Raw genomic sequence first — 288,358 nt, 5'->3', positions numbered from 1 at the left:
GGCAAAGTCATGCAAAATTGCAAGTCAATCTTTTATGCCACTGTGAACTGTACATCCAGAAAGTACAGATACAGCCTGATATTATGAAGCCATTTATTGTAAACTGCATATTTTGTTTGGCATTCACGTAATAGGTCAGCTTACTACGTTGGAATTCCCAGAAATCTAAGTTCCAATTTCTATAAACTTTATATATTGAAGTACAGAGGTTACTTGGAAAATACATGAAAAAACAGGCAGAGGACATGTTTTGAAATATTTAACTATTTATTGGTGTATTGTAAGAGGGGTGGTTTTAGCTAATGTATACTGTATAGTGCCAGTTCACTTGCCTTTAGTTAGCAAATAGCCATCAGCCCCCATAGAGGACAGTTAATTTATAAATACATATCCGTTCCGATTTCCGACAGTGGTATACATGGAGGACTCCCCAGAGACAGAGAATACAGGAAATTGAAAAAGGGGGAAGGGAGTGAAGGGAAATGGGAGAACACAAAACTGGGGGAGAAAAAGAAGAAATAGGAGAGAAAGGGGAAGAAAAAAAGGGAAAGAAAAAAGGGGGGAAAAGGGGGGGTAAAAGAAAAAAGTAAAGAAAAATTAAGGAAAGGAGGGGGGGGAGGGGAAAAGGAAGAGAGGGAAGGGAGGGTAAGTTAAGGGAGAAGATGGAGGGGGGATAAAGGGAACAAGATACACAAGGGAAGCACTCACATTAGCCACATCCGTAATAGTAAGAATATAGAAAAACACCCAATCCAAAGAGTGGGCAAAGTCGGACTTTGAGGCACGTGGAAGTATAAAAAATATGATTTATTACAATAGAAAAATATATTAAATGTACAATAACAGTGGTATAATGGAATATGAATAAATTGCAGTCACAATACAACCATCTGGATCAGAAATAAATGGATAGTAATTAAATCCTATTGAAGTCGCCTACGCGTTTCACCATGGGGGCTTCTTCAGGACGAGACAAACGGGATTTGTGCCAATGGGGCATACACGGACGCTGCGCTGTCATAAAGCGTTTTATCAGACGATCCCTGTTAACTAGGACTTTTTGGACATCCTATGCTCTCATTTATTGAGCTGCTCTCTGCCCCAGTTTTAAGTCCCCCGGTGGACTTTCCAGGGGGTATTCGCTTTCCTGACTTACACCCCTTTTATGCCTTCCCTTCCGTATATATGGATTGAAGCGTTCATTCGTTGACATCATCATAGACACACGTGACCTGGACTATTGATGACCCTTCCCGATACCATTAAAAGTGATTTGCAAACTATCTCACATCATCGGTAGATACTCCGTTTTGGTATGGAGTTTTCCTGGATGGCTGTAGCCACTGTAGTGCATCAGATTGTGAAACAATAGCTGCATATTGGCACAAATCCTGTTTGTCTCGTCCTGAAGAAGCCCCCACGGTGAAACGCGTAGGCGACTTCAATAGGATTTATTCACTATCCATATATTTCTGATCCAGATGGTTGTATTGTGACTGCAATTTATTCACATTCCATTATACCACTGTTATTGTACATTTTATATAATTTTCTATTGTAATAAATCATATTTTTTATACTTCCATGTGCCTCAAAGTCCGACTTTGCCAACTCTTTGGATTGGGTGTTTTTCTATATTCAGAGAATACAGGAAGTGCCCAGAATAAACAGACAACCCTTTAAAAGCCCTCAGTAGTGCCTCGGTGGTGACAGCCGAAGCCCTGACAAGCAAAGTGAAGTAATGAATCATCAGGTAAGAGTATAGGCATAAACAAAGTAGACGCAGTACAGGTAGCATTCAGGCAAAAGTCAAGTGGCAGAACTAAGACTTGGAGCCAAAGAGCAGGCTAGAATCAAAAAGAATATTAGTCAAAGACCTTAGGAAAATTAACAAGAGTCCTCTACTTAAGTAATGGCTAAGTGCACCAAGCTTATAAACTTGGTCCCTGGTCACTTTACAGTTGAACATGCCTCTGTTGAAGTATGTTGCATTAACAGCAGATGGTGCACACTTTGTAACTGTGCACACAAGCTGGGTTAGCATACATTATCAAAAAAACAGTCAGCCATGGAAGATGACTGGAGTTTATTACACCCCATAATCTTGAAGCACCCACCCATAGCTGAAGGACATACAGTATGGTATCAGAATACTATGAGACCTATACACTCATAGCCATTTTGCTGTATAGATACCAACCCTTACATCAGGTGTTGAGTTGGAGTAATAAGGGGCCAGATTCACAAATGAGATACGACGGCGTTTCTCCTGATACGCCGTCGTATCTCTGTTTCTATCTATGCGACTGATTCATAGAATCAGTTACGCATAGATATCCCTAAGATCCGACAGGTGTAATTGTTTTACACTGTCGGATCTTAGGATGCAGTACCGCGGCCGCCACTGGGGGGAGTTCGCGTTGTAAACCAGCGTCAGGTATGCAAATTAGGAGTTACGGCGGATCCACAACGGCGTTCGCTACGTCGCCGCTAGTCTAGTTTCCCGCCGCAAAGTTAGTCGTTTTTTTTGGTGCCCTAACTTTAGTCAGCAAGTGTATTGCTGTCTAAAGTATGGCCGTCGTTTCCGCGTCGAAATTCTAAATTTAACGTGCGTAAGCCGTCCGGGAATACGGAAGTACGCTACGCGCGTCGCCGTTCAAAAAAATGACGTCACGGCGCGCAAAGCACGGCAGGAGTTAAGAAACGGAGCATGCGCAGTAGGTCCGGCGCGGGAGCGCGCCTAATTTAAATGGCACACGCCCATTTAAATTGGCCCGCCTTGTGCCGGAGACCGCCGGCGTAGTTTTCATCGCAAGCGCTTGGTGAATCAGGCAGTTGCGATGAAAAATTGCGTCGGTGTAACGTATCTAGGATACGTTACGCCGCCGCGATTCTACGTGAATCTGGCCCTTAAGGTATAAGGAAAAACTGAGCAAAAAAATGTAGTTGGAAAAATGTATAAAATTCAACAGTGCTGATTGCAGAATCCTATCTGATGAATCACTATTGGAGGAGATTTTTTTTATTTGTACTGGAGAACTCAATACAGCTAAATGAGAGAAGATTTCTGGTTTTGTATTTTTATAATGCATGGCAGCCATTTACAGAGCAGGTATATACTTTGTGTAAAAGTATGTAAATAATGGCTCCCAAGATAAATTGATGCCAAATCCAGCCAAATGTGTATTTTTATTTTTGGTTAGAGTGGGGAAAAGTAAAAATTCCTGCCAGATTATTTTTTATTCCATCTGTGACCCCACTGAGGAACTTCTTTCAACTTCCTGTGACACGTGCACATAAAAGGGGGGATCGGTTATAACCAGGAGAGAAAGGTGAGAGAAATGTACAGACATTGATAAAATGAATTATAAAAATAAATACGGTAGCTCATTAAAAGATAACATAAAGCTTTCTATACTGTAAAAGGACTGCAAAAGGGCTGACACCAAGTCATAGTCCGTTTCCTATACTGCTTGCATTTAAAAATACAGTTAATGATTTTTTTAATAATTACAGAGCTGAATTGTTTTGTGTCTTTTATATCATCCTAGAATTTAGCTTTAAAAAACTATAATATACTATATGTTGGCTGGAAGTGTCTGCTTGCAAGATTTGCTGATGATTTTATAGAAAAAGCTGATTAAATACTGGGGTACAGATGAGTGTGCATAGCACAGAAGATGTGTTCTGGTGGGGGTCTGTCCCCCTGTCAGAACACAATAGCTCAGCAGGGGAGATGGCTGTACTAATATTGGATAGTTAGTATAAGATCTCCCCCCAAGCCCTTCAGTTTTGTTTTTTGCTCAGCCCGTGGGGTTGAACGAAAAAAAAGCATATAGGGCCAGATTCTCAGAAGAAGTACGCCGGAGTATCTACTGATACTCTGGCGTACTTTCAAATTTGCCGCGTTGTATCTTTAGTTTGAATCCTCAAACCAAGATACGACGGCTTTTGGCTTCGATCCGACAGGCGTACGGCTTCGTACACCTTCGGATCGTAGGTGTAATACTTTGGCGCCCACTGGGTGGAGTTTGCGTCGTTTTCCGCGTCGGGTATGCTAATTAGCTTTTTCCGGCGATTCACGAAGGTACGCGTGGCCGTCGCATTCTCTTACGTCGTCGCTAGTTAGGTTTTCCCGGCGTATAGTTAAAGCTGCTATTCTAAGGCATATAGATAGACGTGCCATGTTAAAGTATGGCCGTCGTTCACGCGTCGAATTTAATTATTTATTTATTTTGCGTAAGTCGTCCGTGAATAGGAAAGGACGTAACTCACGTCGACGTTCAAAAAATCACGTCGGTACGACGGAATTTCGCGCAAAGCACGGCGGGAAATTTCAAAACGGAGCATGCGCAGTACTTTGGCGTGGGAACACGCCTAATTTAAATGATCCACGCCCCATTTGAATTAGGCGGGCTTGCGCCAGAGGGATTTATGCTACGCCGCCGCAACTTTACAGGCAAGTGCTTTGTGAATCAAGCACTTGCCCGTAAAACTTGCGGCAGTGTAACGTAAATGCGATACGTTACGCCGCTGCTTTTGTACCTGAATCTGGCCCCTAGTGTGTACTAGGCTTAAGAGAACACTGTACTAGAACAATGTAGATGCTAGAACATGAGGACAATATGGTACTTTGATAAACAAAATATATTCTAAATATATAAACTTGCGCTAGAAGTGAGAATGTGATTTTTTTTTTAATAATGTATAAATTGCAGCTGCCGTACACAAGGTGCTATACACTTGACAAATTGAAAAAAGAATAAATTACAACGCTTACAATATTGCAAAGAATATCAATAAACAAATACATGAGTAAAAACAGTTAATCGTTGAGTGAATGTCCATATAATAGTGAACAATGTGCTCCAATCAATAAAGTGAAATGGTGCTCCAGAATTCAAGGTGCGCCATACCCTCTCCTGTGTCCCCACTCACCAGATGGAATGGACCCCTCTTCAGCTCCACCACTTTCTCCATTCGCTAAAGTCTCCGGGGAGGTTCGGTCAGCAACTATCCACACTTGAAGGGCCAGATTCAGAAAACACTTATGCTGGCGTATCTACAGATGCGCCGTCGTATCTATGCGCCTTATTCACAATACTAGATACGCCTGAAATATGGCTTCTTCCGACCGACGTAAGTCTTAGTAGGCCGTCATATCTTGGGAGCATATTTACGCTGACCGCAAGGGGTGCTTCCTTCGATTTACGCGTTGAATATGCAAATGACCTAGATACGCCGATTCACGAACGTACTTGCGTCCGTCGTATTAAGCTACGCCGTTTACGCAAGGCTTACGTCTGGCGTAAGTTTACCCCTCATAAAGCAGGGGTAAGTCATGTTAAGGTATGGACGTCGGAACAGCTGTCGATTTTTACGCCGTTTACGTAAGTCGTACATGAATGGGGCTGGGCGTAGGTTACATTCACGTCACAGGCATTGAGCCGGCGTATGTTAGGGAGTAAATTCGACATGATACTGAGCATGCGCGCGCATGCGCCGTTCATTCTGCGCTTCATTTACATGGGGTCACGAGTCATTTAAATACATCACGCCTACCTTCCACCTACTTTGAATTAGGCGGGCTTACGCCGGCCTATTTACATTACGCCGGCGCAACGTTATCGGCGAGTGCTTTGTGAATAGTGATCTTCCCTCTCTATGTTACGTCGGCGTAGCGCCTATCAGATGCGCTATGCTGATGTATCTGAATCTGGCCCGAAATGTGTTTCTCAGAGGATGGGACCTTAACACAAACACTGTCGAAGATTAACGGTCTATTGAATACTCCTCCGGAACAACCATACCTATCTTGGATGGAGAGATTGGAAAAAGAGATGAACTGCAAGTTTACAATCAGTCAAAGACAAAATATAATCAAACTCTCGTTGAAGTCATCCATCTGCACCAGGATCCAGGAGACTAGCTATAAAATATTGGCACAGTGATACTACACTCCATAAAAGTTACAGAAATGTTACCCCGAAATGCCAGATCGCTGCTGGAGATGCCAGGAGGAAGGAGGTACGATGCTACACATTTTTTGGTCTTGTCCAAAGATAATACCATACTGGAAGGAAGTACAGAACATCATCCAAAAATGTTCTAATTATAAGATGACTATTTCAGCTAAAAAATACAAGAAATCTTTCCTAAGACATTTAGTAAATGCTGCGAAAGCATGAATCCTCCTTAGGTGGAAAAATATGTTACCCCCTACTATTGGATCACTGACTCTGCATTCAGAAAACGAAGGAGCTGGGTTTGCCGGCTCCTACCTCCACTCTCCATCCTGAGATACCGAGGGGGACAGATGCACGGAGGGGGACATATGCACGGAGGGGGACACGGAATAAAGAGGGGGACAGATGCACGGAGCAGCATGGAGGGGGACAGATGCACGGAGGGGGACACGGAAGAGAGAGGGGGACAGATGCACGGAGGGGGACACGGAAGAGAGGGGGACAGATGCACAGAGGGGGACACGGAGCAGCATGGAGGGGGACAGATGCACGGAGGGGGACACGGAAGAGAGAGGGGGACAGATGCACGGAGGGGGACACAGAGCAGCATGGAGGGGGACAGATGCGCGGAGGGGGACACGGATGAGAGAGGGGGGACAGATGCATGGAGAAGGATGGATGGGAACTGGAGGATAGGGGACAGTCAGCTTGATCGTGTGTGGGAGAGAAGCACCGATCACCGCTGAAAGCCGGGGGGTTTGAGAGAGAGGACCGGCTGTCATACTTTTAAATCTATACAGGGTGATCAGTGCTTGTAACTCCTCCACAGCACTGATCACCCTGACTGCCCAGGTATTGGGTGAAGTATCGGAGCATTTGCCCCGAGTACAAGTACTTGGGCAAATGCTCGATATCGGTACCGATACTAGTATCGGTATCGGGACAACCCTAATAGTGGCCATCTATCATAAACCCCTGTGGTATAGGTACTGTCTAAAAAAGATTAGCAGTTGAGTAATATTGGCACATCTATTTACCTTCTGCTCTCCTATAGAACTCATATGCTTTCGACCTTTCAAGTATCCATATATACCTATTTTCTGTTTCCTCTATAAGCAGTTTTCTAAGTAGTTCAGAGAGCTTTTCTTGACTGAGACCAACAAGTGGCTTGGATGCTAGACAGCATCTCACTGTAATTGGCCAGTCATATTGCTTAGTATATATATATATATACATTGTAGCAGAGCGTCCCAGAGAGAGCCTGGAAAAGTCCTGTTCGGGGTTTACACCTCTCCCAGGCTCCTCTCTTATACATTCAGGGATCTCTGAGCTCTGATCCAGTACGGGTGTTGGCCCTCTCCCCCAGGCCAATTTAAGCTCACCTGTGCAGACAGTCTTGGCTCTGCCCTGGGACACAGATAGTGTTGGTCTGTGAGAGCAAAGAGGTTGGTAAACAAAACTGTTAAGCAATCTATGTGGAAGCTGACAAGCTGTAGGTTTGTTCAGCCTGGTAGTGAGGGCATGCATATTGTATAGTTAGAGCCGGGACACGGCTAGGCTTTTTGTTTAATTACTTTTGTTTTGTTTCTTCTCTGCACACTGTACAGCACCTGTAAAAAGACTTTGTATATAGCACCAATAAACACCCCTCTGTTTTCACTTATCCCATGGACTTGGTATCTGTGCCTGCTCATCCCAGGGAGCGTTTTGTACCTGCCACCTATCCCCCAGCTTACATATGGTGGAGGCTGTGATCAGCAGTAGTAAGTTACTATTTAAAAGGCCAGTACCTAAAGTGACAACATGGAGGAAATCCTCAAACAAATGGTGTTAGCCAACGCTGCACAACAGCAAGCCAATGCTATTGCACAGGAGCAAACCAAGGCGCTGTACCAACAGATTAATGCTGCACAAGAGCAATCGCATCGGCAGATTGGTGCTGTACAGGAGCAATCGCAGAGGCTGTTTGAACAGCTTTCCACTGCTGCAGAAGCGGATAGGAAAACCCTGACTAAGGTTGCAGAAACGCTAGCACAGTGGGCACCTGCGGAAATCAAGGATATGGGAAGCAAGCCTTCAGCCATCCATGTGGCTCGCTTTCTGTCCAAGATGACTACGGATGATGATCCAGAGGCCTTCCTGTTAACATTTGAACGGACCGCTGAAAGGGAAGGTTGGCCTAAAACCCAATGGACAGGACTGATTGCCCCCTTACTGTCTGGTGAATCGCAGAAGGCCTACTATGATCTGGAGTCGGCAGAAGCGGGAGACTATGAGAAGGTCAAGCGGGAAATTCTGGCGCGCCTCGGTGTCACCTTGGCCGTTCGAGCACAACGGGTCCACAGCTGGTTCTTCCAAGTTGAGAGGCCCCCAAGATCGCAGATGTTCGATCTAATCCACCTGGTGCGAAAATGGCTACAGCCGGAGTCCCTGTCTGCGCCACAAATAGTGGAGCGTGTGGTCATGGACCAATTCCTGAGGTCACTGCCAATACGCAGGCAGAAGTGGGTGAGTCAAGGAGACCCCAATTCGGCAGATAACCTGGTGGAACTCGTTGAGAGGTACTTTGCTGCTGAGAACCTGGTCACCACCCCAACAGCCGCACGGACTTTCCACCCAAAGCCACAGTCTCCCCAGGCAACCGGTAAGACTGTTCCAGGGGAAGTGGGTGGTAAGCATGGCAAGGAAGTAGGGGGGAGGATTTTTGGTGCCAGGACTGAAGTTTGGCGTCCCAAACAAGGGAAACCACTGCCTGTCAGCAAACCGAACTGGGGAAACATCAGGTGTTTTCGTTGCCAAGAACTGGGACATGTTGCAGCAAACTGTCCATTGACTGATGAACCAATGCAGTGTGATCTGTCCATTAGAAGGCAGTCTATGTTTGCTGCTGTTTCATGCGCTGCAGCGCCAAATGTGGGGAAACACATGTGTCAAATGACTGTTAATAATAAGCCTATTACGGCCTTGCTGGACTCTGGAAGTCTGGTTACTTTGGTTACAGCTGAGATGGTTGAAACTATGAATTTTCATGCTAAAAAAGTTGCTGTGATCTGTGTACATGGGGATACCCGGGAGTATCCTATAGCCACAGTTCAGTTTAAAACTGGCTTAGGTACGGTGTCCCATGCGGTCGGACTTGTGCCCCACTTGGTGCACGAGGCCATCATTGGTAGGGACTTCCCTAAGTTTTGGGAACTGTGGGATCGTCCCGACCCGGTCGCAGTACCTGACTCAGTCGCAGAGCCAGAACTCCTGGCTAATTCTGATATTGGGGGTTCTGGGGACTCATCTCGGGGCTCTCCGAGCTTTCCTTTCTCAGTTATGGCAGGAGAGCTGGAGGAGCCTGAGGAAGTCCCCACAACCAGTAGAGCCGGACAGCCGTCTGCTGACTCTGAGCCTACGTTGGAGTTTGCTGACCTTAATGTGCACAAGGAAAATTTTGGTACTGAGCAGAGAAAAGACCCTACCCTCACCAGGGCCTGGGAAAATGTAATGGTGATTAATGATGTACCTGTTGAACCAGGGGATAGGACCTGTTTTCCTTATTTCTGCAGCAATGAGGATTTACTGTATCGTGTATGTAAAATGAATGATGAAGTGGTTGAGCAGTTGGTGGTCCCTAAGCCATATAGGCGGGTGGTGTTGGAACTTGCTCATGGGCACTTGCTAGGAGGCCATTTAGGGGTTGAGAAAACCACTAAAAGAGTGTTGCACAGGTTTTACTGGCCTGGGATACAGAAAAATATTGAGAATTATTGTCAATCCTGTCCTGTGTGTCAGATGTCAGCCCCACAGCCTCACTTCCGAAGTCCTTTAGTGCCCTTGCCCATTATTGAAGTGCCCTTTGAAAGGATTGCCATGGACCTTGTGGGTCCGCTCCCCAAATCTGCCCGTGGTCATCAGCATATCCTCGTGATCATGGATTACGCTACCCGTTACCTTGAGGCCGTTCCCTTACGCGCTGCGTCTGCTAAAAACATTGCCAAAGAGCTGTTCATGGTGTTCAGTCGGGTTGGCATCCCTAAAGAAATCCTTACAGACCAGGGTACCCCATTTATGTCATGGATAACTAGGGAGCTGTGCAAGTTATTTAAGGTGACGCAGTTGCGAACCTCGGTGTATCATCCTCAAACGGATGGCTTGGTGGAACGCTTCAATAAGACATTAAAGAGTATGTTAAAGAAGGTTGTGGACAAGGATGGGAGAAACTGGGACTTCCTGATACCGTACTTGATGTTCGCCATCAGGGAGGTTCCCCAGTCCTCTACGGGGTACTCTCCATTTGAGCCGCTCTATGGGAGACACCCTCGAGGACTCTTAGACATAGCCAAGGAAACTTGGGAGGGGGAACAGACACCCCACAAAAGTGTCATTGAGCATATCGCTCAAATGCAGGAGAGGATTGCAGCAATCATGCCGGTGGTAAAGGAACACTTACTGCAGGCCCAAGCAGCCCAACAGAGAATATACAACAGGGGGGCCCAACTCCGTGTTTTCTCACCTGGTGACAGGGTCCTCGTGTTGGTTCCCACTGTTGAGAGCAAGTTCCTGGCTAAGTGGCAGGGTCCCTTTGAAGTAATTGAAAAAGTTGGGGAGGTCAATTACAAGGTGTATCAACCAGGTAAAAGGAAGCCCGAACAAATTTACCACATAAATCTGTTAAAGCCCTGGAAGGATAGACTAGCGTTGACTACGAGGTCCCTCCCTGTAATGCCTAAAGGTATTGAGTCCCCTCTGATCCCTGAGGTCACCATTCCAGACACCCTGTCATGTTCCCAAAAACAGGAAGCTAGAGAGTTCCTGATAAGGAATAGAGAGAAATTTTCAGAGTTGCCTGGCACGACCTCAGCGGTTCAGCATGACATTGTTACTGAACCGGGGGTCCGTGTCAAGCTCAAGCCGTACCGAATTCCTGAAGCGAGGAGAAAGGACATCAGTGATGAAGTTAGAAGGATGTTGGAGCTAGATGTCATTGAGGAATCCAATAGTGACTGGTCTAGCCCCATCGTGTTAGTCCCAAAACCGGATGGCACTTGGAGGTTCTGCAATGACTTTAGGAAGCTTAATGCAGTGACAAAGTTTGACACGTGCCCAATGCCCAGAGTGGACGAACTTATAGACCGACTTGGCAAAGCTCGCTATCTGACCACTTTGGACTTGACAAAAGGGTATTGGCAAATACCCCTGACTGCTAGCGCCAAAGAGAAGACTGCATTTGTAACCCCGGAGGGATCCTTTCAATATAAGAAGATGCCTTTTGGGTTGCAAAATGCCCCTGCGACGTTTCAGAGGGCTATGGACAGGACCCTAAGGCCTCACCGACAGTATGCAGCAGCCTATCTAGATGACATAGTGGTACATAGCACTGACTGGGAGTCTCACTTGCCCCGTGTCCAGGCTGTCCTTGATTCCCTCTTCAAAGAAGGATTTACGGTAAATCCCAAAAAATGTGGCATCGGTCTAGAAGAAGCCAAGTATTTGGGCTACACTATTGGCCGTGGTGTCATAAAGCCCCAGGTGAATAAAATAGAAGCCATCCAGGAGTGGCCACGTCCTGCAAATAAAAAGCAGGTCAGGGCTTTTCTTGGCATTGCGGGGTATTATAGAAGGTTTATCCCAAATTTTGCAACTATAGCTGCCCCACTGACAGACCTTACGAAAGGGAAAGACTCCGTAATGGTGAAATGGTCCCCAGTAGCGGAAGAATCTTTCCAAGTCCTGAAAAAAGCTCTTTGTGCACAGCCAGTGCTATACTCCCCCGATTTCACCAAAGACTTTTTGGTTCAAACGGATGCCTCTGATGTGGGTATCGGGGCAGTACTATCACAGGTACACAATGGGGAAGAACACCCTGTGGTGTACCTAAGCAGAAAGCTTAATGACCATGAGAAAAAATATGCAGTCATTGAAAAGGAGTGTTTAGCCATAAAGTGGGCCGTGGATGCACTCAGGTACTACTTGTTGGGGCGCCAATTTGAGTTGATAACTGACCATGCTCCCCTGAAATGGATGGCCCAAAAGAAGGAGACAAATAGACGGGTGAACCGGTGGTTTTTGGCCCTACAGGATTACTCCTTCACGGTAAAACACAGGCCAGGTGTTGAATGGGGAATGTCCCGTGTTCACTCCTGTTGGGCTACAGGTGTTCCAACCCTGGGGTTGAAACAAGGGGGGAGGATGTGTAGCAGAGCGTCCCAGAGAGAGCCTGGAAAAGTCCTGTTCAGGGTTTACACCTCTCCCAGGCTCCTCTCTTATACGTTCAGGGATCTCTGAGCTCTGATCCAGTACGGGTGTTGGCCCTCTCCCCCAGGCCAATTTAAGCTCACCTGTGCAGACAGTCTTGGCTCTGCCCTGGGACACAGATAGTGTTGGTCTGTGAGAGAAAAGAGGTTGGTAAACAAAACTGTTAAGCAATCTATGTGGAAGCTGACAAGCTGTAGGTTTGTTCAGCCTGGTAGTGAGGGCATGCATATTGTATAGTTAGAGCCGGGACACGGCTAGGCTTTTTGTTTAATTACTTTTGTTTTGTTTCTTCTCTGCACACTGTACAGCACCTGTAAAAAGACTTTGTATATAGCACCAATAAACACCCCTCTGTTTTCACTTATCCCATGGACTTGGTATCTGTGCCTTCTCATCCCAGGGACTGTTTTGTACCTGCCACCTATCCCCCAGCTTACAACATATATATATATATATATATATATATATATATATATGTATATATACACACACCTATTTGCTATTTATTTTATAAGCAGTTTTCTATGTAGTCCAGAGAGCTTTTTTTGACTGAGACCAACGAGTGGCTTGTATGCTGGACACCATCCCATGGTAACTGGCCAGTCAAATAGTCTAGTAGGTCATAATGGGGGATATGAAAATGACCCCTTTTTTTGACTGAGACCAATGAGTGACTTGGATGCATGACACCTTACCACGGTAATTGGCCAGTCAAATTGTTTGTTAGAGGGAGGATTTCTAGCAGATAGTGATCATCTATCTGATACGCCTATATTCATAGAGACAGGCTGAAAAAGATTAGCAGATTTGTACTAGTGGCGTATACACATACATTCTTTTTCTTTCTCTTTTGATATACTTTTCAAACAACCAAGACTGATTTGTTTGTCTCTCTCATTGGTGCATGGGCATGTAAACCCCCATTTCTAATTCTTTCAGTACAAGGGGAAATGAAATGAGGTGTGCCAGAGGGGCTGAGACCATTCCTTGGGGTGGGTAGGCAGAACACAGAACTCACAGTAAGTCATCAAGTGGCTCCTACGGTGTTACAAAATAAATAAAGACTGTTTTATCAATTTAGTGATCTGGAACCCCAAATGTTACAGTATATGTGAACAATAAGGACAACACAGCCAAACTTTTATTGTCAATAAATGTTTATTTCTTATTGCTGCACAGCCGCGACTTTCTTTTTAATTACGAGAGTTTAATTCTTCCCTGCTGTCAGGACTTTCTTCATAGTTACAGGAGTTTAATTATTCCCATGTACCAAGACTTTCTTTTTAGTTACAGCAGTAAAATTCTTCCCCTGTGCCTTTATTTTCACTTACAGGAGTCTAAATCCTCTGCACTGCATACTCTCAGCAAAGTAACAGTTGACAAAGAAAATTACCCACATACTGTAGGCTATTCATCATTATCATCAGCAACACAAAATTAATAACATAACCACTTCAGTTTAACAGTGTGTCACACTCCCTTGTAAGGGTAATTTTTAAAGCACCAGGTGACAAATGACCCAGCCACGATGTCACAAAAAGGGAAATCAGCATATAACGTGAAAACATTCAAATATTACAGCATATCAAACAGTATGTAGCACTGCAACAGTTCTAATAATTGTGTTTTATTTATTTGCGTATTTCCATTTTTGCAGTTAAGAGAAAACCCAACTACAGTGGTATAGAAAATAAACACCCCACCAAACATATCGTTTGGTGTTGAGGCCAAATAATTAAATTTAAGTTTCATCTGAGCAGAACACCATTTCCCACGTGGCCTTAGAATCTCCAAGGTGTGTTTAAGGTGGTCAGATGAGAATGAATCGATTAATGGAAGAAAAATTGATGTGGCAAAATACAGTCAAATTCTTAAGGAAAATATGCTGCCCTCTGCCAGAAAATTGTTGATGGGAAGAAGGTCTACTTTCCAACATGACAATGACCCAAAGCCAACAGCAAAATTGACCACAAAGTGGTTGAAGGAGAAAAAGGTGAATGTCCTTGCAAAGGCCTAGTCAGAGCCCAGACTTAAAGCGGTAGTTCACCCTCACCCACATGATTTTACCATCGAGACAGGCATTGTAGCGCGAGCTACAGTATGCCTGTCCCGATTTTTTTAACCCCGGACTCACCTTGTAATCGGACATCGTAGATTTTGGCTCCCGCGGGGAATGGGCGTGCCTATGGAGAGGGAGGATGATTGACGGCCGGCCCTGGCACGTCACTCTCCCCGAAGACAGCCGGAGTAGGTCTCGGCTCTTCACGGCGCCTGCGCACAGGCTATGCGCAGGCGCCGTGAAGAGCCAAGCCTATTTCGGCTATTTCCGGAGAAGCGTGACGCGCCAGAGCCGGCCGTCAATCATCCTCCGTCTCCATAGGCACGCCCATTCCCCGGTATCTTCGATGAACGATTACAAGGTGAGTACGGGGGTAAAAAAATCGGGACAGGCATACTGTAGCTCGCGCTACAATGCCTGATTTTATGGTAGTAGAAAAAAAAAAATAATTTCCGTTCATAGGGTGAACCCCCGCTTTAAAACCCATTGAAAACCTGTGGAATGACTTGAGAACTGCAGTCAACAAACGGTCACCATCAAATTTAACTGAACGTGAGCATGTGGTCCACCAAAATACTGACATGAGGGGGGGTGATCCATTTTCTAACTCAGTGATTCTGATTTTGAATGTTTTTTATGTTTTTTCTGACATGTTGGTGTTTTATCTTTCACTTGGATGTTATAAGTTGCACTAGTAAACACAGCTGGATAAAACAAAAACTTTGGCTGTCTTAATTTAAGGATGTAAAGCAACAAAATTTGATTATTAGTGTTGGGCAAACAGTTCGATCTGAGCATGAATTTGGGCTGAACATTTGCTGTATTGGGCATTTGATCGTTTGTGTGGCCCACCAATTCTGCTTCCTTCTCCACAGCTACTCCTGCCATAGCCCCAGAATCATGCATGGATGAGTCAGCTGATTTATTTGAACATAGCATCAGCCTCTTGCTTCTTGACGATGCATCCAAAGCCCAATTTTTCCACACCTGTTACTTATATCCAAAGTCTGCTAAACAGACACCAGGGGCCAGATTCACAAAGAGATACGACGGTGTATCTACAGATACACCATCGTATCTCTGACGTAAACTGGTCCTATCTATGCGCCTGATTCATAGAATCAGATACGCATAGATAGGGCTAGATCCGACAGTGTTACAATGTGTTACACTGTCGGATCTTTTTTTAAATTTAAAAATGGCGCCGGGGGCGTTCCCGCTGATTTACGATAAATAATATGTAAATCAGCGAGATACGCAAATTCACGAACGTACGCGGACCCGTCGCATTGTTTTTACGTCGTTTCCGTAGCGGTTTTCCGTCGTATACTTACCCTTTATTTTATCAGGCGCAGCCAATGTTAAGTATAGCCGGCGTTCCCGCGTCGAATTTGAATTTTCTTACGTCGTTTGCGTACGCCGATTCACGAACACGCGCGTCGCAAGTCCCGCTCACGTCGCAACCACTGACGTCCTAGTGACATCAGTGGGAGCAATGCACGCCGGGAAATTCCCCGGACGACGCATGCGCATTTAAATCGGCGCTGGAACGCGCCTGATTTAAATATGACACTCCCCTAGCCGCGGAATTTGAATTCCGCTGGGGGATTTAGGATCCGCCGTCGCAAGTTTGGAGGTAAGTGGTTTGTGAATTATCCACTTGCCTCCTAAACTTGCGGGAGCGGATCTTAATTCACGTAGATCGAGCGGATCTATAGATCCGCTGAGCTACGTGAATCTGGCCCCAGAACTTAACCGGAAAAAAAAAGCTGTAATCTTGTTCTGAGTGCATTAAATTTGGCTTCATCATACAGACTGGCTCCCTAAGCCATTGTTTATAAAACAAAGAAAGGCAGGGGAAATTGTATTTTTTTCTACAGCAGGTTCTATACACGGTACAGATGTGTCAACAGGTGGATAAGAGGGACAATGTCACTGATGCATGCACTTTCACTGCTTACCATCCTCGTGGTCTCCTCAAATGGTGACAGGACAGTGCATGCATCCCTGATCGTGGCCCACTGATGTGGGGAAAAAAAACAAGCTCCCCTGACCCTGTCCTGCTGCCATATTGGCACAGATACTCATTGATGGCCCTCTGCTGCGTGTGCAGTCACTGCAGCATGGCCAACGTAGAGTTCCACCTGGTGGGCATGTCACAGATTAGGCGGTTCTTGGGCAGGTTGTATTCCTTTTGGAGGTCTGCCAGCCGAGCACTGGCATTATATGACCGTCAGAAATGCACACAGATTTTCCTGGCCTGCTTCAGGACATCCTGTAAGCCCGGGTACCTGCCCTAGAACCGCTGCACCACCAAATTAAGGACATGAGTAAAACAGCAAAACAGGGCACATGGGTCAGTTGTTCCTGTCGCAGGGCAGAGGGGAGGTAGGTGCCATTGTTGCAAACCACCATTCCTGGCTTAAGCTGGCGTGGTGTCAACCACCTCTGAGCCTGCCCATGCAGAGCTGACAGAACCTCTGCCCCAGTGTGGCTCCTGTCCCCCAAGCACACCAGCTCAAGCACCGCATGGCATCTCTTTGCCTGCGTACCCCCTTGAAAGCCTACTGAGCACCGCTGGTTCCGAGGACACATCAGCACAGGAAGAGGCCACAGAGGAAGAAGAAGAGGAGGAGTGGGTGGAGGAGAGAGGTGTGTCACAATCACCAGTAGTAGCATTTTGGAGGCGTGGTGGCGTAACAACCTCCAACACTACTGTACCTTGTCCTGCATCCTTCCCAGCTGCCAGCAAAGTCACCCAATGCGTCATGAAAGATAGGTAACGTCCCTGGCCATACCTGCTGGACCATGAGTCAGCGGTAATATGCACCTTACCACTGACCACCCTGTCCAGCGAGGCATGGACATTGCCTTCCACATATGAGCAGATCCCTGCCTCTAATATGAGAAACACCAGCTTTATGTAGCTTTAGGTGCACACTGTACAGAGGACATAGACACTACATCACTTGAAAATACCACAGCTAGCACAATCACCTGCCTGCCTGTCAGTATATTAGGAAGAGCGGATCTAGCAAACTCAATACAGTGTATAAATATATATACAACACCTGGGATGCATATATATCCTCTACACACTGTAACTCTAACTGACTAGCCTGTCACCAATGTAGCAGTTGCCTTCCCTGTAATATTTTTTTGAAGATCCCACATTTTTTTTGTGCACCAGTACTTAGATGAAATATGTGTCTCAATTTGTTTTTAGCTCCTTTTGTATTTAAACTTTAACATTTTTGTACCCAATGGGATTATAAATTGGATAGCAGACCTGTGAGTTGATGTCATCTTTTCCACTCTCTTAAAGCGGAGGTCCACACAAAAAGTGAGCATCCGCTTTTCGGAACCCTCCCCCCTCCGGTGTCACATTTGGCCCCCTTAAGGGGGGAGGGGGTGCAGATACCTGTATAATACAGGTATTTGCACCCACTTCCGGTAATAGACTCCCACGGGAGTCACTCCCCTCTGTAACCCTTCCGCCCCCCGCTGTCTTCTGGGAAAAACACTGGTCCCAGGAGACAGCAGGGACCGGTCAGGACGTGCCGGGCCGCTCGCACATGCACAGAAGGGAACCGAAACGCTTCACTTCCTGATTCCCTCACCGAGCATGGTGGCGGGGGCAGCCGAGAGACAATCGATTGCTCGGCTTTTGGCTGCCGACATCGTGGGCGCGCTGGACAGGTAAGTGTCTATTTATTAAAAGTCAGCAGCTGCAGTATTTGTCCGCTTTAAGGCCAACAACTTAAAATTCTGCAAGAAAAAGCACAGAAAAATCTAATATTTTAAATGTATACTTGCAGCATTTTACTTTGCCATAAACAATTTTATATTGACTTGCAATGTGCCTCTGAAGTTGCTCCTAAATTTGATGACTTCAAGGAAGAGTCAAATCTCTCCTTTGACCTCATCTTCTTGGAGTGTCTAGTTACTGTTTTATTACTGACTGTGTTGGCCAAGCTCCCTCACCTCCCTACTTTACCTTTTATGCGGCAGCTGGGGAGGAGTAAAGGGAATGCCACAAAGTGTCACTTTGTAGTAAAGTGACATCACATCCAAGATGGTAGCACTCAACATCAGCCTGGGGCTTTGAGATGACTACACAAGAGATTATTTCATAGGTAACTACCATGTATATGTTAAATGCACATATAATCCTATTGATAGATTTTTTTTTTTTTTAAATGGATGGTCTAGCGACCAGCCCCCCTGTGTTTTTCTAGAACAAGGAGCTGCAAGATGCTGACAAATGCAAATGAAACCTATTTTGTTTATGTAACAGATCCAAAAGCTTACACATGAATCACAGCATTATATATGAGCTCTGAAAAGATGCTCTATTACCCCCCACTAATACTGTACTAGCTTTACTATGTTTTTTTATTTTATTGGATCAACCATAATAAGTATCCAATATTACATGGTAACCAATGTTGTAAGCAACATTTTAAATGCTGTTCTTCAAATTAAGAAAAATTATTACTTTTTTTTTTTTTTTTTAAATAAAGTTGTAAAAAATCATGTTGAGGTAAATAATTTTATTAATGTATTAATATATAAAAACGTTGGGCCAGATTCTCGTAGATTCCGACGTAGCGTAGTGTAAGCTATTTACACTACGCCGCCGCAACTTACTGGAGCAAGTGCCTTATTCTCCAAGCACTTGCTCCGTAATTTGCGGCGGCGTGGTGTAAATGGCCCGGCGTATCCCTGCGTAATTCAAAGGGGGCGGCTTGCATTTAAATTAAGCACGCCCCAGTGCCGAACGAGTTGCGCATGCGCCGGCCTTAAACGTAGGCCACTGCGCATGCTCCGTAGTACGCCGCAAATACAGGTTGCGACGTGAACGTAATTAACGCACAGCCCTATTCGCGACGAGTTACGCAAACTACGTAAACGACGGAAAAACCTGACGCTGTTCCGACGGCCATACTTAACATGGCATACGGCGGACCGACGTAAGGTTACCCCTCATATAGCAGGGGTAACCTTACGCTTACGGAAACGACATAAACTACGGCGAAGCGGCGCAAAAACATTTGGGAATCGGCGTATCGGCTCATTTGCATATCCAACGCTGAAATGGACGTAAACGCCACCTAGCGGCCAGCGTAGTATTGCATTTAGGATCCGACGGTGTAAGTGACTTACACCAATCGGATCCTAGCCTAATTCCGCCGTATCTTGTTTTGAGAATACAAAACAATGATACGCCGGCGGGATTTTCGAATTACGCCGGTGTATCTGCAGATACACCGGCGTAATTCTTTTGAGAATCTGGCCCGTTGTTTCTGTTTAGAATGTATATGTTATAGAGCAGCCATTAGTGTTTATTTCAAACACTTCGGGACAGATTCACAGAAGAAATACGCCGGAGTATCTACTGATACTCCGGCGTATTTTCAAATTTGCCACGTCGTATCTTTAGTTTGAATCCTCAAACCAAGATACGACGGCTTCTGGCTTCAATCTGACAGGCTTCATACGCCTTCGGATCGTAGGTGTAATACTTCGGCGCCCGCTGGGTGGAGTTTGCGTTGTTTTCCGCGTCGGGTATGCTAATTAGCTTTTTACAGCGATTCACGAAGGTACGCGCGGCCGTCGCATTCTCTTACGTCGTCACTAGTCGGCTTTTCCCGGCGTATAGTTATAGCTGCTATTTCTTGGCCTATCTTTAGACTTGCCATGTTAAAGTATGGCCGTCGTTCCCGCGTCGAATGTAAAAAAAATTTTTTTTGCGTAAGTCGTCCGTGAATAGGAAAGGACGTAACTCACGTCGACGTTCAAAAAATCACGTTGGTGCGATGTCATTTCGCACAAAGCACGGCGGGAAATTTCAAAACGGAGCATGCGCAGTTCAAGTGGCGTGGGGACGCGCTTCATTTAAATGAATCACGCCCCCCTACCCGCCCAATTTCAAATACTCCGCCAGAAAAACACTACGCCGCTGTATCTTACGGCGCAAAATCGCTGTGGATTCGAAATTCCGCCAGGTAATTTACGGCGGTGTAGCGTATCACTGATACGCTGTGCCAGGGCAAATGTATCTGAATCTGGCCCTTCTTGTTTTGGAGTTGAGTTTCACTGCTCTTGCTCACATAATAGTCCATGTAGTTGATTTACTAAAACTAGAGAGTGCAAAATCTCTCTCTTTTTTTTTTTTTTCCGTCAAAGCTTAATTGAACAAGCTGAAGTTAGAAGCTGATTGGCTATCGTGCACAGCTGCATCAGACGTTGCACTTTACAGTTAAATCAACCCCCATGTGTCAACAGTGGCCCAGATTCAAGAAGCAATTGCGCCCGTGTAACCATAAGTTACACGGCGCAATTGCTTACTTGCTCCGGTGTAACGAGTGCTCCTGATTCAGGAACCTCGTTACACCGACTGCAGCCTAAAATCTGCGCGGCATAAGGCACTTATGCCTCGCAGATTTTAGGCTGCATTCTTGTGCTTGCCGCTAGGGGGCGCTCCCATTGTGATCAGCGTGTAGTATGCAAATTGCATACTACCAACTGATTCACAAACTTGCGCAGGCCCCGCGCAAGCCAGGTACGGAGTTTCCGTACGGCAACTTTAGCGCAAGGCTGCCCCTTCTAATAGTAGGGGCAGCCAATGCTAAAGTATTGCCGCCGCTCCCGCGACGTGAAATTTGAATTTCACGTCGTTTGCGTAAGTGCTTCGTGAATGGCGCTGGACGCCATTCACGTTCACTTTGAAGCAAATGACGTCCTTGCGACGTCATTTTCCGCAATGCACGTCGGGAAAGTTTCCCGACGGAGCATGCGCTGTACGCTCGGCGCGGGAGCGCGCCTAGTTTAAATGATTCCCGCCTCCGGCGGGATCATTTAACTTGCGCGTGCTTACGCCGGGAAAATTTGCCGGCGCGCCCTCGCAATTCACGGAGCTACTGCTCCGTGAATCGAGGGCAGCGCAAAATATTTGCGGGGGCGCAGGGCAAAATCGTTGCCCTGCTCCCCCGCAAATATCGCGCAATTCTACCTGAATCTGGGCCAGTGTGTTTTCTATATGACTTACATCTTGCTTCAACAGCTAATTCTGAGCTCCCTCTGGTGGCTAATCTATACATTTGTATATTTATAGTGGAAATTAATGTAAACATATACAAATTGCTAGCAGGGACGTTGGATCACTAGAGCAGAGAGTATATTGCCACTTTAATTCTATAACAAAACTATAGAAAAATAAAGTATATAAAGACCCCAAAACTATAAATGCTATAATAATAATAATATAAAATATGTGCTTACTGAAAATAAACTGTACATTTTCCTTAACTCAACCTGAAAGCACTAATATATCTAAAGAAGGGAATATGTGTTATTCTTTTAGCACTGGAATTTTCAGAACTGGACAAAGAAATGTCCGCAAGGATTAACTGTAAATACCGTACTATCCCTGTATGACTGCAACCAACTATGGGTACTACGAGTTATGCTTTGTAGGATCATTGTGAGAAGAGTTATTATTAAAAATTCTAGGTCACTTCTGCCATAAAAAGGAATGGTATTTATTTATGCTTGTATAAGGGATGTGCTGAGTAATTTTTTTCATTTTGTTGGCAAAATTTCACTGGAGCAAAAGCAGATTTTGCTCATTTGGTTGTTTAGATAAAATATACTTAAAGAACAGAATTGTTATTAAATTTAATGAGAGTTGTATTTAAGTTAGTTTAATTTTTTATTTTTTTTAGCACTTATATATTTTGTGTGCTTGATCACTGTGTACTGTCACATTAAATCTTTAAAAACTTTTAATTGAATTTTATTATTTACTCTTTTGTTTTGCTGTCTGTTTTTTCTTTCTGGGAAAAAAACATAAAATGAATAAACAAATTAAAGGCCATTTTTGGCACACGGACAGAACCAGTATAGTTAAAAGGAGCTTATGTAACCCATAGGAGCCATTTAAAAGTATTTTTCAGCCCTAAAAGTCACCTTAATTTTGCCTTCCTCATTGACTCCAATGTATTTCACTAAAATGATAAAATGTTACCAAAATCTACATTTTGGGGAAATTAAAACTCTCAGCTTTATTTATCCCTAGCTTTACTCAAATTGCTTTAAGCACTTTTTTAAACTAAACTTCATAATATAGCCAAGTTGAATATGCAGAGACTTTTTGCTGTCTGGTATATATGGAAGGATTGAAAATGAGATATTTCCATCACTAATCTAGATCTGTTTCCATGACACAATAAGAATATTCTGTGTGCTGTCCATTAATTTCTGTGAAACCAATCTATATGACATATCAGAGGGGATGGGAGCAAGTGACAGAAAAGTGGAGTTAACTGTGTCATGTGAACTGGAAAAAAATAATCCATTTACTGTACAATGTCACTATTGTTTTCATCTCATGGCCAGCATACAACCTGTGTTGTCTGTGGGTACCAGCCAACCAATATTTGAGAAATATAACCCATAAACAACAATTAAACCAAGTGGATGACAGTTACAGCAAGTATTTCAAAATGTTTCTTAGTGGCAGATACAACTAAACCTAACCAGTTGAATAAATAAAATAAAAATAAAGTGATGGCTAAAGAAAGCCATATATTGTCTAAGGTTACTATATTTTTCCCGGCGTGCATTGCTCTCAATGACGTCGCTAGGACGTCATTGGTTTCGGCGTGAGCGTAACTTGCGACGAGCGGTTTTGTGAATCGACGTACGCAAGTGACGTAAAAAAAATAATCAACGCAGGAACGACGACCATACTTAACATTGGCTGCACCTCATAGAAGCAGGGGTAAGTATACGCCGGGAAAACGCTTAAACAATGTAAAGTGACTGCGTCGGGCACGCGTACGTTCGTGAATTGGCTTATCTCGCTGATTTACATCAGCGAGAACGCCCCCAGCGGCCATTTTTAAATTGCAGTTAAGATCCGACGGTGTAACACAGTTACACCTGTCGGATCTTAGGCATATCTATGCGTAACTGATTCTATGAATAAGTCGCATAGATACGACCGGCCTAACTCAGAGATACGACGGTGTATCAGGAGATACACCGTCTTATCTCTTTGAGAATCTGGCCCAGAGATTCAAAACCATTGAGCAAGCAGATATACTAGCCTAGTATTTAGGCTACTCACAAGCTGCAGCACCCTTTCTAATTATTAGGTTAGTGCAGATTTTTTTTCTTTATTATATAAGCAGACATACTACCCATCATAAGGTTTTAGAAAACAGAGAAGCTAGCTGGATAAGGTGAATGACACAGAGAAATACTTAGAAGGCAAGTTTCATCCTCTGAGTGAGTTTAAATGCAAAATATTCACATTTCATCTGTACAAAAAAATATAGAAAATAGCAATGCAAAAACTGTGGATATAAATGCTAATTTCCTAGCTGATTATATGGACATATCGTTTTTTATGTTTAAGCTAAACAGCAGGCAGATATAGAAAACATCTTTAATCTAATTATGTTTTAGAATGTATTAGAAAAAAATAAAATGTATCTGTACATTAGGGTGACCAGACAGTCCTAGATTGAGGACATTGCCCCCTGAGGAAGTATGTCACTGGTTTTGTCCCCCACTATGCAGGCCCGGGACATCTGGTCACCCTACTCTATATTTGCCTGGGCTGTGAAATATCAAGTGCGGCGGTGACCCCTTCCCCCATCCTCCGTTAAGTCTTGCTGGGGTTTGGTCTGTCTTGGACGGGGAGGGGGGGCGAGCACCACAAGATTATACAGAGCGGGGATCTCCCTCTTATCTGGCTGTCAAGCGAAGTCCCGCCTCCTGGGTCGCCTCCTATGATAGGTAGCACACTGGCGATGTCTTTCATAGGAGGCGGGACTATGTCTGAGGACAGGGGTAAACAGGAGATCCCCGCTCTGTATTATCTGACTCCTCTCCTCTAGGTAAGGTCGAGCTGCTGGGCACTCAACAGGCTGAGCTGATTGGCACTGAACAGGCTGAGCTGATTGGCACTGAACAGGCTGAGCTGATTGACACTGAACAGGGTGAGCTGATTGGCACTGAACAGGGTGAGCTGATTGGCACTGAACAGGGTGAGCTGATTGGCACTGAACAGGGTGAGCTGATAGGCACTGAACAGGCTCAGCTGATTGGCACTGAACAGGCCGCATCGATGGGCACTGAACAGGCTGAGCTGCTGGGCACTGAACAGGCTGAGCTGCTGGGCACTGAAAAGGCTGAATTGATGGGTACTGAACAGGTTGAGCTGATGGGCACTGAACAGGCTGCATTGATGGGCACTGAATAGGCTGAGCTTCCCTCCTTATGTGCTGTCACATACCTGGTGGGTAAAGCCTGGTTTATGCAGAGGAAGGCCTCACTTACACCTCTGACGCTGGGCCCCTGGTAGAGTATACCCTGTACAGGTAGCACAGGAGTGCAGAGTCGCACGAGTGCTGGTAAACATGCTTGCTGTTGGGCTGCTGATCCAGTAGTTTGCCAGATGGCACCAGGTCTCTGTGGGCAGGAACAGGCTGGTAGCTGAAAAGCAGGTACCAAAGGTAGCTGGACAGGTGATAGCAACTTGGAATCTCTGGAGGGGCTGGAACATACTGTAAGCAGAGTCAGATAAGCCAGGTCATACACAAAACAATCAGATCAGGAGTAGTGGTCCACAATAGTGGAGTGTGAGAGTGAGGAAATACCAAGCTGGTGCACTGCTCAGACCGATCACAAGCCTGATTTCCTGCCTGTACCCGCGACAGGTGAAAATGCCAAGAGGACCTAATAGATCATCTAAAAAACCTGGTAGTGGTCCGGTCACATGCAGCACAATTCTTACAAGCTTCTTTTCTTCACGAGCCCCTGCATTCCCGGAGAAGCCAGGATTCGCAGGACTCCCAAGCCGACATGATCTCCAGGCAGCACATTCTACCAGTGCTCTCAGGTGAGTTTACACAAGACCTGTCAGCACAGCCAGAGACAATAGATTCAAAGCCTACACTGACAGATACCCTGCAGCCTGGAGTCGGGAGCAATGTGTCCTATATAGTCATCATTACATCCTGTCTCTGGTCTTTCGGCTTTGCTGGCAGACCCTGATACCAGGTCCTTTCTATCCACACTGTCTACCAAGGCAGATATGGACCGTATGAAATTTACCTTACAACAGGTGCTCAGGGAGGAGTTCATGGAAGTCAAGGACTCACTGCACAGCCAGTTATCAAGGATAGATACTATGGAACCCTAGTGGCTCATCTAACCGCTCAATTGCAGCATCTCCATGCCCTGCGACTCCAGTAGGATGATTTTTAAAAAAAAGGAGCAGGAGGAACAACGTAAAGCTGTGGGGTATACCTGAAGCAACGACAGTCAGAGAGCTTCACTGTTAAAGGTATATTAAATAAAATCTTGGGCAGAGACCCTGCGGCTGCTATGGAACCTGACAGGTTTAATCAGAGTCAAGGCTTTGTCTGGTGGTAGACCTCGAGAGACATTATGTAGAGTACACGTTTATAGTATCAAAGAGGAGATTCTCCGCAACGATTTTAACGGAGCCTCTATACAAATTTTACCTGATCTTTGCAGATGAGTCCCATCATCAAGTCCTTGCTAAAAAAAGCTGCAAGAAGAAGATGCCACATATTGTTGGTGTTTTCCATTTAGTTCATCCGTACAGAAAGGGCACCAGTCATTTGTGCTGTGCACACCCCGGCCCAACTGCCAAGGAGGTTTTCCAAGCTTGGTATTTTATCTATCCTGGTTCCAGACTGGACATTTGTGGATTCAACTTAAACCCTCTGCCAATTCCATAATAGAATTGGCCCATCTTTAGTAGAAATAAAGTATCACGATAAGTAAATTAAATGTTGTGAAAAGATCTGAACATCAGAGAATCATGCAATTCTTCCTTTTTTTTTTTTTTGTTTGTTTGTGTCAGACTTTTGAGGACTTTTAGCGATACGCCTACCTGCTGATAATTATTTTGAGCCTCATATGGTTGAATGTCCAATGGACCCCTGAGCCCTTTATGCCCATTTTCCATTGTTTGGTTTCCAGTCCATCAGTAGGGAAGGTAGCCAAGGATGGTCACATGATACACGATCATATGGTACAGGGTTAGGCCGACATTGGGTCTTGACTTTATTTTTGTTTATAATATTCAATCACAGCCCAGATTCCATCTTGGCATATGGTAGTATCTGATGGTGGCCCTAACACTATATCTTGCTATATGTTGTTATACAGTATATGTTGTTATAGTTAGGGGTCACCCGGTCACCCATTGGGTATGGGCTCTCCTTTTTTTCTCCCCTACCCATGGTATGCTGGAGGGGGGCCCTGGAATTCCCACAATCTCACAAGGCAGTAGTTATATTTTTAGAAGGTGAATATTGGGTGGCTTCCGCTACACAACCACTGTTAGGTCACCTGAAGTAGGCCAGAGATTCTTTTTTGTAGAAGGTGGCGGGATAGAGGTCTAATTGACTGTATTTTTTAAGGCCCATTGATATATGAGGGGAAGTATGATAGCCAGAGCGTTTCCATGGGGCCTGCTGCAGTGAATCCACAGGGAACATGTCACAATGTGGTGGCAAAGTATTTCCACTCTTCTGTACACCACATGGATTAACTTCAGTCCCCACCTCTGGTTTCCCTGGGCAACATAAGCATAGCATGGCCATATAAAACACAACATATATTATAAACAATATATTAAGCAGCACTCTTGAATGAAATTAAATGACATATGGCATAATAAAGTCCAAAGTATTCAAAGAGAGTGTCCAAAGAAAATCCCAAAGATGATCCATGATTTTTAAGAAAATAAGGAAGAAGGTGTTTCCTGCAAATCAGGGCAGATACTATCCTTCAATTACCGACACCACCACACGTGAGATAGGTAGCAAAAACTCTTACCAGACAGCGCTGGAATATAAGCGTTGTATAACCACAATGATCACAGGAATTGATGTATCAAATACTTGGAATGCTCATCACACCTCAGTTTACGGGCTCACAGGACGGCGTCAACCGCTTCCTATAGTTTGTTTGCTGTACTCACACACGCCAGTACCGATTAGCGTGATGACGTCACTATGATTGACAGTCATATCTAACCAACCCAGACGCGTTTCGTCATACACTTGACATCATCTGTGGGCATGGTTGTACGGCTGCATACTGTGGGCAGATCCACATACATTTGCATCCGCGCAGCGTATCAGAGATACACTACGCCGCCGTACCTTACCTGGCGTATATTTGAATCCTCAGCGAGTTTGCGCCTTAAGTTACGGCGGCGTAGTGTATTTCTGGCGGCGGATTTCGAATTGGGCGGGTTGGGGGCGGGTTTCATTTAAATGAAGCGCGTCCCCACGCCGATTGAACTGCACATGCTCCGTTTTGAAATTTCCCGCCGTGCTTTGCGCGAAATGACGTCGCAACTGCGTAATTTTTTTAACTTAGATGTGAGTTACGTCCATCCCTATTCACGGACAACTTACGCAAAAAAATTTTTTTCAAATTTCGACGCGGGAACGACGCCCATGCTTAACATGGCAAGTCTATCTATATGCCGCAAAAAATACCAGCTTTAACTATACGCCGGAAAAAGCCAACTACAGACGATGTTAGAAAATGCGACGGCCGCACGTACGCTCGTGGATCGTCGTAAATCGCTAATTTGCATACCCGACGCGGAAAACAACGCGAACTTCACCCAGCGGGCGCCGAAGTATTGCATCTAAGATCCGAAGGCGTACAAAGCCGTACGCCTGTCGGATCTTACCCAAAAGCCGTCGTTTCTTGGTTTGAGGATTCAAACTAAAGATACGACGCAGGAAATTTGAAAGTACGCCGGCGTATCAGTAGATACGCCGGCGTACTTCATCTGTGGATCTGGCCCTGTGTGTTTATATCCTGCCATCTCACAACCAATTAGAGTGATACAGAGTGGAACTCACACGACGCCCGCCCTGATAGCTCATAGCTGATTAGTGTGTGAACCTAGTAGCAGTACAAACACTTGTTTTCGGCCCCCTATTGGAACCTTAAAAACATTACATCTTGTCAATTTAAAACAGGTATCCGTACAAAAGCACATTATTTCAAACGTGTCATTAATCCGTTGAGTCAAAAATTAGAAAGATGAACTACAAGACTTATTAGATGAAATATAAAACTACATATAAATCCCAATCTACAGGGTGGGCCATTTATATGGCTACACCTTAATAAAATGGGAATGGTTGGTGATATTAACTTCCTGTTTGTGGCACATTAGCATATGTGAGGGGGGAAACTTTTTCAAGATGGGTGGTGACCATGGCCGCCATTTTGAAGTCGGCCATTTTGAATCCAACTTTTGTTTTTTCAATAGGAAGAGGGTCACACTTATGAAATGTGTTCAATGTGCTCTCCAGTGACATGCGGCGAGTGCTACGCTGTGGGCTCTTGCTGAATGAAGCTAGGACGGCCACTGATGTTTCTTCATTAGACCCCTTTCACACTGGATACGCCTATAGCGGAGCCTTAAAATCGTGGTAAAACACTGCTATTTTAACGTGATCTTACCGAGATTTTAAGGCTCCGCTATAGGCGTATTCAGTGTGAAAGGGGTCTAATGAAGAAACATCAGTGGCTGTCCTAGCTTCATTCAGCAAGAGCCCACAGCGTAGCACTCGCCGCATGTCACTGGAGAGCACATTGAACACATTTTATAAGTGGTCAGAAACTTGTAAATAACTCATGAAAGAATAAAATTATGGTAAAACCAAGAACACGATTGTTTTTTTTTGTGAAATTCCCAATAAGTTTGATGTGTCACATGACCCTCTTCCTATTGAAAAAACAAAAGTTGGATTCAAATTTAGGGTTGAGCGAACCCGAACTGTAAAGTAATTGGAAAAAGTTCAGGCTCGGGTTCGGAGTTTGGCTATTTTATGGCGTGCTGCACGGCAGCCAATCGCCATTTGTTTTACTAGTGTGACTAGGAAGCCATCACAGCCATACCTACTAATGGCATGGCTGTGATTGGCCAGTGCAGCATGTGACCCAGCATGTGACCAGACTCTATATCAGATAGAGGCACACAGCACAGCTCGTCACTCTGCATTAGCTAGTGTAGGGAGAGGCTGCTGCTGATTGAGGGACAGTGTCAGAGAGGTGCATCCTGCTTCAGAAATCTACACAAGCACTCTTTATTTCTGTGAGATCTGCATCTTATAGTTTAGGGAGAGGTTCCAGCTAATGGCTATAGGGACAGCAATCGGTCCCTATCTGTATATTTCAACCAGCACTGCACCTGTCACCACCTGTGATATACTATGTGGGCCAGATTCTTAAAAGGCTTACGACGGCGCAACGCCATTTGCGCCGTCGTAAGTCCTAATCTGGCCCGAGGGTATCTATGCGACTGATTCTTAGAATCAGTTACGCATAGATACCCATTAGATCTCACAGGCGTAAGGCTCTTACGCTGTCAGACCTTAAATGCAATTTTTTTTCCCGCCGCTAGGTGTTGCATGGTCGTTTTCCCCGTCGTCTATGCAAATTAGCTAGTTACGCGAGATTCCCGAACGTACGCGCAGACGACGCAGTGATTTTACGACGTTTCCGTAAGCGTAAACTTGCCCCTGCTATATGAGGGGCAAGTTTACGAAGGTCCGTCCTATGCCATGTTTTGGGTCAGCGTCGGCTTATTCCGTCGTTTCCGTCGTTTTCGTAAGTCGTTCGCGAATACGACTTTACGTTATTGACGTTTTCCGTCGTGAGCTGGAGCATGCGCACTGGGCTGTTTTTTTGCCCGGCGCATGCGCAGTTCAATCGTCGCGGGGGCGTGCTTAGTTTAAATACAAGCCGCCCCCTTTGAATTACGCGGCCTTACGCCAGGCCATTTACACTGCGCCTCCGCACATTACAGAGCAAGTGCTTGAAGAATATGGCACTTGCTCCAGTAATTTGCGGCGGCGTAGTGTAAATGGCTTACGCTACGCCGCCGCGGAATATACAAGAATCTGGCCCTGTGTGTCCAGTACATAGTTTAGGGAGAGGTTCCAGCTATTTCCTATAGGGAAAGAAATCTATAAGTGACTCTCTGTATATTTCACCAGCACTGCACCTGTCACCACCTGTGATATACTGTGTGTGTCCAGTACATAGCTTGGGGAGAGATTCCAGCTATTTCCTATAGGGACAGCAATCTATAGGTGACTCTCTGTATATTTCACCAGCACTGCACCTGTCACCACATGTGATATACTGTGTGTGTCCAGTACATAGCTTAGGGAGAGGTTCCAGCTATTTTCTATAGGGACAGCAATCTATAGGTGACTCTCTGTATATTTTACCAGCACTGCACCTGTCACCACCTGTGATATACTGTGTGTGTGTCCAGTACATAGCTTAGGGAGAGGTTCCAGCTATTTCCTATAGGGACAGCAATCTATAGGTGACTCTCTGTATATTTCACCAGCACTGCACCTGTGATATACTGTGTGTGTCCAGTACATAGCTTAGGGAGAGGTTCCAGCTATTTGCTATAGGGACAGAAATATATAGGTGACTCTCTGCATATTTTACCATCACTCCACCTGTCCCCTGTGATATACTGTCTGTGCAGTACATTGTTTAGGGCTAGGTTCCTGCTTCTTGCTATAGGGACAGAAATAAATAGGTGACTTTCTGCATATTTCACCAGCACTCCACCTGTCCCCTGTGATATACTGTCTGTGCAGTACATTGTTTAGGGCTAGGTTCCTGCTTCTTGCTATAGGGACAGAATTATATAGGTGAATCTCTGCATATTTCACCAGCACTCCACCTGTCCCCTGTGATATACTGTCTGTGCAGTACATTGTTTAGGGCTAGGTTCCTGCTTCTTGCTATAGGGACAGAATTATATAGGTGAATCTCTGCCTATTTCACCAGCACTCTACCTGTCCCCTGTGATATACTGTCTGTCCAGTACATTGTTTAGGGCTAGGTTCCTGCTTCTTGCTATTGCTAGAGAAATATATAGGTGAATCTCTGCATATTTCACCAGCACTCTACCTGTCCCCTGTGATATACTGTCTGTGCAGTACATTGTTTAGGGCTAGGTTCCTGCTTCTTGCTATAGGGAAATAATTGTATAGGTGAATCTCTGCATATTACACCATATTACACTATTGTTGTATTTAAAAAACACCCATTTAGGGCAAGATCCTACATTTGAGAAATATGAGGAAAACGTCAAATAAGGGACGTGGCCGCGGTCGTGGTGCTGCTGGTGGAGCTCCTGTTACAGGGAGAGGACGTGGTCGATCTGTGCCAGCTACACGCACAAGTGAAACACCTTTCTCACGTGCGAGTAGCCGACAGAGCCTGCAGCGGTATTTGGTCGGGCCTAATCCAGCTCTATGAATGTTGAGGCCAGGAGCAGAACAGGCGGTAGTAGATTGGGCTGCTGACTGTGCCTTCAGTTCCTTCACATTGTTTTGACGATATACATATATATATATCTCCGTTACAAGGACAATGTACTGTCCTTAATTCCCTCACTGGAGCGTGAACGCAAGATGCGCGAGTACAAGCGCACGCTGGTAGACGTGCTGCTGGTGCAATTCCCACCTGGCAGCGGGGGCACAGTGGAAGCAGAAGGCAAAGGCAGAGGAGAAGGAAGAGGTCGCCAACACAGCAGGGGCACCGCCAGCACCTCAGAAGGCAGGGTTAGCATGGCCGAAATGTGGAAAAGCTTTGTCAGCATGCCACAACAAACAGCACCACTAGCTGATATAAAACGTTTTATCAGGAGGCAGCATTTCAGCAACATGGTGGAGCAGTATGTGTGCACACGCCTACACGTACTGAATGACAGCTATGCCCCCTTAAACTTCTGGGTCTCCAAATTGGGCACATGGCCTGAGCTTGCCCTTTACGCCTTGGAGGTGCTGGCCTGCCCTGCGGCCAGTGTATTGTCTGAACGTGTATTTAGCACGGCAGGGGACGTTATCACAGACAAGCGCAGCCGCCTGTCCAGAGCCAATGTGGACAAGCTCACGTTCATTAAAATGAACCAGGCATGGATCCCAGAGGACTTGTCCGTACCTTGTGCAGAATAGACACCGGGCCGGCCTTACCCAGCCATTGTTTTTTTTCTGATCTTTCTAGAGTTGCCATCTCATCCCTTTAAAAGCAAAAACATATTAATTACACAGGTTCTCTGGCTGATTAAGGTGCTGCTAATTAAACTCACTTGGTGCCTTATCGACATTAAATTAACACCTGAACCTGTGTAATTACTCTGTGTTCAGGTTTAAAGGGATGAGGTAGCAACCCTAGATCTTTCTCACTCTTTTGGGGTTTACCCTAATTTAAAAAATAAATCAATTAAAAACCAAAACCTGCTGTGTTGGCTACCTCCTCCTCCTCCACCGCCGCTTCCACCTACACTGCCACATCCACCTCAACCTCCTACTACATATGGACCTCGTCCTCCTAGGTAAAAATGATTTTATTTTTTATTTTTATTTTTTTTTATGTTATTTTAAGTTATTTCCCTATCCACATTTATTTCAAGAGTACTTGCCATGCTCTTCCTGACATGTTGCTGCCATTTGCAGCCCTCCAGCCCTTTCCCTTAGTTTTTTAGAGACATTTTTGTAGTCAAAAGTCCGGGTCCCCATTGACTTCAATGGGGTTCAGGTTCGGGTCAAAGTTCGGTTCGGGTTCGGTCCCGAACCCAAACTTTTTTTTCAAAGTCCGGGTTCGGGTCCGAACCCGAACATCCAGGTGTCCGCTCAACTCTATTCAAAATGGCCGACTTCAAAATGGCCTCCATGGTCACCACCCATCTTGAAAAGTTTCCCCCCTCACATATACTAATGTGCCACAAACAGGAAGTTAATATCACCAACCATTCCCATTTTATTAAGGTGTATCTATATAAATGGCCCAGCCTGTATATACACAAATGGACAACCGCATATATGAATATTGAATGTTAAAAAACAAATAAAATAAAATAAACCAAAATAAAACCCCATTATGTAAAATAAAAATCAATATATTATCTAGACATAATAGACATATGAATAAGATGGCTGATCAATAGCAAACCTATACCTATAATGAAACATTCTAATTGTATATCGTGAAAAAATATCATGAAAAAATGTAATGGAAAAATATATATATATATATATATATATATATATATATATATATATATATATATATATATATATTTGTATCATGATAGACACCTCTAAATTATTATAAATGCTAGTAGTCACTAATATAGCAATTCACGCCCAACTCCACGTTCATACCCCTAGGAGTTAACCACTTCCCGACCGCCGCATGTACATATACGTCGGCAGAATGGCACGTACAGGCACATTGGCGTACATGTATGTCCCTGCCTAGACGTGGGTCGGGGGTCTGATCGGCGCGGCTATTTGTTTCCAGCCGCGATCGCGATCGCTCCCTGGAGCTGAAGAACGGGGAGAGCCGTATGTAAACACGGCTTCCCCGTGCTTCACTATGGCGCTGCATCGATCGAGTGATCCCTTATATAGGGAGACTCGATCGATGACGTCAGTCCTACAGCCACACCCCCCTACAGTTGTAAACACACACTAAGTGAACACTAAATCCTACAGCGCCCCCTGTGGTTAACTCCCAAACTGCAACTGTCATTTTCACAATAAAGAATGCAATTTAAATGCATTTTTTGCTGTGAAAATGACAATGGTCCCAAAAATGTGTCAAAATTGTCCGAAGTGTCCGCCATAATGTCACAGTCACGAAAAAAATCGCTGATCGCCGCCATTAGTAGTAAAAAAAATAAAAAAAAATAAAAATGCAATAAAACTATCCCCTATTTTGTAAATGCTATAAATTTTGCGCAAACCAACCAATAAACGCTTATTGCGATTTTTTTTACCAAAAATAGGTCAAAGAATACGTATTGGCCTAAACTGAGGGAAAAAAATGTTATATATGTTTTTGGGGGATATTTATTATAGCAAAAAGTAAAAAATATTGCATTTTTTTCAAAATTGTCGCTCTATTTTTGTTTATAGCGCAAAAAATAAAAACCGCAAAGGTGATCAAATACCACCAAAAGAAAGCTCTATTTGTGGGGAAAAAAGGACGCCAATTTTGTTTGGGAGCCACGTTGCACGACCGCGCAATTGTCTGTTAAAGCGACGCAGTGCCGAATTGTAAAAACCCCTTGGGTCAGGTAGCAGCATATTGGTCCGGTCCTTAAGTGGAAAAGTGTCTATAAAAAATATCCACCGTGTTTCTCTTTGCGATATTTCTCTTATTAAATTAGATCCTCTCCAATTCGATTGAGTAGAATCGATTCCCCAAAACTTCAAACAAGAGGGGTCTTGATTGTGATGTTTCTTGAAGTGTAGGGAAACACTGTGAAATTTAAAACCTATTTCTATATTGTGTAGGTGCTCTGCAATGCGGATTCTTAATTTTCTTAGTGCGACCTACATACAAGAGATTGCATGGGCATTGCAGCACATACGCCACATGCGTGGTGTTGCACGTAATGAATTCAGTGATCTTGCAGGTTTTATTGTTTCCTAATGATACAAATTCTGTCAAGCCTTTAATAGGATTATTGACTAATGCACAGGAACTGCATTTCCTGCAAGAATAGAACCCTGTTAACTGCCAGCACATACTTTTCCTTACAGGTGGATCTAAAACTTTCTTTACAATCTTATCGCCAAAATTTGGTGCTTTACGATAAATGAACTGAGGCATCGCTGGTAATGCTTGATGTAGCACTCTATCTAAACATAAAACATGCCAGTGACGTTTGAAAATGTTCTCAATATCTTTATATTGAGTTTGGAAATTGGATAGAAAACTCCACTCTTGCTTAGAGTTCATGGGACGATCTCTGTTAGTGAGACACAGATCTCTCGGGGGATCAACCAATTCCTGTACAATTTTATCCAAGTTTTTCTCGCTATACCATTTTTGTATGAATCTCTCTTTTATGATTTTAGAATGTATAATAAAATTGTCATTAGTGGTACAATTAGGTTTCACTCTCATCAACTGACCTTTTGGTATATTTCTTAACCAGTTTGGGTGATGTCCGATGGTTAGTGGCAAGTAGCTATTTCTATCAGTTGGTTTGAAATAAATAGTTGTCACCAAAGATGTACCTTGCAATCTCACATCCACATCTAGGAAGTGGATATGTTCATTGCTGAATTCATATTCTAATTTGATGTTATTTTCATTGTTGTTTTGATTATGCAGGAATTCTAACAAAGATACCTCACTTCCTTCCCAGATGAAGAACAGATCGTCAATGAATCTCAATGAATAAAATAGGAGGCCATCTTTCTTATTTGCGAATACCGATTTGTCTTCCCACTCTCCCATAAATAAGTTAGCGATACTGGGAGCAAATCTTGCTCCCATCGCTACTCCCCTCTTCTGGGTGTAAAAACCATGATTGTACCAGAAGTAGTTGTGAGATTAGCAAAAATCCAATGACTGACCCAAAAATACTTTTTGTTCATGTGGCAGATCATCGCGCTGACTTAACGCCCAATTAAGGGCTAGCAGGGCGTCATTATGCTGGATGATAGTATATAATGATGACACATCTGCCGTTATCCAAATATATATTGGTTTTCCCCGTTAAGTCAATTTCATTGATAAGTTGCAAAAAGCTTGTGGTGTCCTTTAAGTGGGCCTTGATCTTTAATACGCTAGCTTGCAGAAAAAGTATCCAAGTATTGGCCTAATCTAGCCGTGACAGAGCCTATGCAATTCACAATAGGGCGAGCCGGAAGCCTAACAGGGTCTTTATGCACTTTGGGTAGTGTATAAATAGTCGGAACTCTACAAAAACTGGGTGAGAGATATTTGTGTTCTTTTTTGCTAAGAACTTTCTTATTCTTCCCCATATTCACAAGTTTTTGTGAATCTGCATGGTATGCGTTAGTGGGATTATTTTTTAATTTGACATAAGTGATTTCATCTGATAACATATCAGCAAACTGGGTGTCATAATAGGATTTATCCAGTATGTCGGCTGGTCGTATAATTACATTTTTCCTTTCTTGTAATGACTCTATGCCTTCTTGGATATGCAAAGGGTTAACATTCTTTTTAACAGTCACTTTATCCAAATCTTTCAAAACCAAGTTTTTAAACACTTCCACATATTGGTTGGTGGAATTTGGCGGGTTAAGCAAAGACTTATTTTTTAAACCATTATCTATTATTATAATGTTAGTGTTGGCTGAATAGTTACTACTCGGGCCACTGTTTAAAAAATATTTTTTTATATTCACTTTTCAAATATATTTGTGAATATCCATATAAACGTCAAATTTGTTGAGAGACTTCTTAGGGGCACATTTAAGACCTAAATTCAAAATATTTAATTCCTTATGTGTAAGTTCGGTAGAACTCAAATTGTATATTCCAGTTATTCCATCCTTCTTTTTTTGTTGTTTGTATTGGACCCTCCTCCCTGCCCTGCATCCTCTTCTCCCCTTATTAGAGGTTCTGGAGGGTAAGGGTAGTGGTATGGTCTCTGTTGGGGTCTCCACCATCCCTGATAGTTCTGAGATGGGTATACATTCCCGGGAGGTCTCCCTCTGTATGCATGGTTGCCTCTGTGGCCTCTGGGTCCTCTCCTGCCCCAACCTAAAAAGATTGTTGCGGGGATGCCATATTGACACGTTCATCATGATAAGCCAATGGACCAAACCTGTTATTAATAGCCACAGGATACTGGTAATCACTATAAGGTATATTACCCCTATTGTTTTGATCTCCTCTAATATTAGGACGACTCTGTCCTCCTCGACCTCTTCCTCCTCTCCCTCTATCATTATGAGGTAGGGGTGTGGAGCTCTGTATATTGCGAGGCATCCTAGGTGTCTCTAAATACTTTTGTCTGGTTGTGCTTTGTATGGCACTGACAGTATTTGTGTTAGTAGTGGTTTATTTTGCAGGTGCAATTTTACTCTGCCATAGATACATTATCCCACTTTTGAAATCCCCTACATCACGATGATACTTTTTTACTTTTTTCTTTTGGGTGTCTTTATCTACTTTATTATAATTTCTTATTGATATTGCTATTAAATTTTGTCCATTGTTGAGAGCATGGCCATAGTTGGATATGCTTTGACACTTAAGCCTTTTTGGTGCTAGTGCAGATTATTGGTACTTTTGACTTGCAATGTGTTCTGAGCATCTCCACCTCTCGGGTTGCGTTTTAACTTTCCCCACATAGGTTTTTGACTCTTCGTGCTCTACCCTCTTAGATATTATCTGGGAAGGGACTGCATGGGTAGGTAGGCTCGATAGAGAGACACTTGAGTATAATTGTTTTTTTTTTCTTCTCCTCTATTCCTTCTCTGCTGGTGCATAGGGCATTCATCTCTGGACTCACTATGACTAATGTACATTGTCTATCTTTAAATGTTAATGGGCTGAATATTCTGGAGAAGTGCACAGCGGTTTTACGTGAACTCTGGCATATGCGGGCACAATGCATTGCATTTATACAAGAAATCCATTTTCAATCAGGGAAGATACAAAAATTTCAGAATGATCGCTATCCACAGGTATTCCACAGTACAGCCCCTGTTTCTAAGACAAGAAGGGGTGAGTATTCTGCTTTCTGGGATGGTCCTATGATCTCTTGTTGACCAGAAGAGTGACCAGGAAGAATGCAATCTGTTTCTTAAAGGCCGGTTATAGAGTTATGTTAGCCTCTATCTATTTACCTAACTAAGCATGGTTGAATTGCTTGGATGAAATTCTTAATGCCTTACAAGGCTTTATGAAGGGGGGACTTATTTTAGGTGGAGATCTTAACATAGCTCTTGATTCACTGTTAGATGCCTCTAGGTATTCCACATAGCCCTCCAAGCCGTATGTCTGGTAGATGTCTGGCGGGTCCAGCATCCCAGTGACAGGGACTATACTTTCTGGTATCCCAGCCTCTCTTACCAGAGGTAGTGAGCTGTTCAATTGGCTTACATACTGGGTCTAACCATGCCCCATCTTTTATAGACCTTAATTTGGGCACATCTGGAACTAGATCCTGGATGTGGAAATATAATGAATCCTTGATACAAGAAGGTCCATTGCAAAATGACCTCTCTTTAGCTTTGTCTAGAATATTCACGGTCACTGACACAAAGTATATTTCTCCATTGACTCTATGGCATACATGTGTCATGCAAGGTTTGCTAATCCAAAAGGCGACGGAATGGCGGCAAAATAGGCAAGCTGTCTATCAAACCCAGGTAAACTTGGTTGCAAACTTAGAATCCAAGCATAAAAAATCCCTTTCTCGCTCTGTAGCAGTAGACCTTAGGGTTCTGGCCTCCCTGCTCATACATGACACTAATACAGGAATTTGTAGGGTCAGAAATATGTACCATGAGCATGGGAATAAATTGGGTAAATTGCTGGCCAATTCGATCAGGAAAATTTTCCGTAGAAATTATGTCCCACATATTGATTCTAACAGAGGGGAACGCTGCATTATATCCCGGAATGTGGCCAGGGTTTTTCGAGACTCGTCCCATAATTTATTGGCACCTTTATCTACTGATCAGCTGGTATAAAAGCAACAGTTAATTCGGGAATATTTCTCCTCTTCGGTTTACCATCAATATCTGATAATGTGTCCGAATCAATGAATGCTCTCATTTCATCTGAGGAATGTTTGAGGGTGATTAAGCTGCTTAAGCCCCACAAAGCTCCGGGCCCAGATGGATATACAATTGCCTTCTATAAGGCATTTTCTCCAATCCTAGCTCCTAGATTTACAAAAGCATTTCATTCTCTTCTGGAAGATCAGCTATACCAACGGATACGCTGAGGGCACATATTACAGTGATCCCTGGTAAGGACCATGCCTAGTGCATGAATTATTGTGGAATATCTTACATGGATACTAGCATCTAGACTACAGCTTCACCGTCAGAATGTCATCCACCCTGATCAAGCCGGGTTTATTTCTACTAGGATAATACTACTAGAGCCATGGATATTATTTATCTGGTTCATCTTTGTAAAATACCCTTATGCTTGCTCTCCTCTGATGCAGAGAAGGCTTTTGATAGGGTGGATTGGACATTTTCGAAAGATAAATCATATTGGAGTGGGAAAGACTTTTAGTAAATGGATAGATGCTATATACTCGGTTCCATCTGCAGCTGTTAGAATTAATGAGCTAACTTCTATATCCTTTATTTGACTAACAGCACCAGAAAAGTATGTCCCTTATCCCCATTGATCTTTATCCTAACTCTAGAGACATTTTTGTGACGTGTATGAGGAAGCACAGATTTCCAGGGCTTTCCAATTGCCAAGTCAGATCATAAAATTGTGGCCTTTGCGGATAATATACTGTTTTTTATTACATCCCCGGAAATGTTGCCAAATTTATTAAGCAAGCTTAATCAGTACGATACACTTTCAAACTTTAAAATCATCATTCAAAAATCGGAATTAATATTACATTGGCCCCTGCGCGTGAGCAAGCTCTCCAATCATTATTCTCTTTTCCATGTCCGATCTCACATACTTAGGGGTCAAACTGACTTCTTCATTGGATAAAATATTTTTAGCTAATTTTCCACCAATGCTACAGGATCTTTCCTCTGACTTGGATAGATGGAATAAGTGGTATTACACATAGATAGGTAGGAACGCTATTCTCAAAATGAATATCCTACCAATAGTCATCCCGGGCTCTTTCCCGAAGTCAGTGTGTATTTATCATATTTGTCTGGGCAAAAAAGCATCCATGCCAGTCCCACCTATATTTGACCATGGCTAAAACCCATGGAGGCATGGCCTTCCCAGACCTGATTCGATAATACCAGGCAGTACAGCTCGCTAGGGCACTAGCATGGTGTAGAGACGGGAGACATAAAGCCTGGGTAATGATAGAACAAACTTGTCCCAAGATCCCACTTCAATGTGTGCCATGGTTAAGACCAAGATCGCTTGGAACCTTACGGCACCACCCCCTTATAGGGTAAACTCTTAGAGTAGTACAACAAAGTCATCTTTTTTCCCAGTCAGAAGGGGAGATAACTCAGCTCTACCCAGTATTGGGGATTCCAGCATTTCCCCCAGACCACACTTATAGGCCCAGATTCACAAAGCACTTACGCCGACGTATCTCCAGATATGGCGCGTAAGTGTAAGTATGCGCCGTAAAGTTATTCCCCTTATAGGAGGCGCAACTCATGCAAAGGTATGGACCAGGGAACACAAGCCATTGTATTTTACGTTGTTTACGTTGTACGTGAATATGACTAGGCATAGGTTACGTTCACGTCGTAGGCAGTGATTTGACGTATCTTAGGCAGTTGTTTCGACGTGATTCTGAGCATGCGCACTGGGATGTGGCCATGGGACGGTGCATGCGCCGTTCATTTTAAGTACTTCTATGATGCTTGGCCCATCATTTGCATGGGGTTATGCCTCATTAGCATGGCTCACGCCCATTTCCACCTACGCTGCCTTACGCCGAGGAAACCCAGCGTATCTTTAACAGCGAGTGGGAGCAAGTGCTTTGTGAATCCAGTGCTTGCCTCTGTGCGCTGCGCCGGCGTATCGTAAAAAAAAAATACGCTACGGCGGCATAAATATGTATGTGAATCCGGGCCATGGTCATTTTAAACAAATTTTCGGGCAAGGTAAATTTAGTTTAGGTGATTACCTTGAGGACTCTAGGTTGAAGACTAGGGCTGAAATACAGTTGATGTTTAATCCACCATTGGACCCATGGTGGATGCATCAACTTACCCATTTTCTTAGCTATCCCCTTTGTGGGGGGTGGTCAAACCACCCTAATACACCGTTGGAAAATGTATGGCCGTTAGAGGCACCCTCTGCCCAATACATCCTCCTGAGGGTTTTGTCCCCAGATTCCTTCAGAGATTTAGACATCACATTCTCCAAAAAGCAGCGGGATCATATTTTATACTTTGCCCACTATTCCTCAGTGACTAGTAAATATCAAGAGTAGGGATAAGCCGAACACCCCCCCCATTCGGTTCTCACCAGGACCTGCGAACAGACCAAAAGTTTGTGTGAACTTTAAAACCCTGTTAAAGTCTATGGGACTCGAACGTTTGAAATCTAAAGTGCTAATTTTAAAGGCTAATATGCAAGTTATTGTCCTAAAAAGTGTTTGGGGACCTGGGTCCTGCCCCAGGGGACATGTATCAATGCAAAAAAAAAAAGTTTAAAAAAACGGGAATTTTTTGGGGAGCAGTGATTTTAATAATGCTTAAAGTGAAACAATACAAGTGAATTATTCCTTTACATTTCGTACCTAGGGTGTGTGTATAGTATGCCTGTGAAGTAGCGATTGTTTCCCGTGCTTAGAACTGTCCCTGCACAAAGTGTGATTTCTGAAGGAAAAAAAGTCATTTAAAATCACTCGCGGCTATAATGAATTGTCGGCTCCCGGCAATTCAGAGAAAAGTCATTCATTTTAACCTCTTGACCACCGCCCCATGTCAAAAAGACGTCCTCTTTTTAAAGTTGAATATCTCGATAACGGCAGCAGCTGCTGCCACAACCGAGATATTCATCTTTTCAGGGGGCGGTGGTGTACACGATAACGGCGGTCTCCGCAGCGGATTCGCCGCGAGATCGCCGTTATCGGTGGCGGGAGAGGGCCCCCCCCTCCCGCCGCTCTCCCGCGCCCTCCGCCGCTTACCGGAGCCGTCGGTAGCGGCGGAGGGGATCGGATGTGTCCGGCAGCTGAGCGGGGACGGGACTGAAGGAGAAATCTCCTTCACCCGTCCTCATAGCTCTGCTGGGCGGAAGTGACGTCAAAACGTCAGTCCCGCCCAGCCTCTTAAAGAAACATTTTTTTTTTTGTCATTTGAAAAAATGACATTTTTTTTTGCATTTTTTTTTTTGCATTTAAGTCTAATTATGAGATCTGAGGTCTTTTTGACCCCAGATCTCATATTTAAGAGGACCTGTCATGCTTTTTTCTATTACAAGGGATGTTTACATTCCTTGTAATAGGAATAAAAGTGATCAATTTTTTTTTTTTTTTTTTCAGTGTAAAAAATTATAAAACTAAATAAAAATAAATAAGAAAACCAAAAAAAAATGTTTAAAGCGCCCCGTCCCGACGAGCTCGCGCGCAGAAGCAAACGCATACGCGAGTAGCGCCCGCATATGAAAACGGTATTCAAACCACACAAGTGAGGTATCGCCGCGATCGTTAGAGTGAGAGCAATAATTCTAGCCCTAGACCTACTCTGCAACTCAAAAAATGCAACCTGTAGAATTTTTTAAACGTCGCCTATCGAGATTTTTAAGGGTAAAAGTTTGACGCCATGCCACGAGCGGGCGCAATTTTTAAGCGTGACATGTTGGGTATCATTTTACTCGGCGTAACATTATCTTTCACAATATATAAAAAAATTGGGCAAAATGTATTGTTGTCTTATTTTTTAATTCAAAAAAGTGATTTTTATCCAAAAAAAGTGCGCTTGTAAGACCGCTGCGCAAATACGGTGTGACAAAAAGTATTGCAATGACTGCCATTTTATTCCCTAGGATGTCTGCTAAAAAAAATATATAATGTTTGGGGGTTCTGATTAATTTTCTAGCAAAAGAATTGTGATTTTCACATGAAGGAGAGAAGTGCCAGAATTCACCTGGTGGGCAAGTGGTTAAAAAAAGGCGTGGGGGTCCCCCCAAATTTAATTACCAGGCCCTTCAGGTCTGGTATGGATATTAAGGGGAACCCCTCGTCAAATAAAAAAAAATGATGTGGGGTTCCCCCCAAATATCCATTACAAACCCTTCAGGTCTGGTGTGGATTTTAAGGGGAACTCCACCCCAAATTTAAAAAAAAAATGGCATGAAGTTCCCCCAAAAATCCACACCAGACCCCTTATCCGAGCATGCAACCTGGCAGACTGCAGGAAAAGAGGGGGGGACGAGAGCGGCCCCCCTCCCTCCTGAACCGTACCAGGCCACATGCCCTCAACATTGGGGGTCTGTGACCCCTCAAAGCATTGGGGGTCTGTGACCCCTCAAAGCACCATGTCCCCATGTTGACGGGAACAAGGGCCTCATCCCCACAACCCGTGCAGGCCGTTTTTAAAACTTTTTTTGCATTGATACATGTCCTCTGGGGCAGGACCCAGGTCCCCAAACACTTTTTAGAACAATAACTTGAATATTAGCCTTTAATATTAGCACTTTAGATTTCTCCCATAGACTTTTTACAGGGTGTTCCGTGGCTTTTTGAACTTGCCATGAACACCCCAAATTGTTCGCTGTTCGGCGAACAGGCAATGTTCGAGTTGAACATGAGTTCGACTCGAACTCGAAGCTCATCCCTAATCAAGAGCTGAGTTATAAGATGCTCACACGTTGGTACAAGGTTCCATCCCTGCTGCGGAAAATCTGTCCTGATATGACGAATACATTGCGGAGAGGCAGAGGGTACCATGTTGCATATTTTTGGTCCTGCTGGAATTTGGAGGAGCCAGGTAGCATCAAAATCCACTATGGATTTGACAAGTCATTATTCAGGCCTATGGTTTAGAAAAGAAGATCCTTCCTTTTCAGGTGAATGCGCACTCAACTAGAGCAGTTGGTGCTTCATGGGCAGTGCTTTACCAGGCCTCCATGGCTCAGATCTGTAAGGCTGCTACTTGGTCTTCGGTCCATACATTTACTAAATTCTACCAGGTAGATGTGAGAGGTTACGAGGATGCCACCTTCTGGCGTAGTGTGCTGCAGGCAGCAGTATAGATCCTCTGGCTCGATGGCGGTCTTATTCTGATCTTTGTCTCCCTCCCAAATTTTAGCATTGCTATGTGTAAATGGCGCTTGTCGCCGCATTGCATTCCACGCTGGAACGCATACAGCGACCGCGCACTGACGTCATCGCCCGGCGCCGTGTGCGGTCCAGCGTTGAACGCCGAAGTGCCGAACGAAAATCAACACTCATTTGTTACACATGCCTCCCTCCTATAAACAGGACAGCGTGGATAGTACACGCTGTCCTATTATTGTCGGTCGTAGCCAGACCACGCTACATACAAACTACTGGCATATCCCCTCAACTGAATAGCAGCGCAACCTGGATCCATGCTACCTCTTAGTTATCCACTGCCTCCATCCACGCTGCCAATCTTACTGCTGTGGCTGGGAACACCCTAAGATATCCTGCACCAGGAGACCCTCCATGACAGAATCCCATTGCTGCTACAATACTCTGCTTACTCTCATCCTCTGCAAACAGATAAGTACCAATATTACATTACGTTTATTGCTCTGGAATTAACTTTACTAAGTACTGTATTTGAATCTGCCTCTATTTTATACTACTTTGCTGCTTGACATTACTTGCTGTGCTTTCAAGTAACAGTTGTGGAATATCTTAAAGGCACATACACTCTCAGATCATTTAAGCTAAAGTTACCTCTTTCAAGTAATTGCTAATTGCATACATTATTTTATATATGCTACGTGCTTGACATTTGTTGTTAATTGTATACGGGCTTACTCCCTAAAATACTGAACATGTTCGCTGTACATTTTCAACGCTAGGGGTTGAAGGCATGTTGTAATACCTCTACCCTTAGTAGCTCAACGCATTCTTATATGTGAAAGAGATGATGTAGTGAACCCCCAAACTCCTGTTCTCTGATTGGAGTGACGCCTGGGGTCCAGTACAGATATTCACATCGCATAGAGAGCTGCATTGAAATCTTTCCTAACCCACAGTTGTGGTTCACACCCGCTCACGGTAGTTTGTGACACTATGGGACATCCCATTAAGTAATTAAGGCTCTGTGTTCCGTGATGTATGATCAAGAAAATAGGATTTTTTAATACAGCTTACCTGTAAAATTATTTTCTTTTAAATACATCACAGGACACAGAGCTCCCACCCCTCTTCGGAGTTAACGTGGAACACTTATTGCTTTGCTACAAAACTGCGAGGGGTTATATAGGGGAGGGACTACATTTTAATTGGGTTTGTCAGTGTCCAATAACCTGTGGTGAATACATAACCCTTTAAGTAATTAAGGCTTTGTGTCCCATGATGTATTCCCAAGAAAAGGATTTTACAGGTAAGCTGTATTAAAAAATCCTATTTTTCTTCAATGCCTCCTGAAGATGTTTAATCCTCTGCTCCCTCTGCGAAGGCAGGATGAGTTCTGCAACCTTACCCTTGTAACATGGATCAAGAAGGGTTGCCATCCAGTCATGATCCCTTTCCTTTCCTTACCACGTATCCTAGGGTCCCTTTGAAAGCTTTGCCGAATCAGGGAGGCCATGCAGCGTAAGTTTGCAGAGGCATTTAAATCTGAGTCCTTTGGGTCACTAAGGATCACCTTCTTCACTGCTCTTCCTCTGACTGAATGAAGCCTCAGAATCAGCTTCAGGAAATGGTAACCTCCCAGGGTCTGGAAAGGCGTTACACAAACTTTTCTTCAATGACTCCTAAAGATGTTTAATCCTCTGCTCCCTCTGCGAAGGCAGGATGAGTTCTGCAACCTTACCCTTGTAACGTGGATCAAGAAGGGTTGCCAGCCAGTAATGATTCCTTTCCTTAATACAATGTATCCTAGGGTTCTTTTGCAAGCTTTGACGAATCAGGGAGGCCATGCAGCGTAAGTTTGCAGAGGCATTTGATTCTGAGTCCTTTGGGTCACTAAGGATCACAATATCCGTAACTACCTCCTCCCAGCCATGTACAACTACCTTGGGTTTCTGGGGACTGAAAACCATCCCTTGAAGACTGCTGTGTGTTATCCTTGGCATCCATGCTGGCACAATCCTCCTCTCCTCCTCTTCTTCTTCTTGTGTGTTTGGCAGACTCGCAGAAATGCTATCTTGATAAAGGGGGCCATGAGAGGAAAGGAACTCCTCTTCCTCCCGCTGTTCTGCCTCAAGTGCCCTGGTCATGATTCCACAAAACGCCTGCTCCAGCAGGAAGACTAGAGGGACAGTGTCACTGATGCATGAATTGTCGCTGCTCACCATCCTTGTGGCCTCTTCAAATGGTGACAGGACAGTGCCTGCATTCTTGATCAGTAGCCACTGGCGTGGCGAAAAGAAGCCAATCTCCATTGACCTTGGCCTGGTGCCATACTCACACAGGTACTCATTGATAGCCCTTTGCTGTGTGTGCAGCCCCTACAAAATTGCCAACGTTGAGTTCCACCTAATGGGCATGTCACAAATGAGGCGGTTGATGGGCAGGTTGCATTCCCTTTTAATGTCAGCCAGCCGAGCACTGGCATTGTATGGCTGGCGGAAACGACCACAGACTTTTCTGGCCTGCCTTAGGAGATCTTGTAAGCCTGGGTACCTGGTCATAAAAAGCTGCACCACCAAATTCAGGATGGGTGCCAAACATGAAACCCTGCCTTTGGCCAATTATGGCTCTTTCTGCAGAGTGTGCTGTGATTGGCCAAAGCATGCAGGTCAAGTGCATTCTTTAGCCAATCTTCAGACACTAATGCACTGTGATCTCTCAATGCATTATGGGACATTCTGCAGCGTTCTAATTTCCTGCAAACGCCCCATATTGTTCGCTGCTCGCCTAACGGGCAAACACCCGATGTTCGAGTTGAACTCAGGTTTGACTCGAACATCGAGCTCATGCCTATTCTATTATTTTAACATCTTCTAGAAATGATGAATATAACAATTGATATTGATATTAACATTTAAGCCTACTGGCATCATAGTACGGAGTCTGTGGATCCAGAAAGTTTAATTTTGTAAAACTGCTTGTTTTTTGTGTATACCCCTCCAGTACTCCTCAATAGGGTTGAGCGAACCCGAACTGTAAAGTTCGGGTTCGGTACAGACTTTGGGTTATTTTTGCTCCCAAACCCGAACCCGAATAATTGGAAAAAGTTTGGGTTTGGGTTCGGAGTTCGGCTATTTTATGGCGCGCTGGACGGCAGCCAATCGCCATTTGTTTTACTAGTGTGACTAGGAAGCCATCACAGCCATGCCTACTAATGGCATGGCTGTGATTGGCCAGTGCAGCATGTGACCCAGCATGTGACCAGCCTCTATATCAGATAGAGGCACACAGCACAGTCGTCACTCTTCATTAGCTAGTGTAGGGAGAGGCTTCTGCTGATTGAGGGACAGTGTCAGATAGGTGTATCCTGCTTCAGAAATCTACACAAGCACTGTTTATTTCTGTGCGATCTGCATCTTATCGTTTAGGGCTCGTCACTCTGCTTTAGCTAGGGTAGGAAGAGGCTGCTGCTGATTGAGGGACAGTGTCAGAGAGGTGTATCCTGCTTCAGAAATCTACACAAGCACTGTTTATTTCTGTGCGATCTGCATCTTATCGTTTAGGGCTTGTCACTCTGCTTTAGCTAGGGTAGGGACAGGCTGCTGTTGATTGAGGAACAGTGTCAGAGAGGTGTATCCTGCTTCAGAAATCTACACAAGCACTGTTTATTTCTGTGAGATCTGCATCTTATAGTTTAGGGAGAGGTTCCAGCTATTTGCTATAGGGACAGCAATATATAGGTGACTCTGTATATTTCACCAGCACTGCACCTGTCACCTGTGATATACTGTGTGTGTCCAGTACATAGTTTAGGGAGAGGTTCCAGCTATTTCCTATAGGGACAGCAATATACAGGTGACTCTCTGTATATTTCACCAGCACTGCACCTGTCACCTGTGATATACTTTGTGTGTCCAGTACATAGTTTAGGGAGAGGTTCCAGCTATTTGCTATAGGGACAGAAATATATAGGTGAATCTCTGCATATTTCACCAGCACTCCACCTGTCCCCTGTGATATACTGTCTGTCCAGTACATTGTTTAGGGCTAGGTTCCTGCTTCTTGCTATAGGTAGAGAAATATATAGGTGAATCTCTGCATATTTCACCAGCACTCTACCTGTCCCATGTGATATACTGTCTGTGAAGTACATTGTTTAGGGCTAGGTTGAAAAAACGCTACGGGCGATGATGCAAGAGGATGTGGCACAGGAGGAGGAGGAGGAATCAGGATCATTTCCAAGGCTTTAAGGGCAGTCATTCACAAGTGGCTCCGAGGGTGGGTTCGTGCACCAACAAAGGCCAGGTACACAATTGTCCAGCAAGGGCACAGTTCTGGAGGATGACGCAGTGGAGGATGAGGAGGAGGAAGACATGGAGGAGGAGGAGGAACCATGTTCACAGCAGAATGGCATCCAGACCAGCTCATGGCCATCACTGGTGCGTGGCTGGGGGCATACAGAGGACACAGATGATACACCTCCCACAGAGGACAGCTTTTCGTTGCCTCTGGGCAGCCTGGCACACATGAGCGATTACATGCTGCAGTGTCTCCGCAACGACCGGCGTGTTTCGCACATTTTAACAGGTGCTGATTACTGGGTGGCCACGCTTCTCGACCCCCGTTACAAGGACAATGTACTGTCCTTAATTCCCTCACTGGAGTGTGAACGTAAGATGCGCGAGTACAAGCGCACGCTGGTAGACGCGCTGCTGGTGCAATTCCCACCTGGCAGCGGGGGCACAGTGGAAACAGAAGGCGAAGGCAGAGGAGGAGGAAGAGGTCGCCAACGCAGCAGGGGCACCGCCAGCGCCTCAGAAGGCAGGGTTAGCATGGCCGAAATGTGGAAAAGCTTTGTCAGCACACCACAACAAACAGCACCACCAGCTGATATGGAACGTTTTAGCAGGAGGCAGCATTTCAGAAACATGGTTGAGCAGTATGTGTGCACACGCCTACACGTACTGAATGACGGCTATGCCCCCTTAAACGTCTGGGTCTCCAAATTGGGCACATGGCCTGAGCTTGCCCTTTACGCCTTGGAGGTGCTGGCCTGCCCTGTGGCCAGTGTATTGTCTGAACGTGTATTTAGCACGGCAGGGGGCGTTATCACAGACAAGCGCAGCCGCCTGTCCAGAGCCAATGTGGACATGCTCACGTTCATTAAAATGAACCAGGCATGGATCCCAGAAGACTTGTCCGTACCTTGTGCAGAATAGACACCGGGCCGGCCTTACCCAGCCATTGTTTTTTTCCAGATCTTTCTAGGGTTGCCATCTCATCCCTTTAAAAGCAAAAACATATTAATTACACAGGTTCTCTGGCTGATTAAGGTGATGCTAATTAAACACACTTGGTGCCTTATCGACATTAAATTTGCCCCAGAACCTGTGTAATTACTATGTGTTCAGGTTTAAAGGGATGAGGTAGCAACCCTAGATCTTTCTCACTCTTTTGGGGTTTACCCTAATTTAAAAAATAAATCAATTAAAAACCAAAACCTGCTGTGTTGGCTACCTCCTCCTCCTCCACCACCGCTTCCACCTACACCGCCACATCCACCTCAACCTCCTACTACATATGGACCTCGTCCTCCTAGGTCAAAATGATTTTATTTTTTATTTTTATTTATTTTTATGTTATTTTAAGTTGATTCCCTATCCACATTTATTTTCAGAGTACTTGCCATGCTCTTCCCGATATTTTGCTGCCATTTGCAGCCCTCCAGCCCTTTCCTTTAGTTTTTTAGAGACATTTTTTTTTTTATCCATAAAGATTTTATTGAGAGAAAAGGAACAGCTTTACAGATAAAACAGCATCAGCAACATATATGACAAGTGAATACAAGAGGCGCTGCAACGTGTAGCTACACATGAGATATAGGTACAAGCAGAATATCTATGACAAAAGTAATCTTCACACGATCCATATGAACACTCGTATCTTTTTCATATCACCAATGGAGGATGTGTCTCCAAGTGGTAAAGAGGGAAGACATTAGGATGCTCGTGTTCAAGGGCCTCTGAATGCTTCCACACATTCAACCTCATATCCAATTATGGCTCCTTGATCCCAGAGTCAAGTCCTATATCTGTCATTAAGGTCTACTTATAACAAACAGGATGGGTAGGTGGGTCAGTTCAAAACAAACCCGCCCTCCCATCATTGATAGAAGAGGAAGAGGGAATAGAGAAGATAGAGGGGGATAGAGAGAGATATAGAAGACGAGGGAAAGAGAGAGAGAGAGAGAGAGAGAGAGAGAGAGAGAGGAAGAGAAAAAAAAAAAGAGGGGGGTGGGGGAGGTCCACTGCCCTCGCCGTCCACATCATATTGGAAGAAATACAGACTAGTGATGTCACAAACCAGTCACCAATCGGGCTTAAAGTCACCGGATTTCAATCAGCCCACGTATCGCACCAGAGCTTGATAATCTGCTGTTTTCCGGAATTCGAACCACTCGCTCCAAACGTAAATGAAGGTGGGAATTCTGTCTTGTGCAGTGTATATCAGCTCCTCTATCGCTGCCAAATGGTCAATGCGTGCCACCCATTCTTTTATCGTTGGTGGCACTGTGGCTCTCCAATGAACAGGAACACATAGTCTAGCTGCATTGATCATATGTATCGCCACCGAGTTACGATATCGTTTCCTGGAAATTTTGGAAAGATGAAGTAAGTACTGTGCTGGTGAAAACTCCAGGGATAGTGCCGAGACCGCTGTTGTCACATCATGCACTTTTTGCCAATATGGCTGAATCAGCGGGCAGTCCCACCAGATGTGGAGGAAGGAGCCCAAGTCTTGTCCACACCTCCAGCACCTGTCAGGTACCAAGGGAGAGAACTTATGGACGACGTCCGGTGTCCTATACCACCGTGTCCTGATCTTGTATCCGTTCTCCTGAATGTTCACACTCAGTGAACCTTTGAAGATAAACCAGTTGATCTTTTCCCAGGCCTTCGGCTCAATCGGTCTGTCTAACCGAGCTTCCCAGAAAGCCTTTTCTGTCTGCAGAGACGCGAAGGGTGCCTCGAACATGGACGCATACAGCATCGAGATCACATGTCTCTGAGGTGACGTACTAGCACAGAGCGATTCAAACACCGTAGGCGATTTTGTAAAGCTTCCCCTTACCCTTGGGTTATCAAGAAAATGTTTCACCTGGAAATAGGCGAATAAGGGAAATTTCTTGGTACGGGATATCTTCTCAAGTTCTTTTATAGTCAGGAATCTATTCCCAGAAAAGAAGTGTTTGGCCAACATATCTGCATGTGGCCACTCGTCTGTCAGGTAGAGCCCATCTTGTCCCGGTATGAAGTCCGGGTTACCTCTAAGAGGGGTTAGTCTGCATTCCGTCCTTGATATTGAGTATGCCTGACAAGCCGTCGTGAAAGCCAGCAGAGTTGCCCCTATTAGTGGATGAGATTGGACGTTAGACGTCCAGTGTCTCTTGGAGGTCCAAGGTATTTTTCCGAGGTCAGCCCCGGCGATCCAATTTTCCAGCCGTACCCAGCCCTTGCAGCGTGTATGGGCCCGCCAGTCCACCACTCTCGCTAGATGTGTAGCCCAGTAGTATCTTTGCAGATCCGGGAGACCAATACCCCCCTCCGCTTTTGGCAATACCAGTTTCGCCCAGCTTATTCTAGGTGCTTTGGATCCCCACAAAAACTTTCTACATAGTCTTTTATATGTTGCAAAGAAGGAAGGAGGTAGGGAAATCGGAATTGTCTGTAGCTTATATAGCATTCTGGGAAGCACCGTCATTTTCAAGATAGCGGCTCGCCCGAACCAAGAGATTGTGGGGGAGTCCCACTTCCGTATATCCTGCTGTATGGCTTTCAACTCCGGCGAAAAGTTCTTATCAAACAAGTCTGAAAGTTTACCTGGGAGCCGCATGCCCAAGTAAGTAATGTCATCTGTTTTCCATCGAAAGGGAAAGTTCTCCTGGCAGCGGGTAACCAGCAATGAAGAAAGTGTAACATTCAATGCAAATGACTTGGAATAGTTAATCTTCAAGTATGAGATATAGCGGAATTGTTCAAAGACTTGTAACAGGTTCGGTATGGATATCAAGGGGGAAGAGAGGAAAAGCAAGATGTCATCGGCAAAGGCCGCTAGCTTGAATTCATTATGATGTACTTTAACCCCTACTACGTCAGGATGGGCCCGAATGCAACGGAGAAGTGGCTCCAGTGTGAGGATATACAGTATGGGGGAAAGGGGGCATCCTTGTCTGGTGCCATTATGGATGGAGAAGGCCTCTGACAGGTGACCATTGACCCGGACCCGAGCTCGAGGATTCGTGTACAGGGCTCCAACAAAACCCCTCAATCTGGTCCCAAGGCCCAGTGCTTCCAAGACCGAGTTCATGTAGTCCCAGGCCACCCGGTCAAAGGCCTTCTCCGCATCCAATGATAAAAAGAACCCTTCGCTTTTTGTAGAGGTGAGCCAATGATGTAGGTTGAGAGCCTTGATGGTGTTGTCCCTGGCCTCTCTGCCAGGGACGAAACCCACCTGATCAAGGCCCACCCACGTCGGAACATAAAGAGCTAGTCGCATCGCCAGGATTTTTGAGAAGATCTTCACATCTACATTTAAGAGCGAGATCGGCCTGTAACTAGCCACTTCTGAGGGGTCCTTGCCCTCCTTAGGGATTACCGCGATGTATGCTTCCAGGAGGGTGTTGGAATTATGGGGAGAGCTGGCCAGCGAATTGAATGCCTTAAGGAACCCCGGCGCTAAAAGTTCAGAGAAGCATTTGTAATATTGCGCCGTTAGGCCATCCGGGCCTGGGCTCTTGCCCGGTTTGGTAGCTTTAAGAGCTTCTATCCATTCTTCTGACGTCAATGGCGACTCTAAAATTTGCTGATCCTCTACGGACACTGCCCGTGGGGAATATTTGTGCAAAAAGTCCTTTATCATTGCTTCCCTATTAACCGACGAGCCCACTCCTTCCTCCCTTGCCCTGATATTATATAATTTGCTATAATACTCTTGGAATTGACGAGCAATATCCTCCGTTTTAGTATGAATCCCACCCTGTTTATCTTTAACGTGATGGATAGTGGAAGCAAGGACACGTTTTTGCGTGAACTTCGCCAAAAGTCTTCCCGGCTTGTTCCCTTGCTCAAAGAACAATTTCTGCGATAACATCATGCGCTTGCGTGCCTTTTTATATAGTTCCTCACGCAAGAGTGCTCTTGTATCAGCTAGGTCGGCCGCTACCTTAACTGCCAAGGAGCCTTTGTGTTGCGCCTCCAGTCTAGCGATTTTATCCGTCAGCTCCTTGATAAGGGCCACATGTTCCCTTTTTCTCCTCGCCGCGATGGCCAACAGATGGCCTCTCACCACGCATTTATGTGCCTCCCATTGAGTCATGGGTGACACATCGGGCGTGTCATTAAGCTGGAAGTATTCTCCAATTGCCTGTTTAAGGGTAGCAACGTCTGCGACATCTGTAAGTAGGGAGGCATCTAGTCTCCAAACCTTTGTGAATGCTTCCTTCCGTGGAAACCGCAAAGTCAGCGTAACTGGATGATGGTCAGATAAGACCATGTTCTCAATTGTTGCGTCATACAGATATGAGAGATAATTTTGGGAAAGAAAAATATAGTCTAACCTTGAGTATCGTTGGTGTGGCGATGAATAGAAAGTGTAATCAATTCCTCTGGGATTCAAGGTGTGCCATGTATCATGGAGAGCCAGAGAGGCCAGGCCTAGTTTTGCTTGTCTTAAGGCTGAAAAAGGAAGGGATGAGGCTCCTGTAGAGGTATCGAGAGTTGGGTCTAGGGCCATGTTGAGATCCCCTCCAAGAATTAAGAGACCCGATTTAAATTTTTAGAGACATTTTAGTAGTCAAAAGTCCGGGTCCCCATTGACTTCAATGGGGTTCGGGTCAAAGTTCGGGTCGGATTCGGTCCCGAACCCGAACTTTTTTTTCAAAGTCCGGGTTCGGGTCCGAACCCAAACATCCAGGTGTCCGCTCAACTCTACTCCTCAATTTTGTCTATAGCACAAATTCTGAGCTCTCTTGGATTTTGGTTATGACATTTTCTAAAATGTACCGATAAACTGTGGTATTTGAATCCCTTTTTTATATTATTTAGCTGCTCTCTGAGTTCCTGAGTGGCTCTTCCCACATTGTTTTAGATTTTAGCTGTAGCAGGTGTTCCCTGTTCATATTTTTAACCTGTTGTTTAATTATCCTTTTCTGCAAACCTATGCATCATAGTGTTTTCCTGAATATCGTAGTCGATTTTTAAGGCACAATTCCTTTAAATTCTAATAAACTGTCTTCTAGGTATGGTTTTTAGCCATCTGGGGTGGTGGCCACTAACCAAGATGTACCCATTACGGTCAGTTAAAAGTTCTAGTGTCTAACCCCCCCCCCCCCCCCCATTCCATGGAAATATTTCAAGGTCTAAATATTACTATGCATTTCACTTGCAGTAAAGGATATATTGTATTTATTGTGATTTATTGTTTTCAAACATTCCACTAAACTCGCTTCTGACCCCTCCCATGCTACAAATATGTTGTCGATGTATCTGTAATTTTGTAATATGCCTTCAATGCTGGTCTGTTCTTTCCATTTATATTTTAATTTTCCCATTTGCTCATAAATATGTTAGCTACTGTTGGAGCATATTTATCCCCCATCGCCATGCCCTTTTTCTGGGCAAAAAACTACTTGTGCCAAAAATAGTTTGCTTCCCATTGCCAGTTTTAAATATATTTCTTTAAAAAAAAATGTGTTTCCTTTTAAGTTGTGTTTTTTTTATTCAAAGCCCATTCTTTAGCATTAGGTGCATCTTGTTGATTAATATTCATATATAATGAATATATGCTGGCCAAGATGCAGCTATCATTAATTGGAATGTTACTAATTTTTTTGATTGGATCTCCACTATTTTTATTGTAAGATGGATAACCCTGGGCGATAGGTTGGAGAAAAATAATCCAAATATTCTCCCACCCTGGAATATGTAGAATGAATTACGCTAAATATGGGTCTGCTGGGTGGTTTTGTTTGATTTTTGTGTATCTTTGGTACTTGGTATATAATAGGTACTTTTGGAACCTCAGGTACCAGATATCAGGCTTCTCTTTGACTAGATTTTTTTTGTGCTTTTATGACTATTCTTGTAAGTTGGACTTTTCATTTATTGGTAGGGTTACCCTTTAAATGTTCATATGTGTTTGCATCTAAAATTAACCAGTTTAATTCATCAATGTAATCTTCTTTGTTTAATACCACAATACCCCCCCCCCCTTTACCAGCTGGCCTGCATTGCATGCGCGGCACGCGGTGTGATCACCGAGTCTCTGATGAGACTCGGGTGATCATCGATCCGAGTACTGTGGGAGACCAGATATAGTGAACGCAGGGTCCTGGGTTTAGTAACACCTTAAAAAAAACACAAGGATGGTCACAGCCATGGGCTGCTGCTTCTTCTTGACCAATCTTATGCCGCGTACACACGACCATTTTTAATGGTCTAGAAAAAACAAAGTTTTTTTCAACGTGATTCTTGTCAAGCCTGCCTTGCCTACACACGATCGTGGAAAAAAAATGCTTGAGCAAAGCGCGGTGACGTACGACACGTACAACGGGACTATAACAGGGAAGTTCCATTCGGATGGCACCACCCTTGGGGCTGCTTTTTGCTGATTTTGTGTTAGTAAAAGTTTGGTAAATGACGATTTGCGCTTTTCTTTTTTAAATCAGTAAAGTTTTTATTTTGAAAAAAAAAAGAAAAACAGTAGCAGTACAAAATAACAGACATGTACATCGCATTTAAATGACCTAAAGAAAGCAGTGCCACACCTGGGGCAAAGCTATTCAAGCATAAAGCCGAGGAGCAATACATTAACACAGTAGTAATTGTGATGCGATCTTTCCGTACATCTGGTGCTCCAACTGTAGGCACTTTAAACATATTATACAAACAAAAAAGGGGGGGAAAAAAAGGAAAAAAAAAAAAAAAAAACAGTAGGGGGGAAAACCAGCCAGCCTGATGCCATAGGTACAACATTCATTAGGTCACTTAGCCCAATTACCTCTCACCTAGTAGTTTATAGAGATGACCCCATCGCACCATTCTACTTAACCAAGGTTTTAACCTATTAACAGCCTATCAAGTACCAGTTGTGGAGGGGCTACCTCCGGAAACCCCAGCCATCCCTGCCATATGTTGTGGTGTTCTTCTCCCTTATAAGGATCCTATTGACCTCCTGTACCCACTGTCGGCTCGACGGAACCCGAGCAGACAACCAGTATCTTGCTATAAGTTTCCGTGCCAAATATAGCAGTCTAAGCAAGGCAGTGTAGACAGGAGGCAGGTACAGGTCCTCATCTATACCCCCCAGCAAGCACACCAGTGGGCTTACCGGCAACTGGACCTGATAGGTAGAGTTAATGATTTTGAGCACCGCATTCCAGTACCTTACTAACTTGGGGCACCTCCAAAGCATGTGGATGAGGTCTCCCGGATGTACGATTTGCGCTTTTCAGTCTTTGTGCTTTTCAGTCTGTTACAGCGTGACGAATGTGCTATCTCCATTAGGAACGCTAGTTTTACCAGAACAAGCGCTTCTGTCTCATAACTTGCTTCTGAGCACGAGTGGTTTTATCACATCGTTAAAGCCAACACACGACCGTTTTTTACGACAACGTGAAAAACTACGCAAAAAAATAGAGCATGTTCTAAATTTGTAATGCCCATTTTTCACGTCATGAAAAATGCCCTGGAGCCCACACACGATTGTTTTTAATGACATTTAAAAAAAATTGCATTTTTCACGTCATGAAAAGCGGTCGTGTGTACGCGGCATTAGACTTTGATAGGAGCAGCATCGGGCTATTTTGCTTTACTACTTAGTGCAGTCTAAATTAGGGTTAAGGACCTGCCTGTGCTGTCTGGTCTCGGTGTCTGGATTACAAAAACTGATTGGAATTACATATATGTATGTAATCTGTGTAGCTAGCTGTTTCACTGAAAATAAAAGAACAAAATAAAGCTAATATTCAGTTACTCTTAGCTTGAATTCCCAGTGACCTATGAATGGCCTAATTATTTAATATGCAGGATAGCATGCAACAGATTATTTTTTTTTTCAGCTGAAGAGACTCAGATAACATGTCTGTAGCTTTTCCAAATGACCCTTGAAATTCCATAGAAGAACTCTACTCTTCACAGGAATTAGTGGAGTGCATTGCTTTCCAATGATGTCATTAAGACAATGTATACCGTAGTAAAATACACAGCATGCTTGCTTTGTAAAAATGAGGCGCTAACCTCTGCCTTCTTTCAAACTTTCTTATCCTCTGTTAAAATCTTGTCTTTAATAAAATGATCACCATACGTATTGCTGAATAGGTCTGTTTATTCCATTCTACAAGCACGAACAGATGGCAGTTTTCTAATTCTTTATTACTGGTAAACAAAACAAGACACTCATAGAATTCATTGCCAACCCTCATGGGGAATTGCAGATATCATTTGCAATGTTGATCATGCTGAATTTCCTCTATGGTGTCAGCTTCAGGAAGTCCAGTGTCTCCAAGGGCAGCTTTTTACGTAATTTGTTGTTTATCAACACAGCTGACCTTCTCTGCTGAAAAACGAGACGACCTAGGCAATCAAGAGAATACGTACATGGGTACCACATATAAATTTTACTAAATATTCATGCTTAGATTTTTATGCAGCTGTCTATGTAAATGCTCCGTACGTAATAGCCTCTAGTTTATTATTTGCATAGTCTGGATTATTTGAGAAAATGTATTCTCCAATGCTATCTGATTCACTCTGTTATGCCACGTACACACGCGGACTTGTTTCATTGGAAATTCCAATCGTGTGTGGGCCCCATCTGACTTTTTTCCATCGGAGTAAAAAAATACAACATGTTTCAAATTCTTCCGATGGAAAAAAATCCGATAGGAAATTCCGATCATCTGATGGAATTCCGTCGGAGAAAAATCCACGCATGCTCAGAATCAAGTTGACGCATTCTCGGAAGCATTGAACTTCATTTTTCTCGGCTCGTCATACTGTTTTACATCACCACGTTTTGGATGGACGGAATTTAGTCTGACAGTGGCCCAGATTCAGGTAGATTGGAGCAATATTTGCGTGGGCAAAGAGCAAAGATTTTTCTCTGCGCCCACGCAAATATGCGTAAATTGCGCGGGCGCTATGCTAATTAGCCCTGCGTAAGGGCGCCTAATGTAAATGATCCCGCCGGGGGCGGGAATCATTTAAATTAGGCGCGCTCCCGCGCCGAGCGAACAGCGCATGCTCCGTCGGGAAACTTTCCCGACGTGCATTGCGGCAAATGACGTCGCAAGGACGTCATTTGCTTCTAAGTGAACGTGAATGGCGTCCAGCGCCATTCACGTTTCACTTACGCAAACGCCGTGAAATTCAAACTTCACGAGCGGGAAGCGCAGCTATACTTTAGCATTGGTTGCCCCTGCTATTAGCAGGAGCAACCTTGCGCTAAAGTTGCCGTACGGAAACTCCGTACCTTGCGTGCGCAGGGCCCGCGCAACTTTTGTGAATCGGTGGTAGTATGCAATTTGCATACTATACACCGATCACAATGGCCGCGCCCCCTAGCGGCCAACGCAAGAATGCAGCCTGGGATATGAAGGCATAAGGAGGCTTATGTCTGTCATATCCTAGGCTGCAGTCGGTGTAACGAGGTTCCTGAATCAGGAGCACTCGTTACACCGGAGCAAGTAAGCCCTTGCGCCGCGCAACCTATGGTTGCGCGGGCGCAAGTGCTTCTTGAATCTGGGCCAGTGTGTATGCAAGACAGCTTGAACGGAATTCCGATGAAAAAATCCATTAGATTTTAGACCATCAGATACTCTGATCGTGTGTACGTGGCATAAGAACCTAAAGCACTAAACCACATACAGACTCCACCATATTGCTTTTTTAACCAAATTAGTGCAACTGAAGAAAACCAAATTATAAAGGTTCAAATTGTATGGTTGGCATTATAAATCTAAGGTATGTTCCTGAAGTGTTTTTCCAGTAGGGAGGTTTGTCAATTTGTCTTTACCATCGTCTTGTGTTTTTGGCTTTTTAAGGGTTCTGCTCTCAGAAGTTCATACAGATGCAGTTGGTTATATTTTTCTCTAAAGCAGCCATTCTCAACCATAGTTTTGTGGAACCCTAGGGTTTCTTCAAAAAGTCACTAGGAGTTCCTTGAGCAATTAACAATTCCTGCCTCTCAGATAAGTTCCCACTGATCTTTTTTGATGCCGCGTACACACGATCCCTTTTTGTGATGAAAAAAAATGTCATTTTTTATCATAAAAAAAAAATGAAATTTTCCCAACTTCATCATTAAAAATGATGTTGCCCACACACCATCGTTTTTGAAAAATGATGAACAAAGCGACGACACTCTAAAGGGGAAGTTCTATTTGCCTTGAGACTGCTTTTAGCTGGTTACTTGTTAGTAAAAGACGATTCGTGCTTTTTTGTCTGTTACAGCGCGATGAATGTGCTTACTCTATTATTAGTTTTACCTCCCGTCTCATAACTTTCTTCTGGGCATGTGCGGGTTTAAAACGTTGTTTTTGCCCACATACGATCATTTTTTACGACACAAAAAATGACATTTTAAAAAATGACATAAAAAATTGAAGCATGTTCGAATTTTTTTTTGCTCGTTTTTCAGAAGACAAAAAATGATGTTTTTCCCCCACACGATCATTTTAAATGACGTTTTTAAAAATGTCATTTTTTTTTCATCTCAAAAAGTGATCGTGTGTACGGGGCATAACACTCTATGAAGGGAAAATTCTTCCCATTCTCCACTAATGTAAGGTGCATTCTTCTCTTTGACCACCAGTGTAGGAGCCTTCTCCTACTGACCACAAACATAAGTGGATTCTTCTCCCACTGACATCCAATGTAATGGCGCGTACACATGATCGCACATTACGACAACAAAACAGTGGACTTTTTTTTGATGGATGTTTGCTCATTCCGAACGTCAAGAACGTGGTGACGTACAACACGATGACGAGCCGAGACAAATTAAGTTCACTGATTCCGAGCATGCGTCAAATTGATTCCGAGCATGCATAGAATTTTTGTGTGTTGAATTGTGTACACATTTGAATTTCCGACTATTGTTGTCGGAAAATTTGAGAACCAGCTCTCAAATTTTTGTTGTCAGAAATTCGGACAGCAAATGTCCGATGGAGCATACACACGGTCGGATTTTCCGACAACAAGCTCACATTAAATATTTGTTGTCCGACCGTGTGTACGCGGCCTAAGAGGCTCCTTCTCCTAATGACCACTAATAAAAGAGGAATTTTTTTTTAACACTGACTATCAAGTTAAGGGGGCTCTTCTCAACTGACAACTAATGTGAGGGACAACTATAATTTTCACTGCCTGTGTTTATTTTATGGTCCGTTATTACCATTTGTTTCTGTAGCGCTACCCCCTCAGGAGCCGCTGGTTGATTTGGGATCGGCGTATTAAGTTACCTCTATTCATTGTCTAGGGGTGATAGTAGTGAGTAGAGCAGTAAACGAATGTCCAATCAGCGAAATAGGTTTTCTGAATGCTTTATTTCTCAGCCCAACACGACCAACATCAACATGAGGTAGGACAGGAAAGGTTGATGAAGTAAAGAACTTTGCGGTATCAGGCTTTGATGAAGAAGAATGCAATCCTGCTTTTAGTAATAGTAGTACAGTTCGTCGCCACTACAGCCAGAGTGGGTGAAGTGCCCTCGGACAGACCCCTGCCACAGGCCTGGCAGCCGAAGTGTCACTTTAAGGATGCTAGGAGGAGCAGGTCTCTGCCACAGACCTGGCTCTGATGGATGAGCTAAATAGCTGAGCTTATCCTCCCAGTAAATTTGCGCTAGGGTCACTGGTTGACAGTGGAAGTGTACCTGTCCATGTCCCGGTCACCAGATCCCTTTGTGGCATCAGTTACTCCAGGCCAGGAGGGCCCAGAGTCCGGAACCCCGCGTTGCGCGCGACCCCAGGCAAGGAAGGCCATAGTAGTGGGGCCCGCGATGGTGGGTGCCACACCTGGAACCAGGAACCCGCGAAGAACCAAGAACAACGGCTTCCGCCACAGAAATACTCCTCCCCAGCATGCCCCGCGAGGGAAAACTCCTCTAATTGGCTGCTAGGAAAAAGCGGCTTGAATGCCAGCCTTATACTTGCTAACCGTACAGAAAAGTAGGAAAAAGAGAAGAAAACACAATTGTAAACATTAAATTACAATATTGGCAATTTAAATAACATATGACATTACACACATACACAGCCCTATCTATCTATGCTGCCCATTCTCCACAGTGTTGATAGTAGATGGGTCCAGAACCTGCATAAAAATATAAAAGAGAGCATACAAAAATATACATCCTAATATATTGAGAACATTTCTATATACAATTCTCCAAGGTCAGAAGTGAGACTGCACGCTCCCATCAGAGCGCAAAATTTCCCTTTCCTCCCAGGGAGTTTAAATGTAAGTGCTGAGCATAATTTACCCTTTACTCTGTTGCAAGAAATATAAAAATCTAAACCAAATATACATTTTTGTCCTGCGGTCAGTGCGCTGGTACTGCGGCAGTCCAAGTTCAATTGTAAAGAAGTAGCAGCAAAAAGGAAGTAAAAAGATAAAACTTTTTTTTTCTCACTGAATCTTCCGGTACTGCTGTGGAGAAGTTGGCAAGGACCCCCCTCTAACTGACTGAACCCAACCCCTCCAAAGTTCTTCACATAGGCCACAATGTGGATCCGGAGAGGTCAGGGGGAAAGGGGAAACAGGAGAAAAACACAACTTAATTGGGGGCAAACACTTGTCCAGAACTTCTTGAAAGTTGGTAGGTCGGGCAAAGCAGTCATTTAGCCTACTTATAAAATTGAGGGTCAGGCAGGATAATAATGGTACCATCTGCTGTGGTCGTAGTGGTTGAAAATACCTGGTCCTCTCTCCCAGGAGACTTTAGCACGACCCGGTCGCTGTAAATATGCCAGCCCCAACTCCAGGCTCGATGGCAGCGCTCAAAATTGGCATTCAGATAGGACAGGCCCAAATCTGCACCTACTAGAATACGAGGCGCTTTTAAATGTACCCAGATTGCCTCCTGGCACCAGACTTCCCGTTCTTGGTCAATCTGCTTTAACAGGGAAGGTGGCACGTATGGGTACTCATACCCAAGATTGGCAGCAACTCTCTGGATTACCAGGCGCTGCAGCCTGGCCAAATTTGGCAGATTATGTGGGTCTCCGCGTCCCGGCAGCACTATTGCGTCTGGTGCCTTTTTCAACATGGGAGCAACAAAGGGCACAGGGGGGTGAGTGTAACAGGGACAACATTTGACTCACCGACTCCCCAGGTCAGACGTGGAACGTCCATGGACGGCTGCTGGGACCCACACGATGCGCTCCGGCCGGAGCGCTTCTTACTCCTCCTAGTACTGTAGAAAGCACAGGATCCTCCAAAACCCTGCGATTCAGGGAACATTGGCTTGAAGAGGCTCTCCAGGGGTTCCTCCTCATCTGTCAAAGAGTCGAAGTCGTAAGAGTTCATCTCCCCCGCAGGCGGGTAGCCGCAAGGTGGGACGGATGGGTCCCTGGGGTAGAAGGGCAAAGAGCGCTGAGTAGGTAGGCCTCGACCGCAGCTGCGGGAGGCTGGAGCAGGTCCTGCTCCAATAGAGGCATGCCACACGGAGACCGCTGTGGAAGTGGTGGTCTCCGAGGTGGTATCGGCCTGTATACTTGTCATGTTCGTTTGGCTGGTCACGCAAGACGGGTCACCTTCTTGGTCCAGTTTGTTCACAGGGCTTACATCCAAAGAGCGAAGTGGCGAGGCAGCTGAGGGTAGGGTCAAGGTGGACGATACTTAAATAATTTCAGGGTCCCAGGCTGCTGGTTCCACAATGGCTACCGACGGGGATGGCTCCGGCCATACGGCTTCCTCCTCCGCGGTAATGGTGGCGGTGACGAAATTCACCCGGTACTCCTTGGGAGCTTGCGTGGGTGATGTGGCCACAAATAAGTAGGCCCGGCATCGCTGGCATCGGGCGAAAGGCTGGATTTTAATAGACAGTTCCTCGCATCGAGGGCAGGACAGGCCCAGCATCTCTGTCCCTCCGCTATATAGCAACACAAACTGTCCCTCTGTGGACAGGTGAATACCTGTGTCAGTCACAGGCACTCCCGGCAGTGCAAACATGCTGAGGACCCCCGGTGAGGTAGTGGGAGACCTCAATCGTGGAACGGCAACACCCGGTTGTAGGAAGGCAGACATTGCCACGTGGTTCTCCTACTCTCTTGCAGGTGGGCGGTGTTCTGCCGAAATGGCGCAAAGTCTCCGTTATACGTCTCACGCAGGGGTGGGTGGCTCCTCCCACTTGAAGGACCTGTCCAGAAACGTTTCAGGCATGTGCTGTGCTGCACGTACGCCCAAGCTTAGCTGTGTGAAGTTAACTCCCTCGTAGCCGGACAGTCCAAAACATGACACTCTTCGCTCTTTTAGTAAATCTTGTACTCACAATTTCCGTTGCCAGAGATAACAGCCGACATCCCGGACGAGCCCCCACGTGTAGCGCTACCCCCTCAGGAGCCGCTGGTTGATTTGGGATCGGCGTATTAAGTTACCTCTAATCGTTGTCTAGGGGTGATAGTAGTGAGTAGAGCAGTAAACGAATGTCCAATCAGCGAAATAGGTTTTCTGAATGCTTTATTTCTCGGCCCAACACGATAAACATCAACATGAGGTAGGACAGGAAAGGTTGATGAAGTAAAGAATAGACATGTGCACAGAATTTTTTCGTTTTTTTTTGTTCTGTTTCGTATCGTTCCGTAGGTTCGTTTCCGTTCGTTTTTCGTAAGACGCCCGTTTTCCTGTTCGTTCCTGTTCGTTTTTCGTACAACGAGATTTTTTCGTATTCCGATCGTTTCATATTTTCGTTAACGTTTTATTTTTGTACATGCGGGATGGTTCGTTATTCTGTTTAATTCATGTTCGTTACTTGTTAGACAATAATTTTCGTGAATTTTCGTCAATGATTTGCATTCTGTGTTTTGGATTCCTTTTTCTGTTCGTGTTTTCGGTCGTGTGTTCGTGTGACATCTATGACAATTTGTTGTGGATGTCATGTGGGCATGCGACTGAAGATATGAACAGAAAAAGGATTTTCGTCATTTTGTACTTTCGTAAATATATTGCGGGATTCGCGGCACTTTCAACACGCGGCTCATCCATATTAATGATTGTTAAGCCCCATACACTTGGTCAGACTTTTTTAACAACAAACATAAAAACGATCGTTTTCCGTTCGTTCTCAGAAAATTTGTTCATTTTTAAACTCCATCAGAAAACCATTTTTGGGTTCAAAAGTCTGGCCAACTGATCTCCCTTCAGATGAAAATCCACAGAAAAGTTTATTTGGCTTTACTGTACTACTCAGCACAAAAGAGAAGCTGCTAACTACACTCACTGCCCATTCAAAAAAACGAAAATTACATCTGTGGCAAGGGATTTGCATTCTGTGTTTTGGGTCCTTTTTCTTTTGGTGTTTTCGGTCGTGTGTTCATGTGACATCTGTGGCAAAAGATTTGCATTCTGTTGAATCCAAAATACGAACAGAAAAAATGAATTCAAAATACAGGGTGCGGGTCTTTTGTTGTGGATGTCATATGAGCATACGACTGAGGGTGCGAACAGAGAAGGGATTCAAACAAGATACAGAGTGCAAATCTTTTGTTGTGGATGTCGTGTGAGCATACGACTGAGGGTGCGAACAGAGAAGGGATTCAAACAGGATACAGAATGCAAATCTTTTGTTGTGGATGTCGTGTGAAAATACGGCTGAGGATACGAACAGAGAGGGGATTCAAACAGGATACAGAATGCAAATCTTTTGTTGTGGATGACGTGTGACCATACGGCTGAGGATACGAGCAGAGAGGGGATTCAAACAGGATACAGAATGCAAATCTTTTGTTATAGATGTAATTTTCGTTCTTGTGCCGTTTTCGTTTTGTCGTATTTTCGTCAGATCGTTCGTTAGTATTTGCTGTTGTTCGTTATGCGGCTCATTCGTAATCCCGTCATTTTCGTATTTTGGTGCTTTAATTTTTTCGTATGTACACATTATTCTGCGGGTGCGAAAATGAACATTTTCGTACGAAAATAACATTCGTACGAACGGGAATGCACATATCTAGTAAAGAATTTTGCGGTATCAGGCTTGGATGAAGAAGAAAGCAATCCTGCTTTCAGTAATAGTAGTACAGTTCGTTGCTACTCCAGCCAGAGTGGGTGAAGTGCCCTCGGACAGACCCCTGCCACAGGCCTGGCAGCCGAAGTGTCACTTTAAGGATGCTGGAAGGAGCAGGTCTCTGCCACAGACCTGACTCTGATGAGGCCTCTGCCACAGGCCTAGAACTTGGATGAGCTAAATAGTTGAGCTTATCCTCCCAGTAAATTTTCGCTAGGGTCACCGGTTGACAGTGGAAGTGTACCTGTCAATGTCCCGGTCACCAGATCCCCGACGGTTCGTTCAAGCCCCTTTTGGACAACCTGCCTCCGGGTTCTCCTCAAGCCGATCCCCCACCGATCGGCATACAGCCTGGGATATCCTTAGTAGAAGGGGGACCCAGTCAGTCACTGGGGCCCCTTTGTAGCATCAGTTACTCCAGGCCAGGAGGGCCCAGAGTCCGGAACACCGCGTTACGCGCGACCCCAGGCCAGGTAGACCATAGTAGTGGGGCCCGCGATGTGCGCACACCCTAAAGGTGGGTGCCGCACCTGGAATCAGGAACCCGTGAAGAACCAAGAACAATGGCTTCCGCCACAGAAATACTCCTCCCCAGCATGCCCCGCGAGGGAAAACTGCACACCTGCCGCCCAGGGATGGCACCACATCCCTAGAACACAGTCTGACCCACAGAACAATCCAGATTTGGCGACAGACAAATTTAATATAATTCGGAATGAGAGCAAATTATCTCTATCATTCCCTACTAACTTAGCGTAGTGCCTTTACTGAAAGTAAGGGGGCGCTACATTTCATTTCATCAAACTACTGAAAACAATTTTGTCATATAGCAGGGTCCTGGGTGTCAAATACTATAAGTATGCCACATGTATTTTTTTTATTTACCTTTATATGTCAGCTTGTATGCCCATAGTAATGTACAATGAACTGTAGAAAGTTTGTGAAAGGCTGCTCTAGAGACTCTTGCACTTCAATCCCTGTCTGTTACTCTGCATTTTGGCTGGGCCTATCTGTCTGTATTTTCTTATCTGACCTGTATTGGCTTTGGCTTTTTGATCCTGTATATTTTTCCTGTTATTAACTTCAGCTTCTTACCCTGTTTATTGGTCTTTTAATATATGGGAGTATGAAATAATATGTTCTTGGATATGCCTGTGTCCTGTAGTGAGGTATTGGTCAGAGGCTGGAACAAGAGCACCCAGAAGTGGGTTGGATGCTTAAATGTTATTATTCACCATAGCGCTTCAAGATAGTAAAGATAGAGGTTACTTATTCCTGTGAGGATATTAATAATTTTCCTTTGCAGGAAGCTGCCTGCATTTTATTTTTAACATAAGTTCTTGTTTTCAGCTTTTTCATCCTTTAGTGTATCTCAGTGCTGCTGCTGATCTCCTGCAAACTCTTAGTAGCCCCTCTACATGCATGCACTGTCAGCAATGGTTGCATGACATTTTTTGGAGTAGGCTTCCTCTTCATGACAAGAGTGGACCATGTCTACTGTGTGTTGAAATGACCACTTGAAGTCTATCAGAACTCCATATGACATGGTGATAACACAAGAGAACAAATGAGAGGCAGGGGCAGTGTATTGTCATCCTTTAAATATACATGTCTAAACAAGGACTTTAAAGTCCGGCCATTCACGGTTCAAACCTCGGCCGGTTCAGCAAGAACCATTAACGGGCAGGCTTTATGTACCAAGTTGTTTGATAGATCAACTTAGGTACAACCATCCTACCGAATTCGCTGGCGGCAACTATCACTATCTTCTCCCGCCTGCCCCTGTCGGGAGAAGACAATTGCTCGGCAGGAGGGATTCCCCTGTCAACACTGTCTGTGGTTGCAGGAAAGAAATTCACACTGTCTATGGACTGCCTTAGGCAGAAACAGGTATTATAATGAAAAACAAAAAATTCTCAGCGCCACGCTTCCCTATAATCGCCTAAAATACAACAATAAAAGAAAGGAGTGAAAAATGCCCATATAAGTGTCCAGGGTGTAGGGTTGAAAAACCATTGCCTGGAATTATATGAAACAGGTGACCATATTCCAAAAGCGATGCAAGGCTGCTATATCCAAAGGAGGGCTGGGAAACCCATGCTGCAAGAGAGGAGGGAGAGGGGAGAACACGGCAAGTGCACCCTTGGTGTAGTACAGCTTTAATAACCAAAAGGTAAAATACATAAAGTATTCCACTCACAAAGGTAATGATTGAGCAAGCGTGAGACTGGTAAAAGCTCTGTGGAGTAATTTCCTGCCCCTGATGTCAGTTGTCAGTCCATGCCCTTAGTAAACTAGACCGCCTAATGACTAATTCTGCATTCTTCCAAGAATGGTGGACCATCGAAATGAAGACCCTGCTATTCAAAACATAGATTCACCTAATGTGCCTACAAATAATGCAATATGCCTTTTTTGAACAATAATGTTACACAGATTTACAACCATTCTTTTGAAGTCTCTGTATTGAGAATAGCAAACACGAACAGAAAAAACAGGTAATCGTAAAGCGGACCTTCCGTAGTTTTTTCAACCTTCCATCTATTAAATCTTCTGCTCTTGTTGTTTTAACTTTTGATAGTAAAATATTTTTTTTCTGCCAGTAAATACCTTATACAGCCCACTTCCTGTTTCTTGTATGGTCATTACCCTAGGCTTATGACATCATGCACAGCTCTCTCTCTCACTCTTGTGAGAGTTTGCCAGGAAGGGAGAGGGGATCCAATGAAAGCTGCAGAGCTGGAGGTGTGCCTCTGTGTGTCTGTGTAAATCCAGGAAGTGAACAGGCAACAGCTTCAGCTGCCCACGGTTAAAATGGCTGCAGCCAGACTCATTGGAGGGAGATTTCTGCAGCATATTTGGCAAGTACAGAATCACAGTATATATAAAATAATATGCAAAGTGGTTGGAGGGAAGCTTCAGAATGGCAAAGGTGTTTTTATTACAAATTATATGAGCAGACTGCAGTTCCTCTTTAAAGTGAAGTAAAGAGACAGAAAAGTTTTGCTTTTTACTTTCTTTCACCTTGTTTACTGCTTTATTTTTAATTTACATATCAGCCCCTTGTCAAATATTTGCTTATTCTAATTGATGTAGCCATTTATATGTAAATATGTGCAAAATGGTAATATGTCTGCATTACTCCAAATTTTCTGTGCCTTCTATTTTCTGAGATCAGTTGTGAAATTAAACATTACGAATGCAGGAAGAGTGTCTGGTTCCCATAAATAAAGATTAGCTAGTGGAAAATGCAGAAGGAAAACATAACAGGAAAATATTTTCACTATGCATTCCTCTGTGCACTACCAAATCGAACAATTACTTATGTGGGAAAAAATGTATTTTACACCACACACTGTATGCATTTCTGTTTTAAAATACATTTTGACAGCTATGGAACCATTAACTGGTAACTTTCTTTAGCAAGAGCTACATGGATTTTTTTTTAGTAGTTAATGCCTAGGGAGGTGTATGCCACCTGCTTTTTTTAGTAGTTAATGCCTAGGGAGGTGTATGCCACCTGCAGGATCACTGCCTGTTTTTTACAATATACAAGTTCATTGATGCTCCAATAGGAGACTTTCTGCACTCCCACACAGCTGCTGTACTGCCCTTTTTTCCTGTATCTCCTCTCTTAGGCCGCGTACACACGATCAGTCCATCCGACGAGAACGGTCCGAAGGAGCATTGTCATCGGTTAACCGATGAAGCTGTCTGATGGTCTGATGTGCCTACACACCATCAGTTAAAAAAACGATTGTGTCAGAACGCGGTGACGTAAAACACAACGACGTGCTGAAAAAGCATGCGTCGACTTGATTCTGAGCAAGTGTACGCGGCCTTATTGTCCAATCACACAATGATTTGTATTCTGTGAATCCATTCATGGGCATGGGCTTTAAGGCTACTTTTGCACTGGTGCGGGGGGCGTTAGCGGTAAAGCGCCGCTAATTTTAGTAGGGCTTTACCGCTGTAACCTCACTAGCGGCCAAATAAAGGGTTAAATGCACCCGCAAAGCATCACTGCCGAAGTGCTTTGCAGGCGCTTCGGCAGCGGTGCCCATTGATTCCAATGGCAGGGGCAGCGAAGGATCGGTGTATACAGCGCTCCAGCACCACCCGAAAAATGCTGCTTGCAGGACTTTATCTAACGTCCTGCAAGAATACCGCCCCAGTTAAAAAAACATTTTTAATTTGTGAACTCGGCATCTAAGCTGAACATTTGGTCTAGGTCAGTAACTTAATTGAAATACTGAAGATACTGGATCAGCCTGACAACTAGTATTTAAGTTTCCTCAGTACTTTCTCAGTATATATTTTTTTTATTTTGAATGTTCACCTACAATATTACCGGTCTCAGTAAATTGCATATTAACATTTGGGTCGCAGATCAGCAAGGTGACTATATATAGGCTGCAGTTTCAATTTATGATAATTGCTTCATGCTGCTTTGCTCTTATCTTGCAGACACACTGCAGAGTCTACAGATCAAAGGGATCATTTGATGTAACAGCTTTCAGTGACCAGTATAAATCTCACCAGGCTGACTCCCATTTGGCTAATCCCCATGCCCACACAGAAAAATAGATTGTTTGGCAGCACTGGGATTCTGTTAAATGCAAGATAATCTGTTATCCCATTTTTTTTGCTGACACTGGAGCAGAGTGTTCTTAGCTATTCATTGTCAGCAAGCTATTACAGAAAGTGCTATTAACAGCAAGTTTAGTGGATTACATTATATCCTCTAGTGAAATATTGATCTCACCAGGTGTAAGTTAATATAGATAAGAAAAAATGCCTTTCAGTTGATCCTGTTTTCTCTATGAGGATATTAGATCAGAGGCTTAATTTTTAACTAATAACTCCACCCAGTCTGACCTAACTACAAAAACACAAGGATACCCTCTTCCCATATAGCTAGGAAACAGATCCCATGGTTCTTTTATTACCCATAACTACTATCAAGCGTTATCAGGAAGCCATGGTTCCACCATTGACTGAAAAAAGAACTGTAGCTGATCAATAATCAATAAATAACGATAATGATCAATAAAAACTTGAAAAAAAAATATTTTCTGGGCTAATCACGTGTGTGTGTGTGTGTGTATACCTATCCCCCCTTTCACTTAATATATGAAATTATCTTATATTGATTATTTAAATACACATTTTTTTATTTTACTTACAATTACTTTCTTTTACATACAATTACTGTTTTTCATTTTCCTGGCACTGGTAGTGTCACCTTGGCCTCGGCATCCTGGGAACTTCCTGTCACATGTTCCAGGAAGCAGACCTAGAGTTGCAGGCATATAGGAGAGTAAAAATGGCCACCATGAGAAGATTGGGGAGGAAAATAAAAAAAAAAGACATGCAAAGCATAAAATGCCTTTAATTATTAATATGTATCTGTTTGTAGATTGCCATTACTAAACTTTTCTAAAGGTGCCTTTGTTATAATTTTTCTTATTCAGTTTGATGAATTTGTAGGCATATACAATTAAGCATTGCAAATGTGGTATGATATGATGAAGATAGACAAAGTAAGAGGATTGTCTGAAATAACAGGGCAATATAGCGAAATACTAAAAACATTAGCCAAGTGCATCAAATTAAGTGTATTGAACCAGTGGAGGTGACTGTTGAGATGGAAGGGTCGGGAGAGCATGGAATGGCTTCAAGATGAGGATGGAGGAGAATAGTTAATGGGGAGGGGAGGGGAGGAAATGGAAAAATAAATATAGTGGAAAGATCTGCTCACACTCTTACAGGATCGGAAGATCTTAATCAAATCCCGCAGGGAGATAGTGAGATGTCCATGGCTGTCAGATAGTCTGGAACGTCTTTGCTTTTGTTGTAATTTTTATGGTAAGGTTTACGTTCCTCTTGAAGGGGATTCTCTCCCTTGCCTTTCCCCCATTTGACAGCACTGGCCCAATCACCAAGTTCCAGCACTGCCAGAAGAGAGGAAGTGATGTGAGTCACATGCTCCTTCCAACCCAGCAGGTTAGCATTAAAAGTTATAAATTGAAATTTGCTTTAAAGAATGTTAATAAATAATAAACCAGAAGACAGCAAAGAGGGATGTCATGGCACGTGAGAAAGCAATACACCGGAGTTACAAAGTTTATTAATGTGTCTGACCATAGTTGACTAAACAAAACTTTAGCACATTATATAATTTTTGCAAGGAACAAAAATAACTGTACAAAGATTTGGCACAGCATGGAATTAGCTTCAGGCCATCACGCTGCTAATTGTGTTTTATTTTTCATTTTGAGGGTTTATGGCCTTGTTTGACTTCCATATCACACAGCAGCTGTTTTATTGAGAGAAGAATGGGCATAGTTTAAGTAAGTAAGTTAGTATAGATTATAGATCAGGCCATCCCTTAACTACTTAGTGCAATAATGGATCGTGCAATAATTGTAGTGTATTAATTGCCACAGTATTTACTGCAAGGGTTATGGTTGGAAATAGATAACGTATTGCAAAAACTGGGATGCAGAGCCCATGGACTGGGATCCGCAACAACTCACAACAGCAATTTAATAAAAGAACCATTGTTGTAAAAATATATGTGGTAGCTTAATTCATAATCCAGTTATAAGAAAAATGTGTGAATGCTCAGGAACTGCATGGCTGGCTCCTAAAAAGCTATCTGACCACCTTGCAATAAGTAAAGAGGGTTATATATAAAACCCAATGCCAGGCTCACCAACACACACACACACATTTTAGAAGAGGCTCTATTACATATCATGTTACTCACTCCAGCAGTCTCCCTCATTCTGTGTAATTGGTTCTCCCACAGCCTTCTCACCCCCTTAGGTACACTACAGAGTCAATATACCTGCAGCTGCACTCTACATGCTGAGGCTCCGTCCACAAAGAAGAGCTTTGGGGAGAGGAGGACAGTGACAGAGCCAGCAGGAGCAGAGAGTCAGGTAAGAAATAGGTATTAAAAAAAAAGTGGATATTACCGCGCTTATCAGGGGAGAAAGGGGGGGGGGGAGGGGGTGAGGAGGGGTGGGAGTACAGCTGCGGCACTGAAAGGTGTATCAAACCATACGTAATTGATAATGGGGAAGGTAGTGCTGCGCTAATAGGTGGTGGATGGACAGGTGTATGGACAAGTGAGGGAAGGAAATGGAAGATGGTATAACTGAGATTAAGAGCAGTATAACCAAAATGGCATAAACAAAAAAGTAAAAATGATCAGTGAACAATACTGGTGCAAATCATATAACTCCACAGGTTTCTCTTGATGTGATAAAATACACTATAAATAAAGTGATGGATAGTGCAAAAAATTATGTGTAACACAACGCCCAAATAAATGTGATGGGTAACAGTATTAAGCTGGTGATAAACAGTCCATAAACAAGGCTTGAGCTATGTCAGCAAAAAGTATATAAATAATATTTTAAAAGTCCAAAAAATAAGAAAAAGTGCTAGTGTAGGTCCGCAATGTGAAGTGGAAGGGGGATGGGTATCCAGTGATCCTTTTAAAATGAATGAGGATGTCCCCTTACCTTACTGCTGTAAGGTAACAGCATATAGATCCAACCACATTAAATGGTTATCCAGATGGGCTCTGATCCAGAAACGACAGGTCCTCCTTGGAAATCTCGTCCCAGATTGATCAGTATCTCGCCCCAAAGAAATAAAGCATCGATAGTGTGATACCGTTTTGAAATTGTAATTCTCATAAATAATAGACAAGGGTACTCACATAAAATACACATTAAAATACAATTAAGCATGTAAAAAGAGGGGCAGTCTGTCGCCAACGTCACCTCCGATACCTCTCAGTGGACTCATGCGCATTCGTCACTATCATGTGACTTCCTCAGGAGTAGTGAGAGGCATAGGGGAGATCCCTTATATAGGGTGACTTGTTTGGTGGGCTGTCAATAAAATCAGCTGTTTGTCATGCAGGAAATGCAGCTGCAGCCATTTTCCCGTAGCCTGCTGGTATTTAATAAAAATAGAAATAGTAATATCCCACCCAGCGTGTTAAATATTTGGCTTAATGGCATTCAAAGGATGGGTGACAGGCATGACATCTCATTTGTGTGGTTATTCTTTAAAAACTTAGGGCAAGAAACGAAAAAACGAAAAAAATGAACAAAACAGTCCCATTGTGTCCCCATAGCATTGTGTGTTGACAGTACAAAAACGTTCCGCCGGAAGTCCGGCAGCCGCCATTTTGTTGTAGCTCAAGAGACGCCCCCAGCGTCTCACAGAGCGCTGGGCGTCCGTCTTTCTCATTGAGCCATGCTGTCTGTCGTCCGGTCGGGGGCCAGCACGGGGCCCCCCGGCCTCGGCCAACATCGCGGGCCAGGCATCCGACATGTATCGGCGGCGTCCGTCAAAACGAGCGCCGCCGGAAGTGGAGTCGCGGCCATTTTGCAGCCACCGGAAGTGGAGCCGCGGCCATCTTTCCGAGGCCAATGAATATTAAAATGATAATAAACGGCATCCTCAAAGAGGAACATTGAGAAAAACATTTAAAAACGAGGGGAAGAAGATTTAACTAATACATAATACCTCGTGATGCACCAAAAGAGTTAAAGCTCGATTGATACCACATATAAAAAATATATTGGGAGCCAGAGTAAAATTATTTGTTAAAAAATATAAAAGGTTTAAATGAATGTATGTCGACATACATATATATTAATTTTTACATTAAATAAGTAGGCCACATAAAGTTAAAAACCGTAGATGACGTGTGCGAACAGATCCACATATAAATATTAAAACAATCTACGTCATCAATATTGGATAGCAAGGAAATGAGAAAGGAACAGAGGGGATAAGTGGAGCGAGATATTAAAATGAATTAAAAGATGTAATCTTATCGGTCACTTAGAAAACAATTAAGATCAAAATCTATGTTAAGACCTCGAGGAGCAAAAGTATCCAAAGTAAATATCCAGCGAGATTCTAACTGGCTCAATGTTCTAACTTTATGGCCGCCTCGCCAGTGTCTCACATAGGGCTCTATGCCCCAAAATCTGAGATGTGTCAGATCTTTATTATGATGGGTGAGAAAATGTCTTGATACACTATGTTTATCAAAACCTTTAAGGATGTTTTGAACATGTTCTTTTATACGCACTCGTAATGCTCTTTTGGTCCGGCCTATGTATTGTAGTCCGCAACTACATTTGAGTGCGTATACAACTCCCTCTGTGTTGCAGCAGATAAATTCTTTTATTTCGTATACATCTCCTGTACTGGTTGCAGTAAAGTCTTTCTTCTTCTGGTTCGGTTTATGTGTTCTCAAGCATGCGTAGCATCTCTTGCATGGAAAACAACCTTTACCAGTGAAAAAGGAGAGGAAGTTATTTTTATTTTTAGGCGGATCAGGCACATTTTTAACAATTTTGTCCCTAATGGTAGGTGCCCTTTTGTATACAAACTTTGGGATCGGTGGAAGGACACTCCCCAGTTCTTTGTCAGCCAGTAATATATTCCAATGGCGTCTGATGACTTTTTCAATGCGTTTATGTTGTATACTGTAATCGAAGATGATGGGCATCAGGTCTTTATGCATTTTTTGTTTAGGCTTATCACTCATAAGGGTCCGTCTATCCATTGTTGCCACTTCTGCAATCTTCTGGTTAATAAAGGAATTGTCGTATCCTTTTTGTTTAAACCTTTCTCCCATGTCTTTTGCTTGGGTAAGGAAAATATCTTTGTCTGTACAATTTTGTCTTAGGCGCATTAATTGCCCTTTTGGAATGTTAAAAAGCCAATTTCTATGATGACAACTTTCAAGCGGCAAGTAGCTATTACGATCCACATTTTTAAAATGGGTTTTAGACCGGAGTTCATTGTTTTCTTGTTCCACCTCTAGGTCTAAAAATGTGATCTTTTTGTTTTCCCAAGAGAGTTTAATATTTCTGTCATTGGTATTTAGATCTTGTAGAAAATCTGCTAATGATGCCGTTTATTATCATTTTAATATTCATTGGCCTCGGAAAGATGGCCGCGGCTCCACTTCCGGTGGCTGCAAAATGGCCGCGACTCCACTTCCGGCGGCGCTCGTTTTGACGGACGCCACCGATACATGTCGGATGCCTGGCCCGCGATGTTGGCCGAGGCCGGGGGGCCCCGTGCTGGCCCCCGACCGGACGACAGACAGCATGGCTCAATGAGAAAGACGGACGCCCAGCGCTCTGTGAGACGCTGGGGGCGTCTCTTGAGCTACAACAAAATGGCGGCTGCCGGACTTCCGGCGGAACGTTTTTGTACTGTCAACACACAATGCTATGGGGACACAATGGGACTGTTTTGTTCATTTTTTTCGTTTTTTTCGTTTCTTGCCCTAAGTTTTTAAAGAATAACCACACAAATGAGATGTCATGCATGTCACCCATCCTTTGAATGCCATTAAGCCAAATATTTAACACGCTGGGTGGGATATTACTATTTCTATTTTTATTAAATACCAGCAGGCTACGGGAAAATGGCTGCAGCTGCATTTCCTGCATGACAAACAGCTGATTTTATTGACAGCCCACCAAACAAGTCACCCTATATAAGGGATCTCCCCTATGCCTCTCACTACTCCTGAGGAAGTCACATGATAGTGACGAATGCGCATGAGTCCACTGAGAGGTATCGGAGGTGACGTTGGCGACAGACTGCCCCTCTTTTTACATGCTTAATTGTATTTTAAACTATGTGAGTACCCTTGTCTATTATTTATGAGAATTAAAATTTCAAAACGGTATCACACTATCGATGCTTTATTTCTTTGGGGCGAGATACTGATCAATCTGGGACGAGATTTCCAAGGAGGACCTGTCGTTTCTGGATCAGAGCCCATCTGGATAACCATTTAATGTGGTTGGATCTATATGCTGTTACCTTACAGCAGTAAGGTAAGGGGACATCCTCATTCATTTTAAAAGGATCACTGGATACCCATCCCCCTTCCACTTCACATTGCGGACCTACACTAGCACTTTTTCTTATTTTTTGGACTTTTAAAATATTATTTATATACTTTTTGCTGACATAGCTCAAGCCTTGTTTATGGACTGTTTATCACCAGCTTAATACCGTTACCCATCACATTTATTTGGGCGTTGTGTTACACATAATTTTTTGCACTATCCATCACTTTATTTATAGTGTATTTTATCACATCAAGAGAAACTTGTGGAGTTATATGATTTGCACCAGTATTGTTCACTGATCATTTTTACTTTTTTGTTTATGCCATTTTGGTTATACTGCTCTTAATCTCAGTTATACCATCTTCCATTTCCTTCCCTCACTTGTCCATACACCTGTCCATCCACCACCTATTAGCGCAGCACTACCTTCCCCATTATCAGGTAAGAAATAGGGCCTTTTCTGCAACCCCCTAGACTAATGCCTCGTACACACGATAAAAATATTAGAAGAATGATCATCTGTTTTTTTGCATGCTAGTCTCATATCGAATACAAATACGTTACTAATGCTACGAAAAATCATTACATTAATTAGCCACCTTGATGACTTGAGGTCAGACTTGCCAGGTTCTAGCACCCCCATCAAAAGTAGACTTACAAGATCCAAGACCTCCAACTGGTCTGGACATGCGTTAGTCAAGCAGAGTGAACTATCTGCACGATCCCCATTCTTGCCTGCAAGGAATAGTTGTCATCAATAGGTGTGGGGCAGAGGTCATTGACTCTCTGTCCAGCTGCCAACACTTCAGCTGGGTGGTTTGTAACATTCTGGGGCTCGGTCTGCTGCTGGGGAGATGGGCTGATCGCCCCAGCTCCCTGAAGCTGTGGAGACACTGTAGGTGCTAGACAGAGGCCATCGGCACTCTGCCCTGTTGCCAGCGATTCAGCTGGGAGTTGAAGCTTCACTACATCAGCTTGTTGCTGAAGAGAGGGTTGAAATTCCCCGGCTCCCTGGAACTCCACAGTTGTTGCTGGTGCTGGGCAGAGGTTGTAGCACTCTGCCCTTTTGGCCGGCACTTCTGCTGGGGACGCCACAGCATCTGCTCCAGCTAACCTTTGGGGAGGGCGGCAGACTTCCTCCACTCCCAGACTGTGAATCTGCTGCTGGTGAGGAAGGATGACTTATTTTTCTCCCAAACTGTGGGGGGGGGGGATGAGCTGACTGCTTTATCTCCCATTCCCTCATCTGGCTGCTGGGATGACATTTCTCTGTCACTGCCTCCCAGGTGCACGAATCCTGGCTGGGGAAGGAAGACCATTTCCTCCACTCTGGCTGACTGTTGGGGAGGGAGGACAAAAACTTCCTCTCCATTCCCCCCCTGGATCCTGATCTGCTGCTGGGAAGTGACTGTCTCCTTCTCACCCTGGGACCCCCGAACTGCTGCAGGTGTGGGGCAGAGGTCTTGGACCTTCTGTCCAGTTGCCAGCGATTCAGCTAGAGAAGTTTCTTGTAACTCCACAGATGCTGCAGGCAAGAAATCCCATGTCCCTATCAGTGGTGTGGGGAGAAAGGCCAGCTGCCTCTTCTCTCAGGAAAGCTGAAACTGTTGTTGGTGCTGGAGGCTCACCCGGTTGTTCTTCCTCAGCAGAAAAGTCGATTAAATAACTAGTCTCTGGAATTGCTTAAAATCCAGGGCACGGGTTTGCAGCACTTGGGCCCAGTGCAAACACTTTGGCAGGAGACTCATAATCCATAACATCCTTCGATGAAAAGTAAATTAAATCCATACATTCTGTGATCTGTGGCTGGAGAGATGAGCCGACTGCTCCATCTCCTGTACCCTCTTACGGCTGCTGGACAGACACATTCCTTCATCCAATATCGTCCTATGCAGAAACAGGATCGTCAAGGACACTTGCTGCATCCGCCAAAAAACCTCTGCATCCATAGCTGCAGGCGGAGACTCTGCCACATTGCCAACTCTTCAGCCAGAATTTCAGGACTGTCGGCTGGTACTTCTGGATAGTCCCAGGCAAAGGGAGCCCAGACTTGATGCTGAACAGAATCTAGCAGCAGTCTGTAGGCGATCTCCAGCTCCCATTCTTGATGGCTAGAAACTCCAAATCTTCCAGTGCTCAGAGAACTTCAGAGACATTCAGCATCCGTTCTCTGTAGTCCAAGATTTCCTCCAAATGCCACTCTAAATCGTTGCCAAAGTCAGCCTATCTAATAACAGCCCTGGGCCACTGTAGCCTCTGTCCTTGGGCACACTTGGGCCACATACCAGCGGAGGGCTTTGTAGCTCTCGTCCAACCACATCTCCACCTGGACCAACCTTCTTAACTCAGCTTTCCATTGCTTGTGCGTATTATTACCCAAAAACACCATTTGCACTTCGTACTGCGACCAGTACCTGCTCACAGGCTAGCACTTCCTTCCAGAGTTCCCAGTGGACAGAATCATACCATCCCAGCAGGACATGCTCTGACACTGGTCCCATGTGCTGTATTCGCATCTCTTGCAACCTCCTTCCGAATTCCTCTTCCATGGAGGCTGGTACCTGTACCTCTCTTGCTATCCGGACCTTGGATCCAGATGGAGGTTTGGTTGCCCCAGACTGCAGGAAGCATCCCAATGCTGCCATCAATGTAAAAGAACCTTCCCCACTCCGCTTGAGTGCTTACGTCATATACAGCTTCCTTCAGTCTGAACATAAATATCTGATATTATACTGTAGCCGCCTATTGCAACCAAGAACTGGGCATGATTCGTTTGGCTGCAAAGCTGGAACTTTTTTATTCCAACATACTTATACAAAATATATCCCCACAGGAGGATATCCCCCTGCATGGGCGTCCACTCCATAGGGCAAGGGGGTCGTTTTTCCCCCTGGGATCGCCAGGGAGGGCCAGGAGCAGGGCCGAACTGGCCAGAGGACAGAGGGAGGGGAGCGCCACTTTATATCGTTTACCAGGCCTGTGCTTTGTTTGTTCCAACATCTGTTGCCACAGGTAACACTAGACTATTTTCTGATGTGTTTTTAGCAAGTCTGGAAACACAGAGCAAACACAACACAGAGTTGTAGCCTATGGCATAGTTTCTAGTTGTCCCTTATTTAGAGTGCCTGTCCCTCTTCTGAAATCAAATCCATTTGTCCCTCATTCCAAAAGGTTCCTCTTTTAGACCTGAAATAAATATACTGTCAATATAGTGTAGTGTTTCAGTCAAGGGAAAGGGGTGCTGTGTAATTGAAAGGGGTCCAGTGATGCAGGGTGCTGTGTAATGTAAAGGGGTCCAGTGGTGCAGTGTGCTGTGTAATGTAAAGGGGTCCAGGGGTGACATTGTGGAGAGGGGTACACAGTAGTGACAAAGAGATATTAAAAGATGCAGGGGGCACAGTGGGGTGTTTTTACATTTTAACTGGGGGGGGCGCTTTTAACCCCCGCTAGCGGTCAAAGAAAGGGTAAAATGCGACTGTATATCGCCGCTGCCGAAGCGCGCCCCCCCCCCTGAAAAGATTTCAGCGGACGCCCATGTCCCCCTCCTGAACATATCGCCCTAACAATACACACTGTGCACTGGAATATAATTAGAACAACAGACAAATGAAAAGGGTAAAATATGATTCCGTGCAAAAGAAGGTACAAAGCAAGATTTGAAAGAGAGAGAACTGCTGCCTGTACAATATACTAACACCTGAGTGGAGTACAAATAAAAAGGCAATGTAGGTTAGGCGATGTTCCTCTAAAAAAAAAGACCTATAAATATAATAAAATAGTCTGAATTAAAAAATAAAGTGACCAGTACTGAAGTAATGACTGCTTGTGCAAAAATTTTTTTGATTTTGATGGGTATGAATGACAAAATTTGCATATAATTCAAGTGATTTGTGTTCCAGTGTTACACCCTCCGCAGAGTGGAACAGTCAAGGTTTGGGTGTCTCCTATTGATGGTGCCTTTTTGAATCAATACTTCTAATGTATTTGATTTTTACATATGTTTAGCATGCAGTAAGGAGTTTGATCCCCTGCCAGCAGGTGTAAACAGTGATATTAAGTGAACTAATTAATACAAGGACAATACTTATACATATGGGGCCAGATTCACAAAGGAGATACGACGGAGTATCTCAGATACTCCGTCGTATCTCTCAGAGTATCTATGCGACTGATTCATAGAATCAGTTACGCATAGATAGCCCTAAGATCCGACAGGTGTAATTGTTTTACACTGTCGGATGTTAGGATGCAGAACCGCGGCCGCCGCTGGGGGGAGTTTGCGTCGTAAACCAGCGTCGGGTATGCAAATTAGGAGTTACGGCGATCCACAACAGTTTTTCGTGTTCGCTACGTCGCTGCTAGTCTAGTTTCCCATCGCAAATTTAGTCGTCGTTTTGGGTGCCCTAACTTTACACAGCACACGTATGTGCTGTATAAAGTATGGCCGTCGTTCCCGCGTCGAAATTTAAAAATTCACGTCGTTTGCGTAAGACGTCCGGGAATACGGAAGTATGCTACGCACGTTGCCGTTCGAAAAAATGACTTCAGTTCGCGCAAAGCATGGCAGGAATTTCAGAACGGAGCATGCGCAGTAGGTCCGGCGCGGGAGCGCGCCTAATTTAAATGGCACACGCCCCTTTAAATTACGCTGGCTTACGCCGGAGGCCGCCAGCGTAGGTTTTAATTGCAAGTGCTTTGTGAATCAGGCACTTGTGATGAAAACTTGCGGCGGTGTAACAATACGATACGTTACGCCGCCGCACTTCTACGTGAATCTGGCCCTTAGTAACAAACTCAAATGTTGAGAAGTAACAGTGAAAAACCACAATACAAACTTAAATAAAGTCAGTTTTACTTTAAGTGCTATAGGGAACAAAATATAATGCTATAAGTCCATTTTACTTTAAAGGGGTTGTAAAGGAAAACATTTTTTTTCATAATAAGCATCCTTTACCTGCAGACATTCCTCTCTTCACTTCCTCATTGTTCGTTTTTGCTCAGAAGTTGCTCTATTTCTTCTCTGTTCTGTTCACTTCCTGCTTGTCTGATTTTACAGACCACCGTGATGGGAGGCTTTACTGCGGTGGTCAGTAACGTGCTCACCCCCTCCTGGGGACTACATCTGTGTGGCAGGACGCTCTCTACGTGTTAGAGACTTCAAGGAGGTGTGAATTACTGGGCGTGCCGCAGTTCATACTGGGAAATGTAGTTCTTACATTAACGAGCAATTCAAACCAGGAAGTGAATGAGAGAACAGAAACTACAATGCCGGAGGGGATATAGGTGAAGGAATTTAATAGGTATTTACTCATTTTTTTAAAAGAATCATTACACTATTCTGTCTGTCTACCTTGCAGACATTAATTTTAGGCAAAAAATTGTTTTTCCTTTAGTGACCCTTTAAGTGCTATAGTAAACAAAATAAGTTATTATAAAGTGCTCATAAAAAGTGTCCAGTGCGTTTTATCCACAATAACACTGCTGTTTCTTCTCCTCTTAATAAATTGATTGCAGTGCAGGTGATATTATCCGTGCTCTTATTATGAATGCACTCACCGGATGCTTCTTACCCCACCTGGGGTGCTATGCAGCCACAGTATTTGCCACTGTGTAGCACTCTGGGAAATAATCAATGCTTATTGTGATATTAACGTTCCTCCAAGGTTAACATATAAAGAAGAGAAGGGTGCCCATAGCCTGATACCGCTTAAAAAAAAAAAAACGTTTTATTTGGGTAAAAGAGTTTGGAGATATACTCACATTCACTTATAAATTTACAGACATAAACTGCTGACACAAGCGCAGAGAAAAATTCTATCTACCGCCCTGACCAGAAGTGACGTTAAGACGTTCTGTAGCTCCTCTGCATGTTTCGTCACTCTAGACGTCATCTGGAGCCATATTCCAGACATATACCATAAACACTACGTTAATTAGCCACCTGGATGACTCAGAGGTTTCATTTCAGGTCAGACTTGCTGGTTTCTAGCTCAGAAAGTACAGTACACATTATTACAAGTATAAACACAACTCAGCGAAATGGGGTTCACCGCTCCAGGGAGGTTCCGAGTGCAATCGTGGATAAGTCCAGCTAAATATGGGTGCTGGCAATGCACTAGGCAATGAAAATGGCAGAAAACAGATAGACAGCTGCACACCACAGAACTCTTGAGTTGTCTTTATTGAAGAAACATAAGCAAACACGCAGATACACAGCAAGAATCGTATACAGCTGTATACGATTCTAGCTGTGTATCTGCAGTGTTTGCTTATGTTTCTTCAATAAAGACAACTCAAGAGTTTTTTGGTGTGCGGCTGTCCATCCGTTTTCTGCCATTTTCATTATAAACACAACTCACAATGGTTTGCCAGAAGACAGACAATAGGTGAGTTAATTAGCACAAATAACAATGGGTGAAACACCCTTAGGAGGAACACTAGACCTACAGTACTTGCAATAAACACATTATGGCAGGTAACCCCAGACAGGAGTCCCATAGTGTGGAGCAGTCCTTGCTGGACATGTGACATCTAGGCCCTTATCGTGGACCCCAGGCTTAGAGTCCCGGAACCTGTGTGTCTTGGTGAGACACAGACTTGAATTCAAAGTAACAAGACCACTCCAAGGATTCCCCCAGTATACATCTTCCAAAGAGTAGTGTTCCCTTAAAAAACAGGGCCCATAGTCAGTGGGTAAAGGGCTTGCTCCAAGTTCTCTCCAAAAAACCCTGCCCCAGCTAGGTTTGTCACACCACCCCGCCGCAAGTGGTTAATCATAAAAATCAAATTTTTACTCATTAATCACATTCTTGCACTCAGATACAACCAGCCAAAAAAGCTCCGAACCAGTGTTGCAGCCTTCACTATATCAGGGTCTTTGCAGCCATCCCTTGGATTGCCAAAACAAGGACTGTGGACAATATAAACAAAAAAAAACAGAGCAAGGAAGCACATGCCTTAGTAGTACAATAAACATCTTTATGAAGCAAAGATACAATTACACAAAACGCACTCATGTGCAACCGGGATGACACCAAGCTCATCAAACAACTGTAAGAATCAACCTTCAGAACTTGTGTATGAATGCCACTATATGTAGTCCACTCAGCTAAAGGCTCCTTTCCCCATGTCTGTGTGTTAGGAAAAAGCAGAGTAGTGGGGAGCTAGCCTCTTGTGTATGACAGATGCTGCGTGCCCCCAAAGGAGGCTGTGTGGGTTGCCATAAGTTTGAGGCCTGCGGGCAATGGATTGAGCATGACTGTCTTAACCAGTCGCATAAGACCACCATGGTTGGAGTGCCATTGTTACTCAGAGAGGAGGATGTGTGATCACGTGTTTTCTTGTAGAGACTTCTTTATTCATCTCTGGGTTCAGTCCTGTCTGTATGAATTGTGTTATCTTTCTGTAGTGTACTGTATAAATATCACTTATTATGTGCCACTATGTGATTTTTCTTTAATATTGTGCTCTTCACAAGATTATTGAAGGATATGCTGTTTGAAATGTAATTTTAAAAGGGCTATGCTATCTGAAATGTGATTTTAAAATGGAATAATCTTGTGACTTATCATCAAACCGTCTTGTAATTTTCATGTTCAAGAAAACACTGTTTGGTATAAGTGGTTTACGGTATTTTAAAATCACATACCATGAGTATTACATACCTTTGTCTATATGATTCATTAGAATGTCTAATTTCTGTATAAATTTCCTAGTATCCCAATTTAACTGTTTCTAACCTACTGTTACTAATCTTAACGATCGTAAAATTTTACTTCATAAAGATCCCCACACATTTACTTCCTTGAATTCTGTCCCTTGTTGATAGGCACTGTTGTGTTACAGAGCTCGCAGAGCCTGCCTTTTGAACTACAGAGGTGCTGAGAGGAGTTTCAGGAAGCAGAGTCAGTAGACGAATCACTGATTGCAGACAGCAAGGTACCATGGGATATATAGTCCTTCAAATTTGAAAGTAAACAGCAGAGGAGAAGCTGCAAAGCTTGCAGGGAAGTCATGAAAAGAGATGACCAGATCCAGATCCAGGTAGCGTAACGTATCGTAGTTACGCTACGCCGCCTTAAGTTAGAGAGGCAAGTACTGTATTCACAAAGTACTTGCCTCCTAACTTACGGTGGCGTAGCGTAAATGCGGCGGGCGCAAGCGCGCCTAATTCAAAATAGGCTGAGAGGGCGTGTTTTATGATAATTTGGTTTGACCTGACGTGATTGACGTTTTTTTGGAACGGCGCATGTGCCGTCCGCCTACATTTCCCAGTGTGCATTGCGGCTAAGTACGCCGCACGGTCCTATTGATTTAGACGTGGACGTAAATGACGTAAATCCCTATTCAGGGACGACTTACGCAAACAACGTAAAATTTTCGAATTTCGACGCAGGAACGGCGGCCATACTTTAACATTACTATTCCAACTATTTGATGGAATATCTTTAGGCCTGATAATGTGTTACAGAAACGGCATATCTGTACTGCGTCGGCCGGGCGTACGTTCGTGAATAGGCGTATCTAGTGATTTACATATTCTACGCCGACCGCAATGGATGCGCCACCTAGCGGCCAGCCTAAATATTGCACCCTAAGATAGGACGGCGCAAGCCGTCGTATCTTAGATAGGTTTAAGTGTATCTCTGTTTGAGAATACACTTAAACTTAGGTCGGCGCAGATTCCGAGTTAGGTCGGCGTATCTACTGATACGCTGACCTAACTCTTACTGAATCTAGCTATCTGAGTCTGCCTCCTAGAATAGGTGAAATTAACTTTCCAGGATGCAGCTGTGAGGCCAGGGTTACATCACCAGTGTCTCAAGAAAGCAGGAAGTAGAAAAACATTAATTGCAAGTACTGTAATAAAAAAAAAAAATGTTTGTTTGAAAGATGTAAGTTGATTTCATATAAGCATGCAGAGTTGTATGCTGGTGTGATATTTAATGAAATGAGGCAAAGGTCTGCTTTTAATTCTTAAATACGTTGGCCCGGATTCACAAAGCACTTACGCCGACGTATCTCGAGATACGCCGCGTAAGTGTGTGCCATCATATCTATGCGCCGTGCCCATAAACTGAGATACGCCTGAAAAATAGGCTTCATCCGACCGACGTAACTTTCCTACGCCGGCGTATAGTGGGCGCATATTTACACTGGGCGTATTTGCCGCTCCCATTGATTTTCTATGCACATATGCAAATGAGGGAGATACGCCGATTCACAGACGTACTTGCGCCCGGCGCATAATATATGTGGTTTGCGTAAGTCGTACGTCCGGCGTAAAGTTATTCCCCATATAGGAGGCGCAACTCATGTAAAGGTATGGACCAGGGAACACAAGCCATCGTATCTTTTGTCGTTTACGTTGTACGTGAATAGGGCTGGGCGTAGGTTACGTTCACGTCGTAGGCAGTGATCCGTCGTATCTTAGGGAGTAGTTCCGACGTGATTCTGAGCATGCGCACAGGGATGCGGCCACGGGACGGCGCATGCACAGCACTTTTGATTAAACTCAAGCGATAGGTGCATTTACAATGCATTGTGCCAGTCCCAAACTGTATTTTAGGGTATGGCAGCCCACTTTTATGCAATAAATGGAAAGTTCATATGTACATCAGTTGACCATGCAGGGGTTTCTTCCAAATAACATGCAAAATACCTAGCCACCTGGCTCACTTGTTGGCAACACTGTTGCTTCTCTTACCAGTCCCTTTAAATGTGTTGTCCAGCTCTCCAGGAACACTTGGCTCTCTAGCCTTCAACTGTAGCACCCCCCTGCATGACCTACCTCTGGTTTAAAGATTGGGGTTCTCTGACACTCCTAACAGCAGCCAGCCTGACTCCTGGAACTGAGAGCTGCCGTCTCCTGCCTTCTGGCTGGGTCCTCTGACCCCTCGATGAGACCCTCTGCCTCTTGGCTTCTGGCTGGCGCCTTCTGACCCCTCGATGAGACATTTGTCTCATTGCTTCTGACTGGGGCCCTCTAAACCCAGGTGAGATCTTCCATCTCCCACACTAGGAGCGGTCTCCAAACTGGCAGCTGTCTCCAAATTGGGAGCTCTGAGCTATCCTCAGACCTGAGTATACTGTATAATGACCCTGCACACCTGTGTAGTCAGCCAGGTTGCAGGTGTCTAGCAAATCCTAGACACAGGCTGGAATGTCCTGATCCAGAAGTACAGAATCTGGAGAAAGACAAAAACATAACTTTCTCTGCTCAGAAATGATAGTTTAGAACTTTGCAATAACCCTAAATTTGAATCCTGTGTCACAGTTTCCTGAATTCTTACAGTGACAGAGCCTCCCTCTGTCACAGTACATATTTCACAGTGACAGCGCACACCTAGTTATAGCAGCTCACTGTATCACTTCTTCTCTTTCCCTCACAATCAGAAAGTGATAGCTATGGAGAGAGAGAAGTGCAGGCAGCAGAGTGCACAGAGCTGAGCGCTGCCCGCTGCCTGCTCCCTCTCTAGTGAGTGTCTGCCTGAACATTCAATACAGGGAACCTGCTGGCTGTCTCCTCTAAGCAGAGGGGGGCATGAAGAAGGCTGTTACCCCCGGCTCAGTCTCCCTCTGCTAAGCATCAGCTCAAACATATATAAGAGGGAGTCAGTCCTGCATCTGTAGTTTGCATATGATCAGACCAGGCAGAAATCTGCAACTTTTATATACAAAGATTTTTTTTTTATAGTGCACAGAAATTGCAACATTCTTGTGCAAATTGCAATTTGTGATTTTCCAGTTTATGATCCATGTGTTGCAAATCATTCTATAGCATACATCAGGTACAATATGTTGTTTGTTTGCTGCATGTAAAGTTTGCATCACACATGCTGCAAAAAATTTGGAAAAACAATAGTTTATCAGGCCCACAGAATCTTATTGGCAACTGGTATTTGCAATTTGGATATTTAAAGGAAAATTAGGAGTTAAACGGTTCAGAAGCAGAAATTAATATATATTTTAATGAGATTGTAAATTTTTTACTCAGTGCTGAAACTCAAACAAATTAGGGGCATCAGAAGCCTGCTGTGATATGATCTGTTGTTTGTCTAGCTCCAGAAACACAGAGCAGATAAACTTTTTAGTGACCTTCCTGAATCATCCGGAAACTGTACTTACAACATTCACAAGATCATAAAGTAACTTAGAGGAAACATCTATTCTCAAAATAAATGAGAACACTAAAATGGACTTTTCTTCAGAAATAATGGGTTATTTATAATAGAGTATAAGAACATGCTATGAGAAGGGCCAGTGGAGCAATGGATAACACATTTAACTACGGATCAGAAAAAAGTAAAATATTTATTTGGAATACTTAAAGAAAACCCATTATACAGTCCCTGCAACCGTACAGCACCCTTAAATCATTAATTTTGCTACCCTGGGATCCCAGGTTTAAATGCTATGCCACTACCTGCATTTTGTTTGTATGGAGTTTGTTTGCCCTTTGTTTGGAGTTTGTATGGTCTTCCTGTGGTTGTGTGGGATTCGTGTGGGATTCATGTGGGTTCTCTGGGTTCTTCCCACACTCCAAAGATATATTGGTAGGTTCCGTTCACATTGCTCTGATGCAATTTTGACTTGATTTGCAGGACGAATATCTAGAGCAACTTTCATGTGACTTTGATGGCATTTTGGATGACGTTTGCATACTCTGTGGGGCCAAATCACACTGTAGATTGCACCAAAGTATTTTTGGTGCATTTTCCAAAATTGCACCGCATGGAATCACATTGAGGTAAACACACACTATTGAAAATATTGGGATTCCTCTTGTTATGCGATTCTGTGTGACTCAAGAAGCATTTTTAATTGCACTAGTGTGAACCAGGCCTAATTGGATTCTGTCTAAATTGGCCTTAGTATGGGTGTGTGTGTGTGTGTGTATGTATGCATATGAGATAGGGACCTTAGACTATATGCAACTGCAGAGTGGGGACTGATATGAAGGAACAGTGGGGGTTATCCACAAAGCCGCGGCGCAACGTAACTTTTCGGATTTAAGTTACTCCGCCGCAAAATTCCCAAGTTAGGTGCCGATCCACAAAGCACTTACCTGGAATTTTGCGGCGCTGTAACTTAAATCCGTCCGGCGCAAGGCCTTCCTATTCAAATGGGCGAGTCCCATTTAAATTAGGCGCGCTCCCGCGCCGGACGTACTGCGCATGCTCCATCGGGTAAATTACCCGACGTGCATTGCGCTAACTGACGTCGCTCCGACGTCATTTGCTTAGACGTTAACGTAAATGGCGTCCAGCGCCATTCACGGACGTCTTACGCAAACGACGTAGAATTTAAAATTCAACGTGGGAACGACGGCCATACTTAACATGGCTTAAGACAACTAGGGCTTAGCCCTAGTTTTACGCGGCAGAACTCGACGTAAACGACGTAGATTTAGAGCGTCGGGCCCGTCGGAGCGTTCGTGGATCGCCGTAACTGGTCATTTGCATATTCTACGCCGGCCTCAATGGCCTCGCCACCTAGCGGCTGGCCTAGAATTGCATCCTTAAGATCCGACAGTGTAATTCAATTACACATGTCGGATCTTCGTCCTAACTATGGGAAACTGAGTCTGTGGATCAGTTCCATAGTTAGGACCAGGGATACGACGGAGTAACAGCAGTTACTCCGCCGTATCTCTTTTGAGGATCTGGCCCAGTATGTACAGAGTTGTGCAAATTATTGGCATTATATACCTGAAATAATATTGTGTTTGGGGCGTAATTCCAGCAAGCAAAAATAGAAAAAGACTGAAAAATGTGTTGCAAGATGCCTATTACAACAAAAGCAGCCTTTGTTGGGACTATATGTAGTTTAATAAAATATCTCATACAACTCATGATGAGGAACTCAGAGATCCAATATTGACTCTCACGGCCAGAGGTGCTTGCCTAAAAAGTAGCTTAGAATCAGTTCTGCAATTAGATACAATCAGGGCTTTTTTTCTCAGAGATTAGGTGCAGGAACTCCCTACTTCCGAGTCACCTGTTGTGTCCACCCCCTACCCACCTCTGAGAACCATTCCTTGGTTCCACACCCTACCCACCTCTGAGCACCATTCTTTGGTTCCACTCCCTACCCACCTCCGAGCACCATTCCTTGCTTCCACACCCTACCCACCTCTGAGCACCGTTCCTTGGTTCAATTCCCTACCAACCTCCAAGCACCATTCCTTGGTTCCACCCCTTACCCACCTCTCAGTAATGGATACAGAACCAAGTATCAATTTGTGGTGCTAAGTAATTTGTATATGATAGGAAGTAAAATAGATCCCAGCAACAATGGAGCTCTCCCAGCAACAATAGACTCTGAACAGCTAGCAACAATAGACCCCTCCTCAACAGTTGATGTCTCCCAGCAACTATTGTCTCCCAGTAGAATAAGAGTCCACTGGCAACAATAGATCCCCTACCAGCAACAACTGACCTCCCCAGCAACAATAGACCCTCCCCCGTAACAATAGATCCCCTCCAGAAACAATAGATCCCCCAGCAGTCAGCATTAATAGACCCTCCAGTACACTCCAGCACCCCTTTGCCATTACATACATTCTGAGCTGGAGGTGCCGGAACTGCATTCCCCCGCGTTCCTGCTGAAAAAAAGCCCTGGATACAATAGATGATTAAATAGCGTACTTTTCTCTACAGAATAAACACTTCAAGTCTCAGAGGTCTTTTGTCATGTATAATGAACAAAGGACCTCATAATAACACGAAACATGAAAGTAAAGGGTTACTAAAGACTATTTTATTTGTATTCAAATAAGAAACATGTTATACTTACCTGCTCTGTGCAATGGTATTGCACAGAGCGGCCCCTGAACTCATCTTCTCTGGTCCTGCGTCATCGCTTTTATTGCTACCTCTGCCCCTGTTAGGGAGATTCACCATCTCTATTTTGCCTGTTTACCATTATCATTGAAAGTGAACATAAAAGAATATACCAACTTTTGGGTTGTCTCCATAACAGTACTATAGGGGAAATCCTCCAATAGAGACACTAGTTCTGGTGACCTAGGGTATGGGTCCCAAGAATACCCCTTTATTTTTCATCTATTTCCTCTATTTTCCTCCATTTCCTATGGAAAGGAAAATCTCTCCAATTGAACACAGATGGCAAAAAAATTGAAAAAAAGTTTTGACTACAGTTTGACTCCTCCAGGCTGCTATATACTGCTAGAAGAAGCTACGCCATTGGGTACGGCGAAACGCGTCAACATCACCATCCGACGCTCGTCATGTGACTTCCCTAGCGTGTGAACGAGATAGAGACGGAGATGCCGTATCTGGCTGAACAAGCAATGCCTTCCACAGGGACATAGAATATCCCGCTACACAGGAAATCCTGCGCTATTGGGACGCCACTGATAGAGAGCCTCAACACCATCTGAATCGGCTCCCCTAACTGACCATCGTACACAGTTGATGCCGCTACCTGCACTAAAAGGTCTGTACCACCATAAAACTTTATGAATGAAGCATAACCCTGCTTTGGATGAATACCATTGATCTATGGGCAATGTACCGATGGCTCTATGCATACAACTATGCATTGTTTCATAATGACATTGCAGTCTAATGATGGTCACATATGCGCCCATATGATATCTACAGCAATTACTATTTAGTATCAAGCAGCTTTAAATTCAGCCATTAACTCGCCCATTTACACGGACGATTGGAAGACATTGATAGGCCTGTATCCAGAACATGAGGTATACTCCTATCTTTCCCTCCTAACAATATATTGAAGGAATGAACTCTTATGACTGTTTCTACTAATCAGACTCCATCTAGTACCACCTATATAATACTATGGATTAAATGGAAATAATAATAACAATTTTAATTAATACATTTTTTCTTGTACATGTCACGGATTTAACACCAATCCGTGACTCCATTTCATACCATGGTTAACGTTGCTGCAGCAGGAATACTTTCATTGCTTTCTTTCCTCCTCCCCCTTTCACACACAGGGCTCAGTCACCAGTGATTGCACTAATTGGTTGATCAAGGTTGGATGCCAGGTGATACATTGTTTTCCCTGATTATATTCCACACTATTACCTTTTCCAACCTACAAATTATACTACCTCCATTGAATATTATAGTGCAGAACAACTGATGACCGAACTCCCTAAGTCCGGACAAGTGTCGTGATTCTATGTTGTCCATTGTATGTCCCGTTTGTAATTAATGTTCATGGTAGGTTACCTACCATAGGTACTACTTTTACAATAGATTGAATCTCGTTTTTGTATTAATCTCTTTTGATACCACAATAAATTAATTAATCTTTTTTTATACCACAATAAATTAATTTTCGTATCAAAATAGTTTTTAGATCATTAATTTGCTGCCAAAAGTAACCCCTTTTTTTCTTGAGCTCTTCTGAGGTCATTTTTTCACTCTCTTATTCTTTGTTTCCCTTTTTCTTTTGTTTTTTGACTTATACTGCTATATAGACTGTTATTGTTACAAAAAGTTACCTCTTTACAGAGTACAGGGCAGGAAAAGGGACAATGGTAAACAGAATCTGGTAGCAGAAAAATTCTGGAGCGAGTGGCACTAGTAGGAGAAGACCCAAATAGCCTCCCAGAAGCCAGCATCAGGTGGATTTGCAGCCTGTTGGGAGACACCCACTGGTGGACACCAAAACTACAACCTTCCACTCTAGGAAGCACAGTGCCATCAGCAGGTGATCTAGGTCCTGGCAAAAGTGATCTAGTGGCCCCCTGGACCAGTATCCACCTTTCTTGATGACTTTTCTGCCTGACTACTCTACTTTCTCTTTTCTGAAATCCCCACAATCATACTTGGTGACTTCAACATCCCTGTTAATACTAACACTCCTGCTACTTCCAAACTTCTCAGTCTTACGTCCTTCGACCTGAAGCAATGTATACATGCTTCTACTCATTCTGATAGTTGCAGCCTTGATCTTGTTTTCTCCCATCTATGCACTCCATGCAACCTCTCTAACATTCCTTTCCCTCTCTCTGACCACTACCTTATTAGTTTCACTCTCTTCAACCTCCTCTGCCTCCAACTGCCTAACAATTAGGGTTCATTTACACTTGCTTCGGCTTCAACACACATTAACGGCTAGTTTACACTTGCTTCAAAACAAGGCTTTGGACAGACTTTGTTAAAGTTCTCAGAACGCCAGTCAAAGCCCTTGTCACTAAATCAAATAGTTAGCTTACAGTCCTGTTTACACCGGCTTTTGCTTTGCTTTGCTTCGAGTTCGACCTTCTTGATCCCCTTCAGTCTGAATTCTGCCCTTAACACTCTATGCAAACTGCTCTTATAAGATAAATGAACTGCTAACAGCTAAATCCAATAGAAACTATTCTTTACTTCTACTCCTGAACATTTCTGCTGCCTTTGACATAGTGGACCACCCCCTCTTCCTCAAAAAACTCCATGTCTATGATCTCTGTGACTGTACTCTTCACTGGTTCTTTTGGACCTCTCTTATTGTTCATCTGCACCTTGTCCATGGATCATGTAATAGCCTCCCATGGCTTCTAAAATCATCTTTACGCTGACAACACCCAACTCTATCTCTTTACCCCTCAATTCACTCCTTCAGTCTTCTCACGTATCACAAATTCACTAACAGACATATCAGCCTGGATGGAACACCACTTCCTCAAACTCAATTTATCCAAAACCAAGCTTCTATTTTTTCCTACCCCATGTGCCTCTTCCCCTGATTTCTCTGTCAGGATTGATAGCACTACTATCAGCCCATCCCCACATGCCAAGGTTTTAGTTGTAATCCTGGACTCTGAACTATCCTTTTGGCCCCATGTCCAATCACTGTCTAAATCTTGCCACCTCAACCTCCACAACATTCCTGAAAATACGCGCCTTCCTAACCAATGACACCACAAAGCTCTCTGTTCACTCCCTGGTCATCTTCCATCTCGACTACTGCAACTCCCTTCTCATGGGATTACCTTTACAAAGGTTATCTCCCCTTCTGTCCATCATAAATGCTGCTGCCAGGCTCATCCACCTTCAGTGTTTGCTACTCCTCTCTATCAATCCCTCCAGTAGCTTCCACTCACCCCACAAATTTAATTCAAAATACTAACAACAACTTACAAAGCCATCCACAACTCGGCTGCAGCTACATAACTATCTCAGTCACAAAATACTTGCTCCTCCGAAGACCTCCTGCTGACTAGCTCCCTTGTCACCTCCTCCCATGCTAGCCTCCAGGACTTTTCCTGAGCCTCACCTATCCTATGGTACTCCCTACCCCAATCTGTCTATCTCCTACTCTGCTTGCTTTTAGACATTCCCTGAAAACCATCCTCTTCAGAGAATCCTATTCTTCCCCCTACCTAACAACTGTGCTTTTAATTTTCTCCATCAGACCCTCCCACCTAGATTGTAAGCTCTAATGAGCAGGGTCCTCTGATTCCTCCTGTATTGAATTGTATTTTACCTGTACTGTCTGCCCTCATGTTGTAAAGCACTGTATACTGCATAATAATAATTAGAAATACTTGCTGACCACAACAAACTGTGGTACATTTGTATAACAACAATCATGCCATGCAGTGTTAGTAATTTTATGCTGGATTTCATTAGGAATTTCGAAATCATGTGGCCCTTTGCACACCGAAATGATGGTACCCCTTCTATACAAGCACCACCCCTTGTGGCATGTAATCTTTTTTTTAAATACCGCTAGCTATTGGAAGCATGGGATCTAGCTTGTATTCAAGACTATCTTTCACATGTACAAAGCAACAGATGAAAGAATATATATGCAATTTCTGATACGGATATGAACAAGATAGATAGACTTAACATAAGACTAAGGCCCTGTACACACGATCAGTCCAAACTGATGAAAACGGACTGAAGTTCAGTTTCATCAGTCCAAACCTACTGTGTGTATGGCCCATCAGACTTTTGTCCTTCAGACCAAAGTTTTAGAACTTGCTTTAAAATCGGACTGATGGACGGCTGACCGTCGGTCAAAATCGATGGTTAGTACACAAAAACATTGGTTCAAAACCCGCGCATGCTCAGAATCAAGTCGACGTATGCTTGGAAGCATTGAACTTCGTTTTTTTCAGCACGTCGTGTGTTTTACGTCACCGCGTTCTGGCCCGATCGGTTTTTGAACTAATGGTGTGTACGCACATCAGACCATCAGTCTGCTTCATCGGTGAACCGATGAAACTGAACTTCAGTCCGTTTTCATCAGTTTGGACTGATCATGTGTACAGGGCCTTACCACATGAAATGGACCTGAAGTGTGCCCTGATCTGATGGACAGTATGCCAAAATAAGGGGGCAAAACATTCAGGTATGGGTGTAGTTTTATTGGTTTTAGCTTTATTCATTGAGCAAGTTTGGTGAACGCTGGGTGAAGCAGGCAGACTTCCACCTGTCAAGTCTCTTAGTTGTCGTGATCAGGGATCCCACGCCGGGATGTGGCCGAGGCCGCTCCAATATGATAAGAGTGACTGGAGCACTGGGGTTGAGGTGTAGGTTAGCGTGGAAGAGTGAGTGAAGGTGACAGGACCCAAATTGACTTAACCGCCCCCCCGTTGATCCAGAGGAAGGCACGAAAACCCCAGCCGAGCCTAGGCCAATTGCTACAGCAGGGGAGAAAATTCCTTCCTGATCCCCGAGAGTCGATCGGGTTGACCCTGGATCAACTTCCTATGGTTGGTTGTGCCCGAATGAATTCTCACGTGTTTGACAAACTGGCAGGCATAAGAGTTTGACTGTTCAGGTAAGAGTGACAAAAGGCGATCGAGTATGGTTACTGCACACCAGACATTGTTTGTTTAAGAGTTGGATGTCTACCCCAGTGCCTGATCGCTGGGTTTTGGATAGTGCCAGGTGGAGGATGAAATGGTCGTGGTAGCGAGCCAAGTAAGGTCTACGTAGAACTTGGTTGTTGGGGTAGCTGCGGGTGAACTCGCTAGGCCGCAAGAACCCGTGGTAGGCCGAGTAGATGGGTGCTTGAATGACCAGGCTGGGTAGAAGGCCAAATGGGGAACTAGCCAGGATAGTGGACATTAACTGGTGCTGTGGGGTTAGTTGTATAGGCCTGCGTAGGAAGGACATAACTTGGACTTTCCTTTTACTAATAATATCGGCTGTGGCCTGGTTGTCGGTGGTGAAGGCCACGGTTCGTCCTGTCCAGATATGACCCCAGAGCTGAGCGGCTGCCACGATCGGGTACTGTTTAAACAGGGAGTAAACCCTGGGATTAAGAGTGTCTCTGGAGGCCATGGTCCTGCAAACCAATAGTGGCCAAAAAGCCTGTGGAGACTGTGGCATCTGCCACTACCTGCGTCGATGGGGGCGATATTGATGGTATAACGTTGATACTGTTTCACGTAGTAAGGAACTCCTCCCATATTGACAGGTCCTCTACTGCCGCGGTGTCTAAGTTAAGGATCTGATCGGGGTCCTGTGTCTGGGAGAGGAAGACCAGGAGGCATGATACAAAAAAATCGACCCTGGGGAATTATCCTAACTGCAAATTGAGCATCCCGGGAGAGATTGAAGCTGCTTCTTAGTACACCCCCGTGTGTGGGTGAAGTCTTGGAGAACTGACCTGATGCAGGTCAACTTGAAGGAACGATATGCGTAGTGAAAGCTAGTTTGCGTGTGAGCGCGACAAAAAATAGGTGAGCAGCCGAGTTGCTACTGGAGATAAATGACCAATTTGAGCCACAATTGCAATTAAGCAGCTTTATTAGAAAGGTGAAAACAAATTGTAAGTACCACTGTATTTGTATCGCTGATGCAAATATTTCGAGGTGTGAGCATCGGTGGGGTTTGTTTTGTGAAGGATCTGAAATGTTGGGCCGATGCTGCGACTGGACTCGGATCGGTTGGTGAAGTTTGTATTGCCGAGGATCCGAATCGTTGCGCCGATGATGCGATTGGATTCGGATCGGCTGTGAATGTAAGGTGACGGGGGGGCTCGTGTGCTGGATCTGAGTCGTTGCACCAATGATATGACTAGACTCGGATTGGCTGAGGGTGTTAGAGGTTGAAGGGGTTTGTGGTTGCTGAGAATCCAAATCATAGGGCCGACGTAGCGACTAGATTCAGATCGGCTGTTGGTGAGTGCTTGTTTTTTTTTTTTGGGGGGGTATGCTGAGATGAATCGGTGCATGAGGATGCGACCGAATTCGAATCGGAACGTGATACATGACAGTGAAATGTTTTGCCATGACAGAGGCATGAATCGGTGTGCCGCACGTGCGACTGACAATGACCGGACTCTGGAGCATGTACTGAAATGAGGCCAAAAACTGGGGCACACCGGGACGAATCGGTGCATCACGGATGCGACTAGATTCGAATTGGAGTGACAGTGTGACAGTTTAATTAAATTATTGCCATGGCAGAGGCGCGGATCAGTCGTGCCGTGGTTGCGACTGAGAATGAACCGGACTCTGGCGCATGTACTAAAATGAGGCCGAAAGCAACTGGGGCACGCTGAGACGAATTGGTGCATGAGGATGCAATTGGAGCATGTGAGAATGCGCATGGTTTCAAATCAGATGCATTTCGTGGAAATTGGGTGACAGAAATTCCCATGACAGAGGCACGAATCGCTGTGCCACGGATGCGACTGACAACGAGCAACTCTGGAGCATGTACTGAAATGAGGCCAACAACAACTAGGGCACGCTTGAGATAAACCTGCCCATGAGAATGCGTGTGGATTCAAATCAGATGCGTGACAGTGAAATGAGTGACAGAAATTCCCATGACAGAGGCACGAATCGCTGCGCCGCGGATGCGACTGACAACGAACAACTCTGGAGCATGTACTGAAATGAGGCAGAAAAAACAACTGGGGCACGCTGGGACGAATTGGTGCATGAGGATGCGACTGGAGCATGTGAGAACGCGCATGGTATCAAATCAGATGCGTTTAGGTGAAATGAGTGACAGAAATTCCCATGACAGAGGCATGAATTGCTGTGCTGCGAATGCGACTGACAACGAGCAACTCTGGAGCATGTACTGAAATGAGGCCAGCAACAACTAGGGCACGCTTGAGATAAACCTGCACATGAGAATGTGTGTGGATTCAAATCAGATGCGTGACAGTGAAATGAGTGACAGAAATTTCCCATGACAGAGGCGCGAGTCGGTGCACCGCAGGTGCAACTAACAATGAGCGAACACTGGAGCATGTACTGAAATGAGGCCAACAAACAACTGGGGCACGCCGGGACGAACCGGTGCTTCGGATGCGACTTGGATTCAAATCAGATCGAAGGGTAAGTGAAATGAACGACTGAAATGTTTGCCATGACAGTGGCGCTAACAGGTGTGCTGCAATTTGTGACCGATAACGGACCTGACTGTGGCACGTGAAATGCATGAGCCAGAATGACTAGCACGAGTTGACACGAATCAGTGTATCGCGGACGCGACTGGATTCAAATTGGAGTGAAGGGAAAGCAAAATGTGACAAATGAAATTACTGTCAGTGAATGAGATGGAAAGAAAAAAAAATAGCGAGTGAGTGAGTGAGTGAGAAACTTCTATAGCGCAAAACACATGCGAACTGAATCGCCTCTAGGCGCTTAGTATCCTTTCCCTACTGTACTTTTGCCCTCAGAAAAGATGGGTTTTGAGTTTTTTTCTAAAGGCCAGGTGATTCACCTCCAACCGGATGCTGGTTGGTAGAGCGTTCCATAGTCTGGGTCCTTGGATTCCAAATCTTCGTTCTCCTTTGGACTTGTATCTGGCTTTGGGTATCTGGAGTAGATTTTGGTTGGTGAATCGCAGAAAGCGATTGGGGTTGTGACATTTTAATTTTTTGCATAGATATTGGGGGGCATTTCCTTGAACACACTTATGTGTCAGACAGAGTGCCTTAAAAGTGATTCTGTCTTTTACTGGCAACCAATGAAGGGATCTCAGTGAAGGTGAGATTGATTCCCATGGTTTTATCCCAGTCACGAGTCGAGCGGCCGTATTTTAAACGACTTGCAGACGAGTGATTTGGTATTTTGGGAGTCCGAGTTAGAGGGCATTTGCATAGTCGAGTCTGGAGTTGATAATTGTACCCACCATGACTGCTATGTCTTCTTTCGGGATAAAGGGAATGAGTCTACGTAGCAGGCGCAGCAGATGGTGGGATCCGCTGACTACTGACCCTATTTGTGCATCCATTGTCATGTGGGTGTCCAAAATGACTCTGAGACTTTTGACTTTGGTCCTAGGGTTGATGGTTTGTCCCAGAATGGGCGGCGGTGTCCATTTTGGTGCGGGAAGTCTCTTTCGGTTGGCGTTAAACAGGAGAAGTTCTGTTTTTGAGTCGTTGAGTTTAAGGTAACTCTCCGTCATCCAATTTTCTATCAAAGTAAGGCATTTCTCTAGCCCGAAATGATGATCCTTAGGCCCCATACACACGATAGAATCCATCCGCTGAAAAATCCCAGCGAATGGGTTTCAGCGGATAGATCCTATGGTGTGTACACTCCAGCGGATCTGTTTCCGCGGATATTTATCCCCTGGGATGGATTTCCAGCGGATAAATATTTAATTACATGCTATCAAATCTATCCGCTGGAATCCATCCCAACGGATGGATCCGCTGGTCTGTACAGACTCACCGGATCCATCCGTCCGAAGGGATCCCCCGCATGCGTCGTAATGATTCGACGCATGCGTGGAATTCCTTATATGACAGCGTTGCGCACGTCGCCGCGTCATAATCGCGGCGACGGCGCGACACGTCATCGCCAGAGGATTTCGGCGCGGATTTCGATTCGATGGTGAGTACACTCCATCGGATGGAAATCTGCGGAAATCCTCGAGAGGATTTATCCGTGGAAACGGTCCGCTGGACCGTATCCGCGGATAAATCCTCCCGTGTGTATGGGGCCTTATTGTTGCAGATGCGAAAATATAGTTGCGTATCATCCGCGTAGGAATGGTAGAGTAACTTCTGGTTACTGATGATTTCAAAAAGAGGGCGGAGATAGATATTGAATAATACAGGCGACAAGGGGGATCCCTGAGGGACGTGCGTTTTTCAGAAGTGAAAGGACCCAGTTTCACTATTTGAGATCGGTTTTCCAAGAAGGAGGAGAACCAGGGTAAATCCGAGACAGCGACTCTAGCTACTTCAGCTAGGCGAGTCAGCAATAATTTGTGGTCTACAGTATCAAATGCTGCGCTTAGGTTCAACAGTATCAGAAGACAAGATTCTCTTTCGTCTTCGAGAGCGTCATCCTATATTTTGAGAAGTGCTGTTTCAGTTCCGTGACCAGGACGGAAACCCCGATTGGAATGGATCGAGTAATTTGTGGATGTCTAAATGATGTTGTAGCTGTTGTACAACTTCTTTCTCCATAACCTTGGAGAAGACATTTAGGCCTGTTATGGGTCGACGATTGTTTGGGTCTTTGGGGTCAAGGGTGTTTTTTTTTAGAATTGGTTTAATTATGCCTTGTTTCAGCAAGGTTGGCACCATGCCTTCCTTGAATGACTGGTTTATGAGGTACGTGATCGCCGTTGCCACAATATCGGCACATTCTTTTAGCAGTTTTGTGGGGATAATATCATTAGGCGCTGTGCTGTCTCGCAGAGTACTAATGATTTTTTTTGTGGTGTCAATGGAGATGGGGTTAAGAGTGAATTTAGTTGATTGCGGCATATTTGTGTGGATATTAGCTTCTTGGTTTAAAGGGAAGTCGATGGGGGATCTATTTTGCTGAATAATTTCATGGATTTTTAAAATGTTGTTAATGAAGCAATCCGATAATTCGTTGCAAAATTCTTGTGATTCGGAGTCTCTAGGCAGACTGGGTTCATGGACTGAGCGACTAAATTAAAGAGTTTGCGGGGGCGGTTCGGGGCATTTGCGATGATATTAAAAAAATTATCTTTTTTGGCCTTAAAGATCTCTTTGTGATATTTCTTAGTTATTACCTAACCTAGTAAATAATGTTGTTTTCCTCTGTAGAGCTTCTTTTCCAGGCTGCTTCCGCTCTTCTGCGCTCCTGCTTCAACAACGACAGCTGGTCGTTAAACCAGCTGGAGATGTTTTTCCGAATGCGCGTTCTGCGTTTCGGCGCTACTATGTCTGCTGTGTTTCTGTCGCTGTTTGATGTTTATCAATTGTTTTTATTTTGTTGTGCAATGTAGTTTTGAAGAGTTCCGAATGGAGCTTCTTCTTGGATCTTGTCCAGTGTGTTGTCAACGGGTTTTTTTTTTTTTTTAAGGGGGCGTTTGTAGTGACTTTGAATTTTATTGCATGGTGATTTGTCCATGGTAAGGGCTGATTTCCCAATATGTTAATTTCCAAATCTTGTCTGAAGATAAGATCGAGCGTGTGGCCTGAAATATGTGTGGGTCCACATACCAGTTGCTGCAGACCTAATCCTTCCAAATGGTCAATGCAGGCATCAGCGACGGGGTCCTGTGAGGAGTTGGCCCAGAGCTTGAAATCCCCAAGTAGCAGGAAATGTTTGATGTTTAAGGTATAGGTGGAGATGAATTCTGTCAATAACGTGAGGAGGTGCGTTTTTGGTCCTGGTGGTCTACAGCAGAGTAGTATGTGAACAGTGTCCTGGGGATTTGTTTGGAATTGCAGAGTGAGGGTTTCCATGAATGGAAGTGAGGTCTGAAGGTCTGGTTTAGTGACCGAGAGGTGAGCCTTGTAGATCACCGCCAGGCCTCTCCCTCTTTTCCCCACTCTGTTTTCTGTGAGAATTCCATAATTCTCTGGCACCAATTCTAGCGGGATGAACCGGTGAGTCACTGATGTGACTCAATTCGACCAGAGGGTAATTTAAAGTAAAATAACTGAAATGATAGACAGTGCATTTCTAAGTGACATGGGCCTACTACGTGGCATGTGCTCATGAATTGCACGATAAGACCGTGGTCTTGCACGAGGCTCAAATAAGGCTGCATATGGAGACTTGACGAATGACTCGCAAGTTCCACAGTGGGGTTTTGATGGCACGGGTTATTTGTCAAAACGGTGCGTGAAGCAAAGAATTTGTACAAATAGTCTGAAAAAAGACTCGATCTGCGAAAAGCACGGTGGGTGTGCAAGACATCTGAAGAGCATGGCGTTGCGCCGTGGATGACGCACAAAAAATGACTTTGGTTTGGTTAGTTTTAGCAAACTAAACGTGTTTTAGTTTTAGCAAACTAAAACACACGGCATGGGGGAAAACAACGAATGGCAACGGTAGAAAGTATGCAATGTATGTGACCCGAATCAGTTCGTAAATATATGATATTAATCCTATACGAATCAGGAGTATTAAATTAATCTGCTATGAATTGGTTGTAGAGTGTATGCCACCCCTTAATCTGAAACTGAACACTAACCAACCACCCCTCCCCCCAGGCTAACCCAGTGCAGAGAAGGCACCAGATGGGTCTAATTATCACCTCAATCAGCCACAGAAACCTGTACAAACAATACATGATTGTCTCTAAATGGAAGAGACAGCAACCCCATGGACAGTAAATCTTTATATCCAGTGAAACCTACAGCGAGTGATATCGGACAACGACCGACAGCGACTCGGAGGTTTGGAATTATAAATGAATTGTATGTTTGGCAGACCACAACTCAGAAGCAGGCTTTTTTTTACGAAAGGATGCAGGACAGGTAGCATAACAAATTGCAAGATCGCACATGATGCAAAAGATTCGGAAAGTACCTGCGACAATAAGCGGGCACCGCCGACGAAGACCACGAACGAAGAAGCCAAAATGCACCTGCGATCAAAATGCCAGGAGTCACAAACATGAGGTGAGCTGGGAAGAGTCGGCCCAGTGACGTGTGGTATCGCTCACAGGAAACCGACAAAGACCACAGGTGAGTGGGCTGGTTAAATACCCCCCGGGATCCTCCCATAAATTCAGGCCAGCATACTGGCCTTGTTACATATATACACAGCATATGTGATACCCACAGGGGAGTTTTTAGACCACAAGTAACCAAAGTGTATAAAAAATGGTACAAACTTTACTTATAATAAACACAATATTAAAAAAATGGTAAAAGAATAATGACTGTGACAATTTTTGTGTAACAGCTCACACCACTACAGTATATGGATAAGATGATATTCCACAAGTCTTGTTAAACACTTGCTTACTGGGCACATGTACCCCCTTCCTGCCCAGGCAAAATTTCTGTTCTTGGACCTCTCTTTTCTTGATCTACACCTCCCCATTGGGTCAGTTGATAGCCTCCCATGGCTTCCGGTAACATCTCTACACTGATGACACACAAATTTATCTCCCTACCTCTCAATTCATTCCTTCAGTCTCCTCAAGTATCACTAATTTACTAACACACATAACAGCCTTGATTACACCACTTCCTCAAACTCAATCTATCCAAAACCAAACTCATAATATTTTCTCTCCCACTTGACTCTTCCCCTGATTTCTGTCAAGATCGATGACACAGCTATCAACCTGTTTACACATGCCAAGGTTATATGTGTAATCCTGGACTCTGAACTATCCTTTCGCCCCCACATTCAATCACTGTTCAAAGCTTGCTGCCTTAACCCATGCTGCATCTCCAAAATACGCCCGTTTCTAACATATCACACTGCAAAGCTTCCAATTCCCTCCCTGGTCATCTCTCTACCGACCTAATCGTTCTCTTTATTCCTGCCAAAACCTCCTGCTCTCTAGCATATACACACCTGGGATCCAAATGTAAAGTACTCCCAATGTCGAAAGACAGGTGTCTGCCACCTAGCCTCCATGTAACATTCTTCAGTTAGAAAGAAAGGGTAGTTTTCCAGACCAGTCTCCGCAAGTGATACCCTCCAGCAATTGTCTCTCAATCAGATATAATTTAGGCCCTCAGCCAAGCACATGTTAAGGCCCAAACAGCAAGAACACTCTGATCAAGCCTCCCAAACATTTATTTTCTCCCCATCCACCTTCTTAGCTTGGCTGAGGTCAGATGAATATCTATAACTTCAGTGGCTGACCCTTCCAGCTTTTTATGGAAGCTTATTCCAGAGGCAAGCAGGAGCAATCGACCACCAAGCTTAGGGAAACCTGACCAGACCAAAAAACTGATTGCTACTCTACCGAGTACAGCAGTACCAAAAACTAAATTTAGTCGGACTAGGGCATGGTGCTACATCAATATATATATATATATATATATATATATATATATATATATATATATATATATATATATATATATATATATATATATATATATATATATATTATTTTTTTTCAATTGTTCTTGCCTTATTCTTTGTTTGTGATCATCTTTACTTTTTAGATACAGATACTGTAGATAGAAAGATAGAACTGTATATATGTGGTTTGGGTAGATATAGAGGCAGATATCAATCAAGAGCAACGGATGGTTGGAAAAACATCACCCATAAGTTGGTTTACATGAGCGTGACAGATTTGCAATTTGTAGCCAAGATGAGAGGGATATGGAATGCAATGCAGTTATTCAGTGTAAACAAACTGTCCAGGAAGCTGTAAAGATATTGGAAAGCCAAGTAAAAGTTTAGAAATGTGTGAGATATTCACACATAACGTACATATTTTCATAGGATTGCAAGTTTCCTCAAGGTAAAGAACTAAATCCTTCTTGGAAAGCATACACTAGCATTATAACAAAAAACTACACAGAGAAGACAACACATCATTGTGGAACAGGATTGATATTGCCTATCTGCTGTTTACACCTATATGGCCCCATACACACCATAGAATCCATCCGCAGATAAATCCCATCAAATGGGTTTCAGCGGATAGATCCTATGGTGTGTACACGCCAGCGGATCTTTATCCGCAGGTATATATCTCCCCTGGGATGGATTCCAGCAGATCGGATATTCGCTGACATGCACAACAAATCCATCTGCTGGAATCCATCCCAACGGATGGATCCGCTGGTCTGTATAGACTCACCGAATCCATCCGTCCGAAGGGATCCCCCGCATGCGTTGTAATGATTTGACGCATGCGTGGAATTCCTTATATGACAGCGTCGCGCACGTCGCCGCGTCATAATCGCGGCGACGGCGCGACACGTCATCGCAAGAGGATTTCGGCGCGGATTTCAATGCGATGGTGAGTACACACCATCGCATGAAAATCCGCCGAAATCCACGAGAGGATTTATCCGCGGAAACGGTCCGCTGGACCATATTCGCGGATAAATTCTATCGTGTGTATGGGGCCTGAGTCTCTTAATTAGAAGGATACCTAGGAGCAACAAATACTAGTTTCTCATGAAAATGTATACCCTTGGCTTCTAATTTTGCAAAAAAGATTATAATAATATCGAGCCAGCATTGTAGGACTTTAGAGGAGGGCTGTAAGAGAATTGAAGGTGCAGATGCACTTATAATTAAGTAAAAAGTAAAACAAATAAAGTCTCCAAAGTCTCCATTATCCAAAGTGAAAACACTACAAAAGGGAATAATAGCACACAGGCTCATGGTGCAATAACGTCTTTTTATTGGATATGTAGCACTACCCTGGAGGAAAGTCCATGGTAAATGCAATGTCCGGACAGATGTAAAACCTTCAACAATTTGGTTTTATTTTTTCACTGCAAGGTAACTTGAAGAAAAGAAAGCAGAAGGGAGGAGAAGAGTAGGGGAAGGTTCAGGCACACGGTACAGAATGCTCAAAAAAAGTCAATCAGTCTCCACTCTCAACTATTGAGTGGGTATTGCTCACCCGGATAGTCCCCTCTCACATAGACTAGCAGCCGGGATGATGCACAAACTAATGTCCAGACAATCTCTGCCACAGACTATCGTAGAATGAACGTGGTCTCTGCCACAGACCTTTTGGATGAACTTTGTTTCTGCCACAGACCTATTGAATGAACTTGGATGCATCCAGGAATCCACTGCCACAGGATTTTAAAGTCCTGAACTTCCAGCCATGCAGTAGAAGAGCCTTTAAGCCGAACCGGCGAACTGCAGGGCTTTCAATGTAACTGGTCCCTCATTAATTAGGTCACCAGGCCTCACCCGAGACACTAGCGAGACACTCACCCGAGACACAATAGACCGATGTCCGATACACACGCACCTCGTGCCAGTAGGGCCACGAGGCGAAGGACCTTGATCAACGGCGTCTGCCCCTTAAGTATCCCCTCCCAGCATGCACAACGAGGTCACCACTCCCACTGTACTGCTGCCGAGAAAAGACACCCAACAAACCATGGTACACCTGCATTTCAACAGGGGCCCATAGTGGCAATGCCACCTGCAGGCAACAAGGGAAAACTACCAAGTAGTACCACAGCCAGAACAGAGGCAAATTTGTATTAATCAAACAGGTCTGGGCCAGAGTATTGGCCCAGACATCCCATAAATTTGAAATAGCGCCCTCTAAATTTGGGGTGGGCGCTACAGATATAAAAGAATAAAATCGATACACTCACAAGTGAAGGCGAATAAAAAGCGTCTAACAGTTCCTCTAATAGAGAGCCTTGACAAGGGATACATCCGTGCTTCCATCCAGCGGTCTTTTTATCTACTCCCAAGCATTAATGTGTCCATCTATTGGAGGAACTGTTTGACGCTGTATTTTCACCTTTACTTGTGAGTGAATCGATTTTATTATTTTTATATCCAATAAAAAGATGTTATTGCACCAGGAGCCTGTGCGCTCTTATTCCCTTTTGGTTTTACTTATAATTAAGTCCAGTAGCACATATATTTGTTTTAATGGTAGGGCATACTGCTACTCAAAATTACTATTTAACCACTTAAGCCCCGGACCATATTGCTGGTCAAATTCGGCACTGCGTCGCTTTAACTGACAATTGCGCGGTCGTGCGACGTGGCTCCCAAACAAAATTGGTGTCCCTCTTTCCGCACAAATAGAGCTTTCTTTTGGTGGTATTTGATCACCTCTGCGGTTTTTAGTTTTTGCGCTATAAACAAAAATAGAGCGACAATTTTGAAAAAATGAATATTGTTTACTTTTTACCATAATAAATATTCCCCAAAAATATATAAAAAAACTATTTTTTTCCTCAGTTTAGGCCGATACGTATTCTTCTACATATTTTTCGTAAAAACAAAATCGCAATAAGCGTTTATTAATTGGTTTGCGCAAAAGTTATAGCGTTTACAAAATAGGGAGTAGTTTTATGGCATTTTTATTTATATATTTTTTTTACTAGTACAGGCGGCGATCAGCGATTTTTTTGGTACTGCGACATTAGGGCGGACACTTCGGACACTTTTGACACATTTTTGGGACCATTGGCATTTTTATAGCGATCAGTGCTATAAAAATGCATTGATTACTATAAAAATGCCACTGGCAGAGAAGGGGTTAACCCCTGATGTGGCGGGGAAGGGGTTAAGTATGTTCCCTGGGTGTGTTCTAACTGAAGGGGTGGGTGGACTAGGGGAAATGACAGATCGCATTTCTCCCCTGACAGGACCGGGAGTTGTGTGTTTGCACACACAGCTCCCGGTTCTCGCTCTGAAACGAATGATCGCGGGTGCCCGGCGGTGATCGCGACCGCTGGGCATGCGCGCAGGAGTCAGGAGCGAGCGGGGGACGCGCGCCTCCGGCGGCGCGCACGCGCCCCTAGTGGCTGCTTCGCAAGGTGACGTAGAGCTACGGCTCTCGCATAGGAGAGCCAACCTCCCGCCGTAGAACTGCGGCTGCTCGGCATGTAGTTAATAAGTAGAGCACAGAAATTATTTCAGTATATATATATATATATATACTAGTTTTCTTCTAGTAATAATTTACAATATGTAAGCCAGTCTTTTTCAACCAGGATTCCATGGAATCCTGAGTATCCTCCAATGGTTGCTAAGAGTTCCTTGAGGGGAGAATAAATGGTTCCGATGACAGGAATGTACTGTGAGCTCTAGATATAATTTTAGAAGGTGTTGCCTGAGACTTGAACATTTTTTCAAGGAATCCCTTTTGACAAAAATTTGAAAAAATATGTTTTTTAAGGGTTCCCTTTTTGCTCATTGTATTCAATGACCATTCAGGTTGGCCCATCAAAAGGAGTAAAGGAAGGAAACTTTGTGTCTGGCTCTAGAGTGGCACAGGACCTTTGGCCACCATCTTAATTGCATGCCTGCCTTTAAGAGACAACACTACCCCTTCTAGGATCCCCAGACATTTTTTCTGAGTCTTTCCCTTTTCTCATTGGAATTGCAAAGTTTTGTTTGACTGCTCCTACATAGACTTTGGGCCCCAATGCTGGCTACCAACAGATATACTGTTTATCCATGGCCAGTGGGAGCGTGATAAGGAGGAACTGTGAATTACAGTATAGCCCCTCTGTGTATCTCCTATATTTAGGGCACCCCTTAAGTCAGGGACTGGGAGGTATAAACTTTGCCCCCTTGAACCAAATTTTGAGTACTCCTTATTTATTTAAGTGATTTTGATATTATCTTTTTTGTGAAACTGTATTATTTGTGTAACTGTTATTATTATCATTGTTGTAGTTTGCTCTGCTGTGCTTTCAGTTCGAAATAACCAACCCTTCTTTCAGCCAAAAGATGGACATACATGGATAAAAATTTGGCCGATTCAGCAGAATTTTGATCCATGTATGGCTAGGTATGTTTTACAGTAGTCAATCTAGTCATCAACTTCTGTACAAACGCCCTGTTGGATTTTCCCTGCTCGATCAGTACTGCTGGCTATAGCCAGCAGCACTTACTGTATCAGTATATTCTGACGGCAGGGAAGTCTCATTGGTGTGAAAATACAAAGGCTCATTGTGGAGAATTCCCCCATCCACCTTGAATGTGTGTATGGTTCAGTTTATACACATACCAGTTTCAAGAACTTAACCATTTTTTTTCTCTCATTCTTATTAGATTACCATATCATCCACAATGTATCAGCTCTTGTGTTCTAATTTTTGTGTAAATATTTTGACACTCTCATTACTATTGAATGTTTGGTTTTAATTATGACCCCGTGGAGAGGATATTGTATGGATCTCAGATTGATATGAAAATACTCTTTTGGTTTATTTAGCTCTGATAAAGGGGGCACTTAGACCCCTAAAAACCCGCTGGCTACTTTTTGAATTGTACCCTTGACCTTTAATGGAATAAAGTTGTAACTGGACCTCTTAGCAGAGGTGTGGTGCTTTAGTTTCAACTCTTTTTATGAAGTGTATTACTAGCAGGATCACCAAATGAAAATAAAAGGAAAAAAACAAAATGTCACCATATTGAAGTTCTAGTAAGCTTTAAAAAAGAGTTTAAATACAATTTAAGATAATGGATCACTTGAGTAACACAATAGAATGGACACCTTAACGTGTTTTGCGCCATAGCATTTAATCAGCCTTATAACTTTAGCATGAAATGCATTAAGATACAGTATCTATTCACTTTTGTTGTTATGTATGTAAGTCTTGATCCTAAATAAACATTCTAACTTTAGTTGCGCTACATGGACTTTTAAGAGATTGCATATTGTATTTCAGCACGGAAAACCTTTTTGGTAGACAGTGTTCCAGATGTCCCAAGGCCCTTGCCAGTAACAGGTACTTGACATCGGCTGACGAAGGAGGCGTGACTAGCCTCTGAAACGCGTTCTAAATGGTCAGTTCCCCTCGAGGTTTGACAGGTGTCGACTAGCCCACGACTGCTCGTGTTCACAGCATCTACTCTCCTGGTTCACAAAGCCATCTGCTGTGGCAAGGATTACTCCATGATCCTGTGTGGGATCTTCACCACAGCCCATCTGGGCATAGACTGTCACTACTGTCATCCTGTGAGTTGAACCTGTTACTGATCTTACAGTACATGTTTTTAACTCATTAAACTGTGCTACACTATTGGTCGCCTGGTGCTTCTCCCCCCCTCCCCTCTTCCCTTTGTTGGATCATTTCCAGTATGTCTGAAGAACAGTAAATACATGAACTGAGAAATGTGGGAAAAAGCAGGAATAAGTGTGGCCAACCTTTATAGGAAGCAATGAGTGAATCATTAATAAACTTTAATATTTCTCCCCCTCCAAATCGATGTGCAAAAGAGGATGGTTTAGCTAATATTTTATAATGTATCAAATGTTGATAGGACATTGATTTTCCCATTAAAGAATTGGAAACCCAGATGTATGGCATACAGTAAGTGGCTAAGTTTGGTGAACCATGCTATAATTTACTTTACAGCTACAATCACGAATCCAATTAATGATTGTGCAGAGAATGTTTGGCAAACTGGTGATAGAGAATAAAATATTGAATTTTCTAAAATGACTGGCAAAAACTGACAGGATAGACAGTTTTTTTCCGAAAAATTGTTCCTCCAAGAGAGTGACAGTAATATCTATGCATTTTGAAAGGTCACCATGGGTCTTAAGATCCACATAGATAGTCATTTTAAGAAGAAATATTAAGAAAAGCTCAGACAAACGAGTAATTAGTAGTTGTGAATTGGGGGGGGGGGGTGAATTATGTCTTAATATAGCTGAGGTCAAAAACAATGGCCAAGAGGCACTATTACCTGCAGCTCTCCTCTAGCATAGATTTATTTAAAGTAAACACTTTTCATTCTCCAAACCTGAACATTATTGCTGCCAACTGTACATACAGAGGACAATGTTGCCTGACTAAAAATGACATGGAGCTTGCAATACCGGGTATGGAGATCAAAGGTTTGCTAGTAGCTTTGCCTTTGTTGTTTAAAGAAAACAATTCCAGAGAAAAGACATTGATAATACCAATACACACTGAGGGGCAGATCCACGTAGCGCGGCGCATATACCTGCCGGCCGTAGCGTATCTAAGATACACTACGCCGCCGTAATTTTTTTTTTTTTCGAATCCTCAAAGAATTTGCGCCGTAAGTTACGGCGGCGTAGTGTATCTTTGGCGGTGTAAGGGCGCGGAATTCAAATTGATGTGATGGGGGCGTGTTTTATGTAAATACGTCGTGACCCGACGTAAACGACTTTTTTTTTTAACGGCGCATGCGTCGTCCGTGGGGGTATCCCATTGCGCATGCTCGAAATTAAACCGGAACAAGCCAATGCTTACGCAAACGACGTAAAAAATTCAAAATTCGATGCGGGAACGACGGCCATACTTAACATGGAGTACGCCTCATAATAGCAGCTTTAACTATACGCCGGAAAAAGCCGAACGCAAACAATGTAAAAAAATGCGCCGGCCAGACGTAGGTTCGTGGATCGCCGTAACTAGCTAATTTGCATACTCGACGCGGAATTCGACGGAAACGCCACCTAGCGGCCGGCGGAAAAAATGCATCTCCGATCCGACGGCGTACTAAGATGTACGCCTGTCGGATAGATCCCAGATGCAGTCGTATCTTGTTTTGTAGATACAAAACAAAGATACGACGCGGGAACTTTAAAATTACGCGGCGTATCAATAGATACGCTGGCGTAATTCTTTTGTGGATCTGCCCCTGTGTATACAAAATTCAAATGGATGACTCAATGGAAAGACTCAAAATATAATGACACAAAATATGTTTCAAACAATAAAAATAAAAATGGCAAGCTTTGAAAAATATAAAAAAATATTTATTTATACATCATGAAATTACATTAGACACATTTTACATGCTATTGAAATAGTTCCCATTCATAAAGAAATAAAACACATTAGTGAGCAGAAATGCTAAACGGAAAGTAATTATTTATCACCAGTTACTCTTGTTCCAGTATTGTTAGTTGTTTGCCATATCCAGAAAAAATAGTCTGCCTTTTAGATCCTGTTATAATTTAAGGAAGATTGAGAGCAACAGCCAACAATTTTAGATTGCTGCTCTGTTTTTACACGTTCTCTGGATCGGATATGGGTTTGTTTGCACAAAATACATAAAGCACAAACATGCAAGTTGATTACTGAGCACACACAAAATAAAAAAATGTCTTGGTGACTGTCCGCTCTGTAAATGTAATGTGCTTGCAATCAAATACCAAAGTGACTAAGCCCTATTGCTTCATCTGTATTGTCCCCAAAAAGCAGCCTCCTTTTACAGTTGATCATTTTTAGATATTAAATTTACATGCAGAAACATTTTCCTTGCTGATATCCAGCATCACAAGTTCTCTCTCTTATGGCCATGCATGCACAGTAGAGACCCATAGACTACTATGAGGATCATATTCCTGCATTTCCTGGACAGGAGGCAGAGGTAGACAAGTCTCATAAAAGTCATTGGGGCTCTACTGTGCAGGCACGACTAGAAGAGAGAGGGCTTGCGTGGCCGGATGTCATTAAACACCAGAGGCCTGGAGTGTTGGATCATAGTAAGCAAATGGGGAGGTTGGGTTTCTATTAGGTCAGGGGCGGAAGGCAAAAATAATAAGTGCCCTTTGGATTGCACTTATTCTCTAAAGAGACACTGTCACCTTGCTCATGCAGGACAACGTGACAATATCCCAGCAGCATCCAACAACAATACCCCGTACCTGCAGGGTATGGAGGAGCATGTGAAGTCCACACCTATGACATTGCTTTGGTCTAGCAGCCCCACGCACTATATGACTGAGGGAGATCACCACTTCCTATGGCTGCTGACACTGCATATTTATTAGCTAGCTGCGGAGAAGGAAGGTGCAGTGCAGAAGCACTTAAAACAGGAATATAACTGTGTCAGCTGGAAGGGGAAGAAAGGGCATAGGATCGAAGCCAAGCCTAACCTCATCATCCACAGACTGACAGCGGCTTCCAAGTTTTGGCTTTAATTTTGTGTCTCTTTTGCTGCTTGTGTGTGCCCCTCTGGGAGCAGCTTAATGTAAGATTGTAGTTATACAGAAGTGCACATGAAGTTAAGACTCCATAGATCACAAACCTGAAATCCACCAGCACAGTCAGAGGAGCATATAGAGAAGAGAAACATTTAATAACACTTTAAGAATAGAATCATTTTATTCACCTGAAATGGGCATTTTGCTGTTGAAAGAATTATTATTTCATAACTCATAATTTTATCTCCAATTGCTATTTTATCACCTTCTCAAACAGCTCCTCTCTCTCTCGTTAGTATTATTTCAAGAAGCAGTGGCTCATGCCATATTATTTATTATTTATTAATTACCTATTACAGTGCATTAAAATCAATAAAATGCTGTGTGAGCATTACCTTTGGCTGATCAGTAAGGTAATGGCTTTAGTGAATTAAATCCTTTTTTAACAGAAAATAATGGTAAAAAAATCAGACAGCGCAAAAACCAAACCTTAACCAAAGCAGCTAGACACTGACGGTCAATATAAAAGTCCTTAGATAAAACACATAAAAAAGCAGTGCAGCGCTATAGAAATAAAGACAACAATATCACATCAACAAATCCACCAAGATATATAACAAGATGACGCCAGAGGATGTTAAAGGACAACAAAAGAATAGGGCTCCTTATGTAGTGAATAGGGTACTTGAATCAATCACCGTGCATCAAAAAGAGTGTGTTTCTTTCACCAGAAGTACAAACCGCTCACCTGAACGTATGGACCTCTGAGTAAACAGAAGGTTATTCACGCTGTCCCTCGACTAGGATAATAATAAAGATGAGAGGTAATGTCTTCACACTAGGTCCTTCACTCAGACTCCTCAATCAACGTATGATCTCCAAATAGGGTGATTCAAGCACCCTATTCACTACACAAGGAGCCCTATTCTTCTGCTGCCCTTCAACATCCTCTGGCCTCATTTTGTTATACATCTTGGTGAACTTGTTGATGTGATTTTTATTATCTTTATTTCTATAGCGCTGCTCTGCTTTTTTATGTAAATGTCAAATAATGCACAGTAAAAGAAAATACTGTATGCGTTATACAGTTTTTTGGTCTAATGAGCATTTACAGTAAATGCATGATAAAGGCATGTTGGGATAGGACTATCAACAAAATGTGCAACTTAAAGCCTAGTACCTGCGGGACGAATGTTGGGTGGCATTGGCCAGTTCAATAGAAACCAGCCGTTATTCGGCAGTGTGTACCAGGCTTTAGTTTAAGAGGGTTTAATGGGAAAAAAAACTAGCGGTGTGTACCAGGCTTTGATCTAGGAGGCTTTCTCACAGTTTTTGACTGGTACAATCAAATAGGTTTCCTGACTTCTTGGTCACACAGGTCTGTGAATCAGTAACATACTAAATGTAATTATTTCACAAGTGAGTTTAAAAAAATATGGAAACATTGAGGAAATGTACATGTATGATTGTAAATGTAAATTATATTCTATCTGTGGCGTGCAGAACAAATAATAGTTAGTAATACAAAGCATCAAATAGCAGCAGAACAAATCAGCCATTCATGGAACAAGAGGGCTTTATTCCCTTTTCTTTTCTTAAAATTGTATTTCATTATCTGATACAAAAATGCAGCACACTGACGCTACACATATTACTGCTGTAGAGCACAGTTATATATCAAACATGCTCAGAACCTGTGTTGATATGCTTTTGTTTGCCTTCAAACTGCTTTTCTCTGCACACAAGACAATCCTAATGCAAAAGAAGCTTGTTGCAGCAGGAGGTCAACAATCACTGTCAATGAACTAAGTGATCTCAGATGCCTCTTAAACTTCTACCAAACACAAGATGGCATGCACCTGATGGCAAGCTGCATTTGCCCATTGAGATGAGCCCAGAGTGAAATCAAACCAGGCTCTGAATTTAACAGGGACATCTCAGACAGCAGAGACAACAGAATGAATTCTGTACATCAGAGCTCACTTTAGCCAATTATATAATCATTTAAATCAACATTAACAAGAAAAATCAACAAATGATTTCCCATTTATCCATTACATACCCTGAGTTACTGTATAGATACCCCTCCAATGACCACTTTGCGGAATGTCCAGTTCACAGGTGTTAAAAATTTGTTTTCATTGTTCCAATGCTTTAAATGGGTTGTAAAGGTTTGTTTTTTATTTTCTAAATAGGTTCCTTTAACCTCCCTGGCGGTATGATTCTGTCTGGAATTACGTACCAAAAGCGGTACAATTATTTTGCATGGAAATTTGGCGTTTTATATTGTAGGCCTGCAATTCTTAGGAATAACTCATTTAAATCTGACCAAACAAGAGTCTACTAGGCATCCCGGGTATGAATTTGTTTTAAAAACAAAATTATAAATTATAATATAATAAATAATTATAAATAATTATAACAAATAATAATATAATTATAATAAAAATTATTCAATAATGTAATCAACTCAAAATCACTGAAATTTGCTCAGTTGCAGAATTGTCGCTGTCATTACTTTTATTTTTTTATGACGAATTTCCCCACAAATCGCTATCGCTCAATTCTGCAAGTGATTATAATTTATTATCGCTGTTTTCTAGCTGCTCTAAAACATTTTTTTTTTGGTTGCTATGGACAATCTACAGTTTGCAGTCAGAAAGAACAGTTTTTATTATATAAAATAACATGTAGGGCACTGGGCAGACCACTAGGGACAAGGGGGGGGGTGTATTTTTTACATACAGTACTGTAATCTATAAGATTACAGTATACTGTATGTAATGTGTTTGTTTACTTTTTTTAATTTGGCGCCGTTTTCCGCCCCCGTGCGTCGTAACGTCGCATGGAACGGAGATCGGCGGATCACGGGGACACTGTGAATCAAGCGAGGACCCGCTCGCTCACACAGCGGGGATGCATCGCAGGATCCAGGGACAAGGTAAGTAAGTTTGTCTGTGGATGCTGCGAAAGGTAAGCCGCACCGCTGCACGCTCTGCACATCTACCCCGAGCGTGACTCGGGGATACCGATAGTAGCATAGAAAAACTACCCCGAGTCACGCTCGGGGATACCGCTAAGGGGGTTAAGCTAGTGCATTGTTGGTTCACTTACCTTTTCCTTTGATTTCCCTTCATTGGGCCAGATTCACCTAAGAGGGCGCATCTTTTGGCCAGCGTAGCGCATCCCATTTGCGCTACGCCGACGTAACATAGTGAGGCAAGGCCAGTATTCACAAAGCACTTGCTCCGTAAGTTACGTCGGCGTAGCGAAAATGGGGCGACCTAAACCCGCCTAATTCAAAGTAGGCAGGTAGTGGGCGTGCTACATTTAAATTAACCGTGAAGGGCCGTTCGTACGGCGCATGCGCGTGCATGCTCAGAATCATGTCGCAAATACTCCCTAAGATACGTCGGCTCAATGCTTTTGACGTGAACGTAACCTACGCCCAGCCCCATTCACGTACGGCTTACGCAAACAACGTAAAATACGCCGGCTGTTCCGTTGTCCATACCTTGCATGGGCTGCGCCACCTATAGAGGTGTTTTATCTATACGCCGGACGCACGCCTTACGTAAACGGCGTAGCTAACTGCGACGAGCGTATGTACGTTCGTGAATCGACGTATCTAGCTCATTTACATATTCAACGCGTAAATCAACGTAAGCGCCCCTAGCGGCCAGCGTAAATATGCACCCGAGATACGACGGCGTAGGAGACTTACGTCGGTCCTATCTTGGCAACATTCAGGCGTATCTCATTTTAAGAATGAGCGCATAGATACGACAGCGCACATTCGGACTTACGACGGCGTATCTACTGATACGTCGGCGTAAGTCTTTATGAATCCGACCCTAAATGTTTTCATTAAAGGGGTGTTCCAGTCATTTTTAATGTTTATTAAAAGTCAGCAGCTACAAAAAGTGTAGGGGCTGGCTTTTAATAAACATAGACTCACCTGCTCCACGTTCCAGTGACGCGCCGGCTGGGGCTCCGCTACTCTCCCCCCCTCTCCGGCCGGCGCCTTCATTCTAAGTGTGGGCACCCAGCCGTGACAGCTTTCGGCTTCATGGCCAGGCACCCACTGCGCATGCGCGAGCGGCGCTGCGCCATCCGATTGGACAGGGGATCGCCTGGGACCTGTCACGTGTCCCAGGCGATCGCCTACAGGGAAGGGCTGCCAAAAGGCGATTGGGCTATTCGCCTTAGCAGTCCCTCGGCGGAAGGAGGAAGAGGGACAGGAAGTCCCACTCCTCCTGAAGCCCCCACTCCCCCCCCCAAAAAAAATGACATGCCAAATGTGGCATGTAAGGGGGGCGAGGAGTGGATTAAGCGGAAGTGAACTCTCTTCACTTCATATCTTTGCATATCCAGTAGGGAAGCAGGCCACATGTACGTAAGCTTTATTCTCTAGCAAACACTACATTTTAAATATGTACAATTTCTAAACCAGAAAATTTATGAGAAAATACATTTAGTGATCAGGCACCCATGGTGCCAGAAATTATATCTGAAATCTTCATCAAATCATATATAGAATTATTTACATGTGCATGCTTAATTAGGAATGAACCAAAATCAGGTTTCCATCGCAGCATGGTGCAACTTTCCTATTGGCACCTTTAGGCAAACTGGTTTGTGCATGATATATTCTGGGTGGATATACCAATCTGGAAAGCAGCTATAAGCAATCCAGGAAAAAAAAAGGCTAGTACTGGATGGCTTACAACAATTTGTGCAGTGTGATTTCAGTGCAAATCCTCTGCTGTTCTTTATTTTCTTGGCACTTGGCAGACCCATTTAATTAGAAATGGCAATATCAACTGAAATGTAAGAATACAATTATTATGCAATAAGGTTGAACTCGCAATGCTCGTCTATGATCATTTTTATTTTGAGGTATATATTGAATGGGCATGTTCATTTGCACCTATATAGCGCTAGTGCTAAAACACTGCAAATATATGAGTGGAAGCATAATGCTTTATATACTGTTTCTTAATCCTTCAACAAAATGTTCTTCACTGCTCCCTGCACGTGTCACTTCAAAACTCAAGCAATTCCTATGTGATATGGATAAACTTCTCCCCTTTGATTCACATGTGTTAATATGGACAACACCAGGATACTTTTCTAGCTAGTACTTTAATTGGCAGGACATAAATCATCATCATGCTAGGGAGCCTAGAAACCAGTGATTTTCCCCAAGCTTCATTCAGCTGCCAGTCAGGAGAATCCATGGCTAAAAGCTGAATGTCAATATAGGAATAAATAGCCAGATTCAGAGAGAGTTACGCCGGCGTATCAGTAGATACGCCGTCGTAACTCTGAATCTGCGCCGTCGTAAATTTAAGTGTATTCTCAAATTGAGATACACTTAAGTCTAGCTAAGATACGTCCGCCTGCGCCGTCGTATCTTAGCTGTCTATTTAGGCCGGCCGCTAGGGGCGTGTACGCTGATTTACGCCTAGAATGCGTAAATCAGCGAAATACTCCTATTCACGAACGTACGCTTTCCCGTCACAGTAAAGGTACGCCGTTTACGTAAGGCGTTTTCAGGCCTAAAGATATTCCACCAAAAAGATGGCACAGCCAATGTTAAGTATGGACGTCGGAACCGCGTCAAATTTTAAAATTTTTACATCGTTTGCGTAAGTCGTCCGTGAATGGGTCTGGGCGTAATTTACGTTCACGTCGAAACCAATAAGTCTTTGCAGCGTAATTTGGAGCATGCGCACTGGGATATGTCCACGGACGGCGCATGCGCCGTTCGTTAAAAACGTCAATCACGTTGGGTCACGATTCATTAGCATAAAACACGCCCACCTCTTCACAATTTGAATTAGGCGCGCTTAGGCCGGCACATTTACGCTACGCCGCCGTAACTTAGGACGCAAGTGCTTTGTGAATACAGCACTTGCCTCTCTAACTTACGGTGGCGTAGTGTAAATGAGCTACGCTACGCCTGCCTAACGTTAGGCTCATCTACGTGAATCCAGCTAAAAGTCCGTATTTGGACAATGGCAGGAATCTCCCGGCCAGCAGCTAAATGGGCAAAAGATAAGACATTTGCCTAGCCAACAGTGTACTAGCAACCATTAGGGCACAATGACAGTAGGTGAGGCCCGATGGTTAACTCTGAAAGACTAGTTCTCCATCAGGTTGGCCTGCCTTGTAATTGACAGCGGACAGCAGTGAGAAGATAATATGGCTGATATTTTGTCCAATAGGGGTTAGAGTGTCCACCCACTGTCTTTGAAGGTCGATCAAAAGGGAGACAACCCAGATGGGGAACTAGCCTCAGAGTCCTACATCAGGCTCTACCCACACCATAACAAAACGTTGTGCCCGCTACGCTTGTTTGTGTGTTGAGTGCAGTGGGGTTAGTAATGCTGAACCTTCAATTTTGCCAGGCTCAGCATTAGTGGGCAGCACTAAGGATGGAGTGTCCAGAATGCTGCCACCTCCTTCAACAAATCCATGTACCTGTTCCCAACAGGTACATGAATGTGTCGCAAGCACCAACATCTGTTGTATGGAGGTACAAAGAAATTCTAAAGAGCTTCCATGACATTCATTATGAATTTCACTGTATGGGCCTTATGTATAAAAAAAAGTGCTATAACAATAAAGGTTTAGAATCCTTAATTTTTTTCAACTTTAGACTACAGATATGACAGCTGAAAGCTGACTGAAGACATTTTCTTGTTAGCACATTTTTTTTACATTGAGGAGCTTCAGATAGTGTTTCCATATGCCAAGAAACATCTCTATTTAGTTTGATTGTATTTTAATCAAATTAGTTTGATGCATTTTTCACATAATCAGTAAACTTTGTACTACATTATTACATAAGCTTGTGTATATCAAAAATTGCACTCCACTGTTCTGGTAAACTTGTGGCTTAGGGCAGATTGATATTATTTAACCAATGTGCAAAATGTTTGGTGAGACTGCAAAAATTTTAACATTCATGATTTTTGTTATCTGCAAGTATGACCAAGAATATTACAGCAATTCTCGTATTTTCAGTTAATAGATTAGATCTAATTTTTAGGTTTCTACTTGTCGTATGGGTGGCTTCACTCTGTGCATTCATCCTCATTGCAAATAAAAATCAGTCACCCTGTTCACAAAAATAATTTAATTCTAGACAATGAAATAACAGATTTCATCATGAAATCATTTATATTCTTATGATTTAAAATATGTAAAATAATGGTAATAAAGCATTAAATAATACACTTAACATGAACTAATGTATTTATTTTAAAAGCTGCTTTTCAGATTTTAGTGGAAAGTTGCTTTATGTCAATTGTCAATTACAACCTAAATAATTAATGCAAATCTTCAGTGTGGATTTTTAGAAAATTCATATTTTAGTTGTTTTCGATATGAGCTCTAATGGTCTTGTCTTCTTTATAAATAGGTATGTTCAGGTCTTGTTATATGGCACCAATCCCGAAACAGCAATAACATGAAAAACTCTTGACTGATATTGACTACATGTGACAAAACTTGTCCCAATTTCACTCATGTATGTCTAAATGGGCAACAGGACATTTTGTTTTAGGTAGTTCTTGAAATGCCAAGGGGGGGGGGGGGTAAACTTTAAAATGATACATGTAGCCACAATGAGTTTCTAGAACTATGTTTCAGAGCTAGAATGCTGTTCTGAACTTGCCTTCAGGTCTCGTATTCCCTCATCACTTACTTCAGTCTTAACTACATTCACACCTTCCCTTCTACTCTGCATGTCTCTTATAGATCTGAGAAATCTTCTTTGAAGGGAAGAAGTCTGGCCACAAGATCAATCACTAGCTATGCAACGCCACTGATAAGCATAATTCTGAAGCTGATATATGTTCAACAAGTTTGTCCTTTTTTTTAACTAAAAGGAAATTGATCACAGATTTGTCTACCCGACATTTGGTCCTTCTTTGATCTGTCACTTGCAAGTTAAATGTCCTCCTTAGGCTATAGCTAAAATACATTTTCTGTATTGTAAATACACAGATTTGTGTATTCTTATTTAAAAATAATGATCTCAAGATTCAGGAATTTTTAAGTAGGTTACACACATAGTAAGGACCAGAATTTTCATAAAACATCCCTCTTAAAAGATTAAAAACTGGATATATTTTTTTTAATGTTCTGACATCATTATACTTATTACATGAACACCTTCCATCAGCTCAAGTGTTCATGGGACAAGCCCAGACTATAACCAAGTGGGTGCATCTTTAGAAATAGGTGGCTTTAGATGCATAATGTAGCAAACAGGGCATGATTTGTGTGGATCTGGGGTTAATTGAAACTGTGCCAGAAAAGTTGGAAACAGTAGTTGATGTTTCTGAACAGAACCATCATATAGCTAATATATAGCAATGTTTAGTTGTGAGTGCTGGTGACATCATAAATAGATCACTGCTTTTCAGTTTAAAAATAGATAACAATGTGCATCATAAAAGTGCTTAGAGTTTATTTTGTTAATGAAACATAAGCTTGGAAATTTACGTTTCTCTGTGTTTTGCCATAACACTGTCTTTCTGGCAAATATACCTGATGATTCATATAAGGGATATTAGAGTTGAAAGCTGAAAAACAAACATTGGCTGTAAAAATGCTTTGCAAATCTCTCTAGTACTGCGTGGGATAATGAGATTATCTTCTTTATACCTGAGATGCTAACAGTGTGCAAGAGCTCTGTGCAATGACTCAAGGTCGTGTATTAGCCCCTATACATAAACAGGGCTGCACTTTAGGAGACATACCACTTGTTATGTTCTTTTCTCTATGGTAATAATCAGTAACCATTTGAATGCATGTGGCATGGTTGGTCCATCTGTTACATGAAATAGGAGGGATGTAGGATTTTCTCTTTTTATATTAGACAAGAGTATGCATAACATAGTTTCATTTATATGCTTGATTCCTGACAAGTTGTAGACTTTATTTAATGCTCTCCATCACACAGGAACTTTCCATATACATCTGAAATTTTCTCCATGAGCAGCAGCTGAAATTCTTCATTTCCGACTTCAATAGCAGCAGCAAGGGCCAGGCAGAGGTAGGTAGCTGCATCATCAGCATCCTGTTAATGGAAAAAGCAGACCGTTTATTCTACGCGTAGCAATACATTATAACACAGGGACAGCGCAATAAGCATAAATCAATTTCAAGTTTACTAATAGGGCACGGCAGGGAGCAACAAAAACATAAGAAGTATGCTATCCCACAGTAACCACATTTTTTTCTTTCATCAGTTTAGAGAAGTCAGAACAGTAAAATGAGATTAACTGGTTATTCTGGGTTTCTGCACTTTCCTCTTTTCTTTAAAGAAAACCAATGCAGCTACTACATCCAAGGACCAGTAGGCTATAATATATCATGTTTTTGTCTTAGGTTTAGATATCCTGTATGTTCTGTTGTATTACAATGCAGTAATTCAACAGTACATATAGGGATAATAAAACATTAAAATAAATAAATAAATAAATAAACATACATACTCACCTAGATGGATGCAGCATCAATCTGCAGCTGTCCCCCACTGTCTCTACACCCAGAACTGTCCAATAAAAGACCATTGATTGCTTAGCTCTCAGATCCACTCTGAGAACAGATCAGTGACTGTCAGCGACAGGCTCTATGCTCTGCCCCTCCATCACTCACCGGAGCACTGGACTTTGGAGAGGGTGGGAATGGCTGACTCAGGCTCTCAATGGCATGCTAAGAGACAGAGTCAGCTGTCAGTCGGCATCTGGGCAGATCCCACTGTCAGCTGAATCTGGGTCACAGGAATGCAGAACTAAGTGCACCCACAGAACTCCTGTGACCCGCAGGAGAAGTATGGCCAAAACAACGTTGGCCATACCTCTCCTTTAAATTAAAACTATGGCTTTGGAGGATTTGGATCAGCCAAGGAAAGTAAAGGAATTATTTTGTATACTTTATGAGGCTTGTGTGGCAAATAGATTTGGTACTTGATTAGGCTGTGAAACAGGAGCCTTTAGATGAACTTTAATATTTGTGAAAGTAAAAACATACAAAGAAATGCTTGTGAGCATTATCTCTTAATTATATACACTCTATGGGCCAGATTCACGTAGCCCGGGCGCAGCGTAACGTAACCGATTTAGGTTACACACGCCGCAAATTTTCTGTCTAAGTGCCCGATCCACAAAGCACTTACCTGGAAATTTGCGGCAGTGTATCCTAAATCCGTCCGGGGCAAGGCGGGCCAATTCAAATGGGGTGGGTAAAAGGTGCCCTATATTTGCGACGGCAAACTAACACTTGCGGCGACGTAACGACGGGAAAAAGTTTCGTGGATCGCCGTAACTGCTAATTTGCATACCCGACGCTGGTTTACGACGCAAACTCCCCCCAGCGGCGGCCGCGGTACTGCATCCTAAGATCCGACAGTGTAAAACTGTACACCTGTCGGATCTTAGGGATATCTACAGTATGCGTAACTGATTCTATGAATCAGTCGCATAGATAGAAACAGGGATACGACGGCGTATCAGCAGATACGCCGTCGTATCCCTTTTGTGAATCTGGCCCTATCTGTGCAGTAGGACAGTAAAGTGATTATAAAATGTGATAATGTAAAATTATACAAATTCCCTATACTGTTTTTCAACAAAGCTCTTACAGAATTCTATATATGTCATCTCAAAGACAAGTGTCACCTTTCTCCTATTGAGTGCGATGTCCCCCAGACGCCAATAGACCTTGACATAATAGGCAGCCTCTACTGCATGTTGAATTGATGAAGAACACACTGACAGCGCCTTGAGGTAACAGTACTCTGCAATCTCATAAATCTGCAAAGTGTAGTAAACTCCTGCCAATCGATGGAATGCAACCAGCTCTTGTAATGGGTCCTCTGAAGAAACAGATAAAAAAGATTAAATGCAACAAATTAACGTTTATATGCCTCAAATGTTGCATCACTGTATAAAACAGAAAACCAGAAGAGAAGAGGGCTGACACTAGGTGGACTTGATCTGGAGGAATAAATTTGTAAAATGGCAGTCATACAGAAGCGGTGTTGGATTTATTAGGATTTTCTTATTATACAGGGCCTAAAAAGTAACTCCACTTTTGTTAAGAAAAAAAACATTCCCCTCTAGGTGATTTATGTACATTGCAGAGATTTTAACAAACTGCTGCTCTGAGGAAATCAATATGTTCACCTAGGCCCAGATTCAGCATAGCTTGCGCGATATTTGCGGGGGAGCAGGGCAACGATTTTGCCCTGCGCCCCCGCAAATATTTTGCGCTGCCCTCGATTCACGGAGTAGTAGCTCCATGAACTGCGAGGGCGCGCCGGCAAATTTGCCCGGCGTAAGCGCGCGAAAGTTATATGATCCCGCCGGAATTAGGAAACTTTCCCGACGTGCATTGCGGCAAATGACGTCGCAAGGACGTCATTTGCTTCAAAGTGAACGTGAATGGCGTCCAGCGCCATTCACGAAGCACTTACGCAAACGCCGTGAAATGGCAGCCTTGCGCTAAAGTTGCCGTACAGAAACTCCGTACCTGGCTTGCACGGGGGCCGCGCAAGTTTGTGAATCAGTTGGTAGTATGCAATTTGCATACTACACGCTGATCACAATGGGAGCGCCCCCTAGCGGCAAGCACAAGAATGCAGCCTAAAATCTGCGAGGCATAAGTGCCTTATGCCGTGCAGATTTTAGGCTGCAGTCGGTGTAACGAGGTTCCTGAATGAGGAGCACTCGTTACACCGGAGCAAGTAAGCAATTGCGCCGTGTAACTTATGGTTACACAGGTGCAATTGCTTCTTCAATCTGGGCCCTATTTTTTTGGATGCTGATTTGGGATGGGAATGGGAGTGACTAACTAATTTTATTTAGCTGGTGCACTTGGAGTGCTCAGAAGAGAAAAGCTGCAGTTTCTGCATCCCTTTAGATGTGATAAACCCTTAGAGAATGTCTCACTAAACGTGACTTTTTTACAGAGGATGCCGAAGATTTGACTTGTATCCTAGTCTAGAGTTTTTCAAACAAGCAGGAAATTACGTTTCTGGTGGTGTATTCATTGGCTTTTTTGAAAATTACAGTGGATGCAGTTTGAAAATAAATGGTAATGGAAATGGTTTAATAACATTAGTATTTGTATGTGATTTTATATATATATATATATATATATATATATATATATATATATATATATATATATAATCACATACAAATACTACTTTTCCTACTCCAAACACGGCGAGTCCCCCTCCTCAAGAAGGCACGTCTACAGTTATGCCAACAAACTGAATGGTTCAGAGAAGGATTGGGAGAAAGTGATGTGGTCAGATGAGACCACAATTTTGTTCTTTGCCATTAACTTGAATCGCTGTGTTTGGAGGAAGAAAAATGCTGACTATGACCCCAAGAACACCATACCTACAGTCAAGCACGGAGGTGGAAACATTATACTTTGGGACTGTTTCTCTGCTAAAGGTACAGGCCAACTTTGCTGCATTGAGGAGCCAATGGACAGGCCATGTATTGTAAAAACGTTTGACTACCTTCTTCCCTCAGACAGAACACTGAAGATGGGCCGTGGATGAGTTTTCCAGCATGACAATGACCCAAAACATACCACCAAGGCAACAATGGAGTGGCTCAAGAAGCACATTAAGGTCATGGAGTGGCCTTGTCAGTCTCCAGACCTTAATCCTATAAACAAATTATGGAGGTTTCTTAAAAAATTTCAATAAAAGCGATTGTCTCAGAAAAAATTATGGAGGGAGCTGAAACTTTGAGTTGCCAAGCGACAGCCAAGAAACCTTAAGGATTTAGAGTAGATCTGTAAAGACAAATGGATCAAAATCCCTCCTGAGATATGTGCAAACCTGGTCATCAACTACAAAAAACATCTTACCTCTGTGCTTGCCAACAAGGGATTTCCCACCAAGTACTAAGTCATGTTATGCTTGGGGATCAAATACTTATTTTACTCACTGAACTGCAACTTAATTTATAGCATTTGTTTTATATTATGTGTCTAGCATTTTTTTGCACATTGGCAAAAACACAAACTCTGCAGGGGATCAATATTTTCCCCACTACATATATTATTATTATTGTTTTACTCACTATTTTTATTCCAATGAAAGTGGAGTTACCCTTTAATTTCTGTAGATATATACAACTGCTTTTTTTCTGTAGAGCAAGGCTTCTAAAAGTAGGCTTTTCAGTGGTTATTATTTTAGGGCTTTCATTTATTTTGTGGATATGCAGATTTTTATTGTATTTTGATAGGACTTTTTTTCAGGGTTAAATATTTATCATTGCATTTATTTTTTTTATTTTTTGCAAGGCTTCCCTTAAAAAATGTGGGATTGGTTTCAGGGGTAGTATTTTGAGTTGTCATTTCTTTTGGGGGTGTGTGTGTGTACGTCTTTGTTTAGCTTGAGGTGTTCAAGGCACAGCATTAACTTGTGCATTCAAAGCATGCCACTTTATTGTTTTAACCTCCCTGGCGGTATGATTCTGTCTGGAATTACGTACCAAAAGCGGTACAATTATTTTGCAAGGAAATTTGGCGTTTTATACTGAAGGCCTGTAATTTTTAGAAATAACTCACTTAAATCTGACCAAGCAAGAGTCTTGTAGGCATCTCGGGTATGATTTTTTTTTTAAAACAAAATTATAAATTATAATATAATAAATAATTATAAATAATTATAACAAATAATAATATAATTATAATAAAAATTATTCAATAATGTAATCAACTCAAAATCACTGAAATTTGCTCAGTTGCAGAATTGTCGCTGTCATTATTATTTTTTTTTTATGACGAATTTCCCCACAAATCGCTATCCCACATTTCTGCAAGTGATTATAATTTATTATCTCTGTTTTCTAGCTGATCTAAAACCATTTTTTGACATAAAGGGACACTTTTGGACAATCTACAGTTTTTAGGCAGAAATTACATTTTTTTTTTTTATAAAAGTACATGTAGGGCACTGGGCAGACCACTAGGGACAAGGGGGGTGTGTATTTTTTACATACAGTACTGTAATCTATAAGATTACAGTATACTGTATGTAAAGTGTTTGTTTACTTTTTTGAATTTGGCGCCGTTCTCCGCTCCCGTGCGTCGTAACGTCGCAGGGAACGGAGATCGGCGGCACACGGGGACTGTGAATCGAGCGAGGAGGTCCCGCTCGCTCACACAGCGGGGTGGCATCGCTGGATCCAGGGACAAGGTGAGTAATTTGCCTGTGGATCCAGCGAAAGGTAAGCCACGCCGCTGCACGTCCACCCCGAGCGTGACTCGGGGATACCGATTTTAGCATTGAAAACCAACCCCGAGTCACGCTCGGGTTTACCGCCAGGGAGGTTAAAGGAAAAATAAAACAAATTGGGAAAACACTGTTCCCTTAAACGACTTCACACTATAATACTCACACCCCTATTCACCCCCATAGATAAAAAAAAAAGTTAGGCATATACCAATTTGGCATAGTATCCCTGATTAAGTTTGTCCTGTTGATAGACTTTTAGTAAAACCCCTACCTATCCTCTTTGTTAGTAGTACATTTGGAAATAAAATTCATATTTAAAATTGTCCTGCTGGTGATCAATTTTACACTACTGTGTGCTCTGTGATAAGTCAATTCTTAGTGAGAGTTTGATAGAAATTTGCTGAACCCCTCTAGTGATATACATAATTATTGTAAAAAAAAATGCATACATACACCTTTCATTCACACGTTTAGGCTTCATTTCCATGGATGTTTTTACAGCCACTTTTCTGAGCGTTTTTTGCAGATTAAAAACAGCTCTCCATGTTAGTCTATGACCTCATGCCCACCATGATATTTTTGAGTTGAAGATCGCTGAGCCATTTTTAAGCTGCAAAAAAAAACCAGGACCAGTGCATTCTGAAGCTCCAGAGTAGAGCTGTAAAAATGCCAAATGTTAAAAAACGCTCAAAAACGCGCAAAAAAATTAAAATATTAAAAAAAAAAAAAAAAAAAAAATAATAACATGGACAGGCGTTTTTAAGCTGTAAAAAAAGTCTAAAGAAAGTGGCTGTCAAAACGTCCATGGAAATGAAGCCTTAAAATTAAAAGTGACAGTACACATTTCTCCCAGTGTTGATGGACAAGGGCCCCTTCCCCACTTACATTACCCCAAGAAGGATGTGGGATATTATGGGGAATCTGGAAACCCCTTTTTTTCTCCCAGTGGAAGGTGTATTTTTCCCTAGGAGTACAAATTCCCTAGGAATTCAATGTAAATAAACATATACACCAGACAATGTCTTTTAATGAAAATACATAAAAACTAATTCAATAAAAATGTCATTAATGTCCATCAAAGTAACTCAGTTTTAATTACGATGCTCAGTGGTGTAATCTACATTTTTAATCCCCTTTAATCAAGATGACCAAATGCCCATATTCGTCTTTGTCAAAGTTAAAAGGAATGTTGCTGTATGACCGGACAGTTCCAGCGTTGTGGTCTACTGTTACAAACTCCCACCGATGTTTATCTGCCACAATTGCATCGTTAACTGACAAATCCCTAGCACTGCAGTAAATTAAGCGCAGCATCAGGTATCCTGGGTGACATCATTGATCAAATATGGTCATAACCAAACATTGCGCACTTTCAGACTTTAGATCTGCTTTAAAGGTAACCCGTACTGTAATGCCCTGTACACACGATCGGTTCGTCTGATGAAAACGAACCGATGGACCGTTTTCATCGGACGAACCGATTGTGTGTGGGCCCCATCGTTTTTTTTTCTTCCCATCTGTGAAAAAAAATAGAACCTGTTTTTAAAATTTTCTTATGGTTAAAAAAACGATAGAAAAAAACGATCGTCTGTGGGGAAATCCATTGGTTAAAAATCCATGCATGCTCAGAATCAAGTCGACGCATGCTCGGAAGCATTGAACTTCATTTTTCTCAGCGCGTCATTGTGTTTTACGTCACCGCGTTGGACATGATCGGATTTTTAACCGATGGTGTGTTGGCAGGACTGGTGAAAGTCAGCTTCATCGGATATCTGATGAAAAAATCTATCGGTCCGTTTTCATCAGACGAACCGATCGTGTGTACAGGGCATAAGAAATGTGGTTTTGCTAACCTGAATACTAGTTGATTGTCTGTCCCTGTCTTCAGTACTTTGAGTCAATGACCTGGAACTAGCATGCAGATTAGAAAGTGAGATTAAGGTCAAAACTCCTGATCTACTATCAGGCCAGGGACTCAGAAAGGATTAAAGCCATTAGATCAGCATGATGGCCATATTTAATGGCCAAGTAACTGGCATTTACTGATAGAAAGGCTAGTACTGAAATCCTGCAGATTTTTCTCAAGCAATTTTTTTTTTTTTACTAGTATGAATACAGTGCTTTACTCCATTTATATCATATAGACGCCTCATTTCTAGTAACAAAAAAAAAGGATGTTAGTATGAAAATGACAAGTGTATGTTCTGGTATGTCCTGATTACATTTAGGGTACATTTTACTGTGGGAAATATAGAAATAAATCGGCACAGGTTCAGTAGTGTAGGGGTTTAAGGTTAAATCAGAGAGGAATCCTAAGAAATTGTTTGCATACATTTGCTGCTCAGCAGTAGGACAGAGATGAAACATATTACTGATAAAAAGGCATATAAAAACCATATGTTTAGTCTCTGAAGGATACAAGATTCTTTACATAAAATGACCACTAGAACTAGAATTTTTTTTTCTGCATAATTGAATTACTGAATGTCTTAACCTTTATTTTTATTTTTGAATTTAAGTATGATAAAGCGATATTGTAAGCTCCTTATGGAGAAGGCAAATGCCAATGATAATAAGATAGATAGCTTTAGAAGCACAAAACCAGGATAACACTGTGGAAAACATATTTATTAAATACTCAACAGCATTTGCCCTCAACCAGTGTTTTAGAAGTCATATATGGCTCTAAGCTACCCCTAAAGTGCCCGCTATCTGTTCATTATCAACATCTTTTGTATTATTGTCTCCCATAAGCACGAACGTAAGCTGATGTAATCATTTGGTATTATTTAAATATTATTTTGTGTGCAATGTTTTTTGTAGAGTGCTTTACTTACCATATGCCGCAGGATGGTGGTACAAAGTGTGATGGAATTCAATTCAGTATAAGAAGAATGAAATAATTACTCAATTTATATCATTACTTAGAGATTCCACCATGACCTCTTTGGCTCATGTTTCTGACATGTATTGCTTTTGAGAATTTGCTGCTTCCTTTCCCTTGTTTGTTTCTCTCATTTAATTAATTTCTTTAACCACTTGCCTACTGGGCACTTTTACCCCCCTTCCTGCTCAGGCCAATCCTTCCCATTTATCCATTTTTGTTACTGTGTTCACAAGTAGAGAGGGTAAAAGTATTATCAAAGAGAGTTTTTAGCAGCCAAGTAAAAAATATTATACATCACAAAGGTAATTCTCTTGTGAATCATCATATATTGTATCTACAATATAGTGTGTACAAAATTGAAAATGCAACCTGAGGTTCAGCATACACACCCACAAGCGTGCCGAGTCGGACCGCCATAGTGGCAAATTCCAGCGACGCTTTATAGTCTCCTTGGCTTATTAGTAGCTGAGTGAGTTTATGGTAAAGTCGCAGCTGCGATTTTGTGTCCTCCAACTTCTTTGCTAGTGGCAGAGCGCCTTCCTGTAAACAGGGTGACATGAAAAAAAAAAGATATTAGTTATATACATAAATGTAAAAATCATAAAAATAAATATACTGCAATAAAAGATATCTCAATTAATCTGCTTAGGTTTCGATTGTTTGGCATTTGCCATAAAGGCTAGTATATCTCTGAGTTGCATAGCATCAACCAGTCCTCTTTAACCATTTTTTAGATAAATACTTGCGTGCAATTATCTTGATAATTGTGAATTATCGTGGCCCTTTAATTTGCCTATTTAGTCACTCTCAGCGCACAACAACTTTATGTTTACTATATTCTGAATGTACTACAAATTTCCACTGCTGCGCCATTAGCAGAGCAAAAATTCAAATAATTGCTTACCTCTATCTAAGCTGATTCACTAAAGATGTTAAAAATCTTTGCACAATAAATTGTGTACTTATTCACTTAAATTATTCAGTCATGTCAAAAGTAAATTCCTGATTACTTATTTCATCTTCACATGATTGGGTATTCAAAGAAAGCAGGAATTTGCTTTTCATATGATTGGATAAATATTCGCACAACGTATCATGTGAAGATTCTCAGCTCCTTTGATAAATCAGCCCGATTGTGTTTTATATGTCATGCTGCTTTTTATTCATAGTCTGGTGCTAAGTTTTCCCACGCTAACTCACTCTTGAAAATGCAAACCCTTCATTTATTAATAAATAAAATACATTTTACAATAATCCCTTTTTTTTGGATGAAGTGGAGAGGGAATAGAATACCTGCCAGTTTTTTCATTGCTGTCTGCGCCCCTGTTATGGATATTCACCCTTTCTATTTGCCCTGTTTACTGTCATCACTGAGAGCGAAAGTGAAAGAAAATCCCAAATTTTAGGTTGTCACCACAATAGGAATAGAGGGGAAATCTTCAACTAGTGTCCTGGTGATATAACCAGGTATTCCCTTACTTTGGAAGGATTTCCTCGCCCTTATTGTTTTGGCTGTGGGACAGGAAGTGAACGGGACACAGATGGCATAAAATCCTGACAGGGGTTATAATCCTCCCTTACTCTATCTGAAGTGGAAAAAAAAAGACATTTTGACTTTAGTTCTGCTTTAAGTGTATATGTTCAGTGGTTATATCGCTGATTACTTGACAGGTTTTATGTGCTGATTACCTTATAAAAAGGCAGAGCTTTGTCTCTCTTCTGTAGCCCATGGAAGAACACATCTCCTGCAGCTTCATACAAGTGCAATGTAGCAGTAAAGTGCTCGGAGCTCTGGGAAGCCTGGATTCCAGCCTGCCATAAAGTCATGAAAAGTTATTTTCGGAATTCCAAATAACTGAACAATCAGCAGTCATTGAAGCATGCCCCTGAGAGGTCTGCTTTATCTTTCAATACATTATTTTTCTGCATTAAACTGGTCATCTTCATTGTGTTGTAATAGCTGAGACTATATAATGTCATTCATCTTTACGAATAAGCTCTAAAGTTACATAGAATATAAGTAATTCTACATATTTTTATGTTTTAATGTTTATATCATCGTAATTAGGAAAAAAAAACACTTTGAACGCATACCTGTACACTTTTCTATCACTATTATAATATGTGAACCCTTATCTTATAAAACAACCCATTCCTTTCAAAATAGAAATGAAATTCAAAACATTTGTGTATACAGTATATATGAAAATAAATTATACGGTAATTGTTTTTTTTTTTGTTTTTTTTATAAGTGGTCACAAAACCTCTATTCTCTGCTGCATAAGGGGCTTGGAGAGCTGGGGTGGAGAAACAGCAGGATACTGATCTTCCTAGTAAATGGCTGTGCAGAGGGACGTGTCAGCACAAGTCTGCTTTTTTTAAGCCAGGCAGGCTGTTCTTCTGGCACTGGCCAGTTTTAAATAGGAAAACAGTGGGACTGGCAGGAACACCAGTGATTTTACACAACAAAGGAAATAACAGGAGTACAGGTGATGTTTTAACAGTACATGCTATGAAATACAAATATCAGGAATATAAAATGTTGGTGTAACATATTCTTTAAGCACTAAAGCTGAGAGAGGAGGCAATCTCCTCAACAACAGCTGTGTAGTCTGAGGAGCTAACAAAAGAATCCATTCAATATATATTCCATCAAGTAGTTGATTGTATTACACTGTTGTTGATGAATCTAAAGTGTGGCTAGTTTTATTCCAACCAATATGCATGTTTCAGTGAAAGCGGAACTAAAGTCCCACTTTCAAAAACCGTGAGTAGGCAAACTCTTTATTGCAGAAGAGACATGCAATGTTTCCTCTGCAATAAAAGAAACCTACCTGCCTGCTCATAGTCTTCTTTAGAATGTACATCGAGGTACACAAGTACAGTTCAGTTAACATTCTTGTACAGCAAAATGACTGCACGCCAGCCAACCCAAACCTAAGTACGGGCCATTGAAGAATAAGGTAAATTCCATGAAGTTTAGCTCTGCTTTAAAGCAGAACTAAACTCTTCAATTTAACAGGTTCCCAAAACAGTTACTTTTAAGGAGTTTTGTAAATGATAACTTTCAGTTGCTTGTGCTCTCCACTGTCAAGCCATCAAATGACTTCTGTCATAACCGATCACATGTGCAACACCATGGCACCTACAGATCAAACAGAGGCTTATATGGCAGCTTCTTTGGCTGTAAAGATTTTGAGTGTTTAGTCTCACTTGAATGCTGATACTGGATTGGTAGTGAGGGTAGCACAGTGTTTCTCAACCTTTTTTCAGTTAAGGCACCATTTCAAATTATTCTCAACTTTGAGGTACCCCATTCTAAAAAGTCAAAAACTAAACTAACTTTTATATAACACAGCAACATCAACACATGTAGGACACCCAGCGTTAGAGGTGATTTATTCTTTCAAAGCAAATATACTTTTGCAAACTGGTACTGAATAGTATTCGGATGTTCCTCTTCTCTCTGTCAGTTTCTTTAACTCACTCAGCTAATGTGAGTGAGTGAGAAACGTATATAGCGCAACACATGCGAACTGAATCGCCTCTGGGCGCTTGGTATCCATTCCCTGAGTAAACTTTTTTTTGCCCTCAGAAGAGATGGGTTTTGATTTTTCTTCTGAAGGCCAAGTAGTTCATCTCCAGTCGGATGCTGGTTGGTAGAGCGTTCCATAGTCTAGGTCCTTGGACTGCAAATCTTCGTTCTCCTTTGCACTTGTATCTGGCTTTTGGTATATGGAGTAGATTTTGGTTGGTGAATCGCAGAACGTGATTGGGGTTGTGAGCTTTTAGTTTTTTGCATAGATATTGGGGGGCATTTCCTTGAACACACTTACTGTATGCGTTAGACAGAGTGCCTTGAAGGTGATTCTGTCTTTTACAGGCAACCAATGAAGGGATCTCAGTGAAGGTGAGATTGATTCCCATGGTTTTTTCCCAGTCACAAGTCAATCGGCCGTATTTTGAACGACTTGTGACCCCAGAGCTGATGAGAGGGGGAAGGGGAGGGTCAAATAAGGATGCTGTGCAGGTGCCCAATCTCCTCCTTATCAACCGATAACATCATTGATTGTTATGCCTCGTACACACGATCAGTTTTTTTCGACAGGAAAACCGCAGGTTTTTTTCAGCAGGAAAATGGCTGAAATTTGTCTTGCATACACACGGTCACACTAATCTTGTCTAAAATTCAGAACGTCAAGATCGCGGTGACATACAACACGTACGACGAGCCGAGATCAATGAAGTTCAATAGGCAGTTCGGCTCTTCTGCTTGATTCTGAGCATGCACAGGTTTTTTGCACGTCGTAATTGCATACAGACAAACGCGATTCGAGATAAGAATTTTTCCTGTCACAAAAATTGAGATCCTGCTCTCAATCTTTTCTTGGCAGGAAAACTGACAGAAAAAGTGTGATGGAGCATACACATGGTCTGAATTCCTGACAAAAACCTCACATCGCACTTTTTCTGTCACGAAAACCGATCGTGTGTACGAAACATTAGGATACCATCAGCTAGAACAGGGGTAGGCAACCTGGGGCCCTCCAGCTGTTGCAGAACTACAAGTCCCATCATGCCTCTGGAAGTAATTGTAACTGCCATCCTTGCATGCCTTATGGGAAATATAGTTCCACAGATGGAACCACTTCCTGACTTTTAATATTACTGGCTCTGCTGCCCCCACTGTGGTGTCTCGTTCCTCATGTAACATTCCAGTTTAAGTAAAATAAATCTGAATGGGACTACATTGAATTTACTATGACAATTGGGTGAACTTAATTGGAAAGTTATTTGTTCTGCTGGCATCAGCCTAAAACTTGAAATACCAGTTTTGAACTGATTTTTTTAGGCTTTAAGCCTCTTTCGCACCATGTGAAGAGATGGGCATTTTTCTAACCTAGGCCTCTGCAAGAACACAAATAAAACAATTGTTTTCTGTGAATCACACCACAAGATTTTTTTTTGTGCAGAAATATGCAAACGTGTATTTGTTTTTCCTCATGAACCAACATGTGGTGTGATCAGAGCACATAGAAAACAATTGTCTTCTTTGTGTTCTTGCAGAGACACACGTTACAGAAAAACGTATTCTCTGCACATGGTGTAAACAAGCCCAAAATATTTTTTGCAAGTTATATCTACACTTTTTTTTCCATCAGTTTTTATGTGCAGTTTTTATGAGGCTTTAGGCATTTCTAATTACATAATTATGAACATTGAGGGATGAACTGTACAAACTGAGATCTGACCCAGACTGGAACAATTTGCAGATTCTGAATCACTGCAATAGAGAATATTATACAATACTGAATTGTGTACAGATTTCTCCATTGGTATCACTGACATGCAGATAAATCTCAACAAGCTCATCCTCTCGCAGTAGATGATACAGTTTTCCAGCTTGTATCCATCTTTCAGCAGACTTCTCATGCTGTCCCAGGTCAATGGAAATCCTTAGACTTTGCTTCGTATAATCTAGTGCTTTCCTTAGGGACCTGCAAAGAATACAAACATTGACACAAAGCATATAGATTCTCCAATTCATTTACGCAATTTAAAGTGAAACTGGCATGAAGGTGGCATGAAAAGGAAAGCACAATCTACACATAATAAATTTTTAATTAAAGCTGATCTCCTGGTTTAATTTAACTTTTTTAAAGTTTGTTGGGACCAGACTGGTCCCAACAAACAATTTATCTCACTAGTAGCCCCAAATTAAGGTAGGTTAAGTCACAACTCTACTGGTGCTATTACGGTATTTAGCATCCTGAGAGTCAGGGCTCCTGGAACTTTATTTAAAGTATAACAAAAGGTAAAACGTTTTTCTTTAGTTTTGGATAGGGTGCAGAGGGATTAGAACACCTATCAGTTTGTATTGCTGATACCGTTAGGACGATTATTTATTTGTCTTGTTTACCATTGTTTACCATTTTCATTGAAAGTGAAATAAAAAATTGTCCCCAGAAAGGTAATAGAGGGGAAATCTTCCAATGGGGACACTAGTTGTGGTGACTTGGGGGTCCCCAAGGAATCCCCTTAATTTTCAGGGATTTATTCTCACTTCCTGTTTGGCTGTGGGACAAGAAGTGAAGGTAAAACTCTGCATTGGGACACTGATAGCAAAAACAAAAATGACAGGGGTTATAAATCGCCCTTCTAAAAAAATTGTCTACAGTTCTACTTTAAGGGAAGCTAAACACCATAACACAGCTTTGAGTTCAGTCCCCATAAAGAAGCAGCCTGAGCCATGGACATTAGTGTGGCACCCAAAATCAGAAAGCACTCATTGACAACGTCTTTACTGTAAATGAAGATTTGTAGGAGTCAATGTGAAGTGTACCTATTTACATGTATGATTACATGCAAGAGTTTTCACATGCTGAACTGGCTCATTATACAGGGTGGGCCATTTATATGGATACACCTTAATAAAATGGGAATGGTTGGTGATATTAACTTCCTGTTTGTGGCACATTAGTATATGTGAGGGGGGAAAATTTTCAAGATGGGTGGTGACCATGGCGGCCATTTTGAATCCAACTTTTGTTTTTTCAATAGGAAGAGGGTCATGTGACACATCAAACCTATTGGGAATTTCACAAGAAAAACAATGGTGTGCTTGGTTTTAACTTTATTCTTTCATGAGTTATTTACAAGTTTCTGACCACTTATAAAATGTGTTCAATGTGCTCTCCAGTGACATGCGGCGAGTGCTACACTGTGGGCTCTTGATGAATGAAGCTAGGACAGCCACTGATGTTTCTTCATTAGACCCCTTTCACACTGTATACGCCTATAGTGGAGCGTTAAAATCGCGGTAAATTCACGGTAAAATAGCTGTGTTTTACCGCAAATTTACTGCGATTTTAACGCTCTGCTATAGGCATATCCAGTGTGAAAGGGGTCTAATGAAGAAACATCAGTGGCTGTCCTAGCTTCATTCAGCAAGAGCCCACAGCGTAGCACTAGCCGCATGTCACTGGAGAGCACATTGAACACATTTTATAAGTGGTCAGAAACTTGTAAATAACTCATGAAAGAATAAAGTTACGTTAAAACCAAGCACAACATTGTTTTTCTTGTGAAATTCCCAATATGTTTGATGTGTCACATGACCCTCTTCCTATTGAAAAAACAAAAGTTGGATTCAAAATGGCTGACTTCAAAATGGCCACCATGGTCACCACCCATCTTGAAAAGTTTCCCCCCTCACATATACTATTGTGCCACAAACAGGAAGTTAATATCACCAACCATTCCCATTTTATTAAGGTGTATCCATATAAATGGCCCACCCTGTAGAATGTTGTAGTAAAGTGTTTTTACAGTAAGGTATGCGTTTGAGATTTATTAAGCTTTGCTGTCACCTCTACTTAAAAGTTTGGGGAACTGCAAAGACAGTTGAGGTCACATTTTGAAGGTTTATGGGTTTTGCATGTCAAACAAATTAAGCCTATCAAGTTATTTTTTAAAGCTGACCTTCCGTGGCAAATGGAAGGTTAGTTTTTGTCACAGCCCCCCGCCCATATCACAAATAGCCTTAAAAAGCCACTCGTTTGCCACCTCCCCCCCCCCATAAAAATAAACAATACTTTCATCAGCCCCTGCCTCTAATGCTTCTGGGAGGCATCGATGATATCACTATCTCCCAGAAATGCACTGAAAGCTCAAAAACCTGTAAAAATGCACCCCAGTCTAAGCAGGGGGGGCAGGTCGAGGTAAGTGGTTTTTGGGGGCAGCAAATGGTTTGTTTACAAATGGATGACAAAGTGACACAAACAGGTGGGAAACAGTTGTCACTCCGTACTCTAAAGTATCTGAATAATGACTTTAGGGCAGAATTACCAGGTAAGCTGCAGAGTTGCAGAAACTCAAAATGACTTTTGAAAATGCATGTATGTGATTTTGGCTATGGGGTTAAGTCTACAATAATAATTGATCTATTTGTAAGATTATTTTATCTATAGCTCTAGCAGTTCATTTAGAATGGCCTTTACTGTACTTTATAAATTCTCGTACAATTTCTGATCCTTTACCAATGCAAATGACAATACAAAAGTCTCGGAGTCATCTTCGACTCAGACATGACGATGGATGCACAAATAGGATCAGTCGCCAGCAGTTCTCATCATCTGCTCCGCATGCTACGTAAACTCATCCCCTTTATCCCGAAAGAGGACACGGCAGTAGTGGTTGGAACAATCATCAACTCACGACTCGACTATGCAAACTCCCTCTACTTAGGACTACCAAAATACCAGATGGCACGTCTACAAGTCGTCCAGAACACGGCAGCCAGACTGGTAACAGGTAAAAAGCCGTGGGAATCAGTCTCCCCAGTCTTGAGGTCCCTCCACTGGCTGTCCGTACAAGACAGGGTGACATTCAAGACGCTCTGCCTCACCCACAAATGTACACAGGGAAAAGCTCCTCAATACTTAAGCGAGAAAATAAAACCGTACGTCACCATGCGCATGCTCCGGTCAACCAACCAAAACCTTCTCCAAATTCCTAAATCCCGCTACAAATCAAAAGGAGAACGAAGATTTTCGGTCCAAGGACCACGGCTCTGGAATGCTCTACCCACGACCATCCGCTTGGAAGAAAACCATCGGGCATTTAGGAAAAAGCTAAAGACCCACCTCTTCTGAAAGACCTGCACAACGCTGGATGCCAAGCGCCTTGAGGCGATTAAGTTCGCATTTGCTGCGCTATACAAGTTACTCACTCACTCACTCACTCATAACAAAGACATAAAAAAGGCATTCTGTTTGAAAACTGCACACTGTTTAAAAAATAAATAAAAAAGTAACATGGCCCTAAAAGGTTAAAAAAGCCATGTTTAAATATAAAAGTTATGCTTTGCTTCAAATAAGGGCTTGAGAACTGGTGGTCTTCATCTCTTATCTGGATGTATAACATATGATCACCATGAACTCTGTAGGCATTGCTCTTAATTAGGTTATCTTTATGTGAGTGTATATTTTGGCAGCCCTGCTAAATTGTGACTTTGTGCTATTTGCTCAATCCAGCTGACTTCCATCTCTGGTTTATCATTGAAAATTAACTACAGACATTTGCTGCAATGTCAATATGAGATCACACAAAGAATCTTATATGTAAACTTGAGTTTGTTCCTTAACTTGAATAGAGTGGGGCCTTTGTCTGCTCTTAGCCCAGTGGTCGCCAAACTGTGGCCCGAGGGCTAGATGCGGCCCTTTGCTTGCCTTTGTTGGCCCTTGGGGCACTATTCCTCTCACTGATACAAGAGATTATCTTCTCCTACTGGCACCATACTTTCCACCGATACCAACAGTGTGGCATAATTTCTTCCCCTGACACCAATGATGGGCCATACTTCCTTCCTCTAAAATCTGCTAACATCTATAGGACAATGAACTGGTCCTCTGTTTAAAAAGTTTGGAGACCCCTCTCTAATGCTGCGTACACAAGATAGGTTGGTCTGATGAAAACGGTCCATCAGACCGTTTTCATCAGACCAACCTATCTTGTATACGCAGCATTAGAGAGGGGTCTCCAAACTTTTTAAACAGAGGACCAGTTCAAACCGATCGTGTGTGGGCCCCATCGGTTATTTATCCATAGGTTAAAAAAATAGGAACTTGTTTTAAAATTATCTGATGGATAAAAAACCTATAGAAAAAAACGATCGTCTGTAGGTACGTCCATCGGTTAAGAATCCATGCATGCTCAGAATCAAGTCGACGCATGCTTGGAAGCATTGAACTTAATTTTTTTTCAGCACGTTGTTGTGTTTTACGTCACCGCGTTCTGACACGATCGTTTTTTTAACTGATGGTGAGTAGGCACGACTGATCATCAGTCAGCTTCATCGGATAACTGATGGAAAAATCCATCAGACCGTTTTCATCAGCCTAACCTATCGTGTGTACAGGGCATTAGCTTCTTGTGAAGATTCTCTATAACAGAGTTTACAGGGAAATATGCTACTCTGACTGGAACAGAAGTTATGTGTATTGGGAACTATAGTGTACCTCCAGGAATTAAGCAGAATACAGTTGCTCCTTAGCCCAAACATTCAATGCCTCAAATGGGACTGCTGATTCCTTTTAATTATCAGCTCCTGTATGCTTACTGACAATATATTCTGTAGAAAGAACCTTTTAAAGTATATGTGAACCCTTAGCTTGTAACACAATCCATTCAGTTTAAAATAGAAATGAAAGTCAACACATTTGTGTATAGACTATATAGTAAAATGCACAATAAAAATTGCAGTGAAATACAACTTAACTACTTGCATAGAAACTTGTGATAGTAATCTAGTGTAACAGTTGGATGACTAAATGATGTCCATGTGTACAATTGAACCAATAAAAAATAGAAATAACAAAATATTGTAATAGACAGTCAAATGACTGAAAGGAGTCCATGTGCAAATTATTGCAGATAGTACAGTCCCAAATGATGGGTAAAGTACAATGTGCAACATGCTCATATGTCTTCCAAATCCAAAGTGCAAAAGGGAAGTGATCCACCTTATGGCTTGTGCGTGTCCAGGTACGAGGCGGTACCTGGGCACGCACAAGCCACGCACTTCCGGTCTCACTGGTCAACGAGCTGCTAGCGGTGGAACGCACGCCAGCTTCCCAGGACACGACCATCTCTCTCCAAGACTTCCTACAAGCGTACAGCCTCAGGATGTTTGGATGTTTTAAAATAAACGTTTTACACTATGGCGGCCTTCTTTCCTCCTTTTTGGCATCCGTTCCGTTATCTGTTGCTGACACCGGAACCTGTATGACATCCAGCCGACCCATATTAACACTAAGATACTATTGACCTTATTTTAATTAATTAGGTCAACATCGTTTGGTAAGGAGCCATCTATCTTTAATTTTGGTGACTTATTGGTGAAGGTGGATCACTTCCCTTTAGCACTTTGGATTTGGAAGACATATAAGCACGTTGCACGTTGCACTTTACCCATCATTTGGGACTGTACTATCTGCAATAATTTGCACATGGACTCCTTTCAGTTATTTGACTGTCTATTACAATATTTAGTTATTTCTATTTTTTTTTGGTTCAATTGTACACATGGACATCATTTAGTCATCCGACTGTTACACTAGATTACTATCACAAGTTTCTATGCAAGTAGTTAAGTTGTATTTCACTGCAATTTTTTTTGTGCATTTTACTATATAGTCTATTCACCATTTAGCGCCCCTTACCCACAACCACATACTATGAAAATTCAGATCTCTGTATTTTTTTAGGGAGCAGCTTCACGTATTAATTCACTAAGTATTTAGATTAAAATATTTTGGCGCGAGATTTCCTTTTTCTTCACATTTGTGTATAGATTTATATAAAAAATATATAAATACCTATTTTTTTTAATCACATAATCTCTGCTGTCAGCTGTTTAGGGGACATAGAGAGCTGGGGTGGAGAAACAGCAGTCCACTGATCTTCCCAGTAAGGTAAAAGCTGTGCAAAGGTGTCAGCACAAGTTTGACCATTGAAGGACAGTCAGGCTTTTCTCCCAGCACAGCCAGAAAACTGACCACACTGGGAGGGATGCGCACTCAGCTGTGGTCAGTTTGAAAAGTAGAGGAACTGGCAGGATCACCAGATATTTACCACAAATGAAGCAATGCAAAGAAAACAGGATACAGCAGAACATTTTGGTTCCTGCTACTGGTTAGAATGTCCTGTAGCATGCGGCAGGGGAGCAGGTATTCCATTTACCCAATAATGTGGAATACATGCTCTGGGAACAGCAAAACGCCAGGTTTTTAATGCATGGGCCACCATTAAGGTAACTTTAAGGTAACTATATTCACTTTTCTATTACTGGTATGTTTTTTTTTTTTTTTTTTTTTTTTTATAGAAGTAACCCTGTGTTGACAGGGTCACTTTAATTTTATAGAGGCAACAGATGTAATACCAATGAACTTTTGTCATTTGTCATTTTAGTGACGTGTGCACATCTATCAATGGGCATCAAAGAGGAGGACCTCTACAGTGACCTGGTTTCCAAGTACCTTCAGTATGCTATATAATCTAAGAACATGCAAAGGTATAAACATGTATACAGCTGTACACATAACCATGGAAGTAAAAAAATGACAATATATACCAAAGTAAATAAAGCCTATCATATTCTCTTACTCTTCTGTAATGCAAGACAAGATATAAAGTAAAAATAAAGAAAAACAAGTAAAATCACTAAATGTGGTGTAAATAAGGCATTAGGATGTTGTACTTTGTAATGATTAGTTATTGATTAACTCATAATTGCTGTTGATTACTTGTCAGTGTTCAGAGTCTGGTAGAGCTTGCTCAGAATACTCAGCACATCTCCTTCCTTTTGTCTGTCCCTCAGCTGCTGTACAATGAGAACCCAGTGTTCACAGTATGTTATTTGTGCTCCAGTGGTGGGACATACTTCACTGTAGAAATTGAACAATTCTTCAATGATTCTGAGCTGACCTATATAACAAATGAACAGCACAAAATCTGGTATAACTAATCACATTCAAGGGGAGATAAAAAATGTAAATGCAATCATCTACTAGACAAAAAACATATTTTTTTTATAGTTGACATAAAGCAGTGGAACACAAGATCTCCCACCTGTGTATACCCTGTGGACCAAAGTATATTTTACATTTGTGTTGGGACTACTGATTCAACATAAATGTGTAACTGTGTCATTACTTAAAGTTGTAGTAAACTCTCCCACACAACTTTATCATATTGTAATCATCATACAAAAAACACTACTGATCGCTGCTTGTCTCCTTACTTGTTTGTTTGCTTGTAGTCCATCCTATTTTGTTTAATGACATCACCGACGCATGCACATCCCTTCCCTTGATTCACAGCATGCTCTCTGTGCCGTCCATCCTTTGAGAGGATCCCGTGAATGGGATTCCTGCACAGCTATTAAAATGGTTGTAAACCTATTTTAACAACTTTATGCTACAGGTAAGCCTATATTAAGGCATACTTGTAGCTACCCTGGATATCTCCTAAACCTGCACAGTTTAGGGGATATTCCCATGTGTCACCCTGAAGTGATCGGCACATGCGCACTGAAGCAACGGCACGTCGTTCTGTTGCTTCAGTTAGATGTGCCGTTACCGGTGACTCCTGCGTGCATGCACGGGAGTGACGTCATTGTGGCTCCGTCCAATCACAGCGCCGGAGCCATGATACCTGAAAGTAAGCTCCGGGAGAGATGTCCGCAGCCGGAGGGGGGATTGAGGACTGCTGCGGGGGCTTCGATCTAAGGTAAGAAATACATAATGAGCTAGTATGCTTGCATACTATGCATACTAGCTCATCATGCCTTTGTCTTGTAGGTTTTTTTTTGTTTTGTTTTTTAAGAGTTTCAAACCCATTGAAGCTTGTGAGCTTGTGAGTGTTTCCTAGCCTTTTGGTACTCCCCATGGTATTCTTGTGGAGCAAACAGGTCGGCTATGAGCGGCAGAGCTCAGTTGCCATAGTAATGTCAGATTGAGAACGGGGCTTGGCTATTACCAGATCATGCAATCATGAGATTATGGCAAGGGAAATGTGAGAGGTGGAAATGCAACACGAAGCAGGGTCAGAAAACCATACTGAAGATTGAGCCGCCTTATCCCGAAGGACAAGATTTTTCAAAGTTGAAAAAAAGAAACTAATATGCGATTGTACCTGCATTAAACTGTGTAATGCTTGTTAATAAGTGATTAGAATGAACTAGATGAAAAGCACCATAGGGATAGCAAAGTTTACTACCGCTTTAAGATAACAAAGTAATACATATATATATTTTTTTTTAGGACAGGAAATGCAAATTTTTGGAGATATTGTCTTGCAAAATGTATTGTATTTTTTTTACACAATCTATAAAACAAAACCCACTGTGATCAGTGTAAGTCAAAAAAGATAAAAAAAAGAAAACAGTGCTAGGTAAAATTATTAATTTTATTTTATCATTTGCCTTGATAAATTTACAAGACCTTTAAAATTAAAAGGCCTTTATAATAGTATGCTCCCTTTAAATGCAACACTAAAAAACACTAAAAAAAATGATAAAAGAAATAAAAATGAAAAAAAAAAAAAAGGTTAAATAATACCGGTTGGAAAAATAGAAATAAAAAAAAATCAGCCAAAAGTTTGTTCATAACTGGTTAGAGTTAGGTTAAAAATAAAAGCAGATGACAGGTCCCTACAATAGAACAGCTTTTATACTTGCCTCTCTGGTGTTCAATGTCTCCAATATTCTTTCTGTTCCAAGGCTGTATAAGACTCTGTAAGGCCCTTATTTGGCACTTCTGGGAGTTTTCTCAGCCACACAATGTGGTTTCATCCTCCAAACCCTATGTCACTGCTTAGGATGCAAGCACTACGTGTGGCGGGGGACACTCCTGGAACACTCACGGATTTAAGTAATAAATACCGAAGAGTCTAACGGAGGCTGCAGCACTTGAACAGAGGAACACAAGCCAACAGCAATAAAACCCAATGGAGGGTCTGACCCCCTAAACTCCCTATGCAAAACATTAAAAAAAAGTATTGGCTGGAATTACATTTTGTAATATTGTAATGTAGTAATATTTTTAAAAGATCCTATGCCAGTTTTATAAAATAAATTTATGATATAAATCGGATACTCACTTTTCAGATTGTTGGATTTCATTGCAAATAGCAAAGCCAGTTCATAACACACCCTTCCATCTTCCAGCCTATGTTGTGGAATTAGAATGTTTCCAAACCAATGGAGAACCTGTGCCAGTTCCCTTTCTGCATCATCACAACCCTGCACGTCCATAAAAAGCTGGGTGGATTTTACAAAATACCTCTCCGCCATAATATATGCTTGACAGAACACTGCCAACCTTCCAAAGTTTGCTAGGGCTATGGCTTGGTTCCGCCTGTTCCCCGTTTCAGTAGCCATCTTAAGAGCATAAGAATACCCTCTTGAAGATTCAAGTATCTGTTTGTTCATCTTCTGTGCATTTGCAAGGAGATTGTGTACAACACCACACTGTGTGGTGCTGTCAGTTTCCTGCATGGAGTCTAGCAGAGGCATAAGAATATTACAAGCCCCTTCAAACTGGCCATCCAGTATATACAGCCATCCCAGAAACAGAGAGGATTCAAAAGCCTCTTCTTCACTTGTCCATCTCCCCAGTTCCACAGCCCTTTTTGTGTAGCCAACGGCACCTGGCAGAAGACAATGTTGTAGATAGAGCTTAGCTAAAATAAGACACAGCGTCCTCTGGGCTTTTACATCACCATTTTCATATGAAGAGGACAAAGCATGTTTCAAGTATGGGGCAGCCTGGGCTGGAATGTATTTCCCTTTCAGAGGACAACCCATGATTTTGGATAAGTTCTGCATGACAACTGCTACCCTCCACAAAGGAGAGGGTAATGTTTTCATGCCAACTGTTTTGCACAATCTGGCTGATGACAAAGCAACATGAGGCAGATACTTCTTGTCATATAAGTAACTTAAAATTGGCAACACACTTGTAGTGGAGTTTAAAGTCTGAGAGCATGAGGTGATGAGAAGGAACTGTAGACGTTCTAGAAAGGGAAGGGCTTCATCATGTCTACCAAGCTGATGGAGTAACCGGAATATGAGGAAGCAAACTCTGGATTCCAGGGAGGCATTATTGACAATGACAGCTTTCCTAAAAACATATTTTAGCACCTCCAGCTCATTCTCAGAGCTAAAATTATGCTGTGGTAAGCATGTTAAAAGACTGGCAGCCTTTTCCAGCAACAGGTCTTGCTTAGTTCTCAAATTTTGTTTCAAGTAGATAGCTGATAAGTTCCCATACAGGGCAGCCAAAAGGTGCAGGTCACGAAATCCCTGGTTAATGGCACTTAAAGCTTCTTCAAGATAAACCCTCGCTTGAGAAAGTTTCATCCGCTTAGCACAAATACGTCCAAGAAGAAAGCAACAACGAACATGAGCCCAAGACATGTTATTTCTCTTTGCCCAGTTCCGAGATGTTTCCAAGTACATGACTAAGTCTTCCTCTTCAGAAAATCCATAAAATGTGGAGCTGAGAAAAGTCATTGAGAGGTCGTATAAGGGCTGAAAATGAGAGTCATAGCCCTCCTTGTTGAGAAATGTCAAGATAGGATCAAAAACTTCACAGTCTTCTAAGTCACTTGCATTTAAGTCAACAAAAAATTTAGGGTCGTCAATATCTTCTTGACCAGGAACATGGAAGCTCTCTACTCCATATTTCCACTCAGAATCTGGTGTTGACTTCTCAGAGATACTACATTTCGATGAATCAGTTACAGCTTCGCTTTCCTCCCAGCAGTCAGGTATCTGAATTTCACCATAATCTTCCCTTGTCCCTAAAAAATAAAACAATACTTTTTAAAATAGTAGAGGGCAATCTGCTATTAATACAGCTTATCTGACAATTTAAAATTTTGAAGGTTACTTACCAGTATAACAAGATAACAAACTGCAACTTATTTTTCTATGAAATGTAATTCCCTTTCAGAGGCAAAGCATTCTAAATGGAACTCCAGGCAAATACTAAAAATGCCCTTTAGTTCCCAGAGTATCATGCCAAATCATGAAGTTGTTTTTCATTTCAGCTGCTATAACCTGTGTTGATAGTTTTGCCAGATGGCACTTTAAAATTGACAAAAAAACTGGATCACAAACTCTCTGTGCATTATTCTGAAATGTATTATTTTTTCCTTTTTAGATGCTTGACTTTTGTTTTCACCAGAGCTCCTGATGGTGGAGATGTGTTTTGCTGCGTGTTAGTACCAGGTCACAGTCCTCAGGATCGCCCCCACCAGGAGGAGAACAAACCAGGGTCCAGTAACAGATATAGCAGGTAGGGATCAAGCAGAAGCATAGTCAGTAAACAAGCCAAAGGTCGGTAATAAGTGGTGCCAGGTTCTGATAAGCCAAAATTTGATTATGAGTGGAGCGGAGATACAGACATCAGCAAATGAGACAAGAGTGAGTTATTGGCTGGAGAGAGCACAACAATCTGGCAAACAGGAAGAGCAAAGGTATGGCTTAAATAGGAATTTCATGGGAGGAGCAAGGAGTTCAAGGTTCAGCAGAAACAAGGCAGGATTGTCCATTTTGTCAGACAGGGTGCTGTTCAGCATCCCAAGTGCCTCAGCAAGAAGAGACATCACCAGACACAGCAGAGGTAACAGGTCCAGACCTAGGTCCTGACACCCCTAGCTGCTATCACCCTTTCAGAAAAGGTTAACAATGGTTAAAACAAACCATTTAATACGTACAAATGAAAAAACTGAAATGAAGCCTTTAAAATAACCAAGGAATGCCAATGATTTTAATCAGGTAATTTCTGCCAAAGGAGAAGATCAAAGTTAAGATTCCCTGACTCTCCTCCTCAGGAGAGATCATTTGACTAGGCATTTGGTTACATGAGCACCCATCAAGAGATCAAAGACAAAGTGTAAAGGAGTGGGATTGACAAGGATCTTATGTGAACAATAGATCCACTTTAACTTATACATTTTTATTGAATCTGGGATTTGCATACTCTGGAAGCCTAAGGGCTTGTACACGCTTGCTTAAAATTCTGGCACTTATAAAACACGCTTATAGCGTTAATGCGCATTAATAGAGGTGGTTTGTGAGTTCAAAGAGCATTAAAAAGCTCCCCCAAACGTCTTATGTACATATGCATCGCGGTTGACCGCCGTTTTTTTTTTGCGTATTAAAACAGCACCACAAATGCCTATTACTGTAATGTACCATAGACATGAATGGAAGGAGTTGAAGTGCTTCAACTCTTTTCAAACTCGGCATAAGGCCTAGATTTTTAAGCAAATCGACCCTAACCTTTCATTGTTTTCATAATGTGCCGTCCATAGTATCATTTGCATAGATGTTTGAGGGGTGTTGAGGGCCTGCTTTCAATGCTAGTGTAAACTAGGTCTACTAGAGTCTAAAGGGAAATTTCATTGTTATCTATAACTGCATACTTTCAACATTAACTCATATAACATGTAGCACAAAATTCAGCTAGGTCAGTTTTCACAGGGAACTTTAATGCAACCCCTTCTCATTCTGATGCTCCCCTACTGGGATTTCAAGCACTTTTTGTCAAAAAAATCTTCAAAAGAAAAGTAGATTCATTTTTTTCTGTGGCTAAAACAACCTAAAATGAATATAAAATGTATTCTTACCAAAAGAAGATTTTAAGTATATTTCCACAGGATCCAAACCATCTGAAAAACACAGGAAACATAAATAAATTGTTATAATGTTCAATTTAGTGTAAATGATTTGGAGCTCCCATAAAAAAAAACTAGGCAAAGATTAAACAATATCTCATTATTAATATCACTTGACATTCATATAAATTCTTTGTATATCAAACTCGTGGTCGTGGGCATAAACTACTTGAGAGCAGGTCTGTATAAAACAAAAACAGTAGAAGTTATATATTATATTATTAAGGCTCTGTTCACACTAGTGCAATTTCACATCCGAACCGAGTCGCAGAGAATGGTATGACAATGGAAATCACGTTTTTTAATGGTGACTATTCACATTGATGCAACTCAACATGGCGTGATTATGGAAAAGGTTCCTATACTATGGTGCGATTCTAGAGTGATTTTTAACCCATAGAATATGCAAACCACATCAAGTCAAAATCTGGTCGCAGCAGTGTGAACCTAGCCTTAGATTTTCTTTAAAGTAGCACTTTACCAATATAAAACATTCTTCTGCCTACTTCTTAGATGTGTGTTTTAAATGGGAAACTGCTTTTAAGCGGAGCTCCACCCTGCACTGCCACATTTGGCACTTTTTGGGGGGAGAGGGTACCTGGTTTTGAGAGGTAAAAAAAACAAGAATAAATCTGCGCTATCTGTGTGAAAAGCTGCCACAAACAATCTAGTGAAACAAGAAAGTGGTAAAATATACAAAAACAATTAAGTGGCGCTGGAAAATGATGATGAATGAAAAATATTATACCAAAGTGAATCGTACAACAATGTGAACAAATAAAAAGTCCATGTATACTAAATCAACAAACAGTGAGTCACTGAAAAGGTGCACCGCCAGAAAATAATCTCCTATGATGGACGATTGTGAACACCACGGTGAAATGGAAATGGACAATTGTGTGAAAGAGTAACCACCACCGAGAAGGGAGGCTTACCGGAAATATTGAACCCTAATAAGCATACGCTTAAAGGGTCAATATAGACTTATGTAAGTTGGTGGAACCACATCAATCGGATCTGGATACATAGAGGGAACGATGGCTTGAAAGCATCACTATAAACCAGAGCAGGGGGAGTGACAACGTCACTCAGATGATGCAAACTATTGCGAAACGCGCCGGGACTCTGCTGCTGCCATGCGCAACCTTTTATTGATGCCCTTTGTTTTCAACAGAACTGTAAGTGTTTTTAACCGTTAATAAATTTTCATTACTATTACGGTATCACACTATGTGACCTTGTTTTCTTTTATGTACCTTGGATACGGTCTGATCTCTTGGGAGATACCATCAAGACGTTGTCACTCCCCCTGCTCTGGTTTATAGTGATGCTTTCAAGCCATTGTTCCCTCTATGTATCCAGATCCGATTGATGTGGTTCCACCAACTTACATACAGTCTATATTGACCCTTTAAGCGTATGCTTATTAGGGTTCAATATTTCCGGTAAGCCTCCCTTCTCGGTGGTGGTTACTCTTTTACACAATTGTCCATTTCCATTTCACCGTGGTGTTCACAATCGTCCATCATAGGAGATTATTTACTGGTGGTGCACCTTTTCAGTGACTCACTGTTTGTTGATTTAGTATACATGGACTTTTTATTTGTTCACATTGTTGTACGATTCACTTTGGTATAATATTTTTCATTCATCATCATTTTCCAGCGCCACTTAATTGTTTTTGTATGGTTTTGAGAGGTACCTGCTTCCTCTTCCAGGTAAGATCTCCCCTCTGTGATCTACAACATTCCCGGCCCCTCCTCCACCCCCCCACTGCCTTCTGGGACACACAGAGGTCCCAGAAGATGGCGGGACCATTCAGAAGGTGCAGCGCGACTCACACAAACGCAGTAGGAAACAGGCTGTGAAGCTACAAGACTTCACTTCCGGTTTCCCTTACAACGGATGCTGGCGCCTGCACCTAAAGCTGACTGACAAATCGGCTAGGGGTGCTGACATCGTGGGATCCTTGGACAGGTAGGTGTCAGTGAGCTGAAAGGGACCAGTCATCCGCCGGCTCAGCGGAGATCAACAGGGAGATCTCCTGCTGAGCTGTCAAACTCTGCTGATCGGATCTGCCTCGTGTGAATGAGGCCTTACACTTTGTTATAAGCTGACAACATTCTGTACCTCTCTCCTAACAACGCTCTTGAGCTGTCACCCTGTCACATAACTTATGATGATTATAAGTAGACATTTATCACAAATTAGGCATGGTCCACTATTGTCTCCATGAGGAAACCTGCCCTGAGGAATGCGGTGCAACTTCACTGGAGACTGTAGATAAGAAGCGGGTGCAAAAATAGTGCACTGAAAAGCAACAAATTAAGGATTAAGGTGAAAACTTAGCTTAAAAAAAATTGTTGATACATAGTGCTTCCTCAAACTAAATGTCATTCAGTTAGGTTGTAAATCTACTTGAATTGATAAATGCATTAAGGAAATCAGCTTTGCAATTTAAAAATTAAATGAAGTTTATTTCCACTTTAAGTGAAATGTGGACAGTTTCAGATAAACATAGCAGAATATGGTGTTGACTTTTGAAAAGATACATGCATAATGTAATCATGGGACTACAGATGTTGAACAGGACAGTGTTTTATTGAATCAGTCATTAAATTTACAATTGCTTAAAAATGTAAGAACTCTTCATTTTAAGCAGATTGTTTCTACAAATTAACACTTGTCTAGCAAATGAGTCAGTGTTTACAAGGCAGTTGATATTGATTTAACATTGTCAAACTCAAGTAGAAATCTGTTCAAGAGCAATCAGCTTTCAGCCCCTCCGTACAGGCGAGCTCAGGCCATGTGTGGCTCTCCAGATGTTCAGGTCCATTTCATTTCTTTTACATGAATACAGAAGCACCAATTCAGCATATCAGTAACCCCCTCCATCCTTCTCTGCTAGCATCTGGTCTTGTATTCACTGTTTTGTCCTACAGTATCCTACCAGCTAACTGGCAAGATAACAAGTTAGTTTATAAAAAAAGTGTGTTAATAATATTATGGATACATAGGTAAATGTTAAAGGAGATTCTTAGAACTGTATATAACTAGAAAAAGAGGAGTACAATAGGAAACAATATTTTCATTAAAACATATCCCTATTTAGTGACAGGGATGACATGGTCAAATGAGCTTGAGAGATGACCAAGACACAAAAGGATACCATGGTCTTATAGAATGCGGGTAAGGCACTGGGCTAACAACCCCATCCTGTTAAAAAAAAAAACTAAATCGAAAGCAAGAGTTTAAGGTCCTCCATGCAGTATGTGCAGTAAAGAGGTATGGAGTGTACAGCGGTGAGTAGTGTGTGCAGGAGATGGGTATGGTGTGTATGATGGTGGGTGGCATGTGCAGGAGACCCTGTCGCCTGCACACTACAAGTCTCAGGATGTCCAGAACTTAGCCCTCCCCATGTTGGCTCGTGTCACTTTCCCACACATGTGATAACTCCAGTACAGGGGGAGTCCGGAGAATTCTTAGTCCCCCTCAATGTGTAGAAGTCCCCCAGCCCTGTGTCCCAGACTGTAGAATGTTCCCACATCGCCCCCTCCTCCCTAATGCTCCGCTCACCACTCAATGAACTTACTGCCTTGTTGTAGCTGCCTTGTTGTAGCATCTCTGTCACCTGGACTGGCTCCAGCTGAACATCGTGTACCACAGGCCAGCCCCCCCCCCCCATGACGGAGGACAAGTGGGGAGAAGGGCAATAACAGAAGAGGGAGGTGAGGGACCAGTGTGGACTGACTTGGAGAAAAGGGAGGAGGATGGCCGGGACCAACTTGCAGCGCAGTATGGCCAGAAAGACTGAGCTGGGAGGCAGTAAAGAGATGTTAGGTCTGCACACCAGAAAGGAGAAAAGTTTCCTGATCACCACAGTGCTTCCAATAATTTTCCTCAGCACCTGATCCGCAACCTCTACTCAGTAGCCCATCCCATCTGACACCTGTGTGAAGGGGAGGGCAGTGGTCTGCCTATCACATACTGGCCTTTCGGGTGACCCTACCGCCCACACAGGCACAGTGACATGAAAAGTAAAGTGAGAGAGAGGCTGCACAGGACTCCCTGGAGCAGGGGCGGGGTCTCGATTGTGGCCCCTTGCTGCTACTCCAATGACAGGCACAGCTATAGCACCTATCACATATCATACATGGGTGCAGTGTCTGTCAGAGCACAGTGGGCCCCCCCTCAGGGCCATGTACTGTGAACATGTTGCACCTATGGATGATACGCCACTGGTGTGTGGGCAGCTTTAATACAATTTCTTTCTCTTCACAAAGAAGTGTATTACCAGTTGCTGCTTTTTAATGTTTATTTAGCCTAAAACGCTGTAAGTAAGGTCTCTGTGGTGTGTCTATGCATGAGGCCAGGATTTAGGAGGTAAAAGACAAAAACTTTTAAATAGTTTTTACTTTTTACATTTTTTTTTCTTTTTTTTTTTAAACGGACCTTGAAAAGTAATGTTTTTTCATGCTGCCTCTGATAGCATACTCTAGCAGTGTTTTTGCCAAAATAATCATGACAAAAAGGGTTGAGGCTTGTACAAAAGAGCTTAAAGTATAACTAAAGGCAAAACTTGTTTTAGTTTTGGGTAGGATGGACAGAGATTAGAACACTTGTCAGTTTTTATTGCTGTCTGTGCCCCTGTCAGAGTTGCCAACCGTCAGTATTTTTACTGGCAGCCAGAAAAAAATGGTCACTTTTCTCTTGCCAGTAAATGCCAGTAAGAGGCAAAGGTTGCCAGTAAAAAATATGGCTGTGACGCTCGGCTCGGAACTGCGCATGTGCAGCTTGGAGCCTGGAGCCGGCTGAGACCATCCAAGTGCCAGCTACAGTGTGTTCGGGTGGTGTGGGGGGCGGGTCTGGTGGAGGTGGTATCTGAGTGTGTCGTGTGATTTCATGGTACAAGGGAGCCAAGCGAAGCGGCCAGAGCCTTGTGTGTGGGTCTGCAGGATGGGATTAAGGCAAGCCAGGAATGGGCCTGTCAGTGCTGTTTGGACTGAAGGGGACTGAAGGGACCACCTGGCATGGAGAGAGACTGTCACTCTGACTCAGGAGGCGGCGTGACAGTATTACTGTGAGAGTCAATTTCATGGGTGCTGTCTCTGAGCTACTTACTTAGTATATTGAAAAAATAATAAGAAATATGCTTTTTGCCTTAATATCTACCTTAAATCACATTGTTAATTGCATATTGTACTTATTTGTAGCCTAAAAACTGTAATTTGCACTTAAAACTGTAATTTTATAACTTTTGGAACTGCCATTAAAAACTTGGCTGTGCCAGTAAATTATGGGTGTTGTGTCAGTAAATTCCAATCTGATAGGTTGGCAACACTGGCCCCTGTTAAGGAGGCACTTGTCAGTTTTTATTGCTGTCTGTGCCCCTGTTAAGCCACTCTAGTTGTCCTGTTTACCATTATTATTGAAAGTGAAAGTGAGAGCACCCCAAATTTTGGGTTGTCCCCAGAAAAGTGACAGATGGCAAATCTTCCAATGGAATGCCCTTAATTTGCAGGTATTTCCTCTCACTTCCTGTTTGGTTATGGGACATGACGTGAAGGAAATTATCTGCAAATGGACACAGATTGCGATAAAAAACTGACAAAGGTTATAACCCTCCCTTGCTCTATTCAAAATTAAAATTAAAGTTTTGCCTATAGTTCTACTTTAATCATTTAGGTTTATCTCAGGCAGTATTATGTATGAATATAGGAACGGTTAGAGCTTCGTTTACCAATACCAGAGTACAAAAAATACCTATTTTATTATATAAGCTAACTGCTATACCTATGATTGGTTACTATACACTACTGCTTTTTGCAGAATAAAAGGCATTTTGTTAGCAAGAAAACAATGTTTAGACATGCATCAGTTTACTAATTACATAAAGCAGCATGCCTCTTCCGAGTCTGTCAGTGCCCTGTTAATTCTGCACTGTGAAACTAAATTATTTTTCACTGCTCATTACTCATGCACAGCAGCATGAATTTAAAACTTAAAAATACATTATTTCTCTACAAACAATATAATCTTACTTTACTAGTAACACATTAACAAGAAGAGTAGGTTAAAACTTAAAGCGTAACTCCAGCTTTTGATACAGTTTACTTTCCAAACTATGTCCCTCACTAACATGTGAGGCCGCTGGATGTGCTGTACAAACTGTATGTAGGTGAGGCTACATACAGCATACCGCACTGTGTTCTGGGTGCGAGCCGAGACTACCTGTCTTAGGCCCCATTCACACAAGGCGGACTCCGTTCCTACGGAGTCCGCCTGCTCCCGCCAGCTCAGCGGGAGATCAGTCCGCAGATCTCCGCTGAGCCGATGGATGACAAGCTCCTCTCTGCTCACTGAGCGGGGAGGGGCTTGTCGGGCACCGCTGTCTCCTATGGAGCGATCTGATGAAAACGGACAGCATGTCCGTTTTCATCAGATCTTACCCGATCCGATCCGCATGGACGGATGGGGACGTACCCCCCATACGTCTGTTTTTAGCGGATTGGATAGGGTCGATGTCAGCGGACATGTCTCCGCTGACATCCGACGCTCCATAGCGGTGCATGGAGCGGCCGTTCAGGTCCGCCGTCAAAACTGACAGGCGGACCCGAACAGTCCGTCGTGTGAATGAGGCCTTATACCCAGAACACAGTAGAGTCTATCTGATCGCCGCCAAGCCATTCAGAGAAAGTGATGTATTGTAGCAAAGAGTCAGAGGTTGTGACATCATCAGCCCGCTTCTCTGTTTCTGAAGTTTTGTATTCAAATGTAAAGTGTATCAAAAGCTGGAGTTCAGCTTTAAATGACCCTGTTTTTCGCACATACAGAACTGCCTTCACAGCTTTACAGATTTTTCATTCTCTACCCTACACTCTATTCAGCTTCTGGGAGCAAAAATAGATGTCTGGTACGATGGGGAAAGGATGTGACCCTGTTTCCTCCAATGTTTGCCCTATTCACACCTGAGCAATTTCCTGCTTGAAGCTTGAAGCTCCAAATCTCTCAACAAGGCAAATCCCATTATTTTCAATGACCTCTGTTCACATCTGAGCATTCTATCACCTGTACTAAAATGGCTGTCTCTGAAAAGTACACAAGCTTCTTTTTTGGCAGATTGGAGGCAGACTGGGTCCCATAGACTTCAATGGCAATGCCCAGAAACGTGTGACATGAGCATTTTATGGGCATTTTGTTGTGCATTTTCAGAAGCTCTCAGCCCCTAATCTTCTCCACCTCTCCTCTCCCTAGTGCTTTCTATTGGCTAAACAAAAACACCTGACACTGTAAAATGCTTATAATACACTTCTAAAACGCTTGTAATACACTTCTAAAAATGCTCAAAACTCTCAAATAAAAACTTGCACTTGCTCTGCTCAGGTGTGAATGGGCAGGGCAGTAATTAAATGAACCTCTTACTTTGCCCCACAGAGACTTCTTATAGCCAGAACACATACCTACTCTTTTCAGCTGCCAGCCCTAAAGCTTAGCCATGGCAGTGGGTCAGATGGTGAGGTACCTGCCCTTTGAGAATGCCCGCATGTTCCTAATTAGCAACTGTGATTGGTTGCTACCAGCTCAAAAGTGCCCAGAACTGTGGGCAAAATCTTGTATAGTCTTAAGAATGATCCCAGTTTTACTTACCCATCCTGTACACTGACGTGATATCAGTCTGAGCCAAACTACGGAGAAGATCTGCAGAGCCTCTATGAGCTTCATCATCAAAAGAGTTCAAGGAAATCTTCTCCTCCTCACTAAGAAATAATAAGTCTTTACACCTGCAAGAAACATCCAAGCAAAGTTCAAATCACTTCATAAATAATGTCCACTGTCAACCATATAACGGTATATTATTACATTCTAATTGTGACGCTAACAGCATTATTCAATAAGTCTGAGCAAAAAGCAAAGTGAAACAATCCATCAAATGTCTTTTTTTTTTTTAAGTATTTATTTCTATTTATTTTTTCATCTCATTTCTAAAAAATCTACACTGATACTAGTGAAAAAAAAGATCTCCGGAGAATAAGATCGTCCACACATGACTGATCCATACTTTACATATGACCACAGAAGCTAGATGATGGTTGGACAGTATGTATAATGGCCAGATATTAAGCTTGAATCAAGAACATAGCAATATTGTACAGTAACATAAACACTCCATATCGTGTAGGTAGCATTAGGACACAAACATTATATTTTTATAGCAATTTAAAATGTAATTTAAAATGTAAAATTAATCTTCAGTGTAGTACCCAGGCCACTGAAGATGCATTATCAGTGCCGTCCCACTTATATGTAACAGCTCGCAAACCCTATAACAGCTTAAATTTGAAATCTAAGATAGCCTGTGATAAAAGTGTGTTACTTCTCCAAGCCTAGTCTGTCAAATTTACTAGAAGGTCCAACAAAGTACAGGAAAGTATCAGTAGAAAGGGTTGACACACCTTAAATTACTTATTACAAGACAACATGTATAAGTCACACCACTGGATGGCAAATACTAAAAGCTGCAAAAGAACACACAAAAAGATGCCCACTTACTAGATGAATATGAACACACAGATGTAGGTCTATATGTACTTCAGAGGGGTTTCCTGATCTCCTAGCTCTTCACCCCCAGAGGCTAGCACAAATTCATAACCGGGACCTCCCCAGTGGTTTGTTAAGATTAGGACATGTAGGATTGAGAGGACATTTTAAAGCATTCATAGACCTACGCTTCCGTGGTCATAATTGTCTGGCAAGTGCACACCTCTTTTGGTTTTCTGTGTAACATTAGAGCATTTGACATGGAGTCGCATGGCTTATAATGTACAACTGAACATATTTGAGGGATTACATTTGCTATTAGTATAAAAATGTCAGCCTGAGGACATTAAGGAAGAAGAAAGGTACCGTGTAAATTATAAGGACCTAATTATAGGCGTGGCGTAGCCACCATCCAAGACGCTATATTATAAGCAAATTTGTACCCAACAAGCTACTACAACAACTGCCTGCTACTGTTGTAGTCCACAGTCACTGCATCGTACAGTCTACCCAGAAGTCTTACAATGAGTTCAATAAGTAAGAAGACTAAAGAACCCGGCAAGCAAATACAAACATTCCTGTGCTTAACCTAAACCCCCTGAACCCAAGCTACTGTATAAGTATCTGAATGATAAAAAAAAGTTACATGTGTTTGTCTACATGAACAACTTCAGGAGTGGTCCTGCTGGCGTGTTTAATAAAGAAGTTGTTTAACGTTTGGAGCTTTTTCACCTTTTGCACTTTGAATGGGACCTTTTTTCATGAGTGTTATGAAGATTGTAGGAACCAAGGAATTCCTGTGCGTTTGAGTATTGTTACCCTGCACTGTTTGACCATTTTGTAATAAGTTGTCAATCAAATATAGAGCGTGAGTTACACTAATGATGTGCAGGGTGAAGGGTGTGGAGACACTAAACCACATTAAAGATTTGCTGTTACATTTCTCACCTTGTGGAAGATGTTTGTTTAGACACCACATGGTTTATGGACCTATAATTGATTTATTATATACAGTTCAATTGATTCTGCACAATTTCTCATTTTTTTCACTGTATTGCTTGTTGGATAATTTATTGATTTATTGTTTATACACCTTCATTGATTTGCCCAGCATTTTTGTCATAGTTACAGTGCCTTGAAAAAGTATTCATACCTCTTGAAATTTTCCACATTTTGTCATGTTACAACCAAAATCATGAATATATTTTAATTAGGATTGTATGTGATAGACCAACAAAAAGTGGCACATAATTGTGACGTGGAAGGAAAATTTTAAATGGTATTCAACATTTTTTACAAAAAATATCTGAAAAAAGTGGTGTGCAATATGAATTCAGCACCCCCCATCCCCACCCATGAATCAATACTTTGTAGAACCACCTTTCACTGCAATTACAGCCAGATGCAAGTCTTTTTGGGTATGTCTCTACCAGCTTTGCAAATCTAGAGAGTGAAGTTTTTGGCCATTCTTCTTTGCAAAATAGGTGAAGCTCTGTCAGATTGGATGGAGAGCATCTGTGAACAGAAATTTTCAAGTCTTGCCACAGATTCTTAATTGAATTTAGGTCTGGACTTTGACCGGGCCATTCTAACACATGCCTATGCTTTGATCTAAACCATTCCATTGTAGCTCTGGCTGTATGTTTAGGGTCGTTATCCTACTGGAAGGTGAACCTCCATCCCAGTCTCAAGTCTTTTGCACTAGGTTTTATTCTAAGATTGGAAAAAACAAAACTGCGCTAATAACCCTCCTAATTAACACACTATAGGCAGCAGCTGGCGTGCGATACACAGGTAACAATACAAGAACAAAAAAGCAGCGCCACAAAATTTAAACCATTAAGGATAGCAAACTCTGAGAGTAGGTAGTAAAAGTTTGTGAGGAAATGACCCTTAGATGATAGGCATACATTCATGTAGGTTAATTCACTGCAGAAAGAATCCTACGATCCACACCACCAAGTGACATGTAAACAGCATAGGTGAACCCTCCACCGGAATAATAGGCCGCTTACCAGAGGGCAAGCAGTTCGATCAATTGGCTATAGCCCAGCCACGGCCTTTTATCTCCTCAGGAATCCCAGATAAGACAGGTTACCCCAGGTACACGATAGTAACCAACTCCAAATGATTCAGTTGAAATAGAAAAGAGAGGCGCACATCGCGTAACTCCGCTTTACAAACAATTTATTTAAAAAAATGAGATATACTCACAAGCATACGATTTAAAAACAGCATGTAGAAGTTACAAACAGATGCCGGCCGGCATTTAAGGAGACCTCCCAGACGAGTTTTGTCATTCACAGGACGTTATCAATGGGGGTAGGGCTTAGACAGTGAATCACCTTATATATAGAGCTGCCGCTCATTGAGAAAAGCAGCACAAGAGATCCAGGAACACCATCTTAAGTGTGGTAAACCAGCCCATAGTAGGCGGCGCGGCATTAAACCGCCGGGCAGTCTAAATACCCTTTAAACCTTTTAGATTCACAAGGTCTCTAACAGGGGCATTAGTAGCAAAAAAATATATATAGACAATTGATCGAACTGCTTGCCCTCTGGTAAGCAGCCTATTATTCCGGTGGAGGGTTCACCTATGCTGTTTACATGTCACTTGGTGGTGTGGTTCGTAGGATTCTTTCTGCAGTGAATTAACCTACATGAATTTATGCCTATCATCTAAGGGTCATTTCCTCATGGACTTTTATGTAGTGATCCATGTATTTTATGGACTTTTTTATATACCTACTCTCAGAGTTTGCTATCCTTAATGGTTTAAATTTTGTGGCACAGCTTTTTTCTTCTAAGATTTCCCTGTATTTGGATGCACCTTCCCAACAACTCTGACCAGCTTCCCTGTCCCTGCTAAAGAAAAGTATCCCCACAACAAGATGCTGCCACCACCATGTTTCACGGTGGGGATAGTGTGTTCAGGGTGATGTGCAGTGTTAGTTTGCCGTCAAACATAGCGTTTTGCTTTGTCTCATCTGACCAGAGAACCTTCTTCCACATGTTTGCTGTGTCCCTTACATGGCTTCTCGCAAATGGAACTTCTTCTATAAAGGCTAGATTTGTGGAGTGCATGACTAATAGTTGTCCTGTGGACAGATTCTCCCACCTGAACTGTGGATTTCTGCAGCTCCTACAGAGTTACCATGGGCCTCTTGACTGCTTCTCTGATTAATGCTCCCCTTGCCCAGGCCTATCAATTTAGGTGGACAGCCATTTCTTTGTAGGTTTGCAGTTATGACATACTCTTTCCATTTTCGAATGATGGATTGAACAGTGCTCCTTGAGATGTTCAAAGCTTGGGCTATTTTTTTTATAACCTAACCCTGTTTTAAACATCCCCACGACTTTATCTCTGACTTGTCTGGTGTATTCCTTGGCCTTCATGATGCTTTTTGTATACTAAGGTTCTCTAACAAACCTCTGAGGGCTTCACAGAACAGTTATATTTATACAGAAATGAAATTACACACAGGTGGACTCTATTTACTAATTAGGTGACTTCTGAAGGTAGATGGTTCCACTAGATTTTAGTTAGGGGTTTTAACGTAAAGGGGGCTGAATGCAAATGCACCCCCACAAAAAAATTGGAAAACCATTTATCATTTTCCTTCCACTTCATAATTATGTGCCACATTGTGTTGGTCTAGCACATAAATTCCCAATAAAATTAATTTACACTTTTGGTTGTAACATGACAAAATGTGGAAAATTTCAAGGGGTATGAATACTTATTTAAGTCACTTACATAGTTACATAGGGCCAGATCCTCAAAAGGGATACGATGGCGTATCTACTGATACGCCGTCGTATCCCTGTTTCTATCTATGGAACTGATCCACAGAATCAGTTTCACATAGATAGACAGAAGATCCGACATGTGTAAGGGACTTACACTGTCGGATCTAAGGATGCAGTACCGCAGCCGCCGCTGGGGGCATTTCTCGTCTAAATGCCGCTTTGGGTATGCAAATTAGCACTTACGGAGATCCACGAAGCTTTTATGCTTCGTTTTTTCTCCGTAAGTATTAGTTTGCCGTCGCAATATTAGGGCTACGTTTACAAGGCCTAAACTGTTTAGGCCTTGTAAAAGTAGACCCTTCTATCCCGCGACGTGTCTTTTTTCTTCCAATTTTTTTTTTCCCGCCACAACTCGTATTTTTTTTTTTACGCCCGTAGCGATTCTCAAAACCCGGCGCAACGTAAAACCGTGCAAAGCACGTCGGGGAAAATGACGTCGTGAGCATGCGCAGTACGGCCGGCGCGGGAGCGCGCCTAATTTAAATGGGACTCGCCCTATTCAATTAGGAACGCCTTGCGCCGGCCGGATTTAAGTTACACAGCCGAAAATTAATAGGTAAGTGCTTTGTGGATCGGGCACTTAGGTAGAAATTTTCCGGCGGTGTAACTTAAATTGAAAAAGTTACGTTGCGCCGGGTTTTTGTGGATCTGGCCCATAGTTTGGTTGAAAAAATACAATCTAGTTCAACCAATAAAATGGTAACTTTTTACAATTCTATATACACAATTCTAAACCCACAGTTGATCCAGAGGTAGGCAAAAAAAAAATAAAAAAAATAGCAAAAGCATAATCAAATTTGCCCCAGCAGGGAAAATAATTAATTCCTGATCCCCCGAGAGGCAATCGGATATTCCCTGGATCAACTTTACCTATAAATGTTAGTACCCAGTTATTATATGTTAACATAATTAATCAAAATGTTTTATATGTTTGCGGATACATTCATATATTGATTTAATGCACTTCTTTTTATATGTATAGAATATTTGTTATGGTATGAATTAGTAGTGTTTTATATATTTATTTTTTGGTAGCACAGAAGGTGGCATAAAAGAAACCCAGCAAACAAAAAAAAATCTGTAAACTCATTTTAGAATTTGCAAAAGGGGATTTAAAACCTGCATGCATTAACTTTTATAACTAAATATACAGATAAACACAATGCTTGTTTTCATATGACATTTTGTTGCTGCCAAATCTACATTGGCAAGACATTTAAAAGCCAAACAAATAATTCATTAAAATGCATTATGCTTTTGAAGGAACACACAAAGTCAAAATAGACACCTGCCTGTAGGAGCTGCTGGTAAATGGTAGGCTCTCCGACCATTTGCAATAATAGCCTGTCTTGCAACTGGACCCAGCAATACACTAATTGCTATAATTGGGCTGTATTAAAAATGCCCATCTAGATTGTAAGCTCTAATGAGCAGGGCCCTCTGATCCCTCCTGTATTGAATTGTATTGTAATTGTACTGTCTTCCCCGATGTTGTAAAGCAATGTGCAAGCTGTTGGCACTATATAAATCCTATATAATAAAAATAATAATAAGAAGCCCCACGTAAACAGTGATTGAACAGACTTAACAGTCGTAAAAGCGGCATCGATATATTACAAAGACACAAAGAAGTGAAAAGGACTGACGGTCATTCTCTTTATGTATGAGGGCTTGCCAGAATGGATCAGGAGATTAAAGAACGACACTGCAAGCAGAAATAATAAACAACAATCAACAACCAACTATCTCTAATTTAGAGTGATGTCACTATGCATTGGGGACTAACTATATCACTAGAACATACAGTAGCTAACTACTGGCCCAGTGAGTAATTCCACCACAAAGTCTGCCACTTGTGAGGCCTTTTAAACTCAAAGTGGAGAGCTTGAACTTCAGATGAAGGTACTTGTATTCCTCAAGGGTAAAGGTATCTTTGCAAAGTGTGCCAAACAAATCACAGTGAAAGGGTATAGCGGTCCAAGAGGTTAAGATACTTCACCATAGGAATTAGCATCCCCAAACAAGTGTTCAACACACAAGAGGGTAGTCTCTTGTGTGTTGTCTCAGAGCTCAGGGTAGTCTCAGAGCTCTGACGTGTAACAAATGTCATTCTGGGTCTGGTCTGATGATCACTCCTGTAGGCTGGATGGAGGCAAATGAGAGGTAGGCCACAATGCCCCTGGCAGCTAGTTTTCTTGTTGATTAAAGCGGGAGTTCACCCAATGATGTTTTTTTTTCTCTTTTCCCCTTAGATGGATGCTCGTTTTGTCTAGGGGAATCGGCTAGTTGTTTTAAAATATGAGCCGTACTTACCATTTTAGAGATGCATCTTCTCCGTCGCTTCTGGGTATGGGTCTTCGGGAGCGGGCGTTCCTTCTTGATTGACAGTCTTCCGAGAGGCTTCCGACGGTCGCATCCATCGCGTCACTAGTAACCGAAAGAAGCCGAACGTCGGTGCGGCTCTATACTGCGCCTGCGCACCGACGTTCGGCTTCTTTCGGAAAATCATGACGCGATGGATGCGACCGTCGGAAGCCTCTCGGAAGACTGTCAATCAAAATAGGAACGCCCAGTCCCGCAGCCCATACCCGGAAGCGGCGGAGAAGATGCATCTCGTTAACGGTAAGTACAGCTCATATTTTAAAACAACTAGCCGATTCCCCTAGACAAAACGAGCATCCATCTAAGGGGAAAAAATGTTATGTACGGGTGAACCCCCGCTTTAAATGGAGTCTGCACCTTTCCCTTCTTCTCTGGCTGCTCCCTCTTCCTCTGCTCCCCCCTTACCTGGCTTGTAGCACCCTAGGGTTCTCTCACATTTACAAACAGTATGTCTCACTCTCTCTCTGGCTCCCCTTAGCTAAAAAAAAAAACAGCCACCGGTCCTGTTAAATCATACCGCCTTAAGCCTGATTATTAGAGCTAAACCGTGGCTGTGAATGCAGCCAGAGTCCTCCTCCTTTCTCCCACATTCCTGTCAGTCACCAGCAGAGTAACTAATGGCGTGGCCCCAAGAATGCCCAGGTTGCACAACTCTATGCTTGAAGGGGCCACTGGCCGTACTATATGCCTGTATTTTTCAAATAGGGATTAATAGAGAACTTGAAAAAGTAGAATGTTGGGGCTGAAGAATGAAGGGTCACACTCACCTATAAATACATTTATGACAGCCCACTAAAATATGAAAATACAATATCTATCTGCCAAACTAGTATTTTTTACTATGCATATGCAATAAGTGGCGTGATAACTTTTTCAGAATCTGACACGTAAGAAGAGATTAAAAAATGTTTTTCTTAAATTTAAGGCCCATGAACAGATTGGTGTATGGTGCCTATAATGAAATCTACTACCTATCAAGTATAAATAATCTGCATTATTTTCTCCCGTTAGTTTATAAAAGTACACCTGTAATGCCTCGTACACACGATGGGAAAACTGTCATGTTTTCTTTTGGTCTGGAAAACTGGCCATGTGTATGCTCCCTAGCAGTTTTCCCGACAGAAAAACTGTGGGAAAAAAATTAGAACATGTTCTATTCTTTCCCGTCGTGGGTTTTTTCCTGCAGTTTTCCTATGGGGAAACACTACTGTGGAGCATACACACGGTCCGTTTTCCCGACCAAAGCTCTCAGACAGTTTTCCTGTCGAGAAAACTGGCCGTGTGTACATGGGGAATAGTGACCAAGCCGGTTCTCGGTTTTCCCCTTGGGTTTCCCGGGGGTCTTTTGACCGCCAAGAAACTCGATCGTGTGTACAAGGCATAAGACTCCAACTATCTCTTCTTCTGGTGCTTATTTCTAAGAAATACTTCTTCTAATGTCCTTTTTACATGTTACAAGGCCAAAACAGGTTGCATATATTGTATGATATTCTTTATGATACAATCAATTTAATACTTTAAAAGGATAATTTGATTTAGCATCTACATGTGCACGCCAAATAGTACGGCACAGCATTTTATTTTTATGAGGTGTTTCTTGATGCCAGTTACATTTAATAGTTTTGGCCATTTAGGGAGTGAATGTCTGAATAAAAACGAAGGCATTTTACTAGAAAAGGTCTGATTTCTATCAGTGAAAATCCATTTGGGACTGAGAAAGCACTAGTACTAACAATCTGTAAGTCTAATACAATGCAGTATCAGATAGCAAAACAAGACATTATTCTATTTTGGGGATTCATGTTGGACCAAACATTTACCAACATCAGTAACCACTTAGCTATGAAAAATGCAAAAAACTTGCCAGCAAGGAGTCCAGCATTTCTGTTATTTTTTTAAAAGAGAGGTTAGGGAGGTTTGAATCCTGAATAGATGTACTGAAACCTGGATAGATGTACATGTATTTTACTCCCAGTACCACATTCGTTTGAGCATGGTCACTAAATGTTTTATGAGCCGTTGCAATGTTAATGCAGTGGTTGTGGAGCAATAGCACCTCCATGTGGCTTCTAGTAAAAAGAAAGAACTGACTTCAGGTTTATTCTTCAAGGCAAACATTTTGAGTTGACATCAGGGGTACTGAAATACGGTGACTTATGTCCTAAATGTGAGATATGCCCTCTTCAGCTTTTGGCTAGGTAAAACATCATCACGGAGTCTAACTTTTCAAGCTATAACCAGGTGAAAGCCTTAATGGGTAAGTGGTGTACACAATTTAATTGAGCTAAAAATAAGCTTGGCCAGAAGATCCTTACTTGCCTGAACCCTAGTATTTAAAAAAAAAAAAAAACTGTTCATTTGGTATACAAAGAAAAGAGAAACAGTTGCCTTTGGATTAGAACTGTAACCTTTTAACCACTTCAGCCCCAGGCCATTTTGCTGGTCAATGACCAGGGCCACTTTTTGCAATTCGCACTGCATCGCTTTAACTGACAATTGTGCGGTCATGCGACGTGGCCCCCAAACAAAATCGGCGTCCTTTTTTTCTCACAAATAGAGCTTTCTTTTGGTGGTATTTGATCACCTCTGCAGTTTTTATATTTTTTGTGCTATAAACAAAAATAGAGCGACATATATAAATAAAAATAGAGTGACAATTTTGAAAAAAAATTATATTTTTAACTTTTTGCTATAATAAATATCTCCAAAAATATATTTTTTTTCCTCAGTTTAGGCCGATACGTATCCTTCGACATATTTTTCGTAAACAAAAATTGCAATAAGCGTTTATTGATTGGTTTGCGCAAAAGTTATAGCGTCTACAAAATAGGGTATAGTTTTATGTAATTTTTATTAATAATTTTTTATTACTAGTAATGGCGGCGATCTGCGATTTTTATCGGTACTGCGACCTTATGGCGGACACTTCGGACACTTTTTTGGGACCATTGGCATTTTTATAGCGATCAGTGCTATAAAAATACATTCATTACTGTAAAAATGTCACTGGCAGGGAAGGGGTTAACACTAGGGGGCGATCAAGGGGTTAATTATGTTCCCTCATTGTGTTCTAACTGAAGGGGGATGGGACTGACTAGGGGAAATGACAGATCGCTGTTCATACATTGTATGAACATACGATCAGTCATTTCTCCCCCTGAAATGGCTCCTGGTTCTCGCTCTGTAACGAGCGATCGCAGGTGCCCGGCGCTGATCGCGCCAGCCTGGCAATCACAACGGCACAAGGGGCGAGCAGGGGCGTGCGCGCGCCCCTAGTGGCTGCAATGCAAAATCACGTAACATTATGTGATTTTGTGCAGTCTAGCCGACCTGCCGCTGTAAAACTACAGTGGGCGGTCGGCAAGCGGTTAATATAATACAGGTGAATCATCCACTTACTTAGAAGTTAGGTAGGTAAGGCACATGTCCATCCACACTGGAGAATGCTGTTGCACAGGGACGGACGCCACGCCAGTGTGGATGGACATGTGCCTTACCTCCCTAACTTCTATGTGGATAATGCACCTGTATTATTTTAAAATGTTACAGTTCTAACCTAGAGGCCCCTGATTCTCTTTTCTTTGCATATCTAGAGTCTACTTTCAACTTCCCCTACACAGGTTTGCCCTGGATTCTGGACTATTACAATATATACAGATATCCCCTCCTCCATCTCAGCCCCTCTCTGTTCTTATACTGAGTACTCCACTTAAAGGACTTACTTGAAAGACTCATGTGTTATATATATATATTCTATCTGGCAGCGCCACTATCCCAACATTTCTTGTCTATGTTCATTTGGTATAGTTGTCCTTTAGTGAATCTCCCCACCCCTAACTGCTGCCCAACTGTTGCCTCTTTTCTCAATCCAGTGGTCTTTACTGTGTGGTCCTGCTCAGAGCTGCACAGCTTTTCCATCTCATCTTAGTGTACATGTGCCCTGCGGCCTCACTGGGTGAGTCATACCTATGGAGGTCTGCAGTGGTCTAGCCAAGTATGGTTTGCTCATAGGAAGGAATGGGGGTGCATCACTCATGTGCATTAGGATAGAAATAAGATGCTTTTGCTGAAAAGGCTGTTTTGCATAAGGCAGTGTTACACATTAAAGATCACTGGAACAAGAAGGATGGTAAGTTTTTGTCAAAGTGGATAACACTCAGAGGATGCTAAGAATTGATTTAAGGACAAAAATACAGTTGGGGGAGGAATCATTTTTCAGATTCGTTTTTTCTAGATTACCACTTTAAAGTTCTATATCATGCTGACTTAAAAAATGTCCTAGCCATCATACAGCATACAACATACAGCTTACCTTCCCCACTTTGTAGCTGCAGTTAAAGGACAGCTGTATTTTTGTCCTTAAATCAATTCCTGGAAATCGACTGTAGCCAAGTCCCATGCCTCTCCAGGCCTAATGGTGACCTCCAGAGTTAGGGACAGCTGACATCCTTCTATGTAGAGTGGGATATGAGGCATAGTGGGTGCAATGCATGGTAGATTAATGGGCACCAGACACTTCTTGAATGCAAAGAGATTTATTGTCTCTTAAACAGAACTGTGGGTGAGAGGGTTAGGGGCAGGACACCCTTTAGCAGTTGCAATGTTAATTGACAGACTCCGAGACTTCTTTAGGCAGGCAGCCATGCAGGGAAAGTCATCCAGCAACACACCACATCTGCATGAGTAGGATCGCTGTCTCTTATGGCAACAGTCTTGTAACAGTTTGTAACACACGTTGCAACAAACTCCTTTACTTCCTCTACAATCTCCTCTTGTAGATCTTCACTCAACTGAGCTCCCAGTCTCTCTCACTAGACTTGCTGATCCACTGCATCCCCTGAGCTCTTCCAGTCTTCTCACACAGTATCTGCCTGAAGCGTCACCCCCACGTCCCTGCTGGGTCCCTAGCTTGGCACTCACAGATACTCATCAAGCGTCACCCCACTGGCCTGCTCAGTCCCTGGCTTGACACACAACACTGCTCCGCAAGTGTCACCTCCACTGGCTGGGTCCCTGGCTTGGCATCTGCTGAAGTTTCCCAATTCTTCACTGTCCCCGGTTGGTGAGAGCACTGCTCTGGTACTTGCTTCAGATACTTACAGTGGTCCCTGGTAACAAGGTGGATGCTCCCTTATTGGTGACAACTTCCCCTCTACCTCCGACAACAACAGGTTTTTCCAGCCGGCAGAACCGTCACTTCTGGTTGGACAGCAAGCCACATCCCCAACCCTACACTGCTCTCTTGCTTCTGTATAGGCCCCTCAGACTAGCAGCCTAGTAGCAGGATGCCCCCGGGACCCGCTGACCCTACTGCTTATATGCCTAATTTTTATCTGCTGAAATGTGAGTGTAAACTTTAAATCTTTTTGCTGCCAAGTAAAATCATTTTATACAGTTTTACACTATGTGCATCTTCGTTTTCTCTTTTATCCTTTTCCATACGCCGAGTTTTTGGATTTGATGGTATTGGCGTAAGCCTTTATCATTACTTGCTGATATTGGGGTAATCTCCTCCTCCGGTATACCATATACTGCATCGCAGTGGAAATCACCTTCCTGCCTGTCATTCAAGACACCTCCGGAACCAGGACACCATCACCTTTTAGCTTTTATGACCCCATAAGTATATGCTTAATTGGGTCCATAAATTTTGGTAAGCCTCCATTTTACCTTGGTGGTGGATTTACTATCGATCTTCACTTCATGTTCTCAACATTAAGTCACCTTTTGTTGGACTAACTGATTTTGAATTTTCTATAGGACTTCATTATTCCATTGAATCTTGATTTTATATGTTTTTATTCACAGACTTTTGAGCACTTATGGTGTTATCAATTTACGTTTTTTAGATCTGTTCTACAGTCTTTTATATCATTTCACATAAATTTAGCGCTACACCTTTTTTGTTTCACATGTTTGTTTGCCTACAGAATTGATCTTATTCTGTGGTGTTGGCTGCCATCTGTATGTTATTATAGGTAGCGCAGTGATATATATACATATTTTGTATATTGTTTGTATACCTTTGCCCCCGGGATAGGCCTCAGGTCTCTGGCCTAGAAGCCCGGGGCAGTACAACACACATCCACCCAGACCACCGTCCAGGTGGCACAGAACCCTGATCAACTGACTCCACCCAAATAAACAGGCTCTCCCAGCAGGCAAAGGAACTCAAGAAAATCCCTGCCCATTGGCTGAGATACCCCATACACTCATAATCTGTCCTTGCAATGCCCTTATCTTATCTAATGCCACCAGGTACCTGGCCACCTAGCGACAGAAGAGAGAAGTTCAGCAATTCCAGAATTAGGGCAAAGTCAGTTGACCTTCTAACAACTGGCCAAGGCAACTATCACATTTAAGAGTAACCCTGCCCAAACATCAGGGTGCTACACTACTTTAAAGCAATTTATATTCCTTTTGTATCTATATCTAGGTTTGAAAAGATGACCACAAAATAGAAATAAAAAGTTTTTGGTTTGCACAAATCTGCCTACAAATATATGTTCCAGATGTCCAGCTGTATCCCCTCTCTGATCAGAACTCAATTAAATCCATAAAACACACAAAAAAGACTGTATTGACACTATGAGCTTATGAAAAAACACACATTGTTAACATGTGCTCTGCCATGTTTTACTGCATTTTACTTTTTAATTAGTTTTGCTATGCTTTTAAATCAAAGCAAAGAAAAAAGGGAACTGTGTTATGTAAGTGCACTATTACAAAGTGCTTATATAAATGATACAGTGTGAGTGTCTTCAAATAAATATGATATTAGCATAGAAAAAACAATCGTACCACTGTTACAATCGTACCATGTTAAGGAGTTCTCTAAAGACAGGAGAGCTCCGGGAACCGTTAAAGGCTTGGCTGGGCTATACCCATAAGCACAAACTTGTAGTGAGAGGTCGTTTTGAGCTGGTAAGCAGTTATTTCTGCCTTTGGTGGTAGTATTGATGCACAGATCACTTTCTATGGTGCTGGATGGTGAAGATGCACATCAAGAGTAACATCATAACACTTGGAAATATAATTTATTTTTACATCACTTGTAGACATTCTTCTAAACTTTTGTTTTTTGTTTTTTATTTATTTTTTAAATTTAGCACAACTCAATAGATTTACTATTAGAAGAAATAATGCACTATTTTGGACACACTGGCTGTGTAGGTACTAGCTCAAAAATCTGGTGTGCCAGTCTGGCATTATTTGGAGGTAAGGGCTATGCTTCTTTTATTTTTTTTTAACATAAATAGGAATGGCATAGCTGAAAAATAATGGCAGTTCTGCAGCTACGCTATGCAGTACAAACACAGGCAAATACTGCCCTTCTCCAGCTGATTGGCCATACACTGATACAGGGGATCCTTATGGAGGCCAACAAAAATGGTATCTAGAGCAGGGATATGCAATTAGCGGACCTCCAGCTGTTGCAAAACTACAAGTCCCATCATGCCTCTGTCTCTGGGTGTCATGCTTGTGGCTGTCAGAGTCTTGCTATGCCTTATGGGACTTGTAGTTCTGCAACAGCTGGAGGTCCGCTAATTGCATATCCCTGATCTAGAGGCTACAATATTCTCCTCAACGCCATACAGGACCCCTCCAAGCTGACTTGTAGGAGTGGTTGGGAGAGAGACGTGGGAACCATAGATGGGGAGGCGTGGAATCTTTGCCTCTCCTCCACTCCATTGGTGTCGGTGTCCGCCTCTCAGAAATTGTCCCATTAATATTTGTTGCACAGAACATATAGAACCCATGTGCAACTGTACAAATGGGGGAATCGTGCTACCCCCCCTTTGCCCGAAATATGAAGGTGATCACGTCAATCTCATTCACATGCTTTGGAAATGTCCCAAACTGTTTCACTACTAGAAGGAGGTCCTAGACTTGATCTCTCAGGTTTATATGACAGCTATCCCACGAGACCCAGTCATGTGTCTGCTGGGCGCACTAGATGAGGAGATGTTGACTCCTTCGGCTCATACTGCGATTCTGCGATTGCTGTATGTGGCACGCAAGCTGATCGCACAACTGTGGATCATCCCCAGGGTACCCACCAGGGGGCGATGGGTGGATAACATCACCAAACTGTTAATCAGAGAAAAATTTACATACCAACATAGAAACGTCCCACGTAAATTCTGTTCACTGTGGAAGGCTTGGCTGGATGTCCTGGGATTAGCACCTCATCAGTTGATTAAAGACAGGCTATTGCAGGGATAGTGCCAGGAGACTCACAAACTAGTAGCTGTACAGACCTATGTTGCATATAACCATGGGAGACACTGTTAATCTTGATGGGTAAGGGTGGTTTCATTGTTTTGATCTGATACACCCTCAAAGCCTGAGGGTAGGTAAAGTCTGCACTGATTTGTTCTTTTAAGTGCTTTTTTATTTTTTTCTCTTATGTTTCTTAATATATGTTATACCTAGAAACTATACGTTACATGAGTATGTATATTTTGTACCAACAGCTTGCATAAAATGGAATGCTTTCTGTTTCCTATCCTTGTATGTTGAATGTCATATACCATGTATCGCATAAGACAAAATAAAACCTTTTTTCTTATTTAAAATATATATATATATATATATATATATATATATATATATATATATATTATTAACATTATAATAAGTATTTACTACAAAATTATTTTTTAATACAATGTTTACTTTCATATGTTTGTCATACCATATTGCCATTACTGTATCTCATATACAGATTTGTGGATTATTCCAATAACTATCTATGTGTATCTTGCAACAATTACTGAGCATTCCTGTTCAGCACTCAGAGGGCCCATTTGTTTTAACAAGATGGGGTACTGAAGGGGAAATAGTAATGTGTTACAAGAAAGGAACTACAGTAAGCAATTACAGTAGCCACCATTTACATATGTAGCCCTACCCCTGCAGAAGCCACTGGTATAACAGGCTCTTCTAATGGATGTGTAAGCACTCACCAACACACCTTAGGGATTTTTAATGTTTTAATAGGTGTCACAGCCTAGCAGAAAACACAGGCAAAGATACGTATGCATTTTAAGCAAGACCTATACTGCTAGCTCTGAAAGTGTCTGACTGGCCAGTAGACTATGTGCAGCGTTGGCTGTTTGGGCCCTGAGCTGTCAAGTTGGAGCGTTCAGTGAATAATGAAAAATATTCAGAAGGCTGCAAGGCCTCTCATCACTCATAAAGGTATGAATGTCTAGGGATCACATTGTTTTCATATCCAATCAGCTATGTAGTGCCAGGGATTACCAGCATTTACATTTCACAGGTCCGGTTTTGGCCCTCAGGATGAGACAATAGGAGATCTTCCAAGCGTGAGCATGCTGATAAATGGAAGCTTAAGCTGGCCATACAGGTGTCCTTTTTTTTTTTTTTATCTGCCAGTGGGCTGATCGAAAAACTCAATAGATTCTCCAAACCACACAATTGAGGTGGATGGGGGAATCCTCCCCACTGTGTCATAATATTCTGGCATCTTTTATTTTACGTTTATTTTTACATCAGATAACATCCAAAAAAGGCATAAGACTACCAAATAAATAAGAAGCCAACAAATGAATAAGCCTAAAGCCTCGTACACACGACCGAGTTTCTCGGCAAAAACCAGCAAGAAACTTGCTGGGATTTTTTTTTTTGCAGAGGAAACCGGTCGTGTGTACATTTTTCGACGAGGAAACTGTCGAGGATCCCGTCGAGCCAAAAAGAGAGCATGTCTTCTTTTTCCTCGACGGGAATGGAGAAACTTGCCTTGTCGAGTTACTCGACAGCCTAACAAGGAACTCGACGAGGAAAACGATGTGTTTCGCCCCTCGAGTTCCTCGATCGTGTGTACGAGGCTTAAGAGCAAATACCTTACCCACATCTGAGCTATTTGATCTGGGTGGGCTGACTCTTTAAAACAACAAGAATGTTGGGTAATTTTTGAACAGCTATTAAGATATCCTTGTATTTTATGGTTTAACAGAACTAGTGTGAGGGTCATACATATAAATTGTATTTAAAGTCAAACCTCGTTATTTTTTTATATTTAGAGTGGTGAAAGGGTAGAACCTTTCTCTGGTTTCTGTGCCCACAATGGGGAGAAACACTCTCACCACTATCACCAGGACTGAAAGTGATAAGGGGAAATTGTTTAATTGGGTCACTTGTTCCATTGACAAATGTAAATTTGTAGATTTTCTGTCTACAACAGTGGTCATCAACCTTGTCCTCAGGGCCCACTAACAGGCCAGATTTTATATATTACCTTGGGGAGATGCCGATTAGAATACTGCAATCACTGAGCTGCAAATTATATCACCTGGGATGTATTTCAGTTATTCTGCAAACCTGGCCAGTTATGCCCTGTACACACGATCGGTTCGTCTGATGAAAACGGACCGATGGACCGAGGAACCGATCGTGTGTGGGCCCCATCAGTTTTTTTCCCATCGGTGAAAAAAAATAGAACTTGTTTTAAAATTTTCTTATGGTTAAAAAAACGATAAAAAAAATGATCGTCTGTGGGGAAATCTATCGGTCAAAAATCCATGCATGCTCAGAATCAAGTCGACGCATGCTCGGAAGCATTGAACTTCATTTTTCTCAGCACGTCGTTGTGTGTTACATCACCGCGTTGGACACAATCGGATTTTTAACCGGTGGTGTGTAGGCAAGACTGATGAAAGTCAGTTTCATCGGATATCTGATGAAAAAATCCATCGGTCCGTTTTCATCAGACGAACCAATCGTGTGTACAGGGCATAAGTGGGCCCTGAGGACAGGGTTGATTATCATTGGTCTACAGGACAGACAATACACGTGGATCTCACCTATTGGTCACAATGGCAAAAACAGTTGATAAGGGTTTCAACCATTCTCTACCTGGCTTTTAATATATTTGAGCTATCTTGTATTTCAGGGGTAGCATTAATTAATCATTAACTAATTTCTATCCACATAGGTCTGTGCACAAATACTGGCCTGCATGGGGAAAAAAAATCTATTGTTATGTAGATAATAGTATGCTATAATACTTACAAAGCTTTCAGACAGTTTGGATCCACATGCCTTGTTTGTACAAAACCAATCATTCCAGTTGAAGGACACCTTCCAACAAACCACTTGAGCCCAGGCACAAAGAAACCAACAACTTCAATGGCATCTCCCCTGCAGTAGCTCAGTTCATCCCATTCTGTTGCTGTATGACTTTCTCTCGCAGTACACTGCCCTGATCCTGGGGTACAATAGGATATAAATTTAATACAGTTTATAAGGCTACCTTGACATTTTTACAATTTCGTAATCAACATCTCAATCAAAAAGCAAAAAAAAGGTACCAGGATGTAGTTTCATTATTTTCATTTACTTACATTTTATGTTTGTCCTGCATACTCTTGTGCAGGATTTATTTTAGTTTATCACTTTAGCGATTTTTTTTTTTTTTTAGCTTTGGATAAAGTGGAGAGGGATTGCAATCCTGTTTATTGCTGTCTGTGCCCCTGTTAGGGAGATTCACCCTCTCTATTTGTCATGTTTATAGTTATCATCGAAACGGAAGGTAAAAGAAAATCCCAAAGATTGGGTTGACACTAGAACAGTAATAGAAATGAAATGTTCCAATGGGGACACTAGTTCTGGTGACCCTGATGACACACCGGGATTTCTTCACCTTCTGTTTTGGCTATGGGACAGAAATCGAAGGGAAATCTCCCCAATGGAACATAGATGTCAAAAAAGAACTGACAGGGGCTATAACCACCTGTACTCTATCCAAAATTAAAAGAAAACTTGTTGCCTTTAGTTATACTTTTATGCCTCGTACACACGATCGGAATTTCCGATGAAAAAAGTCAGATGGAATTTTATCATCGGATATTCCGACTGTGTGTATGCCCCATCAGACTTTTTTTTTTGGAATTCGGTGTGTCCGTGTGTATGCAAGACAGCTTGCATACCCGTCTGAGTTTATTCCGACGGAAAAAACGATCATGTGTACGGGGCATAGGGCTTTGTTACATCTGCAGGTTTTATATGCATTGTGGGTGCAGTGGCTTGGAGAAAGTCCTGCTTGCTGCATATTTAATACAGTTGTAACAAAATATTCCTAACATAGAGTTTAACATTAATGCACCTAAGGATGTGAACAGGGCCTGAACATCAGAATATTGCCTTATCTTCTTGCCAAATGCAAAAAAAAATAGAAAACTATGACTATATTCATATTTACATTCCTGTATTTAGTTCTTTTAAACAGAGGAGAAGTTATCTGGGATGTATAAACAACTTTTATGCTTTCCAGATCTGTTTTATTGAGTTTAGAAATTCTTACTTTAAAGTGGGTTACGTGCATACTGTTTAAAGCGATAGTAAACTTCATATTTTGATTTTTACCTACAGGAAAGCTTGTAATAAAAAACTTACCTCCAAGTAAAATGAATATCTCCTAAAGGTGCACCATTTAGGAGATATTCTAGCGAGCAGCAGCCAGTGATGTCACTGGCACATGCGTGATGAAGGAATGGCATATCCGTGCCGTTCCTTTAGAGCTGTGTGCCATAGCCGAGACTCCCACGTGCATGCACGGGAGTGATATCATCTCGGCTCGGAAATTCAAGCAGCTGCAGCCTGCGAACCTGGAAGGAAGACTGGGTGAAGATGAAAGCCTCTGCAGTGGTAAAAGCGCTGCTGAAGTGTTTTCTTTCAAGGTAACTCTTTCATAATGAGTTTAGCGATTCTGAACAACAATTTTCAAATCTTGCCACAGATTCTCAATCGGATTTAGGTCTGTAGTTTAAATGGGCCATTCTAACACATGAATATGCTTGGATCTAAACCATTCCATTGTAGTTATGTCTGTATGTTTAGGCTCATTGTCGGGCTGGAAGGTGAACCTCCACCCCAATCTCAAGTATTCTGCAGACGCTAACACAGGGGTAGGCAACCTTTCAGAGGTTAAGATCTATCTGGACAACATGGAGCAAATGAAAGACCCCTGGGGACTGCCCAGTAACCAGCTGCTGGTTAATGGAAAAATGTTAATTTCAGCAGCTCCTGCCCCCACCCTCTATCCAGTAGTGACTTCTCCTGATCTCCACGTTACAGTGAAGAGGAGAGCGATGGCGGCATGTGGGGGAAGATCTGTGTGTGGGGCTGTGTTCTCGAACGACCCGTCGGCTACCCACTGTCGACGGGTCGTTCACGATCGATGGCTTGCCGACCCCCACTTCAGTTTAAACAACATTGCGGCATCACTTATTATATACATACACTCATTGGTCATGGATTCACCTATTGGTGCTTGCAGCAGTTTTTCTATACATTGTTTTTTTTTTACTTCCAGTGATAGCGCAGGAGCATCCCTCTACCAGTCTTGCATTACATTAATTTAGTTGCATTTGTTTTTAAATTGAAGACGCCTTTTGTACAAGTTAGGAGACATCATCCTACAAGCCCATTTCATCATTACATATTTTTCATTGTATCCTAGCAGAATAATTACTTTTTGATAGAACTATCAAATTCCATTAATAAGTGTTAGGTAGCAGCACCTTATTGCTTAATCTTGTTTTTGTTGTCTTTTTTTTTTTGTTGGGAGATTCTCCCTCTCTCTTTGTTCAGGTGACTAGGGTTACTGGGGCAGAAAGTGATGGGAGTCCAAAATGTTACAGTTGTCACTTGAACAGGAAGTTTAGGGAACTTTTCCAATGGGGCAGATTGTCAAGTGATAGCTGCCATACATGGTTCAGTTTTTTTTGTTCAGCCAAAATAAACTGAACCCCCATCCACACATTCAAGGTAGATGAAGGAATCCTCCCTATTGTGTTATTGTATTCTGATGGCAAAATAAATAGGGGGTCAAAACATGCCCTGCCTAATTCAAAGTACGCTACAGGAACCGTCACGTCTCTCCCATAATATACGCTAGTGTATGAAATATGATACTAATATAACTTTAGTCAGTGTTGCCCCAGCCTTTTATGTAAAATCTGAACATGAGAGTATAATGATAAGTACAGATTATTACTACTGATTTTTTAATGAAATTATAAGCAGAATAAATAGAGTTAATTGAACCATTTATCTAACTGATCAAGCGGTTATATTTCTATATGCTATAACATGATTATAGATTCCAGGCATAATATAGCTCCAATCCTCTACATGGTATACTGGTTTTCTTTTTTCTTTCCATTATGATTTTTTTTATCAATTAATGTATATAATTTGCATAAACTATTTATATTTAGAGTTATGCCTCCCACAAAGTAATTTAGGGGTGGAGCAGGGGAAACATAAAACAGTAGGAGTTCAATTTATTTTATTATAGAAAAACACACATAAAAATAAAATATGTTACTATAAATGTATATTGACTGCACTTCAACCAGTAAAGCAGCTGGAATCCCCCATCTAGATGGTACGTTGGTGTTAAAACACAAATGTGTTCATCATGCTTGTTAAATGAATTGCTGTACCAACGTATCTTTAAAGAAAACATACTGGCACAAATAACATTTTTAAATAATTGCATGCTGTCTCAGCAACACCATTCCATAATCTATGAGTGGCATCAGAGCTTAGGAATCAACACCACAGGATACATCTCTATTTACCACTTTCTCACATATTTAGAGATTATGAAGAAAGCAAAGCATCTAAGCATCCTTTGGGGGCCTACACCTATCATTCTTTGGGCAGTTGGATTAGGGAACCCAACCCTACCCTTAACATGTATCATTTATTTTCACAAGATCTACTGGCTTGCAAGTTTGTGCTGAAAACCTAGCACTACCCCCAGCTTCTATCCCTACTAGGGCCTAGTTGGGCCAATCAAGCCTTATGCCCTGTACACACGATCGGACCTTTGTCCGACCAAATTCACATCGAAATTCCGACGGAATTCCATCGGAGTAAAATAGAACATGTTATCTATGTAAACTCTGATGGAATTAATCAGTTTCCGATGGAATTTCTCCGATGGGGCATACACAAGTCTGTCTGACTTTTTCTATCAGAAATTCGGCTCGCATTTATGGGGCTTTAGGGTCCAGATTCCTGGACACAAGTGGAATCATTTACTACCTGTCTACCTAGACATGTAAAGGGATAATATGACTCACTGCTCTGAAGTTCTCTGTGATTTACTTAATAATCCTGATCAAATGTTGCATCTTAATCAGCCAACTTACCAATATAGAAATTTACCACTTTAGACTGCGCCATAACAGATGCACTATAAGTGCCTTATAGTGGTGGGCTCTATCTTGTGCTGGCCATAGACGAATCAACATTTTGCCGGTTCAGCAGAGACTGAATTTTGATACGTGTGTGGCTGTCCCCAGTTGACAGATGTAAATAGTATGATCAACTACTCTTGAAGAGAAATGCTGGAACATGCTGGAAGTGTATTCTGACAGCGGTGAGTCCCAATGTAAGAATACATTTTCCCAGTGGGGATATTGATACCTCCATCCACCTGGCTTGTGTAGATGGAGAAATCAGTTTTTTATTCGCTAGCTGAATGAAGAAAAAAAAACGTTATCTATGGCCAGCGTAACAACATATCTGGTGAGTGCGTAGTATTCACAGCCCCCCACAAGGTGGATGCACAGATATCAGTAGAACACGTAGCACAACAGCACTTTCTTTAGAGAAAAGACTTTGTTTTGCATAGTTATCACTTTTATGCACTATAATTGTCACTTTAATAATAAAATTAAAACATTTTTGCTGGGTAAATTTATCACTTTTATTGGATTTTGGTTCATTTAGTTATTAATGTATGCACTTTATGGGCCAGATTCTCAGTGGAGATACGACGGCGTATCTCCAGATACGCCGTCGTATCTCTGAGTCTGACCGGTCGTATCTATGCGCCTGATTCTTAGAATCAGTTACGCATAGATATCTATTAGATCCGACAGTAAGTTTCTTAAGCCGTCGGATCGTAACTGCATATTTACGCTGGCCGCTAGGGGCGTGTACGCTGATTTACACGTCAAAATATGTAAATCAGCTAGATACGCGAATTCACGAACGTACGCCCGGCCGTCGCAGTACAGTTACGCCGTTTACATTAGGCTTTTCCCGGCGTATAGTTACCCCTGCTATATGGTGGCGTAAGTGCGGCGCACCAATGTTAAGTATGGCCGTCGTTACCGCGTCGAAATTTGAAAAAGTTACGTCATTTGCGTAAGTCGTCCGTGAATGGGGCTGGATGTCATTTACGTTCATGTCGAAACCAATGACGTCCTTGCAGCGTACTTTGGAGCAATGCACACTGGGAAATTCACGTCGGGTCAAGCCTGATTTACATAACACACGCCCACCTCTTCACAATTAGTGAATGTCTAAAAAAAGCAAGGCTGGATATTTACATTATTTAGAGATCAATACTAAATATAACAACCAAAGCTTAATGGAGAACATTCTGGTAAATATGTTGCCTAGTTCTATGGTCTGTGTCCAGATTGGGCATTATTCACTGAAAAACAGCCCCTGTATCTCTCTGTATTCTGAATGTGGGCTAAAGGAGAGCTACTGTTTATTTCTTATAGCTTTGTATATCTTCTAATACAGAAGATATACAAAGCCATAAGAAGTAAACAGCGCTGAAAAATCATTATAGCCCAGTCATTTCTGAACTGGATCTTTTGGGGTGAAATGTATATTTTGCAATGTGTTCTAAATAAATCTAACAATTTTAAACCCACTATCTTAATGCCGCGTACACACGGTCGTTTTTTGTGATGAAAAAAAAAAAACATTTTTAAAAACGTCATTTAAAATGACCGTGTGTGGGGAAAACGTTGTTTTATGTCTTCTGAAAAACGAAAAAAAAAATTTCGAGCATGCTTCAATTTTTTATGTCGTTTTTCAAAACGTTGTTTTTTGTGTAATTTAAAATGATAGTGTGTGGGTAAAACAACGTTTTTAAAACCGCGCATGCTCAGAAGCAAGTTATGATGTGAGCTTGAATGGAACAGAGTGCCGTTGTACGTGCTGAACGTAACCGCGCTTTGCTAGAGCATTTTGAAAAAACGATGGTGTGTAGGCAACGTCGTTTTTTAAAATGAAGTTTGAAAAACGTCGTTTTGTTTCATGATAAAAAACGTTGTTTTATTTCATCACAAAAAACGACCGTGTGTACGCGGCATAAGTCTTGATAAAAGGTACGGAGTGAGTGTATCTCACACAAACAAAATCCTTCTTCAGTCTTTATGCCTTTTTTTTTATAATTTATTATATAAGCATTACATTTATGTTGCTTGTGAACCAAGTTAAATCTACAGTTCAGTACAAAGGCAGATTGTGTTGCTTATAATGGATACAAGCAACTTAAACAATAGGAGGTCTGTGTGTGTTACGGGAAGGAACTTTACCTATTGGCTGAGATGTGATGTTACGGCAGTTCTGCTCCGTCACATTACAGGATATAGGGTACACTTTTAGAAACCATCTAGAGATAAATAAATAAAACATAGTTAGCTCTTAGCCTAACAGGTGTTTATTTGTTTAGTAATGATGTTCTTGCAGGTACAAAGTGCTTAGCAATATTTAAAGTGGTAGATTCACTGTCCATATCTGCCCTGGGTCCTTTTATTACCAGGACAGAGGGGAAATCCTAAATTTAACAGTTTTCACCAGAACAGAAAGTGAAGGGGAAGTCTCATGATAGGGACACCCGTTCTGATATATTTAGTAAGACAAAAATTAGGATAATGCACTTCCAAATGAGAATATCAGCTTATAAAGAATTAGGCTGGCCATACATTATATAATTTTCTTTTGTTACCCCAACACTTCATATTTCTGATATGTGCCTGCTGTACCATGTACTTGTATGAGATAGTCTCCTGTTCCCTAAGTATTGCTTCCTTTGTGTGAAATCCCTGGTGTTCACGCCAATCCCCTTGCTTTCCTATTAACCGCTTCCTATTAACCGAATAATACCGCCTGGGAGGTTAACCTCCCTGGCGGTATGATTCTTTCAGAAAAAAGGTGCTGAAAGCGGTACCATTATTTGCAAGGAAATTTGGCGTTTTATACTGTAGGTCTGTAATTTTTAGGAATAACTCACTTAAATCTGACCAAACAAGATTCTAATAGGCATCCTGGGTATGACATTTTTTTAAAAACAAAATTATAAATTAAAATATAATAAATAAATATAAATAATTATAACAAATAATAATATAATTATAATAAAAATTATTCAATAATGTAATTAAATCAAAATCACTGAAATTTGCTCAGTTGCAGAATTGTCGCTGTCATTATTTTTTTTTTTATGATGAATTTCCCCACAAATCGCTATCGCACAATTCTGCAAGTGATTCTAATTTATTATCGCTGTTTTCTAGCTGCTCTAAAACCATTTTTGACATAAAGGGACACTTTTGGTTGCTATGGACAATCTACAGTTTGCAGGGAGAAAGAACAGTTTTTATTATATAAAAGAACATGCAGGACACTGGGGAGACCACTAGGGACAAGGGGGGGGGTGTATTTTTTACATACAGTACTGTAATCTATAAGATTACAGTATACTGTATGTAATGTGTTTGTTTACGTTTTTGAATTTGGCGCCGTTCTCCGCTCCCGTGCGTCGTAACGTCGCAGGGAACAGAGATCGGCGGCACAGGAGGACACTGTGTGAATCGAGCGAGGTCCCGCTCACTCACACAGCGTGGTGACATCGCTGGATCTAGGGACAAGGTAAGTAAACACTGTCTGTGGATCCAGCGAGGCAAGCCCGAGTCTGACTCGGGGTTACCGCTCGCAGCATGAAAATCTAACCCAGAGTCAGACTCGGGAATACCGCCAGGGTGGTTAATGAGAAGGGGATTTTTTTTTTGTACAATGGGATGCACATTTTGGACAGAGAGGACCAATGGATTGCAAGAGGTGTGAAAGGGACCATCTATGTCAAACTAGAACAGCCATCATTGAACTGGGGATATGGGCCTTTGACACCACAGGGTTGATTTACTAAAACCGAAGAGTGCAAAATCTGGTGCAGTTCAGTAATAGTAACCAGGTTTTATTCTCAAAGCTTAATCTAAAAAAAAAGCTGAAGGTAGAAGCTGATTGGCTACCATAGACAGCTGCACCAGATTTTGCACTCTCTAGTTTTAGTAAATCAACCCCCATATGTCTTTAACCGGTTCCCGACCGGCTCCTGTAACATTTACGTCGGCAGAATGGCACGGCTGGGCAAAGTGACGCCCTTGCCACGAGCTCTGTGACTGCAGGACCTGTGGACTCGATGTCTGCTGGTGTCCCATGATCGGGCCACAGAGCTGCAGAACGGGGAGAGGCAAGTGTAAACAAGCCTTTCCCCATTCTGCCTCTCATCGGGAACAGCGATCAGTGACGTGTCACTCTAAGCCACACCCCCTAGCAGTAAGAATCACTCCCTAGGACACACTTAACCCCTTCAGCGCCACATAGTGGTTAACCCCTTCACTGCCATTGTACTTTTCACAGTAATCAGTGCATTTTTATAGCACTGATCGCTGTAAAAATGACAATGGTCCCAAAAATGTGTCAAAAGTGTCTGATGTGTCCGCCATTAAAGTCGCAGTCATAATAAAAATCACTGATCGCCGCCATTACTAGTAAATAATAAAAAAAAATCCCATAAAACTATCCCCTATTTTGTGGACGCTCTAATTTTTGCGCAAACCAATCAATATATGCTTATTGCTAATTTTTTTACAAAAAAAATGTCGAAAATATGTAGCAGCCTAATCTGAGGAAAAATTCATTTTTTTATAGATTTTTGGGGGATATTTATTACAGCAAAAAGTTAAAAATATTGATTTTTTTTCAAAATTGTCGCTCTATTTTTGTTTATAGCGCAAAAAAAAACGCAGAGGTGCTCAAATACCACCAAAAGAAAGCTCTATTTGTGGGGAAAAAGGACGTCAATTTTGTTTGGGAGCCACGTCGCACGACCGCACAATTGTCAGTTAAAAAAAATGCTCTGGTTTTTTTTTGCCAGTGAAATGGTCCAGGGCTTAAGTGGTTAATACAGTAAATAATGTGGTTTTAACATCTTTACCCTGGTGTTTTGACAAAAATTCACATCTTCATCCATGCAAACCGAAGGGTTTATGAAACCCTCCCGACATCAAGGATGTGATTATGTAACTAGTATATGGTGTTTTTTTACATCTCAATTCCTGTCCTTAGACGATACCATCTGCATTTTCATGGTAGCTGGATCAAGGTGGTGGTGCTAGCTGTTTGGATACAAATGATTTTCCTGACATTTATTAGTACTGAAGTGGCTTGGACAAGTTACAAAACGTCTTCAACATTACAGAACAAATCAAGCTGAATGTAGCGAACTACTAGTACAAATACCATGACCTAGATAAATGAGAATATTCACAGACAGTAAATGCTACTTTTTTGTGTTAAAAAAAAATTAAGTATTTTAGTCTTTTTTTACAATGGGGTTTAGTGACCCATTTCAATCTGCGTTTCTCAACGAGTATGTCTTTATTCTTAAACTGGTTATAAAGGCAAATCGTTTTTTTCCTAGAAAAAAAAGAGAAGTTATATTTTCCTGCTCTTTGCAATGGTATTACACAAAACAGCACCTTACTTCCTCTTCTGGGGTCCCTCAACAGCACTTTCCTCTCCTGCGAGTACCCCCATAGCAAGCCATCTGCTATGGGGCACTGGTGCGGTTGCACTCCCAAGTTGGGATGTGTGCTACCATAGACACACACAGTTTGGCTTGGCCCTGCCTCCACTCCCTCGTCAAAGGATTTGATTGATAGCAACAGGAATCAATGGCTAACGATGTTGCCTCTGTATCCTGTGAGAAGAGGAAGAGGAGAGAGCACAGCTGCAGACAGGCACAGTACTGGATCGAGAAAGGAGTCAGGTAAGTGTTTAGGCAGGTGTGGGGGGCGATAAAACTGGACATTTTTCCTTAATGTATGTGGACTTTAGAACAATTTTAATTAGGTCCTTTTCACACTGGGGCGGAAGGTGCGGTGGCGGTAAAGCGGTATTATAAGCGGCGCTTTACCGTCGGAATTGTGGCAGTATTCGCCCGCTAGTGGTGCGGTTTTACCCCCCCCCCGCTAGCGGCCGAAAAAGGGTTAATATCGCCAGCAATGTGCCTCTGCAGAGGCGCATTGCCGGCGGTATAGCCGCAGTTTCCCATTGCTCTCAATGGGAAGAAGCCCTCAGGCTTTCACACTGGAGAAACAGCAGCCGCTGTTTCAGGTCGGTTTGCAGGCGCTATTTTTAGCACAATAGCGCCTGCAAACCGCTCCAGTGTGAAAGGGGTCTTAAAGTAAATATAGTCACTTTTTTACTCTCCTGCTTTGTCCCTTTGAACATCATAAATTATCTATGGGTTGGTAATTTTTAGCTAGTGTTTTCATAGTCACAATAAAATATTATATTTCTTTGTATACAATGATGCATGAAAGGAGGTAGAACACTTACTGGTAAAAAGGATGAGGCAGTGGCTCCACTGATATGATGGGCAATAATCCACGCTCCCCTGTACTCAGTGACTGGCCTTCCCATGATGACTCATCACCGATGTCCTTCATATAGACTACATCATTCATAGAAACTGCAAGAAACTCAGACTTTCCGTCATCCACCTGAGCGCCAGCATCATGAACCACAGCTCGAGCATAAAAGCACCCTACATTTTACAAGATTACACAAAGAATCAGATATATTTGAATTCTGAGAGAGTCATTCTCAAATTAAAAAGCTGTATCGGTGTGAGTCATTTTTAATATGACCATACTATTGTGTATCTAGACCGACCCGTCAACCGTGGGTAGCTGAAGGGGCAATCGGTAACACAGCCCCACACACAGACCTTCGCCAAGCCGCCACCGCTCTCCTCTTCACTGTTAAGCTTCATGTACGCTGCTGCTCATAAACAGACGTTTAGGAGCAGTTGAGCATTTTTTTCAACTTCCCCTGAACTCTCATCTATGTTATCTTATCAGTTCATGAACACAGGGTCGTTTACAGTCATTTCTAGGCAGTTGAGTTTAGAAGCATTCTTTGGAAAACAGAAAAATGCATTGAGGATGGATGTTCAGAGGTATTTGAAACACCAAATGCCCGAAAACAGCTTGTAAACGTGTGTAAATGTGGTAACTCGGTTTTAGTCACGTTTCGTTTACAGGCGTTTTTTTTTTTAAAATGCTCCTAAGTACAAACGTGGCAAATTGAGGCTAATCATGGCATGCAAAAGTTGTTTACTATCTGTCAAGTTAGATAGTTTTAAAACGTCCGTGTACATTAAGCCTAATGCGGAGATCGGGAGAAGTCACAGTACTTCATAGATGTCAGGGGCAGGAGCTGCTGGAATTAACGTTTTCCATTAGCCAGCAGGTGCTTTGTTGCCGGGCAGTCCTAGCAACCAATCACCAGTTTGTTCATGTAAAAAGTTAACAGTCAGATGAAGGGGACAGAGGACACTGCATGGGGGAGCACAGAGGACACTACAGTGGGGGCAGAGTGTGAAGGGATCAGAGGACAATGCTTTGGGGAGCAAAGTACACTACAGTGGGGGGACAGAGGACATCGCATGGGGGGCAGAGGACACTACAGTGGGGAGGGGATGAAGGGGACAGAGGATACTGCATTGGGGGGGGGGCACTATAGTGGGGGGGGGGGTGAAGAGGACACTGCATGTGAGGGGACAGAGGACTTTACATTGAGGGGTGAAGGTGACAGGGGACACTGCATGGGGGGGCACAGAGGACACTACCGTAGGGGGAGGGTGTGAAGGGGTCAGAGGACATTGCTTTGGGGGGCAAAGTACACTACAGTGGGGGGACAGAGGACATCACATAGGGGGGCAGAGGACACTTCAGTGGGGAGAGGGTGAAGGGGGCAGAGGACACTGCATTGGGGGGGCACTACAGTGGGTGGGGGTTGAAGAGGACACTGCATGGGAGGGGACAGAGGACTTTACATTGGGGGTGAAGGTGACAGAGGACACTGCATGGGGGGGCACAGAGGACACTACAGTTGGGGGATGGTGTAAAGGGGAAACATTGATTTGGGGGGGCGCAGTGGACAAAACAGTGGGGGTGAAGAGGACACTGCATGGGGGGGCACAGAGGACACTACATTGGGGGGTGAAGGGGACAAAGGACACTGCATGGGGGGCACATAGGACACTACAGTCTGCCGCTAGGTGGAGTAGGACTGCTCAGTCAGTCAGCCGCTAGGTGGAGTAGGACGCTTCCCGACGAGTCTGCTCCACTCAGGGACAAGCTAGACAGGCAGTCAGTCTGCAGACAGGTGCACTCCTCCCAGCCCCCAGCGGCGAAGCACACACCACCGCTTCCAGGACCAACCATTGCCTCTTTTCCCCTTGGCCTCCAGTAGTCCATCTCATGCCCCCCTCACAGGCTCCTTCCTTAAAGGTAAGCCCTGGTGTTTACCAGTTTGCCGCCCGTCTTCCTGCCCTCTGTCCGGGGGTAGATTGCGGCCGTCCTTTTAAGGATAAAGCCGCAACTTTCCGCCCGGATAGACACCGCATCCTGTGCCCCCACACTACCACCGCTACTCAGGGCACCCCTCCGCCATCTCTCCGCTTCAATTTCCGCCTTTTCGGGCGTTTTTTCGATACATCCGAGCCGGCCTGGAAAGAATCGCGGCAGCCGCGATCTAGGAAAGGCCGCGGCTTCATCCGCGGCCTAGCGGCGCGGCGCTCTCCCGCCCGGCAACCATCACCTAACTGCCTAAACAGCCCAATAAAGCCCCCCCCTACCCCTGAGGAGCAGCTTCTCCTCCCGGCAATCGATCAAACCCTCCCCAGTAACACGGATCCTCTCAACCTGATAGCCCCTAGCTGGATCCTGCTGACTGATCGGCGGCCATCTTGCTACACCCAACTCCACTCTCTCCTTTCTCAAAACTATTGAACTTGATCCAGGGTTCGCCTGATCGCCGCACTAGGGGTCAGGAAGGATTTTTTTCCCTGTCGTAGCATATTGGCCCAGCACGGCCAGGGTTTTTTTTGCCTTCCTCTGGACCAGGCCAGGATCGAGGATTAGTTAATCCTCCCCCCCCCCCCCCCCCTGGTGTTATATGACCATGGCTAATCTGCAATATTCTGCAGAAACCATTGGGGATCTGAGGCGATTTGCCGCAATATTACCAGCCATGACCAAAAAAGCCCTTAGAACTGAGCGACTTTGAGAAGCGATCGACGATCGACTATCAAAAATCTCAGCCGTTTACCCCAGCTCAAGCACACCTCATGTGCTCTGATCAACACAAGATCGGCAGTAAAGCACCGACTAGAAATCCATGATTTCATTCTACAACACTATCTAGACTGCCTCTTTATTACAGAGAGCTGGCTCACAGCCGACTGTAACACCATTCTCGGAGAATTGGTGCCAGCAAACTATCGTATTATAATGGAAAACAGAACAGGGCAAAGAGGAGGAGGACTGGCGGTGATCCATAAGACGCATCTTGCGATCACCAAACCAGCCCTTCAAAACCCTCTTCCATTCATGGAAACCCTCACTCTGCAACTGCAAACAAACTCCCAGAAGACTGTCCACATTCTTCTCTGCTACAGACCACCTGGTCCAAAATCGCAGCTTTTACTATCATTGACGGACTTTATTTCGACTTACACCCTTAACGGCAAACATTTTTTGCTGCTCGGGGACTTTAATCTCTGGGCCAACTCCCCACAAGACCCCGTTGCCGACGCCTGTATTGACCATCTGGAAGGATTAGGGCTAGAACAACTAGTATGTGAGCCCACACATGCTTCAGGTCACACTCTCGATCTTATTTTCAGACAAAATCTGGAAATAAAAATTTTGGAAAATGAACCGTTGCCATGGACTGATCACCATGCAATTAAATTCATTATTTCCGAATTCCCCCCCTTAACAAAAACATCAAAACCAGTGACAACACACTGGACTAGATGTCAGAAGAAGCTCCACTCGGAACTCTTCAAAACCACGTTAAGGAAAAAAATAAAAACAATTCAGCCGCATCAAACGGCTGAAGAAACACTGGATGCCATAAACACAGCCCTATTACAGTCAGCCGACTTAATAGCGCCGAAACGTAAAACCTGCATCCGGAAAAATACCTCCAGCTGGTTCAACAACTAACTGGTGTTACTGAAGCAAGAGCGCAGAAGGGCGGAAGCTGCTTGGAAAAGAAGCACTTCAGATGAGAACCTCATCACCTACAAAGCAATAACACGAAAATACCACAAAGAAATTTTCAAAGCCAAGAAAAACTATTTTTCTGAGGCTATCAACAGCGCCCTTAATCGCCCACGCAAACTCTTCAAGCTGGTCACTCAGACCATGAATCCAGGATGTCTTGAAGCTCCCAATTCGGATACCCAAGAATTTTGCGATGAATTATCAGATTACTTCATTGATAAAATCGAGGGAATCCGGGAAAGCATTCAGCAAAACAACACCCCCCCTACCCCCCCCCCATAATTATCCATACAATACCTGCAGTATTTTACCACAATTAGGTAAGTTTACGCTGGAACCCATCTCTATCCATGCCACCAAGAATATCATTGGTGCCTTGCGTAACGGCACAGCGCCAAATGATATCATCCCCACTAAACTGCTGAAGGAATGCGCTGACATCTTGGCACCTCCTATCACGCAGCTTATCAACCAATCATTCAAGGAAGGCATAGTGCCTTCCCAGTTGAAAGAGGGCATAATCCGACCTATCTTAAAGAAACCCACCCTAGACCCCAAGGACCCAATTCACCGCCGTCCCATAACAGGCCTAAACGTTCTCTCAAAGGTAATGGAAAAAGTAGTGGTACAACAGCTGCAACAGCATCTAGATACCCACAACCTACTTGATCCATTTCAATTGGGCTTCCGTCCCGGACACGGGACGGAAACAGCATTGCTCAAAATATGGGACGACGCTCTTGAGGCAGCAGACGAAGGAGAATCTTGTCTTCTGGTTCTGTTGGACCTAAGTGCAGCCTTCGACACCGTAGACCACAAGCAACTCTTGACTTGGCTAGCTGAAGTAGCCAGAGTCGCAGAAGGCGATTTATCTTGGTTCTCCTCTTTCTTGGACAACCGATCGCAAACAGTGAAATTAGGACCTTTCACCTCTGAGAAACGTACATTATCGTGCGGAGTCCCTCAAGGATCGCCTCTGTCGCCGGTGTTATTCAACATCTATCTCCGTCCTCTTTTTACAATCATTAGCAGCCAAAAACTGCTTTATCATTCATATGCAGACGACACGCAACTATATTTCCGCATTTGCAATAAAAAGGATCACCACCTCAATCTAGAGACATGCCTCTCTTTGATAGAGAACTGGATGACAAAGAGTTATCTTAAACTCAACGGAGCGAAAACAGAACTTCTCCTGTTTCACGCCAAGCGTATGAAACAACCTGCAACAAATTGGACCCCCCCCCGCCCATTCTGGGCAAAATCATCACCCCTAGCGCCAAAGTCAAAAGTCTCGGGGTCATCTTCGACTCCTACATGACAATGGATGCACAAATAGGGTCAGTAGTCAGCGGTTCTCACCATCTGCTGGCCCTACTACGCAGACTTACTCCTTTCATTCCCAAAGAAGACATAGCGGTCGTGGTGGGAGCAATTGTAAACTCCCGACTGGATTATGCAAATGCCCTTTACCTCGGACTCCCAAAGTACCAAATCGCTCGCCTGCCAGTCGTTCAAAATACGGCCGCCAGACTTGTGACTGGGATAAAACCTTGGGAATCAATCTCACCTTCACTGAGAACCCTTCATTGGTTGCCAGTAAAAGACAGAATTGCTTTTAACCAGTTCCCGACCCCCGCATGTACATATACGTCCACAATATGGCACGTACAGGCACATGGGCGTACATGTACGTCCTTGCCTATTAGCGGGTGGGGGGTCCGATCGGGACCCCCCCCGCTACATGCGGAGGTCGGGTCCGCTCGGGGAGCGATCCGGGACCACGGCGCGGCTATTTGTTTATAGCCGCTCCGTCGCGATCGCTCCCCGGAGCTGAAGAACGGGGAGAGCCGTGTGTAAACACGGCTTCCCCGTGCTTCACTATGGCGGCGCATCGATCGCGTCATTCCCTTTATAGGGAAGACACGATCGATGACGTCATTCCTACAGCCACACCCCCCTACAGTTGTAAACACATACTAGGTGCACCCTAACTCCTACAGCGCCACCTGTGGTTAACTCCCAAACTGCAACTGTCATTTTCACAATAAAGAATGCAATTTAAATGCATTTTTTGCTGTGAAAATGACAATGGTCCCAAAAATGTGTCAAAATTGTCCGAAGTGTCCGCCATAATGTCGCAGTCACGGAAAAAATTGCTGATCGCCGCCATTAGTAGTAAAAAAAAAAAAAATAATAAAAATGCAATAAAACTATCCCCTATTTTGTAAACACTATAAATTTTGCGCAAACCAATCGATAAACGCTTATTGCGATTTTTTTTACTAAAAATAGGTAGAAGAATACGTATCGGCCTAAACTGAGGAAAAAAAATGTTTTTATATATGTTTTTGGGGGGTATTTATTACAGCAAAAAGTAAAAAATATTGCATTTTTTTCAAAATTGTCGCTCTATTTTTGTTTATAGCGCAAAAACTAAAAACCGCAGATGTGATCAAATACCACCAAAAGAAAGCTCTATTTGTGGGGGGAAAAAGGACGCCAATTTTGTTTGGGAGCCACGTCGCACGACCGCGCAATTGTCTGTTAAAGCGACGCAGTCCCGAACTGTAAAAACACCTTGGGTCTTTAGGCTGCATATTGGTCCGGGGCTTAACTGGTTAAAGCACTCTGTCTAACGCATAGATGTATCCATGGGAATGCTCCCCATTATCTATGCGAAAAAATAAAAGCTCATAATCCCAATCGTGTTTTGCGATCCACCAATCAAAATCTTCTTCAGATACCGAAAGCCAACTACAAATCCAAAGGAGAAAGGAGATTCGCGGTCCAGGGTCCCAGACTATGGAACGCTTTACCAACCAGCATTCGGTTGGAGGAGAACCACTTAGCATTCAGGAGAAAGATCAAAACGCATCTCTTTTGATACCAAAGGAGACAGGAACAACAAGCGCCCAGAGGCGATTAAGTTCGCATGTCCCGCGCTATATAAGTTTTTCATTCATTCAAGGGGGTGAAGGGGACATAGGACACTGCATGAGGGGGCACAGAGGACACTACAGTGGGGGGGGGTGAAGAAGACACTGCATGGGGGGGCACAGAGGATAGTGCATGGGGGCCACAAAAGACACTACAGTGGGGGAGGGTGTGAATGGGTAAGAGGACATTATTACATTGAGAACAGGACATTATGCTGGGTTATTATTGGTATTTTATTTTTTAAAGGGTGACAACCCCCGTCCCCCCCATTCCCCCGGGGAGCTTTGATTTTCTCCATGTTGTCCAGGTAGATCTCAACTTCTGAAAGGTTGCCTACCCCTGACCTAGACTAACCTTCAATACTTTAGATATTGCGTATAAAGTCCATCTTTCTAATTTACAATTTGATTAATAAACATACTGTATATCTGAAATATACTTTAGGGGGCTGTAAACTATAATCATGAGCTTACAGAAGACTTATGCAAATATAATATAGTGTTCCATACCTTCCTGGAGAAGGAGGCCAAGATACAGTGTTGCCAATTCATCCTGATTTACAGATACTTGTACTTCAGTGTCTTCTACCAGCGCAGAATTCAACCAGTATCTCTCATCGAAGAGCAGATGTTCTAAAGTGCAAGCCACAATACCTAAAAAAAAGATAAGTATTGTGAATAATTATTCAGGACATATTTTGATTTATTTTTGCAGTGTTTATATGTATAATGTTACTTTCCCCTTTTTCATGCTTCCTCTTTTGTATTTTTGTTATGTATGAAATAGAGAGATTTGTAGATTGGCAAATAAAGAGAACACTGTAGTTCACTACAATCATTTATCCTCCATATATCTTACCACTTTGGAGATGTCAGGCAACTAGCAAACCTTTCAACTCTCCCTAATTTGGAGGGATTGTCGCTCTTTAGAAGCCAACCCCCTCCCCCATCCTTTATTCCTGCTCAGTTGTCCCTCTTATTTTGGTCTGATGTACATATATATCTATGAAAATGTACTAAACTAACTACCAAATGTGTTATTCTGCACTAAAATCTTCATCCTATCTCTGAATAACCTTGTTTGTTACTTTGAATAGCCAGCATAAAGGAAAAGTAATGTTGGGGAAAAAAAATCTGGATTTAACCTATCATTTGTGACAAATACATTCTTAATGGTCTGCATAACTGGAAGTGTGATGGGTGTCCCTTTTCTCTGAAACAGGAAGTGATAGTGCCCACCTGTGTCATTTTAATGCTGTAATTTTTGTAAACTTTGATGAACAGAGACTTGTATGAATAGGTGTACAGTACATATGTAGTAAAGCACTGTGTAATGTGTTAAATCTAAAAAAAAAATGAAATATACAGATATAAACATTTTATTGAACAAAAATGAAAACTGTGACATCTAGTGGTTAAACAAGAAATTGCAGTAGGAGCAATATGATGTGTACTTCTACTAGGAAGCTGAGAATTTAAATGTTTATTGTAATATTTCATGTCACTACCATGTACAGAAATCACCAAAGGAAAAAGCAGAATGAACAATTGAGTATTGAACACATGCCACCAATACTGAATTGTACCTTTTGGTGTACCAGTTTGAGGGCCGGATCCCACTTCGAATCACACAGGAACACACTGTGCATTCCTATGCGATTCACACACAATCTGGGTCCAGTGCGATTTCAGCCCATTCATTTGAATCATGCCAGACAGCACCAAAAGTAGTGCATGCACTACATTACAAAATGCACAGCAACCGGATCACAGGGTACTACTGCACCATGCAATCTTATGCAGGCAAACGCACTAGGGTAGATTTACTAAAACTGGTGCACTCAGAATCTGGTGCAGCTGTGCATGACAGCCAATCAGTTCCTAACTTCAGCTTGTTCAATTAAGTTCTGGCAATAAAACATGGAAACTGATTGGTTTCTATGCAGAGTTGCACCAGATTTTGCACTTTCCAGTTGTAGTAAATACACCCCACTATGTTTGCAACCCTATATGAGGTATTGCTAAGTTAATATTGACACCCTCTGCAGATCGCAAGTGCAGTGTGCTTTGAATGCAGTACGGGAGACGCGCACGGAACACAAGTTTACCGCACCACTCTGGTGTGAAGTGGAACTCAAAGAGGAGTTCCAGCCTGGGAAAAAGAAAATTAAAGTCAGCAGTTACAAATACTGCAGCTGCCGACTTTTAATATATGGACACTTACCTGTCCAAGAAGTCCACGATGTCGGCACCCCAGCTGATCTCCCAGGTGCTGCCGCCGCTATTTCTGGTAAGGAAAACTGGCAGTGAAGCCTTTCGACTTGACAGCCAACTCCCTACTGTGCATGCACGAAGCACGGGGGAGGAGGAAGGGGCCGAACTTCTGAGGGACCGCGGCGCAGTCTCCCAGAAGTGGGGAAGGGTATCTGTCAAAAACAGGTACCCGTTACCCCCTCCCCCTGAAAGGTGCCAAATGTAACACCGGAAGGGGGGGGGGGAAGCAGATCAGCATAAATTCCACTTTTGGGTGGAACTCCACTTGAAGTCTGAAAATTACGGTAAGTCCTGATAGAACACTTCAGGCTGGGTACTTTTGCATATAAAATCTATATAAAACGTAAAGCTTTTCATATATATATATATATATATATATATATATATATATATATATATATATATATATAGCTTATATAGCTATATGTACAGTATAAAGCTAGATAAAACATAAAAAATATGTCTCTGCACTGTTTAAAATCAAGTCTTGTCTTGCTATGCACATGTTCACTTGCTCTCTATTCTTGGCACTTTGCCTAAAATCAGAGCCACTAGAGGCCAATCAGCTGCCAGCTTTAAGATTAGGGTAAAGTAGTTTTTCCTGCGCTACAGTGGAAACTAAGGCCCGGATTCACGAAGAGCGGCGCATCTCATATGCGATACGCCAACGTAACATAGAGAGGCAAGAACAGTAATTACAAAGCACTTGCTCCCTTTGTTGCGCCGGCGTAACGTAAATTGGCCGGCGTAAGCCCGCCTAATTCAAAGTAGGAAGGTAGTGGGCGTGATCTATTAAAATGAAGCGTGACCCCATGTAAATGAAGGGCCGAACGAACGGCATTCTCAGAATCACGTCGCATATACTCCCTAAGATACGACGGCTCAATGCCTATGACGTGAACGTAACCTACGCCCAGCCCCATTCACGTACGACTTACGTAAACGACGTAAAATACGACAGCTGTTCCCTGGTCCATACCCTAACATGACTTACACCTGCTTTATGTGGCTTAACTTTACACCAGACTTAAATTTACACCGGACGTACGCCTTACGTAAACGGCGAAGATTACTGCGATGGGCGTAAGTACATTCGTGAATCTGCGTATCTCGCTCATTTACATATTCAACGCGTAAAACAATGGAAGCGCCCCTTGCGACCGGCGTAAATAGGCGCCCAAGATACGACGGCGTAGGAGACTTACGTTGGGCGGATGGAGCCAAAATTCAGGCATATCTAGCTTTAAGAATCAGGCGCATAGATGCGACGGCGCATCAGTGCACTTACGCGGCGTATAGAAAGATACGTCGGCGTAAGTGCTTTCTGAATTCGGGCCTATGTGTGCAGAGGGTAAAGGTGCAGCAACTACCATATGGGCCAATCACTAGCCACAGTGAGACATGGAAAAAATCAAGAGATGGTGTTGCGCTCCAATAGCATAGAATGGTGTAATTGGTAAAATGTATAAATAACCAAAATAGTATAATTGATAAATGAATGTGCAAATATGCAAATAGACTGACTGAAAGTTAAAAATAGCTATAAATGCTAAGATAAGGTGCATCCAAAGGTGTACTGAATAAATGTGCAGATAAGGTGTCTCAGGTGCATAAATAAAACCACAACGTAAAGATAATAGTATACGCAGTCGCAGATGAAATTGCAGGATGGTGTTATGTTCCAAATACATACAAATAGGTGACTGTATAATGTAAGTAAAATCACATCATATGAATGGTGGATGGAACCGCAAGATTGTCCAATTGTTACAAAGTGTAAATGGTGCAACTGCGACTCAGTCCAAGAGGTGAAGAAATTGCAAGGTGCAAGTAGAGTGCTGGGTACAGAAATAGAATCGCAGCATAAAGATAATATATGCAGTCGCAGAGGAATTAGCAGGATGGTGTTATGCTCCCATCAACATAAATGACTGAACATAACTGATATACACCAATGATGGATGATGCAACTGCGACTCAGTGCAAAGGGTAATGCGATTTGATCAAAAGAAATTGCAAAGTGCGAGTGAAGTGCTGGGTGCTAAATGACATCAGCAGGTGGCAAGGTGACTTGTTGGTGAATCTTTGGTGTATGGTGACACCCGAAGGTGTGCTAGCAAATAACCTTACGGCTGCAAGGTAAGCAGCATTCAATAAAACCAATTAAACCACTCAGGGGTAGAGGGGATAATTCCTATCCGTCCTTCCAGTGGTGTGGCGCCTAGGGGGTTAAGGCTTCCTTCCAGGCTGGGTGGTCAGCAAGGTAAGACGGCTCCAAAGTGTGTCACCAGGCAGGGTAGAGAAAACATAGAGGAGGCTCTCTAGTGTAATATGTTTTAAACACTCAGCGGTTTATTCAAACATATACTGTAACAAACAGGGTACTCACATTTAAAAAAGTAATATAGTGTATATCAGAAACGAGCAGCGAGCTTGCACCGTGCAAATGTCACTTCCGGTGTCCTAGTGTCTGACGCGTATCGTCACATGACTTAATCGGAGAAGAATGAAGTCTCTGATGAAGTCATGTGACAGTGACGATACGTGTCAGACACTAGGACATGGAAGTGACGTTTGCACAGTGTGAGCTCGCTGCTCCACTTGCACCTTGCAATTTCTTCACCTCTTGGACTGAGTCGCAGTTGCACCATTTACACTTTGTAACAATTGGACAATCTTGTGGTTCCATCCACCATTCATATAATGTGATTTTACTTACATTATACAGTCACCTATTTGTATGTATTTGCTCTCTTATTCAGTTCACTGTTTTATTCATCCATCATTGTTGCATATCAGTTATGGCCAGTCATTCATTTTGATTGGAGCGTAACACCATCCTGCGATTTCCTCTGCGACTGCATATATTATTATCTTTACGTTGTGATTTTATTTATGCACCTGAGTCACCTTATCTGCACATTCATTCAGTACACCTTTGGATGCATCTTATCTTAGCATGTATAGCCATTTTTAACTTTCAGTCAGACTATTTGCATATTTGCACATTCATTTATCAATTATACTATTTTGGTTATTTATACATTTTACCAATTACACCATTCTATGCTATTGGAGCGCAACACCATCTCTTGATTTTTTCCAGCTTTAAGATTAACTGTTGCTGAAAGGGGGAAGACGACATCAGGAATGACACAGACTGTGTGGAGGGAACACAGATTAGGAAGAGATACAAGAAAATCAGGAAAGGTGAAAGGACAAACTGTGCTGCCAGGAAGACACAAAAGAGTTACATTTACAAGGATAGTGTCTTATTTTATCTCCCTGATATTCTCTCCTTTCTGGAAGCCTGAACTTCAGCACTGTAAGGCCCCATTTATTTTTAAGGCACATTTTTCCATTTTTGCAGCGCAATTATGTCAGGTAAAAATGTTTTTAAAACGTTACTGAAGGCTTCTTGTAGCAAATTCCAAACAGTACATTTCAAACTAGGGTTGTCCCGTTACGATACTAGTATCGGTATCGGGACCGATATTGAGCATTTGTGCGAGTACTTGCTTTACCGATACTTTTTTTTTACCCTCTGAGAGGGGGCGGAGAGCGGGCGGAGATGGGGGGAAAGGGGGCAGAGAGAAGGCGGAGAGGAGGCTGAGAGGAGGCGGAGAGCAGTCCTCGGGTATGTAAAACATGCCACTGGAGGAGAGGAGAGCTGCTGCTGCTGCCGCCATCACCTTTTAGTTGATCAGCGCTCCGGGAACATAACAGCTTTCATTTGAATAGCTGTGTGTTCCCCGCCGCGTGTCGTCATATATAGCCCCTCCCCCTTGTCTGGTAACTTTGATAGACAGATCTACCATCCCTGGATTGGACGGGTGAAAAAAAAAAATATATATATATATATGACGTAGCGCGGCGGGGAACACACAGCTATTCAAATGAAATCTGTTATGTTCTGTATATGCTCTCCTCTCCTCCAGTCGCATGTTTTACATACCCGAGGACTGCTCTGCTCTCCGCCTCCTCTCAGCCTCCTCGCCGCCTTCTCTCCACCCCCTCTCAGTCTCCTCTCCAACCGTTCTCCGCCCGCTCTCCGTCCCCTCTCAGAGGGTGAAAAAAAGTATCGGTAGAGCATTGGGAGCATTTGCGCGAGTACAAGTACTCGCGCAAATGCTCAGTATCGGTCCCGATACCGATACTAGTATCGGTATCAGGACAACCCTAGTTTGAAATGTACTGTTTGGAATTTGCTACATCAACTAGACTGCGGGGGGGCTTCCTCTTTGCCACTGGAGACCTACACAAAGCTAAATTTGGGGACATAGCTGCATTGGGAGACATGGCTGCATTGGGAGACACGGCTGCATTGGGAGACACGGCTGCATTGGAAGACACAGCTGCATTTGGGGACACAAGGCTGCATTTGTGGACACATGACTGCATTTGGGGATACATGGCTGCATTTGGGTCCTGCATTTGGGGACACGGCTGCATTTGGGGATACATGGCTGCATTTGGGTCCTGCATTTGGGGACACGGCTGCATTTGGGGATACATGGCTGTATTTGGGTCCTGCATTTGGGGACACGGCTGCATTTGGGGATACGGCTGCATTTGGGGAGACATGGCTGCATTTGGGGAGACATGGCTGCATTTGGGGATACATGGCCACATTTTTAAAAAAAGTATCGGTAATCGGTATCGGCGAGTACATGAAAAAAAGTATCGGTACTTGTACTCGGTCCTAAAAAAGTGGTATCGGGACATCCATATTTCAAACCTAACTATCTGAACTGAAGCTGCCCAGGCATACCTTGACAGTGGCTCCTTCTTACTATCCCATGTCAGTTGTGGACAGGAACAGGCTTTTTACAAGCAGTAAAAAAACTCCCCCTGGGACCCAGCCTTCCTCTTTTTTTTTATATCACAGGGTGGAGGGCAGGACCCATTAAGCCCAGGAAAGGAGCTTGAATCTGGTTACCCTCTTCCCATCCTGGACAAGCTAAGGACTTTTTCTGACGCCCTGCCAGTGCACTGCTCCAGTGTGAAAGCCAGGCTTTCACACTGGAGTGAATGGATCAACTGTTTTAGGGCGCTTTGCAGGCACTATTTTTAACACTATAGCACCTGCAAAACGCCCTCAGTGTGAAAGGGGTCTTACTCTCTGTAACAAAAACCCACATTGTAGGCAACCTGCCTACATGTGCACTATTGAAACATTCTGATTTTATAATATACAAATGTTAATAGACCACATGCACAACAGATGAGCATGTTACAGCATGACCCAATACAAGTTGAGCACATTGTATAATGTGGTAGGACACCCTATTCTATTAACCTAATGGTCAACGAACCAAGAATGTATTAGTACAACTAAAGGTATAACTTATTTTTTTTTTTTTTCATTTTGGATAGTGTAAGGGATGGTTTTAACCCTTGTCAGTTTTTTTTTTTTTTTTTTAACTCTTTGTCATCTGTGAGATTTTTGCTCACTTCGAGACCTATGGTCAAAACAGGAAGTGAAAGGAAATCCCTCCAAAGTGAAGGAATCCCTTGTAGTCACCAAAATCATCAGAACTAGTGTCCTTATTCAAAAGGTTATTTTCTTGTTCTGGGGACATCTCAGAATTTGTGATTTTCCCTCCGTGACAATGGTGAACGAGGAGACTAGACAGCAATAAAAACTGACAAGCATTCTAATCCCTCTCCACTCTTTATAAAATAAAAATAAAAGTCTTGGCTTTAGTTATATTTTAACCGCTCGATTCCGTGAGCTGACGTAGCTGTACGTCGGCTCCTTTAAGCGGGATAGCAGGGGGTGCCGATGCTTGCGGCCGGCGGTCACGATGACAGCCGGCCATGTGGAATCGCGGGAACAAGAAGGCAAATCCCTGTTCTGTGAGTAGAGGAGAGGCAGCAGAGAGTTGAGCGATTGCTCGTCTTCTGCTGCCGACGTTGCTGGACTCCAGGACAGGTAAGTGTCCATTTATTAAAAGTCAGCAGCTGCAGTATTTGTAGCTGCTGGCTTTTACAAAAAAAATTACGGCGGAGCTCCGCTTTAAGAGGGACACTGCAGCATTTGTGCCTATTTAAAACAAATTACTTTGTACATGTAGTTTTTAATTATATCATGTGCAAGTATTGGCGACTGAAGCTGCCAGTGAGGAGGACTGGTCATGAAGACCTTTTAGGCATAACAATTATTTTTATCATTATTATACAGGATTTATATAGTGCCAACAAATTGTGCAGCGCTTCAATTAAAGTGACACTAAACAATATTCTTATTCTCAAAAATAACACATCCAACACTTAATAGCTCTATAATTTCTTTTGCATTAAATCTGTTTTTCTGCCTCTTTGAAACATTGTCCTTGAGCTCCCAAACCTCTACAACCCCCCCCCCCCCCCCCCCCCAGTCCCCTTACTTCCATTTGTTTGGAAAGAGCAGTGTGTGTTAGTGGTCATGTGAACTGCTCTGTGCACATTACTCTAGTCCACAGTCTATAGTCCATCTCAGGGGAAAGCAAAAGAGGGTGGGTATGTTCTTGCATACAGTGGAATGTAGCCACCCACCTACAAGAAGTACAATCACAGCAGCAAACAAAGGGAATTTGGAGGAGGGCGGGAGCAACAGCACTTCTGCCCAGCAGTACTTGGGTTGTTCGTTCAAATTACAACCATGGCACTACCTGCCTGAAGTTTGCATTGTTCTCCCTGTGCCTGTGTGGGTTTCCTCTGGGCATTTTAATTTCCTCCCACACACCAAAGACATGCTGGTAGGTTATTTGGATCCTGTCTAAATTGGCCCTAGTATGTGTATGTATGAATGTGAGTTAGGGACCTTAGATTGTTATATTGTAAACTCATTGAGGGCAGAGACTGATGCATATGTACAATATATATGTAAAGTGCTACGTAAATTGATGGTGCTTGTAATAACTAAATAATAGAAGGTACCTTTTGAGTTAAGAATACATACTTGAATAAAATATATATTTTTTAAACCAGAGTTTAGTGAAAATGTTTACATATTGATTTACATCTTACTTATATGCAGATACTATGTAGATTAGTTTGTTTGTTTTTTTATTAATCCAATTCAATCCCCAATCTTTATGCATGTTTATTTTAAACGTATACCAGTAGCCCTATTGTGCACACAATAATCATTTATGCCTGCAAGTTACTTAACAATGATCCAGTTACCTGACATTTTTAAATAATATAAATAATAATAATAATAATAATAATAATAATAATAATAATAATAATAATAATAATAAAATTGAAAGAGAGCAGTGAGAAATTGGACTTGAAAAGAAGGGCATGTGCCATCCCTAACCTAGTGAGAGGTAAGTAGTAAACTTCCAGATTTCCTCTATAGTCTTAAAGGTGATAATGAAAACATCATTCTGGGCCTGGATGGACACTAGCCGGGCAGACAGCTCCTGAAAGAAATGACAACATACAGTTACAGCCCTGCTAGAAAATCATGCTAAAAGCTACATTCTGTTGTGGACACTAGATGGCAGTCAGACAACTTGGTTATGTTGCACATCAGCTTTTTTTTTGCAATAATAGAATTTTCTCCTAAACATCAATCTTAGGGATGCTTGCTGTCATTAAAGGGTATCCATAGTCATTAAAACCATACTCATGTCATTTGTATGGGTACCTTAAGCATTTTATGTGAAAGCAGCACACTCTTATGCTGCGTACACACGATAGGTTAGTCTGATGAAAACGGTCTGATGGACCGTTTTCATCAGACCAAACCGATCGTGTGTGGGCCCCATCGGTTATTTATCCATAGGTCAAAAAAATAGGAACTTGTTTTAAAATTATCTGATGGACAAAAAACCTATAGAAAAAAACGATCGTCTGTAGGTACGTCCATCGGTTTAACCAGTTAACAACTGCCCTATAGACGATATACGTCTACAAGGCGGTTGCTTAACTCTGGGAGGACGTCAATGGACTAAAGAGGAGAGACACTTGGGCTTTTACACTGGGATGGCATGGGAGGCAGCCCCCAAGGTTGGCAAAAAGAATGTTACTATTTTAGTCGTCCAGTTTTCAAATTTGCAACAGACCATTTTAAATGAGCTTTGGCCCAGAGAATATAGTGGCATTTATGGATCCTGTTCAGATGTGGCTTCTTTGCATGATAGAGCTTTACCTTGTATTTTTGGATGGCACGGCGAGCTGTGTTCACAGACAATGATTTTTGGAAGTATTCCTAAACCCATGCAGTGATGTCCATCACAGAATCATGCCTGTTTTAAATCAGTACCATCTTGAGGGCCCGAAGATCATGGGCATCCAATATGGCGTTTTGGCCTTGTCCCTTGCACACAGAGATTTCTCCAGATTCTCAAAATCTTTAGATATTATGTATCGTAGATGATGATACATTTAAACATTTTGCAATTTTATGTTGGGAAATATTATTCTGAAATTGCTTGATAATTTTTAGACAGCTTTTCACGGCTTGGTGAACCTCTGCCCTATCTTTACTTCTGAGACACTGGGGTTGAATTACTATTACTATTTAGGTTCATTGGCAACTGGTCAGTAACATGATTGGGTCTAAAAAGATAATTTTAGCAGGTCACAGAGGGGTTGATTTACTTAAGGCAATTAGACTGTGCACTTTGCAAAGTGCAGTTGCACTCTGCAAGTGCAGTTGCTCCAGGGCTTAGCAAATGAGGGGATGCTTCACTTTGCAAAGAATACCCAATCACATGCAAGGAAAATAAATACAAAAAAAAAACAGCAATTTTGCTTGCAAATTATTGGATCATGGAAGTCAGCAGAGCTTCCCCTCATTTACTAAACTCTGGAGCTACTGCTCTTGCAGAGTACAACTCTGTGCACAGTCTATTTGCCTTTAGTAAATTAACCTCTCTGTGACCTGCTAAAATTCTCTTTTTATACCCAGTCATGTTACTGACCTTTTGCCAATGAACCTATTTAGTTGCTCTTCCTTGTTAGTACCACTTACTTTTTCAGCTTTCTGTTGCCCTGTCCCAACTTTTCTGCGATGTTTTTCCTAGGCGATGTTGAAACTACACTAGATAAAGTGATGCAACTGGTAGACGAATTCGGCCAGTTCTCAGGACTGACAATCAACTGGGAAAAATCCGCTTTGCTACCATTGGATCCAGTTGATCCTCAGTTTCCCAGGTGCCTCCCAACTAAGCGTGGTCAAAAAATTTAAATATTTAGGGATCTGGATAACAAAGGACGCTACCCAATATACTAACTTAAATCTAACTTAAATCTAGATCCGTTGCTACTGAAGTGGAAAAATAAATGTGATATCTGGAAAAGACTTTCTCTTTCCATAGCAGGAAGATGTAACTTAATAAAAATGCTATGGCAACCGCAACTATTATATCTGCTACATAACTCGCCAATATGGCTAGGACAAAAGTGGTTCCAAAACATAGAATCGCTATTTAGAGAACTTATATGGAGGGGAGGCCAAGTCAGGATAAGTCTGCAAACACTTCAACTCCCGGTAAAAGAAGGGGGTATGGCGGTTCCACACCCAAGGCTATATTTTATAGCGTCACAACTGCAACAACTGGCGGAGTGTGGAACCGCTGAGGGAGAGGGAGCCATTAGCCAGCTGATGTTAACAGGAAACCCCCATAAATTGCTAGAGGAAGCTTTAGAAGCAGATTTCTTCCCCCATAAATATACGACCATAAAACTAGCTCTTAAAGTATGGCATATTACAAAGGCACTACTGGGGTATGTTGGCCCAACAGAATTTTCCCCCTTATGGAAAAATAACAACTTACAGGAAGTAATAACTATAGAAGAACCGGGAGAGTGGAGGAGACAAGGCATAGACCGCCTAAAGCACTTGTTTGAGGGTAATACCTTGAAAACATTCCCAGAATTATCAAGGGAATTCAATATTCCAAACAAAACATTTTTTAAGTACCTACAGGTTCGTCATGCTATCCAAGCACAATTCAGCTCTCAAACAGTTACATGGGCCCAGATTCCCATTCTTCTTAAATTAATCAAGGCAAGGACAGCTAAGGGCTTGATATCGGTAATGTATGATAGCTTGGGTGTCAGAGCGATAAGTAGAGTGGGTCCGCTCAAGAGTAAAGTGGCGTGGGAAAGAGACGTGGGAACAATATCTTCCGAACAGTGGGATAGGATCCTTCAACAAGGTGCCTTGGTCTCAATTGCCCCTGCCCAAAGATTGTCCCACCTGTTTTTACTACATAGGGTATACCATACCCCGCATAAAATGTTTAAATTTGGGTGGAGACAAAACAATGAATGCCCAAGATGTAAAGATAAAGGGGATCTCATACACATGGTCTTGAAGTGCCCCAAACTATATGGTTTCTGGTATGAAATAATAGAAAGGATAAATATGATATTTGGAACCTCCCTCGACCCAGTGGCTAGGATTTGTCTCTTGGGATGTATGTAGGACACAAGAGTAGCCCAAGGCAACCTGGAAGCAGTATTGAGATGCCTCTTTCAGGCACGAAAGTTGATAGCTCAAAAATGGCAGGCACAGACTCCTCCATCAGCAGAAAACTGGATAGCAACTATGAAACTAACAATTTCAAGTGAAAGAGTGTACTTCACTAGACAGGGGAATTATGGGAAATTTGCTAGAATATGGGGACCGTGGCAGAGGGCTGCTGGGAATACCTTATAGGGGTACCCGACGACAGATCCTCCGGGATACCACACACCCCCGCTCAAAACAGTTGCTATCCGTCGTGGCAGGGGTGTGATTGCCGGGAGCTCCTTTAAAGCGACACACTCTCCGTGAACTTTTGGCCTCCGATACCAATACAAAGAGATAAATGAAAAGCTAAATGGCCTCCTCTCTTCACGATTAACAGATCAGCAAATAGGGTAGTACGCTTCTTAAGGTAGGGGTTGGGAGGGGGATGGGGGGGGGAGGAGAGGTAAGACTATTGGTCAGGAGACCTGGCAGACAGTAGGTTTCTGAGGGTAGGTAAACTAGGAATACATTGAAAATTGCTTGATTGTCTTGCTGTCTTGTTTCTTCTTGTCTGTACGCTGTAACGAGCCTGTTCAATCGATTGTTTGTTATTGTAAACTAACCAAAAACCAAATAAAAAACATTTAATGAAAAAAAAAAAGACTGTGCACTTTGCAAAGTACAGTTGCACTCTGCAAGTGCAGTTGCTCCAGGGCTTAGCAAATGAGGGGATGCTTCATTTTGCAAAGAATATCCAATCACATGCAAGGAAAATAAATTAAAAAAAAACATCAATTTTGCTTGCAAATGATTGGATCATGGAAGTCAGCAGAGCTTCCCCTCATTTACTAAGCTCTGGAGCTACTGCTCTTGCAGAGTACAACTCTGTGCACAGTCTATTTGCCTTTAGTAAATTAACCTCTCTGTGACCTGCTAAAATTCTCTTTTTATACCCAGTCATGTTACTGACCTTTTGCCAATGAACCTATTTAGTTGCTAAATGTTCTTCGATCTCTTCCTTGTTAGTACCACTTACTTTTTCAGCTTTCTGTTGCCCTGTCCCAACTTTTCTGCGATGTGTTGCTGCCATCAATTTTAAAATTACCTTATTAGCCTAAAATACAGTAGTTCTTGGAAGTGCAGTCACTGTAGTTGCGAGGGGGACATGCAAGGAAAATAAAAAACAGCATTTTAGCTTGCACATGATTGGATGATAAAATCAGCAGAGTTTCCCCTCATTTCAGATCTTCCCCTCAGATCTACAGCGACTGCACTTCCAAGTACACTTGTAGTGCAAATTCAAGTGCACTTTTCCTTTCGTAAATAACCCCCATTGTCCCAGTTTAAACATTCGATGTGTTTTCTATTGTCTGTTGTTAAATAAAATATGAGTTTGATTTGGGCATTAATTGCATTCTGTTTTTATGTAGACTTTACAAAGCATCCCAACTTTTTTGGGAATATATATACAGCATATACAGTCTGTGGGCCAGATTCAGATAGGAGATTTGACGGCGTATCTCCTGATACGCCGTCGTATCTCCAAGGCCGGCCGGTCGTATCTATGCGACTGATTCATAGAATCAGTTACACATAGATATGCCTAGGATCCGACAGGTGTAAGTGACTTACACCGTCGGATCTTAGGCTGCAATTCCAGGCCGGCCGCTAGGTGGCGCTTCCGTGTCTTTTACGCGTCGAATATGCTAATGAGCATTTACGCCGATTCAGAAACGAACGACCGCCCGGCGCTTTGTTTTTACGTATCCTATATTAAGTATGGCCGTCGTTCCCGTGCCGAGTTTTGAATTTTTTACGTTGTTTGCGTAAGTCGTTCGCGAATACGGCCGGACGTAATTTACGTAAACGTCGAAACCAATGACGTCCTTGCAACGTCATTTGGAGCAATGCACGCTGGGAAATTTAGCCGGCGGCGCATGCGCAGTTAAATTGGCGCGGAGGAAGGCCTGATTTAAATACTACACTCCCCCTAGCCGCGGAATTTGAATTCCGCCGGGGGATTTACGATACGCCGCTGCAAGTTTTGAGGTAAGTGCTTTCTGAATTAAGCACTCGCCTCAAAAACTTGCGGCGGCGGATCGCAAATCAGATAGGTTACGCGGATCTAAAGATCCGCTAAACTATCTGAATCCGGCCCACAGAGTATATAAAGTATACACACAGACGGATTGCTGACAGCTTGCTAGAAATATATCTGTGAACTGCAGGCTTACCTTAAATAGTAACAGCGTTTCCTTGTTATCATTTTCTAGAGCCCACAGAGTCTTCCTAGCTGCCTCCTGCAGAGAGACATTAGGGCCCAGGGTGGAGCGTCGCAGGATGGAGAAGGACAGGGAGATTTCTGTAGAAAACAGGAAGGGCAAAACAGGAGAGGAAACCAGCAGTATTTACTTGATAGTTGTGTTGATTGTGACAGACAGAATACCTGGAGAGCCAACAATACCAGCAGAATACACACTGCACAAATTATCTGCTTGTATATAGCTTGAGATTGCTTTTTTTTATATATATACAGCAGAGTTGGTATTTCATTTCATAACTTTAGAACATTTCTATGAATTTGAAGATTGCGTATAGCTGTGTAAAGTACTTCCTACCATTGTCACTGGGAATAAAACCTGCATAATTGTTATAGGAAGTATTCTGTATTGTCCCTGTTTCCTGTAAACCGTACAACTTGAAGGGATTAAAAGCTCTTTTGTATGCATCTGTCTATGTGTTAGGACTATTTGTGTGACTATAAAAGGTAAGTTTCCTTTATGCCTTGTACACACAATCGAAAATTCTGATGAAAAAAGTCAGACGGAATTTTTTTAACCGGATATTCCGACCGTGTGTGGGCCCCATTGGACTTTTTTCCGTCGGAGTTTAGAAATAGAACATGTTTTATTTTTTTTCTATGGAAATTCCGATCGTCGGTGTGGAACTCCGACGGAGAGAAAAACACGAATTCTCAGAATCAAGTCGACGCATGCTTGAAAGCATTAAACTGCATTTTTCTCGGCTCGTGGTAGTGTTTTACGTCACCACGTCTTGCACGGTCGGAATTTGGTCTGACAGTGTGTATGCAAGACAGCTTGAACGGAATTCCGACAGAAAATTCCATTGGATTTTATCCCATCGGAAATTCTGATTGTGTGTGCAGGGCATAAGATGAAAGTGTATCCAAACCCAAGAATAACAATGCAGTATTTTCCAACTTTACCGGTCCTTAGAAATTGTGGCTTCATTTTTTTATTTTTAGAATATTTTCTGTTGTTTTGCCCTTGGGAACCTGCCAGTAACACATTTTCTTTCCGTGAGTGAAAACGCTACTTTATCATACTGTATTCGTGAAAAATTCTGTATATATTGGGCTATCAGTGGAATTTAAAGCACCACATCTCCTATGTACACAGAGCACAACAGCGACTTTAAATCGCCTACTGATGCTTTTAAGGTGCTTTATAATAATTCATGGCTCTTGAAAATAAAATGCACTTTATAGTTTATTTATTATACTTAAAAGACATACATTTTTATGCATTCCTTGTGTCCATGGACATAGTATTTACAATTAAATGGGAAGCACAGTGGCTAAGTGGTTGGCACTTTTGCCTAGCAGCATCAGTTCATGGTTCAAATCACAACCACACCTACCTGGAGTTTACATGTTCTCCCTGTGCCTGTGCAGGTTTCCTCCAGATACTCCAATTTCCTCCCCACACTCCAAAGACATGCAGGTCAGTAAATTGGCCCCAGTACTGTATATGTATATATGAATGTGAGTTAGGGACTTTGGACTGTAAGCTCCCTGAGGGCAGGGACTAATGTGAATGTACAATATATATTTATTTATATATATATATATATGTGTGTGTGTGTGTGTGTGTAAAGCTCTGGGGAAATTCTCGGCACTATATAAGAATCTATAATGATTAAAATTACAGCTGCAATTCCCACCCTAGCGAGATATCGCCACAGGTAACGAACCCTTTGCTGTATACAGTCTATGCATTAAGTAGTCCAGAGGCTTATATTTTCTTTTCACCCACATGGGTCTCCTTGATTCACATATATAACGTCTTCAGGAGAATAGGGGAAGGAAAACTACCAAAACCTCTGCTATCTGCCCAAACTGCTGACCAAACTAATGACGCAAGCGGACACTGTGTCTCCCATATACAGACACAGGAGGGGAAGGAGAGAGCCCTCTGGAAAAGCTTAGCAATCAGTATGATCAGTATGCATTATTCAACTGTTTCTATGTATCTCTTCTCCACAACAGTCTTTTAGGTGTTACAAATGAATAGGTGTACTCCAGTTAGGACAAATGCTACTAGAACATTATAATTTATAAGTTATAAGTCAGTGGCAGCCCATCCATTAGGGCAGCCCATCCATTAGACACACATGATTAGAGCCAGAGGCTCTAATTGGCTTAAAATAAGGGTGGGCTCGGGGCATTGCGCCTTGAGCCCACCTAATTGTGTGACAATAGTGAATTAATATTCACTATTATCTTCTTGATTCTCCTCCCAACCAATCAGGAAGCGAGTGAGACCCGATTGGCCAAGAGGAGAAGCGATCATATTGGCCGCCGCACCGAGGGAAGGAGGAGAGAAGCCGCCGTGAAGCTATGCACTGTGATGTTGGTAAACTCTCGCAGCTTTCACCACCAGCAGGTGACTGTATCCATGGAGAAGCAGTGTTGTCACCCCATGACAGGAAGTGTGTTAGGACTATAGGACACCTCCTTCTCGCCTATGCTTTTTTACATAGGAAGAGAGCTTCTGTAGTCTTAAGAGATTCCTAGAAACAATATAGCTAATAACAGTGCAGCAAAGATAATAAACACAGAGCATTTTCCACTAAAAATGTTGGCCCCTTTCACGCAGGCTGTCCGATCAGGTCTGCCTGTCATTTTTTAGGCGGACCTGATTGGAACCTCCAATCACTTCTATGGAGCAGCGGATGTCAGGGGACACATATCTGCTGACACCCACCCCCATCCGATCCGGTCTACCAAAAACAGATGGATGATGGTCCTATTTCCTGTTCATCCAGCAGATTAGATGGCATCAGATGGAAATGGACAGGCGGTCTCCATCCCATTGTCCTATATTTGAGAGTGAGAATGTGTCTGTTTCCACTCTACATAGCAAAGCAGACACAGACCTGTCATCTGCCTGCTCAGCAGAGATCAACGTTGAGATCCTGGGGAATGCTGAGTAGCCCAAATCTCAGTTGAGTAGCCCAAACCTCACTGGGAAGATTATCCTACATTTTGTTGCAGCATCTTCATGTGAGATTTGAAGCAATTAACATTCCCAGAAATCTCTTTACCTATACTATACTATACTATAGAAGCCTGGGTAAATGGGAAGCATACTTTGTAACTTTTTCCCCTACATCAGGGGTAGGCAACCTTAAAGAGGTGGAGATCTACCAGAACAACAAGGTAGAAGTCAAAGTCACCTTCTCACACCTGAATTAAACATCTAATTGTGGTACTACCGTGTCGCAATCACGTGCATTGTATGTCAATCATGGGATTAAATCGGGTGGTGAGGAGGCAACATATTGCCTCCTCACCACCTGTCAAATACACTCTAAATGCTTTTCAGAGGAGCAGCAGTGCCTGCTGCACTTGTGATTGAGCACTTAGTTGCAACTTCCAGTGGCACCCCTGGGGCTCCTTCACACGTAAAGTTGGGCTGTGGTAAAACCCTGCGGTTGAGACGCCCTATACTATTATGCCCAGTGTATTGCTTCACACTGAACTGAAGATCTCTTCTTTCATGCTGCTGGCACCACTCTGGAGACCACTAGCCGGAATAAGAGGTGGAGTGCAGTTGGTATTACTCTGCATCGGACAGGAGTCAGCACTAAAGAAGGGGCATCGGCTTATGCTCTTGCTCCTTACTACAACTCCAACTTTACAAGAAGTTCCTCTGCTTTGCACTCTGTTTGATGTTTTGGAATGGTGGGTCAGCAAGCCCAGACCGCGGTCTACCAGTCACTTGTCTGAGATCTACAGGTTGCTGACCCCCACCCTACAGGTTGATTTTCTGTTTGTTTTCTTTTATTTAGTTAAATGCAGCATTTTTCGCCAATTGGAAGGGTGCACGCTGAAAAAGTGGGCCTTTCTTACACAATGAACATAAAATGGCGCCATTAAACACAATGCACAGGAAACTACATATACTGTATGGTAAAGCATCCAACAATGTAAATCTCCTTAAAACAGAAACTAAACTGCCCCATATGCTCATCTCCCCCTTCCAGCGATGCAATGGTTACATTCCACACCAGACAATTTTATCTCCCTTTGAGTGTTGAGTTTTTGACCTTTTGATTGGCCAGAGGGAGATCATGTCATCCTGTTCATGCACAGTCAGAGTGTGCCAGGATTCCACGCCAAGCTGTGAATCTTAATGTACATTCAATAGATGATTGCAAGCAGGCAGGTAAGTGTGCATTATCACAGAAGAGATATAGCATGTCTCTTCTGCAATAAAGAACTGCCTGTCATCCAAATGAAACTTGTAGTGAGCTCTAAGCTGAGACAGAGATCTCTCAGTGAAGGGAGCTGGCATCAGTGCACAATTCAGAGGTATAAGAGCATTATCAAAAAGAAGAAAAGTAACCGCTCACCAACCCAGTGAATTAGTATGTAGATGAATGTGGCCTCAGCCAGTGCCGTTCTAGACACGCCCCCTGGCAGGTTTTGGCCTGCTCACCGGGGCTTGGTCACAAAGACTAAGCCCCCGGTGAGTGGCGCGAAAAACATCAGGGGCCATGGCTAGAGTTGCTCTGGCTGAGGTCACATTCATCTACATACTAATGCACTGGGTTGGTGAGTGGTGTCTTTTCTTCTCTTTGAAAGAGTTGCCTGCATGCAGATTTGGACAAGTTCGTTTCAGTTCCACCTTAAATCCTCTCGCACGGGCGTTTAAACACACTGCAAATTCCAGCAGCAACACTTAAAGGGGTTGTAAAGGTTTGTTTTTTATTTTATAAATAGGTTCCTTTAGGCTAGTGCATTGTTGGTTCACATACTTTTTCCTTCGATTTACCTTCTAAATGTTTTTTTTCTTTGTTTTCTTTGTTTGAATTTCTAACTTCCTGTTCCTCCTCAGTAAGCTGTTCAGTAAGCTCTTCCGGCTGACTAACCACCACTCGGATGATGGTGGCAAGTTTACTGAGGAGAAACAGGAAGTGAGAAATTCAGACAAAGAAAAAAAAAATTAGAAGGGAAATCGAAGGAAAAGGTAAGTGAACCAACAATGCACTAGGAACCTATTTAGAAAATAAAAAACAAACCTTTACAACCCCTTTAAAGGACATCCAACCTCAATCAGCACAGCCAAGCACCAAGCAGGATAATAGATGGGCAGTCAGTGGCCCAAACACTGCAGAATTCATAGCAGCTGCCTGTTATTTTCTATAAGCATGCACAATTGAACCTCCTCCCAATTCTGTACCGGGCTGGAGAGTGTCCCAGCCAGGGGCAGAATGTCACCAGTAAACACACACTGCCTTAGATGTTCCTTTAGATCCCACACATTGTCAACCAAGCCTTTATGCTGTGCTTATTTGACAGGTATAGAGTATTTCAAATATGACTTGATCTGAATAGTTTGTAATGTTGCATCAAGAATTCCACATTCCACATTCAAAACCCCTATTTACTTTGGAAAACACCATGAGACATATTTATAAAGCAGTGAATGTGACTTTCACAGAACATTCACTGATGGTGAATCAATCATTGTCATTTAAAACGTGTACACCAGGAAGATTCACCTGCAGATTCTCTGGTTTATAAATATGACCATCAAACTTTTTCCAGTGTTGAATTCACAGAACTCCATCAATAACTAATATCAGACAGACTCAATACCTTGTGGGCCTTGTTTGTGGGCAATATTTTAGCTGCACTATGTGGTATTTCGTCTAGAATTAGACATATCAGCAACATGTATTATGCATGTCATTAAAGAAGACCTGTCATTTTTTAAGTATATTCACTACTTACTGTAAAAAGTAATTTTCCAGTATACTTTATTTTCCTTTTGCAATAATAGTCATACTCGGCCCGACACTGTTAGGACTCCAGTTTAAGGAGTCACTTTTCCTAACCACTTTCATTTCCTTCTACTTTAACCCTCCTCTTGTGTTAGGGTCAGAACCGACCCGTTTTCAGGTTTTGAATGTCTATAAGTATCACATAAATTTGTTTATTGCATCAAGATTTTTTTACTTTGTCAGGAACCTCTATTTAAACAATTTAATAGAAAAATAATCCTTTTCACTAAATTATAAAATACTGTGGTGAAAATTAAGACGTTTATGGTGTTAGGGTCAATTCTGACCCAGTTATAATAAAGGATTATAGGACACTAATAACTGCCAAAACTCAAATCATAAACACTCTCTCTGCTTAGTAACACTGACAGCCAATCACCTCTCAACCCTGTGAGCTGTAGTTAGGGAGGGGCCTATCTCTTTGCCTGCTTGTCTGCTTCTCTAAATAAAGTAAAGAAACATAGGACCAATTTATAATATTCTATTGAGGTTTATTTCACCATTTTTTAAATTTGAAAATGATAGGTATGCTATCAAAAGAAAGGTCTAAGGGGTCACACCAAAAATATTAAAACCAATCTTTTCAAGGATAAAGAAGCCTAACAAGGTAACCAAGAGGTAAGAAACAAATTGGATGATAAATAATTGTTCAGAGGGTATTTTATGGCTGATTTAAGACACGGGTCAAAACCGACCCGTTAACATCATGGATAGTAACAGAAAGCTAACATAAGAGGAGGGTTAAGCAACATAGTAGAACAAAGAAGTGGAAGAGAAAGACCAGTTTTCTAAGATTGCCCTGAAAATCTTAATTTTTTGGAAATAAAACATAGTAGAAATTTGTATAAAAAAATCAAATATCATATTTTAAAATTGACAGGCCCTCTTTCAATACAGGGTTATTAATGGTAGTCATTACACATGATTAACTGGACGGTTTTCACATAATTTGTGTTAATATGACAATACACTCTTTGTTCTCTTACCTGCATTTCAAGCATTGCATATTACAATTAAAACATAATTATTCTTACTGTTATTAGAGGATATACCTGCCATCTACCCAAAATTAACATGCTCATTTTCTATCCGAATGCATTAAATAAACCATAATATATTTACTTTACTTTTTAAATATTATGAATCTGTTGTTCAAAGTGCTAATCCACACCAACTTTGAAATCTCACTTCTCTTGAATGTCAGTGGGTTTATTTACTTACCAGCTTCTTACAACACTGGGCCATCTCAGAAGAGAATTCTCCCCAAAATCCTACCCTCACTCTCTTAGTACAGCTTAGCTCTTTCATCTTGAAGTTGAAATATCGGTATGTGGTCAAGAAGCTCAGGACAGAAGCACGACAACATTGCTGGCCATCAAGCCAAGCAGAGAAATAGAAGGCCTTAATTGGAATTCCCAGGAAGAACGTTTTCTACCAAGATCCCCTCAATGTTATAAGAAGTTGGTGTCCTCTCAAACCTGAGATATCCATTTTAGATAGACCTATATTTAACAAGCTAAATAATATATTAAATTAATATAAAGCCTTTAATGACCAAGGTCTTTTAAAGAATGTGTTCTGTTTTATGCCCGGTATTACCAGTGATAAATCCTTCTCCCACTCCCAGGGAGATACAGTCCTTCCCCAGTGGGGTCCCCACGGCCACAGAGCCAAGCTCTGATTCCTCCGGGTCATCTATGGAGACACAAAGCATGGAGACTCCTCATGCAACTGGAATTAAGTATTATACAACTATTTGTAGACACAAAATAAACAATACATGCTGTGTATTCATTACATTTATGCTAGAACACTAATCATCATTGACAAAGAGAAAAAATAGGTGCTATGCTTAAATATTTTTTCTAAAAGCAACACTGTTGATTTCTTTCAATGAAAATACTTAGGGAATATGGCACCAGGGAATGGATATCAGATATTCCATTGGGCACCAGAAATGGATATCAGAAATTCAATTGGGCTCCAGGGAAACGGTACCAAAGGTCCCACTAGGTACCAGGATATGGATACCAAACATATCACTAAGTACCAGGAAATAGGCACCAATTGGGTACAATAGAACAATACCAAACATACTACTGAGTACCAAAGAATCTGCACCTAAGATACCACTGGGCACTAGGGAGTAGGTATAAAACCCACTAGTGTTCACTATTGAATGGGTACCAGTATACAAGTGGACATCACAAAAGAAAAACAGGAATATATAAAATACCACTGAGCATCGGGGAATGGGTAGCAAACATACCACTGCCCACCAGGTAATGAGTACCAAACATACTACTGGTTACCAGGAAATGTGTACTAAACTTACTCCTGGCACCAGGGAATGGGTACTAAACATACCACTGGACATCAAGAAAGGAAAACAGGAGTATATAACATACCACTATCCACCAGGTAATGGGTACCAAACATACTACTGGGCACCAGGTAATATGTACTAAATACACCACGGGCACCAGGGAATGGGTATCAAACATACCACTGGACATCAATAAAGGAAACAGGAATATATAACATACCACTGGACACCAGATAGTGGGTACCCAACATTCCACTGGGCACCATGAAATGTGTACTAAACACACCACTGGCATCAGGGGATGAGTATCAAACATACCACTGGACATCAAGAAAGGAAAACAGGAATATAAAACATACCACTAGCCACCAGGTAATGGGTACCAAACATGCCACTGGGCACAAGAAAATGTGTACTAAACACACCACTTTAGGCAATGGCAAGGCTTACATACACAGGTGGCAAGATGTTCTTTAGCAGCTTGGTGATTGCTAATACCCACAGTGCAGATCCTCTTATTCTCAAATAATGCATATAAGAAAAAAACACAGGTAGATACCCTCTGCCCAAGCCCTAGGAGAGAACTATTTGTCCAACTGTATCAAAGATAGGTTGTGGCATAAGAGTTACGGACAAATAGGCAAGCAGGCTACTGTTATAAAAAAAAACTGTTAAAGTCACAAGAAATTACTGGCAGCACTAAAACTAAGTGAATTTGGCCTTTCTAAAATAGCAAAATTGAAATTCAATCAGAAATACTGCATAGTAAAATGTATTCTAAAAACAATCATGCAATTGATGTATCCTGATTGCTCAAATTCAGTAAATAAATATTTCCTCACAGACAGAATTAAATGTGTGATTTACTGAAAAGATCTCTCTCTCTCTCTCTCTCTCTCTCTCTCTCTCTCTCTCTCTCTCTCTCTCTCTCTCTCTCTCTCTCTCTCTCTCTCTCTCTCTCTCTCTCTCATGGGGAATATAATTAAGCTAGGTGCAAAATGCATACAGTACATATTTATTTGAGGTTCAATTTGGGCAGCAGAGACTACAATCACCACTGAATGCTCTGAAAAAGCTTTCGTCTAGGAGTTATTTGTTTTAGGTGCTTTTCTATAGCACACAAACACAGGAACCCAAGACTCCTGGAAAAACTAGTTTACATCCTTATAACTGTAATTTTCATGATGTAGGGACTTGTCTACTTGTCATCACCTCACTGATAACCAGAGAGCATATAATGATGTCTCTGACGTATGCAACTGTCTGACAAAAAGCTGGCTAATGGAAAGTCCCAAGTGTGCAAAAATTACTAATATTCTATGATATTATACAAAGAAATGATTTTCAAAATGTGGATTAGATGTGTTTATATTGACAGGCAATCCATGCACCTTTTTAAACATATACTGTGTGTACATGAATGTATTTCTTAGGATAGAGTGCAATTCATGCAGATTGGTTAACCACAGAAACCAGATAGAACATACATTTCACTGATCTGTCTCCAATAAATTATTGATTATAGCTGTGGGCTATTCCTTTGTAAACATCATGACTGCTCTTTGCACTGTAGTCAATGTATCCTTCAGAAAATGACCTTTCGTAGCAATAGCAAGCACCTCCAGGTGTTAGCAGACACCTTCAGCTACTTTTCAGAGTGCCTTAAATCCATGAAATATGCTTTATAATGCAAATATCGACTTCAAATGGGAGTCAGAGCATCTTCTTATACCACGGTATTGGTTGCAAAGGCTGCTCCTCTTCGTGATGGGACAAAAGTAAAGTACAGGGGGAAGTCAAGAGCATTCTCTCATACTACGGTATTGGTTACAAAGGCTTCTCCTCTTAGGGATGGGACAAAAGTAAAGTATAGGGGAAAGTCAAGAGCATCCTCTCATACTACGGTATTGGTTACAAAGGCTTCTTCTCTTAGGGATGGGACAAAAGTAAAGTATAGGGGAAAGTCAAGAGCATCCTCTCATACTACGGTATTGGTTACAAAGGCTTCTCCTCTTAGGGATGGGACAAAAGTAAAGTATAGGGGAAAGTCAAGAGCATCCTCTCATACTACGGTATTGGTTACAAAGGCTTCTTCTCTTAGGGATGGGACAAAAGTAAAGTATAGGGGAAAGTCAAGAGCATCCTCTCATACTACGGTATTGGTTACAAAGGCTTCTTCTCTTAGGGATGGGACAAAAGTAAAGTACAGGGGGAAGTCAAGAGCATCCTCTCATACTACAGTATTGGTTACAAAGGCTTCTTCTCTTAGGGATGGGACAAAAGTAAAGTACAGGGGGAAGTCAAGAGCATCCTCTCATACTACGGTATTGGTTACAAAGGCTTCTTCTCTTAGGGATGGGACAAAAGTAAAGTACAGGGGGAAGTCAAGAGCATCTCATACCACGGTACTGGTTAAGGCTGCTCCTCTAATGCCCCGTACACACGATTGAAATAGCTGTGGGCTATTCCTTTGTAAACATCATGACTGCTCTTTGCACTGTAGTCAATGTATCCTTCAGAAAATGACCTTTCGTAGCAATAGCAAGCACCTCCAGGTGTTAGCAGACAACTTCAGCTACTTTTCAGAGTGCCTTAAATCCATGAAATATGCTTTATAATGCAAATATCGACTTCAAATGGGAGTCAGAGCATCTTCTTATACCACGGTATTGGTTGCAAAGGCTGCTCCTCTTCGTGATGGGACAAAAGTAAAGTACAGGGGGAAGTCAAGAGCATTCTCTCATACTACGGTATTGGTTACAAAGGCTTCTCCTCTTAGGGATGGGACAAAAGTAAAGTATAGGGGAAAGTCAAGAGCATCCTCTCATACTACGGTATTGGTTACAAAGGCTTCTTCTCTTAGGGATGGGACAAAAGTAAAGTATAGGGGAAAGTCAAGAGCATCCTCTCATACTACGGTATTGGTTACAAAGGCTTCTCCTCTTAGGGATGGGACAAAAGTAAAGTATAGGGGAAAGTCAAGACCATCCTCTCATACTACGGTATTGGTTACAAAGGCTTCTTCTCTTAGGGATGGGACAAAAGTAAAGTATAGGGGAAAGTCAAGAGCATCCTCTCATACTACGGTATTGGTTACAAAGGCTTCTTCTCTTAGGGATGGGACAAAAGTAAAGTACAGGGGGAAGTCAAGAGCATCCTCTCATACTACAGTATTGGTTACAAAGGCTTCTTCTCTTAGGGATGGGACAAAAGTAAAGTACAGGGGGAAGTCAAGAGCATCCTCTCATACTACGGTATTGGTTACAAAGGCTTCTTCTCTTAGGGATGGGACAAAAGTAAAGTACAGGGGGAAGTCAAGAGCATCTCATACCACGGTACTGGTTAAGGCTGCTCCTCTAATGCCCCGTACACACGATTGAAATTTCCGATGGAAAAAGTCAGATGGACTTTTTCCATCGGATTTTCCGATTGTGTGTAGCCCCATCAGAGTTTTTTCATTGGAAATTCTGATGAATTCCATCGGACTTTAGATATAGAACATGTTCTATATTTTTACGATGGAATTTTGTAGGAATTCCGATGTGATTTGGCCGGGCAAAAGATTTGGTACGTGGCATTAGTGATGAGACAAAAGCAAAGTGACGGAGACTAAAGCCCCAGTATAGGAAGTCCCAAGTTTCTAAGCTTCTAGGGTCCACTGAAAAGTGGCTAAAGATTCCTGTGGGTAACAGAGCCCGTTTTTTTGAGGATACATTGACTACACTTTAAGCATGTACACTTTAAGCAACTAGTGTTTCACTAGTCAGATGCATACAAAAGCCCTCAAAATACAACACAGAGGAAAGTAAAGTAGAGGACTTGTTTGTAGTGCTCAATCAGATTCCTGCTATTACAATGCTAATAAAGGTTTAAAAATACATTTGGAGATCTCATATTTTACTATGGCCCATGCCTCCTCTTTGCTTTTATTAAAGTTCAAAGATCATTCCTATCATTTTAAATCTTGGCTAACAAAAGGCTGACGAGGGAGTTTTGAGCAGAATTAATCAAAATATGTAACTTGAGTATAAAGGTCCTTGCTCACAGCATAACTGTGGTATTCTGGGGTCATAAGAGAATAAAAACAGAAACACTGTGTAGAATATTCCTTGTTAATCAGTTAAGCACACATCTAGTCTAGTGTGATGTGTACCCCAATGACAGATAGAAATGGTACTTCTGGCTATAGAATTAATCTGAAAATAGTACAGTAAATGATACTTGTTTAATACATTGCTATGTAAGTACTGGGTGGCTCGTATCGATTATAATAATCTAACATAAAATAAATAAAATATAAAAAAATACCTCATAGGGAAACGTTATTATTCACATTAATCACATGTACAAAGGCATCTAAAGGAAAGGCTATGCAAACATTTGTGTGAGGAGTCATACAAGGGGTGATATCTTTTTCTTAAAGAAGACTTTACTGAATGTTGATGCAAACAAGAGGCCTTCGAAAATATCAAAATCCTCACCAGCAGACCAAACTCATACTGTAGCTAAGTTTGAAAATAATGCTTACTTAAACAAATAAGGCCCCTTTCAGATGGGGTGGACTAAGTCAAGCGGATCCACCTGCTCAGCGGGGGATCTCTCTGCTAATCCCCACTGAGCAGGCGGATGACAGGTCCGTGTCTTCTTCGCTATGCAGAACAGATGCGGATACATTCTGCTCTTCTCTTTTCTCTATGGGGCGATCAGATGGAAACGGACCGCCTGTGCATTTCCATCTGACTGTCATCCGATCCGCCAGACAGATGATGAACGTATCCCCATCTGTCTGTTTTTAGCAAGTCGGATCAGATATCAGCGGCTGTCAGAGAACACACATCCGCTGACATCCGCTGCTCCACAGAGAACAATGGGTGGTCCGCTGGTGTAAAAGGGGCCTAAATCGTAAATGCGGCACTGCAGAAAATGACACTTGGGGCTTCCACCAACAGTCGAAAGGGAGGTTCAGGCAAAGCTGCTGAATGGCTAGTTCTGCCTGAACATCATTCTCCTAAGCCTACCAGTGCAGACAGTGGTGCCTGTGCTGAAATACCGGTTGCTTCACCAACTACTATAGGAAGCATAGAACGTGTAACACTTAAAGTGAACCTGTGCCCATACTGTCCACATGAAAGTATTGAAATATTGAGAATTATGTGCACATGTTACATAGGGGTTGATTTACAAAAACTGGAGAGTTCAAAATTTGGTGCAGCTCTGTATAGGAACCAATCAGCTTCCAGTTTTTTTGTCAAATTGTAATTGAACAAGCTGAAGTTAGAAGCTAATTGGCTATCATGCACAGCTGCACCAGATTTTGTACTCTCAAGTTTTAGTAAATCAACCCCACATTGTTAAGTAGTTACATCACTTTTAAACAAGCCCTCATTTGACGTTTTAGCTCTTGTTTTATTACTTTATATTGTACCAAAATTCTGGCAGCCTGCAATCCCCTAATGTAAACACACAGCAGATAATTCTAAGCTATTAGGCTACAGTCACATGGACGTGCAGGACTGTATAGCATGCATGCCCATGAAAAACCCCATACCCAGGAGTCACAGGTGTTGCAGACAGCACCCCTTATAGAAAAAAAAAGACAAAATGTGACTGTGATCTGGTAAACGCAGATCCGAGCATATATACCTGTGTAAAGGTATGGCTGTATATACCTAGACTCAGGCAGTGTCCAAGGGTTTACATCTGTACCTGTAAGCATGTAAACTGACCCGATTTTAGAGTCTTTGTTGTGATCTTTAAGGCTCTTTTAGAGTCTTTGAGAATGAATTACTTTACAGTACAAGCAGCTAGAGAGGATAGGTGTGGCTTGTTTTTAAGCCCACATATGGGAATTAGACAAACTTTAAGTTTAAATGCTCGGTAGGTCTAGGGGAAGCTGCATTGCTTACTATCCACCCTGCTTCAGCAGACTTCAGCACTTTTTTCACTCTAGGCCATGGGCGGGCCCTCAGTATCAACGTCATCACATACAATGCAGGGCTGTTAACCATGTATTGTATGTTGAGGGGTTTCATTGAATTTTAAAGGAACTGAAACTTCAAAGTACTTTGAGTTACTTTTAAAGGACATTTGTCATGTTGTTGGAAATTTATTCTACAATCTACTCATTGAAGGCCATCTATACTCATGTTACATATTTAGATAATCACACTCCAAAAAAATTATATATATATATATATATATATATATACAGTTGTGCTCAAAAGTTTGCATACCCTGGTATAAATTGTGAAATTTTGGCATAATATTAAAATTATCACTGATCATGCCAAACAGAAATCACCCAAATGGCTCTGATAAAAAGTTTACATACCCTGGAACGTTTGGCCTTGGTACAGACACAGAAGGTGGCGCACACAGGTTAAAATGGCAATTAAAGGTTAATTTACTGCATTTGTGACTTTTTAAATCACAATTAGTGTCTGTGTATAAATAGTCAATGAGTTTGTTAGCTCTCACATGGATGCACTAAATAGGCTAGGCACTGAGCCACAAGGTAATGAAACTTTACAAAGATGGAAAAAGATATCAAAATATATCAAAAGCCTTGAATATGCCAGTCAGTGCTGTTCAATCACTTAGTAAGAAGTGGAAAATTTGGGGATCTCTTGATACCAATCAGGTAGATCAAGAACTATTTCAGCCACAACTGCCACAGGGACTGTCTGGGATACAAAGAAAAACCCACAGGTAACCTCAGGAGAAATACAGGCTGCTCTGGAAAAAGACGGTGTGGTTGTTTTTAAGGAGCACAATACGATGATACTTGAACAAAACAAAAGCTGCATGGCAAAGTTGCCAGAAAGATGCCATTGTTGTACAAGTTCCACCAAAAGCCTGGTTACAATATGCCCAACAACAGCTTGACATACCTCATTTACTTTTTTTGTGGCATTGGGGCAGTAAAGGCTTCCTCCTGGAAGCTCACCCATGCAGCTCTTTTTTGTTCAAGTATCATTGAATTGTGCTCCTAAAAAAAGACTGCACAGTCTTTTTGGAGCACAGCCTGTATTTCTCTTGCGGTTACCTGTGGGGTTTTCTTTGTATCCTGAGCAATTCTTCTGCCAGTTGTGGCTGCAATCTTTCTTGGTCTGCCTGACCTTGGCTTTGTATAAAAAACATATATATTTTCAACTTCGTAATAAGTGATTAAACAGTACTGACTGGCATATTCAAGGCTTTGGATATCTTTTTATATCCTTTTCTATCTTTGTAAAGTTTCATTACCTTGTTACGCAGGTCTTTTGACTGTTCTTTTCTACCTCCTCATGGCTCAGTGTCTAGCCTGTTTAGTGCATCCATGTGAGAGCTAACACACTCATTGATTATTTATACACAGACACTAATTGTGATTTAAAAAGCCACAAATGTGGGAAATTAACCTTTAATTTCCAATTTAACCTGTGTGTGCCACCTTCTGTGTCTGTATCAACGCTAAACATTCCAGGGTATGTAAACTTTTTATCAGGGCCATTTGGGTGATTTCTGTTATCATTATGATTTAAAAAGGATCCAAAAAACTATGTGACAACACTGAAGAAATGAAACTTTGCTACAATGTAAAGTAGTGAGTGTACAGCTTGTATAACAGTGCAAATTTGCTGTCCCCTCAAAATAATTCAACACACAGCCATTAATGTCTAAACTGTTGGCAACAAAAGTGAGTACACCCCTAAGTGAAAATTTCCAAATTTGGCCCAAAGTGTCAATATTTTGTGTGGCCACCAATATTTTCCAGCACTGCCCTAACCCTCTTGGGCATGGAGTACACCAGAGCTTCACAGGTTGCCACTGAAGTCCTCTTCCACTCCTCCATGACGACATCACGGAGCTGGTGGATATTAGAGACCTTGCGCTCCTCCACCTTTCGTTTGACAATGCCCCACAGATGTTCAATTGGGTTTAGGTCTGGAGACATGCTTAGCCAGTCCATCACCTTAAGGCCTCGTACACACGACCGAGAAACTCGTCGTAAAAGAAACATTGTTTTCCTCGACGAGTTCGTTGTCAGGCTTGTCGAGAATCTTGTCAAGTTTTCTTTGCATACACACTGTCAAGACAAAATCTTGTCGTTCTCAAACGCGGTGACGTACAACGGCACTATAAACGGGAAGTTCTATTCCACTGGCTACACCCTTGGGGATGCTTTTGCTAATCTCATGTTACTGCGTGTTAGTAAAAGTTTGGTGAGAGACGATTCGCGCTTTTCAGTCTGTTACAGCGTGACGAATGTGCTATCTCCATTAAGAATGCTACTTTTACCAAAGGTGCGCTCCCGTCTCATACTTTATTCTGAGCATGCGCGGGTTTCTAAGCATACACACAAACGTGTTTCTCGTCGTAAACCAGCCCGACAAGAAACACAATGAGGAAATTGAAACTCCGGATGAGAAAAAAAGAGAACTTGTTCTCTTTTTTTCTCGTCGAGATCCACAACAGTTTTCCCGCCGAAAAACATACACACGACCGTTTTCCTCGGCAAAAAAGCTCTGCCACCAAGTTTCTTGATGGATTTTGTCAAGGAAAACGGTCATGTGTACGAGGCCTTACCCTCAGCTTCTTTAGCAAGGAGATGTATTTGGGGTCGTTATCATGTTGGAATACTGCCCTGCAACTCAGTCTCTGAAGGGAGGGGATCATGCTCTGCTTCAGTATGTCACAGTACATGTTGGCATTCATGGTTCGCCCTCAATGCCGGAAGCACTCATGCAGCCCCAGACCATGACAATCTCACCACCATGCTTGACTGTAGGCAAGACACACTTGTCTTTGTACTCCCCACCTAGTTGCCACCACACACACTTGACACCATCTGAACCAAATACTGTAAGTTTACCTTGGTCTCATCAGACCACAGGACATGGTTCCAGTAATCCATGTCCTTAGCCTGCTTGTCTTCAGTAAACTGTTTGCAGGCTTTCTTGTGCATTACCTTCATTCTGGGACAACAGCCATGCAGACCAATTTGATGCAGTGTGCAGCGTCTGGTCTGAGCACTGACAGTCTGACCCCCCGCCCCTTCAACCTCTGCAGAAATGCTGGCAGCCCTCATACGTCTATTTCCCAAAGACAACCTCTGGATATGATGCTGAGCACGTGCACTCAACTTCTTTGGTTGACCATGGCGAGGCCTGTTCTGAGTGGAGCCCGTCCTGTTAAACCACTGTATGGTCTTGGCCACCATGCTGCAGCTCAGTTTCAGGGTCTTGGCAATCTTCTCATAGGCTAGCTCATCTTTATGTAGAGCAACAATTCTTTTTTTTGCCATATTGAACTTCCAGTGACCAGTATAAGGCCCCGTACACACGGTCGGACCAAACCGATGAGAATGAACCGAAGTTCAGTTTCATCGGACCAAACCGACCGTGTGTATAGGCCATCGGTCTGTTTTCCTTTGGTCCAAAATTTTAAAACATGCTTCAAAACCGAACCGATGGACCGCTGCCCCATCGGGCCAAACCGATGGTTAGTACAGAAAAGCATCGGTTCAAAACCCGCGCATGCTCAGAATCAAGTCAACGCATGCTTGGAAGCATTGAACCTCGTTTTATTCAGCACGTCATGTGTTTGACGTCACTGCGTTCTGACCCGATCAGATTTTGGACTGACGGTGTGTACACATATCAGGCCGTACGGCCACTTCAGAGGTGAACCAATGAAAACAGTCCGACAGGCCAGTCACATCGGTTTGGTCCGACCGTGTGTACAAGGCCTTAGAGAGTGAGAGTGATAACACCAAATTTAACACACCTGCTTCCCAGTCACACCTGAGACCTTGTAATACTAATGAGTCACATCGGGGAGGGAAAATGGCTAATTGGGCCCAATTTGCCAGCATTGAGTTATTTTGAGGGGACAGCAAATTTACACCGTTATACAAGCTGTACACTCACTACGTCACATTGTAGCAAAGTGTAATTTCTTCAGTGTTGTCACATACATGAAAAGATATAATAAAATATTTACAAAAATGTGAGGGGTGTACTCACTTTTGTGAGATACTGTGTGTATATATATAGAGAGAGAGAGAGAGAGTCGCTATCTAACATTCTGACCTTGCTATATCAGCATCCAAGTTACCCCTAAGTAAGGTGATCTCTACCAATGAGAGGTAATCTCTGATTGGTTGTCATTAATTACTACACTCTGCACACCATTTAATAAATCAGCCCAAAAGAGAAACGACATCTTTCAGTAAGTAAGCAGACTTTTGCAAAAATATCAGTGCTTACCTGGTAATTAATTAATTTGAAAGGCATGCTTGAAAGAAGAATAAAGCACTGCATATTAATAAATGTCCTTTCAATATTAAATTACAATTCAATGTTAGCTAACAACACAAATAGAAACCCTGGATTATCTGGCAGGAACCACAATGCAAATGTAAAGCAGGCATCTTCCTCCTACATGAAAAGTTCAATACATTGTAATTCCTTGTGTACGTATTAGTGGGGTTAACAACAAACATGTTAACTGTCCTGTCATCTCAATGGTTGCTTGTCTTACATTCCTGGAGACTTTTGCACCAGGAAATTGTACTAAGTATACTGGCTAAATATTGATCACTGTATAAAGAAATGTGTGCTGTAAGTGTACAGACAGCTAGTTCTCAGCTACATAAACACCATGGTGAAAAACAAGCAAATGCTGAATTATGGCTTTATACCATATGCAGAGCCGACACGAAAATGCCATCCACCCGCTCCTCTCATTGTGGCCCGCGACCAGTTACTAAAGTCGCTTAAGTGGCCCTCACTCTTCAAAAGGTTGGGCACCCCTGCATTAAGGTAAAAAAAAAACTTCTGTGCTTCAGAATCCTCCCCAGCGCCCCTAATACTTGCCTGAGCCCAATCTCGATTCAGAGCTGTGCACAAGAGCAGTGGCTCTTTTCAGCTCTTCCCTCCTCACTGGACAGAATGACAGCAGAGGGAGCCATTGGTTCCTGTTCCTGTGATTTAAATCTTGTGATGAGGGAGTGGGGTTGGCCTCCCTGTCTGTGTCTGTAGAGGCAGACCGAGTAGCTCAGGACCCAGCTCACATTAGTGCCCCCATAGAAAGCAGCTTTATATTGGGGTACTCGTCCAGGAGGAGCCAGGAACACCGGAGGGGGGACCCCAGAAGAGGATCAGGGCTGTTCTGTGCAATATCATTGCACAGAGCAGGAAAGTATAGCATGTTTATTATTTTAATTAAAAACAATGTAAGCTTTAATATCACTTGAAGCTTCACCACATTCACTAAGGTCTGTGGAAAATGAGTGCAACTGCATTTGCAAAGTGCAGAGTCTATTTGCCTTTATTAAATCAACCCCATTGCATGCTAAATTAGTGTCCTTTTTAATTTCAGAAAGTTGAGAGGTATGCCTAAACATAATGCCCAGCAGTCAACTGACTACTATATTAGTACATGACTTACTACTTTCTGCTTTATTATTTTATGGCTTACGCTTTATGACTTATGCTTTATGACTTACTTTCTGCTTTATCAAAATCAGTTTTAATCTAGATGCACAAAATAAATATACTGCTAGGATAAAAAAAAAAACTGTAAGCATAAAGAACAAGAGATTTATATATAAAAGAATGTATGTACCGGTAACTATTCACTGATTATTGCCTTTATAGCCCACAAAATCACTTTCCATCCACAAATCTCTGCAGCACAGATGAGTTATTCTAATCACATCCTACAGTCATCTGCATTGTGCGCACCTAAAGTTACAGCTTTTAATGATTTGCTTCTTCAAACTGCTATGTTACAATACACACACACTGGTGTACACAGTGCGGTTGACTGTGCGCAATGCCCAATCAATGTGCCAGTTTTAATTAGGGGGTTGAGATCCAAATGGCACATATCGCTGCTGTATGGAGCAGAAAGACAGATGCTGCATCCAAAAAAAAAACGATTCAATTTTTATGAAGATTTTGTAAAGATAAAAATCACGCCATCGCACTCGTGTCTTCTATTCTGAAAAAGCAATATATATTCATACAAGAATAGAAACACCAACGTTGGCAACTTGCATAATTATGAATGATTTGTGCCAGTGGTCCGGGTACAATCTGCATTATGCTTTATAAAAGATGTACTGTGTGTGATGAATTCTACATGGTGAAGAGGAAGTCGTGTTCAATGTTGCTAGGGAGACCAAGCGAACAATTGTCTATTAAAATATTACCAGCTCAGCTATTCGATTCTATCTTCTCTTCTATCTTGATGGACAGAAGACTATTGCTTATTAAACAGACATGCAAATCATGCCTATGAATACATTCAATTCTAACTTCAAAAGCCTATAGACAAATACAGATATTCCAGAGGAGCAAATCTTAGACAATTACTTGCCTGATGCCATTGTTTCCACGTCGGGACATCGTTGTTGCCGGTGTGTGCTGCAGCTTTGCCAAAGTGACCAGCTGGTCAGGAATCCAGAGTCTGTGCTGTCTATGGAGCCTCTACCTGCAGTGGACACTGAAGATGGTGGAATATATTAAAAGGAATGCTTCGAACAGATGGCAGTACATAGTAACAGCGATGCAATGTATTCAAAAATCAGTCCAACCATACCTTCCAGCTGCCTGAGCAATGCCTCGGCTAGACATAGTCAAATATTACGTGAAAAGGGTTTGCTGCAGAACGCAGAAGTCTCAAGCCTTGTGGCATTTCTTATCAGCTTTCATTTCTATATCTGTCCCAATTCTCATCTATTTAAGGCTGGTATTTCAAATGCATGGGGTAGGGAAAGGAGAGGGAGGGAGGGAGGGGGGGGGGGATTGCCAGTATCCATGGAGATATCTGTGTTGAAAAAAGGTGAACCTTGTTTATTCTATGAACACGTCAGTAGGAATAAAAAAAAAAAAAAAAATAGTAGAGGCTGTAAAAATCGAGAATTACACTAGAGAAGAATATTGAAGGAAGGGGCAGACTTGCCAATAAGGTAGGTATGTAGAAAATTCTCCGAAGAGCCCAGGAGAAAATGAAAGCGCACGTGGAACGTACGCAGTCCAGAATCTGTTAAGAGATTCTTCCGAGTGACACATACTACACAGACTGTGGGAGGAAAATTAGCTAATGCCTTTATTTAAGCAAAGGAACAATTGCACAGGAAACTGTCAGCTACGAACAAAACACTCTAGAGATTCAAGTCTTTATTCTAAGATTGTCTCTGCGGTTCCTGTTCCTGAGGAAGATGCAAAAAAAAAAAAAAAGGAAAGAATCAGAATGGACTGTATGAAGAGCATGTGACATCCTCCAAGTATTTTAATTATAAAATATTAACATATAGGCAATAATAGCATAATAGACCCCATCGTAGATATATGCCCTGATCAGCTGGTATTTTGGCATGAAGGCACTGATGTACACTTTAAAGATCAATTCCAAGCAACAAGTGATACCAATTAATGAGTCATGTAATTATTTTTATTTTAAAGTGATTGTAAAGCCTTGTTTTTTTTTTTTAAGTAACAAACATGTTATACTTACCTGCCCTGTGTTTTGCACAGAGCAGCCCGGATCCTTCCTTTTCTCGGGTCCCCTCCCTCATGTCGAGTGCCCCCATAGCAAGTTGCTTGGGGTCACACAAACCAAGTCACAGCCCCCTGTGTCCATTCAGACATGGAGCAGTCATTCAGCCCCACCCCCTCTATACCCTGATTGGCTAACTGACAGCCGTGGGAGCCAATGGCGCCGCTGCTGTGTATCAGCCAATCAGGAAAGTCCCGGACGTCCGAGGGACTCGTGGACATTGCTGGACAGAGATGGGGCTTAGGTAAATATTAGCGGGGGTGCTGGGGAGGCTGCTACACACAAAAGTTTTTCTTTATCCTAATGCATTGAATGCATTAAGATAAAAATAAACTTCTGACTTTACAACTCCTTTTAAAGCGGGAGTTCACCCCCAAATCAACTTTCTGACATTAGTTCCAGCATACTGCTAACATCTGCAGTATGCTGGGGGTTTTTTTTTTTTCCGCTACTTATCGTTTTATGAGCCCTTGTTATCCAGCTCTGAGCGGGGAATCCTGCGGGGTGTAGGCATTCCTAAGTGAAGAGGAGTTGATTGACGGGCTGCTAATGCGCGTCATGGCTTCCGAAAATACCCAAAGTGACACTCGGTGTTTACGGCGCTAAACGGCGCCTGCGCCTGCCGTGTAGAGCTGACCGCGCAGGCGCCGTAAACACCCGAGTGTAACTTCGGGTATTTTCGGAAGCCGTGACGCGCTTTAGCCGACCGTCAATCAACTCCTCTTCGCTTAGGAACGCCTATACCCGGAAGCGATCCCCGCTCGGAGCCGGATAACAAGGGCTCATAAAACGATAAGTAGCGGAAAAAAAACCCAGCATACTGCAGATGTTAGCAGTAATCAGAAAGTTGATTTGGGGGTGAACTCCGGCTTTAAGCTTAAAATGTTACTAAACCCAGGACCCTGCATTCACTATCTCCCGTAGTACAAAGGACATGGAAATGCAATTATTTTAGTAAATATAAACTGCTAAATACCTTTTCTCACCAGTAGTTAGAGCAGTCTTGTGACTTACAGTACAGACCAAAAGTTTGGACACACATTCTCATTCAAAGAGTTTTCTTTATTTTCACAACTATGAAAATTGGAGATTCACACTAAAGGCATCAAAACTATGAATGTGTGAAACAACTGAAAATATATTTCATATTCTAGGTTCTTCAAAGTAGCCATCTTTTGCTTTGATTACTGCTTGGCACACTCTTGGCATTCTCTTGATGACCTTCAAAAGGTAGTCACCTGACACAGCACCCCATCACTCTCCTTCTTGGTCAAATAGCCCTTACACAGCCTGGAGGTGTGTTTGGGGTCATTGTCCTGTTGAAAAATAAATGATGGTCCAACTAAACGCAAACCGGGTGGAATAGCATGCCACTGCAAGATGCTGTGGTAGCCATGCTGGTTCAGTATGCCTTCAATTTTGATTAAATCCCCAACAGTGTCACCAGCAAAGCACCCCCACACCATCACGCCTCCTCCTCCATGCTTCACGGTGGGAACCAGGCATGTAGAGTCCATCCGTTCACCTTTTCTGCGTCGCACAAAGACACGGGGGTTGGAACCAAAGATCTCAAGTTTGGACTCATCACACCAAAGCACAGATTTACACTGGTCTAATGTCCATTCCTTGTGTTCTTTAGCCCAAACAAGTCTCTTCTGCTTGTTGCCTTTCTTTAGCAGTGGTTTTCTAGCAGATATTCTACCATGAAGGCCTGATTCACACAGTCACCTCTTAAACAGTTCTAGAGATGTGTCTGCTGCAAAAGGTGGCTACTTTGAAGAACCTAGAATATGAAATATATTTTCAGTTGTTTCACACTTTTTTGTTATGTATAATTCCACATGTGTTAATTCATAGTTTTGATGCCTTCAGTGTGAATCTACAATTTTCATAGTCATGAAAATAAAGAAAACTCTTTGAATGAGAAGGTGTGTCCAAACTTTTGGTCTGTACTGTATATTAGTGGCTGGTTAAAGCTTGTAGGAGGAGTTTTCATTCTCCCCTGATCCTTTGGACACATGGACTCTCCCAAGAAAAAAAAACCTCTCTTGCAATCACACCAAACTGAGCATGTGCAACCTGACTCCTAATGCTCAGTTCTATCAGGAGATGGGTTAGTCAGTACAAGAAAGAGCGGATCAGAGAGAAAGGATCCCACAGCCATTATACACAATGCAGAGAATTAACCCCTTAGGTTCCTATCTAAATTGGCCCTAGTATGTGTATGCAGGAATCTGAGCTGGGACCTTAGAGTTTCTTGAGGGCAGGGTCTGATCTGAATGTATAACATATTTGTGTAAAGCTCTGTGTATATTGATGGTGCTATATAAGTACTAATAACTGACCATAGATTACTAGAGAGGGTTACAGAGACACCAATTGAAATTGTATCACACTCGGACCATGCTCCTATGGAAATTGAGACCTGGGACAGCAAAGTCTACCCTATACCTGGAGACTGAACAAAGAATTACTCAGAGACAAGGAAGGAATAGAAAGGGTGAAAAAAGAACTAGAACAATATTTCACGATAAATGATACAGAAGGAGTATCAGGCGCTACCCTATGGGAGGCACACAAAGCCTACATTAGGGGGATCCTGATATCGGAGGGAGCCAGGAGGAAAAAAGAGAGATGCGACAAAATAAACACCCTGATTGGGGAAATATTCCAAGCTGAACAAGAACATAAACAACAGAGACATAAACAAGAGTTATACCATAAAATAGTCCTAAAAAGAGTAGAGCTTAAAGAACTCATGGAACAAGAGATTAAAAAAACATATAACAGTATCGCCAGAGAAAGGTATATATGGGGAAATAAATCGAGTAAGCATTTAGCTAAAATGGTACAAAAGAAGAAAACCCGGAATTACATCGAAAAAAAAAAAAAGAATGGGGACATGGTGCATACCACAAAAGACATAGCAGAAGCCTTTAAAAACTATTATGAGGAGCTTTATGCAGTGGAACAAAAGGAGTGGGAGACAGATGAAAAGAAGGCAAAAATAAATGAATTCTTAGGAAAAGCCGGGGTACCAAAAATCAGAGAGATTGAAAAATCAATCCTGGATGAACCTATTACGGAGGAAGAAATCAGTAGTGCCCTAAGGAACTCAGCAACAGGAACAAGTCTGGGACCCGACGGGTTTACAACACTTTACTTTAAAAAATGTAGGGAGATTCTGATACCTAGGTTGTGTAAAAATATGAATGGGCTGGGATCGGACTACGAAATAAGCAGAGAAGACGCAGTTGCTACTATAACGGTAATCCCGAAGGAAGGGAAAGACGGGTCACTATGCTCCGGATATAGGCCAATTTCATTGTTGAACACGGACACAAAACTGTTTGCGAAAGTCTTAGCAGAAAGACTGAAGAAGGTGATGACCACCCTGGTCCACCCAGACCAGGTTGGATTTACCCCAGGAAGGGAGGGGAGGGACAACAGGGTGAGAGCCCTACTCCTCCTCCAGAAAATAAAAGAGAATGGGTACCCAGGTTTATTCCTGTCAATAGATGCAGAAAAAGCATTCGACAGGGTAGACTGGGGGCTCATGACTCAAACAATGGGAATAGGACTTAGGATGATCCAGTGGATAAAAACATTATACCTCCACCCCTCTGCTAGGGTTAAAATCAACGGTACATTATCTGAGGCTTTTAACATGAAAAATGGGATGAGACAGGGATGTCCCCTGTCTCCCCTGCTGTTTGTGTTGTCCCTCGAGCCCCTCCTTGCTATGGTCCGAAATATCCCGGACATAAAGGGTATTAAAGTAGAAGAAGACGAACATAAACTGTCAGCTTTTGCAGATGACATACTGTTCTATATTACTAACCCCAGGACCACTTTACCGAATCTGCTAAAAACTCTGAAACAGTATGGTGAGATATCGAACTTCAAGATTAACGTAACAAAGACAGAGATTTTGAATGTAAACATTAGTAGAGGGGAAGAACAGCTCCTGAGAGACAAGTTCAACTTCCCATGGCAGAAGGAACTTAAGTACTGTATTTGGGAATAAAATTGGCAAATTCAATAAAGAAAATCTAAAAAATAAATGATATCCCTCTCCTAGATGAAATTAAAAGGGAAATAAAAAAAATTATAAACAGACCGATATCATGGATAGGACAAATTAACATCCTGAAGATGGTATTACTTCCAAAGATACTGTACAAATTTCAAATGTTACCAGTGGAAATACCTCAACCCTACTTCAGAGTGTTAAATACCCTGTTAATGAATTATGTATGGAAGAACAAAAAACATAGAATCTCCCTAAGGGTATTAAAACAGGACAGGAATCATGGAGGGCTGGCTGTCCCTGATATTAGGAAATACTACAAGGCGGCTGTCTTGTCTAGAGTAGTGGAGTGGGCCAAAGACAAACAGGAAAAAAGATGGGTAAAAATTGAATATGCACTGTCTAAAACACAATTTGGAAGTTTAATATGGAACCCTAGACCTAGACCAAAACACACACGCTTTGACACAAAACGCACTAAGAATATGGGATAGGTTACATAAACGAATGGATAGAGATTATAATTCACCCCTTATACTGTAGATTTAAAAGAAAATGAATATTTTGCACCGGGAAAAAAAATTGTGGGAGGGAACTGGATAAAAAAGGATAAAGCACAATTAAGACATATAATAAAAAGAGGAAAAATTATGACACTCCAGGAGTTGAAAGGAAAAGAAGAACTAATGATAATGAATGAATGGCGGTATCTCCAGCTGTCTCATTTTGTGCAGAACCTACCCCAGCCAAATAGGTCGGGGGAAGATCTTACACCATTAGAAAGACTCTGCATAGCAGAAAACACAAAAGGCATTACCTCAAAACTCTTAGGCCCCGTACACACGTCCGAGGAACTCGACGGGCAAAACTCATCGTTTTGCTCGTCGAGTTCTGTGTGAAGCCGCCGAGGATCTCGGTGAGCCAACTTTCCTCATTGAACAATGAGGAAATAGAGAACATGTTCTCTATTTGGCTCGACGAGGAACTCGTCGGCTTCCTCGGCCGAAAGTGTACACACGCCGGGTTTCTCGGCAGAATTCAGCTCCGATCGAGTTTCTGGCTGAATTCTGCCGAGAAACTCGGTCGTGTGTACAGGGCCTTACTGTTGAGGGCGGATGCAGTTGAGACACCCCCATTCATCCATAAATGGGAAAAGGAGTTGGGAACACACAGGGAAAAAAGCACTATAAAAATAATTTTGAATTTGACCCACTCCTCTGCCATTGATATCAGGACAGCAGAAATGAATTACAAGTGTATAACAGGGTGGTATATAACCCCGGACAAAATAAGCAAATACAGCGAAGGACAGTCAGCAGACTGTTGGCGCGGGTGTGCAATAAGAGGAACAATGGCACACCTGTGGTGGGAATGCCCTAAGATTAAAAACTACTGGGAGGAAATCCTGGGCATAATAAAATAAATCACTAATGCCCCGTACACACGATAACTTTTTCTCATGAAAGAAAACAACGTTTTTCATCATGAAAAAAGTTTTTCCAACTTCATCATAAAAAACGATGTTGCCCACACACCATCGTTTTGGAAAAATGATGAACAAAGCGCGGTGATATACAACACGTACAACGGAACTCGAAAGGGGAAGTTCTATTCGCCTTTGGGCTGCTTTTAGCTGATTCCTTGTTAGCAAAAGACGATTCGCGCTTTTTTGTCTGTTACAGCGTGATGAATGTGCTTACTCCATTCTGAATGGTAGTTTTACCAGAACGAGCGTCTCATAACTTGCTTCTGAGCATACGTGGGTTTAAAACGTAGTTTTAGCCCACACACGATCATTTTTTACAACACAAAAAAACGACATTTTCAAAAACGACATAAAAAATTGAAGCATGTTCGAATTTTTTTTTTGTCGTTTTTCAGAAGACGGAAAACGATGTGAAGCCCACACACGATCATTTTAAATGACAAAACACAAAAAAACGACATTTTCAAAAACGACATAAAAAAATGAAGCATGTTCGAATTTTTTTTTTTGTCGTTTTTCAGAAGACGGAAATCATTGATTCCTCATTTATTGAACGCAGCTAAAAGGATGATCCCACAGAAATGGCAAGAAGTTGAAAGCCCACTAATATGGGAATGGATAGACTCGGTCGAAGAAACATACAGGATGGAGGAGCTGAAATACTGTACAGGAGAGGAAAAAATAGGATTCAAAGAAAAATGGAAAAAGTGGAAAGAATTTAAACAAACATGGAGTTACATGGAAAAACTAAGAGCATTGATATAAGAGTACCATCAGGGGGAAAGGTAAAACTACCAATTAGGGAAGATGAGGAGAGATGAGGTTGGGGTGGGGGGGGGGGGTGGAGAGGGGGGGGAGGGTAGGGGGAGGAACTGGTATAAAGGATGTGGGATCGTAGGTTTACATTGATAACCACTGGGGTGTTTTCTAAGGGAAATGTAAAAGCCATTGCCTACCATGAGTTTCAATCGAAAAGAGAAAACATATTATTAAAAAGAAAAAGAGAAAAAAAAAAAGGAACCCTTTTTATTTTTTATAAATAAACGGGCAAAGCATAACCACAGATGATGCGAAACCGAGCAGAGACAACATGAGCTAAGAAACCATGAGTACGTCTCTTGATAGAAGTGGAGTCTGAAGTGGAAAAAAAAATAAAAAATAAGTACTAATAACGAAATACAAATATTGGCCGTAGGGGCTGCTAAAAGTTGTGGTCCACCTGTCACCCTGTCAAACCGGCATTCACTTCCCAATTACCTTGGAGACAATGAACGGTCCATGTACTTGTTTTTGTATATTTATTGAGGGATTTGAACTTGGATAGGGATGGGAATATATGGGATGCCCAGTAGAATTTCAGAAGAGTCAATTTGGGAGAGAATTGTGTACACTCTTTGTACAAAACACTTCTCCAAACTCCTCCTGCATAACACTTGCTTGCAGACTGTATCTCTCATTCTCCTGCACAACACTTACTTCCAGGTACAACTAGCACATGGTTAGACCCAACCCTGACTCTGTCAGGCCTCAGCAACTGCCTTTTGCAGGCAGAGATCGCAATTTCCTTTTTATGTAGCAAAAATGAAATAGGAAGTCTTTAGTGCTAGCTGTCCTATGGTGGACTACTCCTGCCAGTAATCCCTCTTCAGGCTCTTCAAACTTATTGTTGGCGTGCCTCCCCCATTCTCCCGACTGTGCCTGCCACTCACCGGCCCTCCTGGCCTCACACACCGGTGGATCCCTCCTGGATACTTGCCCGGCAGTGATGCTGTCTGTGAGTCACCAGCCTACTTGAAGCTACTCCCAGCCCACACGGATCAAGCTTCAAGCTAGGCCTGCCTAATTTAACCTGCACTTACCAAAAAATCTCACTTCTAGCACCTACCTAATTAGAGGGTGCTACATGTAGGAAACCTGATTTTTCTCTGCGACAGTCATGCCGCGTACACACGATCATTTTTCAGCATGGAAAAAAACGTTGTTTTTCAGCATGTCGAAAAAATGAAATTTTCCCAACTTCATCATTAAAACGATGTTGCCTACACACCATTGTTTTTAAAAAATGATCTAGCAAAGCGCGGTGACCTCCAACACGTACGGCGGCACTTTAAAGAGGAATTTCCATTCGCCTTTGGGCTGCTTTAGCTGATTCTGTGTTAGTAAAAGACGATTCGCGCTTTTCTGTCTGTTACAGCGTGATGAATGTGCTTACTCCATTATGAACGGTAGTTTTACCAGAAGGAGCGCTCCCGTCTCATAACTTGCTTCTGAGCATGCGCAGGTTTTTTACGTCATTTTAGCCCACACACGATCATTTTTTACAACCCGAAAAACGACATTGTTTAAAACGACGTTAAAAAATGCAGCATGTTAGATTTTTTTTTTGTCGTTTTTCAGAACCTGAAAAAGTATGTGAAGCCCACACACGATCATTTTAAATGATCGTGTGTACGCGGCATCAGAGACGAAAGAGCAGACTCTTAAAGTGCTTGTAAAGGCAAAAAATATGTTTTTATAAAAATTAAAAAGATGTTATACGTACCTGCTCTGTGCAGTGGTTTTACACAGAGCGGCCCCGATCTTCTTCTTCTGAATTCCCCCACCAGTGCTCTCTGCTCCTCCTTTTCTGCGGGTGTCCCCTCAGCAAGCCCTGTGCTGAGGTGGACACTTGTGTGGGCGTGCTCCCGAGTAGGGCTGTGTGCATCCACAGACACATACAGTGCAGCATGGGGCCCCACTCCCTCCTCACAGGGTTTGACTGACTGACTGCTGCATGTGTCTCCTGTGAGAAGAGGAAGAGAGCACCGGCGCTGTCAATGTGACAGTGCTGAATCAAGAGAGAGAAGCCAGGCAAGTAATTAAAGAGGAACTTCGGTCTGCTCACATAATTTGTAATAAAGCTTCTCTCCAACCACTTTGCAAATTATTGTATATATAATGTGATTCTGTACTTGCCAAATATACTGCAGAAATCTCCCTCCACTAAGTCTGGCTGCATCCATTTTAACTGTGGGCAGCTGAAGCTGCTGCCTGTTCACTTCCTAGATTTACACACACACACACCAAGGCACACCTCCAGCTCTGCAGCCCTGCAGCTCTTATTGGTCCTCTTATGACTCATCCCCCCTCCCTTCCTGGCAAACTCTTATGAGAGTGAGACGTGCATGAGTCTAGGCTTTTTACCAGACAAGAAACAGGAAGTGGGCTGTATAAAGTATTTACTGCCAGAAAAAAAAAATGTTTTACTATCCAAAGTTAAAACAACAAGGGCAGAAGATTTAATAGATGGAAAGTTGAAAAAATTACTGAAAGTCCACTTTAAGGATGTAGTGGGGAAGGGTTTTTTTTTTTTTTACCTTAATGCATAAAATGTATTAAAGTGATTGTAAATCTCAGACATGAAATATGAACAAACATGTCTCTCTATAGCAGTGGTTCTCAACCTGGGGGTCGGGACCCCCTCGGGGGTCAAATGATGATTTGCCAGGGGTCCCTGAATCCTGGGCTGTTCTTAAAGCCTGCAACGCTCTCCCTACCTTTTTGTGGCCACCCAGCTGGGCTGTTCTTGGAGCCTGCCCACTAAGCCTCATTGCAGCCGCCCATTCAGTTCATGGCATGGGTGGGGGGGGGGGAGAGGCTAGAGGTCAGCTGATTGGTGAGGAATGTGAAGTGGGAGGGGCTGGAGGAGACCCTATCTCCTGATTCTGCAATAGGTGCCACTGCTACGAGACGCTACAAAGTTGGATGCACAGTGAGTAACACTACCTGTGATTATAGTTGCCATTAAAAGTCCTCACAACAGTTCTCAGATCAGCAGATGACCTTGTTCGCGGACCGTTTTCATCGGACATGTCCGCTCGTCTGTACGAGGCCTTATAGGCAGTACCAGTGGGGAAGCTAGACATTATTTTACTCGGGGCAAAGAATCAGTTCAGTGCCCCCCTTATGGGACAAGATTAGGCAGAATTGAGAAACTCCAAGGCCATAGCTGTTGAGTAAGCTGTCTGTCCCCTCCCCCATGCTCCTCTGTCGTCGTCCCTGCTCCTCCCCCTGCCTCTTTGTTCCCCCCAGGTGAGCGCTGCAGGAAGGGAGAGACAGAGGAGCAGAGGGGGGCAGTGGTCCGCTGCCACTGAGCCACCGGCCCACCGGGAAACTCCCTGTAGTCCCAATGGCCAGTCCATCCCTGGTTAGGGGTGCAAATTACTTGTCTTGCCCTGGGTGCTGACAACCCACGATACGAAAATAATTTTACTGTTAGGGGTCCCCACAACTTGGGAAATTTTATCAAGGGGTCACGGCACTAGAAAGGTTGAGAACCACTGCTCTATAGTGTGTACTTGTCTCAATTAGGAGCATTAAGTGTCATTTCTTTCTTCTGCCCCATTCCTCTCCTATCAGCATGAATCATGTCTGACAAGTTTGCCTGACACCTCTTTTAACACTGGGGACGCCCTGGTAAATTTGAAAGGCAGTGGTCACCCTGGCTCAGCACCCTGGGATTATCCCTGGTGGACCTCAAACTAGATAGGTTACTGCTTTGAGACTATTGAATAAGGAATAATTCTAGGTATTGCCGTTGGAGGGGACAGGCGAAGCAATTCATGTAGGCGGAAGGGCGATCTTTATAAACTGTAAGTTGCAATTACCATGCATGGGGCGGTGGGATGGGGATGACTGGACATAATGTTTGTGCACTATGATTTGGTGGAACTGGATGTTATGACATGTACTGTATGTAAAATCTTGTTTTTAATAAACTTGTTTGCAGATAAACAGGTACAACTTACATAGGACAATCTGCTTCATGATTATCCCTGTTTATCACGTGAGGCCAGTCACTTCACTGGGTATTTGGAAATGTTTACAACCACTTTAATGTAAAAAAATAAAAATGTTTACTTTAAAACCACGTTAAGTGCATCTCTCCATTACTCTGCTTTTCTGATTTTAGCATGCTCCTAGTTGGCATTAAAGCACCACAGAATATTTAAATGGGTCCTTGTGCCATTTCTCCCTCTCCCAGTCTGAGCTTTGCTGTACAAAAGGCTAGCACCTGTTGAACTTCGGGTACTTATGCTGCTTGCATGAAAAAAATATACATTTATTGATATATTAATGGATACAGAGCTGCATTATTTTTTTGTTGTTTATATCTGCCCAGACTTAACTTGAACTCAGCTCTCCTAAAGCTCTTCACAGGTTAACTAGTAGTACTGTGTAACTTCCTTCCTGTTTCCTATGTCACCAATCATTGTTTCCAAGCAGCTTTGAATCTGATTAGTGACTTTGGGAAACGTCTTAGTTTGTTATTAATTTAATGAATTTTTTTCAACATAAGACATTTTGTATGTGTGAAGCGATACAGGAACCTCTCTTTGCTGTCCCCTGACACCACAGGCCCAACTTTAAACACCTATTCAAGTCAGTAAGTAATGGCTTAACTTTGTCCCATACACCCAAAGGCATATACAGAGCCCTGAATATGTTTGTGCGGATCTTTATGGCACTAGTAGCTTCAGTCCTTTTGAATGTAGCACTACCCCTGAAGGACTTGCTGGTTTGTTTTGGGTGGCATGTTACCTCGTGTTCCTCCGCCATCTAGGGGTATTTGGTGAAAGTTGCAGTAATGGAATGTCTACAACAGGTCAGGTGTCTTTTTCTATGCTCTTTATTACCCAGCCGGGTAAAAACAGTAGAACTTGGTGAGGAGTAGAGCTATAGTAGAAATGAGGAATAACAGAACAGATTCAGGTGCAAATAATAGGGAAACAGTCCTGCTTCCAACGACAACTTCTTTTCTCCCCACTCCAGCCGGAATGGGTATAGTGCACCTGGACAGGCCTCTCACACAAGCCTGGCAGCCAGAATGTCACTCGGAACTTGGAGATACGTCTCTGCCACAGACCCTCCCTATGGTTGAAACAACAGAGATAATCCTCCTTAGCAGATCTCCTTCAGGTAGTTTAAGTAGGTTACCGACTGATAGGCGACCGACGTCCAGCCTTTCAGCACCCGGTTACCTTGATCCTCGGTGGATGGTCGAAACCCTCATGGAACGCCAGCCTCTCTTGGCACTCCTCAGGCAGACTTTCCACCGAACAGCTTCCTCTGAGGCCCCATACAGATGACTGAACATGTCTGCTGAAACTGGTCCGCGGACCAATTTCAGCAGACATGTTCGGTCGTCTGTACAGCCGAGCGGACAGGATTCCACCGTACATTTGCCCGCCGGGCCTTTTTCGAGCGGGCAAATATTTCTAAACATGTTTAGAAACATGCCCGCTGGAATCCTGTCCGTCGGACATGTTCGGTCGTCTGTACAGACCTACCGTACATGTCCGAGCGGCCGCCATCCCTCGCATGCGTCGAATGACTTTGACGCATACGTGGAAGCACTTAACTGCCAGGGCCGCGCACGTCGCCGCGTCATCGTCGCGGCGACGGCGCGGCCTCGTCGCCGTGTATCGAGTACGCGCGGATTTCTGTATGATGGTGAGTACAGCCATCATACAGAAATCTCCGGGCAGACATGTACGCTGAAAACGGTCCGGCGGACCGTTTTCATCGTACATGTTTGCTCGTCTGTACGGGGCCTTACAGGACTAACGCTTGGGATCCCTTTAGATTCGGGGCCCAGTCAATCACTGGGCCCCAGCCACAGCTCAAGTGCTCCAGGCCAACGTGGTCCCGGAACATGGAACACCACGTAGCATGCACACCCCGGCCCGGAAGGCCATTTCACCGGGGTGCCGTGGTATGGCTACCTTGAAGGTGGGCGCGCCACACATGAAGAAGACCCAGGAAAATGGCGTCTGCCTCATAAATACCCTCTCCCAGCATGCACAGCGAGCGAGCCCCTCCTAATAGGCTGCTGGGAAAAGTATCCAAATCATTGACCCCACTGCTGCCACCTGCTGACCTGGGGTGTGATTAGCACCCCAGAAACAACAGCATGAACCCACAGTACAGCCAAAGCTGAGACAGAGGCTTAAAAATTTGAACTGATTAACCTGGTCAGAGTTACTCTACTCTCTGACCCCCTTTACACTAGCACCGGTTCTGGAAGTAACCAGGCGCTACATGAAGAAAAGATAAGATTTGGTGTCTTCAGCTAGCCACGCTCGTTGGTGCACTTTAACTCCTGTATAGGGGCCCAAACAACACAACTGACTCAGATTATAAAGTGAAACAGGCAGAATCCTCCTCAGCGAGGTGAGAGGACAATGATGTCTGTATACAGTGTCCCAGAAATAGATAGCCTTATCCTTTGGGCGCTACAAGTGTCAGCAAGATGACTACCAGCAATGGTGTCTGTATACAGTTTTCATACTCCTCCTATGGTACAGTGTCTCTTTTCCTTGCCCTCTCACCAAATCCTGTGGTCAGAGCCCAAACGAATGTCCTGGAACAGCAGACTTTCCTGGTGATCCGACTAGTCACCTCACACTGGAATGCTTCACCTTCGGTGCAGGTGCACCTCAATATGCACCTGGGATCCCCCTCTCTCTGGCTGGATGTCCCGACTGGCATATAGGCCTGAATTGTGTGGGCAGATCATCTGAGAGACAGCACCTCTCCTTCAGGTCCTACCCTACCCCTACCCTCTGAACCATCCTTACAATCAGAACTGCAGGCTGACTTTGCCATTGTCAGCTTCTAATCCAAACTTCTAATCAACTACTGGCTGATTTTGGCATTGTCACACTCTGAACCAAGCTCTCAGTCAGAACTACGGGGTGAAGTTGGCATTGTCACCTTCTAAACCACACTTTCAATCAGAACTACAGGCTGATATTGACACTGTCACCCTCTGAACCTTGCATCCAATCAAAACTACAGGCTGATGTTGGGATTGTCACACTCTGAATCGCACTCCCAATCATAACTACAGGCTAATGTTGGTATTTTCACCCTCTGAACCAAGCTTCTAATAAGAACTGCAGGCTGGCATTGGCATTGTCACCTTCTGGACCCCACTACCTATCAGAACTACAGGCTAAAGTTGGCATTGTCAACCTCTGAACAAAGCTTCTGGTCAGAACTACAGGCTGGCAAAAGCATTGTCACCGACTGAACCAAGCTTCCAGTCAGAAGTAAACACTGATATTGGCATTCTCCACTTCTGGATCACACTACTAATCAGAACTACAGGCCGATATTGGCATTGTCACCCCCTCTGTGAGAACTAAAGGCTGAAATTTGTATTGTCAACTTCTGATCCAAACTCCCAATAAGAGCTAAAGACTGACTTTGGCATTGTCACCCCCTGAACCAAACTTCCAATCAGAAATACAGGCTGACTTTGGCATCATTGCCTTCTGAATTAAGCTCATAATCAAAATTACAGGCTGCCCCTGGCATTGTCACCTTTCTGAACCACAGTCCCAGAGTTACAGGCTGATGTTGGCATTATTAGGCTCTGAACCAAGCTCCCGGTCGGAACTATAGGCTGACATTGGCATTGTCACCTTCTGAACCAAGCTCCCAGTCAAAACTATAGGTTGACATTGGCATTGTCACCTTCTGAACCACACTCCCAATCAGACCTAAAGGCTGACTTTAGTAGTATCACCCTCTGGACCACGCTCCCAATCAGAACTACAGACTAACGCAGGTACTGTCACCCTCCAATGAGTCATGGCACAGAAACACACCAATTCAATACCTCCTTTTCTTTTGCATTGCCCCAGGTCTGATTGGCAGCAGGGCCCAAAGGTTTGTGCACTCGTGGCTATATTGTGCTCACACATACCGGAAGCTGTAAGTCATAGCTGCTGAGATATGTGCAGCACTCAAGATTTCCTGTTAAGGTGAATGAACCCCACAAATGTATTTTCCCTGAGGGTCTGAATCCACTTTATGAAATCCTTAGCAACCAATTAGAAATAATCTTTCACTGTTCATGCTACAGTACTCAAATCTGATTTCTCTTTGCAGTACTTTCAATCTTGGCTTTGCTTCAAAGAACAACCCTGGTAGGAAGAAGCACTTCTAAAATTTCCAGTGATATCATATAATCGTATTAACATAATAACACTTGTTTCTAGTCTTTCACAGATGTATCTTGTAGACAAAATGCAATAGCTCATCAACTCTAAAGTGGAGTGACCAGATATCCAATATCCTGTCTAACTAATGTGAATAGGGAAGATACAATGAGGTCAGCACATCAGAAAACTCCATCTCTCCCTCCAAGAAATAGCACTTACCAGTCACTTAAAAACTCAATAGTAAAACTCGGAGGCTTTAAAGTGATTAACTCTTTAGATCAAGTTTTTAAAAACTGACATTAAAACATTATAAAGGCAACAAGAGCTGAAAACGATCCACGTAGCCACTAAATATAAAACAACATGTGATATCTAAACAATGCCAGAGGTTTTTAGAAATATGAATAATGAAGATTTCAATGTTCTCCTTCTACAGTAAATTGGAAGCATGTAACAAAATATTGGATTTATTGGATATCACGGTGGTAGGGAAGTGGCACTACAAGGCTGAGCAACTTTCTAGGAGGTCATTCATAAAAATAAAGTGATAAAAAAAAGTGATATTCTTAATGAACCCTAATAAAGTGTGGTCCAACATAAAATCAAATATTAATTTCCAAAATGAATTTTTTTTTTTTTCTAGCCCACTCCTGTTAATATAAATGATGTTTGAAGTTTATAAACTTACTTTGTGAAGACCCCTACACATTTATTTCCTTGAATTATGTGACACATATTCACTATGCCTTGTGAATAGGCAATGCTGTGTCACATGATTCATAAGGCCTGCCCTCTGAACTACAGAGCTTCTGAGCGGAGGAGTTGCATGAGTCAGTAAAATAATTACTGTTTGCAGACAGCAAGGTACCATGGGATATATAGTCCTTAAAAATTGAAAGTAAACATCAGGTCTGAAGCTGCAAAGCATACAGGAAGTCCCGAAATGTTTTGAAAAATAAGAGAAGATAATAGGGATGAGCCCAATGTTCGAGTCGCATAACTTTATGCAGAGTTTGCAAAAGCCACTGAACACCATTTAAAAGTCTATGGGAGATTAACATGAAAAATCTAAAGTGTTAATTTTAAAGGCTTATATGCATGGTATTGTCAAATAATATGTTTGGGGACCTGTGTCCTGCCCCAGGGGACATTCATCAATGCAAAAAAAAGTTTAAAAAAATTACTGTTTTTTTCAGGAGCAGTGATTTTAATAATGCTTAAAGTGAATCAATAGAAATGAAATATTCCATTACATTTCATGCCTGGGGGGTGTCTATAGTATGCCTGTAAATTGGCACATTTTTCCTGTGTTTAGAATGGTCCCGCAGCAAAATTACATTTCTAAAATAAAAAAAGTCATTTAAAACTGATTGCGGCTGTAATGAATTGGTGGGTCCTGGCAATACAGATAAAACTAATTGAAAAAAACAGCATGCCCCCCCCCTTCCCCCAGTCCATTACCAGGCCCTTTGGGTCTGGTATGAATATAAAGGAAAACTCCGAGCCGATTTTTTTTTTTAAATTGCATTTTTACGATTTTAAGGGGAACCCTGCGCCAAAATTTAAAAAAAATGGCGTAGGGGGCCCCCCAAAAAAATCCATACCAGACCCTTATCTGAGCACGCAACCTGACAGGCCGCAGGAAAAGAGGGGGGCTGAAGCCTGCTGTCAGCTGGGCTGAAGCATGCTGTCAGCTGATGGCACAAAGCTGGTACAAGCTCTGGAAAGATCGCAACCATATGGTCCAATCTGCCCACATACCTGGATTGGCAAGCCGATGAAAGCCTGAGCCAGATGCTCCCACCCCTCCACAGCCCAGAACTCCAGTGAGCACTGGGGGGCAAAGCATAGAGCCGGTGACTGACAGTCACCAGCTCCCTGCTCTAGGACCTCTGAGAACCAAGCGATCAGCGGTGTCTTAGAGCCAGCAGGGGACAGATGCAGCATTGTACCAATGCTGCATCCACCTAGATAAGTATGATTCTAAAAAAATTTAGGGACTGCACTGGGATAGCTGCCCAATGCAGTCCCACCGCACCTGATGTAAATCAGCCCTTATTTTACCCTAATCAACCCAAGTTAACTACTTCTTCTCATAAACTATTTTTTGTCTTAAGATTTTTTTGTAACTCTCAGTATTTAAACGTTTCTTTTCGATTTTATTCATTTATTTTCATTTATGTTGACTATTTATATAGTGCTGACAATTTACACAGCACTTTCCATATATATTGTACATTCACATAGTTACAATCTAAAGTACCCGGAGAAAAATGGCACAGGCACAGGGAAAAAAATGCAAATTCCAGACAGGTAGTGCCTTGTTTTTTTTTTATATTTATTATATTTATTTGTCTTTTTTATGTGTTGTTTAAAAAAAAGTGCAACATTTAGAAAAATATATATATTTTGCTTTGTGCCAGGGCCATCATTGTTGTATCATTTTAGAGAGAGCAAATTATAGAACAAAATGTATACTATTACTGTTTTTTGTTTAGTTTTGCCATGTTTTTTGGATTGATTAAAAAATAATTTTTGCAAGAAATATATCAGAAAAAGAAAATATTTTCCTCCTAAAAAAGTATCTATGTATTACTTTGTTTGGTAAAAATTGCTCTGGTCCATAGGGGGTGTACAATATGGGAACTGTAGTGGTTAAACACTATCAAAGCATGGAAACCTTTACATTTGCATGTAAATTGTCGATTTAATGATCTAAAATAATAAATAATGCATAATCCTTTAAAAAACGAAATTACTGTAAAAACAGCACTGATTTTATTGAAATTGGGTGTTAGTTGATTAGCGGTTAGCTTTTTCCTTTTTTTTTTATTAGACTGACCTGGGCATCTGAAGAGCTTTCTCACCCAGGGGATCCCCAAACAGCAGCCCATTGGATTGAGGTTCTGTCACATCGAGGCACAGAGAACACCCTGAGTACAGAGCAGTGCCATGCCTTTGCTGTGACACAGTCTTGGTCCTTACACAATGAATCTTTTGACAGCTCTGCACATCTGTGGGCAGGAGGAGGAGATGGAATGGCAGAGGGCTTGATAAATGAGGGAAAACGACTCTCTTATATGAATACGAGTTCCCTGGCAACATGATGCATTTGATGCATTGCCCCCACTGCCTGTGCCTGCTTCTAGATTCTTGGCATTCCCTAATTACTTTTGGCCTGTTTCCTATACTCCCACCATACATTTTTAAGTCTTTGAATGTATCATTGCCACATGTTATCAGAGATAATTGGCGAGGGAGAGAAAGAAATAGAGATGATATCAGAGATACATGAAGAAAGAGAGAGAGCACACAATTTGTGTCTCTATACACTGTAACTCATTCTACTGCAAAACGATTTAAAGCTAAACACCAATTAATGTGGTTATGTAACAAACAATGAATTGTATTTACATTGTAAATACTGCTAATGCAAATATCTTCATTTGTTTCAGTATTAGTCTACTGTACAGCAGCACTTAGACTAGAAGAAGGGGGAACAGCACTGTTAGCCACTTAAAGTATTACTATACCCTGGACCCTGCATTCACTTAATCTGGTCTCCCACAGTACCCATGAAAATGCAATTATTTTAGTAAATATAAATTGCTAAATACCTTTTCTCATCAGCAGTATATAGTAGCCTTGTGATGTCTGTCAGTGGCTGGTTAAAGCTTGTAGGAGGAGTTTTCATTCTCATCTGACTGTCCTATGAGGCTGCAGTACCCCTGACTTTTTGTGTGGACAGTGCTGATTGGCCCTGTGCTGATCACATGCCCCCTCCCAAGAAAAAAAAACCCTCTCTAGCAATTCACACCAAACTGAGCATGTGCAGAGTGACTCCAAATGCTCTGTTCTATCAGGAGATGCTAAGGGACAGTTATAGAAGGTGAGGAACAGAGAAGACAAGATCAACACAACTATACAATGCAGAGGATAAACCTCTTAGATTCCACAGTGCAAAGGCCGCTCGTTAATTAGGCAAATTTGGCGGTCGCCTAAGGCCTCACACTCACGGGGGCCTCGCAGCCGCCTAACTTGCCCAATGCATTACCCCAGTTTTGAGGGATGGGGGACCTAAACGCTGCTGTGCTCAGGCAGCGTTAAGAGCCCTGACTCAGGAGCGGGGGCCGCGAGCGTCCCTAACAACCAGTGAATATCAGTGACACCACCCCTTGTGATGTCAATGACCCAGCATGCCCTCAGTCAATGACGTCACAAGGGGCTGGTTCACCGGGTGACATCACCTGTTGGCCCCTGGCCCTTAGTTAATAAAGAGCAGGATCAGGGGGGACACCTTGTTAAAGGGGGCTTTCAGATTCCAATAAGCCCCCTGCCCACAGACCCCCACAACCACGGACCAGGGTTGTGGGGAAGAGGCTCTTGTCCTTGAATTATTTTTCCCATCATGGGCAAGAGTGGGGCCCCACATCAAGTTTTGCCTAAAGCCTCACAAAGCCTAGATCCACCTCTGCCACGGTGAGTATAACAAGCCTGTTTTACTGCATAGACAGACTGATTTTACTGTTGTGGGTTTAGTAACACTTTAATTATGCATCATGCAATGTCCAAACAAGGAACATGCTGTCAGGGAATGAGAGTAAAGTGAGCAAACTGGTGAGCTGACACTCAAGCCCCATACACACTCTCAGTTTTTCTGATGGTTTTCTCTTCAGGTTTACCAAAACCATCTAATATGAGGTCAAACCTTAAGCGTTTCAATTTGAATGCAATCAGGCAGGTCCTTGTACTACATGGTTTTGGTAAACCGAAGGCTCCATTCACACCTTGGCGTATTTACACCCGACGCCCGACGCTCGTGCCGCTGGAGGGGTGAATTTACATTGTTGTCTATGGAGATGGTTCACATCTCCACGCCGAACGACGAAACGCCGTACGCCTGAAGCTCAAAACAAGTCCCGGACCCTTTTTTTCAGGCGGCTTTCAGCGTTCGGCATAGACAACAATGTGTTGTAAAAAAAAAAAAAAAGGTTAAAACGACCCGTTTTGTCACGACAAATCGCGGTACAATACGAAGCAATTTGTCGCGGCAAAATACGCCGCGTTATAGTGTGAATGCAGCCTGAAGAGAAAACCAGCATTAAAACTTATAGTGTGTATGGGGCTTCACAGTCACAGGCTGGAGGCAATCTCATTGCTGGATAGACAGAAACACAAGTCCCTATATAATATAACCTATATATTTGTATTATCAAAAGTGTGCTAGTGCCTAAAAGGGTCATTTGGAAAGGTTGCGCTCTTCTACATAATTAACACTATGTAATGAACAAAAGCAATAAGGCATCAAAGATGATTATGCTATGGCCACAAAGCAAAGAATGACCCCATGGGATTGTCACCCTCTACATAATTTATTTAAAAAATAAATTAAAATGTAATTTATAATGTAGCACCCTGATGTTTAAGCAGGGCTGCTCCTATATATACCTGCCAGGTGTAGTTACCTTGGCTTGTTTGATAGGGATCAATTGAGTTCACCCTAAGTCTGGAATTGCTGCACTTCTCTCTTCTGCTGCTAGGTGGCCAGGTACCTGGTGACATTAGATAAGACAAAGGCAAAGCAAGGACAGATTAGGAGTATACAGGTATCTCAGCCAATAGGCAGGGGTTTTCTTAAATCCCTTGGCCTGCTGGGAGAACCTATATATTTGCCTGGAGTCGGGTGAACAGTGTTCTGTGCCACCAGGATGACTGTCTAGGTGGACGTGTGTTGTACTGCCCCGGCTGCTAGGCCAGAGTTTGGGCCTATCCAGAAGCAAGAGAGCAGCATAGGATTGGGATTGTGGCTTGCAGTCAGAAGTGACGGTTTTGTCGGCCAAAGAACCTGTTGTGGTCAGAGGTAGAAGGGAAGCTGTCACCACTAAAGGACCATCTACCTTATTACCAGGGACCACAGTGAGTAGCGTAAGCAAGTACCAGAGCAGCAGTGCCGGCCCAAGACATTGTGCTGCCTGGGACCAAGAATGAAATGCTGCCCCTCCCCCCCCAAAAAAAATCACGTCATGGCTCTATACATGTATAAAGAGGACCTGTCATGGCTCTATTCATGTGATAAAGACAAAATTGCTTAAGGAAAGCAACCAATGGTTGGACTTTATAGGCAACACAGACAGGAATAGAAAAAAAATATATAATTTTATTACAAAGCAGTTATATAAAACAACATTAAAAAGAAAACCATACAAGATGTCAGGTATGTATGTTGCCTATAAATGTCCCCTGTGCGTCTACGCGTTTCGCCATGAGGCTTCTTTAGGACAGACAAGAGAGGAAAATAGTCAAAGTCATCCGAACCGCATAGGCATAGATATATCCTGTACACAGGCTGTCTCCCGGGGGCAAACGCTGCTATCCAATCTGCCATAATGAGTAATTACATTGTACCGGGGACACGCACAGGGATGGGGCGGTATTAGGATCATAAGAATTTGTGGGTAGAGTAGGAGGGAGCGGCAATGCAGAGGGCTGGAGAGGCGGAGTTCCGATCTGAGCCGAGAGCTAGGGGGAACAGATTCCGACGGGCAACCATTCTCGGCACAACAGGTTCCTCAGAGGGAGCAGCATCTGCCTTTCTCATTTGCAGACTGCTCCCCTCCGGCTGTGAGTGTCCTCTGTGAGTGGGCTGTCTGGCGGGCGGTAGAATGCTGCCCCCCTAAAAGTGCTGCCTGGTACCCATGGTACCACCCGGTCCCATCATAGGGCCGGCCCTGCAGAACAGTATTCTCAACATCTGGGGACGGTGAAAAATCAGGAAACTTCTGCAGGTGTCAAGCCAGGTCACATTTTCATAGCTGCCTTGTGTGCCAAGCCAGGGACCGAGCAGGCCAGTTGGGTGAAGCTAGCGAAGTATCTGGAGTGAGAAGCGGGGGTGATGCTTGAGGAAGGCACTTGAGTGAAGATTGGGAGAGCTCAAGGGTTTTGGTGGCAGTGAATCAGCAAGTCTAGTGATAGAGACTGGACGCTCAGTGGATCGAGAATTTACAAGAACCGACTGTAAAGAAAGTAAAGGCGTTTGTTACAATTTGTGTTAGAAACTGTTAAAGACTGTTGCCATAGGAGACAGCATTCCTACACATGCAGATGTGGTGTCTTGCTGAATGCCCTTCCCTGCATAGCTGCCTACCTGTAGAAGTCTCGGAGTCTGCTTATTAACATTACAACTACTTAAGGGTGCCCTGGCCCTAACCCTCTCTCCCAAAGTTCTGTTTGAGAGAAATAAAATCTTTTTGCATTCAAAAAGTGTCTGGAGCCCATAAATCTATCTTGAATTACACCCACTAGGCCTTACAACCCTCTCTATACAGATGGGTGTCAGCAGCTTTTGGCTCTGGAGATTCTCATTAGATCAAAGGAGGCCTGGAATCTTGCTACAATAATATAGAAGAAAGTTAGGAAATTGGGTTGGTCCGCTGTCCTTTCATTTTCTTTCAGGGTAAAGTCTGCCTAGAGTTGCTGAAGAGCATCTGAGAATGGATACGACTGTGCTGAACAGAATGACGCATTACTGATCACTGGAATGGTGACTGACATTTTGTCAGGATAGTCGATATCCATTAATGAAGTAATTTTACCTTTACTTTGAACTATCAGTAAGATCTTGTAACAGTTTTATCTACACCATCAAGTTGAAAGCTTCCTGACCACCCATTGTGGCGTGGTCTATCCTTATTGAAGGTAATGTTGCTCATTTTGTGGGTGGGCATTGTTTTGGGAAGTTTGAGCGCGTGTGCAGGATTTTGTCTAGCATACTATCTACAAATTGTCATTTGGCAAACACAAACCTAGTGACGTATTACGAGAGTATAAAGAGGAAGTTCATTTCTTTTAGGCCCCTTCTGCTAATTTGGTGTTAGTAGAAGTTTGGTGTGCGTTGATTCGCGATTTTCAGATTGTACAAAACAAATAACTTTTGAAATACGTTTGGCATAACTACATCAGTATCACCAGCAAAGCAGCTTCGTTATTATCCCATTAAAGAAGATAAGAATGTGCACTGCATTTCGACATTTCATCAATTGCCGCGTCACAAATCTTAATTCTAGATTACGCACAGTAGTTTACAAGACTGAACTCTTCCCAATCTTTCCTTGATTCCGAGCATGCGCGTTTGTACTTTTGACTTTAGTGGGACGATTTCTGTACTGACCATCTGAAAATCAGACGTTGAGTATACATCCAACAAAAATTGTATAGCCTTCACATCCAGCTTTTGTCTGACGAAAAAGTCAAGTTGGCTGTCGAACCCCGACCCCGAAAAACCTGCAGACAGCTCGTCTTACGAATTGTCCCTTCTGATTTTCGTATTGTGTGTACGAGCCCTAAGACTGAGATTAAAGTTCATGTGCGTGTAAAGGCAGGTGTCCCAATATTTTGACAATATAGTGTATGTAAACATAAATATGTGCAACACATTTGAGGCATCACTGCAAATGTATGAGTAAGAGAAATAATCTTAGAGCTATACTTCATGGTTAACTCTAAACTGATGACATGTAAAGGCTTTTAAAGCAATATTTGAAGGTAGTTCTGTTTTATTTAAAAAATGTTCTGTACTTTTTTGCATGCAAGTTTACAACCGCCAGGGTTCAATGCTTTTTAAAGCATTTGTGAACCTTTACCCTGTAAAACAACCCATTCAGTTTAAACGAGAAATGCAAGACAGAATATATATATATATATATATATATATATATATATATATATATATATATATATATATATATATATACATACAGTATATATATTCCCCTATCTATCTATCTATCTATCTATCTATCTATCTATCTATCTATCTATCTATCTATCTATATATATATATATATATACTGTATACAGTACATACATATACACACACATATTTTTAATAAGTGATCACATGACCTCTGTTCTTAGCTGAATAATGGTCTTAGGTAGGTGGGAGTGAAGATTCCTACTGATGATGGGGGGGGGGGGGGGGGCAGCAGCTTGAATGGAGCACAGACACAGTCCAGTGTAAAATATAGAGAGAAATACACTATAATGAGCCGGGCACAAGTCTGATCATTGGGGGACAGAAATGTTGAGCAAAGAAAATAACTGATCACACTGGGATGGGTGAGCTTCCATGCCCTGGTGTAGTCAGTTTGAAATACAAAAGCAGAGGGACTGGCAGGATCCACAGGTATTTCCCATGAAGAAAGCAATGCAAAGAGAATCGGATGATTTTTTATACAAATACATGGTACAACAGACACATATCATGAGGAATAGGACATTTTGGAATAACAGACACTAACTCTAGAGGATGAGGAATAAGGTGTAATGCTTGCCCTATTCCTCACTTTGGCAGGCTCCCTCCATCTGTGTGTCTAGTCCCCCACATCCTGCTTTAAGGCACCAACAGCCCTGTATTTTATGTGACATTGGCAGGGATTTTTTCTGGTGGAACATGACGGAACAGCGTTCTGGCACTTCTGCCAAAGACAGCGGCTAGCAAAGCACTCTCTTGGTGTCTGTCTGTAGCAAATCAGGGCAGCCGTGAAGTAAGCATAAGGTGACATATCTCAGTTCCAGCTGTAGCCTGAGAGAGTGGAAGACAAAGTGATATAATTTGAAACTTCGATCCGCCTCTCCCTGCAAACCGTATACTCATTTTGGTGCCAATCTTCTGGGTGGCCTGCCCGCCTAACTGATTGGTGACTGTGCTCAGTGTTGAATGAATGAATGAATGAAAAACTTATATAGCGCGGCGCATGCGAACTGAATCGCCTCTGGGCGCTAGTTGTTGCTGTCTTTCTAGAGCATGAAAAAAGCAGAGTTTTGATCTGTCTTCTGAAGGCTAGGTGGTTTTCCTCCAACCGAATGCTGGTTGGTAAAGCGTTCCATAGTTTAGGACCTTGTACCGCAAACCTTCTTTCTCCCTTGGACTTGTATCTGGCTTTGGGTATCTGGACCAAATTTTGGTCGGTGGATCGCAAGACGACATTGGCATTGTGACCTTTTATCTTTTTGCATAGATATTGCGGCGCCTTTCCATGGATGCACTTATGTGTCAGACAGAGTGCTTTAAAAGCAATCCTGTTCTTTACTGGCAACCAGTGAAGGATTCTCAGCGAAGGTGAGATTGATTCCCATGTTTTTTTCCCAGTCACCAGTCTGGCCGCAGTGTTTTGAACGACTTGCAGACGAGCGATCTGGTACTTTGGGAGTACGAGGTAAAGGGCATTTGCATAATCCAGTCTGGAGTTGACAATTGTTCCCACCACGACTGCTATGTCTTCTTTAGGAATAAATGGAATAAGTCTGCATAGTAGGCGCAGCAGATGGTGAGATCTGCTGACTACTGACCCTATTTGTGCATCCATTGTCATGTAGGTGTCGAAGATGACACCGAGACTTTTGACTTTGGAGCTAGGGGTGATGATTTGGCCCAGAATGGGCGGCGGTGTCCAGGTTGTTGCTAGTTGATTCTTCCGACTGGCGTGAAACAGAAGAAGTTCTGTTTTGGAACTATTGAGTTTGAGATAACTTTTTGTCATCCAGTTTTCTATTGAAGAGAGACATTTCTCTAAACTGGGATGATGATCATTTTTGTTGCAGATGCGAAAATACAATTGCGTGTCGTCTGCATATGAGTGATATAGTAGTTTTTCGCTACTAATGATTTCAAAAAGAGGGCGAAGATAGATATTGAAGAGACAGGGGGGATCCCTGAGGGACTCCGCATGATACCGTGCGTTTTTCGGAAGTGAAAGGTCCCAATTTCACTGTTTGTGATCGGTTTTCTAGAAAGGAGGAGAACCATGTTAACTCACCTTCTGCGACTCTGGCTACCTCAGCCAGCCGAGTCAGTAACAGTTTGTGGTCTACCGTGTCGAAGGCTGCGCTAAGTGTTGACTGTAGAAACTGCTTGGAAACACGTTTTTAGACAATTACTGGTAAATTGAAACTGCACAGTGGAGTTAAGTATGACATGGTTGTTATTTTCATTTTTTTTAAACGTGAACCCATAGTATGACTCTAAACTTTCATTTTCAGTTTCAGAGGGTAGGCTGTCCAGTTTTGAAGGACAGTCTGTATTTGGATCCTTCTGTATAATAAAATAAGTTTCCCACCTACAGATAATATAATAATTTTGTCATTTAGCTTTTTTATATTGTAAACAACTCAGAGTAAGACTATGTTTACATGGCTGTCTAAAGGGGCATCTCTTTCATCATGTTTTTGTAAAAAAAAAACATTAGAAGTTATAGAGTGATAGAAAGCAGAGTGACATAGAGTTCCACTGTTCTCTATGTAAAGTGAATTAGATGCATCCTCCACCACTAATACACAGACAATTCTATGCTAACCTTCACCAATCTATCTTTATTTCTGTTTCATATTTATTTTCAATTGCAAAAATGTGACAGGATAGTGATGGACTACCAGATAGCTATGTAAATAAGAAAAATGTAACACTTTCTTGCAATTTAATCTTGTTTTTTGTTGCCACCAAAGGCTTTATTGTATGGGTTGTGCAGTCAGTAAACATGTTAACCACATTTCATATACTAATAAATTCACCAATTCGGTGTTAAAATAGCAGCTTATTGCTTTGATAATGATTTTACTGGTAATCTGTTTTGTTTACAATAGCAAAAAACACTGTGGGAATGTTAAAATAACCAAAATAACCATGGGAAATCATGTAACGCTACCCCCCCCCCCCCCCCAAGATCTGATGAATTTAAGTTTTTCCCCCAAACAGTACAGAGGCTACCTTTCGCCCAAGCAACAGTCCATGCACTGTGGCTCCAGTAAGCTAGTTTGCTTTTTTAAGATTTACTGCTTAAAGAACTTGTAACGGGAGAGGGATTGAGGCATTGGATGCCCCAAAATGGTTAGCAACAACAATAAGAGGGCAACATTCTCCCACAAAATTTGAATGTTGAACAGTCTATTCCCTCACAGTTGAAGACTGCTTGGGTGGGGAGGAACACACTGGCATCTGGTTACCTTGTTTTAATGTATACTTGCTGGTACCCAGTGCTATCTTCAGGACACTACACGGTCACAGAGATCACTTTTAGGGTCTCTACTCACAAGTCCCCAGGACAGCAGCCTCTTTCCAGCTTCCTCGGAGCACCACTGACTGAGATAGTTAACCTTTCTCCAGACCAGATCCCCTCAATAAAGTTTGCAGACAGATCCAGGCTGCTTCTAGTTCCTAGCACTGAAGCTACTGAAACCTTGCAGAACACCAACAGCCCCCCTAAGGCTGAGAACTCGCCTTGCTGGGGAAGACAATCTCTCCAGGGCTTTAGGCTATTTATCAGCTTTCCCAGCCACCATCTGAGCACACCTCCCCAGAGATTTCTAGGCCCTGATCATTATTCAGGCTGGTTATCTGAATTTTCACTCCCTAAGCTCTAGAAACATCTTCTAGAGGCAGGATGAATCATTCAAACTGCCAGCTTGTGAAACTCTGAACAGGCCAGACCAAGCAATCACTGCTCCCCTGATTAGAGGAGCCAAAATGTACCTAACAACCTATCTAGAAGGGTGCTACATCCAATTATAACAATGATGACAGACACTAAATGTCAGTACCTGAGCACAATATTTCTATGGTTTTATTTTATTTTTGTGTTGTTTGGCCACCATGGGACATCTGTACATATATTCAGTGCCAGAACAAAAGAGGTAATGGATGCAAAGACTATTAGAGCTAGCTATAACACTGAGTGGATTTTGTCTGGTTCCCAATGAACTGGCCAAATTTTGATCAATAGGTGGCCCTATTCGCACCACTTTACCCAACATCCTTTGATTAAAAATTCAAAGGATTAGGCAGGAAATTATCAGCCGATGCAGGTACTGATTGGTCTATTCTAACAGAATACAATTGCCACAGCAGGAGAGATGTCCATCCATACTGTTGAATGCAGAAGGAGGAATCTGTGTCATATCTTTAATTTACCCAACAGGTTGAAAAAAAGATCAATGGATGAGTGAATAATTTAAGAGAGATACAATGCTCTTGTAACTCAACGCAGCTATCTTTTTTGCAAACCGTGAACTGTTCAATGCTCTAATTTATGCATATAACAGTCAGCATATTGCCTCTAAAAACCACCATCTAGATTTAATTTTCTCTTTAGGGCTTTTTCAGTGCAAATTCATTACTGTGTGGTGCATTGCAGTTCAATCAGAAAACAAATTGTGACGGACCCCTGTACTCAAGATGGGCCAAATCCTCAGCCAGGCGGCGTAACTTAACTTTCAGCAGTTAAGTTACACTGACTTAAAGTTTCTACCTAAGTGCCTGATCCTCAAAGCACTTACCTAGAAATTTCAGGCCGTGTAACTTAAGTGCCGCCGTCGTAAGGCGGTCCTCCTCTCCAGGGGGCGTTTATAATTTAAATGAGGCGCGCTCCCGCGCCGGCCGTACTGCGCATGCGTGTGACGTAATTTTCCCGACGTGCAGCGCGCGAACGTAATTGACGCCGGGCGGCTTTGTGGATTGCGACGGGACACTAAAGTTGCGACGGGTGAAAAAAAATATACGCGCCGGGAAAACAAATAATTATTAAAAAAAATGATAACGTCGCTCAGCATGCATTCCTGAGGGAGAACTCCATGCCAATTTTCAAAGAAAAAACCGGCATGGGTTCCCCCCCCCAGGAGCATACCAGGCCCTTAGGTCTGTTATGGGTTGTAAGGAGACCCCCCCTCCGCCGAAAAATCGACGTAGGGGGTCCCCCTACAATCCATACCAGACCCGTATCCAAAGCACGCTACCCGGCCGGTCAGGAAGGGAGTGGGGACGAGCATGCGCCCCCCCCCCTCCTGAGCCGTGCCAGGCCGCATGCCCTCAACATGGGGGGGTTGGGTGCTCTGGGGCAGGGGGGCGCACTGCGGGCCCCCTCACCCCAGAGCACCCTGTCCCCATGTTGATGAGGACAGGACCTCTTCCCGACAACCCTTGCCGTTGGTTGTCGGGGTCTGTGGGCGGGGGCTTATCGGAATCTGGGAGTCCCCTTTAATAAGGGGGTCCCCAGATACCGGCCCCCCACCCTAAGTGAATGGATATGGGGTACATCGTACCCCTATCCATTCACCTGGAGGCAAAAAGTAAAATTTAGTAAACACACAACACAAGGGTTTTTAAAATAATTTATTATTCTGCTCCGGATGCCCCCCCTGTCTTCTTTATTAGCTCTATTACCAGGGGGGGCTTCTTCTTCCACTCTCCGGGGGTCTTCTTCCACTCTCCGGGGGGGGGGTTTCTTCTTCCGCTCTCCGGGGGGGGCTTCTCCGCTCTCCGGGGGTCTTCATCTCTCTTCTCCCCTCTTCCGCTGTTGACTCGGCGAACCCCGGTTCTTCTGCAGATGTCCGGTGCCTTCTTCTTCAGCGCTGGCTGCCTGCTATCTTTGTGTGTTAGCTCAATTTCAAACAGGCAGCCGGCGCGGTCTTCTGTGACGTCAGGGTCTTCTCTTCTGTTCTTCTCCCCTCTTCCGATGTTGCCTCGTCGCATCTTGTCACTGCAATGATGGAAGCGCGCCTTGCATCCCATTTATATAGGCATCACCGTCCCATCATGCTCCGGTAGGTACCCACGTGGTGGGTGCACGTGGGTAGGCACCCACCACGTGGGTACCTGCCGGAGCATGATGGGACGGTGATGCCTATATAAATGGGATGCAAGGCGCGCTTCCATCATTGCAGTGACAAGATGCGACGAGGCAACATCGGAAGAGGGGAGAAGAACAGAAGAGAAGACCCTGACGTCACAGAAGACCGCGCCGGCTGCCTGTTTGAAATTGAGCTAACACACAAAGATAGCAGGCAGCCAGCGCTGAAGAAGAAGGCACCGGACATCTGCAGAAGAACCGGGGTTCGCCGAGTCAACAGCGGAAGAGAGGAGAAGAGAGATGAAGACCCCCGGAGAGCGGAGAAGCCCCCCCCGGAGAGCGGAAGAAGAAACCCCCCCCCGGAGAGTGGAAGAAGACCCCCGGAGAGTGGAAGAAGAAGCCCCCCCTGGTAATAGAGCTAATAAAGAAGACAGGGGGGGCATCCGGAGCAGAATAATAAATTATTTTAAAAACCCTTGTGTTGTGTGTTTACTAAATTTTACTTTTTGCCTCCAGGTGAATGGATAGGGGTACGATGTACCCCATATCCATTCACTTAGGGTGGGGGGCCGGTATCTGGGGCCCCCCTTAATAAAGGGGACTCCCAGATTCCGATAAGCCCCCGCCCGCAGACCCCGACAACCAACGGCAAGGGTTGTCGGGAAGAGGTCCTATCCTCATCAACATGGGGACAGGGTGCTCTGGGGTGGGGGGGCCCGCAGTGCGCCCCCCTGCCCCAGAGCACCCAACCCCCCCATGTTGAGGGCATGCGGCCTGGCACGGCTCAGGAGGGGGGGGGTGCTCGCTCGTCCCCACTCCCTTCCTGACCGGCCGGGTAGCGTGCTTTGGATACGGGTCTGGTATGGATTGTAGGGGGACCCCCTACGTCGATTTTTTGGCGGAGGGGGGGTCTCCTTACAACCCATACCAGACCTAAGGGCCTGGTATGCTCCTGGGGGGGAACCCATGCCGGTTTGGATTTTACAAATTGCCGTGGAGTTCTCCCTCGGGAATGCATACCAAATGCCGTCGCTTGAATGGGCCTTTACAAGGTGTGACTAACTTTACACTTTGTAAAAGCAGCCCTAGTTTTACACCAGGCAAACTAACACTTACGGCGAAAAAACTAAGCACAAAAGCTTTGAGGATCGCCCTAAGTGCTAATTTGCATACCAGAAGAGGCATTTCGACTCGAAATGCCCCCAGTGGCGGATGCGGTACTGCATCCTAAGATCCGGCAGTGTAAGTCCCTTACAGATGTCGGATCTTCTGCCTAACTTAGGAAAACTGCTTCTGAGGATCAGTTCCAAAGTTAGAACCAGAGATACGACGGCTTACGCCGGAGTATCTCTTTTGTGGATATGGCCCAAGATGAGTCTGTCCACCGTATTGCTCCTCTGTCAGGTACCACACAATTCAAGACCCCTTAGCTTTCACATTCACTAGTCGTAGTTCAGTGTAGGGTAAAACATCAGTTTATTAGAACCAGAATACAAGTCTTATATACAGTTAAAGAGGAGGAGGTTCCTACCTCCTGCTTATATCACTCTAACAATACACAGAAACATAAATTAACATGAGCTAATTAACTAATCTGTTAAAGCAGCCGATGTGACTCCCTAACTACAATACACATTATCATACATATCAACACAGATCTCCTTCATACAATTGCAGGGTTAATTAGCACAAGCAACAATGGGTGAAAGACTCTAAGGCCTCGTACACACGATAGGATAGCCAGAGGACAACGGTCTGAAGGATGAAGATGACTGATGGTCCGTCACGCCTACACACCATAGGTTAAATAACCGATCGTGTCAGAACGCGGTGACGTAAAACACAACGACATGCTGAAAAAAACGAAGTTCAATGCTTCCAAGCATGCGTCGACTTGATTCTGAGCATTCGCAGGTTTTTAACCGATGCTTTTGCATACTAACGATCGGTTTTGACCTATCGGTTAGGCGTCCATCGGTTACATTTTAAAGCATGTTCCTATTTTTTTAACCGAAGGTTAAATAACCTATGGGGCCCACACACGATCAGTTTTGACCGATGAAAGCGGTCGTTCAGACCGTTGTCCTCTGGCTATCCTATCATGTGTACGAGGCCTTAGAAGTTATCCCTGACTCATTTACATTATAACAGACAATAGACAGACAGGTGGCTGGAGTTGACATCAGCATATTCTGAAGCCTTGTACACACGATAGGTTAACCAGAGGACAACGGTCTGAAGGACTGTTGTCATAGGTTAACCGATGAAGCTGACTGATGGTCCGTCACGCCTACACACCATAGGTTAAATAACCAATCGTGTCAGAACGCGGTGACGTAAAACACAACGACGTGCTGAAAAAATGAAGTTCAATGCTTCCAAGCATGCGTCGACTTGATTCTGAGCATGCGTGGATTTTTAACCGATGGTCGTGCCTACCAACGATCGGTTTTGACCTATTGGTTAGGAATCTGTAGGTTAATTTTAAAGCAAGTTGGCTTTTTTTTAACCCATGGTTAAATAACCTATGGGGCCCACACACAATCGGTTTTGACCGATGAAAACGGTCCTTCAGACCGTTGTCCTCTGGTTAACCTATCGTGTGTACGAGGCCTAACAGTATGTCCCAATATTATGAATCAGTCACTATTTCTAATATGACATATACATGGTTCCCAGAGTCTGTGTGTCTTGGGGGGACATGGACCTGAATCCAAAGTAACACCACCTCAAGGGTCCCCATGCATACAGCTCACAAAGATCACCTTTCCCCTAAATGCCAGGGCCCATAATCGCAATGCAAGAGGCTAGCATTCAGTCTTCTCCAAAAGTCTCTGTCCCGGGTAAGTGTCACAATAGTCACCTGTCCAGCGAATTCAGCATGTTCTTGCTGCCATCCACTGCTCTACTTCCATAGACTTGGTCCCACACTACCATCTTCCTTTCCTATGTCATTATGGGCTGTCTATATTTTTCTGTGTTCTTACAGACAGCCCCCAATAACAAGCCACTAGGTTGCTCTCCAGCCTCCTAAGATATGTTATGGGGATATCCCAGGAGACTGCAATCGCCGGACACATTATTCTCACCTACTGTAGGTGAGAATGAAAGCAGGCCAGGGTACCAAAATTTTAAGACTTTTTTTTTTTTTTTTCTTAGCACATGAGGATAAGGAGTTTGCAGAGAGGAAAAATCCACTTTGGGAGTAGAGGTCTGCTTTAACCAACTAAGCGGTTTGATAAAGAGTAGATTCTAAGGCTAACTTTTAGAATCTGTGTTGTTTACAACATGCACATCCCAAGTCACAGCACAGAAATACGCTAGCTAATAATTAACAATATGCATGCCAAAGCATGGTTTATGACATAAGTTTGCTTCTGACTGTTCCAAAAGACAAAAAAGCCTCATGTTTAGTAAAAATTGTATTCAATGGCAGAAATTAGGAGTCCCTTGGTGATGACAATAATGCAAGATGCAACTACATACTGGAAGCGAGCACATAGTACAACATATCAAATACTCTTGAATCACAGTGGCGCTAAATATTTGTTCCAATTATATAGCAATGGCAAACCTGCTCATTGTACCAAATTTCTATAGTCAATGTCTTGTTTTGAAAACTAGTTCTTACATACTGAGTCCAAGATTTGTATCATCTGATTTTGCAAAGTTATAGTAACATTGTGAATAGAGACACAAAAAATACATAAACACGTATTTATACCATGTGAACTTTCATAAAATGCACAGTAACTATGTAACTTGAAGAAACTCCTTGAACAGTAACAATGTCACGTCTGCTAGTTCTATAAATATCAACTCACTATAGCTTGTACAGCCCTGGCACTGACAGCCAGAGATAGTGTTAGGTGTGTACACATGTCAAAGTGCTTCCACCAACCTTGACCCCACTCTCTAAATAAATGAAGTATAGCCAAGCCAAATCATACCAATGCAAACAGAAATAGTGCAGTGTCTGCTTACCAGGCCGCACTGCTTCCTCTTATCACTGCTGCTTGTGTAGTACTGACTGAGCATGGCAAAGGAATGTCTTGACAGGATTTAGGTGTGTGGCTGTGTATATTTCCAAGTGGAGCCTGCAATGTTTTGTGAGCTGAGAGTATGCAACGCTCAACCCCTCCCTCCTATACTAGGGAAGGAATGTCTCAGTAGTTCCTTATTACGTTTGTACCAGGGACATGAATGCTTCCCAGGTCTCCATTCTCTCTGACCATATCTCCCATAATGTCATTTTTACAATCCATTTAGTTAATGTGCTTGACAATGTACTTTTGTAATTAGTCTTCTGTTTACACAGCTAAAAGTGCATTGGGGCATTTTAGTAAAGTATTTTTACATCAATGAATTCATGTGAGCAAGGCCAAAATGGTAATTTTGAAGATATCCTGTCTTTTTTTTTTTGTAGCCATTTGTTTTCTATCTAACCCACAGGCCCCTGAGAACTTCTTCTGGGCCATTAGAGTTATGGGGTCTTGCTAATGGGAAGCTTGATGGATACTGGAGAAAGCTAAACACAGCATGTGTTCTTAAACCCATGTACTATTAAATAAAATGTAGAAGCATCAATCATATACTTGATTAATTACTGTTTTATTTAATCCTTGATGCCCTGGTTTAAAAAAAACAAAACAAAAAAAAAAGTAGATCCTTCTAGCAACAATCACATCTACAGGGTGTATTGCCTTCCAAGGTTGCCCTGCAGCCACTCTACAGCTCTACATGAAAGCCGGCATAGACATGGACAACCCACCAGTTCCCAGATTGACAGCTAGTTTCGCTCTTACATGTGCTGTCAGGGACCTGCCCCTCGGTCCCGGTGCGCGCGCATGCGCAGGCATACCATCACACAAACTAATCTACAGCGCCTGTCTGTGACCGCGGGCCGTCGTGCGTCTAATGCGCATGCGTGTGTGCCAATGGCGCGTGCACGGTGGGAGCGCGTACGTGCACGCTAATACAGGCTTTTGGCGCCAATTTCCCTTTAAAAGGCCACCAGCTGCATCAACACAATGCTGTCTGATATACAGCTTGTGGTTGTAAACCTGCATCTGAATCCTGTTACCTGTCACCGTTACCGACCCGGCTTCCATGACCATCCGAATCTCTCTGACCTGTTGACCCATGGTGTGTTATTGACCCTGCTCTGATTGATTACCTGTTGCCAGAACTCTCTGCCTGAACCTGTGCCTACGCTCCAGCCTTCCACACCTGATTACCCATTATGACCCGGCCTGCTTGACCTGCTATTGCCTGTTGTGTCCTAATCCAGCTTGCTTCACCAGCTTCCGCTGCCACTATATCAGTATCGCCTGCTCTGGGTCGCTGACCCACTTCTTCCGTTCCAGCGATCTCCAGTTCCACTGCTCCAGAAGGATCAGCATCCAGTGCCGACTACTACCACTACTCCGCCACTCCTACCTCGCTGCGCTCCCGAGCCTGCTGTTCTCATCCCAGCGGCTCCCGAGCCAGGGCTGTAAGAGAGGCCTTCTCCTGCGACTAGGCTCTGATTACCAGGTGCGTTTGTACATAACATGTGCCATGTGCACAGCATTCACTCCCCAACCAGAGTTTCAGGAAATCAGAGAGAGTTATGCAGCAGGGGTCCGAACTGAAGGTAAAAAAAACTGTTTGGGAGAACAATAAGATTTATATACTTGTCATGGATATGCAATAAAGTCTGGCAGCTTACCTGATCTCCATGTGTTCATTAGAGGCCTGACCCTCCTTCTGACTGTCTTTTATCACCTTCCTCCCTGTATTGCTCCACCCTAGGCCATCCCAGGAAGCCTATATTAACCACTGCACTGCTAGTCTGCTTTGCTGTTCAACCGTGTTGTTAGCTTTAGTTCCTGTGTGCTACGATTATCTTCCTGCGTACCGTTTTTGGCTCGTCCTGTTTGCTTGTGATCCTGACCTTTTGCCTGTCCCTCGGTTACCCTTGTCTGCTTGTTGCCCTGACCTTGGCTTACCCATCACTACCTCTTGTCCTGCTTGCTGCTTCCCCTCTCTCCCTGCAGAGCGTGACCTAGGGGATGCCAGGGGTCGCGACCTGGATCCAGCTGCGGTGAAGGCCATCCTCACCACTAAAGGCTCTGGTGAACACAAAGCTGGGTCTTAGACTCCACGCCCAGGGCGATCTTGGGTTCACGCTTCCTCTCTAGTCGCAGCAGTCGGCCATAGGTTTCACTAGCCTGTGGTGCATCCCTGACCCAAACAGGGTGCACCTGTCACCTGGCGACAGGTGACCTGACAATACTTGAAAGTGCAGCTATTAATATATGTAAAGCGTTGTGTAAAATGTATTGAAATTAATTAATTAATTAAAAGTGATCTAGAGGGAAATAGAAAAATAGTTATGGGTTCAATATTACTTTAAGTTCTTCTTTCAGTATCCATCAAAGTCTCCTGGTAGGCATTAGAAGGTACAAAAATACATGGAATAGTGGCACAGGCTGTAGTATATGAAATGTAACTTATTTTTGCTGAAATTACTGTTTACAGGTTATAGAGACATAATAGTTGACTGATTCCTTTTAAAATTGATTAAAAATAGATAAAAATCAATCATATAATGTACCTCTAGTTTCGCTTTTGCATCTAGTTTCGTTTTTGCAGGTTATCCTGCCTGTGTGCTATACAGAGCCATAGAGCAGTGATGGTTTGGAAAATGAAACTAGAATCTCCCAGTACTGTGGTCATCAGGAAACAGACAACCAGGAAGTGTCCAGAACAGGGCAGAATTACAGCAACATCAGAGCAAAAACGAACAATGAGGACATGAAACCAGGACTGCAGTAAGGTAAAGGAAGCTATTTAGCTAAAAAAAAAAATTCCTTTAGTGACCCTTTAAGTCCATACAAGAGTCCTTTGCGCTGTATAGCTCTGTGTGAGATGATAGTCTGTGTTACCAGGCCCGACTTGCAGGGGGAGTTGAAGCACACTCCAGGTGGCATCACCACCAAGGCACATAAAAATACTGTGTACAGCTCATTCTGGTTAGCTTGACAAAGGAGCGCACATTGTAACCATCTCCCCAGTGTGCACGCTCTAAAACGAGTCACAATCATGTCCTTGACGTCATCCCGACACACGCTGCATTTCAGCCCTCCCCTGTGACCTACCAGCTGCATTCCAGACCTCGTTTTGGATCCCGCCCGAGAGCTGAGAGATTCCTGGTGGACAGGACGCCAGCCCCATACTGCTTAACAAGATGAGACCACTGACAGCCGAGATGGAGATCGGACAATTTCACTGGACTTTACTGTGCCTTTGTAAAGATACTTCAATGTGAGTTTTTAATTTGCATAAAAATACAGTCTTACTTAAGCCGTGCCTATTTGCGGTTTTCTTTCTATTAGAAGGTGCAATGTTCTTATGGCTTCAATGAAAAGTTAACCTGCCTGAAAACTATTGGAAAACATTCCAGGTAAGGGCATACACTATGACGTTGGACTGTGGCAAGTTCATGGTTGCTGGTGGCCCTCAGAACCTCATCGTCACCAGTTGACATGCATAGACCACTTCATTTGAAGAAACCATTGTTTCTAGTGTTTATTTTTCTATTTAAAGATTTTTAATCACACACAATTTGCATGTGTACTTGCAGTTTTTTTAAGGTGAAAATAGTTAGTAGTATATATGGAACAATCTTTTATACAAAATACCATTTACAAGCCTTTCTTATCTCTATGGCTAGCATGCGCATTCACGCCAAAGTTACAGGGTCTGCTTATAGTTTACCCAACCACCTTATGTTCACTGTTTAGCACTCCAACTTTTGTTCCATAGCTACCACCTCAAATTACCCAGTGTATCTGGGTATGGGGAGCATGGCAAGACCCAAGTGCTGAAATATATGAATGAAAACAGTGCTAGCGGAATAAGGTTGCTAACACAATATAACACAATAAACACAATGTGAGAAAAAAACTATTCATAAAGTGCTAGGTGCTTCCAACAGTAGTAGATATTGGTGAAAATAGGTTTCCAGTTATACGGTCTCCCTTCTTGTGACCCCACTCACCAGAGTTAATGGACCCTTAGCTTTGCAGTCCAGGGGTCAAACAGTCTTTGGATTTTGGTAGGTCTAGTATGATTATCCAAATTTCCAAAGATAATTTCACAAATCTCAGAAGAATCAAGGGAAAGAGAGGCACAAATGTGAAGTACTGCCAGTATTAAAAAGACTGCATAAAGTGTAAGACCCAACAGCTGTCACATGGAGGGGGTGACGTCATTGCTTCCTTTAAGCTCCAACTCCAGCCAACAGTGGGTTTGTTTTGGTGCCTGTGGTGGAGGAAGGAGCAGCTGTAGAAGGCTGTGAAGTTTTTTTTCCCACAAACAGGAAAAAAAATGATTATATCCACACACAATATCCACACTCATAACTCAAAGGTACAGATTATCATGATCAAAACAATTAAACTTTGGTGTAAGTGAGGGTTTTATTAGCTAATAACAGTTTTATTTGTTTATGGTCGTTACCCTCTGACCGAGAGAGATGTGGATCACATAAACACGCGACAAGACTTACAACATAAATAGACCTGAAGTGTGCCTTGGTGGTCTGGTCAGTATGCCAAGAAAAGGGGGCATACCCAAGGTAAGTAATGGGTAGTTAATTGAAGAAGGATATGCTGAGAAGTGCCCTGAAAAAGGGAAGTCGAATGCGATTGAATGCGCAGACTCACGGACATGAGGTGAGCTGGAAAAGAGTCGGCCCAGTGACGTGTAGTACCGCACACTGAACCGACAAAGAGCATGTGTGAGTGGGCTGCTTAAATACCCTCCAGGCTCCTCCCATAAACTCAGGCCACCATACTGGCCTTCTTATTTATGGTCGTTACCCTCTGACCGAGAGAGATGTGGATCACATAAACACGCGACAAGACTTACAACATAAATAGACCTGAAGTGTGCCTTGGTGGTCTGGTCAGTATGCCAAGAAAAGGGGTCAAAAGACTCAGATAGGGAAATAGTTTATATTGATTTCTTGTATTTATTTAGCCAGCTTGGTAAAGGCTTGTGCCATTCCTTCATGAGGATTTGGGATGTATGTGGCAAAACAAGGAGACTTCCATCAGCCTGGTATCTTGATTACGTAGTCTGGTACTCCCTGTTGGGAGGCAACTGAGGCTGCTCCAAAGAATGTCCAGAGAACTGACTGGGGTTTGAAGCCCAAGTTACTTAGGAGGATTCTGACATGCTTGACACACTGGCTGACACTCAGGGAGCTGGTTTAGAAAGGGTAGCAACGAGCTACTATCAGATTGGCTGGGTAGATGGAGCAGTAGTGGGTCGAGCACCGTCACTGGGCATCAGGCGTTGTCAGTCTGAAACAGGTTGATGTCAACCCCAGGGGCTGGTTTGTTGCGTTTGCAGACTGTGAGAGTGTAGTGGTTCGAAAGCGAGTCGGGTGGCGTCGGAGCAGTGTGTGACTGCCGGAGCCGCTTACTAAATTCACTAGCTTGTAGGGAACCGTAGAAGGCCTGGTAGATGGCTGTTCGGGTGACTAGTCTGGGCAAAGCCCTAAACAGGGAACGAGTAAGGATTTTAGACATGTCCCTAAAGATGGGACTCTTGAAAGGTAGGCGCTTGCCACTGACTACAGGTTGGTGCTTCTGTATGCCCTGTAGGAGGGACTTGACTGCATGGGCTCGAGAATACTGACGGTTTACTGGGGTCCTGCAGGGACAGGAAATGCTGGATGCCATCTAGATATGGCGTGATAGTATTGAGAAATGGTCAGCTGCATGTGGCAATACGATATGAAGGCTAGGATGTGTCCAACTGCTGCTTCGGGGCAAGGGGCCAAAAATTTGCGATTAGTGTTCCAAGCAGTGCGATAGGCCTTCAGTGTGTTGTGTGCCAAGGAGTGGTTAATAAGTTGGATTGCGTTGGTGAGATGCGACTTCAGTCCATCGTCAGCAATGTCCATGGTGGGACAGGGATAGTTGTTGGGTCGGCTCCAGGCTCTTGCTGGAAAAAACATCCATTCCAAGGTTGGAATAGGAAAGCGCATCAGCTGCTTTTTGCATTTGCCTGGAAAAAGGTCTACATAAGATATTAACTGGTGACGGAGTGACAGCTGCGCGAGCCTGCGCAGGAAGTAATGGGGAGTGACTTAGATCTACCTTAATTGATGATGTCGGCTGTGGCCTGATTGTCTGTGGTGAAGAACAGTGTCTGTCCAGTTCAAGTGTGGTTCCAGACCTGGGCAGCTGCCACGATGGGGTGCAGCACGAGGTGTGATGAAGACTGGGTGAAAAATTTTAAGAGAATTTCTGGGGGCCAAGTTTTGGAGAACCAGTGGCGGCCTAAAAATGGCTGCAAAAGCCTTTGGTGGCTCGGCTGACACTGCCAGGATGAAGATTGAAATGCTGTTCTATCAGGTGGGGAAGTTGTCCCACATAGCTAAGTCTGCTACTGATGCTTGGTCTAGTTTGAGAACTTGGACTGGATCTTGCATTGGTGTGAGAAAATCAAGACAATACACAGGTGCTCAACAAGACGATATACATGCACTCGCAGGCCAACGTGCACTCGCAGGACAACGTGCACTCGCTGGTGCTGGATGAAAACCTGAACCAACCGCAGGGAAAAAACACAGAGAAAAGATGAGCGGCCCGCGCGCCACTGAAGACGAACGGCCAACTGGGCGCCACTGTGTGTCTGTGTGGCTGATCGTTTGTCACTGAGGTGTGTTTGCAAGTTTAGTTTGTATTCGGGTTTGCACGTAGGTGCCTGCCGCAAAGTGTTTTATACTACTGCAGACAATATTGTGCGGTTGCAAGGGTGTCAGTGAGTGTCAGGTTGCTGGGACGATATTGTGTGGTTGCAGGGGCCTTGAGTATGAAGGTTTGTTTTGAGACGGCATTGCGTGGTTGCAAGGGTCTCAGTCTGGTTTGCTGAAACGATATTGCGTGGTTGCAAAAGGTCTCGATGAGTGTGGCGCTGCTGAGACGGTATTGCATTTGCAAGGGTCTGTGAACTACGGTGTGAGGCTGCTGAGACGGTATTGCGTGGTTGCAAGGGTCTCGATGAGTGTGGGGCTGCTGAGACGGTATTGCGTTTGCAAGGGTCTCAACAATGGTGTGAGGCTGCTGAGACGGTATTGCGTGGTTGCAAGAGTCTTGATGAGTGTGGGGCTGCTGAGACGGTATTGCATTTGCAAGGGTCTGAACTATGGTGTGAGGCTGCTGAGACGGTATTGCGTGGTTGCAAGGGTCTCAATGAGTGTGGGGCTGCTGAGACGGTATTGCGTTCGCAAGGGTCTCAACAATGGTGTGAGGCTGCTGAGACGATATTGCGTGGTTGCAAGGGTCTCAGTCTGGTTTGCTGAGACGATATTGCGTGGTTGCAAAAGGTCTCGATGAGTGTGCCGCTGCTGAGACGGTATTGCATTTGCAAGGGTCTGAACTATGGTGTGAGGCTGCTGAGACGGTATTGCGTGGTTGCAAGGGTCTCGATGAGTGTGGGGCTGCTGAGACGGTATTGCGTTTGCAAGGGTCTCAACAATGGTGTGAGGCTGCTGAGATGATTTTGCATGGTTGCAATGGTCTCAACAGGTGTCAGGTTGCTGGGCCGAGATTGTGTGGTGACAATTTTTCTTTTTTTCTGCACTTTTTATATTTTTTTGCTTTTTTATATATTTTTTTTTTTTTTGCGTTTTGTAAGGGTCATGTGTTGCAAGGGTCTTAACAAGGGTGTCAGGCTGCTGAGACAATTTTGTGTGCTTGCAAGAGTCTCCATGAGTGTGGGGCTGCTGAGACGGTATTGCGTTTGCAAGGGTCTTAACAAGGGTGTCAGGCTGCTGAGACAATTGTGTGCTTGCAAGAGTCTCCATGAGTGTGGGGCTGCTGAGACGGTATTGCGTTTGCAAGGGTCTTAACAAGGGTGTCAGGCTGCTGAGACAATTTTGTGTGCTTGCAAGAGTCTCCATGAGTGTGGGGCTGCTAAAACGGTATTGCGTTTGCAAGGGTCTCAACAAGGGTGTCAGGCTGCGGAGACGAATTTTGCGTCGTTGCAACGGTCTCAACAGGTGTCAGGTTGTGGGGCTGAGATTGTGTGGTGGCAATTATTTTTTTTTTCTGCACTTTTATATTTCTTTTTGCTTATTTTTTTTTGCGTTTTTTTTTTTTGCATGTTTTTTTTTGCGTTTTTTTTTTTTTATATATTTTTTTCTTTTTTTTATTTATTTATTGGTAAGGGTCATGTGTTGCAAGGGTCTTAACAAGGGTGTCAGGCTGCTGAGACGATTTTGTGTGGTTGCAAGAGTCTCGATGAGTGTGGGGCTGCTGAGACGGTATTGCGTTTGCAAGGGTCTCAACAAGGGTGTCAGGCTGTGGAGACGAATTTTGCGTAGTTGCAACGGTCTCAACAGGTGTCAGGTTGCTGGGCTGAGATTACGTGGCGGCAATTGTTTTTTTTTTGTTTGTTTTTTTTATATATTTTTTTTCCTTTTTTTTTTTTTTTTTTTTTTGCATTTTGTAAGGGTCATGTGTTGCAAGGGTCTCAGCAAGGATATCAGACTGCTGAGATGATTTGCATGGTTGCAAGGTCTCAATCAATAAGAATTGGGTTACTGAGAAAGGATAGAAACACCTGGTTTGTTTGTACCTTAAGCAAGCAGTATAAGGTAGAAGGACAACACCTGTTTGAATCGTAGGTTCCGCAGGGGCCACTAATGAACGATATGGGAGAGAACGAATGGTAGCAAATTGATAGAACATAAAGCATGTGTAAATCTTACTTGCGACAGTGGGCCATGCGAGTGAGTTTGCGGCGGACTGTGGCTGGAGTGAAACATGTCGGGAACGTGTAGCGTGCTGCCGTGCATGGGGCAAAACAACGAGGTTTGGTGTAGAAAATAGAACACGAGAAGTACGTATCAATGCTTTGTAAGCTCCACTGCGGGAACCAAACATATGGTACAGGTGACACCATGAGTGGCCACGAATTTGACATGACAAACAAGCTAACGAATCCTACCTGGGACAGTAAAGTGCGATTGGGTTTGCTTTGGACTGGAGTGGATGTGCAACACATCCCAAGAGTGTGGTGTGGCGCCATGCATGACGCACAGGCAATAACTTTGGTAAATAAATGAGAGAGAAGAGCCGTGTACAAGCAATTCGTAAGTTCCGCTGTGGGAACTAAAACACACGACATGGGGGAAACAATGAATGACAACGGTAGAAAGTATGCAATGTATGTGATACAAAATGGTTGTAAAATGCATGAAATGAATCCGATACGAATTGATAGTAAGGAGTATTGAACGAATCTGATACAAATTGGTTGTAGAGTGCATGCTACCCCTTGCTTTGAAACCGAACACCTACCAACCACCCATCCCCCCAGGCTAATCAAGTGCAGACAAGGCACCATGTGAGTCCAATTACCACCTCAATCTGCCAAAGAACCCATACAAACACATGTCAATCTCCAAATGAATTTACAAATGAATCGTATGTTTGGCAGAAGGAAGTTACAAATGTACTACGCCTGAGCCGAATGATGTTGAAACATGAGCAAAAGTAACTCAGAGGCAGTTTTTTCCAAAAGGGATGCAGGATAGGAAGCATAACGAATTGCAAGATTGCACAAGATACGAAAAGGTTTGAATCCTACCTGCGACAGTAAGCGGGAACCGTCGGCGAAGACCATGAAGGGAGAAGCCGCAAAGCGCTTGCGATGTCGAATGCGATTGAATGCGCAGACTCACGGACATGAGGTGAGCTGGAAAGAGTCGGCCCAGTGACGTGTAGTACCGCACACTGAACCGACAAAGAGCATGTGTGAGTGGGCTGCTTAAATACCCTCCGGGCTCCTCCCATAAACTCAGGCCACCATACTGGCCTTCTTATTTATATTACAAGCTAGAGCTTGTAGATAAGGGGTTTGCGAATACGTCACCTCTTTGCTACAATAGATGCAGTATTTACAACAACAAAATTTATATAATTGACGTTGTTTTAGTAAGAAATATTAGCAAACATTTAAAAGAAGTTCAAACAATTCAGGGTCCATGCTAGCTATCAGTACCTCAATTCACATTCTATAATTAGAATGTAGTTAATAAAGCAGTATATACAACAGAGCTTTTGTTTATTGCTACGTTAAAATGACCATCAGACATTGAGTGAACCCAACCTTTATAATGCCAAATAATTGTCTACTCATAGTATGGAGCAATAGGATCCCTGCCAAATCTGTACTGGGTAATGTGGTCAGATGGTGATCATTATTGGTTTGTCTGAGGCTATTTTCTAACCACAGTAATGGGACTTATTTTTTTCAGTGTTAATCTATCTGTTTACCCAGGGGCCACACTACAGTGGTGCCAAGTTTTGCAAGCCTACTGTCAGCAGACCCATGCTATGTCATGCCTACTTAAAGTAGATTTTTCACCAATATCAGCCAAGGATTAATATTAACATGGAAGATGTCCTTAAAGCGGAGTTTCACCCAAAAATTGAACTTCCACTCATGTGTCTTCTCCCTCCCTCCGGTGCCAAATTTGGCACCTTTCGGGGGTGAAGCGGATACCTGTCTTTGACAGGTACCCTTCCCCACTGCTGGGAGGCCGGGCCGCAGCAAATTATGTCACCGGCTCAGCTCCCTCCTCCTTCCCCCGCTACTGGCCCAGTAGGAGAGCGCAGCGGTGCCTCACGCATGTGCAGTAGGGACCCGGCGTGAAGCCATAATTATGCACTGCCAGGTTCCCTTACTGCTAATGGCGGTTGCAGCACCCGATAGCTGATGCAAACATCAGCTGCAGTGTGCCAACATCGCTGGACTCCAGGACAGGTAGGTGTCCTATTATTAAAAGTCAGCAGCTGTAGTATGTGTAGCTTCTGTCTTTTAATTTTTGCAGAGGTGGTCAGACCTCCTCTTTAAATTGGTTCTAATGTTACGAGGGTTTTTACCCTAATGCATTCAATGCATTAAGGTTAAAAAACCTTCCTCCCCCACCCCTTATACTCACCTGAGCCTGATCTTGATCCAACGATGTGCATGAGAGCAATGGCTCTCCCATCTCTCTCTCTCCTCAATGGACAGAGAGGCAGCAGCTGGAGCTACTGGATTCTGCTGCTATCAATCATAGCCATTGAGGGGAGAGCAGGGGGGCAGAACCTGCACAAGTGCCCCCATAGCAAGCGGCTTGCTATGTAGGATTGCAGCAGGGGGAGGAGCCAGGAACTCTGGTGGGGGACCCAGAAGAGGAGGATCATGATTGTTTTGTGCAATACCATTGCCCAGAGCATGTAAGATAACATGTTTTTTTGTTTGTTTGTTTGTTTTTTTAAATACCCTTAAAATATTTTTAATTTCTAATTGTGTACCTTTTTATTTATATTTTTAAAATACAGTCCTCAAAAGTATAACCCCAAACACTTCCTTACAAATACAGTACATATTTAGATGGTGGAATTATATTCATGATTTTGATGTCACAATATAAAAACACCAATTGGATTAGACACACTACACTATATGGTATTTTCTTTCTTTCTTTTTTTAGATATTTCACCTTTTTTGAGTGAAACACTACAAGGCATTCACAACCAGAGAGGACTCTGTTGATGCTTTTTGCTCTAACTTGGACTTAAAATAAAATTGAGAACTTTTTGGAAAGACATCTATAAGGACTGGGACTTTTAGGATTGTTAGTAGTGAGCACTGATTTTTTGTATGCAATATTTGGCAGAAGGCAGCTGAAGGGGCCACTCACTGAGCGCACTCAGGCCCCATACACACGATAGAATTTATCCGCAGATACGGTTCAGCGGACCGTATCCGCGGATAAATCCTCTCTAAGATTTCAGAGGATTTCAATGCGATGGCGTGTACACACCATCGCATTGAAATCCGCGCTGAAATCCTCTGCCGATGACGTGTCGCGCCGTCGCCGCTATTATGACGCGGCGACGGGCGCGACACTGTCATATAAGGAATTCCACGCATGCGTCTATTCATTACGGCGCGTGCGGGGAATCCCTTTGGACGGATGGATCCGGTAAGTCTGTACAGACGAGCGGATCCATCCGTTGGAATGGATTCCAGCAGATAGATATTCTGTGCATGTCGACAAATATTTATCTGCTGGAAATCCATTCCAGGGGAGATTTATCTGCGGATAGATATCCGACGGAGTGTACACACCATAGGATCTATCCGCAGAAACCCATTTGATGGGATTTATCTGCGGATAGATTCTATGGTGTGTATGGGGCCTCAGGCTGGTTAATCAAAATTTTGCCAAAATTTAAAGTTTATGGCCAGCATTGAACTTTTCCATCAATCAAGTGATGAAAAAGTGATAATAGTGTTTTATTTCAGATTTCACTATAAATGGGTCAGTTTTTTTTTTTTTTTCAACTGGTGGGCTGAACTAAAAAACAGAACTGTTTCCCTCATCCACACATTCAAAGTAGATGGCAGAAATCCTCCCACTGAGCCAGTGTATTCTGATGGCGGGGAGATTCCCCCACTGTCAGTACACAGATCAGCACTGTACAAGTGGCTTTTATTCTATGTGATTAAATAGAAGTTGATTGGCAGATCAACTTCTGTTCAACTGCAGTGGCCACACAGATCAAAATTCAGCAAGTCCTTGCTGAACCAGTCTAATTTTGATCCAACTATGGCCACCTTTACAGTTTTGTAAGACTAGTAATAAATGTTGTTTATTCAAGAGCTGGCAATGATAAGATACTTGTACTCTGTACTCTGACCCTTCCTCCTGTCTCAACCCATTGTGAAGTACAGCAATTCAGGAGGGACATTTGGCCCTGGTCCTCTTCAGCAGTTCTTAAAGTATGAACTTTATAATATGGTTAAACATAAACTTTACACATAAATCTAAAAGAAGCACAAATGATTTACTATTCGTACATTCCTTTTCAAAAGACTGCAAGGGAATTACCACAATGTAATATAGAAATAAACTTAGCATTATGTGTATATATACATATATATATTGGGGCAGATCCACAAAAGGATTACGCATAATTTTAAAATTCCCACATCGTATCTTTGTTTTGTATGTACAAAACAAGATACGACGGCATCTGGGATCGATCCGACAGGCATACGTCTTAGATTTTAGATGCAATATTTTTTTACGTCGTTTTCGTTCGGCTTTTTCCGGCGTATAGTTAAAGCTGCTGTTATGAGGCGTACTCAATGTTAAGTATGGCCGTCGTTCCCACGTACAATTTTGAAATTTTTACGTCGTTTGCGTAAGTCGTTCGCGAATAGGGATTTGCGTAGTATGACGTCACCATCAGAAGCATTGGCTTTTTCCGGGTTAATTTCGAGCATGCGCACTGGGATATCCCCACGGACGGCGCATGCGCAGTTAAAAAAAACGTTGTTTACGTTGGGTCACGACGTATTAACATAAAACACGCCCCCATTACATCCATTTGAATTCCGCGCCCTTACGCCGCCAAAGATACACTACGCCACCGTAACTTACGGCACAAATTCTTTGTGGATTCGAAATAAAAAAAATAAAGTTGCGGCGGCGTAGTGTATCTTAGATACGCTGCGCCCGGCAGAAGATTACGCGCAGGTACGTGGATCTGCCCCATGGTATATATATATATATATATATATATATATATATATATATATATATATATATACACAGTGGGGAAAATAATTATTTGATTTGTTTGCCCACTTACTCATTTGTTGCCTTGGCGGTATGTTTTGGGTCATTGTCATGCTGGAAGACCCATCCACAACCCATCTTCAGTGTTCTGGCTAAGGGAGGAGGGTTTTCATCCAAGATTTTACATTATATGGCCCCGTTCATTGGCCCCTCAAAGTCAGCCTCTACCTTTAGCAGAGAAACAGCCCCCAAGCAAAATGTTTCCACCTTCATCCTTGACTATATGGATGGTGTTCTTAGGGTCATAGTCAACATTTTTCTTCCTCCAAACATGGCAAATCGAGTTAATGCAAAAGAGAAACATTTTTTTCTCACCATGCTTCTCAGAATCATTTAGATGTTCATTGGCAAACTTCAGAAGGGCCTGTGCATGTGCCTTCTTGGTTTGTTTGGTGACAGTGGTGACAGTGGTCCCAACTGCCTTGAGATCATTCACAAGCTCCTCCCCTGTGGTTCTGGGCTTTCTCTCACTTTTCTCATTAGCATTCTTGCCCCATGAGGTAAAATCTTGCATGGAGCTCCAGACCCAAGGGGGATGGATGGTTATTTTGCACGACCCCTTATTACATTGTAATTGGGCAAACTTACAAAATCTATAGGGGGATCAAATAATAAATTTCCCCATTATATATATATATATATATACACACACATACAGTATTTACAGCCGTGGCCAAAAGTTTTGAGAATGACACAAATATTAATTTTCACAAAGTCTGCTTCCTCAGTTTTTTTGATGGTAATTTGCATATACTCTAGAATGTTATGAAGAGTGATCAGGTGAATTGTAATTAATTGCAAAGTCCCTCTTTGCCATGAAAATGAACTTAACCCCACAAAAAACATTTCCACTGCATTCGTGAAGAAGGCTTTATGGCGCCCAAGAAAGTCCAGCAGGCACCAGAACCGTCTCCTACAGTTGATTCAGCTGCGGGTTCGGGGCACCACCAGTGCAGAGCTTGCTCAGGAATGGCAGCAGGCAGATGTGATTACATCTGCATGCACAGTGAGGCGAAGACTTTTGGAGGATGGCCTGGTGTCAAGAAGGGCAGCAATGAAGCCAGTAATGCCTCCAGGAATGGCCAAAATCTTTGGGGCCTTAAGACGGTACTGCAATAAAAACAGGCATGATTCTGTGATGGACATCACTGCATGGGCTCAGGAATACTTTCAAAAATCACTGTCTGCGAACACAGTTCACCATGCCATCCAAAAGGTAAAGCGTTATCATGCAAAGAAGAAGCCAAATCTGAACATATTCCAGAAATGCCGCAATCTTCTCTGGGCCAAAGCTTAAAATGGTCTGTTGCAAAGTGGAAAACTATTTTGTGGTCAGACAAATCAAAATTTGACATTTATTTTTAACAACCATGGGTGCCACATGCTCCAGAATAAAGAGGAGAGGGACCTTCTGGCTTGTTATCAGCGCTCAGTTCAAAAGCCTTCATCTCTGAGGGTATGGCAGTGCATTAGTGAATATGGAATGGACAGCTTGCACATCTGGAAAGTCACAATCAAAGCTAAAAGATATATCCAGGTTTTAGAGCAGCAAATGCTCCCATCCAGACAATGTATTTTTCAGGGGAGGCTCTGCATGTTTCAGCAGAACAATGTCAAGACACATACTGGGTCTATTACAACCACATGGCTTGGTAGTAGAATAGTTCAGGTGCCCAACTGGCCTGCCTGCAGTCCACACCTTTCACCAATTGCATTTATTTGTTGCATTCTGAAACGTACAATACGACAAAGAAAACCCAGGTCTGTTGAATAAGTATAATCCTATATCAAACAAAAATGGAATACAATTCCTCTCCCAAAACTCCAGCAACTGGTCTCCTCAGTTCCCAGTTGTTTACAGACTATTGTTAAAAGGATAGGGGATGCTACACCATGGTAAACGTTGCCCTGTCACAAGATGTGTTGCTGCCATAAATTTCAAAATAACCTTTTCTTAAAATGGTAAATTTTCTTAGTTTGAACATTTGATACATCTTCTATTTTTTATTGTGAATAAAATGTGAGTTTATGCAGATTTGACACAGCGTCCCACATTTTTTGGAATTGGGGTTGTGTATGTATATACATAGCCTGCAGTGAAGATTTCGACAGAATCCAAGCAGCCTACACATCGTGGGACATACTTCATTACAGACACAAGTTGGGACAGTAAGTGCATCTGGATGGAGGCTGGTGCTAATCACTCCAGTGAACTAATGGCTCCACTCACATTCATTAAAAGATTGGAGCTCTGATCATCCCTTAATCTCCTGGAACGGTGGTGACTACAGTTTAGAGTTCAGAGGATTACTTCTCTTAGAGGCCGGTTTATATTTGAGCTCTGGTGAGTTTAACCCCCTAAGGGGAGTCTGTATCACGTGGTAGAATTAGAGTGATCGGTGGAAGGTGCACACTGCAATTACATAGGCTCACCTATGGACATTATCCTGAATCACTGTATTAGGGCCCTTTCACACGTACGGACAAACGGTCCGTTTATTACAAGTCCGTTTACGGACTTGTAATGTATCCCTATGGGATTGCAGACGTTAGCGGATGATGCATCCGCTAACGTCCACAACCATCCGCGTCCGCAAAGATCCGATTTTGCGGACGGAAGAAAACCCTATTTTTCTTCCGTCCGGCGGAACGGATCGGATGAATATGGACACACGGTCCGTATTCATCCAATTCCCCATAGGGGAGAGCGGAGGAGAGACAGGGCGGTCTCTGCACTGTGTGCGGGGACCGCCCTGTCCCCCGACAGCTCAGCGGGGATTAACAGAGGAATCCCCGCTGAGCCAAACGGGCTAACGGAGCGGATCAATACGGATCCGCTCCGTGTGAAAGAGCCCTTAGACATCACTCTTCCTAAAGACATTTCCTGTGGCGTTGGTCACATTCACTCAACATTAGCGCCGTTTCATAGAATCTGACTGATACAGTACTCTGGACTGTGAATGTTTTTATATACTATTGTTTATTTATTTTGCTTAATTTTAAACAGCTGCTTAGATACTTTCTGGTCCCGGTGATCTGCCGATATGGTTCCTCCTATCGATATGGTTCCCCACTTGACTGCGCAGGCGCAATCCGAGCCAACGGAAATGAGCCTGGATGCCACCCAAGGTTCAGAGAATTCCGTGGGCTTCGTCTACACCTGCGCAGTGAAGCAGGGAACCATATCGATAGGGGAACTAGATCGACAAGACACAGGTTTGTTTGACAAGATAACTGGGTGTGTTTCAACATTATACATATTTCTAGATATCCTTGTGATATTGTACGAACATTAATAATTTCCTTTGGCGCTGAGTGGTGTAACGTAGGCCTTTAATATACACCTTTGTCTTTTATGTATATATATGCAGAGCTGGTGGGAGATTGAATCACTTCTCTGGATTATACACCTATGTGTATAATATTAGCTCTAGCTATTCAGCTCTGTAGCAGGTTGGCCTGGTAAATATAAAAAGGAGTCCAGAGCTCCACCTGCTGGCTTGGTCAAAATCATAGCTTTTTTATTTTTGCCCAGCGATTATGAAAGTCCTGAACATAATAACAAAAGAAGATTTACAAAAAAAATATATACATTCAGTTTAATAGAGCATGCTCTAAGGAATTATCAGATCCCTTTCTTGTTGCCTGTTCAGTGTTACTTTAAAAGGGTTTTCTGTTTATAGGTGCATGCCTACAACACCAGATGATTTTACCAATGCACTGTAGCATGGTTTTGGGTGGTTGAAATTAGAAAATCGCAGTACTGTGATTCACAAATCACTGCTGATCTTAATATTAACCCAACCTTTTTCTTGGATTCTGCTTTTAATTTCCCTTTCTTACTATGACTTGTACATCCAACCCTTGTACCTATATAACCTTGCCTTCATGTGTGTAAGCATTCAGTCATGACATCTGTCTGAATGCTGCCTGTCCTGACCAGAACTTGACTTTTTCTTCCAACAAAAAATGTTACAAACTATGATTTAGCATGACAATTTAACACTTTGCTTGGGGGGAAAGGGGATAACCTAGGAGCATAAACCATAGCGCCTTGTGTTTTTTTGGGGGGTAAAAAACTAACATTTTGTAGATTCCCCTCCTCGGGAAAGCCTATCCTACCAAAGCTCCAGCACCAGCGTAACACCAGACGCTTGTGCGACTCTGCATTCCCGAACTCCCTGTCTGCTCTACCAGGGGTCCCGGGATCAGAGGAGTAAGGCCTGCCGCTCCCTGCACATCGGGCTCAGCCACAAGGTACGTGAGAGTACGGAACAGCCATGACCGAGCCCGCGCGGGGAGTGGATCCTATGCAGGAACTCTGTCGGCACCTTGACGGATTGACCCAGGCAGTTCGAGACCTGCAAGAGGGTTACACACGATTGGAGAACCGTGTCCAGGCTTTATCCGATCCGCTTTATCCACTCACAGCCAACTCCGACTGTACATGCACAAGCCGCACTGCACTTTGTGAAGGGTCCTGCAGTCTTCTGGGACCTGTGATGTGTTTCAGAAGACTGCAAGCAAGGGGTGGGGGTGATTTTTCACTTGAATCGCCTAGGCAATCTGGGCAGAGGTGGAAGGGAATACCTGTCAAAACCAAGTATCCCTCAAAAAAAGCAATTATTACAGAGGAGGGGGAGGAGGCAAACAAGTGGAACATCCCCTTTTGGTGAAGTCTTGTATTAGGGCCCTTTCAGTTAAAAAAATTGGAAAAATCGTGCATGAACGAGCAGCCAAAAAAATAAAAAATAAATAACCGCTGTGAAGAGTTTAATAGGATTTAAAGGGATGCATTTTGCATCTACATTTTTTAACTGAAAAACTGGTCAAAAATGATCATTGTAAAAGGGCCCTTAACCATGATGAGGAGAGTGGAAACTGTGCAATGAAGATAAAATCCTGTTACATGTTTGTATTGCATGTTTAAGGAGGAAGTAAACCCTCTGGGGGAAGTTACACCTATAGGTAAGCCTAGATTAAGGTTTACCTGTAGGTGTTAGGAAATATTTGCCAAAAAGAATACACCGATGTCTAGGGCGCATGCGCGCCGTAGACATCGGTGCAGGCACACTGAAAATGAAGGTTTTATCAATGATAATGACGTCTTTGCTGCTCCAGCCAATCACAGCGCTGGAGTGGCGATACCTGGAAGTAACCTTCCGGTGAGATGTCTGCGGCTGGAGGGGGAGACGAGGACGGCTTTGATCTAAGCAGGGGCGGACTGACAACTCATGGGGCCCCTGGGCAATAGAAGATTATGGGGCCCCTGGACTTACAGATGGCCACCACGCCAGGAGGCAGTGCAGAGGCGGGGCAGCTAAAATCTCTGGATTTTCACATCAAAAGCATGTCGGTTTCGGACATATCAGGGACAGATCTAAAAAAAACATAGATTTTTACATACTGTCCCTGGTTTTACTGAGCCTGGCAGCCCTGATGGGGCCCCCTAGTGGCATGGGGCCCTCGGGCAGTGCCCGAGTGACTCAATGGTCAGTCCGCCCCTGGATCTAAGGTAAGTAATTCATAATGAGCTAGTATGCTATTTTTTTTCGAAAAAAAAAAACGAAATCTGGGTTTACAACCACTTTAATAAAGCATTTAAAGCATAGGCAAACCACCTGAACACGCGCCTAATACTTTTTACTCAAACAATGAGCTTATTCTTAATAAAAGCAGGGTCCTTGTACAACTGTTATATACAATTTGTTAAAATAGAGTGTGGACATACTGTATACATCAGCTTGCATAGTAGAATAATGTATTTAAATATTTAAAGGGGAGTTCCACCCACAATTTCACTTTTTAAATATAAATACCCCTGTAATACACAAGCTTAATGTAGTCTAGTAAAGTTAGTCTGTAAACTAAGGTCCGTTTTGTTAGGTTGTTAGAGCATTTAGTTAGTTTATAATCTAGAAATAGACCGTGGCCATCTTAAGTGTGGGCATCATGAAATCAGACTGCACAAGCGATGTAATAGGTTTCAGTCAGGTTTCCATAGCAACGGGAGTGTCAGAGGAAGTTGCCGCCCCTTCTCTATGCAAATAGGCTATTTGCAAGGACTACTGGGATACATGATGCCTATCCCAGAAACCCTTGCGAATAGCCTTGTGACTTAATAGCCTAGGCTAATAAGGAGGAGGAAGTAATGAAGGACTACAAAATAAAGGTATTTACAAGCAACAAAATAAATAAAAATTGTCCATTCTGAACACTGTGGGCCAGATTCTCGTATCCTGGCGTAAAACTATGCGGGCGTAACGTATCTCATTTACGCTACGCGGCCGCAAGTTTTACGGGCAAGTGCTTGATTCACAAAGCACTTGCCTGTAAAGTTGCGGCGGCGTAGCGTAAAATCTCCGGCGCAAGCCCGCCTAATTCAAATAATCCAGGTAGGGGGCGTGGATCATTTAAATTAGGCGCGTTCCCGCGCCGATCGTACTGCGCATGCGCCGTCCCTAAAATTTCCCAACGTGCATTGCGCTAAATGACGTCGCAAGGTTTCGACATTAACGTAAATGGCGTCCAGCGCCATTCACGGACGACTTACGCAAACGACGTACATTTTTAAATTTCGACGCGGGAACGACGGCCATACTTAACATTGGTTGCCCCTTATATAGCAGGGGCAACTTTACGCATCGCAAATGCTACGGAAACGTCGTAAATTCACTGCGTCGACCGTGCGTACGTTCGGGAATCTCGCGTAAATAGCTAATTTGCATTGACGGGGAAAACGACGTCGGCGACACCTAGCGGCGGGAAAAAAAATTGCATCTAAGATCTGACAGTGTAAGAGCCTTACGCCTGTCAGATCTAATGGATATCTATGCGTAACTGATTCTAAGAATCAGTCGCATAGATACGCCGGGCCAGATTAGGACTTACGACGACGCAAATGGCGTTGCGCCGTCGTAAGCCCTTTGAGAAACTGGCCCTATGAGATTAGGGCATGCAGCACAGACAAACATAAAAAAAATGGGTGGAACTCCACTTTGAAAAGAATAACTAAAGCCAAAATGTTTTGTTTTTGAGCGGAGAGTGATTACAACGCCTAAAAGGTGTTTATTGTTGTTTAATGTTTCTGTTAAGCAGAAGCCTCCCCATTTCTATTTGTCCTGGTGACCAATGTCACCAAGAGTGAAAGTGAAAAAAAATCCTAAAATTAGAGATGTCACCAGAAAAGGAACTTAGGGAAAATTTCCCAAAGGGGACACTATTTCTGGTGACAACCATGATTTTCCTTCACTCTTAATAGATTTCCTCTCCACCTTTCTATTGTGGCTAAAACTGACAGGGGTTATGACCCGCCCTTACTTTATTAAAAAAAAACAGCTACAGGAGGCCGGTAGGAATTTCTCTGTGTCTTTAAAGTGAAACACCGCTCCGCACCTGATTTTTCACCTCCCCATAGCCACCATATCCGTTATGCTGGGCTCTTTTCAAAAAAACATGCTCACCTGTCCATAAATCCCAGTGTTGTCCTGCAGCAATCCTCAGTTCAGGTTCTTAGCCTCATGCCACGTACACACCATCACTTTATGTGATGGAAAAAAATGACGTTTTTAAAAACGTCACTTTAATTGACCGTGTGTGGGGGAAAACGTCGTTTTATGTCTTCTAAAAAACGACCAAAAAAAATTGAAGCATGCTTCAATTTTATGTGTCGTTTTTCAAAACGTCGTTTTTTACTTCACAGAAATTGACCGTCTGTAGCAAAAAACGTTGTTTAAAAATACGTTTTTACACCCGCGCATGCCCAGAAGCTACTTATGAAGCGAGCTTCAATGGAAAAACGTGGTGAACGTAACCTCGCTTTGCTAGAACATTGTGAGAAAAACGATGGTGTGTAGGCAACTTCGTCTTTGAAAATTGAAGTTTCAAAAACGTCATTTTTTACTTCACAGAAAATGTCGTTTTTTTTCATCACATAAAGTGATGGTGTGTACGGGGCAAGAGTCCTACATCACTATCCTGTTCTTCTCAGTTTAACAATCTTTTGCTGGTTCAGTTATAACACAATCCAGGTATGCCTTCCAGCCACTCTGGGTATTGTCACCTGGTAGCCTCCTAGGGTATGTGACGGGGATATCTCAGGAAGCTGCCCTAGAAAAAGATGGCAGCGGGGATGGAGTAAACTTCCCCCTGGAGTAAGCTATTATTATTGCGGGGCTAAGGCAGGGACTTAGGGCCAGATCCTCAAAAGAGATACGCAGGCGAATCTGCTGTTCCGCCTGCGTATCCCTGTTTCTATCTTTGGAACTGATCCACAGAATCAAGAGATAGACAGAAGATCCGGCAGGTGTAATAGTTTTACACTGCCGGATCTTAAGATGCAGTACCGCGACCGCCGCTGGGGGCATTCATGGTCGAAATTACGCGTTGGGTATGCTAATGAGGAGTTACGTCGATCCTCAAAGCTTTTTCGCGTTCGCTACATCGCCGCTACGTTAGTTTCCCGTCGCTTAGTTACACTTTTGTAAAGCAGCCCTACTTTTACACAGCAGGCGTACTGCTGTGTAAAGTATGGCCGTCCTTCCTGCGTCAAATTTTTAAATTTTACGTCGATTGCGTAAGCCGTACGGGAATACGGAAATACGCTACGCGCCGCGCCGATCAAAAAATTATGTCACGTCGCGCAAAGCACGTCGGGAAATTTGCGTCACAAGCATGCGCAGTACGTCCGGCGCGGGAGCGCGCCTAATTTAAATGGGACTCGCCCCATTAGATTAGGAACGCCTTGCGCCGAACGGATTTGAGTTACACCGCCGCAAATTTCCAGGTAAGTGTGTTGTGGATCGATACCTAACTTAGGAAATTTGTGGCAGTGTAACTTAAATCTGTTAAGTTACGTTGCGCTGCGGGGCTGTGGATCTGGCCCTTAAAGTGGTTGTTAAACCTTACATATACCTATTGAAGTGGCTGACCTCGGGTGATACACAGAGATTAAACTAATTTTTTTTCACAAGTTGTACCTGTTTATCCTCAGTCTTACCTTTTCTACACAACTTTAAAAAGCTTGTCTAAGCTTCCAGAAAATAGGGGACCAAGTCAAGAGCTGAAGTCATACTCTGCAGGATTCAGTGAGGAGAGCTAATTATAAGAAAGGGACACTCCCTTTACACAACACACAGGATTCAGTGAGGAGAGCTGATTATAAGAAAGGGAAACCCCCTTTACACAACACACAGGAACAGAGCTGAGACTGTCAATCGCAAGCTGCATGCAGGAGCTTCCTCCCCTGTCACCTGTTTTCTATTGGTGTCAGGAAAAGAAAGAAGTGGTCCTTGCTGATAGCAGAGGAACAAGGAAGCCGACAGAAATGAAACGTAGTGCTTTGGATTGAGACAAATACACATCATAGAGGGACATGCTTTGTTCATATTTCATGTTGGAGGTTTACAACCACTTTAAAGTTCATTTGCACAGTAAAATTCTACTTTAAATGTATTGCAAAAGATATGGTATCTCAAACCTCCACACAAAACTGTTGAGAGAACTTTTCAATATGTTTTACCTTTGGCTTTCTTCTAGTATGTTTACTGACATTTAGTTTAGGGGGGAAAAAAACTGGTGCTGTTCTCCTGAAGGATGAATCAGAAGGGAAAATCTGCCATCTATCTATTCAGAACTAATGATTCAGGCAGAGACACAAATATGGAAAATAACTAGTTATTACCCAGTTTTATAAATAGGCATGCTTTGTATTTCTGTTCTAACCATTTTGCTGCTAGGCTTTGCTGCATTCTGAGTGTGCTGGGATGAAAAGTGTTAGGCAGGTTTGCAATTCTTTGATGGACTTCAAGGTGTTTATATTCTTTCTTTACAGAAAGGGAGGCTGAAAATACTCTGAATAATAGTATGTGCCATCTCTAAAGTATTTACAAGGTTCCCCTTTTCTTGCAACTTTTAGGTTTTCCTCAAAGCTATGCAATTTAAAGGGTTTGTAAAGGAAAACATTTTTTTTAGCTTAATAGCTTCCTTTACCTTAATGCAGTGCTGTTTTCATGTCCTCATTGTTAATTTTTGCTCTCAAGTTGCTGTAATTCTTCTCTGATCTCCACACTTCCTGGTTGTCTGTTTCCTGATAACCACAGTACTGGGAGCTTTCTCTCTGTGGTCACTAATCAAGGAGTTGTGATTACTGTGTGTCTAAAACACCTCAGCACCAATCAGTTTCGTTTTCCAAACCATCACTGCCCTGTATTGGCTCTGTGGCTCTGTACAGCAGAGGCAGGAAACAACATGCAAAAACGAAACTAGAAACTACAGGTACATTATATGATTGATTTTTATCTATTTTTAATAGTTTTTAAAAGGGATCAGTTAACTAGTATGTCTCTATACCCTGTAAACAGTAATTTCAGCAATTTTTTTTATTTTATTTACAACTCCTTTAATTGATTTTCTAGTAATATGTTTTCTCTAAAGGAGCCATATAGTAAATACCATAGCAGATACAACTGTGTTGGAATTAGGTGTTGTGGCAGGTAAGGACCTCAGAGGACCCAGGCAAATATGAGATTAAAAAAAAATAAAAATTCTGATGTTCTTAGTTTTTAAGATATAAATGCGAATATGGCCAACTTAAAGCGGAGGTTCCGCCAATTTTTTTTTTAAAAGACAGCAGCTATAAAAACTGCAGCTGCTGACTTTTAAAAAATGGACACTTACCTGTCCAGCATGCCTACGATGTCTTTAGCTTACCTGTCCAGCACGCCCGCGATGTCGTCAGCCGAGGACGAGCAGATGGCTCGTCCGTTGGCTGCAACCGCCGCCCTCCTCGGTTAGGAAATCGGGAAGTGAAGCGTTGCGGCTCTGCCCGGTTCCCTACTGCGCATGCGTGAGGCGCCGTCACTGGTCCCCGCTCTCTCCTGGGACAAGTGTGTTTCCCAAAAGACAGCAGGGGCAGCGGGTAGAGGCGTGTCTGCTGCAGTCCCGTATTCCCGGAAGTGGGTGCAAATCTTAGACAGGTATCTGCACCCCCCCCCCCCCCTGAAAGGTGCCTGATGTGACACCGGAGGGTTCTAAAAAGCGGAAGCTCCATTTTTGGGTGGAGTTCCACTTTAAAGTAGCTGTAAACCCAATTACTAACATCTCATATAGGATTTAACATGTTAATGATATTTCAAAATTCATTCTCAATATTTAAATCCGCAGCCTCCATAAAACCTGCCATGAAGATCCTTGTTTAGGCTCTTACTGTTATGGGTTAACAATGCTCTGTCCCTGCTATCCAGTTGCTGACATATAGATTTTTTTCCTTTCAGCTTTTGGGCTTAATGAAAAATCAAGTAAATTCCTCCCTCCACACTATACAGTATAAATGTACGAATGTCCCACCGTAGCTGTCAAAATACTTATGTCTGGACACCAGTTTTCCACCTCGCTTCTTTCATTTTTCAATCAGGGGCAGCACCAGTCACTGATGGAATTTTTCCCGGGTTAATCAGGAAACAACTGAAGTTCACACAGGGGTAGATTCAGGTACCTTTGTGCATTTTTTACGGAGGCGCAGGGCAACGTTTTTGCCCTGCGCCCCCGCAAATTTTCTGCGCTACCCGCGATTCACGGAGCAGTAGCTCCGTAAATTGCGTGGGCGCTCCGGCAAAATGCCCGGCGTAAGCGCGCGCAATTTAAGTGATCCCGTAGGGGGCGGGAATCATTTAAATTAGGCGCGTTCCCGCGCCGATCGTAGAGCGCATGCTCCGTCGGGAAACTTTCCCGACGTGCATTACGGCAAATGATGTCGCAAGGACGTCATTTGCTTCAAAGTGAACGTGAATGGCGTCCAGCGCCATTCACGATTCACTTACGCAAACTACGTAAAGTTCAAATTTCGCGACGCGGGAACGACGGGTATACGTAACATTGGCTGCCCCTGCTAATAGCCGGGGCAGCCTTACGCGAAAACCGCCGTACGCAAACAACGTAAACTGCGTACGCAGGGCTCACGTAACGTTGTGAATCGGCGTTAGTATGCAATTTGCATACTATACGCTGAGCACAACGGGAACGCCACCTAGCGGCCATCGCAAGAATGCAGCCTAAGATATGCAGGCATAAGAGCCTTATGCCACGCATATCTTAGGCTGCAGTCGGCGTAACGAGGTTCCTGAATCAGGAGCATTCGTTACGCCGGCGCAAGTAAGCAATTGCGCTGCGTAACTATGGTTACGCAGGCGCAATTGCTCTCTGAATCCGGGCCACAGTGTATGGCTATGGCCTTGTCACCCTGTCAGATAAACTTCCTATCGAGACTATGGGGTTGATTTACTAAAGGCAAACAGGCAGTTGCACTCTGTAAGAACAGTTGCTCCAGAAGCTTATTAAATGAGCAGAAGCTTTGCTGACTTCCATCATTCAATCATGTGCAAGCAAAAAAGCATTTTATTTGTATTTATTTTTCCTTGCACGTGATTGGGTATTCTTTGCAAAGAGAAGCTTTACCTCATGTACTAAGCTCTGGAGCAACTGCTCTTGCAGAGTGCAACTTCACTTTCAAAGTGCACAGTCTATTAGTAAATCAACCCCTCTAAGTGGTCGTCTCAACACACATTACACATACGTTACAAACATTTTTTTCTTAAAAAACAGACCACATCACCACAATATTAGACTATTGTGGTGATGTGGTCTGTTTTTTTAAGAACATTTTTTACTTTTGTAACCAAGTGAAAAATGTATGAACTTTTTTTATGAGTATTTCCAAATAAACAATAGGTTTTAAAAAACAAAAGTTATTTTTTTGCCTCAAACATCCCAATTTTTTAATATATTTATGCTGTTGGATTGTACATTTCTAGGGATGTGGCACCTATAATCTAAATTTTGGGTTCTACACATTACACAGATATGGGCCATTGTTGTCACAATAAGTAAACCCACCATAGGAAATGCCATGTAATCATTACTGGAGGGCATGTATGTTGACAAGAGGTGGTTGCAAAGAAGCTGAAGTAGATCAGCGGCACTAAAAAGCAACAAAATATGAAAAAATGGGGAAACAAGTATCTCACTTAACAAGCGGCCTTACTGAATAAACCAGCATATCATTTTTGGAAAAATCCTCCTATCATAGAGAAAAGTCCATTGTAAATGAAGACACTTACCAAATGTTGACGTTCGCCTATGTAAAGCTTTCCAAAAGGAGTAAGTTGTTCTTTCTTCAGTATAGCAGTTATTATACCAAGACTCACTACTGGCGTCAGATTTGGTGTTCTTGGACAATCTGGAAAAGATGCTTCCATTTCTCTGACCTTCCATATCCATTCTGTTTCATAAACCCTATAAGATAACAACCGTCCAATCTTGAGTCATGATTGCCCTCAAATGACTGAAAGCTTTGCAATGTCTTTCCCGTCTCCAGAATACATGAATTATTAAAGTCAAATCAATAGTAGCACTCCTTGTCAGGTGCAACTTACGAGTAGATGTCGAAAGTGGTCATGCTCCAGTCTTGTTCTCCACAGGTCCTAATGGATTCCAGTCACAACAGACAGCATAGCAGAAAATGCAGACTAACCAGCCTCTGAATCTAAAACAATGAAATATACAACAATCAACACAATGGAAGTTGACACAAAAATGAACTGGTTTAAAACTTGTTCTGCTGTCTGGGATATGATATGCTTTCTCTATCTCAAATGCTAATGCTAATGTGTGACTTCAGACATAGACTCTCAAAACTGAAACAAGTTTGTTTTGTATACAAGTTGAACACAGAAAATATTCCACTTCTAGATGGAGAGAGGAAAGCCGGATTAGATCTAATCGATGTGGGCTGTTTCCTTGGTAAAGGCAGAACATGTATTGGTCTACAGGATAGCAAGAGGTTCTATAGTTCAATCTCGCCAAGCCAGTCTGACCAGTTCAAACTATTTCTGAGCAGCTGAGGTGCCAATACTGTATGTAGCATATGAGAGAAAGCAGGTAGCTGGATGGAATTTATGTAGTATGTCAGAAATATCACACAGAAACTTGTTCAGAGATATAAATCTATTCTGGAAAGAACACGCAAAGGTTTCTGTTTTAGGGTTGTGCAACAAGTCATAATAAAGTATTAGAAATGTTCAGGTCACTCTCATTACACTATTAGCTATTAAAAAAAAAACAGTAATCACTATACTTTTTTTTAAGTCGTTTTTATTAAGTATATGTAGGCAAATGTAGGTTCACAAAAGAAGAAATTTTGAGTACAGGAAATTATACTCAAAATGTCACATCTGCCAAAAAAACTGAGAATGTAAGAGTTACAGCAGACAAATGTACTGTAGAAATAAATAAAATAGAAAGTAGCATAGTCTCAACTTAAGTAATTCAAATCAAACAATAAGGCCTCGTACAGACGAGCGGATATCCGATGAAAACGGTCCGCACCGTTTCCATCGGATATGTCCGCTGGCGGATTTTGATCTGATGGCTGTACACACCATCAGATCAAAAACTGATCCGCGGATAAATCCCAGCGGACAGATCCGGTTGTGTGTACGGGGCCTAAGTCATACCATATACCAATCGTTAAAAAGGTAAAAGAGTCATTG

At 42.8% G+C, this 288,358-nt stretch overlaps 1 protein-coding gene across 4 annotated transcripts; it reads right to left on the bottom strand.

The window, feature by feature from the left end:
* Nucleotides 1–119,123: 119,123 nt before the first annotated feature.
* Nucleotides 119,124–287,386, bottom strand: SH3TC2 (SH3 domain and tetratricopeptide repeats 2). 4 transcript variants are annotated; one of them, XM_040344530.1, is made up of 18 exons: nt 286,928–287,386; nt 225,806–225,931; nt 212,713–212,808; nt 205,257–205,384; nt 199,876–199,981; nt 190,806–190,949; nt 183,617–183,824; nt 179,527–179,603; nt 173,183–173,378; nt 155,063–155,196; nt 147,368–147,409; nt 143,831–145,534; nt 141,475–141,655; nt 134,517–134,667; nt 130,859–130,981; nt 129,559–129,709; nt 122,696–122,892; nt 119,124–121,092 (listed from the first exon to the last, which is right to left on the bottom strand). In XM_040344530.1, exons 1-18 carry the CDS (start codon nt 287,085–287,087, stop codon nt 120,955–120,957), a joined length of 4,062 nt encoding a protein of 1,353 aa, XP_040200464.1. In that variant the 5' UTR covers nt 287,088–287,386; the 3' UTR covers nt 119,124–120,954. The 4 variants fall into 4 exon arrangements, with proteins under 4 accessions (XP_040200464.1, XP_040200466.1, XP_040200467.1 ...); XM_040344532.1 differs by lacking the exon at nt 286,928–287,386 and adding an exon at nt 260,093–260,200; XM_040344533.1 differs by lacking the exon at nt 286,928–287,386 and adding an exon at nt 226,028–226,203.
* Nucleotides 287,387–288,358: the final 972 nt, after the last annotated feature.

The sequence above is a fragment of the Rana temporaria genome, chromosome 3 (assembly GCF_905171775.1).
Source record: "Rana temporaria chromosome 3, aRanTem1.1, whole genome shotgun sequence".
Lineage (NCBI taxonomy): Eukaryota > Metazoa > Chordata > Amphibia > Anura > Ranidae > Rana > Rana temporaria.
The sequence above is the reverse complement of the archived record's forward strand: the minus strand, read 5'-3'. Positions and strand labels throughout refer to the sequence as shown.

What these genes read in the sequence shown, in the direction of transcription:
- SH3TC2 (XM_040344530.1), bottom strand. Translation starts at nt 287,087, where the DNA reads ATGGATATGGAAGGTCAGAGAAATGGAAGCATCTTTTCCAGATTGTCC. An exon ending in AAGCTCTGCCTTTTTATAAG is followed by an intron (nt 129,710 to 130,858) that starts GTAATCAGCACA and finishes CCCTGTTTACAG; the next exon opens with GAAGGCGCTCTGCCACTAGC. An exon ending in TCGCACTCAATAGGAGAAAG is followed by an intron (nt 121,093 to 122,695) that starts GTGACACTTGTC and finishes TTCCATTAACAG; the next exon opens with GATGCTGATGATGCAGCTAC.